This window comes from Cupressus sempervirens, chromosome 6 (assembly GCF_028749045.1).
Source record: "Cupressus sempervirens isolate cs-2001-9-10 chromosome 6, ASM2874904v1, whole genome shotgun sequence".
NCBI lineage: Eukaryota > Viridiplantae > Streptophyta > Pinopsida > Cupressales > Cupressaceae > Cupressus > Cupressus sempervirens.
In genome coordinates this window covers 346,797,912-347,086,269 of record NC_143123.1, presented here as the reverse complement: position 1 = coordinate 347,086,269, position 288,358 = coordinate 346,797,912, and the positions used below count along the sequence as shown (strand labels likewise).

The following is a 288,358-nucleotide window of genomic DNA, read 5'->3' as shown; positions in this document are numbered from 1 at the left end:
ATAGAAGAATGCCTTTCAGACTAATTAATGCAAGAGTTGCATTTCAACTAGCCATTGACAAATATTTTAAGGGATTGATAAATAAGTGTATAGTCATCTACATCGATGATTTAATTGTCTTCTCAAAGGATCAAAGCACCTACATTGCTAATCTAAGAAAGGTATTCAATAAATGTCACAAGTACAACATATCACTCAATCCCAAGAAATGTTCGTTTGGGGTTACTAAAGGGAAGCTCCTAGAACATATCATCTCTGAAGCCGGAATCTCCATTGATCCTAATAGAGTTGAAGCCATTTATTAGTTATAGCCTCCCCACAGTAGAAAAGAATTGAACTCTTTCTTTGGGAAGATAAATTTTGTGCAAAAATTCATAAGCAGATTTGTAGAGATAGTTCATTCCCTTAATGATTTACTCAAAAAGGGAGCTAAAACAAAATGGGTTCTAGAGGTCAAGAAATCATTTGAGGATATCAAAGTAGCCATTTCCATGGCCCTAGTACTAGTGAGTCCAGACTATGGACAAACCTTCAAAATATACTCTTTTGCTTCAGAATATTCATGTGCTGGGACTCTCATGCAGAAGAAGGAAAAAGAAGATGAAAGACCAATTGCCTTTATGAGTTGCCCTCTAAAAAATGTTGAGTTAAATTATTCAAACCTTGACAAATAGATTTTTGCTTTAATCAAAGTAGTAAAGGAGTTTCACCATTATATATTGAGGAGCAAGGTGTATGCGATTGTGCCTGATCCAGTGGTTAAGACATTGTTGACGCAAAATTAACTTGGTGAAAGACGAGGGAAATGGATGGAAATCCTTCAAGAATCTTATTTAGAGATCTAACCTATGAAGTTAGTTAGAGGCCAAGGATTGTCAAAAATGATAGCAGATAACCAAATAGAAGATGAAAAGAAATTCTAGTTTGAGGCTGAAATAGATATGGATGATCAGAAGAAGATGGTAGTATCTCAATTTGATATTGATTAGGGTGTAGTAACAGATGTCTGGTACTAGGATATTGTTTACTATCTATTAGAAAATCAGTATCCTAGCTGGATGAATAGTTCATAGTGTAGGGGACTCAAAATGAAGTGTGAATCCTCATGTTGCATGATAGAAAATTATACAAAAGGAACTATGAAGGGATTTACCATAAATGCTTAGGACAGGAGGAAGTAAAGGAATTTTTGGAATAATTTCATGATAAGTATGGTATGAGGCATGGTTCAGTAGAAGTGACTACTCATATGATATTAAGATCAAGTTATTTCTAGCCCACGATATTCGAAGATACTTTTGAGCACATGTGTACTTGTCATATTTGTTAGACTAGTGCTAACAAAGAAAGACATCTTGCAATGCCATTACAACTAGTGTTCATGATACACCCCTTTGCAAAGTGGGGGATAGATTTTATTGGTTCAGTGAACCCATCATCATTAACTGAGCACACTTTTATTCTCACAACTACTGATTATTGTACACACTAGACAGAAGCAAAGATGTTTAGGAATTGCACGGCTAAGATGGTTATAAACTTCTTAGAGGAACACATTGTTACTAGATTCAAGATGTCGTTCTCCCTAGTGTGTGATAATGGATCAGCTTTTGCATTTGTATTCTTAACTCAATGGGCACTAGAAAATCAAGTTATTATCAATTCTCTTCAAATTGTTATCCACAAGGAAATGGTGTAGCTGAATCTATGAATAAGAACCTGATCACAGTAATAAGACATTTGGTGAAGGAGAATCCTAAACAACTCAAATATGCATTATGGATAGACCGAGTCAAGGTTAAGAATGCTTTGGGGACATCTCCATATCTACTTCTCCACAGACAAGAGCCGATATTTCCACTTAACCTTAGGATTCCTATTTTGAAGTTCATGAGTGGATATGCTGAAGATGTTGACAAAGTACAAATCAGATTAATGAATCTTTTAGAGATGGATGGAAAATGGATAGCTACTTTAGAACATATGGAAAAATATTAAGCAGTCATGAAGAGATGGTTCAACAAGAGGGCCACGATAAAGTCTTTCAAGATATTCGAAGTTGTTCTACTCTAGGACAAGGTGAAAGAAAACTTGGGCAGCCACACAAAGTTTCAATGCTTGTGGATTGGTCCTTATCAGATTGCGGAAATTCTAGGACAAAAAACTTTTAGGCTAAGTTCCTTACAGGGAAAATTGGTTCCATTACCAGTCAATGGGAAATTTGTAAAACATTACTTTGAAGCCTAAAAGATAAAAGTCAAAAAAAATAACAAAATCTACAAGTGTGTTTATTTATGCAAGTGTTTTCTTTTTAGTTGTGTGTTTTCTTTCAGTCATGTGTTTGTTTTCAAAGTTGCATTAGTTTAGGGGGTAGGTGCACTCAAGATTTAATCTTAACATATCTCACTAACCATCTTTTGGTTCTGATTTTTGGGAAGAGGTATTTCTTTGTCAGAACATTTCTATGATTTTGTTTCTTATACTAACTGAGGAATGGATGTTACTTGCAATAATAGGGGAATTTCAGTCTTGAATTCAGAATTCTAGATCAACAAGTTCTTAACACTTTGCAAATTTAAAGATCTATTATGTTAGTTATTTTCAAACCAACATTGAAGGCAACAAGGGATAGTCCAAATTCCACTAGTTCAAATAGAAGGGTCTTCTCAAAGTAATTGTTAAGATTGTTGTTTGGCATGAGAGTTTCTAAAAGGTTCTTAAAAGAGGAATGCAAGGGATGTCCACAAAAGATCAAATCTGAGAAATGAAACCAATGTCTTGGCCACACAGTCTAAGCATGATTAGGATACAAAAAAGAAAATAAAGGGAAAAAAAGAAAAGTGCTAAGAATGAAGGATTCTAAAAAGTCTAATAAAGGTAATCTAATTAAAGGGATTTACACTCTAAATAAGTTATCCTGTATCAAAACCATTGCTTCATCAAAGAATCAAATGGTGACATTATGAGCTACGCGAAGTAAGTATTCAAAAAGATAACTGAGGACTTCAAATGAAAAGTAACAACCCACCAAGAGCCCTCAGAACTGATGCTCTCATCTAGTTAGACAAAGGATTGATCAATAACTTTCATGAAGATTCTCGATGAATGGATTGAATGGCGTGGAAGATTGTTTCCATTTTGTCAAATACTTTTGGTAGATTGCACTCTAAGATGTCAAAGGAAATGAATGCACTGAACACGCACTGAACTTGGAGGTTCGAGCTTCTAAGGTTTTGACTATAAAAGTGATTTGAAATATGCTTGTAATGTTTAGGATTTAGTTGGTGTTTAATACATATCAGAGGAATGTTTGCTGATGAAGAAATGCCTTTGTCATTTCTTCCTTTTTCGGGGCTATTATTGTGGTTTCACAATGCACACTTCATTTTGACTTGAAATGGGGACCCCCTACTCTATTTTTTTGCTTCCTGGAACCCTAGTCTAGGGTCTAAGTCTTGTTCAGGGTTTCATTTAGTATTTCTAGTCAAATTTGGGTCCTAGTTTAAAAACCAAGAGTCAGAATTTCATTGTCAGAGGGAAAAGGTCATTGTTGCAAGGAAAAAAGGTGCACTAGTGCACCTCCCTAGGTGCACTCGTGCTCCAAAGAACTGAGAAAAAAGCATCACCCTTGGTGATGCACAGCAGCATAGCTCAATTCTAAATTTAGAGCTTTCCATGCATCACAAATGCATTTTAATAGTAGTTTAACTCCTACAGATGCCAAGTGAAGAAGGAGCTCCTATTTTTGGCAATTTTAGACACTTCTACATCAATTGAAGGCTTTCTCTTTCATATTTTCTCATGCTTTCTTTGATTTATGACATGTAAAGGCTCATGCATTTAATTAATGATATAAATACGGATGGAGTCCTACTAAGCACCAGTTAGAGAGTTAGTTTGTACATAATTAGATTTGTTTTATTAGTTTAGAAGCATATGATTGCATAAAGATATCTCTCACTCTCAACACAAATTGAGGAGAAGATTTCTTATAAATTTAGGAATGCAATATGTATTCTAGGTCATCATTATTTTGATACAATGATATATGCTATTGGTGCTCACATTTGGAGCATAGTGATTCTTGCCTAAGTGTGTTATATTTTGTGAATGTATGTTCATGGAATGTAATTGAGCCAATAGTTTAATTGCATTATTTTTGTTGTGTGATCTTTTAATTCTAGCGTTTGCTACAGGTCTACAAATTCTACTGACATACTTAGTTCAAGAAGAGATCACCCTTTTGTTCTTGCATAGCTTTTCATCTCACATGAGCGCACTTTTTGTGGCTTTGTGATCTGATGAAAAGTGAAACATCTTATGGTTACTGAATTCCCATTGACGATTGCATTGATGGAATTAAGGAAGTGCTGCTCTTATGTTCATTGGTTACCCACCTATCTTTTCGAAGGCTTAACTCACAAACATGTTGTTTCCATGTCTTATGTCCGTTAGGATTTTACTTTCCATATTATTTGCTTAAATTTCTTGTCAACTTACCTTTTTTATTTGCTTTACTAACCCCTTGGTTAAATTAGGAATTCATACAGTTGCATTGTTAGATTGCACTCATCTTAAAAAATAGAAAATACAAAAAATACATTCCTTTTTGTGTGGTTATTCTTTTGAGACAGCAAGCGGATTCAAATCTTATTCAAATTATTTAGAACTAGCAAAGGCCTCCTCGTGAACATTCACATTTATCTTCAATTAAATGGATTCCAGTAGGTCACAAGATCACCCAGAACCTTGGAGTTGATCCTCAAATTAGCTTTTGAAGAGAGCATTTCGAAAGGATTCATGTCGTTAAGAATCGTGCAAAATGATAGCTCAATAAGATCATTGGTAGATAAACCAACTGTAGAATGCAATTGTTCAGATTAAAAGTTCACCAAAATTGAACTTGGTAAACAATCATGGTTGAGTTTTGTATATGATGCTAAAGATACACTTTCCAATGTGTCAAAAATTAATCATGAGTTATGGGAGAAGAAAAATCAACTTACGCAAGAAGTAGCTCATCTTAACGAGGTCATTCATCAGCAATCTTAACAACATGAGGTCACTACATCTCAAGTACCTCAAGAAAAATGAATAATTAAAGAAAAAAAGACTTGGTTTGGAGAGGTTTTCCTTGAAGGATTTTAGGCCATCAAGGATGCAGACAAAGTTATTGAACATATTCAAGGCATTGAAGAGATGTTACAATATTTGATTGCTTCTTTGAATCAGGAAGCTAGTACCTTGAAATAAATCCTAGGTGATTGGAATTAGATGGCTAATGTTGATTTGGGTGGTCTTATTGCATGTGAATTTGTTCCACCTTCAGATATTTTTTGTTGGAAATCTAATTGAAAAGCTCATTGTTGTTGAAGATCAAAAAGGGAGATTGTTGTAAAAGAATGTTTTCAATCATTGTTTTTTCATTGATGTCAAACCTGCTATTTGTAGGGATGATATTTGTTTATAAGATCCAAGTACTATCGCTTAGTTGATTGATAAAGAGGATTTGATCAACAAGATGTAACAAGAGCACCTAAGGGAAAGGTTGAGTTATGATGTTGTAATGAAGTGCAAGGATCAGTTAAGACAATGGTTAAGTAATGTATTGATGACATACTCAAAGATACAGAGGTTGGTCACTCTTAGAATTATTGGAGGAAGAAGTTGTAACAAGGTTGACTGCAAAGCTTAAACTAAGATCATAAGTGGGCGTTGAGCAAGTTAGTTGAAGCCAAGCAAATTTTCAGTAGAAGTTGAGTAACAGACAATTCTAGTGTGTGTCGAGTGATCTTCATGTGCCGAGTGAAGATCAGGTGTCGAGCATCAGAAAATTTTTAGTTGGTGCTGAGTAATCTTTAGGTGCTGAACATCAGGAAAAACACAGTTGATGCCAAGTAACACAGTATGTGTCGAGCAACAAAATTTCAATAGTGTTGAGCTACTGCATTATTTCAAAAGATGAAGATTCGGCAAATCTAAGCTGACATAGTGGTTACATTGAATTTTGTGAACAAGTTGGAAGATAAGGATGATGAGTTGGTGGCATAGAATCCTACGTAAGCCATTTTTGGGAAAATTCTAAAGGATTATTCAAGAAGTTTCAAGAGGAAACATAATATGGGTTAGATGCAATGAATCCTACCTAATTCATGCAAATTGAAACTAAAGAATTGAAGAATCAAGCAGGAAAAGGTACTCCAAGACTTATATTTAAGAAGTCATAGGCCAAGAAGCAAAGAGCTATTGATACTATTGCTACTGAAGAGCTAAATCTACAAAGTAGTTAAAAGGGTGTCAAGGAGGAGACATCTAGGAGAAGGAAGAGCATAGAGGCTCTGCTTCTACCAGAGGTCATGAAGAGATAATTGCACTGGTACATTGAGCATGGAGACTCAAGAGGACTAAGCTTGAAAGGAGGACAAGTTGTCAAGAGTTGCAGAGATTGAAGGCAGGCAAGGGTATGAGCTGAAAAGTGATCTGAGATCTGCAAGATAAGTTGTATGTTGTGGTCAAGTCAAGATTTTCTAATACTCTCTAGCAATTGTATTAGATCTAAAAATCCTATGGACTTAGGTTGGCCTAACAGCCATTTGTAAATCCTTTAATAGGGTGGCATTCCAAGTGAATGTTCTAAAGTCCTCTAACCAGGCCCACTTCTCACATTTAGCAGTGTGTTGTAAGCCTTTAACAAGGTAGGCCTTTAACAAGGCATCACTTCAAAAGAGTGAGAATTGAGTAGCATGTTACTGGTGGTTTTTCTCAAATTGGGTTTCCACGTAAATCACTATGTCATGTGTTGATTTCTTATGTGTTATGCTTGCATGTTGATTTACAGTAACTTGTTGATTAGATAAGTTAAAGCCTGGATAAATGAATGGTTGAATGGGTTCACTACACTTAGTTAAAAGTTTGAATAGGACATTTGGACCTTAAATAATAGATGTACCCCCTCCCCCCCCCCCCCCCCCCCCTTCTCAATTATTCTAAAGAAATTCTAACAATTGGTATCAGAGCCATCTGTTGATTTAGTTTCAAGGTACTAGAAGTAGAAAGATCAAAATTTCCAAGAGAGAAGTTCCCAAGCTCAACAAGGACAACTTTGTTGCATGGAAGAGTCTAATGAAACTGCATCTTGAATCAATAGGTGACTATGCACAAATCTCAATTGGAATAGAACGTGTAACTCCAACAGGACCTCTTACTGCAGATGATTTGAATAAAAAGGAGCATAACCAAGCAATGTTGGAGATTGCATCTGCACTCAGCTATGCAGAATATGATGACATCAAAGACTATGATGCTGCATTCAAGATGTGGAAAACCTTATCAGAAATCTATGGAGGAGATTAGAATGTCCAGAGAGCAAAGAGAGAAAGTCTAAGAGGAAAGTTTGATGACATGAAGATGGAGGAAGGTGAAAATGTTGCTCAATACGTTACAAGAATGAAAGAAGTGGTGAGTGCAATAAGAAGTCTAGCTGGACAATTGGAAGAAGAAACAGCCATCAACAAATACTTAAGAACTCTGCTTCCTATCTATGCTTTTAGAGGTTCAGCCATCCAAGAGCTTGTTGGCACTAAAAATTGCATGGTCAATTTTGAGCACTATTGAAAAAATCAAGCCCTTAAACGCTTTTAAAATGCATATGTACCTAGTTGTCAGTCTGAGGCCTAAGAGGTGTTTAATGCTTCTAGCACCTATCATTCAACGTGTCTAAGTGTTCTATGATGATAATTTGTCGTTCTGAGCCATTTCGAGAAGTCCCATCTTGAGTAATTGTCAAATCTACATTTTACCCCAAGTATCAAACAACGACAGGAGGTTGTGTTTTCCATTGAATATCTCACACCCAGAAAGGTTTTGTGAATTTCTAGTTTTAGAGTGTTTAGTGTCCATACCTGAGAACCTATGTTTCAGATTTCAAGTCTTTTCGAGTCTATTTAACTAGGTTTCGAATCCCTCAAAGTTGGCAGTTTAATATTTTCATGTTGATGCACTTTGCACACATTTCTAGGAAGCCCTGTTTGATGTGCTATAATTTTGATCCAATTGACCAAATTGCTAAAATTCCTTTTGCATTGCATTTTAAACGTTAGAGACTTCCTATGTTTCAATTTTTAAGTCTCGACAAATCTGTTTGATATGTTTTCGAACGCGATTCCAAATGCAACTTGTATCTTTTGAATGGTGTCAGCATTTGCAGATTGTTTGGTGCCCCTGTTCGTGGCATTATAACTCCTAATCCGTGATTGGTGAGATCAAATGGATTATACCATTGTGTTGTCCTCTGAAAATACTCTAGGTGTGTCAGTTTGCAAGTCATGACGAATCCATTTGCACACTTTTCCAAGTCCTTTCCATTCGCAAAAAATGTTTTCTGTCAGTGTTCCTAGTTGCAAAATTCTAAGTAGCCCACTTTGACTGATCGTCATTCATGTCTCATGATTCATCATAAGCCCAAATCCCAGATCCATAATGTCCTCATGACAGAGAATCACTACCCCAATTTTTGTCTTCCCAAGTATCCGTCTATCCAGTTTCCAAGGCCAATTCCGAGCCTAGTTTGTTGCTTTCTGACATGTTTTCTGCAGATGTTTTTAAGTGGTCAACTTTGTCAGCGAATATCTTTTGACCCTGAATTTGTCATGAGACGAGATTCGACAAGGTGATAGTATGCAGAACAAAGAGCTAATGTGCAAGACTTCATGGCCTAAAGCATTGTGAAAGGATACGATTATCATGAAAACAAACAGGGCCCTAGCATGAAGAACAACATCAACACATATAGTCTTGACCTATGGAAACAATAGATCAGCTGCGGTACAAAACCCATGACTACACTAGCAAGGGTCCATAACTTTATCAACATTAAGTGATTTGGCATGATTGCCATGAGCATCAATATGAAGAATTTTAAACTTGCAAACACATTGGATCAACGCCATTGAATAACTGGTAAATGCCAATGATGACCAGGCTAGCATTAATTGAAGGAAATTCATGCCATAGCAAAGCCATGCCATCACTAAAGGCAGAAGCATCATTAAAGGGGGCATGAAAACATATGAAGAAATCGTCCCTTGGCATGGAAGCCAGTCTAAAGCCAATAGAAGCAACGGAGGCATAGCTAATGATCAGTATCACAAATACCCAAAAGATATCAAGGTAATGGCATCATTTGGGCTAAATACTCATAGATTCTCCATATCCTAGTCTCAAAATCAACCAGGCTGGTGTTGAGTATTATGATGATTTTATCAATGCCCTCTTCCTTAATGGGATTCAACTATTTGTTACACTATTCCATTTCGACCTTCCAAAAGCACTTCAAGATTTCTACGGTGGACTAATCGGTCAAGAGATGGTAATAGGTTAACTTGGCATATGCACAATTGATGGTGAAAGGAAAAATCTAGTTAGGGTGAGGATCAATGACATCCAAACCAGAATCAAGGTGTGTAGAGACAAGTGTAAGATGTCCAGTTGTAGCGGATTCTTTCGGCAAAATCAAGAGTCTGAGAAACTTTTGGTAGGCCAGACACACTTGCACTGTGCCCATCATGCTAAGCTCTGAATAAATGGGATCGAACTACACATTGTCACGTAGTCATGCCACTTAACATTGACATAATGCAACATATGATGGAAGACTACATTGGTTACATTTACAACTCAAAGAGTAGTCTGAACCATGTCAAATTTGTTGCAGCAAAAAAAATTGTCGTGGTGCAAGAAGTTTGTGGACATGGTGATGGGATTTCCGACTGCTAGCCCTATCATTGGACATTTTAAAAAGAGGCCACCCAAGTTGTTAGAGGAAGACTCCACGCCTTGTTGGAGGATGCCCATGCATGAGGAACAAAGGAAGCTCCAGTAGAAGATAAAGACGCCTTGCAGGAGCCTCACTCAAGGAACAGAGGAGGCGGTTCATGTAAGTTGGAAGGTGGAACAGAGCACGTTGAAGAAGCAGAGCTCCACCCTCTCTTATAGAGTGTGATATAGATGCACCCTGTGGAAAGGACTTGCTCCACCTTCTGAAGAACCCGCAGCATGAAGAGAGAGCAATGAAGCCGATTAAATCAAAAGCAGGTTCAAACTTGAAGATGTTGCCCACGCTGGCTCAAAGCAACAGCAAATCACAAACCCATGTCGATTACAGAGAAATACACCACACTCAACCTAATATAAGAGAGCTCTCCTTGTAGATTAATAAGAAGGATACCCTTGCCAACCAAGAAGCTTCTCATCCATAAGCAAAGACTCTGCGCAATACAGAGGAAAGCGCAAGAGAAGTGCTCCAGTAGTATATCCCACATTGTATATGTGGTGATTTTCTTTAATTTTTAAATGCAATTCTTCACACAATGTGAAACGTCTGCGAAGACAAGGGCTTTGGAACCGCAGGCTTGCCAGGTGGGACCCGACCTTGATGATGCCAGCCATGGGGAGGTGTTGACATAATTTTAAATGAAAAATCTTATGCGATGACATGGCGCTAGAAAACAAGAATCGCCCAGATGCTGATACGTGGACAATCCTGTGGCTGTCGCTATGTCGCCGAGGGAAGTTGCTCGCTTGATAACCATGGTGAAATGGCGAGGATCAATGCAGTGATGACACGTGGCAGTGGGTCCAAGAGATGTGATGGTCAGAGCAAGTTTCTGAGATGTGCTAGATCGCGCCATGTGGCGCATCTAGTGGTCCTCGCTTACTCGCCAAGCGGAAGATGCACGACAATTAACATAGAGAGTTAGCGAGAAGATGACACATGGCGGATGGTGCAAATCAGGCAGACCAATCGGCAAGTGACATGTGGCATCGGTCAAACCAAGGTTGACCACGGATTCAAAGGGTCAGGAAAATTTTTAGAGTTAAAAATAATAATAGTTTATTATTATTTTTTGTTAAAAATGCCCACATCAAGTTTTAAAATCAAATGGGACATTTTCTAAAGTTTATACTTTAGAATTTTTCAAATTTTATAAAAAATCAAATGGCAGACATAACTTTCAGTCAGAGGAGTCATTTTCAAAATGATTTTTTTGGGGGTTTCCTGGAGGCAAAATAGGCGATGTTATATATCGCCGGAATCGGGAGAAGACGAACTTTCTGTTTCTGGAGTCGGCTTTTGCACAGGTATCAGTCAGTTTGAGCTACACGAGGTTTTCTATCAGGTACCTAAAGTGCAACCATATTCATACCAGGAAGTTCAGATTTGTTTTTTGTCAAGATAATGACCTGGATATCAGTAGAAGGCAATGGAAATGCAGTTAGGGTCGAATTTGTTCTGATTTACTCAATAAAAACTCATTTTTACTGGCTTTTTCATGGGGCAATCAGATATTTTGGCAAGTAAAGGGTTTTCATCATTAGGCAAGGATATTTTGCAAGTTTGTTACAGATTAATGATGAAACAAAATCAGATCAGAAGGGATGAAAGAAGAAAGAGGTTTTCAATTGCACAAGATGGGATTCCAAGTGGACACTTGTCGTCTTCAGTTTTAATCTGGGAATTCATCTCTAGGCTATATCTTGCTTTCTTTCTGTCATTGTAAGGGTTCTAGTTTTTGCACTAAGAAACCATTCTTCAGCATTTCTTCTTGTATTGAAGAGCATTTTAAGTTTTATGCAGATAGTTCTTTTTTGTTAGGTGATCTATGAGTTATTTTCTGTACACTTCATGTATTTGATTTCAAGGAAAACAAATAAAGTGCAGCAAAAGTTTGAAGTTCAGTTTGAATCTTGTCTCCTGATTATGGCTCTGTTATTTCTTCTAATTTGTGATCAAAGAGCATGAATTAGGTTGCATTACATTTTGAAATGTATGTGGTTAAAATGTCTTGCTTATGGAACAAAGAACCATGTAATTGCTTGATATTTGTCACAGGGTTTGCAGATTTCATGATAGGATTTTCTGAGTATGAGATTCATTCTATAGCAGATGTCTATTCACAAGGTGAAAGATAGATCAGGGATCTTAATGTAGAGATACGTTTGAGGTTTCCAGGAGATGTATGGCTATGATTCATTTAATTGCCCAACAGATAAGGCACTGGTCAGAGATAGGATCATTAAGTTCTATTACTCATACTTGGGTCTTGTTGATATCAATCTATTAAATCATTTTCATTTTATTGTTGAAAGGTATTCAAAGTATAACCCGTACTTAGCTTTCCAGTTTTATGAGTCATGTCCTTAGCTATTTCATGCGTGTGATCTCCTGGTTAAGCATAGAAGGATTAGGGGTTTCATCTTCTTTTATAGATCCTGAATATGGTTATTGCACTGGTCACATAGTCAGATCTAAAGAGGTTCACCCGCCTAGGTTTTGCAGAGCCTGAAGTGCAGAAGGAGTACGGCCTTATAGTTGGCCTGGTGTCTAAATGGATGTGTTGATAATGGGAGTTAGCTGCCCCTAGATGCATCTTGTTCTCATTAGGGTAATTGGAAATGGGTAACGTTTTCAAACACCAACAGAGCTAAGGTGTGTACAAGAGAACACACTAACCTTTGAAGAATAGTTGGAAGACTTTCTACATTTGAGTTATCCAATTTTGACAACTACAGACCTGAGAACCTTGAATCTACTTTAAAGGCCAAGATGACAATAAAATATACTGAGGAGGACGCATCAAGCAAGAAAAGAAGAAAAGGAAAACATGCATCCAGTGATAGCAGCATAGATGAGGAAGATGTGGAACAATTAGAAGCACTACTAGCTAGGAGATTCCATAGAGGTAAAGGAAAATTCAAGGGTAAGCTCCCTATCATATGTTTCAATTGCAATGAAGTAGGTCATATAGTTGCAAGATGTCCATAGAAGAAGAACTACAAAGAAGGAAACAAGTACAGGAACAAAAGAGAAGATGACAGCAAAGAGAAAAGCAAGAGATGCTACATTGTTGAAGAAGACTATGATGATAATGATGATGAAGTAGTCTATGTAGCCATGAAGGATGAATCAAACAAAGATGAAGATGAAGCAACAACATTGGTTACCTAAGTGAACAAGAATTACAAGTGGATCATAGACAATGGATGCCCAAATCACATGACAGGAGATAAAAGTAAGTTCATTACCTTTGCTCAATATGATGGGAATAGTGTTAGATTTGGTAATGATGCCCCATGTCAAATCAAAGGAAAAGGCTCTATAAAACTTACAGAGAAAGTTTCATGTGATAATGCATACTATGTTGAAGGATTGAACTACAACTTGTTGAGTGTATCATAGTTAGGCAATGTAGGTTGCAAAGTTGAATTTGGAAACAAAACTACCAAGATCTATGACACTAATGGAAAGCTGATAGGAAAAGGTGAACAAACTAGGAGTAATTTGTTTTACCTAGATATGGAAGATGCAACATGTCTTGTTGTTAGACTTGATGATGTTTGGTTGTGGCATAAAAGGTTGTGTCATGTTAACTTTGATAATCTGATTAGTATCAACAAGAAAAAGGTGGTCAGAGGGTTGCCCAAGTTGAAGAAACTTGAAAACACAATGTGTAAACAATGTCAACTGGGGAAGATGACTAAGTCTAGTTTCAAAAGCAAAACATACACTTCCAATGAAATACTAGAGTTAGTCCATATAGACTTATGTGGCCCAATAGAAGTGCAAAGCTACCTAGGAGACAAATACATAATGCTATTTGTAGATGACTACTCCAAGATGATGACTGATATGTTCTTAAAGCAAAAATCTAATGCATTTCAAATGTTCAAGTGGTATTTGGCTAGAGTTGAGAAGGAAACAAGAAAGAACCTGAAATACCTAAGGTCAGATAGAGGAGGTGAGTTCACATCAAGAGAGTTTGAAACATTCTGCAATGACAAAGGTATCAAAAGGCAAATATCAACACCAAGTACTCCACCACATAATGGTATTGCTGAAAAGAGGAATAGGTCAATGATTAACTGTCCTAGAACAATGATGATGGAGAAAAATGTTGCACAAGTACTAGAGAGAAGCTGTAAGTACTGCAGCCTACACACTAAATAGAGTTCAAGTCAAGAAAGGTACAAATGCAACACCTTTTGAATTATGGTATGATCATTCACCTAATGTTAAACATTTCAAAGTATTTAGTTGTAAATGCTATATTCTAAAAGATACTAGAAATGGCAAGTTTGATGCAAAAAGTGATGAAGACATATTTCTTGGATACTCCACTAGAATTAAGGAATATAAGTGTTTGAATGTTAACACTAACAAAGTTGTGGAGAGTGCAAATGTAAATTTTGATGAGCATGCAGAAGTTCAGGTTGATGAGTCAAAACAAACAGAGGATTATAGATCCTTTGTATACTTCTATGAAGTAATGATAGTTGAAGATAATGTTGCAAATCAAGTTGGGAATCAACAACAAACTTCAGTATCTGTCGAGTCTCAGCCTATGAATGTCAAGTTGCATTCATAAACTAAGCTGCAGAATGCAAAAAATGCACATTTTGATTCTGAAAATAGTATGCAAGAAAGGAATGATGAAATGCCAGATAAAGAAGAATGAAATGACTCTAAAGCTGAAGGATCAAACATGGAAAGAATGATTGAACCCAGATTAGCCAAGTATGTGAGAAAACATCACCCTGCAAATCAAATCATTGGTGACAAGGATGCCAGACTAATGACAAGGAATAGACTCAGAAGTGAATCATGTCTGTTGAGTAAGGTTGAACCCAAAACAATGAAAGATGCACTATAAGATAATGATTGGTATAAAGCCATGGAAGAAGAGATAGATCAGATTGAGAAAAACAAAACATGGTCTCTAGTTCCTAGACCAACTGATAAGAATGTGATTAGTACAAAATGGTTGTTTAGAAACAAACTTGATGAGAATGTTGAGATAACAAAAAACAAAGCCAGACTAGTTTGCAAAGGTTATGCACAAGAAGAAGGACTGGATTATGGAGAGACATTTTCCGTTGTTGCAAAAATGGAAGGAGTAATAACATTACTTGCATATGCTACATATAAAGGTTTCAAAGTCTACCAAATGGATGTGAAGTCTACCTTTCTAAATGGTATACTAGAAGAGGAAGTTTACATAGAACAACTAGAGGGATTTGTTGATAAGAAGAACAAGGACATGGTCTGCAAGCTACACAAAGCACTTTATAGATTGAAGTAAACACCTAGAGCATGGTATGAGAGATTGCACAGATATCTTGTGAAGATAGAATTTGAAAGAACAAATGACAATAGCAAATTGTACATCAAAGTTGAGGAAGGTAAAGACATTTTGATATTAGAAATCTTTGTTGATGATATAATATTTGGAGGAAAAGATGTTTTATGCAAAGATTTTGCTAATCGAATGAAGAATGAATTTGAGATGTCAATATTTGGAGAAATCAAATTCTTTGTTGGATTACAAGTACATGAGTTGAAGCATGGCATATTTGTGACCCAATCCAAATACATCAAGGAAATACTCAAAACATTTGGGCTAGACGACTCAAAACTAGTTAGCACACCAATGGAAATAGGCCATAAACTATCCAAGAATGATGAGTTTGCTGAAGTAAATCAGACATTGTATAGGTCAATGATTGGAAAGCTACAATATGTTGTACATAGTAGACTAGACATTACATTAGATTTTGGAATAGTAGCAAGAGTTTTTGTAAACCCAAGAGAAAATCGCTTGATGGCAGTGAAGAGAATATTGAGATACCTAAAAGGAACTAATGACTTTGGTTTATACTACAAGAGGAATGTGAAGTTTTAACTGAAAGCCTACACTGATGTAAATTGGGGAGTTAATATTGATGATAGAAAAAGCACCAGTGGAGGAGCACTTTTCTTAGGAAAAAAGTTGATTACTTGGATCAGCAAAAAGCAAAGCTACACCTCACAGTCCACTGTTGAAGTTGAATATGTGGCAACTGCTATAAACTACACAATTCTTGTATGGATGAAACATTTGTTGCAAGGTATGAAGGAAGAAGTAAATGAGCCTATAACACTTTATTGTGATAATATAAGTACCATTAATATATCAAAGAATCTAGTACTGCATGCTAAAACTAAGTATATTGCAATCAAGTATCACCATGTAAGAGAGCTGGTGGAAGACAAACAAGTGAAGATGGAATATGTTAGCTCAAAGGAATAGATTTTTGATATATTTACAAAAGCACTACCTAAAGATGCTTTTGAGTATCTTAGAGGTAAGTTAAGGGTGATACCCCTAGCTAAGGCTACTTGAACCAAAAAGCAAGAATGCCCTGCATCAAATAAGCTAAATGTTGAAGATTTTATACATTGATGTTTACTTTGGGATCCATGCCTAAAGTAATAGAAGTGCTGAAATTTCAAATAAGTCACAAGCAAGGTCATAGAGGGAGACATTGAATAAACCTGTAAAAGCTACACTTGCATATTAAAGATGCTAATATGTCTTTGGCATTGTTGTCAAAGAGGGAGAAGTAGACAACTGATCAACAACTGTTGAAGATAAAGAATCAAAAAAGAGGGAGAAGATGTTTAAAAATAATCAAAGAAGATAGAGGGAGAAGTTGTAAGATGTTGATCAGAACAACAGAAGTTGAGCAATACTGAGGGAGAAAGACAAAGAACAAGGATACAACAGCAAAGAGAGAGAAGCTGAAATGAAGCAATCAAAATAGTAGAAGGAGATGTGATGTTACAATTTACTTTTTGGCATTTGACTCACTGTTCTAACCTAGCTAGCATTTGGTTGAATAGTTTAGTCTAATGGTTGATCAGTTTGGTTTGCCATCAATGTGAAAGAGGGAGATTGTTGGAAATATGATTGAAAAGCTCATTGTTGTTGAAGATCAAAAAGGGAGATTGTTGTAAAAGAATGTTTTAAATCATTATTTTGTCATTGATGTCAAACCTGCTATTTGTAGGGATGATATTTGCTTATAAGATCCAAGTATTATCACTTAGTTGATTGATGAAGAGGATTTGATTAACAAGATGTAACAAGAGCACCTAAGGGAAAGGTTGAGTTATGGTGTTGTAATGAAGTGCAAGGATCAATTAAGACAATGGTTAAGTAATGTATTGATGACATACTCAAAGATACAGAGGTTGGTCACACTTAGAATTATTAGAGGAAGAAGTTGTAACAAGGTTGACTGCAAAGCTTAAACTAAGAACATAAATGGGTGTCGAGCAAGTTAGTTGAAGCCGAGCAAATTTTTAGTAGAAGCCGAGTAACAGACAATTCTAGTGTGTGCTGAGTGAAGATCAGGTGTCGAGCATCATAAAAATTTTAGTTGGTGCCGAGTGATCTTCAAGTGTCGAACATCAAGAAAAACACAGTTGATGCCGATTAACATAGTATGTGTCGAGCACCAGTATTTCAATAGTGTCGAGCTGCTGCACTATTTCAAAAGATGAAGATTCAAAAAATCTAAACTGACATAGTGGTTACATTGAATTTTTTGACCAAGTTGGAAGATAAGGATGATGAGTTGGTGGCACAGAATCCTGTGCAAGCCATTTTTAGGTGAATTCTAAAGGATTATTCAATAAGTTTCTAGAGGAAGTAGAATATGGGTTAGAGGCAATGAATCCTACCTAATCCATGCAAATTGAAACTAAAAAATTGAATAATCGAGTGGGAAAAGGTACTCCAAGACTTATATTTAAGAATTCATAGACCAAGAAGCAAAGAGTTGTTGATACTGTTGTTGCTGAAGAGCCAAATCTACGAAGTAGTTAAAAGGGTGTCAAGGAGGAGACATCTAGGAGAAGGAAGAGCATAGAGGCTTTGCTTCTACGAGTGGTCATGAAGAGATGATTGGACTGGTACATTGAGGATGGAGACTGAAGAAGACTAAGCTTGAAAGGAGGACAAGCTATCAAGAGTTGCAGAGATTGAAAGCCAGGCAAGGGTATGAGTTGAAAAGTGATATGAGATCTGCAAGATAAGTTGTATGTTGTAGTTAGTTTAAGATTTTCTAATACTCTCTAGCAATTGTATTAGATCTAAAAATCCTATGGACTTAGGTTGACCTAACAGCCTTTTGTAAATCCTTTAATAGACTGGCATTCTAAGTGAATGTTCTAAAGTCCTCTAACCAGGCCCACTTCTAACAAGATGGTTAAATCCTCTAACAAGGTCACATTTAACAATGTGTTGTAAGCCTTTAACAGGGCAGGCCTTTCATATAGTATCACTTTAGAAGAGTGAGAATTGAGTAGCATCTTACTGGTGGTTTTTCTCAAATTGGATTTCCACATAAATCACTATGTCATGTGTTGATTTCTTATGTGTTATGCTTGCATGTTGATTTACAGTAACTTGTTGATTAGATAAGTTAAAGCTTAGATGAATGAATGGTTGAATGGGTTCACTACACTTAGTGAAAAGTTTAAATAGGACATTTAGACCTTGAATAACTAATTCAACCCCCCCCCCCAGTTATTCTAAAGCAATTCTAACATTTTCTACAAATATCAAGGGCTCATGAGTCACAAAGAAGAGACATTGGGAAGACTTCTGATAAAGTTGCAAGCAGCCTTAGAAGATTTTGAATCAATTATAAAAAAGATAGTGTATAATTTGGAGCAACTGGGATGTAATATTCTTAATGAACATGATAACATAGTCATACAGGAGGAGATGACTTCAGATTATACAATCAGAGTAACTGTTGATTTTAGTTCTGAAGAATTTGGGTTGTACACGATGAATAGGTTTGTTACATAAAAATTGGTAAAAAAATACCTATGGGATTCTCTTTCACCAAATTACAAGGTTGTGAAATCAACCTATGTTAATATAGTCAAAATTGAAGCCATATTAAAGACAATAGAAATCTCAGATCTTCCTACAGTACATGATTGTATCACCAAGTACAAGGTTCTTCAAAACAATCCCTAAGATTATTTCAATCATCTTCCATCTTCTTTCTTTCTTTAGTTTTCATATTTTTAGATTGGAGAGAATTTATTGCATGAAATTGTATAATAACATGTAATTCTATTTCATATTCTTATGACATGTAATCCAATCATTTTTCTTGCCTAGTCAGATCGAGTCAAAGTTGGTTGAGTTGCTCCCATTTTTTCCTCCACTTTTCTCTCAACTCCTTTCCCTGTATAAAGGATTGTTCTCTCATTATAAACATCATATTTTATTGTATACAAGAAAGTTCTGACAAAATTTTGCAAGCATAACTTTGATTGTATAGTACTATTTTGGATGAAAAGTGAATACAAAGATATAATTGGAGCTGAACTTTGATTGAGTGCAATTGTGATTAGTGCAAATTGGAAGCTTTGACTAAGATTTGTGTTTGTCTTCTTTGATTCATGCTATTTTTGTTTTATCTAAATAATTGAGCATAAAAGAGTTAAGAAACAATTTGATTTGAAGCTTTGATTGGAAGCGACTGTGGTAATACATAGACTAGGAGCTTTGATTATAGCTTGTATTACCTTCTTAATTCACAAAAGTAGTTGGAATTATTTACTTTTTGATGTCTTTGAGCCCTAATAAAAAAGGTTATTCTTATAGAATAGATTAAGACAAAACTTAGAGACAAATCGTTACGCCTTCAACTAACCTTTGAGTTAGTGTTGGTTTATTGGTATCACTATTTCCAGCTTTAGATAGAAGTGTAGTCAGAAATTTTATCTTGTCCATTACCCACTCTACAAGTAAGTGGTTTCTTTCCTAAAAGTTAAGAGGAAGAAATATTGATAATAGTCCTTTTAGGATCTCTTAACTTCTATCTTACCTTTAGTTGATCCAAGGAATAGTGAGAAGGGGGAGCCTTCCCTCTAAGGTAAGAGAGACTTTGTCTCATATGTTGTGGTTGGTCATCCTATTTTGCAACTGAAATTTCACAAAATTGTCGATTCTAAAATATCCACCCAAAAGATATTAACGCTTGTCTTCTTCATTTCCTTAAGTACATCATGAATCATGAAAACCCTAAACTTAGATCCAATGATCACAATTTCTTTCATCCTTTCATCTAGAAACTTCTTGAACAATCTTCTTATTTTAACCTAATGTTGACTTTGACTTTCCCTTTACTTTGAAAGATATTCACTATTCTGATAATTCCTTAAGTCTCTGATAGTTTGATAGGAAATATCATCACTAATGTTTCTTCCCATTGTTTATTCTAACTATTATCCAAGAAATCTCCTCTTACTATTCTTATTCTATGCCCTTATCATAATCTTACTTTTATAGTATACTTTCTAAAGATATGGTAACAAGTTAAAATAATATGTCAAATATTTTTAAATCAATGAAAAATAGTATAACTGATGAACATGCAATCCATAAGTTCCTTTCTTCATCAACAACTTGTAGATTAGTTGTGTCAACACTTTCCACCTCAAGGGTTTCGGGAGATTCTTCATCTTGGTTTCATGGGACATGCTTCTCAATTAGGTTTTTTCCACAACCTTACTTCTGCATTTGTCCCCTATGCACCTTCTCCTTGAAAGGTATTTCCTCCAGCCATGGAATAAAATAATATAGTAGAGACTATTGCTAATATATCAGTTATGTGAAGAGGGCAGATCATGAAGATTCGGTTATGATAGCTATACTTAGAAAAATGTCTAAGTATCATACAATTTATCTGGAAGAATAGATAGAGTTTTGGTGAGCACGGTGTGATGAGGTATATTGGACATGTATGGAGTTAAGTATGGCTACCTGACATCATAGTTATGATGTATGCAAGTCCATTGGTCAGTATGGATAGTACAAAACAAGATACGAGTAAATTACCAGTCACAACAGAAAATAGGCATAATAGAGAAATGGGTATTTGGGATTAAGGAATTATTTTGTTTACAAATTAATTGTTTAATTAATTAGGGATGATATCCTAGATGTTAACCCCAAGTAAGCAAGTTATAATAATATAATTTGTAAATCTTCAAGGTCGACTAGACAATATTTTGTAATTTATAAAGGTATTAAAGAAAATATGAAATGTGAGGTTAAGTGTGCTTCTAAGGAAGACTATGTGGAATATATGTGATGAAAATTATGATGTATTATCACAAGAATGTGAATATTGTGATGAACAACAAAAGAGATATCATATATTGAAGATATCAGTAGCAAGCAAGAGGTTTTTGTATCTATCCTTTTGTATCAAGGAACTAAATTATATAGTGCATGTTTGGGAAGTGGGATCTTCTTGCATACATTTTGTATTTGTATATAAAAACTCTTAACAAGGTTGAGGCTTTTAACAAGTCCTAAGTCTTCTAATGAGGACTGAGACACCATACGGATGTGATAAACTCCTAATAGGGTCAATATCTTTAACCAGGTACTTTTGAATAGTGGATCATTTTGTGGGTACCATCCCCACCGGGGTTTTCCCATGGCCAAGGTTTCCCTAGTTAACAAAATATGATGTTATGAGTTCTCTTATTGCATAGTTATGTTTACTTTTCAGAAAAATTAGTTTAATTTCATATGCAAGTTATGAGGTAATTAATAATATCTAGTTTTGGGCTAAAGTTTGTAGAGTATTGATTCCCCCTACCCCCCCCCCCCCCTAGTGTTCCCTATTTCTAACAATTGGTATCAAAGCTTAGTTACTTAGAAGAGGCTTAAAAACTTAAGTACGATCCCTATGGATGTGGAAAAGTTATAGATGAACGTAGAAGAAGCTCTTGAGCAGATTGACACTCTTACTAAAGAAAGAGATAACCTGAAAGAAAGATATGAAGATGCAAAAGACTACATTGGAAAGATGAAAGACAAGATTGATCATCTCAAATCCAAAAGAGAGCCTAAAGATTATATTAAGGATAGTGATGAAGTTTCAAGATTGAAGAAAGAAAATGAGATCTTGAAACATGAATTGAAGGTCATTGAACTAAAATTGAGCTTAAAGAAAGACGATGGCAAAATTGAGTTAGATCTAAAATTTGAGAATGCAAATCTAATATCTCATCGTACAATAGTTACATCTAAACTTGAATCCACCAAGTTAGAATATGCATAACTTGAGAAGTACAACACTATTGTGAAAAGAGTGATAACCTAGACTAAACAACAATTAGAAAAGTTATATTCCAATAGTGAGAAAATTCATAAGCAAATATATTTTCAAAGACCTTCTTATGATAAGACTAGTCTTGGATTTTTATTGGATAAAAATCAGCCAAGAAATCTGAAACTAGAAAGGAATCTAATCCTGAAACCCATCATCCTATATAAGAGAAAGAAGAACTAAACAAGGATGAGCCAAATCAATTCGATAATGCACCCAAGGATATTGAACAAGTTGATCAACCTAAGCAATCTAAGAAAACTAGGTCATCCAAGGAAGTAAGGTATGAATTCAAAGGTAGATGATTTTCATGTAATGAAATTGGTCATATGAAAAGGGAATGCATAGGTAAGCCATTTAAATATGTTACTTTTTTTTATCATTATAATTATCATGGTTTTGGTCATTGAGCAGTAAATTGTAAGACACCTAAATTTGATAATAAAGTAGCAATAGTAGAATGTTTAGAGGTACTAACCTTGCAAGAGAAAGAAGTATATTTTAAAAAGGAATTGATGGATCAAGGAACAACATTGTGTATTACAAATGTAACAATCTTGGACACATAGCCACAAATTGCAGAGCACCTGTAAACCAGCCTAGGCCCAGATTTGGAAATAATGCACCAATATATCAGTTATGCAATAAATTTGGTCATATAGCAAGATTTTGTAGAATAGATATGAGGAATGTCAACAAGACTCTAAATTTCAAAAATAATACAAACAGAAATGTCAGAAGGAATGATAACAACAATGACAGTTAGAAAGAAAGCCCAAAGGAACATGTAGAAGAATTCAAAGATGTATTTGTCAAAGCCAAAGATCCATCCAATTCAAATGCAATATTAGAAGAACAACCATTTGATGCACTTGAAGGAAGATTGAAGTCAACAATTGTATTTGATTCATCCTATATGAACTAAGTACTTTTCTATTAGAGATAGAGTATCAGAAAGATGTATGTTATGATAGAAAGTGAGTTAAGGGTAGCAAAGTTAGAATAAGATATGTTGAAGCCATGGTTAAGTACGATGATGGTTTGGAGATCACATGAGGTTATATGAATCAAAACAAGTTATTGGTAAAGAATAAATAGTTTTTTGCAAATTGCACACTTGTGCAATTAATGAAGTTGGTGAATGAAAAGGATTAAAGGGATAGAATCAAGATTTTGACTATCATTCAAATGTGTGACAAGTTAAGGAGCAACTGAGTACAAATCCAAGGCAAGTTTAAGCAACATTGAAGCAAATTCATCCAAAAACCCTACATTTTGTGTAATTAAGGTATTTGTCAAATCTCATAAGTTTATCTATGAAATTGAATTTTTTTTTTTTTTTTTAAATGATAAACATGAATAGAATTTTGATTCATAATGTTGAGGATGACTCAAAATCGAAAAAATAAGATAAACCCCATTCCACCTTTGGAAGAAAACCCTATGACAACTTTTTTTGCTATTCCAAACATAGCCCTATATTTAGAAGAAATTGGAAGTTATCTTAAGAGAAAGTTTGAAATAGTAGGAGAAGCAAGAATAAAAAATGAGTTTGGACATATCAACAATCAAGACATGATCTTTAAGATTGGTTATGAATGCCTAGAACATAATGGAATGAATTAGTTTCTATTTTCACATGAATTTAAGAATGAAGATAGAGTAAAGATAGTATTGAGTCAAGTTCATGATGGGAAATTCTGGTTAGTAGACAATGTAGCAAATATATAAACTAACCTAATTCATGAGGTAACATGACTATGCAATGAAGGATCTATCCCAATTAATGATAAGAACATAAAGAAAATTGTGTTGGAAAATACCAAGTCTGAGTACAATGGAAGAGGCACTGTGATAAGAAAGATAACACAACATGATGTGAGATTGATAAGTAGAATCATGGCATCCAAGATTTATGCCAGCTCTAGAGAAGATGATACAATAGAAATTTTTATCCATGCAACCTATATGATGTGTGTAGAGAGAGAAAAGGTAAACACATGTGAAATCTTAAGGGTATGGTAGACAAAGAACTTGGAGAAGATCAAGAAAGTGAAAAATAGTCAATTCAAATTCAAATCATTGATTGTTTTCATGTTTTTCCATTTGATTAAGAGATTTCCATTCCTATCAATTATTGATTTACTTAACAATGAGAAATGAACTATTGCAAATATAACTAATTTGTATACCATCCAATTGATAAGATTGATAACAATGCAGATCTTATTGTAAAATCCTTCCAAGAAGAGATTAAACAAAGGTATAGAATCCTACCCTCTATTGTGGAGAAATTCAAAGATGGTATATGTTTTGGTTGGTACATATTTTACATACATAGAACCAATTGAACCAAAGATGATTTATGTTCAACCACTTGGTTATGAGATCACTAAAGAACAAGTTGAGGGTTATGTAGAAGTAATTTTGAAGTCAGCTAGAGATGAAGAATTCAATAGGTTTGGAACCTTTGAAGAGATATGGAAGTAACCTCTCAAGCTCATCTTGAAAAGTCTACAAAGAAGAAGGTAGAAGCCACAATGAAGAAGATCATGGAGGAAGTGAAGATGACTCCTAAAAAAATTGTAGTAGTTATAAAGACTGTCACTGGAATGAAGTAGAGTAAATGACAAGGAATTATGTATGTGTAACCACTTGTAATAGTAGGACCATCAGAGGATATAATTGTTGCAGAACCTTAGGTAATAACATCAACTATTTCATATGCAACAGTATCACAAGAAGAACCACTGAGTACACCCATTATTCAATCAATGGAATCTAGTGAAGAAGAAGAAGTAAAGATTATGGAGACAAAGAAAAAATCAGCTAGATTAGCTAAAGTTAAACAAAAGCAAGCAGAAGGATTGAAACATAAGAGAGTAAAACAGATGGCAAGAAGACCATGAAAAAGGAAGAAGGTCTTAATGGCCTATGAAGGGATAAAGATGCAAGGACAAGTAGAATCACCAGAAAAAGGAAAAAGACATAGAACCGGCCAAGAAAACAAAATTAGAGTTAGTGGGAAAAGATAGGCAACCATGGAAGCCTAAGATTGAGAAATTGAACAACATAATCGCCAATGAAGGAAACTTTGGTTAGTTAAACAAGTTTTATGATTTATACAACAACATGGATTACAGTTAGAGAATGTTACAATAAGGTACTTGATTTTTAATAGGAAGAAATTCAAGGAAATTAAGGAACAAATTCCTAATGGTTTGTATGAGAGGCTAATAAATAGAAAGAGAAGAGTATAAGAGGAGGACAAGTAGATTAGAGAAAACATTATCAGAAAGTTGTGTGTAGTAGAGAGTGAAGATCACTTGAAGAATTTGTTATAGAGTCTTGAACCTTTTCTAAGGAACGAGACTAGAATTATGGGTAGAAACTATGAGGAGATAAGAGAAGAAATTCAAGAAGAAATTGTACATATGATGAAGAACATTACAACTTCCAACCACTAGACTACAATAGCTACAACAGAAACTCCACAAGTAAAAATAGGTATATATACTATGCAAATTGATAACACTAATATTATTGTTGTTACAAATAAAGATCCTTTTAAGGATTTTGGTGCAAGTGTTGACAATTTGGTCAGCTATGTGAGCTCTAAAGAATAGAAAAAGAAAAAGGAAGAAAAAGATAAGAAGAAGGAAGTAGAAGATAAGAAGAGGAAGAAAGACAAAGATAGATGAAGAAGAGAGAAAATTGAAAGAAGAGAAGAAAAAGGTAGAAGAAAACAAGAGGAAATAAGAAGAAGAAAAGAAAAGATACAAAGAAGTAGAGAGAAGAAAAGGAGAAGAAGATAAAAAGGAGGAAGAAGAGAAAAGAAAAGAAGAGGAGAAAAGAAGAAGAAGAAGAAGAAGAAGAAGAAAAGAAGAAAGAGGAAGAAGAAAAGAATAGGAAAGAGAAAGAAGAGAAGGAAGAGAAAGGATAAGAAAAAGGAACATAAATTCCATAAAATGATGATGATGATAAAAAAGGACTCATGTCATCATTAAGTAAGTTACAAGAAAGTGCAGAAGTACTTGAAAAGATGCAGAGCACAATCATAGTCAAGATGATAGAAAAAGATCTGCAAATAAGAGCTAAGGAATTAGTGAAATCCTTTGATACAAAGTTCATTGAACTATTCAACATAAAATATGTACAAGCCCTAACACAACATGATGCACATATGTTTGACATTATTTGTCAGAATATCAAAAATGAATTGGGAGCTCTTGATACTTGCATAAAAGAAAAAAGAAAATGTGAACATGAAGGGAATGCATTATATGCAAAATGTACACTATCATTAAAGTTCACCAAAGACATTGATGAGGAGTTGAGGAAGAAGCATGAAGAACTCTAGGATCTAGTAAATCAGCTTCAAAAGCCACCTAAAAAGGTAAAAGATATAAAGGCAAATATTTTAAAGACTTATGATGACATAAGTCTAATTGAGAGGATTAAAGAAAGAATTGCAAAATGGTTCTCACTTCTGAGAGAACGCCTATCACTGAAGATCAACACCCTCGAACAAAAAGTGGAAGAATGTATATAGGTAAAGACATCTTTTTTAAATTTTGTTTATTCAGACTTGAATGTGGTAGAGTTAACATCTCACTCTTCTTAGTATATCAAAGAGAATCAAAGATTCATGGAACAAGAACTTCAAGAGTCTGAAGACAAGTTTTGATGATTGCATTACACACCTATCAACCTGATTCAGAGGTAAAGGACCACATTTTTAATTATACGTAAATTGTGACACCTTTGTCATTAATGTCAAAGGGGGAGTAATACAAGAAAATTGTATAGAAGCTATATAGATGTATGTATATAAATGAGAGAGAAAGTTAGGGGAGTAATGTATCAGCTAGAACTATAGTCAAAGGGGGAATTATGAAATTTAATTAGGAGATATAAGGAAAGATGGTTAAAATGAAATGATCCACAAGTTTTGAATTTTTAAATTTTTGATACGGCTAGTTTTTGTAAAGTTTTTTAAGTTGCAAGTTTTTGGGACTTAGCCAATTTTCCCACATGTTGCCATCAATGCCAAAGGGGGAGATTGTTTAAAATTTGGATAAGGTATATATTTTATGTTGTCATTTATGGAAACATATCAGTTATGTGAAGAGGGCATATCATGAGGATTTTGTTATGATAGCTATAGTTAGAAAATTGTCTAAGTATCATACAATTTATCTAGAAGAACAGATAGAGCTTTGGTTAGTGTAGTGTGTTGAGGTACATTGGACATGTATGGAGTTAGGTATGACTACCTAACATCATAGTTATGACATATGAAAGTCCCCAAGTCAATATGGACAATATAGAACAAGCAATGGGTAAATTACCAATCACAGCAGAAAATAGGCAGAACAAAGCATAACAAAGAAATGGGTATTTGGGATTAAGGAATTATTTTGTTTATGAAATAATAACTTGATTAATTGGGGGCAACATCCTAGATGTTAACCCTAAGTCAAAGATTTAAAATAATATATTTTGTAAATCTTGAAGATCGACTGGATAATATTTTATAATTTATAAAGGTATTAAAGAAAATATGAAATGTGAGGTTAAGTGTGCTTCTAAGGAAGACTATTTGAACTATATGTAATTTGAATTATGATGTATGATAAGAGGAATGTAAATATTGTGATGAGAAGAAAAGAAGATATCAGATATTGAAGATATCAATGGCAAGCAAAAGGTTTTTGTTTCTATCATTTTGTATCAAGAAACTACATTGTATATTGCATGTTTGGGTAGTGGGTTCTTCTTGCATACATTTTGTATTTGTATATAAAAAATCCTAATAGGGTTGAGGCTTCTAACAAGACCTAACTCCTCTAACAATGACCGAGACACAATACTGATGTAATAGACTCCTAATAGGGTCAATATCTTTAACCAAATACTTTTGATCAGTGGACCATTTTGTGGGTACCATCCCCAAGGTTTTCCCTTCGCTAAGGTTTCCCTAGTTAAAATAATATGGTGTTTTGATTTCTCTTATTGAATGGTTATGTTTACCATTCAACATAATTAGTTTACTTTCATATGCAAGTTATAAGGTAATTAATAATATCCAATTTTGGGCTAAGTTTGTAGAATATTGATTCACCCCACCCCCCTTTCAGTATTCCCTATTTCTAACAGATTTTGTATTCAAAGGCTCTTTTCTTGAGGATGACTCTGAAGACATGCCTATGGAAGAATAAGACAATTAATGTGCTACTATTTTTGAGTATCATGGCGAGCTCTTTCTTTGGTTTGCAGGTTTTTTTATCTAGCCTACTCACTTGCATTGCATAAGAGATTACACATCAGGTCAAACTTTTTCTCTATCCTTTGGAATATTTGCATATTGCCATGGTGTCTTTGTAGTTGGTAAATGCTACTCTTATTACCTATGTGTGTTCATAGAGAGTTGACTATGGGGGTGACTAGTTGAATTTTTTTTCACATTTGAACAATTAAGGTCAAAGTTTTCTTCCAATCTTATTATAGTTGGTGCTACCTAACTACTCATGTGGATTTTTGGTGATGAATGCTCATGGTTCATAGTCACCAACTAGGAATTCATGTCATCCATTTTGTTATGGATGTACTATTATTTTGTAACTTGGGTAATGCATTGAATTCAAAATGCATGGATCAATTCAAAATATGGCTATGTAATGTCATTTTGTATTATGACATGTGCTTGCATTATAGTAGTGAGTTGGTTGATTATGCACTCCTCTTTTATATGCTTACTTTTCTGGGGCATTATGTGTTGTTAGTTAATAATTCTAAATAACTATTTTATACTAGGTATGTTGTTGGAATATTTCTTCTCATGATATGTTTGAGAAATATATTATGATTTTACCCATTATTATAAGTGTTATTCTTGTGCTCATATGTTATGCTTCTTTATTTCTCCTTTGTAAATGATAATGATTAGAAGTTTTCTTCTTGGTTCTTTCCTTTATGAGCCTGTGAACCAATGTTATTTTATATCTATTAATATTTGATATGTGGCTTGCTACTTTTGCCAAAACAAATAAAAAATAATAATGCATGCTCTTTCCAAGTTTAGGAAATATTTGGTTAGGAGTAAGCTAAGGGTAGAACTAATCACAATAGTCTCAAGTATATTCTAAACCAACAAGACTTAAGTGAGAGACAACAAAAGTGGGTGAGTAAACTGCAAGCATATTATTTTGACATTGTTTATATAAAGGTAAAAGGAAATGTTATGGTCTGTGCCTTGTTAAGAAGACATCATTTATGTTCTTTAGTGAAGATAATATTGTATTAGGGGAAGGATATTATAGATGCATATGTTAAAGATACTTGGGCTTCAAACCTACTTGAAGGTAAAATTCATGATGAAAGGTATAAGGTGAAAAATGAGTTGATATTTTATAGGGATAGGATTTTCTTATTACCAAATTCCAAGTTCAAATTCAAGATTTTAAAGGAGTTCATAATGTTCCTATGGTTGGTCATCCTAGTTTCTTTAAAATATGCAAGAAAAATAGAGAAAGATTTAGTTGGAAAGGTCGAAAGCTTGAGGTTCAAAAGTTTTTATAAGAATTCCCAACAAGGCAACAAGACAAACATGAAACTAGATATCCAACTAGTTTTATATAGCCCTTTCCCATCCCAAATTAAAAATGGGAAATTATTTCTATGGATTTCATAACAGACCTACAAACTGCTCAAGGACAATATTGCATCTATGTTGTGGTTGATAGATTGTTAAATGTGCATATTTCTTTGTCATATTAGCTACGTATACAATAGTTCAAGTAGCAGATCTTTTTTAAAGGAAATTTTCAAACTCCATGGGCTTCCCCAGAACATAGTAGGTGATAGAGATATTAATTTATGAGTTTGTTTTGGTAATAACTATTTAGGTTGTGTTGAACTAGGCTCGCTCCCAATACTAGTTATCATCCACAAATTGATGGTCAAACTGAAATTATTAACAAATGGGTGGAAGATTAATTAAGGAATTTTGTTTCAAGATAGCTGAAAATATGAGTGAAGTGGTTGCACATGAGAGTGTATTGCTACAATTCTACCTATCATATGTCCATTAAGGTTACTTGAGAGATACACATACAAGCAGAGTCTCATCTATCTATCATTGCTATGTACGTAACAAGAATCTTGATTTTGTATGTGTTGATGCATGAGGGAAAAGGTTGACTGCTAAACTAACCTCCAAATTTTACATCAATCAACATTTTGGTTTCTTACGTATCTGAATTAAACAAGAATCAAACTGCATATTTATTGTTGGTATATGATTTTCTTGAACTCTTACATTTGTGATTTCCTATCTAAGAAAAATAGTCTATGTATACATTCATCTTGGAAACAAACATAATACTGTTATGAATTTGTACCATGGAAATATAATGGATTTTTTTTTTTTTTGTGGTGAAAAAACTAGTTGACAGATAGGGGAGGGTTGTTATATAATGGGAACTAAAAGGATTCAAACTCGTTTGAGGAACTAGCTGAATCCATGATCCAAGATGATGAAGATAATGGTAAAGATTATCAAATGAAAGATACAAAGACAAATGATTCAAACTATGCTTAAGATGATATGCAACAATATATTAAAACTAATGTACTAATATCTCTATGCAAAAAAATTGAAATAAAACTAACATGATATTGCTAAAATTATCTAAAATGCTAAAAATAAAACTAATATTATGATTTTACAAATGAAACATGGATGAAAATGCATAGGAAGAAGCTCCTTATTATATATTCTTGGGAGAGAAAGAGGGACTGGATGAGGTGAAATCTATGTGGCATCCACATTAGAGCCACATACAATAAATGTGGGCAAAAGGACAAGCCATGAAAAAGTGAACTTGGGCTTTTTAATTTTTGAGAGGCTCAAGGTTTATTACACATGTGAGAAACATTAGATAAATGAATGGGGGGAAATGTGTAAGAGATTTTGAGGAAGTTATTTTGATTTTTTGGGAAGATTTTCTCACACGTGTGAGAAAACAATTAGTAACTAATAGGATTGGAATCACCCTTTTAGGGGCCTAATCATGGATTAGTACAAAAGGGTAGGCTTAGTGGCTAAGGTGATAGGTATAGACTAGGTTTTAGGTAGGGGTTTATATTTAGATTAATATTAAATTAATTAAACCAAGTTAAGAAGAAAGTGGGATAAATGGAGGGAATAAGTAAGTTAGGAATTAATGTAGAAAGGGGATTATGGGGAAATGTATTAAATAAAATTCAATGCATAAGAAATGGGGTGTATTAAATAATTTTAAATACTTTAGGAGATGAACATATTTAATTAAAATAGTAGATGACTATAGCATATATAACTAATTTATTAAAATTAATTATAATGTTAAGAAAAATATTAATTAAATTAAATTTAACTAACAAGTGTGTCATGTGACATTTTTAGATGTCTACACAAGTTTTGAGTCTAAAGGGTTTAGCATTTAATTCATTTCCCTTTGAAATTTGTATTTCAAACTCTTTCTTTGGACAAAACCTGCTAAAGGATATTAAATTCAATGTTTTGATTTGTAAAGTTTGAGGTAATATTCCAATATCAAGGGTTTGCATCAACCTGTGTTCCCAGACTTACATTAAATCTCATTTTCCATCTGTGTCACAAGTTTAGTGCCAAAGATAGGTGTTTGGATTAATTTAAGGCATGGAAAATTTAAATAAAGCCCTATTAGGTTACACATTTCGTAAATTTGGGCCTTGTAAATCCCTCAAGGCTATACACTAACCTTTGTGCCATTTTTTTATTAAGTTTTGTGTCAATATATTGACTAAAATTGCATTAAATCAATCACACATTTGGTTTATAGAACAAGGCCCAATTTGAAATTTAAACATATTTTGATGCTCCCAACCCACACATTTTATTTAGGATAGGGTGTAAATTATTTAACACTCAAATATGATCATAATTTTGACCTATATGAGGCAACATGTCTTAAATACGAGCCTTACTTTAAAGTCTCAAAGTCATACACCTCAAATGGGGCCAAGTTCTAATTTATTCCAAGTCCAATCCAACTACCTTAAAGTTTGTTCCACCTCAAAATTAGGCCCATATTTGGCATAAATTTGATAGTTTGGGCTTAGAGTATGGCCTTAAATCCCCCCATGCTTCATATAGGGCCACTCTTCACATAATGGGGACTTTTTTGGGGTGGCGAGACATGAAGTCTTTATTTCCTCCAGCTATTATGAGCTCACTTTCTTTCTCCTTATCCTCAAGATGGTCACCCCATAGAATTTTAGGCACCCCTAGGCAACCCTCATCCAAAAGATGTTAGAAGGGTGAGGAAGCAAAATAAAGCAGTTAGGTCCAACTGGCCATTGACTAGATTCTATTTTTAGATCATCCATCCATCCATTTTTAAAAACAAGTGTTATCAAATTTAGGTTTGGTCCTCTACACTAAATAGTTGATATGAGTTGTAATTAAGCTCATATTACAAAGTTTAAGACCATTTGGAGCTTATCAAACTCAGATCTAGACTCAGTTAGATTCTTAAGATCCCCATATTTCCTCACCAGGACTCAATTTTATAAGATCTAGGCCTTCTCAATCCCATATGCCAACCATAGACCCCAATTTTAAGTCAAATCAATATGAATTATGGCTAGGTCTTATTAGAATAAGCCCATACATTTTACCCATGAGATTGTCTATATGCATTTAGTGTTTCCATGAACCTAAAGTTACATTCTCAATAGCAGGGCCTTATTAGATAGAGTTTTGAGCCATGTAGAACTGAATTATGGGCGTATCTCACTGGGATCAAATCCATGTCTCGTCCTCTTTTTCTAGGAATAAAGAGGAGTCTCGTATACATTTGTTGGGAGTGAAGATAAGTCTCATCTTCACTTGTTGGGAATGAAGAGGAGTATCATCTCTAGTTCATGGGAACGAATAGGAGTTTCATCTCCATTTTAGGGACTAAAGAGGAGTCTCATATTCATTTGTTAGGAATGAAGATAAGTCTCATCTTCACTTGTTGGGAATGAAGAGGAATATCATCTCTATTTCATGGGAATGAATAGGAGTTTCATCTCCATTTCAGGGACTAAAGAGGAGTCTCATCTCCATTTCATGGGAATGAGGAGGGTTCTCATCTCTATGTCAAGGGAATGAAGAGGAGTCTCATCAAGAAGAGCTGATATATTTCCACAATCCATATAATTTGTCAATACATACTTTCTAGATTTGATTGTGTAAGTTTTTTTTGCATCGTTTCCTACTTAGGATAATTCTACCTTTTCTTATCCTAATTTCTCTCTTTATTTCCCACTTTTAGTCTTAGCCAAATTCTAGAAATTTTTAAAGTTTGCCCCCAAAAAAAACCCAACATCCTAGATTGCTTCTGAATTTACCCCACTACCTCATCCCATTAGCAAAATATGGGGGGCCCATTTGCAATGGGGTGGGGTTGTGAAAACCTCACAACAATAAGTTCAACCCAATAGTTGTTTGCTCCTCCAAAATAGAATAGTTAATTAGAGATTCACATTTCATTGGTTGTATGTTTTTGGTCCTACAACTTTGGAATAAGATTATGCATTGTGTGCATTGTGTGATTTGCAATTGACAACAACTTTTTTTAAATCTTGCCCAATCTATGTAAGTGAAAAATAGGGAATACTTTTTGGTGGAAGTGTGTAAAGTATTTTTGGAAGCTAAATATTACCTAAAGTGTGTTTGGATGACTTGAAGTGTGATTGGATAGATATATGTATATTATGTGTATGTGTACATATAGATCTCTCTCTCTCTCTCTCTCTCTCTCTCTCTCTCTCTCTATATATATATATATATATATATATATATATATATATATATATAAGATGCAATATAACAAATGGATATGAAATGATATGTGATCAAACTAGATGTAAATTATAATTAAGGTAATGAACTGTGTGAAATTTTTCTTATGAGCCTCAAAGGAACTGAATTCATGCATATGTCAGATGGAATTGTAATAATCCATTTTTGTCTACTTATTCTTTTTCTAAAAGGGAACCTTGTAGTGAGCAATTTTGTAATATATTATAACTAGTTATATTATATTGAGGGTTATCCCTCTTCATGTTTTTCTCTTAATAGGGGTTCCACTATTAAAATATAGTGTTCTCTTGTGTATGTAAATGATGTCCCTAGTCTATATTAGAAAAAAAAATTGTTAAATGTATATTAAGGTAAATTTGCAAAGCATTAAGTGAATTAATGTTGAATACTTAAGGGAATATTGATTCACCCCTTCTCCTAGAAGTTTGGTTATTTAAACTCTCTCTCTCTCTCTCTCTCTCTCTCTCTCTCTCTCTCTCTCTCTCTCTCTCTCTCTCTCTCTCTCTCTCTCTCATATACATATAGACTCCTTATTTCTCCCTCCTTGTCTCTATATCTCTACCTTTCTCCCACTGATACAGGAGTATCCTAGGTGTAAGGGAAATCTTGCATCACCCAAAAATATTTTTGTTTTGCCTTTTCAACAAGGGTTATTTTAGTGCAAAGTCTCTATTTCTAGAAGCTTTTTTTATAGTAAGTTGGTCATTCTAACTCATAATTTTTTGATTTCATCCATGAAGGTTCATTTTAGATATATCAGCCTACTAGTAAAATTCCATTGCAACACCAAGTGTGTTTGTGATGTTATTAAATACATTTGGTACAAAAACTTTGAACTTAATTCTCAAGGTCATAGAAGCTTTGAAAGGGGGTCAAAATCCAACTGACTGGAGCTTGTACAAGTTACGTTTTGTATATTTGATGGTATCATTTCTAAAAAGGGGTGATCATAGTCAATCAAAGCAAACATTGATGAGTTATGGTCTCTTGAAATTGTGCTACCTGAAATTATGGAAAGTTAAATTAATTGCAAAATAATAATTTAGGGTTGGTTAACCTTAGTGTCTAGGGCTAAAATTCTATAACCTTCTTGGGCAATGAAAAATTTCGTATATAAAGAAAGTCTACATGGATGTCTAGGATAGTTCTAGGTTCTTTGTGGGGCTCTATCTTACATAATATTGTAAGGAAAATAACTATGTGGCTTTGCTTGTATTTCTAAAATTTGTAATTCTATACTTTTGGATATAATAAGAAGTTAACTATATGCTCTCATGACTTGTTGTTATTTCTCTATTTTTGTTATGTGTTTATGTTGTTAAGGGGAGTACCCCTTTATCAAGTGGTATCAGAGAAGGAGTTCCTAAGTGTATAGAAAGATCACCAATTGTGAGATAATTTGTACTAGGATCATGGTTGTTGGTTTGAAAGATAAATGCAAAAATGACTCTATGAAGGGACTGCGGTGAAAGAGTTGGAGGTGTGATAGATGAGGGTTTTAGAGCCCTCTAGAGATAAGTGCAATCATTGCAAGAGGAGATTTGTAGAGGAATGAATATTATTGTAAGAGATAAAAGTGAGGATGAATTTGAAGAAGAAGGGAATGTTGAACAAGGAGAGAAAGTAGATAGGGATCTTGAGGAGGATAGATTTTTCAGAGCCATTTCCAAGATTGGATAAAGACCCAAGATTGAAGTCACCACATTTCTAGAAAATCTTAACCTAAAGAAGTTGATCAATTAGATCAATGATCTGGAAGAATATTTTTAGTATGAAGAAATTGAAGATCCCGAGAGGATCAAGTTTGCGAAGTCCAAATTGAAAGCGCATGGGAAAATTTGATGGTAGGAGATTCAATCAAAGTGAAATTAAGGAGGAAAGGGGAAAATCACAAAATGGGGTCAGATGGTGGAGAAATTAAAGAGTGAATTCATTTATGTTGATTATGAGCTTGATCTACTAAAGACAATGTAGGGGTTAAAACAAGTGGAAAGATATATTAAAGAGTATACAAAAGAATTCTATTGACTAGTCCTCATCAAAACAAGCCATGTATAAGATGACAAAGAGAAAGATACCCACTACCTTAATCAGTTGAGGCCAAGTATTTAGGAGTATTCCAGTCTAGTTAGAATGATCAATATTGAAGAGGCATGCCAATTTGTCTTTAGGGTGGAAGAAAAACTAAGCAAGAATTTTGAAAGTAGGAAAGGTGGAAGAGGTCATGGTGGAAGGTCTTACTAATGGTCTTATGCAGGCTGAAATGAAGATTATAAAAATAATAATAAGGCAAGTAGTAGTCAAAGTCATAGGGGAAATAATTTTAATCATTTTTTTGATCAAAATAATAGGGACAATAGAGGAAGACGAAGAGGAAGAGGGAAAGGACCTGCAATAAGAGATTTTTGTGGAACTTATTTTCATTATGGTGAAGAAGGTCATAGAGCATATGAATCTCCTCAATGCCAAAAAATGATAAAGAGGAGAGATGAAGGCCAAGAAAGAGTTGCATATGTAGATGAAGCTACCAACTCGTCACATTCTAAAGATGCTAAAAGATGAGAAGTCCTAGTTAATAAAAGAGTTTTGCTGAGTGATGAGAATGAACCTAAACAAAAGAGGAGCTTGTTTTGTACTAGGTACAAGTGTGAGGATAAGTGTTGGCATGTGATTATCAATAGTCAAAGAACTGAAAATTTTGTGTCATAGAAGATGGCCACAAAGTTAAAGTTCAAGAGAGAGAGAGAGACACTTACATCCATACTAGATTGTCTGGGCATAGGATGAACACAAGGTCCTGGTCAATGAACAATGTCCAATAAAGTTCAAGATTAGGAGCTACCATGTTGAGGTACTATGTGACATCATTGCCATGGATGCATGTCATATGTTATTGGGAAGGCCATGACAGTTTGATAGGCGTGTTGTACATGATGTTTGTACAAATATCTACTCTCTAACAAAGGATGGAGTAAGATACACACTAAATCCATTGAAGAACATAGAATAAAAGGTATGTAATAATTCTAAAATATGTTTAGTTGATGAAAGGAGTTCCTAGAAGGTATAAGGAATGAGCATATGTGTTTTTCTTTAATTCCACAAGATGGTAAATAAGAAGTAGAAGATGTCACTATGGAAGCTACATATTTTTTGGGTGAGTTTTAGGATATTGTATATGATATGTACCCGATGGATTGCCACTATTAAGAAGGAACAATCATTGGTGGAACTAATTTCAGGACCTAGTTTTCCACATAAGGTAGCATGCAACAAAAAGTGAAGAGTTGAATAGGTGAGTACAAGAGTTATTACAAAAGGGATTGATTCAAGGAAGTTAGAGCTCATGTGCTATATGAACAGTACTAGCACCAAAGAAGAATAGAGAATAGAGGACATGTACAAATTCTCAAGCCATCAGCAAAATTACTATCAAGTATAGATTTCCCTTGCCAATGATGGATGATATTATGGTATTTTTTATTGGATATACGTATTTTACAAAGTTAGATATGAAGAGTGGATATTGCCAAATCTGAATTAGAGAAGAAGATGAATGCAAGATTGCCTTTAAGATGAAGGAGGATTTGTATGAGTGGTTAGTCATGCCTTTTGAGCTAACCAATGTATCAAACACATTCATGCAACTCATGAATGAGGTATTAAAAGAACTTTTGGGTAAGTTTATCATTGTTTACCTAGATGATATTTTGATCTTTAGTAAGACATTGGAAGAGCATGTAATGCATACTTGTAGGGTGTTTGAGAAGTTAAGGGAAGATAAATTATTGATTAATCTAAAAAAGTGCAACTTTGTGAAGAAGAAGAAGTTAGTGTATCTGAGATGTGAAGTTTCAACAAAAGATCTAAAAATGGACCCAAAGAATCTGAAATATATCCTCAAATGGCTAACTCCAAGAAGTGTGATTGAGGTAAGATCTTTTCATGGTTTGGCTAGCTTAATTTACAGTAATTTTATCATGATTTTTAGCAATTTCTATGGACCCCTGACTAAAAAAATAAGAGGGGATGGGAAAAAATTTAAGTGGACTACAAGAGAAAACAAGAGTTTTGAGTTATTGAAACAAAAAGTTATAAAATAACCTATTTTTGTGCTTCCATATTTTAATAAGGTGTTTCAAGTAGATTGCGATGCTAGTGGTAATGCGATGGGAGCTATTTTGAGTCAAGAAGGTACACATGTTTTAGATTAAGGTAAAAATAGGTTTTGAAAGGGACCTGAAACCCTTAACAGAAAAGAAAAAGAAAATCCATGAAGAAGGTACACATGTTACTTACTTTATTGAGAAGTTAAATGGTGCTGAGAAAGAGTGTTCTATTTATGCTAAGGAGTTTTATGTTATAGTTCACATAATGAAGAAGTGGAGACATTGCCTTCTACCTGAGGAGTTTTTTATATACTCATCATCAAACTTTGTAATATTTGAATAACCAAGAAAAGTTGTGTCAGAGGCATTTAAAATGGTTGAATTTATACAAAGTTACACATTTATTTTGAAATATGGGAGTGAGAAGTATACCAAGGTTGCATATACTCTTAGCAAAAGATAAATTTTGATGACAAAGATGTAGATTGAGGTTGTTGGGTTAAAGGAACTCAAGAGTTTGTACATAAAGGATCTTGGTTTTGGTAAAGCTTGGAAAGCTTGTACAAAACTTGTTACTCTTGATAGAACCAAGTGGTTGGACTTCATCATACAGGATGGTATGTTATTCCAAGGAAGTCAATTATGCATTCTAAGGAGTTCAATGAGGGAGAATCTCATAAAGGAGAAGCATAGTAGAGGGTTGGTTGGACATTTTGGTCTAAATAAAACCATTGTTCTAGTAAGTGAGAATTATTACTAGCCATAGTTGTAGCAAAATCTCAAAAAATTTGTATAGACTTGTTCAGTATGTTTCATGGAAAAAGGAGAAAAGAAGAATACAAGGTTATATCAACCATAACCTATACTAGAGAAGACATGGACGAATATCCGTATGAGCTTTGTTCTTGGTTTTGCTAGTATGAATGTTGATGGTATTCCTTTGGGGGACTATCCTAAGCACTGGAGAGCATTGAAATGTTGCATTCATGACTGTGTTGTCATTGATGTCAACATAGCAGTAATTCTATGAAGACTGGCAGAATAGTAGACAAAGATCATACTTGTATGAATAGAGTTTTGATGTACAAGTGAAGCGTGGTTAAGGACATGTTGTACCCTATGTCTTGATGATGAGGTCAAATGCGTAGAGTCTAAGTCAAAGATATACAAGATCTATAAGTGATTTATAGAGAGCAATGCAGAGATAGAGAGCGTGGAAAGTAGTTTCTGATGATCCTATTATATCTTCTAGTAGAGATATAATCTAGTGATGTGCAGTCAGCCAGTGATAGATGACAATCTGATGGTGACATCAACAAGTGTGCAAGCCCTAGTATCACACATGTAAGGTTTTGTATAGATTATGAGCTGACACTACTATTCTAATTACAAATTAATTAATTATCTTGTTATAATTAATTGGGAAAGCCTCAAGGTCAATTCAAGGAATTATTTTGAAGATAACGTATAAAGGAAAGATGTTTTCCTTGTTTGTAAGTGTGTGTATCAAGTATTGATTTCAAAGGGCAAAAAGAAGCAGAGTGTTTGGTAAATCCAAGTAAACAATCCAAGGGATTATTGGACGCAAAGTTTGTGATCTAGTAACAAGATTAGAAGAAGTAGAGGTTTAGTTGATAAGACAGAGAAAGAGAAAGGAATTACAATTCATTTCTATTATTTTGCAAGGAATAATACAAAGATTATTTGGACAGTGTGTTCATTAGTCTTGCTCGTGAAGCTATTTGGATAGTGGGTCCATCTGCGTTCTACAACTCCTAATAGGGTTGGAATCTCCTAACAGGGATTCAAAGTCTCCTAACAAGGACTAATATATATTGAATGTTGTTATAGACTCCTAACAAGGTCCATCCTCTAATAAGGAATATTTATATTAGTACATCATCTTTTGGGTACCATCCCCACTAGGGTTTTCCGTTTGATCAAGGGTTTCCCTAGTTAACATATCTGGTGTTATTTTGCACAAGTATCTTGTTGTGGTTTATGATTATATTGTTCACATGTTTAAGTTTTATTAAGGTTGATAATTGTGATAATAAATGGATAACTAATTCACACCCCCCCCCCCCCCCCCACCCCCGCCCTCCTCTCTTAGTTATATTGGTGGACTATATATTCTAACAATTGGTATCAGAGCATCAGGTCCTTGAAGAAAAAGCTTAACAACTTTGGGAGATTAATAGCGAATCTTTTTAGAAAGGATAGTCCTAAATTTGATGGGGTCAACTTGACAATTGGAAGGATAAGATGAAGAATCATTTTTTGTGAATGGGTCCAGGTTATTGGCTTTTGACAAAATGCAAGAAGGAAATTGTAAAAGAAGAAAAGCTTGAAGAATGCAATGAAGCAGAAAGAGATTTGTTTATGTGTAATATGCGAGCCAAAGAAGCCTTACTATCAAATCTTCCAAAGGATGAATAAAGTCAGGTAAAGTCTCTATTAACATCTTATGAGATTTGGAAAACATTAGAATCCACTTTTGAAGGTGATAAGCATATGAAGAGAATAAGATTACAGAATTGGATATGTGCATTTCAAGATGCTAAAATGATGGAAGATGAATATGTAAGAAATTATGTTAGTAGAATATTTGAGATTGTTGTAGGAATCATGGTGGATCCAAGGAAGAAGATGTGGTTGTGTGGAAGATCTTGAAAATTTTGACACCACCATTCAAGCAAGCAACCTAGATGATTGCACTACTAATACCATGTACTGAGAATTTTACCATAGAAACCTTGCTTGGAAGATTAGAATTAAAAAAAGTAGTTTTGAGACAGTCTTGAGAATTTACTAGAGTTGAAATAGCTTTCAATGCCTTAAGTGTTCGGCCTAATTTGACTAGAAGTGTGAGAACACATGGAGATTTTGCTAGCAACACTAAAACCAGATCAGATGAAGATAAGAAGATTAAAGAAGGTACAACCCTTCTTGTAAGAAGAGATCTGAATGGTAAGAATATTTTTAAATGCTAGACTTATAATGAATTTGGTCATTATGCATCTAAATCTCCGAAAAGAGAGAAAAGGTATAAGGGAACATTTAAGCCTATAAGACCTAGAAATTATTTTTTATGCAAATGAAGATGAGGAATTTGATGAAAAGTTTAGAGTGAAAGTGATGAGAAGCTAGGATTCATAGCAATTAAAGAAGATGATCTTAACATATAAATTAGAGAGGAAAAAACTCCAGTTTCCCAAGTTGAAAAGAAATCTAATTAAATAATAGATAGTGGATGTTCACATCACATGACTGGTGATATGAATAAGTTTGTTAAATTCAGGAATCATGATCGAGGTATTGTTAGAGTTGGTAGCAATGCAGCCTGTCACATCAAAGGGATAGGATTTATTACTCTTGATAAAAAGACTAACACCGATGATGTTTACTTTGTTGATGGAGTAAAGGATAACTTTTTGAGTGTTGGATAGTTGCTAGATAAAGGTTATCTATTGCAATTCATAGAAAATATTTGCATTATCAAAGACAAAGATGGTAAGGTGATTGGAATAGGAACAAGGTCCAAAGGTAATGTATCTCAATTGAGTCCTACTGAAATAACATGTTTGGTTGCAAAAGTGGATAACACTTGGCTATGGCATATGAGGTTTTGTCATATAAATTTTGATAACATTGTGAATGTTATTAGCACATTTGTAGTTAGAGATCTTCCTAAGATAATAAAACCTACTAAATTGTTTGCAAAGAATGTATCTTGGCTAAGCAGAAGAAGGTATCTTTTCCTAACAAGAAGTTCACCACTACAAAGAAGTTGGAGATTGTTCACATAGATTTGAGTGGTCCCTCAAGAACAAGAGGATTCTATGGAGAAAGGTACTTCATGATTTTTGTTGATGATTTCACTAGAATGGTGTGGATAGCATTCCTTAAAGAAAAGTATGAAGCATTTGATAAGTTTAAGATATTTAAGAATAGAGTTGAGAATGAATCTGGTGCTAAGATAAAATGTTTGAGATCAGATAGAGGAGGAGAGTGTACCTCTGGAGAGTTTAACATGTTTTATGAAGAGAATGGAATTAAAAGGCATATGTCTTCACCCAAGATCCCTAACCAAAATGGGACTATTGAAAGAAGAAACATATCAGTAGCAGAGGAAACAAAAGAAATGATGTTTGAAAATGATGTATCCAAGACATTTTGGAGAGAAGCAATCAATACAACAATGTACATTGTGAACAAAGTATAGATCAGAAAAGGTATGAATAAGACTCCTAATGAATTATGGTTTGGTCATTCATCCTTAGTAAAGTATTTTAGAATCTTTGGAAGCAAATTTTATATAAAGAGAGATGATGATATTGGTAAGCTTGATCAAAGAAGTGACGAAGGTATGTTTCTTGGTTATTCATTGAAAAGTAAAGCAAAGTATGTGGCATCAACAAACAATTGTAATCAAGTGATGTGGATAAAGTAGATGCTGAAAGATATTAGGATAGAATTTTCAGAATTTGTTATCATATACTGTGATAACACAAGTACAATAAGTATGTCTAAGAATCCTATATTGCATTCTAAGACTAGGCATATATCTATTAAGTATCATGTTTTGAGAGAGAAGGTAGCAAAAAAGGAGATTAGATTGGAGTATGTGAATACTAAAGATTAGATTGCAAATATCTTTATGAAGCCCTTACCTAAAAATACATTTGAGTACTTGAGAGGTATGCTTGGGGTTATGCCCCTACCTACTTCAAAGTAGATGATGTAGAGATTGCATCAGTCTAGTGGTACAAAGCACTATTGTTTGACTGGACTGAATGTTGAAGCTTCCTATATGGGGGAGTATTTGTAACGAGTAGAGTCATTAAGGACTCTTAGTACTTGGTATTAAATAGTGTCTCTGGACACTTGAGCTAGTTGTAAACTTGGAGCAGACAATTGACATAATGAGGCCTTTGTCATTGATGTTAATGGGGGAGAAGAGTGCATGAAAAAAATCCTCTAGTTGAATGGGGGAGAGACAGTTGCATTCTCTATTAGGGAGATTTAGAAAGATTCACGAGTATCTCTATGGGGGAGATATACAACATAAAGATACAAAACAGAGCAGTGTTCTAGAGGATTTTATATTTCATTGATGAAGAGGATTTGAAAAGCCGAGAACAACAACAACAACAACAACAATAGAGTACTCTTTGGTATTCTTGGAACTTAGATGTTTTTCTCTATGTTGCCATCAATGTCAAAGGGGGAGATCATTAGCATGAATGTTGATGGTATTCCTTTGGGGGAGTATCCTAAGCATTGGAGGGCATTGACATGTTGCATTCATGATTGTGGTTGTCATTGATGTCAACATAGTAGTAATTCTATGAAGACTAGCAGGATATAAGACATAGATCATATTTGTACGAACAAAGTTTTGATGTACAAGTGAAATGTAGTTAAGGACGCGTTGTATCCTATGTCCTAATGATGAGGTTAAATGCACAGAGTTTAAGTCAAAGATGTACAAAATCTATAAGTGATTTACAAAGAGTAGTGTAGAGACAAAGTGTATGGAAAGCAGTTTCTAATGATCCTATTATATCTTCTAGTAGAGATATAATCGAGTAATGTGCAGTCATCCAATGGTAGATGACATCTGATGGTGACATCAGCAAGTGTGCAAGCCCTAGTATTGCACGTGTAAAGTTTTGTACAGATTGTGAGCCGACAATGCTATTGTAATTACAACTTAATTAATTATCTTATTATAATTAATTGGGAAAGCCTCAAGGGCAACTCGAGGAATTATTTTGAAGATACTGTATAAAGGAAAGATGTTTTTCTTGTTTGTAAGTGTGTATCAAGTATTGAATGTGAAGTGCGAAAAGGAGAAGAGTGTTTGGTAAATGTGAGTAAGTGATCCAAAAGATTATTGGATGCAAAGTTTGTGATCTGGTAACGAGATTAGAAGAAGCAGAGATCCGGTTGACAAGACAGAGAAAGAGAAAAGGAAGTACAATTCATTTCTATTATTCTGCAAGGAATAATACATAGATCATTTGGACAATGGGTTCATTGGTCTTTCCCCTAAAGCTGTTTGGATAGTGGGTCCATCTACCTTCTACAACTCCTAACAGGTTTGGAATCTCCTTACAGGGATTCAAAGTCTCCTACAGGGACTGGTATGTACTGAATATTGTTATAGGCTCCTAATAGGGTCCACCCTCATATTAGTAGATCATCTTGTGGGTACCATCCCCACCTAGGTTTTCCCTCTAATCAAGGGTTTCCCTAGTTAACATATCTGGTGTTACTTTGCATGAGTATCTTGTTGTGGTTTCTGATTATATTGTTCACATGGTTAAGTTTTATTAAGGTTGATAATTGTGATAATAGTTGGATAATTGGCTAAGTTTTATTTCAAGATTCTGCCACTTCTTAGTGTTGATTCCCTATAATTTCGAATCTTGTCCCCTTTTTAAACTCAATATTATTTCCTACTTGCCACAAGAATATATGTTCTTCCAACTTACTCATTCAATATTTTCCAACGTAATTAATGGCGTTGTTTTCAAGCATGCTATGCGTTCTATTCTATTCAATCATATTTATATGGTGTTGCTAACATGGACGCGATTGATATAGAGTCGCTTGATATTTGATTTGATTTAATATTGAATGGTTGTTTTAAGTGATTAGTTTATAAATATTATTCACTTATCGATTAAATTATTTGATTGATGTATAATAAATATTCATTTGTTTATATTGATTTAAAAGTATAATTTATCTTGAATATATATATATAATTAATATATTTATTTAGCTATTATATATATATATATATATATATATATATATATATATATATATATATTATGATTTAATATTAGATTCTATCATTTGAAGGGATATTACAAAAAAGGAGGCATAAGGAATTTCAGGTTTGAGATAAAGTCATGATTCATTTGAGAAAGGGGAAATTTCTAGTAGGAACATATAATAAGTTGAAGATGAAGAAGTTTGGACCATGCAAAATACTAAAGAAGCATGATTCAGGAAATGCTTATGAAGTAGAATTGCCAAGTGAATTGAATAGTTTACCAATATTTAACATTCTAGATCAAACAAAGTATCAAGAAGTGTTGAAGATGACATCACAAAAGCACAATGGAGCATTCCAACATCTACTTCAATTATAAAGAAGATTGGAGATATACTAGACAATCGTGTTAGCAAAAGCACAAGAAATATGACATGTGAAAAGTATATAGTCAAATATAAATGACAACCTATTGAAGATTCATCATGGCTAACAAAAGTGAAGGTTAACCGTCCTAATTTTCCTGTGAACACTTGAGACATGAAATGATCAGTTCTCTAATTACTTTGGGTGTCTAATGCAGGAGCATCCTTGGTATAAGGGGAATCTTGCATCACCTTTTTTTGTCTTTTCAATAAGGGCTATTTCAATGCAGAGTTGCTATTTCTAAAAGCTTAATAGTTTTAGTAAGTTGGTTATTCGAGTTTAGAATGTTTTGATTTTATCCATGAAGGTTCATTTTAGATATACTAGTCTACCAGCAAATTTTTATTGCAATACCAAGTGTATTTGTGAAGTTATTGAGAATTTTCAGTACTAAAACTTTGGACTTAGTTTTGAAGGCCCTAGAGGCTCTGAAAAGGGGTCAAACTCAGGTTAGCTAGATTTTGTACTAGTTAAGTGTTGTAGATCAAGTGGTGTCATTTCCAAAAAGGGGTAATCATAGTCAATTAGAGCAACAATAGATGAGTTATGGTCTCCATAAGTTGTGTTACCTAAAATTATATAAAATGACATTATTTGTATTGACCTTAATGTAATAAAACATAAAAAATAATAATTTAGGGTTGGCCAGTCTTATTTTAGGGCTTAAATTCTAGAACCTTCTTAGGTGGTGGAAATTTGCCTATATAGAGAAGACCTCTAAGGATGTCTAGGACAATTTAGGATTGTTGTTGGGGTTCTAGCTTACAAAATATTGTAAGGAAAATGCCCATGTGGCTTTGCATGTTGTATTTCTAAAATTTGTAATTGCATACTTTTGGAGATAATAAGAAACCAACTTTTTGTTCTCATGACTTGCTATTATTTCTTTATTTGTAATGTTTTATGTTGTTAAGGGGAGTACCCCTTCTTCGCCCCCTCTTTCTTAACATTTCTCTCTATTACTTATCTTTGTCACCTTCTCTCTCTTACTCTCTCACACCCCCACACACACCCACACACCCACACCACTCTATACCTCCCCCCTCTCAAGACCTACATAATGTGTCACCACCTTATTCCCCCTCTCTCGACCTCTATATCTATATCTCTTTTTCTTTCTTTTGCACCCTGACTCACTTCCTTTCCCCCTTGCTATCCCTATCTCCACCTCTCTTCTTTTTACCTTATTGCAAACATGACTCTTCTCCTCACTCTCCCTCCCTCTTGCTATCACTATATTTACATCTCTCCCTCTTACACACATGATATGAACTTAGTGATAATGAAATTTAAAAGTTTTATTTCGATTATAATTGAATCCTTATAAATAGATGCATAATTAATTTGAAGTGATCTCTTCTTTATTAAGATGTTTGATGCAAAGCAACATCATGTTTTAATTCCCCTCCCAATTAATCTCATGCACTACAAAATTTATACCAAAAATAGACCAAAATTTTCCTTTCTACCCCTCTTATTAGTGCTTGCACAACAATGTACGATTCTTCAATTGACCCATACCCAATGCAATCTTAAGGTGTAATTGCTGAAATGTTTAGTTTTTTTTAAAACTCCACTTCCGAAAACAGTTAATCCGAAACACCAGAAAATATCTCACATTCCAATCTCCGTAATCTATCTGTTTGGTAGTAGCTTTCCCCAGGAATTCGTCTCCCGGCATGTAAAACATCTTCGAAGCTTTTGGTACATTTTTCGCGTCATGCCTGAAAACTAATTTTAATTGGCAAACAATATTTTGGTATTAAGATCTGCGAAAATCTTGTCCCGACCTCAAGAATCTACTAGCTCTAGAACCTTCATAATTTTAGATCTACTTTTCGCTCACTGCAAATGGTTTGAAGGAGCAGCTGTAGAGAGCGTGGTCCTGGTTCATCTCATTTAAACAAAAAAAAACTGCTTTGGTTGAGTTTCAGAATAATTTTCCTGCAAACTTTTCCCATTTTGTCTCATTGGCAGCACAACACAATTGCGCAAATTTTGAGGTAAGTCACTTGCCATGGTTTCAGTGATTTTGCTTTGGATGATCTATAATCGGCAACATCGTTTTTATCGTGTTTTATTTCACGGAAAGGAATACAGAGTTAGGCGCTCATCGAAAAGTTCTGCATCGAAAAGTCCTGCATCCCTCCCACGAATTTTTACTGTGAAGTCGGGCATCATTGTAGAGAAAATAATAGTCAAGAACCCTTAAAAATGGTATTTCGAACCTCTGAAAAATGTTTTAATTTTCTTCAAAGCTTGTCCTCATTTCCGTACAAACATTAGTCGAATTTGAACGAATTTAATGGAAATGTTTGATGTTTGTCCAAATTCGAATTTCATTCATGAAATTCAGCGAACTCTGTGACATAGTCCAGATTTATCATATATTCATAACCTGCAGATCACTATATTGAGATCAAAACTTACTTTCATTTCTGTGTCTTTACTGTACTCGTTAATTGCAAAATCTCATGTGCCTTATATCTGTTATTTGCATGCAAATGCAATGTACATGCTAAGAAAAACAAACAGCAAAGGTGCAAACCCGTAAACTGAAATTTACCATGCAGCGGTATACAATCTAATATAAACAGTGATATTGGAGTAAAACTTAAGGCCAAAGTGGAAGTGATCTTTGTTCTGCTAGCTTGCAAACTCTTAGACAAAATTACTCTTATTGAGAAAGTGCAACAATTTTGGGCAAGAAAACCATTGGGGATCTTACATTGATCAAATAAATTTTGGATTTTACTCACTATGTCCAAACAAGAATCTTTAACAAGGACAATATTTGTGAGGCATTTGTACTAAAAAGTAGTCAACATTCACTATCTCCAAGTATTATAATTTTTGTGAGAGAATCTTGGCAACCTTTTAACGTGATGTTGGTTAATAAGGCTATTTATAATGTTCTTCCCTCGCCAACCTGCAATTTTTGAAATAAGTGAAAAAATGCCTCCCTGCTGCAACTCTGATAGCAGAATGATTCTCAAATTATAAATAATCGGTCAGCAGTCTGTAGAAAATTTCTAGGAAAAAATAGCAAAGAAAACAACCCACTTGATTTTAGAATCATGTGCCATAGGTTGCAAACCTAAATTGCAATTTTTCTTACCTCCGCGACTCATTCAACATTGGTGTTGTGTGCTCTAGTCAATGTGACTTGTGAATCTGTGCTTCTAAAAGTATGAATCTGGTCCATATTTCTCTTAATTTTTTTTGACTTTTGGCCCTAAAAACTTCCAAACTTTTTCAAAAAACCTTGCTATGATTTACCGAAGAAATCAGCATGCAATTTGACAAAGAACAATCTGTGATTCTGAGAAAAACATTTCCACAAGGTTTTGCAAAAAAAAAAAATTGATTAAAAAAAGCCACAGAAAAAAATGTCACAGTTTTGTACAGAAAAATGACATGGCTTCCATAGAAAAATGATGTGATTTTCCTGCACTTGATTTTCTACTGATTTGACATACTCCTGGTTCTTGATTCCTCAATCCATCTTTGCCTACTGATAGCCCATATTTTCACTGTGCCAAAATTCTGAAAATATTTTGTGAAATTGCCTTGAAGAATATTGTGCAGTTAGGGTTTCTCATATATTGTTGTCAAGTTTCCTATAAAAGCCCTAACCTAGCAGGTTTATGCCCTAGTCCATTTCAAAATTTCGCCCTAACCTAGGATCATGCACATGTTCTAAGAATTGCATCCTTACCTTATCATTAAAGTTTTCTTATTCTATGATCAGGTTGGTCTTTACCCTAAGTTTTTGTGTGTAGCAGGAGATTTCATTCGATTTTCAAGTCTTCTATGTCTCTTCACGATCTTACGATCAAAGTCTTTGGCGTGGAGTCGTAGGTCTAAGGTTTTCAAGCTCCCGATGTTACGATATCCAATGCAAGCGTAAAGGCATAGAAATGTTAAATATGGGTTCCGCTCTTACGCTCAGGATGGCAACATATCATCGTAAGTGTTCTTGTGATGGCTAGTAGGTGTTAAAATCTTATGATAGGAGGAGCAGTGTAGAAGCATAAAAGCTTTTGAATGGACCCTCGACCATACGAAAAGTACGAGAAGCAGGAGATCATAAGATATAAAGTTCTAAGGTTATATACTGTTACGATCTTACGATTTGGGGCCTAGCGCATAAGCGTAGCAGAATTCAACACATGTCAATAAAGTTCCTTGATGATACAAAGATAGAAGATCGATCGTAAGATCGTTAAAGCAGGATACAAAGACTTTTGCAACTATGAGACAAGGCAAAGTGTAAGATTGGAGGATGAAATAAGAAGGGTCTCGATGCTATGTTGAAGAGTTAAGCATATGGTTGTAAAGACTAAAGCAAAGCATATGTTAGAATCTCCGCAGCTACAGTAAACAAAGATAACAGTTGGCGTATGGTTGAAAGGTTAAGACAATAGTTAGTAGAAAACTCTTGGTGTTACGATGGAAGTTTAGGTAGCTGTTAGCGTGAGACCGTAAAGAAGTAGGAAAGAAGCCACGATGCTAGTGAAGTGTAAGATTGTAAAGGTTCAGATATACATATTTGATGCTATGAAGATGTTTGTAGACTGCCAGGCGCTAAGTTCACGGTCTGAAGGTAACATTGCAGAGAATGCTACCGATCTTACAATAAACTGATAGGCGTAAGGCCTTAAGAAGTATAAAAGTGCTTTCCACAACTATGATAAGGGATTGAGTGTAAGATTGTAAAGGTCATAGTTCTTGTCTACGGGGTTATGAAGGGTTTAAATTTCAAACTGAAAACGTAAAATCACAAGCCCTAAATATAACACAAAAAAGTGTTTTTTGTTTTCTCTAAGCTGGAAAACGATAGAAAGATTTCGACTAATGAGATTAGAGAAGGTACAATAAAGTGCTAAGTTGGAAAATCAAGTCGACGCTTCATGAGGTGACAAAAAAATTGAGAATTAAAGCTCGTGCATTCAGGAAATCAATGCAACAAAAGAGTTGATGAAGTATGCAGGACGTAAAAGGCATTCACCAGGCTGATACAAAATACCGTCTGTAGAGCACGAAGGATTTGAGAAGTTGTAGAGTTTTCAGTGTGAAGATTTCAGAGTTTCCAGTTGCTAGTCGCAGAGCTGCCAGATTTAGTTTGCAGTCAAGATGTCAGAGAAAGAAGTAGAGGAGATTCAAGCTAAAGATATGGAGGTTGCAAAAACATCGACCTCTAAAGGAGGAAAGACTCGGCAGAGAAAGCCAAACAAATATGCAGACCAATGGATGAAGATATTCCCAGACTCATCAAATGCCATCTCTGCAAATGATCATGATTTCAGAGATCTATACTTGTTCTGTAGGGATGCTATTTGCCCTGGTGTCAACGAATATGAGTTGTTCAGATACTTCTACAATAATAGGTTTGAGAAGATCCCTATCTGCAACCCATGGAGGAAGAATTTGGCAAAGCTACTGTTCTTAGAAGTGTATGTAGATGTTAATTTGGTAAAAGCCTTAATCAAGTCTTACAATCCAACAACCAAATCATTCCACAGGCATGACAAGAGTATTTTGTGTACATTGGATCGTGCTTCATTCATTGAAGCTTTTGGATTGGAGGGTCAAATGAGCGTCCCACTGGATATAGATGAACTTCAAGGGAAGTTTGAGAGGAATACAAATGCCTACATTGGGAAGGCTATGCCCTATGGACCTCAAGAAGGTGGGGGATTATCCTAAGAAAGTGGATAAAATGATGCCTGTGGGCAAATTCAAAAATTGCTTTTAGAAGACTGTATATGGTGTGCACAAAGTAGTGGGAAGTGATGGTTCAGATATGATGTATGGGTCAATATACATCATAGCCCGGGATGTACAAGATGCCTACCATAGTGGGGAAAATGACTATGTGGCTTATATCCTTGAGAAGATGCAAGGACACATTGAATCAGCACAAAGATGGGAATTGGGGAATTTCAAATTCCACCATTATTCATTGCTAATGCATCTTATCCTGTACAAGAATGTGGGATACATCAGTCCAGATTTCATATCTGATGAAAATGGGGAGTTGCCAATGCAACTATGGACACGGGTATGGGATAGATTTGACCATTACTCTGATTCTATTTCCTTTTTCAATAATTTCAGTTCAGTGATAATGAGAATGTTAGACCCTAGCTTCTTTAGAGCCCCTGAAATTTTGAAAAGTTTATTGAGAACAACCCTCCTGCCTAAACAGAAGAGATTACATCACAATTGGGGTGATATCGTCTTGTCTCGAATCTTTTCTCTTATGAGAGTTTTTGCATGTCCCCAGCCACCCCATATACTGCCAAATATATCCCTCCTAGACTTGCCATCATTGAATTCATGTGGCAGTTAATCATGGTTGATAGGGAATATTTAGGGCCGAAATTGCATAAGGGCACCTTTTTGTGTAGATGTTTCAAGATGGGGGACTTTTCAATTGGAAAAGAATCCCTGGACCAAATCGATGCTTTCCTTAGGCATTACAACCTATCCACTGACCCTTATAGAATGTATGATCCAAAGAACTTCGTGAGAAATACTTTGACGGAGATCAGGGGTTATGTGTTACCTATTACCAAGGAGTCCCCCCTTGAAGATCTAATCACAAACATTGTAGCTGAAGGGGAAGCTACAAAAAAGCGAAGAAAATTTGATGATATCATGAGGGTAGAGAAGGAGTTGAAGAGGACAAACCCAAATTTTAAGGGTTTTTCCTTAGATGTCCCATATCCATACGGGCTGAGGAAAATGGTAGACAATTATAGTGACATCATGACACAAATGCTTGAAGAACCAGAAGGTGAAGAAGCAAGGGTAAACCCTGAATCCCATGAGCCTGATGTGGTCCTAGAAATTGAAGAGGATGAGCCAGCAGAAGTGTCATGGGTTGCCAAGGGCAACAAAAGGCAAAAAGTGATCCAAATACTTGATAAGGTAAAGCAAAGGACATTGCAATTGATGCTTGGAAAGAATCAATATTTTGCTGATTTAAGACAAAACTATTTACAGGATAGAGTGATAGCAGCAGAGAATTCTTTGCCTGATTTGCAGCTGGCAGTAGCTAGACTGGATGATAGGATCATCCAAGCACAACAAGTCATGGAAGATGATGACTTCCTAAAATCTGTAGAGTTTAAAAACTTTTTGTATAAAGTAAAGTAGAGTGAATTGGTTTTGAAACTCAAACCAGGAGAATCAGAGGAGAAAATCCAAGAGTTGGTAGATAAATTACATGCATATGATCCAAAAAGTGAGAAGATGACTCCTGCAGAGGCAAGGGACCTTGTTCAAAGAAATGGAATGCTTCTAGTGCTTGGATGGGATCTTGAGCAAGCTTTCATGCTTGATCAGATCAGGAGACAAGAAAATTCAATTTCATATGAGGCATTTGGTGCTGATGGTTTTCAAATGGGATCAGGCTTCAATATAGATTCAAAATCCTTAACAATATGGAGCATGGCACCTGAGACAAAAAAGCCAAAACTGATGGCTGTTTAGAATACTGCTCAAGGCAACATGATAGTATGGACCATGCGAAGTACTTCTGGTTTAGAGATTTCAAAGGCCATAAAACACTTCTCGTTCATGAATGAGGCCAAGGTTGAAGAGATAGAAACTAAACTGGCCAGGACCTTCCATGACTATATTGATATCAGGAAGTTATATGAGGAAGAGCTTAGGAAAAGCTATGTTTATAGCCAGAGAATAAATGAGTCAGAATCAAAAGGCAAAGAGATAGAGGCCGAGGTTGCATCCTTAAAGGAACAACTCAATGCGGCAGAACTGAGCAGAGCAGAGTCTAGGAGTGAGTAGCCACCAAAGGTCACTCAAGAGATGTCAACTCAGACGATAGAGCATGTGCAGAATGATGCTAAGCCACAAAGAATGAGCATAGATGTTGAAGCTCCACATCAAGGTGGTGAAATAAAGACTAGTGTCCTAAAAGGTATGATAGGTCACAGAGTAGATACACTGAAGATCTCGCAACAGGCACATAGCCTTTTCATTTCTCTATAGAGTGCTGAGCATGTATGCAATGCAACACTACTATGGCTGTCACCTATTTTTAAGCAATGGGGGCTATATATTCAGTTTTTGGGAAGATTAATTTTGTTGATGGCAAAGAAGCTAGATTTACCTGACAAAATCTTCATAGTGAAGGAAGGCCTGGAAACAATAAGAGAACTAATTGGCTTTTTTATTGGTAAGTTACAAATTATACAAAATAAAATGAAGGTCTTGTCAGGAGGAATAGATTCATATATCCCACCAATTTTGGATGCAAATATTAAGTTAAAAGACCGGCAGGAATTGTCAAATTGTTTTGACTCAATACTAGCTCAAGGAGGAGTAGCAACTATTTTTGATGATGAAAGTAATGTTGCTTTCAATGATTTAATTGATTCTCTTTTTAAGGTAGAAATTGATATAAACCGGTTTGTAACCGAATCGATAGCCATAACAAATGCCAAATGGAATAAGGCAGTTAGTGACTTGGATGAGGTTAGAGGCACTGAATGGCCTACAAAGAGAGAAATATATGTGTGGGAAGCGGTTGGAGAGATTAAAGCTTTGCCCACAGGAAGTAGTTAGGAATCACAGCTGGATGGCAGAAGGGACAAAATAGAGAATAGACATTGACAGTGACAGTTTGTTAAAGTGCACACATGCTCATCCTGGAGACACTTAAAGAAAAGTCGCCACCTGCCAATTTTGAAACTGCTTCCCCACTTTTGTCCAAGTACAATGAATGTTTGTAAAAGGAAAATATCTAAAATGTCTTTGTATTTGTTTTTTGAATCAAATTCTGACAAGTGTCCTCCCATTTGACGCTTATTGCAATCCTTGTCTATAAAAGGATTTCCAAGATGTGGAGTGATGATCCGAGTTCTGTTTTACTTTAGTGTTTATGCTATTTACAGTCGGTCTAGTTCTTGTGTCAATTATGTGTTGCATCAATTTTTGTACTTTGAGAATATAGTCGATATTGAATGACAAATTTGTCAAATTTTGAGTTTTGTATCAGATATGTATTGTTCTCAAGAAGATGAATACAAAAGGAAGTTTTGAATATCCGTGTCTTTGAATTCTGTCTCCATTTTCATATGTTTGTCACTTCGAGATTGAGTGAGCAAAGTTTATTTCAATTTAATGCAGCGGCGATAGGTTGTATGTCAATTTATGGTTGCTTTTAATTCAAGCAATTAAGTAAATGCTTCCATGAATTGATAGGGTTTCTAAATATATGGGAGGGATATTATAAGAATGGGATTTAGGGTTGACAATTGATAAATTTAATTGCAAGTCAATTAAATAGATCAAGATTTACTGGTATGACTCTATGTAACGTTGGATAAGGCACTGATCACCAATTGAGATGCAAATTGAAGCAGTCATTTAGTTGCATGATTCACACTTAAATCAAAATCAATTTTCTAAAATTTGTAACAGAGAATTATATGTTGGTCACTCACTTGTAATAGCTTTCTTTGAGTTTATGGTTGGCTGCTGTAAATCAAAAGTTGATTACAATTTCAAGAAGATATTAGACCATTTTCTGTTATAAGGGATAAATATTGGATAAGGAAGGTCAATAAATAAGTGATAAAATCCCTAGGTGTACCCACCTTGGCCTTGCAGAGCCTAAAGTGTAGAAAGCCTTTGTGCTTTGTTAAGTTGGTCCAGATCTGAATAGGTTCTTGCTGAACATGGGAAATAGCTGACCCCTAGGCATCTACTTTTATTCTGCATCTTGGTGCTTTTCTAGACCTGTGGTTTTAAAACAGCAACACCTACAACAGTATTCAGATCTTCACGCTTTCACAGGTTCTATTGCTCTTGCAAAGCTTTCTTACTATTTTATAGAAATTGAGCACATAAAGATAACCAAGACATTCATTAATTAAATGAGAGGCAATTAAAAAAATAAAAAAGGATTACAATGAAGTATGAAAAACCACATTATGAATGTGGGTTAAGTTAAAAAAAATACTAAAAGGAAATAAGACATTAAGTAACTTCAGTGAAACCTATAATTAATAACTACTTGGATGGAGTCATCCAAAACTATCCAAATAGCCCCTTCCTTGAAAACAACGATTGGGCCATTACTAAATAATAATTACTTTAACATAGACAAACAAATATAATAAAAATCCAAAAATATGTTTTTATTTCAAAAATTTGCTTTTCTTTGGAGTGAAATATGCATATTTATTGAAATGTATGTCTATAATGTTTGGATCTAAAAGATGACAACACCAAAATCTGAAAAAGACTTAATAAATTATACCATATCTCAACTAATGTTTCAGATTGCAAACTAGTTAAAGATGAAGATAAATTTTATTAATGTCCAATAGGTGACCACAAACGGGTCAAAGGGACTAAAGAGACAAACATGAAAACAACCAATGTTAGGAGCACGAAACGGTGACCAAAAACCATAAAGCAAAGAACAACCAACAAAAAGAAGGAAGAGAGACCAAGTTCCCGATAAACACATGGATTGTGGGAAGGGGCAAGAAGGCAACCCCAGGTCACCAAAGAAAACTAGGAACATAACGTGGCAGAGCATAACCCCAAAATTGAAGGATAATCTGCATAGGAGAGAGGGGGCAGTGCCGATGCCAATGATGTTGCCTTTAGAGGTGACCCACCCTACTGGTAGGATTTGATCTCTGCAAGTAGGATTATGGGGTCTCATAGATCTCATAGACCTGGACTGAGAGGGCGAGGCCAAGTGCTCTCGGGTGTCATGCACCATCCCTTGATAAAAGGAGGTAATGAGCTGATCAGACAGAGGGCTTGAGGGGCGCAAACTGGTGGCCTCCTGCATATAAATAGAAACACATCTTTGATCCGTGTACCTGAAGGAGGAGAGAGACCAAGCCTCTCTGAAAAGACAAAGAACTTTCCTCTAGTCTCATAGTAGATAGGACAATGGAAGACAAAGTGCTCCTCAGAATCCACCTCACTGAGAGTACAAAGCTGACAAACCCTACCCTGTCACATCTGTCCAACAAATGGTTGGTCTCAATGCAGAGACGGTGGGAACTGACTTATAATGACCCAGCAGAATCTGGGGTGTGTGCTGCTAATGGGGAAAAGTGTATGAAGGGCGGACAATGACCTTGTCTTGAATCCCAAGAAAGTGCTCAACATTGAAAGCCATCTTCTGTTGGAGCCTCTTGTGGGGGTTAACCCATGTGGTATGAACGTACTGCCTGTAAATTTCATCTCTAATGCACCGGTTTAGCTTCTATTGGGAGCGTAGGAGGTGGGGAGGGGCATCCAAAGAATACTGGAATGGGGGAAGTGGTCAATGTCAATTCCAATAGAACTCAAAAGTGCTGCAGCCCCAGCGAACAAAGTAATAGAAAATTCCTTGAGAAGATTTGGATGCCAATTCAGGCTCAATGAAGTAACATGTCTGTTGCACTTGTCTACAAACAGATCTTCACAGATCTTCAAGCTATCATTCGATTGTTTTCATCCCAAAAGACTTTCAGTTGAGAATTTAAAAAACCTTGTCATAAACCCTCCAGGCACACAGGCTTCACTATAACCTATTTCGAATTCATTTAATGAAATCTAGTGTTAATTTATGTTAACATTCATTTTTGTTAATGGTCAGTGCATAACTGACAAGAAAGTACAGTATAATATATTTCAAATTCATTTTTTGAAATCTAGGGTTAATTTATGTTCACATCGATTTTTGTTAATGGTGACTGCATAACTGACAAGAAAGTACAGTAATGACAAATGGCTGCAGAATTCATGATTGAGTCCAGATATACTGGCATATTGTTTCATAACTGCCTTTGTCCGAATGACATATTCATTCCTGCATGGCTATATGAAAAATACTGATGATTAATACAAGAATTTCTATTGCAGGCATTGTGACAACCACCTTTCACCCCAAATCCCATGCCAAACAAAATAACATACATATGAATTTGGAGCTACGAAAATTCAACAGAAGATAAGTTAGGTGCAACTACTTACTTGTTCATACATTCTGATATGACATCTTCATATATTGCAGAGTTTTATATCATGTCGGCCACATACTTTACCAAGACATGTGAAACCAGTTGTTTGCTGCTCTGAAATTGATTATATTGTGTTAGATTAAGCAGATTACTGAGATATATTTGTGATTTGGAAGAGGTTGTACAGACATGCTTTGTAATATGCTAAAAGATAATGTATAGTTTGTTGCTATTTTAGTAGGAGCAGAGGCGTTTAATGAAATTTGTTGCTAACAAAATGGCATTGGGTTTAGTGCCTCTGTATTTTCAGATTATTTAATTTTGCTAGCATTGAAAAATGATAAAATGTGAAAAATTATTTAATTTATAGAGAGACTATTATTCTTTTTGCAGTTAACGTTATGGTTATGTTTTAGAAATTGTGGTACTATTGTGGTTTTAATTAAGTCTGCCATGGAAGTAATCATTTGAGAAGCTTGTCAATCTTTTTTGTTTTTATTGCACACCTTTTATTGGTCAATAGTTTGAATGCTAGTTTTTATATGCTTTTCTTATTTTTGCTTTAGTGATGATTATGAATTGGCTGCTGTGAACACACCAAGTTAAGCAATTTGTGTGAGAAAGGAGGACAGAGATTATAGAAGATGAACTTAATTTTTAAAGAATAAGCATGTTACTCTTCTATTCCACACCTCTCATGTTGAATAATATACTACAATTATGAAAGATGAGTTAACTCCTACAACTCCTCCACTTCTCACACTAAATCTGGGTGGTTGTTTAACTACCATTTTTCTCTTCTTCTTATTTTCACTTTTAAATCTCTAAGTGAGTTGTGCTAACGACTTATAGACAATCAGTTTCAGAATAATATTAAGTTGTTTCTCAACAAATTAATATTTATTCCACATTAATAATACTAATTTAAACACCCACGTGAACACTAATTCTGAACACCTATAATAATCATGTGAGTTGTTACTAAAACTCACTTTACCTCACACATTATTATTATAACACATGTGAGTACTAAAATTAATTTGTGACACTTCCTTAGTGCGAACATGAAAACTACATCATATGAATTGAAAACAGAGTCTTATTCCTATGTGTACTTTTAGGTCCTCCAAGTGCTATTTAAATATTGCTGCACATGATCACCTACATATGGAAACTTATCTCGCTTTCACTCGCAGTAAACTCATCACCGACCTACCATACTACCAAGAAATCTAGTAGTGGATCTCTATAGCCAGTTGCTTTATATACAACTGCTTGCAACATAAACAATACCTACCTTTGTCTCTTTTCAAACTTTGTTGGAGAATGCTTACGATGTTTTACCAGCATGCAACAATGAAATGGAAACTAACATACAAAAGGTGATCTCATTATTAGTGGCTGACACAAGGCACTATTTAGCCTCATTCTTCCAATTTGATCTTTTTCCCCCCTTAACTCTAATCATTAAATTTTGTATGTAAATCTCTCAGAGCCTGGAAAATTTTGCCAAACACAACACATATGGCCCCAAAAATACAAGCAATATGCGGTATATGTTTGGCCATGATTAAAAGTAAAATTTTGGGTGTCAAATTCAACTCATAATGCACCCTTACACAAACAAAATTAATCAAATGTGTTTTAGAATTTAGAGTAATGATAAACTTGAGAAAATTTGGTGGAAACAACTTGTTGCCTTGTTAATTGAATGGGGTGATCTGAGTATTCTATTCCAAGATTAATTTTTGGAATGGGTATGGAAGACTGAAACTCTAACAAAAAAATTGATCTGTCACAATCATATTCTGGTGTGCATGGAATGTCACCACATATCCAATTTTAACTGACAAATCTACATCTTATCAGCAACCATTATTTTAAAGTTGCACATAATACAGCCTGAAGTAATATGCTGCCATATCTTTTACTTGAGGGTGGAATCGCCGGTAGTTTAAAAAAACAACATAATGCAGCAGAAGGAAAACTGTATATCACACCATCATTTTTCTGCTATTTCTTGTATGGAAAATCGCTTGCTAAATACTAATACTATTATCAAAGCATTTCTGGGTTTTATTCTTCTATTTATCATTTGACTAGGAAATTTTTATTTTGTTATGCAAAAAGAAAGAATTCTGTTTTCAATCTTCCAACATGAATTTGAACCCCAATAGAAGATTTTAAATGTTATGAGTGAATCAAAACTCCCAATGATGTTTTGAATGCCTCAACATCCATTTGGAATGCTGAGACATGGATTTTAGCAGCTAAATGATGATTTACATTCCTTATAATAGATTTAAATACTCAACACAGATACTATGCATGCCTATAGCATCATTACAACAATTAAAATATTCATAGGCACATGGATGGTATTTGCTCTGATACTATGTGAGAAAAATGGGCAGAGATTATAGAAGCTCAACTAAAAATTTTAAACAACACATATATTATGCTTCAGTTCCATACCTCTCATGTTGCATAAGATATTGCAAATATGAAAGATGAGTAATATAACTCCTATAACAGCTCCTCCAACTTCTCACTCTGAATCTAGGTTGTTCAACCACCTTTATTGTTGCCCTCTGATTTTCACTCCTAAATGTATACATGGGTTGTTTTAAGAACTTCTTCACAATAATAAACTCACAATAATATTAAGTCGTTTGTCAACAAGTTAATATGTATTACACATACTAATAATGGTAGTTTAAACAGCCATATGAACACTAATTCCTAATGCCTATAATAATTAGGTGAGTTGTTACTACAACTCATTTTACCTCATACATAATTTAATACACGTGAGGACTAACATTAATTTCTAACATTTTGAATCTTGAGATTGCAATATTTCTCTGCACAAAGAGGTAATATCTTGTGACTATTTTCTTAGTAAAATATTGTATATTTTCACTTACAATTATAATTATTGAATTTCTTTTAGTTGAGGACAATATTTCTTAAAACCAGCACATTATTTTGTGAGAATCTATTTCTCTATGGCACTGTGATTCAGGATCTTTCAAGTGTTGCTAATGAGTATTTATTGCTTTGATTACTGTAGACATAGGAAATAGTCACAACCTTGAAGATATTACATCAATTGAGCAATACGCCTGTTGCACAAAATGGTACGCCATTATAGTACTTCCTAACTTTTCATTTCTATTTAGAAAATAATCCTATATTTAAGACTTATTCTATGTGATATTATGTTTTGTAAACATGTCAATCTATGCAGTCTACAAGTGCATTAAAAAACACTGAATTCCTGATTCAATTGAGTGAACTTTAACATAAGCTGAAGACAGTGTGATTGAAATGATAGCAGTTACAAACATCCTTTATGCAGAATATAATGCATGAATGCCTTCATACACCTCCTACATGCCCATATGTCTGCCTGTTAAACCATTTCTTTAAGTACACCTTGTGAAAATGTTGTTCTATTATTTCTTTATAAGGAGTTTATTTTGTTTGATTTACAATTACTATAATCATATGAAAACAGGGTATTCAAATGTACAGTCATAATTTAACTCTCATTACAGAGCTTTATGACAGAGAAATCCATTTGAGGAACAAGCAAAGAATGTGTTTGCCCTTTAATTATTTTGTTGATTCCTATGGTCAGAATGCAAGTTACAGAGGTTTTTGTTTTTGTTATTAAAACGAGGAGTTTGACACTGCTTAGTAATATTTGGGATATAAAACAGATCCTCAGTGCATCCCTATTAGTAAGCTCTGGGATGGAGTTAGGGGGACACATTGGAGATGTCCCTGAGTCAGCTCCTACGGGATATCTTGTTTCATCTCCTAGGAGAATGGAGATACAATTGTCCAGGAATAAGCAATATCTAAATTTACTTGGAAGACTTACAATGTAGTGTCAACCTTGTTACCTTCATGGATTTAAGTCAACTTTATTTTATTTTAACACTATTTGTTAGCATTTAATTTTTCAGCTTCCTGATACCTTAATATCGAACAGCATGTGAGGTAAATCCATGTTGAAATTGGAAGGGAAGCTCCTGTATAACATTACGCTAATACTATATCTAGACTATTAACAAAATTTACAAGTACTCACATGATGCAAACAAATGTCTAGGATTTATTGTAAAGTGAAGTTAAGCAAATTGAACTTGCCCTATCATTTTGGCCTCCCGCATTAGCAGAATATTGAGATCAGTTTTGGTCTCATAGACTAGACTTTATAATTTAAGCCTAAGGTTATTAGCTGAATGAGTCAGCAGTTGATCTAAACACAAATATTACTTGTCCTATTAGCTAAAATACAACAACGAACAAGTAGATGTATATGAAATCTTAAGAAATAAGTTATTTCAACACATAGATGTATATGGAATATTAAGAAATAAGTTACTCCAACACATATATTACACAAGATTTCATAAACTGAATGGTTAGAGCTGCATGCAAAGCTACAACATAGATGAAAAATAATGGAAACAAAAGTCTAACAATATTCTTTACTTTCATTTCAATCAAGAAAATCTAAATCATAGAAGTAGAAAGTGGGTATTGCCAGGTTTTGCAATTCCCCCCCAACCCCACCCACACAAAAAAATCACGATTTAACCATTGTCAACATTCTTTCTGAAATTTTCCCACATAATCTTGATTCTTGATAATAATGCCAAAATTGCTTGTAATTGTGGGTTCTAACGATTTTTGACTTTTTTTCCCTCAATTTTTGTCTGGCTAGGGCGTTACACTGATTTCATAGGGCATGGGTTAGGCATTCCTAGTGACTCTCATTTGTTTCATGTTTGTGCCATCTGATTTTCTATCATGTTTGTGCATTGATTTGCTTCTATTGGGATTGCTGCAATCAAACACCAAATCAATCACCCTAATAAAAAACTCACTGATTTCGTTTGAAAACTTTCAGTCAAATGCAGATGCATTTTAAATATTGGTAGAGGAACAATGGCACAGGAGTACTCCAAGGAAATCAAAATGAAACATGAAGGCTCATGAAATGCCATGAGTAATATAATGTAAATGTATGTCCTTAGAGGTCATAAGGTCTCAAAGACCAAGTAGATTGAATTGGCAATGTAACAAGACCTAAACTGTAAACCTTTGACATTTTGGGCATGTATAAGCCCAAACGGTCAACCTTGGTCAGCATGTCATGGAGGTCTAGGAATTATGTTTTGTGTTCAAACTGTCATTGCTATTATTCTGATTAAAAGTTTAACATGATATCAATCTGGGTTTGAGGATCGTAATCAGATTTACATAGCAAAAGAGTAGTCTTTTCTCCCCCATATTCAAAGAACTACATCAAATCTTCAAAAAAGTGAATGATCGTAAAGTAGAAGACATTCTTGAAGGAGCCTAAAACTTTTACTAAAGGAAAGTGAGAGTCCTCCTTACCCTTGAGCAAAACGATCTACTCCAATTTGTGGAGGAAAATCCATCTAAACCTGATGATCAGCAGAGAAATTAATATTCAAGAACAGTGCTCTCAAGGCAAAGAAGCTTTTGATGGACTATGTGAAAGACCATCTAGTACCTAACATTTATAAATTGTCTATTGCAAGAGATATGTTTAAATCATCAGAAAGCCTATATGAAATCAACAATACAAGTAGGGTTTTTTTATTAAGACAACAATTACACCAAGTAAAAATGACTAAAGGAGAATCTGTCACGTCCTTTATGAAGATTTCAGATTTAAGAGATCAACTTAGTGCTACGGGAGATCATGTTATAAACAAAGACCCTATATTGCTAGCTTTAAATGGCCTTCCTCAATCTTGGAAGCCATTTATCCAAGATATTAGTGCACTACCTAAGTTCGATCTCCTTAGAACCTATTGCATTCAAGAAGAATCCAGGTTGATTGCAGGAGGATTAATTAGGAACACACAAATGAAGACACTGAAGAGCACACAATTATACTGAGAGTGGGGGGGGGGGGGGGTTGGGGGGGTGGAATCAGTATAATAATAACTTTGCAAATTTAAAACTTTTATCCAAACAATAACTTCAAATACCCAAATAAACAATTATGCACATGAACACAATAACACAATGTTTACATGAAAACCCAATATGGGAGAGAACTGCAGCAAATAAATGCTTTTTATATAAACTTGTTCTTCTACAATGTGTTAGCCTACACATGGACCCCTATTTCAAAATTGGTAGTTTGTTTCACTAGTATTCTACATTTTGGCAAACCTTTTCTCTCTGAATCTGCATTTTGGTAAGTGGAAACGTAAATCATGAACTCCATCGAACTAGCTTATTCTAGTTCAAACCGGTTCAAGATGGTTAGTGATGGTTCAAGTGTTCATCAATTCAGAAATGTGACTGAGTTTAGAGGAACAGGTTTAGTGGCCCTGGTTCATCAATTTGAGGTTCAAAATTCAAGGTTCAGTGCAAAGACATGGTTATTAGTGCAGCTCCATGGTTCAAGTTGCTGATCTGCAGATTCAAGGGTTCGAAACAAATGTCAAAGATCTGGTTGAGCCATAATCATTGGAATGGTATAGACATGAACAAGATACACGACATTCTGGCACAAACATTTGAGTAAAAGTCTCATTGGTCAGAGGTTCCATATACATAGATAGCCTATCAACCTATCTTTATTTATAAAATCCGCATATACAAAGGGGCTCCGAAGCCCTTTATGTCCTATGAACCCAATATTATGGATCAACTTGCTTCAACAAAAGAATTTTGAACCCAATTAAGTAAATATATGATAATTGCAGGTGTGGTTCATAGGTTATGACACGAATTGAAAATCATGAAACCTTCGAGATAGAAAAGTGTCGAAAGTTGTTGACTATTTAATGACACATACGAGCAAGAACATATGAAAAAGTGTAATCTGTTGCCAAAAAATTGCAAAATGGTTCGGATCACAAGTTTGAGCCTCGAAAGTTCACATGCAAAATACTATAGCTCATGGAGGCATACATTGATGACATGATGATATGACAGCGCACATGGTCATGCATCCTAGTTTGAATCACATCCGAATGTATCAATGGACATTTGGAACATCATTGAAGGGATTCTAAGTGTTGAGAGTTTAAAAGATGTGAACATCCCTTGCCGTCAAATGTTAATAAAGAAGATGAACAAGTGTTTGATGGAGTGCCTCGGCATGTAATGCTACCAAAACCAAATGTCAGAGCAATCTTTTGGTTTTCATCAAAGCATCATAGGTGAACAGTCAAATTCTTACTCACCAAGCATAGAGCCCATAAGATAGCCATGAATAGATAGCAAAGTCGCCAGGAAGATGAATTCAGATTGAGACTTCCCTTTTTGTGGCCCCTAATTCCCAATACAGGCTTGATATCAATATCATGATGTTTGTAGACATATCCAAGACCAGCAATGTATGAATGCTCCCAAATCATTTTGTGCCACAAAAATTTACATTTCCATTTTCGAGTGCCACCACTTGTAAGCCTTGGGGGTGAAACTTTCATTGCAAATTGTTTAGACGAGATTTTGGTTCATAAGGATCCCTAGGCAAAGGGTGCCAAAATTTGAGAGGGGCAATCAATAGAAGGTATTCCAAGTGCAACATAAGTAGATTGGGTTTTTGAATCAGCCCCAGGGTCTTTTTCCTCATGCTTAGGCTCATACTCAAATAAATTTGTACCTTCAGAAAGAAATTCCATTTCTCTTTCTGACATTCCAGATGTGTTAGATCCCACACCAGCTATTTACACTAGCGACACTCCTCTACAAGTGGCCAGAGACAGAGCAGGGCCTCTACACATCGGCAAGCATATCATTCAGTGACTGATTTCTTTTCGCCTAGAAAGGACTCCTAGTCTCTCTCTTGGCCTTCTCTCTGTCTCTTTGTTTGTTTTTTCTGGTTGTTTGTATTTATTTTTGGACACCTTTGTGTATTCCTGCTGTTGTTAGTTTCATTGTTGTAATCTTCCAATCCCATAGACCTTTTTTTGGTCTTTTGTTGGACATTAATATCATTATCTTATCTTATCTTATCTCCATTGCGAGTAGAGGTTATTTAGACATTGCATTTCACAAAAGGATAAATTTCGGCCTAATTAGGATTTTTTAAAAACAAAAGTAAATTGTTAAATTACAACATTCAACTTGGTTTAGAAATTGAAATACGTTTCAGCCAAACTTAATAACAAAAAAATTAAAATAACAATACATTCAAAATTTCGAAGTTCAAACATTGAGATAAAAAAAAAACTATAAAAAAAACACAATGCATTCAAAGAATCAAACTTCAAGCAAGTTATAAAAATAAAACTACTTTCAATAATAATCTGAATCTCAAACGTTGCATTCAAAATTTAGTAGGAAAAAAAAATAAAATCTGAAAATAAAGCAAAGAAAATTGTAAAAACCCCACCTTGTGCTTGATAAATCTCGATCATCTTGCTCCTATTAATCTTGAAATCACTTGCAAAATCACTCACCAATCACTCTTTCAAACTCTTTTTCTCTCCCTCTCATCTATTGCAAAAAAATGAATGCCAAATGAAGTATATGGGCCTTATGAAGGCTTAGAGGGCCCCATATGGGACCCACATCATTTTAGGGTTCCTTAGGAATTAATTAGCAAAAATAAAAATACAATTTAAACTCAAAAAAATCATTGTATCTCGCTTGTGGCTAGCTGCATCTCATCATGTCTTGGGTGTGGTCGAGGGACTTAAGGAAGTCCCCAAGTACCATCCTGTCGCCCTTGAGTTTCAGAGCACCCACGTGGTTTGGGAATGGATGAGGCCGCGGTATGACGAAGCTCAAGCAGTGGTGGGGATATGCGGAGCACCCGTCCCAAGGACATCCTAACACCCAATACTCTAGGGTTTTGGGCCGCGTGTGCGACCCCAAGTTTCATTGGGTATAACCCATTGCTTTTGAAGTTTGATCTCAATCTGTTTTTTTTCAGAGAGAAAACTATGATTTGGGATTGAATTTTGCATGGGTTGTTTCAATTTTGAGAACTCAAAATTTGTGGACAACAAAGTTGAGTGTTGGATTTTTGGGTATGCATTTCTTATTAGGTGGTGTCGCAAAGAGTACACACAGAAGCAATCACATATCTACCAGTAAAGAACAGATATTGATTGATTAAACAACTCTCATGATAAAATATACATGCCAGGCTATAAGGCCTTCCTGGTTGTGGCCGGTTCAAAGAATTACAACATCAGAGCTCTAAGCTAGCCATCTTGATACTTTCTTCTACTATCAGATTTCTAGACTACAAAACTTACTTTCCTAAAGCTAATTCTGATGCAAGGTAGGTAGGAGAAAGGAACCAATTCCTATCCCCACACCTCGTCAAGAGTACACACGGAAGCAATAATAGATCTAGCAACAAATTAATAACTTTATTTTAGAATAGATACTGATTGATTAGATAACTCTCATGATAAAATGTACATGCCAGGCTGTAAGACCTTCCTGGTTGCGGCCAGTACAAAGAATTACAACATCAAAGCTCTAAGCTCGTCATCTTGATACTTTCTTCTACTATCAAACTTCTAGACTACAAAACTTACTTTCTCGACTCAAAAATGATATTTTTTGCTTTTTTAGTCTAAACCCTATAAAGGGCCTTTATAAGGCCATTCAACCTAAAAGGCATATCATTTTGTTTGTTCTTTTGCTCTAAACTCATTTTGTCTCCATTTTGGCATTTCAAAGGGCAGGTTTTTTTTTTTCCAAGGGGGCTCATGGAATGCCAAATAGCTGCCACAAAGGATATTGAAATGTCAAATGTAAGCATTTAACCCTATTCCTTAGTCTTTTAATTGTTTTCCTATAGATTTTGATCAATTTTATCAATTTGTGATGAATTTTTATCAAGATTTTGTATAATTTGTCTATTTAGAAATAAAAGAAACGAGTTCAATTCTTTATCATATTTTTTTGAATCTTCATTTTGCACTTGTGCACTTGTTTTAGTTACTTTTTTGTAATTTAAAATTGTGTAATTTTTTATAATAGAAAAAAATTAGATTACAAGAATGGTGAGTAGTCAAAGTTGTTCGGGTGTGAAAGAAACCAAAGATTCAAAATTGATTTAGGATCTCCTTTACAAAGACATACCACAAGGATTGAACAACTTTTAGGAGGTGGGGGATGTTTTTAGAAGTGTAATTTGTGTAATAATCAATTTAATATCTCATATTATTGAGTGAAACTTCACTTTATGGGCCCTTTCGAGAAAGAGATTGCAATGTGTGAAGGTCTAACTAGGAATGGTTTGTCTACCATAAAAATAACAACATTCATAAGAGAACAAGATGTTGAGATAATGGTTGTTGCACACACTGCATAATATTTTTATATTGTATTATTTTATTTTATTATGTAATGTTGCACCTAGGAGCATCTAGATGGATGTGCAACATGTAAAGATTCCCATGAGATATATTTGATGAGTTGTATTGTAACATTGTGATAATATTAGATGTAATTATTTAATATTGAGGAAAATAATTAAATGTCCAATATTAAATGTGGGGTCAATGGGTTAGGTAGCACATGGTTTATGTAATACCACTTGGTGGTTTTGTGAGACTTGCTACTATATAAGTAGCTACAAAGGTAGTTGTAGATATAAGACAAAAAAACGAAAATACAAGAGTTGAGAAAGATGAGGCTTGACAGGTTAGCCAAGGGAGCATTTGTGAAGGTTGGAAGTATGACATGTGATGTGTGGATTCATACTTGTTCACATGGATTGCTTAGTGGTGGCTATGGCTTTGAAGGGTTCTATGGTTGTACTGCAATAGTGTTTTTCTGAATAATAGATGGTGATGGATGCTTTTGGAGGTTGAGTTTTTTTCCCTCAATGAGGATTTCCTAAGGTATATATCGTGTCACATTTTTGTGGGTATGTTGTCTATTATCTTGTATGTGGATTTCAATTACATATTTATTTCATATCTGTTATGGGCTATGTGGAAATGGTTACATTTTTTGTTGCAAGTTTCCTTACATGTGGTATCAGAGCTATGGTTGTGTTATTGTAACCTTAGATTGAATCCATGAGAATGCATGCGAGGATAAAAGAGAGGGCAAGATATATGATTTTTGTAGGTCTTTTATTGCAGATCTGAGAGTTTTGAATTTGCTATTATGATGGGATATTGGTAGATTTTGGGCATGTGAAATTGTTAGTCAAAAGAGATTTTTTTGATGTTTCATTTAAATGAGAGTTTAATAGGGGAGTTTGCAGAAATGACCTCTTGGACAAAAACAAACCTCACCATTGGATCCAGGTTGATTTTTTCATAAATTTTCATAAATAATATGCCTTAGTTTTGCCACGTTGATAGAAAATGCATAAGGATTTTAGTTTCAGCCTGTGAAGGCCGTCAAATTTAATCTTGTCATAATTTTCGTCAGAAAAATAAAATAAAAATCGCAGTGAAAATGGTAAAAAGGCTGTGTTAGTAAAAGGGCGATAACTTAATCTCAAGATATCAGATCTTGGACTTCTTATAGTCGTTGGAAAGCTAATTCAGAGCACTACAACTTGGTATAGGTTTGATTATGTGAATTTGATATTTTGTCAGGTTTTAAGAGCCCAAAAGTCGGATGTTGTTTATCTTGAGCACAAATTAAGGCATAACTTGGGCATACAAAGTCAGATTTTGGACTTAGAGTAGTCAACGAAAAACTATTGGAGAGCTCTACACATTGACTCAAATTTGGTGCAGGTTTGGCATGATTTATTTGGTGATATATTAATTTGAACAATTTATGATATATATTGATTATGGTAACATTGTAGGTTTATGACATTGCATGTTTTGGAGATTTGGGATTTGATGTCATTATATACTCAATTCATATTTCAGATTGGTCTCATGATGATATGATTATCAGTGTTTGGTTTGGATATGTATGATGACTTGTTGGGTCTACAAGTTATGCAATGTTGTAAACGGTCTATACTTATAGGTTGCATTTATGGTTTGGATATGGGTTGTCTTTGCCCATTGATCTTTCATTATTAATTCATATTCAGATTGGTGGCTTGGATTTGGGTTGTTTATGCTTTAAGTCACATGATTTGCTGATTTTTCTTTAGGTAGAAGGGATGAGATGTTGTTATCAGGTATAGTTACGTTGGAGGATTGCGGTAGACGATTTTATGCTAATAGGTTGGACACATTGATAGTTAGTTGCTCGGTTCATGGATGTGATCATGGTGTCATGGATTTTGGTATGACATGATTGGATATACAAGTATATCCTTGATGTTCATTGGTTTGGATTCGTAACTTGGTTATGGTGGTATATCTTTTTGGTTGAGGATTATGGTTATTTGGTTTCTTTTGAGGAGCTCATGATGTGTACTTTGAGTTCTTTGATGGTTTGATGCCTTGGTTGATTCTTAAGGTTAGAGGATGGTTTTTCATCACGATGTCATGGATAACTTGGATGCACAGTTTAGTGGGAGGTTGTGACAGTGATGAGGTTACAGTATAGGATTAGTTCCTAGTTTGATTTGTATCTTCTTGGTTTGGAGATCTTGGTTTCACTTGGTACTGACACTTTGGTTGTTTGTGTGTAGACCTAGAGGATCTTCATGTCAGAGATGGATTTTATGATGCCCTGGGTGACTCAGTACCATAGTTGAGTGGGAGTTTTTGGCATTGATATATTTATTGAGAGTCTGTAGATGTTGGAGGTTTGTCTTAGATTCTGTTGGTGTAGAAGCGTCTTTGACATTTGCATGGTGCACGTGTTATCTTCATGGTGTGTGAAGAAGGTTGGATCTTGAGGACTCATGGGGTTCTTGGTTATCTTCATGGTGTGGATGGATCTTCATGCTATGTGGAGATGGTTTTCTTCATGGTGTGTGGAGATGGTTGCATTTTGAGGACTCATAGGGTTCTTGGTAAAGATGTGGTTTATTCTTTCATTTGACATGTTATCCTTGGTGTGAGGATGGTTTCATTATTATGTCATTGTATACTCTTGACATGCATTTAGAGTTTTGACATGTTTTGGTATGTTCATATGGAACATGTTCTCTTTGGTTGAGATGGTTTAGATCATGTTGTCATGCTTATGTTCCTGAGGCCATGGTTGGAATTTTGACATTAATCTTGGTTTAGTTTCTTGGTATTGAGTATATTGATCATTTGTTGGATACTTCATGATATTGTTATGTTGCATTTGGAGTTGGCATGGATTGATTGGTTACGAACTGTGTTCCATGGGGACGCGTCCCCTAAGCTTTTAGGCTCATACTTGTCCCGGGGATGAAACAAGGACGTGGGGATGAATTTTTGCCGTCCCCAAAGCTCTCCCCTTTTTTCCAAATTCGAAAACGTCTCCGAAACGACAAAAAAAATTGGGCAGGAAAATTGGGGACAACCAGTAGTACTAGGGATGGCCCGAAACTTCTAGCCGCCCCCTTTTTTTCCAGCTAGTCAAGTAAAGGCAAAATAGTAATTTTTTTTTTTGGGCAGGTCTTTAGTTGTCTTAAAGTCATAATAAATATATGCAAACCATATTTGTCCATTAAAACACTAAAACACTAACTTTTCTACTCATTTTAAGATATGATGTACCTGCTAAAAGGGAAAAACAACATAGAGTAACAACGGTAGCAGCTGTGAGGAAAGATTACATTTAGTATTTCTATTTACTACTTACTATTTTAGTTGCACTTCTCTTTATTCCATTTTGATTTCATGCATAATACTTGGAGACTTTAGGCATTTTGATTTTACTATGTATGTATGTGATATGTTATAATGGAGGTACTTAGTATTTGTCATTTGATAATTTTCCATGTATTGATCTTCTAAAATGTTTATGGTGAATGGTTTATCAATGTTATGATATGCATACTTGAATTTTGTCTCTCTATATAAAATAATCCCCTATGTTTTAATCACTATCCCCCAAGGTTTCGTCCCCTAAATTTTGGCTTTGACCCATCCTCGTACTGGAAACATGTCCCCGTCCCAGAAACTCCGTGGAGCATAGGTTACAAGTGCTCAGGTTACTTAGAGATGGTGGTGATGCTGATTTCTCTTAGATTAGAGAAGTATTTGTTGGGACAATTGATAGTTTTAGCAGGTTATCCGAGGGGCATTCACCTGATATGGACTTGAGAGGAGATTGTTCTTAGATGGTTCTTGGTTGGAGACTTGGATATCTTAATGAGCATTCTCATTCCGCACTCTTGGTCTACTCGTCAGTTGACTCCTTGAGAGGTATAGCCCATTGTTTCTCTTAGGCACATTATGTTTATGCTTATCTTTCATGGATATGGATCTTGAGCTATTGTACTTTATTTAGTTCTTGAGGTTTCATTGGAGAGATAGTTTAGCATTGGTTATCTCCATGTGCATATGTTGTTGTTATGTTGGTTGAGTTTGGGAGGTGGTTTTATATTGGGCATATTTTTTGGATTAGAAATGGTTATTTCTTGGTTTAGGAATGGTTTATGAGTTTGATCTTCTTGTGAGAGGCTTACATCCATGATTAGTTATATGATATGATTTGGGTGTTGTTGTAGCTTTTTGGTTGGGGTTTTATGGAGGAGATCTTACTTGGCACAATTTACATTTAGAGGTGTGTGTAGAAGGACATGATACAGGTTATTATTTGCATGGTTTCTTTGTGGTCTTGGTTATCTTTCTGGATGTTCGGTATCACTTACGTTGGATTTGAGATTGGTTGGATATTGTGATCATTAGTTCGTGTTCATGTATGCCATGTGAGAAATGACATGGTTATTTCTTTATCTCTTTCCATTGTTGGTTGAGAACTGGAGAGAGCATTGAAGATTTGTTATGAGAGTTGTTCTTGCAAGTTATTGGTTTATATGTTGTGAATGTCCTTGATACTATATGAATTCACTTTTTTGAGACGCTGTGATTGGATTGGTTATGAATTTGACATTATCTTTTATAGTGGGAGCTTCTTGGTATATATTTGTTAGGTATTGCTCTTAAAGCTTGTGATTGCAGATTACAGATTGGATATGTTGATGATGTGAGATTCACTTGGTATACCTTTAGATGTATGGATAGTTGGATGGGTTGGCACTTGCTGTGGGTGCTATTTTAGCTATGGATATTTTACAACTATAGATATATGTGATTACCTTTGGATCAGGTGTTTGCGCTTGTCATTACACTTGGTACAAGATTTTATGATCTTCTTGAATGACAGGTTGGGTGGCTTTCTCTTTGGATGACTTCTATGTATGTCCGGTGGCAGTGGCATAATAGGAGGTGGGATCATTCATGTTTGAAAAGTTGGATACTTTGATTTTGTTGCGGGAACTAGGATGGAGCACATGGTGTACATTGATCCATGATGGTGGATGTGCTAGGAGGGGTTTTTTCTTTGTTCATTTATTTGGCCATGGAGTGACCCTGTGCAATGTATACAAGTGAGAGATTGTTGAGATAATGGGTGTTGCACACATTGCATAATATTGTTATATTGTATTATTTTATTCTATTATGTAATGTTGCACCTAGGAGCACCTAGATGGATATGCAACATGTAAAGATTCCCATGGGATATATTTGATGAGTTGTATTGTAATATTGTGATAATATTTGATGTAATTATTTAATATTGGAAAAAATAATTAAATGTCCAATATTAAACTTGGGGTTAATGGGTTAGGTAGCACATTGTTTTAGCACATGGTTTATGTAATACCCCTTGGAGGTTTTGTGAGACTTGTTACTATATAAGCAACTGCAAGGGTAATTCTAGATACAAGACGAAAAGGCGAAAAGACAAGGGTTGAGCAAGACAAGACTTGACAGGTTAGCCAAGGGAGCATTTGTGAAGGTTGGAAGCATGGCATGGGATGTGTGGATTCATGCTTTTTCACATGGATTGCTTGTATATGACTATGACTTTGAAGGCTTCTATGGTTGTATTGCAATGATGTTTTTGCTGAATAATACATGGTGAAGGATGCTTTTGGAGGCTGAGTTTTTTCCCTCAATGAGAGTTTCCTAGGGTATATCTTGTATCACATTTTTGTGGGTATGTGTGGATTTCAGTTACATATTTATTTCAGATCTATTATGGGTTATGTGGAAATGGTTACATTCGTTGTTGCAAGTTTCTTTACACAAAAAGATGTTGATTAAATACTTGCAAGAGGAAAACAAAGAGCTCATTCTTCCGCAAAGAAAAAACAATGAATTTACCCATTGACATAGTGGTGCACTCCCACATCCCTTGTTGAATATACCCTCAATAGAAGTTGAAGATGAAGTATAAATTTCACCCACAAAAAAATTCCTTTGGAGAAGGCATTTAAAATGGGATCAAGAGATATAGCTGAACAAAAAATTGCACATTGTATCTATGCCAATGGTCTTTTTGACAACTTTGTGGTCTTTTTGACAACTTTGTGAGATCACCATATTAATGGGTAATGGTGTGGGCAATCAATAGTGCACCTCCTGGTTTCACAAGTCGTGGTCATAAAAAAGTGTGTACTACCTTATTGCAAAGAGAGAAGAATTCTATAGAGACCTTACTTAAACCAATTAGAGATTCTTGGATTGAATTAGGAGCTTCTATTGTTATCAATTGATGGAGAGATTGCAAAAATCACCCATTGATAAATGTTTTTGCGGTGCCTCCCAAAGGGTAATGCTTTCGAGGGTGGTTAATTTTGAGGCGCAAGTCAAAGATGTGAAGTTCATTTCTAGAATCCTCATTGAGTCCATAGAGATGTTGGGTCATGAGAATGTGGTCCAAGTCATAACATAAAATAGAAAAAATTATAGGGTTGCAGGTTCTTTGGATGAGGCAAGATATGCACACATTTTATGGACAACATACACCGTGCACACCCTCAACTTGGCAATACAAGCAATTGACACTCAAATAGAGTGGGTGAAAGAAATATACCAAGAGGGTGAGAAGATCTTGAGGTTTGTGACAAACCACCAAATGTCACAAGTGGTGTTTACAACTTTCTTGAGATTGGAATTGTTGAAGGTAATTTAATTTATGTCATGTTCAATATGTATATAAATTTATAATATTATGTTGATATGTTATATTCATAGTTTGTGTCATTAACTTATTGACGTGATCCTAGGTTGCTGAGACCTAATTTGCATCTCATACAATTTTATGTGACAAATTTTGAAGATGTGAGAGGCATTGGTTCAAATGGTTATCACCAACCAATGAGATGTATGGAAGTAGTCAAATTTAGAAAGGGCCCAAGAGGTCAAGTCATTAATCTTGGGTGACAATTGGTGGACTTGTGTAGAATCATCGAGCCTATCACGACTACAATCATGTTTGGTGACATAAATTTACCATGTTTGGAGGATGTCTATGATGGCATGGACATCATGATAGAGAAAATAAAAGTGGTAATACACAAAAAAGAGAATGACCTCAAAGAAACGTTTTGAAAAGGGCAGAATCAATCATTCTTCATTGTTGGAACAAGATGACCATGTCATTGCACCTCCTTGCATATCCACTATCTCTAAGGTGCTATATGAATGATGTACTTTCTATAGGGAGATTACCACTATATAGAGATTCTAAAGTTGCAACTAGGTGCAATCTGGCATTTAGTAGACTCGTCCAAGATTTGGAAGTGGAGCAAAATGTTAGGAGAGAATTTGACTTGATTGTCTCAAGTAGAAGTCATATTCCTTGAGCTGTTAATGACCAATCGACAATGGATGCTACTACACGGCGGTACTTCAATAGTCAAGACTATATACATCTTCAACCTCTTGCAATTAAGATCCTTTCACAAGTAAGTTTTTTTGTTCTTTTTTATCATTTGTATTCTAGAATTTTAGTTCTTCGCTTTTTAATTTATTTTGCATTTTTTATTTTTAATTTTGTTGGTTTTCTCTTTAATTTCAATAGGTCTCAAGCTCTTTTGCTGCTGAATGGAATTGGATTACATACTCCTTTACCCACTCAGTGAAGCATAACTAATTGGCTGCTAAAATAGTAGAGCATTTTGTTTATATTTGTTCCAATTTGTGTCTTCTATCACATAAAGATCGCAACACAAGGGCAGGCAATGAAGCTTTGAGATGTAGCTGTTGAGAGTGGATGCAACCATTGAAAATCCCACTAGAGTCATTATTGGTTAAGATGATGACATACCTACACATGGTGCAGTGTGAGTGGCATTTCTTTGGGTTTAAATGACCTTGAACTTGCAGCATCTGAAAATGCAATAGATGATTTTTTTTTTGATAATCCTTTTGATGATTGATGAACTACATTGAAGATAGAAGACGATTACTATTTTTGATTGTCAATTTATAATGGTAATTATTTTCATTTGAACCATGAACCTAGATATATTGATATATATATATATATATATATATATATATATGATATATTGATATTTTGAACTATCAATTGGCATTTAATATATATCTTTGGCATTTGGCATTGATCAATGATGAAGTATCATGCTATTAAATGATTTAGTTTTACATTTCTGTATATTTATTTAAATATTTTGTATACACACACACACATACCTGAACCCCATTTTTTGTGGCTCGTATCCATGTACAGGGTTCTCATACCCTTACCTGAACCATCAACTTAGGATTTATTTGAATTTTTTGTGAAAAACTGCGAATAGTTTCTAGCAAATATCACTGCAAGTTATAAAAAGCATCATTGACAAGGTTTTAGGTAGGTAACTCTGCATGGCTTTTGGCTCTCAATTACTTGTGAGTTTTGCAAGTACTCAGCATGCCATTGATTACATTCCAACTTACAATTGGAGTCACATATTTCTTGTTTGTATTGTTGTGCCATGTAATATCATTGTATTTCATTTATCATTTGTACTTGGTACTGTAATTGAGAGCATAATAATTACATCAACTCATCTATTACTAATTTTATACAAGTTTGTATATTTTTACATTTGTTCCATTCTGCCTTCGAGTAAGTAATGGCACCACTGTCACCAAAAGTCATATTTTACAACAGATTTGATGCGTTCAACTCAGTAACTTTTATCAATTTAATCTATCTCCTAGTATTTAATGATCTTAGTTACATGTATTATATAGTTTACTGATTGCTTATCCTTTTTTGATGATGGACAGAATGTGTTATCACTGGAAACAATAGATATACAAAAGGAAGCAATAAATTTGAATGTCTCTCCTGGAGACCTCACTTTTGGGGACAATGTTGACTGGTAATCACGTTCTTATATAATTATTCCATTTCTTTTAAGTATGGTTCTTCACCACAAACCATACTTTTAACATTGCTGGAAAAGTTTGATGTTATTATATTTTTAGTTACTTGTCATGACGGCCGTGAAATTTTAATTGATAAATCTAATATTTAAATGACCATCTAACTGAACATGTGAACACAAGATTGCTACTTTATCCATGGATATTTGTATCTTCATCAAAACAAAACAACAAAGTAAATATTGGAAATGTTCTGAATGTTTGATTGGATTACTGAATTTCCTTGGGTGAACTGTTTGCCCTTCTCAAATTCTTATCAGTTCATGAGTGGAGTAAGGATTGACGTCAGTTGAGGAATGAGACATTTTGTTAGTACAAAGTTAGTTCCTGGTTTAGCTATAATATGACATAGAGTTTGAACATGAAATTAGTTATATAATTTATTTTATTTATACACATTTATTTTTATTATGCTGGGCGATAGTGTGTCAGATGTTGGAAGGTTGTTGTCAAACAGCATACCTGACATTTGTTCATCTTCCGAAATCTATCTAGGGGGATCTCATATTTTTTCCTATCATATTGCTTATTTATTTGAGGAAAATTGTAAATCTTGCTAGAAGATATTGAGGTGATGCCCTTGTCTGTGTGTTTTGTATTACTTTATCCTGTTAATGGGGTTCATAATTGTTGTGTTAAGTAAATACCATATAATTGTGTTACTGTATTGCTTAGAATTGTTCTTGTTGATTCTGCTTTACTGCTCTCCACAATGAACCTACCTTAATAAAACCTGTCTGGTCAAGTCTCACAATCCTAGTAGCTAACAGATTGATTCCGTTGCCAAGAACTTTAGCTCGAATTTTGTAGTACACACCATGACGAATAAATTTAACTTGCATTTTCTCAATTGCTTGCAATTCTTTCTTTTTGTTTTGTCTTATCTGTTAAGTTCTCGAGGATCTGCTGCAAAATCTATTAACACTGCCATTGTATTTGGCATGTGTTTTCCAAATAGCACTGTCCTTGTATTTATATAAGAAATAAACCAAGAGAATAGACATGTTCCTTCGGGACATGTCTATTCAACAATATGGTAAATATAATGACATTAATTAATAGTTATATATATTAATCAATGTGATTATATTAATTTCTTTTGACCTCACAAGTTTATCTTACCAAAGCTATCAAAACATCAACACTTCCTCTTAGCTAGGGAGGATAAACACAGGATATGTATTACTCCATTGGTAATATTAGGTATGGCAAAAAAATATCATTGATCAGATGATATCCATCATTTTGATATCATAGTTGATATTATGAGTATTGGCCTCCTAGAATATCAACGATATTCACCAAGTACTCAAAAGATTTTGATATCACATTTAATATCAAGAGTGTTGGCCTCCAAGAATATTGACACCCGATATTCACCAAGTACTCAAATAAGGTGTCATATCACATTTGACATCATGAGTATTGTTCTCCCAGAATATCATATGATATTCACCAATTACTCAAAATAAGGTTTGATATCACATATGATATCAAGAGTATTGGCCTCCTAGAATATCAATGATATTCACCAAATACTCTAAGTAATGGTCTCCCAGAATGTTGAGATGCAAGACATTCACCATTTACTCAATTTGTTTGATCTCATAATACAAGTTATTGTAAGATCGTCACCTTACAGTAACTTCTCCAAATACAAGTGACATCATTTGGAAGTCGTCATTTCCTCACTCAAAATATTTAATATTCAACATATATTCCATATTCAACATATTGAAACGAGATCATAAGGACTTTTAAACATAATATTATATAATATCATGAAAGTACTTTAAGTGGTACACACTTACCACTAAGAGTGTCAGTACTTGACAATGTGTGCAGGTAGTTTTTTGGCCTGTCACGCTCACATCCACATAATTCCCTTAATCTTTGTTTGATGGGTTATCCCTCGAAGAATGGTAATGTTACATTTAGCTACATGGCGGTTTATTGACTTTGGTGTAGTGAAGTCAACCAGGACAAATGTGAGATGAAGGGATAATTATAATTGTGTCACCTTACGTTACGTGATTATCTTCAATCTTGTCCCCATACTCGAATAACACCCTGTCCTATCTGACATGGTGGGGCCCTGATGATAATCTGATACAGGTAAATTTCCTGTTTTATTGTTCTTTCTTCAACATATATCGTTTGACTTCGGGTTGATGCAGAATGGTTGTGTATTATCTTATTTCCTGTGACTATATATGTTTGTCCGTGGTTATAATAATTATCCCCGTGTCTTCCTTACATGTGACTCATGACACCTAGCTTCCTTGGAGTTCAATGCTATAACTGCGGATGCTTTCCTTTTCTAATTTCAAAGCATTCAGACTGCCATCGTTTTCATATTCACTTGGCTTTGATCATCATAGTGTATTATATTTCATGGCATTCACTGTTTCCATAGTTTCTATAATTCTCGATTTACATATGATGCCAATAGCCTCTTTGAACAATATGAAGCCTTCCCTTTTGATGGCAGACAATTGGAAATCTGAACTTGGGAATGATATGCTCTCAGGTATCAAATGTACAGAGGCACGATTTATAATATGAAACATTTATATGCAGTGATTAAGGGTGGAAGAATTCGAAAATGAAAAGTGCCACCGTGAGGAGGGAATATTGTATGCCAACAACTTTTGTGATATACAGTCAAAAGAGCCACTTAATGTTTGCCACACACTGGTTCAGTCACAGATCCAAGCCTTTGACATCATGTCTGGGCATGTGCTCACCTCAAATCGACCACTTACGATGATTGGTCGCTGCGATATTCTTTGAGCCCAAGATCTGGGGTACAAGTATTGATCTGCAGTTGAAGACATTGTGCATTTCAAGAGCCACCCTTCTTATCATCTAACTAGACTCACCTTGCAGAAATAAGCTTAAGTGTATGAACTTGCATTGGCAGCCCTTGCTCTGATACCATGTTAAGTTCCCGAGGATCTGCTGCAAAATCTATTAACACCGCCATTGTATTTGGTATGTGTTTTCCAAATAGCAGTGTCCTTGTATTTGTATAAGAAATAAACCAAGAGAATAGACATGTCCGTCAACAATATGGTAAATATAATGACATTAATTAATAGTTATATATATATATATATATATTAATCATTGTGATTACATTAATTACTTTTGACCTCACAAGTTTATCCTACCAAAGCTATCAAAACATCAACATTATCTGCTGTTATCTTTCATTTTTTATGCTCACAATGAAGTCTCTGACATAATATCAGCTGCTCAAATGTTTTCATGGCCTTGAATTTCATAAGATTATCATCTGCTGTCCTTTTGCATCCCCCACCTTTTTCTGTACTATTTCATAAAATTTTCAAATAAAAAATCTCATTTCCTGAACTTGTTAAAAAATAATAAGGATAGGTGTAGTTCAAACTTTTTATTCTTAAGTGCAGCAAATCCGGCCACAGTGATTGCAACTTATCCCTATCTGCTGCCTGATAGTGGTAAATACTAATTGGTCCAGCACCTTTGGAACTGCAATACAGGATAAAACTCTAATTCAATGTTGCCCATCTCGTATTGCCTATGGAATGATATTACATTGGCACTTCTGAACTACCATCAGATGCACCAATTGATTCAACAGAGTCGTTACAATCTCGCCTATACAAATGAAAATTTCTATAATGACATGTCCATGGAAGACTGTTAACAATGTGGACTTTATATCACCAAGTTTCAGTGATCTGGATGTTGCAATAACAAATCTTATCTGAAGTGAGTCCTCAAAGGGCAGAATATTGTAGCCTTTATGATAGCAAATCTTATTTATGTTCTGCTCCCAATTTCTGGACAAAAAGTATTGAATTAATTTTGTGATAGGCAATCTATAGGAGAAACCATTCTGCCTTTGTATTGAAAATGCATATAGATTCATGGTTTGATTTAAATTATGAGTTTCCCCATGGGTTTGAGTTTGTGCTACTATCCTTATACTAAGTTCATATTTTTCTTCCATTAATGTGAATAAAATGTTATTTATATCACCTGTTGCACTAAAACTTGTGAGCCAATGTATTTATATATTTTAGTGGCAAAATTTTTGCTTCTTAAAGTCTATTATAATAAAAATGTGTGTTATGGAACACATGTTTTGTTTCCTTGCTTGAGCTAGAATAGTTGCTTTCAAAATAGTGCTTTAGTTTACACCCAATTGCTTGAAAGTTTATTTTGTTACTTGCAGCGAGGAAATATCATTGGAGGGTCTGCAACAAGAATTAGAAGAATGCAGGAGTGATGAGGTACTTATAGATTTGTTAGTCACTTCTTACAGATGATTTTATTGTATACGTTTCTGCTGTAAGAAATTTAAATCATCATTTGACCCTCGAGAGGTTGGTAATCATAATATTGAGTAGGTGCTACTTAAGTCTTGTACAAAACCTTTTTTTCTCGGAGAGCTGATTCTCATTGTAGTAAACAACACACCACTGATAATTAATTTAAGGTAGCTGCAGCTAATTAGTACACATTTATACTCAAAACTGTCAAATAATTAGTATTACCAAATGCAGGGATTCTTTTTCTGACAGTATCGACAATTTTAATTTCTAGGTAAGCTGTAAAGCATTTTTGGATGGGAAAAAGAAATGATGTAGACAGCTCTGGTTTCTCATTTGATAGGGCATTGAGATTCTAGGCACATTTCTCTTACAACTTACAAGCTAATAAAAAAAGAGAGCCTAGGATTTATAAATATGTAGACACATTAGAGACACAAGTGGAAATCTTTTGGATGGTGAGTGTAGGATTCATAAATATGTAGACACATTAGAGACAAGTGGAAATCTTTTGGATGGTGAGTGTAGGATTCATAAATATGTAGACACATTAGAGACACAATTGGAAATCTTTTGGATGGTGAGTGATGTTATCATGAATATTCCTTGTTTACTTTATTTTTTTGACATTCAAAGAGTCACTAGACAGTTTGATTGCAACTGCTCTTGATTAATAATTGTTGAACTATTTCTTTTTAGCATAATTAGAAAACCATCGCATTTTAAAATTATGGGTAAAAATTACTAATGAACATGGATAGCTTAAACATCACACGCTGAGATTTGATTCCTAGGCTAAAGTGTTAAATTGTCAAAGTTGACTTAGTTTTCCAAGCTTAAATTTTCCATTAGTGTGTGATGTTTAGGGGTGGCTTAGTGAACAATCATCACCAATATTTTCAATCTACAAAATTCAGACTCCTGTTTGCCTATTGTCTTTGGAATTCTCATGGGGTGTTGCAATGGAACCAAGCTTTAGTTTGAACCCGCCATTATCTTGAGGTTGCAATTCTTTTTCCATTTACCGTCATTTTAAAATAATACTTTTTTCTTCTTTCAGTTTAAGATAAAATATATTTTGTCCTCCTTTCTAGATTTTGATGCAAATGGATACTCCTCTGTAATCTCCCCATTTTTGTGAGCATCAGTGTTTGAGGGATTAACCTATTAATTGACCCTCGTAGGCTAGTATGCTAGACTAGAGGGTCCAACTTAGGAGTCTTGGAGCTCTTTAGGTGGTTGTTGTAAGGATTTATTGTTGGCATATGATGTAAGATGATTTATGTATAGATCATAGAGTTGTGTTATTGTGTTGTCATTGCTGGAAACAAGTTTATTTTCAAGCTTTAGATCAGTTATACCGACGTAGTTAAACGGTCAAATTGGAAAATTGTCTAAGTGTCCAGGCAATCGGTGAATAGCCAGTCTTCCAATTCAACGAGTTGAATCTGACTATGGAGATTGAGTTAAGGTTCACGGTCATGGAGTTATCATCTACATAGGCATATCTATGCGTCTATGACCGCATAGGTTAAGGTAAAGATTTTAAGGAGTTATCCAAGATTCAAGAGATGGTGCTAGGAAGAACAAGAGACAGGATGAATAGTTTGGTTTGATCGGACACTCGATCAGTTTTATGGCCGACATTGTTTTGATTTTTGACTGTTGTGTTTAGAGTTGACCTTATAGATTTCAATTTTGGTTTTTGGACTGATTGGTGCAAATATTTGATAGGTAGGTCGACCTGATTTAAGGCAGTGGAAAAATATGTTACCATAACTAATGAAGTTATAAATTAAGGATGAAATTGAGTTTTTGTGTGGTTGATGAAGTCTTGATTGCTAAGGAAGTTTCTTTGATGCATAAATTGAAGAGTGATTAGTATTGAAACGGATCTGTAAGACATGAAGTGTCATAATCAGATCATTTCATCTTGGGTCCATCTCAAGGCAAGCCCTAATAGGTCTGCAAGTTAAATCCTCTAATGAGGGCACTCTTAACAAGGTGAGAAGGATCTCTAATAGGATCTGAAGACTAAATCCTCTAATCAGGTATCTTGTTGAAGAAGTTTGAAATCTCTTAACAGGGTGCTCTTAATAGAACTTTGATACTAGCTTTTAGCTGATGCTTTAAAAGTTGTTTGTAACTGCACCTAACACAATAGATTTCATCAGTGCACTAGTGGAACTTTGTGGGCATCATTCCCCAATGTGGTTTCACCCTCTAACTAGGGTTTTCACGAGAGAAATCATGTGTTAAGTGTTCTATGTGTATGAATGCTTCACATGATCAATTTCTATGTGATATTTCCTTTGCATGTCTGTATTGGTAAATTGATTGTAAAGAGATTAAATTTTTTGGCTGCACTGATTCACCCTCCTTCCTTAATGCCTTTGAGGCCTAACAATTGGTATTAGAATCAAGTACCCTTGAAGAAGCCTAACGGCTTGGGTGAGAGCCTTAAGGAAGGCGTGAAGAGTTATAAGTACAAAAGGCAGCTTGCAGAAGTAGAAAGGGTAATCAATGAACTCAAAGATCAACTGAAGACTTCTACTGCTAAGAGGCAACTGAATGAAATCCAAGACTACATTATACACCTATCAAAACATGGATATGAAGAATCTTAGTAAGCTATTACAAATCTGATGAAGGAAAATGAGAAGTTGGATAAAGACAAAGAAAACCTAAGGAGAGAGATGGAAAGTCAAGCAATGAAGATATGTGAAGAGATGGAAGCAAGAAGAGCTACAGGAGATGCAATAAATGAATGAAGGTATTTTAGTGACGTCCATGAGACCAGCCAGCCTATGGGACCCTTTTCATGTTATTTTCAATGTCAGCCCGCCTGTTATGAATTTGCTTTAAGAAGCTCTCTGTTTTATGTAGTCTTGTTTCCTCAAAATTATGGTGTAATTGGCCCTCCTTCAAATTGTCCTCAAACTGCTCCCAGATATCTTATTATACCACACTCTCAAAGATGAAGTGCCATTCTGTTTCAACACATCCTTTACTGCATTAGATGCATTTTCTTTCTTCCCAGTCCTCTTTGGGCACTGTCCACCTCCTCGTCTCACACTGTAAATGATGGGATCCCATTCGTAATTGTGCCACTAACAACCTATTTTTATTTTTCATATCTACACGAAGGTAATCTTTAATCTAATGGCACCACATAGGGTTGAACTCTTTCACATAGTGGCCCTTTTTCTTCCCTATTGGTTTTGTCCACATGACCGCTTAAAAAATTTACAGCACAAACCTTTTTATCTCTTCATTGGTGTTGGGGTGTTCCAGTATGTTAATGTCTCACTTAATGCTGCAGAAAAAGCCAAGACAAATGTAGAAGAAGCCAAGAAAGTTGTTGAGGATGCCCTAAAGGCAAAGGAGGAAGAGTTCTTTAGGATTGAACAAGGAAGTGCCATAATTCTTGAAAGGCTTCATGATACAAGTGAAGAAAACCAACATATTCTAAGGGAAAATGAAAGACTAAGGGAATAGAATGAGACGTTGAAGAATGAAGCGAAAGTTGAAAAAGAAGACAGTGAGAAACTAAAGAAGTACAATGAGAATTCAGAAAAGCTTGATGAACAATTGAGAAATCAGAGGAGAAGCAAGGAGACTATAGGACTTTAATATACCAGTTAAAGCACCTTTGAAGTCGGTGAATCATCTGAACCAAAGAAGTCCTATCAAAATCCAAAGGTGAATTGAAGTAAATCTGGGAAGAAACCCTACAAAGTTGTTTGTCACAACTGTGGTAAGGTTGGTCATATAACAAATGTATCAAGAAGTTATCCTTTCTAGGTATTGCACTTTTGATGGGTATTGCTATAGCTGTCACCAATATGGTCATACTGTAATTGAGTGTAGATATAGGCCGAGTGATAGATCTAATAATAATAGCTTTGATGGATATTGCTATGCATGCAACAAATATGGCCATAAAGCCAATAAATGTAGGTCTAGAGTAAATATTCCAAGGCCACCAGTGAACCGGGAAAAATAATTCAATGTCACATGCTCGGTGTGTGGTATTCATGGTTACTTGTTTGTTAACAACAAAATAAGGTCAACAAGAGGAAATGGAGGACTATGGAAGTCAATTGCAATGGCATGCTACTATTGTCATTGGATTGGTCATCTTGCCAGAAATTGTCGGTTGACGAACCTATGAGCTAACCGGTCAAAGAATCAAAAGGGAAAGCAACCAATTGGTACTAAGGAGGTTGGAAATCAGATGAAGAAGACATGGAGGAAGAAAGAGGACAATATTGAAGCAAGGTATCTGATAGAACCACATCATCATTGGCTATGGAGACTTCATCATCAAACTAAGCTATCCATTAGCTTAGGGGGAGCAAGTAGTGTTGAATCCATTTCGAACCACCTTCAGATGCACGGTCACATCTAATGACATTTATAGATGCAATGAGATAATAATGTATATTTGGTAAAGTTTGTGATGAGTTTCACAAAGCTTTGAGTAGTTTCGGAGTTAGTTGATGAAAAGGTAAGTTCTATAGGTGAATGCATTAAATGCATGTGTGAGTGACTAAAAGCTCATTTTATCACTTCATTTCTTACCTTGCATATTTTGGGAATTGTTTGAGCGAAAATAGAAGTGCTTAAGTGGATTCTAGTAGAAGGAAGATTGTTTGAAGTGATTTGGAAGAAGAAATTAATCTATATCGCTATGTTATTGTGAAGAACCCTAGTTTGTGGCATTTGAGGTATTTTAATTGGTTATTTTCTTTTTTGTTTGAAATTATAAGATGGATACACTTGTCCTAGTTGATATTACTTAGAGTCCTCGCCCTGAGTTCAAAAGACATCTATATAAGTCAATGGAAAATGATCATGTCGGTGCCCTAATGAGTGTTCTGTATGGTGTTTTACACATAGAAGATGTGAGATCTTATATTTACTGTAAGTTGGGAAGTTTAGGAACTAGAGCAACCCGTATATAGTACAAGAGGTATTGTGGCGATAATTTAAAGCTAAGGATGATTGCAAACACATTTTTGATATAGGGTTACAGTATGTGGTTTATCATCCTGACAATTTCGAGGAAGAGTAGGTTAGGTATGTGTTGAGTAGAATCTACGATCAATTTATTTGGTTGGCCAAACCGTATTAAATTACTAAGGAGGCTATACATCTAGTAATTGGTCTTTGTGCAACCGGTAATGTGCCTATTCCATGCACAACCCCTAAAGAGGAAGTCATCAGATTGACCCAATCCAAATGGAATAGACGTGGGATGAAAATAAACGATAAAGAGGATGAAGAGGTAAAGTTTGCTTCTATGGCAATTGGCTACAAGATCTATCATTCCACTCAGTTGAATAGTGTTCGAGGAGGTGCAATTCATACTTCCTATCCGATGGTGAAATAAAATGAAGATTTGGTCTTGCGGAAGCTATGAGAGAACAATTAATGTTGAACAGAAGAGTAGGAAGGACAAAAGAAAAACGTCCAAATTCAATGAGTTAATCACGTGTCTATTCTGTTATTTTTAGAACATGTTTCCCGATATAGATAATTTTCAATAGTCAGTAGGTACCCCGGTCTATATTCAAATCAAGAACTATATCAGAATTCTAGGAAATCATTTCACTAGTATAGTTTGAGGTTATATCAAGGATTTCTAGAAGAGGATGCATGAGAGGGAGAGTATATCTTCTGAGATAGTGAACGAATATGCTGATAGTATATGTTTCATGGATGATGCTAACACATGTTAGATGGAAGCAGTAGAGCCTAGAACATCATGGATGATGCCAATGGATTATGGAGGGGAGGGAGATGTTCTTACATTATATGATAAGAAGTTGCTAAGTGAATGGGTAGATCGCAACACTCCAAGGTTTGGGACTTATGCAAAAAAAACCTAAGAGTACATGATGAGTGGATGAAACTGGTAGTAGTTAGAAAGGTAAGCAAGGAGGTAGATAAGTTCATGTCTAAAAAATATTTCACTAAGGAAGAAATAGATAAAACTAGGGCCAAACATGCTGCTGAACAAGCAAGTGCATTAGGTATAACCCATGATGACGATGTTGAAGTGGTTGGTGCAACTGGAGTGCCCCTACTAGCCAACAAACAAGGAACAACACACATGTTAAGAAGTTGAAACCCTCTCCACCTATGAAGACTCAAGTCAAGCAACCAACAAAAGGTGTCAAGCTTAAAACTTCACCAATAAAGAAGGCACCAAGTACAGAAAAGGTTACCTTTGGTAAGAGGAAGAAAGAGAAAGCAAAGGAGAAAGTGATTGCTGACGATGAGAGTGAAGAAATTGAATCGAAGGAAGAGGTGGAAGAACTAAAGTAAAAAGGTAAGAAGAAATAAGTGGCAAGTTCTCTCACAACCAAGTTTGTAGAGAGTAAATGTAAAAAGTAGTGATTGTGAATACACTCATTCAAAGATAAGGAAGATCAAGCAAAGATTGAGGATGTTGTAATTGCTAGAATGCATAAGTTGAGTCAAGTTCTAGTGCAGTTACAAGGACAAATACGATGCTAGATGAAAGGCAACATTGACACAAGACAAATAGATAATCAAGTTCATGTTACTAAGTTTAATGCCAAACGCATGTGTTGAAGAGGTTGAGGACATGATGGAAAATGTAAAACATCTGTTCAAGACCAAATCTAGAGTTACAATATTATTGGTTGGTGAATCTAAGTCAGTGGAAGAAGATACAAAAAAATAATATTGAGAGAATATATGAATTTTCTCAAGAATAAAGATGAAGAAGTTCATATGAATGACCTAGTGAAAGAGAAGGAGAGTGACCTTGTGGTTGTACAACTAATGAAGGTTATATAGTTGATGGTGTGAATGTCACATTTGAAGTTGATCAAGGTATGATGGATAATACTAGCAACATACTTGAGGTAGAGGTACAAGAGGAACCCTTAGATGCTCAAGATCAATCAGAAACATTGTGTTGTCGTTCATTTTATCATTACAAAATGGAGGCAACACTACACAAATTTTCCACCAATATACATTCAATGAACCTCCATATGGATGCACTATGGTTGAAAAATAATTTCCCACATCCTTGTTGGATAAAATAGCATGACTTACACCTATTAAATCATGCTATGCTTCCATTTCACTATACTTTACTCCTCAATTGCACATTATAAAGCTCTCTGTTCGCATTTGTAATGCACCCAGAAAAAACCTTTTTGGCTTTTCTTAGTGTAACACGGGGTCACACACCTCCTCCCAAACCTCGAAGTACCAGTCCCCGAGATGTCCCCGCACCGGGTACTTGCATACCCAGGTACCCCCACCTCCGTCATTCCGCAACCTTGCCACCACTGGAATGGGTACTTGGATTTCTATTTGATTTTTGAATGTTACTATTGGGTTGTAATATGTTACTATGTTGAATGATCAATGGTTTTAGTTCACGTTGCAAGTTTGATATGTTCAAGTATTTTAATTTGGTGTGTTCTACGGAAACATCATTTTATAACAAGCATTTCAAGTTCTATATGTATACTATACACCGTCCCTCCCTGTCCCATCCTCCCCTCAATGTCGTCCCCTCACTGTCCCGAAAATGAGGTCCATTTTCCCTCCATCCCGGAAACTTGTCCCGGCATCGCCCTGTCCCGACGTACCCCATACTGGTGTTACATAGGCTTTTCTAGTCATATTTGAGCCATTGTAAGCTTGACCCATTCGTTCATTCACTGTTAGCAACGATTCCATCCATTCTCCTTATCCGTACCTTACCCAAAACCCGGTTTTGGCCTTTCTACTCATATTTGAGCCATTGTAAGCTTGACCTATTCGTTCATTCGTTGTCCGCAATGATTCCATCCATTCTCCTTATCCATACCTTGCCCAAAATTTGTGTTCATATGGACCCCTCATATGAAGATGTTCTTACATAATGAGATTTTCATGCAATAGTTACACAAGCACAACATACTGAGATGTCAAAGGAGATTGCACCAGAAAAAAGAAAAGACAAAAAGAAGATGAAGTACCAGTACGACCAGTACCACAACTCCATCCCGCCATCTCAAGTGACTTCTTACACTGAAGAAGTTCGTGATACTGATATATCACATATGAACATTGAAGATTTCCTCCCAAGGGTGAATGCTAAAGTCATCGAGAATATGACTTGGTTGAAGAGAAGTCATATACACTTGTTATCTACTTTTCCCTTTGCAGCTCGTGAACCCGAGTTCATTCTTGCATGTGCCAGAGACTTTCATGTAGCTTCCAGAACTATCAGAGATCAAGATGGTAATACGATCATTAGTTGTGAACCAAAGACTATTAATAACATTTTTCATGTTCTTCACACTCTAGTAGTAATCAACATTACCAAACAAAAAGAATTGGAAAGATCAAACAGTGACATGGTTGAATGCTACATGTATGTTAGTGTCAATTGGTTGATTACTAAGAGGCCAAATCATGTTAGATGGCCAAAGGGTGTGCACCGTTGTGATTTCAAGGAGGAGATTAATGATCTTATCATGTTGCTTAGCCGCTTAGTTGGACTCAAATACTCAAATGTTTTTGAACCATGAATGTGGTACATTCACTCACCATAAGGGCAAAAAAGAATGTATTCTGGGCAGAATTGATAAGTGATTCAATATGCTAACAATTGGTGAGTGTGAAGGACACCGGAGTATTCAATATGAATTCTTACATGGTGTATATTGTTGCTGCCATGGATTTTTTTTCAGGTCTATCAACCAAAGTTGATAGATCATTGGTGCACGTTTGGGAGTATTATGATTAATTGCCTCTCAAGAAAAGCTTGATACATTATCGCAAAGTACAAGATGCCTTCTTTGGGCATTACATGTGTTTGTTTGACAAAGAATTCCCAAACAAGCACATTTCTGATGAGGAATATAAGAAAGTCAATAAGTATGGTTGCATGTTCCTGTTGTTTCCTAATTTCACATATCTACGAGTTGGGTGTTTCAAAGGAGAGCCTTAAACTCTACCTAGATACCCTACAAACAAGATTATACTCATGGACCTAGCCAGACATCTCATAGAGGTACAAGTCTATCAGTCTAAGTTGCACAGGCTAGGAGTTGGAATTTCTTCAAGAAATCCTCTGAAGATTGGTGGATATTCTATAGACACTGTACCAAAAGCCAAGAACATGGAGTTTGAACTTTAAAGAATCACTCTAAAGAAGTTCATGACAAGAAGCTGTTTTGATTGGAGAGGACTGAATGATAAGACGAGGAAGTAGTTTATACATGTATACTGCCTTAACGATTTCTGGATCGATGTGCGTATTGAGGTGGACATTCGACGCTTGGATTATAGTCAATTGACATTGAAGCAAATAGTAGACTTCAACCTCGTATCAATCCCTGACGGGGTTGAAGATGATGATCATATTCTAGATCCTGACTATATTCAACATCAGATAGACATGTTGCCTATCCTTCCTCCTACATGGTCAAGTAAGGAGAACACCTCTATTTGGGATTGTTTTCAGCCAATCCTTGCTAATACCAATATTTGGTTGAAGAAGAGAAGTCTCAAGTGCGTCAAAATCAAACCAGGAAGAGATTTTGATTCTGTTGGCCAGTTGGTATGATGATAGAGATAAGGATTAAAGGAAAGGTTGGAGCTTCATCTTCAACAGTTGAGCCTCCTGCTAAGTGTTTACCAAAGCTCGCTATCAAAGGAGGAAAGACCACTGGTAGGACACTTGAGGTAAAAGAAATTGAATCTCGAGCAATCTAGGTTGATTCTAGTGATGATGATATAGTTCGAGAAAAGGAACTCACAGTCTCAGTTCCACTTTCCACAGAGGTTCACACAGCTACAACTCTTCCATGAAGAGCAGACAATTATACTAAGAGGGGAGGTGATTCAGTATAATAATAAATTTGCCAATTTAAAACTTTTATCCAAACGATTGACTTCAAATGTTGAAATGAACAATTATGCACATGAACACAATAACATAAGATTTATGTGGAAACCCAATGTGGGAGAAAATCACGATAATAAATGATTTTTATATAAAATGTTCTTTTACAATGTTTTGTAGGCTCTAACCTACTAGAGCCTATGACCTGCTCTAACCTACTAGAAACTATGACCCCTATGTTTATGAGCACCGGCTCACTGGAAGCTCCAACTCCCACACTTCGTAGGCATCGACCTACTGGAAGCACCAACCCCCATTGTTGTCTTTGTGAGCACCAACTCACCGCGCACAAACTTCTTTTCCACCTTAACACTGTTGCTCTCACAACTGATGATGGATACTTTATGCTTCTTTTATTTTGCTACATTATTTTCTCGAACACTTTACCCTCTTCTTTTATACTTTCCATTTTAATATACATGTATATAAAGGACAAGTCTATAAATATATATTTTATTTCATTCCTTTCTCAAATTACTTTACTCACAGTTAAATATATGTCTGAATAATATATATATATATATATATATATATATATATTCATTTAGGCCTTCTATGTATTTTCACCTTTATATAAATATTGTTTTTTACTTTCAGTCACCTCTTATATATGTATTTTAATTCTCCCATTTCTATCTCACAGCTGCTTCTTCTCATATTACAATTTTTACATTCTATTCCATCTGCTCTTACTCCTCTTTTATCTTTCCCATTTATCCTTTTTATTTTTTCTTCTTAGCACGTCTCTCTATTATTCTGTATTTTCGATACACATATTTTTGCAAATGATATGTTTTACTTATATATCTTGTATAAGTAAAAGATATGACTTTTAATTCTTGATGAGTCACAAGTTTTGATCATAGTTGCTTTCATTTACTGATTTTATTGCTTAACCGATTATTATCAAAATAAGATTATCACCATATCCTTTGCTGTCAATAATATAGAATGTTATTTTCATATCGTTTAGTTCCTTTGATCAACCTTTGGTGTTTGTAATAAATGTTCTTGAATACTGATGGCTTCTCTCATTCACGCGGTTGGGGAATAGAATGCTGACTGGGTGCATTACTCTTCTAGCTGCTCCCGATTTAATATTGGTGATTCAATATCAATGGACCCCTGTGTATGTGCATTGATTTAATGCCTTCACAACTAATAATTTGAATACCATATTTATTTCAGTAGAAGCTTTTGACAACAATTCTCTTTATCCATTTTATCGGGTTTTCAAAATTATTACCGCTGCATCAGTGATACATGGTATTGTATTATCCATACTGACGTATTTTATTACTCCATATCATGCTTCGTTCCCAGCCATTGATGGTTATATTCCTCATGTGAGTATTGACAAATATGACTGTGTACACACTTGCGTTTGATATTTGCAATCACTGTTTATAGTCATTGTGTTTTCAAGTTGTTTTGTATACTCAATTGCCGACTCTGCATACTGGGATCATCGTTCTTGGTATCATTCTTTATATCATATACCTATTTTTCTTTTTATATTCCTTGCTATCGATATGTAGCATAGTCATCATACTTTTATCGAACATCAAATTTTCGTGCCATCATTGCTACATTTCTTTACCACATTATATGGCTCATTTCTTTACGCATTTGACTTTATCGGGCTTCTTCTATATTTGCTTATTGTCACACTTCATACTTCCATCCACCGCATTTGATTCCTTAATGACATTGTGAACCATAAGATGCTAAATAATTGAACACCTCAACTCTATGTAGGTGACTCCTCCAGGTTTAATTGCTGATGGCTGTAAGTACTTCTAGGTTTGACATCTTTCAGGATTCACCTAGATCCAATGAGTGCTAAGTGTTCCATTTATTCTCATGAGAGATGGATTCATGTTGAATCACTACTCATGAAACATGGGTCAATGAGTTTGACTCAAAATCACACGGTTAAATCCTGATAGCAATATCACAATCTTTCAGGATGTTCAAACTGCATATTCTTTTCCATCGCTAATATTTAAATCACTGCTTTAATATTCATGTCACTGACATTTGCAAGGGCTTTCAAAAATTATTGTTGTTGCTTACTTTACTTGTATCAAACATGCTGCCATCTTCTATGTTGTTGATCAGCAAGACTTCCATTACAACCACTGAATATATATCATTTGTTCATTCTAATTTGATTCGCTGCATTAACTGACAGGGAATCTACGTTGACTGAATAAATGATTCATATCATCTTCTACTGTTAAGGGTGTCCTTGTTGCTGCTTGCTGGCTTTAGTCTTTTCTAATTATTGTGCTTAATAATGACTTGGTGATGTGATGTTCCTTTATTCAGATTGTAGTTTCAATTCTGTAGCATCCATGTGCCTGGTGTAAACATGTATTTTTGTTTCTGTTGTAAGTCTGCTCTTATTTGGCTAACTTTCTTGAAGTCTTGGTTGTTTCTACTGATCATTGCCTATGTCTTTTATCCAGATGCACTCTCTTTCTTCAATCTGCATATGGCCTCTTTCTACTCTGCATATTCTCCTCTTTCAGATCCATATATATCATAGTCATATACTTGATATTAATGATAACTTCTTCAAGCCTATTGACATCAATGACAGTTTCTAACAACATCATTCTGAAGACCTTTGACATCAATGGCAATATTTCCATCATTCTGGACTCTGCACCTGCATCAGATGAATTCCCTGATTCACCCTTGAGCATGGCAGTGGATGCATTCTCCACCAAACATCCACCTCTTGAAGGCAATGGTATGGTGACTCCAACACAACCCATGTCTTCGGCAGCAGCTGCACTGGAAACAAAAGGTGATCAATATAACGATGAGAATGTGGTTGATGCATATTCTATGTCAATCCCCTCTGTTTCAACTCAGTCCATGACATTGATCGATGTAACCTCAGTTCAGTTTGAGCAATTCATGACAGAGGTTACACATAGTAGTCCTGCACCTATGGCCATTCAAACTGAGACTCTTGCCATAGCCACTACTGTTATGGAAGATAATCCAGTACGGACCATGGTGACTACTACTGCAGCTGGCATATCTTTAAGCTTAACCCCATGACTAAGCACTATCACACGAAAGAGGAAGAAATCCCACCACGAGTTTGACAGGCAAGCTGTCACACCAAAGGCTTCAAAGAACAAGAAAGCTAAAACAATTTCTCGAGTTGTAGTTGATGACAACAACATTAAGTATGCAGAAGTTGCTGAACCTCTTGTTCAAAAACCAGCAGAAGAAATGCAGGCTGCTGATTACAAGTTCTTCAGAATCGAGCTTGGAAAGAAAACTCGTTTGAGTTGTCGACAAGATGCTCAAGATGGTCTTGAATTTTTAGCCCAGAAAAATGACAAGTTATGGGAAAAGAAAAATAGACTAAGAGAGAGAGTGCACATCTTTTGGAAACAATTGAAAAGATAAATAAATATTCTACAAGTGTTGAACCTATTTCTGCCGAGTGCATAGAGAGAATAAAGAAAAAGGCGCAGACTGTAGATGAATGGGCCATTAGTATTTAATCACAAGGTGTCTAGTTCATTCGAGGTCTTTACAGGATGGTGAGAAAAGGAAAGGAAACTGTTGCTAGATTAAGTGATATTCAAGAATCCCTTAAACATCAATTAGAGTTGCTGGATGGAGACATCGGTGCCTAGAACAACATGACGGAGATTGATTTAGATGTCTTGTGCGAGTATGAAGTCATCCAATTTGTTGAGATGTATCATGATTACATGCACCTGATGACTAACAAAGAACAATTCTTGCAACAACTCGTAAAAGATGCAAAGGCAGCAATGATCAAGATAAATAATTAAGAAGACATGATCAACGAATGTTACAAAAAACTGTCATGTGGAGTTATCTCTAAAAATAATGAACTTGAGAGAGAAGAAGATATCCTTACAGAGTTAATTGAAGCAGTTCGTTTACAGTTTGAAGCAGACGATTCAATATCAGTGTGATGAATACATTTGCTAGCTGGAAGTGTTCACTAGATGATCCATGGAGCAAAAATGAAGTTTCTAGCAAAGAAATTTCAGAAGCAGCAAGTACATACCGAAAGATCATCATGGTTGCAGAATAGACTGGTGAACCAAATGCTGAAGTTACTACGATAATAGATAAGCTTCTATTATTAGTTAATGATTATTTGTTTGTAATCTATTGTAAATATTAGAATATTTCTAATATTTAGTTAGTTGTAGTTATCTGTTAGCTTTCTTTAGCTTTTTTTTAGCTAGAATGGAATATTTCTATTCGTTACGATTGTTTCCTAAGGAAACATCGCTTTATTTTTTTGTATATATAGACCTCTCGGTCTCTGTTAATAACAAGCAAGTATTTTACCAATTACTTCCTAACATGGTATCAGAGACACTTCTTTAATTTTTTTCGAAAATCATACATGAAATTATTAGACCCTATTTTCAAAATTATTTTTCTAAAATATTTGCTTTGAACTAGGGTTTCTCTGAGAATATTGACGATTAATATTCACCTTTTTTTCCTAGCCGTTTTTGAAAGAACGTGACTGTATTTTGGGCATTTTTGTCCATTTTTTCTGCACATCTAGGATTGTGAGTGACGCCAAGGGTTTCTTAAAACCCTTAGTAATAGATTTGCACCCAGAAACTGTGTTTTTTGCTGTAGATTCGCCATTGATTTCAAGCTTTTTTCAGCCTAGGACTTTTTTGTTCAAAACCTTATTTGTTGGGCTCAATTTTTTTCTTCTTCTGATTACAGATTCTTGGTGGGTTTTTCGAGAGTTCAACTAGGTTGTCATTCTATTTTATTGGGTGCCTCAATTTTTGTGCATCTATTTTCAAGCTAGCAGATCAAGAAATTGACAACATATTCTTTCTGGGTTTTTTGAACTCTCTTTTGGGGCACCTTACAAATTTTTTGGGTCTTCCATTTTTTTTTGCCTCAAAGAACATGCCTTCACAAATTTTTACGCTTTTTCATCAAAAAATGTGCTATGGTATCATTGACTAATATTCTGCTCAAGAGCAATTCAAAATTCAATTGTCGGAATTATGGCACTCGGAAGCCGCGGATAATAGCAATTTTTGAATATTGGAATATTGATCATATTGTTCTGGGTGTTACATAGCGTCTGACTGCCCTTGGTGTTGATCAGATACATGGGATTTGAATAATCGAGAGGTGATGATACTTCTCAAATTATCCATAGCTGATAATCAGCTCTCTCAGATTCCATTTGGCAAGAAAGTTGCCAAGATATGGGCATATCTCAAAAGTCTTCATGAGACTTTTGACAAAAGCAAAGCTTTCTTCTTGAAGAACACTCTGTTTTCTATTATCATGGATGAGCCAACTTAGCTTCGGGCTCACCTAAATAGGATTTAGGAAATCCGTGATCAATTGCTTGCCGTTGGTCGCAAGATGGAGGAAGAGGACATTGTGGTTTTCACTCTCCGGAGTTTATCGAAGTCCTATGAACATTTTATCGAGATTCTCAACATCATGCCTTCTAGTGTTGATGTAAAGTTCATGGATCTCTGCACACTTCTGCATCAACAAGATCAGTGGAAACAACAGTTTGGTACTAGTTCCTGCTCTACCTCCACAGAGCAAGCCTTTGTTGCTAATTCCTTTCAGAAGGATAAAGGCAAGTCTTAGTAGTCTTCTTAGCAAAAGTCCTCTGCTCCAACTTCAGAAGGCTCTCGAAAGAAGAACATTCAATTCAACTACTATCACAAGTTTGGTCACATGAAGGTTGAATGTCGGAAGTGCTTAGTTGCCCAATTTAAGAAATCAGGTTTGTAGCCCAAATCGAATAGTGTGGAGCACACTGAGTAGACATAATATGCCTCTTACGCCTTTATGGCTAAAAGACTTGCAGATCATGTGAAGTCATTTGGCTGGTATATTGATTTAGGTGCTCTTCTCATTTTACCCACCGCAGAATCTGGTTCACTAACTACCACCAGCCTTACTCAGATTCTGTTATTTTTGGTGGTGGAGAAGAGTACACCGTTGTCGGTAAAGCAACATTCAGATTCAATTTGTTGGGAGGAATCTCATTTTCCTTGATGTGTACTACGTTCCAGGGATGGAACTAAATCTACTCTTAGTCAGTCAGTTACTCCGACATTCTCCACACTTGGATGTCACTTTCAATTCTCATTAGTGTACCATCACTAATAGGGCTACTCAGTCAATTGTTGCAGTGGATCTTGAGGATCATGGTCTTTTCTGCCTTATCGATTTTGGTGATTCTTGGGACATAGCTGTGGCTGTTCGGCGGTATTCTGTTAGAACACTTTGGCATCAACGTTATGGGCACTTAAATGTGCATTATCTCTCTCAGCTTGCTTGGGAAGAGCTTGTCCTCAATTTGCCAGAGAGTCAGACTCAGTAGCTTGGAGTTTGTGATGCATGTCAAGTTGGGAAGCAACATCACACACCTTTCACCAGTGGCGATTCATGGCGAGCTTCTTAGCTACTTTAGCTTGTTCAGCTGATATCTGTGGCCATATGACCACTCCTTTTGTTCTTGGGTTCAAGTATTTTTTGTTGTTTGTTGATGATTTTAGTAGAAAAATGTGGGTTTATTTTCTTAAAAAGAAATTAGATGCATTTCCTGTATTTCAGAAGTTTAAACCTTTAGTTGAAAAAGAGTCTGGAAAATCTATTATTACTCTTATATTAGACAATGGGGGAGAATTTTGTTCTAATGAATTCTCTAGCTTCTTGGATAGTCATGGCATTAAATACCAGTTAACCACACTCCACACACCACAACAAAACAATGTGGTTGAACATCATAACAGAACAATCACTGAGATGGTTGATCCATGATCGAACATAGACATGTTCCAAAGAAGTTTTGGGCAGAAGCAGTTAACACTGCAGTTTACATTTTGAACCCGTCCCTCACCATGGCGGTCAAAGGTAAGACTCCGAAAGAGGCCTGGTCAGGTCGTAAGCCTAGAATCAGTCACCTGAAGGTTTTTGGCTCCCTTGCTTTTGTTAGGATCCCTGATGTGTCATGCACCAAGTTGGATGCCAAGAGTCAGAAACTTATGCTTGCTGGATACAATAGTCTTCACAAAGCCTACCGCTTGATTGACACTGAAACATCTCGTCTCTTGTATAGTCGTGATGTAGTCTTTGCTGAGCAACGAGGACCATTCATGCCTATTTCTCCTATTCTTGATCTAGCAAACCAGCCCATGAATGCTCATGATTTGGGAGTTAGAGTTCCATTAGGTCCACCTGATGGGAGGGCTCCAATAGCACCAGTTATACTAGTGATCCATGTACAGACACCTCCAGCTTCTCCTGCAGGATCACCCAGATTTGTAGATGCTTTACTTGAGTTTGATCCAAATTCTTCTGATGAGGAACCTGATCACCAAGCATCTCTTGATACCAATGTTGGTCGTTCTCCTCTCCGGCCGTTCTCCTCTCCAGCCTAAGTGGTAGGCTAAGACACTTGTTGATCTTCATGATGATGAGCTCATTGATGGGAGAATTGCTCGGAAAAAGAGCAAACCTACAGAGTTTGTTAACTTTGCTCTCATGGCCAACATTCACAATGTATTTGAACCTCAAACATGTTTTGAGGCTAAAGGAATTCTAGAGTGGGAATAAGCCATGAGGTCTGAACACCTGAGCCTGTTGAAGAATAACACTTCGGTCCTTTATGATCGTTCACCAGGGAAGAAACCTATTGGCTGCAAATGGGTTTTCAAAATCAAATACAAATCTAATGGTACTTTGGATAAGTACAAAGCTCATTTAGTTGCAAAGGGCTTTTTTATGCGTCAAGGCATTGATTATGAGGAGACCTTTACTCCTACTGCAAAGAGGAGCACAATCAAATTAGTCCTAGCCATGGTAGCATAGTTTGGTTGGAAGGTCCATGAGATGGACATCAAGAGTGCTTTCCTTAACGGTGATCTGCACGAGGAGGTCTACATGATGTAGCCTCCTGGTTTCAAGGTTGCGGGTAAAGGCCATTAGGTTCTCAGATTGGTGAAAGCTCTCTATGGCTTGAAGTAGGCCCCTAGGGCATGGTAAATAAAAGTTGATAAGTACCTCGGTGATCGAAGCTTCCAAAAAGGTTCTTCAAACTCAACTTTGTACATCAAGACTACTGACAGTGACATCATCCTTCTGGTTATTTATGTGTCGATTTGATCCTCATTGATTGCTTGACATCTTTGATTCAGGGAATCAAACATAATTTATGCTAGTCTTTTGAAATGATTGACCTTGGGCTCATGCACTATTGCCTAGGTGTTGAAGTTTGGCAACAGTCTTCTGGTATATTCATCTCCCAATCCAAATATGCCAGGGTTTTGTTAGACAAATTCCATATGAAGGATTGCATGCCTGCATCTACACCCATGGTGAAAGGTCTTAAGTTATCAACAAAGTCTGATTCTCCCCCCGTTGATGGTACTACATACAGGCAATTAGTAAGCAACCTCATCTACTTCTCTGCTGCTAGGCTTGATATCAACTTCGTAGTCAGCAACATATCACGCTTTATGACAACTCCCAAGGCTGATCATTGGATGACAGCAAAGCATTTGCTTCGTTATGTGAAGGGCACTTCAGATTATGGACTTCTTTACTCTCAAAGTTCTAATCCTAGAATCAGTGGGTTCATAGATTTAGATTAAGTAGGCTCTATTGACGATAAAAAGTCAACTTCTTGATGTGTTTAGTTTGGGATCAAGTGCCGTCACATGGCCCAATAAGAAGCAACAGGCAATTTCTCTCTCGTCTATAGAGGCCGAATACAAAAGGACAGTCAAGGTAGGTTGTGAAGCTGTTTGGCTTTGTCGGATGCTTGGTGATATGTAGATGTCAATAGTAGGACCGACCACTTTGTTTGTTAATAACGAAGGCGTTATCAAGTTAGCTTGAAACCCAATCTTTTATGAATGAACCAAGCATGTGTATGTTCACGGTCACTACATACGATAGCTGGTTGAAGATGGGACAATAGACTTGCAGTATGTTCCTACCATAGATTAGACTGCAAACATTCTCATGAAGCCTCTTAGTCTTGATAAGTTTGATAAATTCAGAGGACAACTTGGTGTTGTGGATAGATTAACCATTAAGGGAGGGTATTACGATAATAGATAAGCTTCCTTTTATTAGTTAATGGTTATTTGTTTGTAATCTATTGTAAATATTAGAATCTTTCTAGTGTTTAGTTAGCTGTAGTTATCTGTTAGCTTTCTTTAGCTTTCTTTTAGCTAGAATAGAGTATTTCTATTCTTTACGATCATTTCCTAGGAAACGTTGCTTTATTCTTTTGTATATATAGACCTCTTTGTCTCTGTTATTAACAAGCAAGTATTTTAACAATTACTTCATAATAGAAGTTGTGTGTGATTCACTGCAAAAGTTTGAGAAACTAGTTGAGACTCTGTGAACATTTCAAAATTTTATATGCTTTAAAGTAGAATGACAAAGATTACATGTAAAGAGCGATTACATTGTAAGTATAGGATAACATGTCCCTATACAATCAACTCATGTAGTCAAGTTGCAATAGCATTAGGCATGCAACTTTGAATAAGTCAAAACTAGTTAGTTAGGAGTTTGTTAGAGAATAAGTCAAGGTGGTTGAGGATTTCCTCTTTTTGACGTAGGCAAAGAATGAATAACTAGGGCCAAAGGCTCACCCAGCTATCCAAATCACCCCGCAAGAGTTAACACAATGGAAGCAAACACGAGGAACAACAACCAAAGGAGGAAGAGGAATTAAATACTTTTATTGATTCTTCAAATATTCAACATACATGCCCAGCTGTAAGGCCTTCTGGGTTACGACCAATTACAAATACATTCACATTCAAAGATCCAAGTGCAAATTCGCACTTTCAGTTCTGCTCTGCAATCTTCTTCTTAAAACTTTCCTAACTCTAAGCCTAAACACTATATATACTTGCCAAAATGGCTTACAGATTATTCTAGAACATTACATAAGAGGAAGGCCAACCCAACAACGGTCTGGACACATCCCAAGAAAAGATCTTAACATAAATGTTGCAATCGAAATAAATCCCGCAAGTCAGCTCGCAGAAATCACGTCCAAATACTGACACTCGGCATACATTGGGTAACTCGGCACATGAAGAAACACTCGGCATACACTGGGTAACTTGGCACATGAAGAGTTACTCGGCATACACTGGGTAATTCGGCACATGAAGGAATTGCTATAGTAATTCGGCATATGAAGGACTCCTAGGCACATGAAGGAACTGCTAGGTACATGAAGGAACTGCTAGGCACATGAAGGAACTAGATTGCTAGGCAGATGAAGGAACTGGACTGCTAGGCACATGAAGGACTACTAGGCACATGAAGGAATTGCAGAATGAACAAAAATGAGGAGGATAACAAGGCAACCCAGGATGCTGCTGCATCACTTTTCCCTCCACCTTTCTCTCTCACCTATTTTCATATATAAAGGAGAGAGCTCATTGTAAATAATCATCTTTTTCTTAATCAAGAAGGCTAGGCTTGTAACTTGAAAACTTTGTGTTTCTTGATTTTTATTCAAATTTCAGAATTGAATAACGAAGCAAGTGTTTCCAAACTTCGCTTTGTGAGGCTTGAAGTTGATCATTGTTTTCTTATGTGGCATTGATCATTTTATTTTTATTCTGTTTCATAATCATCTTTGTAAAGCATTTGTATATTTAGTTTTGTTCTTGTAGACTTTGAGCTTTTGGAAACAAGACTGCTTTAGTTTAGTAGTGGCTGCAAATACTAGAAGTTAAAGACTTTGTGTTTTAATTCTTAGTATATCATTTCAATTGGATAGTTGATAAGAGACTTTGTGCCTTATTAGCTATTTACCTTTATATTTAAAGAGGATTGATTGTAAGAGATTGTGGATTCTTATTCTCAATTGCACAAGTTAAGTTGTAAACTGGTGTCTTAAAGTTGTTCTTACGTAAACTTCTAAGCCACTGGTATTATTATAGCAGTAGATACTTTTTGTTAATTCACAAATAGTTGTTATTAGAGTAAAATCATTCCTGAAAAAAGAAAAATTGATTCAGAGAACCTCCATTTGTAAATTCTAGTTAGGTTTCTGTTGTAGCTACCTACGGTAAGAAGGGAGTCTCTCGTATTGTTGAGAGTAGAGATTTATCTCAGTACACCGTTGCCTAAAGTTCCCATTTTGTAAGTTGGAGTTTTAGTGACTTACACAATTTTTAGCCAATAGTATGTGATTTGTTTTAGTTGCATAGTTTTAGTGCACAAAGATTGGGCAGATAGCTTCTTGTTCATTTCTATGTAGTTGTGTTTCAGTGTGGGACGTGTCTAAGTCATTCTTTGGATTTATAGTTCAGTGGAGTTTCTTCGCAATCCTAATTGCTCGACGACAACTAGGGTGGGTGGACAATAATGTCCTCATTTTTGTGAGCATCAGCATTTGAAGGATTAGCCTATCAATCAACCCTCGTAGGCCAGTATGGTGGATTAGAGTGTCTAGTTTGGTAGTTTTGAAGCTCATTAGGTGACTGTTGTAAGGGTTTATCTCACTAGATCCTTCATTTGAGGCATTTCCATTTAGAGGTTTCTGATTTTGTTTTGAGGGACTTACAATTATATAGTAATTATGTGGATTTTATAGCGGGATCCTTACTATTTTTAGTTAGACAAATGGGTGCGTATTGGATGCAGTGGTTGACACCTTGGTTTAGACAATTCATCAAAATAATGAGTATTTAATGTTTTGATGGCCTTAATAATGTTTGATTATTTAAGTTATAAATTGAATTTATAATAAAGTGGAGGCTATGCTTAAGGTAATGAGGAATTAATACTCATTGATTAAAATATACAGTTTAGTAATGATATATTATAAGTCAACAAGTGCAAACGTTTCATTCATTAAAGAGCCTTGCTAGTGAAGATTCATGGTAAAATTTTATTAAAAAGCCTTCGAGAGAAAGCAAACTCATTCTGAATGCATTGGGTTTTTTCATTGTCTTTAGAGAAGGAAATTGGAGACAAGGGTTTCCATATTGGAACTTGAAGAATTGATACTTCTTCCAAGTTTTACCAGCACTTTGAGTTGGTTGAATCTCCAATGAATTGTGCTATTGGAATGGCATCAACTAGGATTCATCATTGAGCTTTGTTGGATGAAATAGGTGTTGAACTACTTCAGATTTGTGTTGTTTATCAGCAACAGTAGGTTCGAGCTTCTTAAGGCAAGGATTAATCATTCCTAGCGGTTGCCGATTCACGGTATTAGCAGCCGGAACAGATATATATCAGTCACGTGAGATATGAAGGGTTTGTGAGTATTTTTAGAGGACATATTTTGGCTGTGGGAGTCTTCTCGTACAAATCTGAAAGTGAATATCCTTAGAATTACAGATTAAATTTCTCCAAGAAGTGGTAAATATCTCTACTTCTCGCTAGAACTTTTGCAAAACAAGAAAAATTAAGGTTTTCTTGTGAGAAATTCAAGCCAAGAAGACCTTAAATTCTCGCCAATAAGTTAGCCACTTCCTTGTGATAATTCTCAAACTTCTCACGATAACTTAACTACTTCTCATGGGCGGCACTAGTAAAATTGGACACCCAATGACTTGCCCAATCATTGCTAATTCCACATTATTTAGTGTTTTGGAGGAGAGAAGGGTTTTGGTGGAGAGAAATAGTCTTTGACAGCCTTGTAGATTGATTGCAAGTAGATTTGAAGTGGGTTCGAAGAGATTTTTCAAGCAAATATGGATTCACAAGTAAGTTTTCTAAATCATTTTTCTTTTTTAGCGGAAAAAGGAAGAGGATGAGGAAAATTAGTTTTCTTTTGTACTCACATTTGTATTTGCTTATCTTTCTACAAAGACAATTTTCTATTTTTAGTTTGCTTCAGAGTTAAAAGTCTCTAAATATGGCTGCCAGCCATCGGCATTCCACATGAGGATGCAAATTTGTTAAATATATAGATCAGCTTGTTTGGTTTGTTTACTCATTAGATGAATCTCCTGTTTGAATTTTGCAAAAAATGAATTTCTAATTAAGTTTAAGTCATTTTAAAAATTCTTGATATTTTTCTGAGAAGTTGCCGATTTATCTCTGAAATTTGTTGAGAACTTTTTTTCTTACCTCGCTGATAAGTGACAGAGAACGTGATTTTGAACTATGCTTAGACTAATAGAAGGGGGTTTGAAGTGCTTATTACTGAAGCTTGCTTAGCGTGAGCTTCTTGAAGGTTTATCGACTGAAGTTGCTGCTATTTCAATCTTTGATATATTGTGGATTAGTATATCTATCAACATATGATGCTGCAGTAGATGCATATTTTATATTGGATCTTTGTAATGGCATTTGGATTGTGAGGGTGTTCTTCCAAGTTTTACCAGCACTGTGAGTTGTTTAAATCTCCAATACATTGTGCTATTAGAATGCCGTCAACTAGGATTCATCATTGAGCTTTCTTGGATGAAATTGGTGCGGAATTACTTCATATTTCTGTTGTTTATCAGCAACAGAAGGTTCAAGCTTCTTAAGGCAAGGATTAATCTTTCCTAGTGGTTGCTGATTAATGGTATTAGCAGCCGGAGCAGATATATATCAGCCATGTGAGGTATGTAGGGTTTGTGAGTAAAGGACATATTTTTGCTGTGGGAGATTTCTTGTGCAAAATTGAAATTAAATATCCTTGGAATAATAGAAGGGGGTTTGAAGTGCTTATTACTGAAGCTAGCTTGGTGTGAGCTTCTTGAAGGTTTATCGACTGAAGTTGCTGCTATTTCAATGTTTGAAACTTTGATATATTTGGATTAGTATATCTACCGACATATGATGCCGCTGTAGATGCACATTTTATATCAGATTTTTGTAATGGCATTTGGATTGTGAGGCATAACAACTTATACTTGGTTTAGCATATAAATGAAGGCAATATAGGATTGCATGCCATTTGTTTGTCAAAATGCTTAATTGCTGTAAGTAACTAACTTGCATAAAGATTTGCATTTGAGAATTGAAAGGATGCATGCTGAGTGTTTGTGAAAATGTCCATTGGCTGTAGGTGCACACTTTATATGTAGAATCATATGTACGCATTCAAAAAGATAAAAGGGATGCATGCCAAGTGCTCGTGAAAATGTCCATTGGCTGTAGGCACACATTTTTCATGAATAAATTATATGTATGCATTTTAGTTCTTTGCCTGGATATCTTTGTAATCATTTGCAAGCATTTAATCTTTATTTGAAACCATTGCAAGCAAACAAAAACAATCTGAAAATTCAAAATAAAAGACAACAAGACAGAGGTTTCATGACAAGTGTTTGACAAAAATTCCTGGAAATACAATTTTGTGCCAAGAATAGCAAGGGATACTGTAGAGATGAAATTAGAACCTTTTTGGGTTCTTACATCCTCCACAACTGCAAATGCAAAACTCAGACACAAACAATGACAAAGACTCTCTGCATTCAACTACTATATATATTGCATCAAGAACATTCTTTTGGAAATCTGGAGCCGAAAAATCCACACATTGTCCTTCTGTCTCTCTTTCTCACTCACTTTCAATTGCTCCCTCTATCCTTAATGGCTCTTCAAACTTTTGTGTCTTCCAGAGTGGAGACCTAATTTGCCTCTGCACTCTAGACAACTATTCTTAGCTGATTTCCTCCAGTCCTCTTTTCTTAGCACCCATCATCCCGTGTTCAACAGTGATTCTTGCTTTCTTTCTCATTGCATATGCATTTGCTAGTTTAATATTTGATTTCCCCACACTACCAACTACAGATGTATTCTTTTATTCCTATTAAGTCCTTTCTATGTTCCCCGTTAAACTTACTCAACATGGATGTCTATTCAAGTCCTCTCTGCTTCTTTTCAGCTCACTATCATATAGTTAAAGAAAACATTAAAAAAGACACATTTTAATTCCAATGGAAGTCAAACAGTTCTTCCTTCGATGAGGAAAAGATTTGCATTCTTTAATCCTCCAATCTTTCCCCTTTCATCATTTGCTTGTACACTCATTTGGGACCCTGTTACATGGCATATGAAGGTATAATAGTGCCTCCTTTTCGCCTGATGATACCAAATCTTAAACATGATATTTGTTCTTTGCATGCGATGTCTGAAACTGCTTGGAGTGGTATAGATTTTCTTTTGCTCCAATCAATGGTGGCTTTGGCTTCAATCCAAGTTAATTCCCATTTTATAGTTCAAGATCATTGGCTCTGATACCAATCGATGCAAAGAGATACTCCTCTTTGACTGCAAACACAAAACTGAGACACAAAGAATCATAGAGACTTAATGCATTTTAACTACCACTTAGATCGCAACAAGAACTCAAATCACATTCTTTTGAAAATTTCCAGAGAAAAATGAAGACATTGGCCTTCTCTCTCTCTTGTGCATCTGCTTCTATCATCAATGGCTCTTCAAACTTTTGTGTCTTCCAGGCTGAAGAACCAACTTCCCTCTACATTCTACGAAACCACGCTTAACTGATTTCCACCAATACTCTTTTCTTGGCACACATCATCCCTCATTACATATTAGTTTTTGCTTTCTTTCTCATTGCATATGCATTCACTTGTTTAACATTATCACATAGGAAGACTTGTCGCCTTGCTGCATACTCATTCTTTTCTCTCCACACACCCGCTCCTCTGGGCAGTTACCTTCCCCTATGCAGACCACACTTCTCTATCTTTGCATAACCGAACAGATCTTCCATCGACGGGCAAAAGATTTGCATTTGTTTCTACTCCAATCTTTCTCCTGTCACCATTTTCTTGCACACTTGTTTGAGCCACTTTTACACGTCATATGAAGGTATAATACTGTGTCCTTTTTCGCCTCAGGGCATCAAATTTTAAACATATATATTTGTTCTCTGCATGTGACATCTGAAACTGGTTGGAGTGATTACATTGTTCTTCGCTTCCTTTACTGGTGGCTTTGGCTTCAATCCAAATTAACCACTCTCCTTGAGCACATATGGCTATGTCATTCTTGGCATTATTATGCTACTTCACATTTTACAGTTCAAAGGAAGAACCACTGCAAACAACACCTATCCAAGGTAGTTCTGTGTATCTGTTTTGTGCATATCTTGCAATCATTGTGATCCATGAGACAGTACTATTCCTATGCTTCTATATTTTTCTTTACGTCTTCCAGGGTGGTTGTATTACAAATCTGACAGAAAAAATGATGGATCTCTATGCCCATTTCTGAAGCTTTCTGTTCACAGGTTGATCATCAGTGAGTAGAAGCAAGATTTAACTTATTTATTACAGCTGAATCACAGTGGTCAACATGAAGAGGTGCCAAACAGAACTTAAAAAAATCAAAATTGAAATCAACAAACAAAAACTATTTTTGTGGTTGATGCCAATTGCAGATTCCCCCAGGATTCTCCTGCATCAGATTTGGAAGATTTTTGAATAATTTTCCTCAATGTGTACTTGAATTCAATATGTTGATTTTTTTCCAAGTCTTGAATCTCGGTCCAATTTTAGGGCTGCCAAGCTATAAAACTACGGATAATACTATGACTTTTGATCCAGACAGACAACTCTCTTGGCAACTTCTGAAATTTATACTGTTGTACCTGAATTTTATACTGTTATACAACTGATATTTTCTATAATGAGACTCAATTATCAGTATCAATGTCTATTTTTTGTCCGGTAACAAACATGTTAAGAGCATTTGCGTTTACTTAAAGAAATGCATTCTTAATGTTTCTTTGTAAAAATACATTGCATTACACATATAAGGGGACTAACAAACGGAAACAAAAAAAATCTGAATCATCAGTCCTCACAAATTCAAATATGCAAATAATCCTGTCTAATCAAGGTCTGATATGTTGCATCTATTTATTTGTACCTGTTCCTATTAGTATTGCACATTAGTTTGCATTTAAATTTAAATTGCTTTGTTTCTTGTTATTTGAAGTTCTTAAATATTCCATTAAAAAACACTTCTAGGTGGTTGCAAATATACTGGCCAAGGGCACTGAATTACGTGAGCATACAAAGGGTGTGGAGGAGAATTTACGTCAAGTAGAGTTGGAATCTATTCAGGTATGTTTTATTTTCTTGATTTTATCTGTCAACATTGCTACTTGTTTATTGTGGATCTTAAATACCCAAACAATTATAGAAGCAGTGGAGATAGAAACTACTCTACCAAATAGACAATGTAGATAGAAGAAGATACATGCATTATACAAGCGTAACTTCCCCAACTAATTTGTATTGAATTTTTACAAATGTTTGACAAAACGCATAAACCCTTCACACTTTTTGGTCACCTATATTCCAATGTGGCAAAGTGGGAGCGTACAGTGGTTGGGAGTCTGGGACAGTATCTAATTTTATGGACTAATTGAAAATGAAATGCACAAATTATGTCTCAGTGTCATTGCCATCCAGACTTAAATTATTTACGTCTAGTTATACAATGTAAACCATAGGTACAAATCTACTTTTTTCAGACTTTGACAACTACAAACTCCTCTGAGATGATTTATGTTAACTAATAAACAAGTGCAATCAGCCACTAAAAGATGAACATTCAACACTTCAATGATTTGATCAAACAGAAGTAACTTTAGTATATATAGGAGACTTAGATTGATAGAAAAACAGAATAATACAATCACTTATGGGTACATCTGAATATTGCAGCTATATGGTTGTTCATGATAAAATGCCAGCTCACATAATATCTCTGTGTTCTGATATATAACAGTTGATGTTCAACTAAGGAACCTTCCCTGAATATGCACGGCTGTAAGGAACATTTTAAAATCTACACAGAATTCTTATTCCACTGGAATAACTGATGAACTCTAATTTATCCAATATTATTATAGCCAAAATCTATAAGCTCATTAATACAGAAAATCCCTTGTTGTATATAAAAATCAATAGTAATACCCATTATTTCTTAATAACAGGTGATAAGTTGCAGCTGTCTGAAAGGTATTATATTCCAACAGATAACTTCAAAGCTTATAATCAGAGAAATTGTTTTTCAATGCAACTGCTATCAAATGAGAAGACCCATTTAATGACATGCTGCAGCTGGAAACAGTGGCTGGACCTACAAGACACGTCCTTTTTTGCTTTTGTATTTTTAGGCTATTTTTGAACTGATTCCTTTTTATCAGCACCTATACAAAAAAAGCAGAAAAATATTGTCACTAGTGGCTAGGGGACAGAACAAAAAATGGTGTCAGATTTTGTTTCCATAGAGTTGTGCTTTTTTCACAATATTAAACACTAAAAGTGCTGCAATCTCCTTACTCTTTGTGGGCTGCAACTGTTGGGACCCACAAACAATCTTTACCATTATTTATTTCAAAAAAATACTGCAGTTTTAAGTCCTTTCAAAAACTGACGAATACAGTAACTAAGGAAATAATATCTTAAAAAAATGTTGCAATCAGAAGAAATAAGATTAATATGGTATCTCTATACGGCTTCATATTGAAAAATTATCAGCTCATCGTAACAGCCAGGCACAGTAATAATGTAGAATAACATAATATGTATCACCACTAATCTAGAAATTACCCAAACTGATAATAAACATAACTGTGAATATCAAATTGGACTATATTTTGAAAAATCCCTAAAAACCAAAATAACTGAAATTGGAAAACCCCAACCAATTGCGATCTGCTTTGATCTTTAGCATGAGTACTGAAATATTCAATATGCTTCTGAATTAAACTCTGTGCTTAGATGCAATCCTTGGACACGATCACTTCTATTGATATGATGGCTTGCATCCCCAAACCCCAATTCTTGAAACAAGAGAAATTTCACTCTCTAGTTTCTATACCAAGAGGCTTTTCAGTTTTTTGCCAAAGATGAGCACTAGGTGCTCATTCTTCAAGAAAGGAGATTTTTCTCAAAACAATGGATGATTTTCTTCAAGCTCAGCTCCTATCATTGGGGCGTTTATCCACCCAACTATGGATCACTTCTGATCCTCCCTTGCACACTTCCTTCTGAAGGGCAAGGGATAAGGTTTATTTAGTACCAGTCTTCTAGGAGCTGGTGTAAGAATCCTACAACTTAGTTGGTCATACCCTCAGTGTAAATGTTCACAAGATCTCTGATAGAGTAGTTTCACTATTTCTGATAACAATATATATTTGATAGATTCAATGTAGAACAATACCGAAATGATGAATATATATATTTGAAACAATAAACAATTTATTCAATATTGATATAAGTGTCTGATCTGATTTTGACTTGACAGACCAAAGTAAATAGTAAGTACTTCAACCTTCCTTATCACTGTTAGAACAGAGAATTAATACAGCTGCTGATGTACTTCAGATTGCCGTTGTGACTGATCTGATTTCAATCGGCAGCAGCAATATATATATCTGTGGTGAGAGCCTATGTCACGTAGAGACATGATTTTACATGGCTATTGCCACATGGGGTCATGTCCCTATGTGACATGGTCATTGATCTTAACTTCAATATAAGCCCGATAGTTAACATACCATTCAGCTCAAACAAAACTTGTTCATTCAAGATATTTCGTATTAACAAGGAAGCCTGATCAATATATTTTATTTAATATGTAAGGTGCATATACAAAAAAGATCTAAGGGTGATCTAATTCGACTGAAGCTACATTCTTTCAACACTCCCTGTTAGCGAGTGAGGAGATTAACCCAAACTTTCTCATATTGGACAACAATTTAAAGTAGTCTGTCAGATAACAAAAATCACAATGTCATGAACTCTATCATGACAAGTATTATGATCTCCAGCACTCCGGGACAACAACTTAATGAAGTATGATCATAATACGTTTGTTATCATGACTTCCGGTTCTCCGGATCAACAATTCAAGTCTGTCACGATAACAGGTCTACCATTTATAAGATCGTCACCTTACAATGGTTACCTTCTATTTATATATGTCAATGGAAGATTGTCACCCTTCATTACATATCACATGCAACTATAAGATAGTAACATTTTTCATCAAGAATATGAACATACATATGTATTACAAAAACTGAGATTTGATTTCAGTAGTTACAATCATAGTTGAACCATCTCAAGTTTACCTTTGAAATACTCCAATTTAGGTTTCGATAGAGGTTTAGTGAGTATATCAGCTGTCTGTTCATTTGTGCTTATGTATTCTAGCTTCAGTACATCTTGATCTATCATATCTCTAACATAATGGTAAGGGATTTCAATATGCTTTGATTGATTGTGGAAAATTGGATTCACAGACAACTTGATGCAGCTTTGATTGTCACAATGTATAACCATTGGCTTCAAGGGTTTCCTGAACAATCCAACTAGAAACTTTTTTAGCCATACTACTTCTCTGGCTCCCGTGGAAGAAGCTATGTATTCTGCCTTAGTGGAACTTAAGGCGATTGATGATTGTTTTCTGTTGAACCAAGATATCATTGCTGAACCAAGATTGAAACAATATCCTGTAGTGCTTTTACGATTTGTAGAGCTCCCGACCCAATCAAAATTAGAATATCCATGAAGGTTAATCTCAACTTGATCATACTTGAGACTTAGTCCAATTGTACCACGCAAGTATCGTAAGATGTGCTTGGCTGCCATGAGATGGATCTTCTTTGGTCCACACATGAATTGACTTAAGACATTGGTTGTAATAGGTATTAGGAGAAGTGTTCACCAAGTACATCAATGATCTGATAATTCGCTTGTAGTAAGTGGGATCAATGGGTTCTGATTGAAATTCGTCGTTCTTTAGTTTGTGTAGATTTACTTCCATAGGGGTAGTTATAGGTTTGTAGTCCATCATCCCAAACTTCGTCTGAATGTCAATAGTGTATTTTCCTTGATTTAGAATGATGTAGTTCTTCTTTTGCCATACTTCTAGGCCTAGAAAGTAGTGAAGAAGTCCTAGATCTTTCATGTCAAATTTAGCTACCAAATCCTGTTTGCATTTTGCTATAAGATGTTCTTGAACCTATTAGTATTAAGTCATCAACATTTAGTACAAGAATAATCATGTCACCATCAAGTATTTTGAAATATATATTAGGATCAACTTCATTTTTGGAGTATCCTAATTTTGAAAGGTAACTGTCTATTCTATCGTACCATGCCCTGGGGGCTTGTTTAAGACCATATAGTGCTTTCTTAAATTTACATACAAAGGAATTTTTGTCTTGGGTGACAAACCTTTCTGGTTGTTCGATGTATACTTCTTCTTCAATTACATCGTTCATAAATACAGTTTTAATATGCATTTGGTGTATCTTCCACCCTTTGGATGCTGTAATGGCTATGATGGTTATGATAGAAGTGTAATGAACAACTAGAGCAAATGTTTCTTCATAATCTATTCCTTCCTTTTGTGAAAATCCGTGAGCTACAAATTTGGCCTTTTATTTTTCAATACTACCATTTGGTGCATGCTTGATTTTGAATAACCATTTGGAGGAGACAATTGATTTATCTTTAGGTTTGGATACAATATCCCATACATCATTTTTTAGTATGGATTGATATTCTTCAATCATCACATCTTTCCAAGGTTGACATGATAATGCTTCTTCAACACTTGAAGGGTCTGTTTTGATGAGTTCGGATATTTGTTAACATGAATGGCTCCTTGTTCTCTTGTTTTCTTTGAATACTTCATAAGGTTCTACTTGATTTTCTTCTATCATTTTTCTTGCCCAAAGTGGTCTCTTTTTATTGCTAAGGTTTTCAATATTTTTTGTATTTGAACTTGGAGGTGCAAGACTTCCAGAATCACTCTCCCTTTGATTCTCCACTGTGGAATTCTCATCTAATTCCGTAGTTGGTTCAGTGTATGATTCATCAATGTTCTTTGAGAGATTAAAAGCAATATCTTCTTCAAGTTTTACATCTTTGCTGATTTCAATAGTTCTTTGTCCAGGTACCTAAATCTTGTAGCCTTTTGATGGTTCACTTTATCCTATAACTATGCCTTTCTTTCTTGATGGTTCTAGTTTAGTTCTCTTTTCCTTGGGAATATGAATGTATACAAGACATCCAAAGATTCTTAGATGACTTAAGTTTGGCTTGTTTCTTGTGAATACTTCTTCAGGGGTTATGTTTTCTAATATTGAATGAGGGCATCTATTTTGGATGTAAATTGCGCTGTCAGAAGCTTCAAACCAGAATGAGATGTCTAGATTTTGATCATGCATCATGACTTTGATAGATTTTATAATAGATCCGTGTTTCCTTTTTGCAACTCCATTTTGTTGAGGATTATATGGTACAAAAAACTTCCTCTTAATGCTAATAGAGATGCAAAATTCTTTAAAGTTTTCCAAAATGTATTCACCCCCATTGTCGGATCTTAGAGTTTTGATTTTCTTCCCAGTTTGATTTTCAACTAGAGCTTTAAACTCTTTGAATTTGGATAACACTTCATTTGATTATTTAAGTTTAAGGAAGTATATCCAAGTTTTTCTAGAGAAGTCATCTATAAAATTTATATAGTACAGACACCCATTTAGAGAAGGTACTGACATTGGACCACACAGGTCAGTGTGAATGAGTTCAAGTACAACTTTGGATTTATGTTCACTTTTGGGGAAGGACCCTTTTGCATTTTTACGTAAGGCACATCCTTTCCAAGTTCTAGAATGATTAGGTTTTAAACTAGGTAATCTGGTTGCTATTTTTTGTATAGATGGTAAGGCATGAAAATGAAGATGTCCAAGTCTTCTATGCCAGATTTCATTAGATTGTGAGATTTCATGACTTAGGGCTAGATTTTAAAGATTACAGAGTTTGTACAAACTTCCGTCTTTGAAACTGATGCTTATTGTGTTCTTAATGTTGGAGTTCTTGGGCTAGGGTAGTACTTTATCCTCTTGGAATGTGATTTGATACCCTTGATTTGCAAGGCTACAGATTGAGACCAAGTTTTTTTTTATGCCGGGTACAAACATTACATTCTTTAGTTGAAGAGTGATTCTTGTTCTTTGTTGTATTGAACATGATCCAATCCCTTTTACCGGATATGTAGAATTATCCCCAATAGTTGCTTCTTCAGAGGAGTATCTATCAAAAGTTTCGAATTTGTCTTTAAAACTAGTTATATGGCAAGATGCTCCACTCTCTATTATCCATGTTTTTTTGTTGGTGTTGAGTTCACTTGAGACTCGATAGGGCTAAATAAAATGCAAAATTTTCATCCTTAACTTCTGCTAGGGCTGCTTGAATTTTCTTTTGTTTCGGATAAACTTTATGAGTGTGACTGAATTTATCACATTTGAAGCATTTTACTTTGGACCAATCTCTTTTCTTGTATGTTTTTTTGAATTCCTTGTTTTGTTGAATTCTCTTTCCTCTTTTTCGTTTGAATTGACCCTTCTTTCCTTTGTTGTTTGCATTAGTTTGTAGAGCTTGAATTTCTTCCTCTTGATGTGGACTGATTCCTCTTGAGATTAGTCTCAACTCCTCTTGAGTGCATTCATTTTTGAGTTGCTCAAAATTTGGTAGCTTAGGTCAAGAGCTTAATCCACGGGTAAAGGTTTCTCGAGATAAAGGTAAACCTTTTAGAGCAGTTAAACATAGCTCTTTATTATCTACTCAATTTCTGATGATAGCAAGTTGATCTTTTAATTCTGCAATTCTAAAAAAATATGATGTAATAGACTCTCCATTGTTCATTTTGACATATAGTTGTTGTTGTTTCAATGTTAGCAGTCTGCTGGTATTATTAATTTCGAATGTATTTTTAATAGTGGTGAACATCTCATATGCTGTTTTGAGGCTTGATATTGATGAGAGTATATGATCTTTGACAGAGTCTATGATGATTTTCATGGCTTTATTATTTTGTCTTTTCCATGTTGTTTTGACTGGATTGTTTTCAGGTATAGACTTATTTTCCTCTATGTATCCTTCTAATTCCATTTCTCGAAGAATGATCATTACTCATATTTTCCATGATGCAAAGTTGGAGACCCCTTCAAGTCTGTCTTCTACTCTTACATGATTCACCATATTGAGGATAATTTAATAGATTTAATCTAAATGAAATTGACTGTAATGCTCTATCAATTAGGCTCTGATACCATGTAAATGTTCACAAGATCTCTGATAGAGCAGTTTCACTATTTCTGATAACAATATATATTTGATAGATTCAATGTAGAACAATATTGAAATGATGAATATATATATTTGAAACAATAAACCATTTATTCAACATTGATACAAGTGTCTGATCTGATTTTGAATTGACAGACCAAAGTAAATAGTAAGTACTTCAACCTTCCTTATCGCTGTGAGAACAGAGAACTTATACTGCTGCTGATGTACTTCAGATTGCCATTGTGATTGATCTGATTTCCATTGGCAGCAGCAATATATGTGTGTGTGTGTGTGTGTGGTGAGAGCCTATGTCACTTAGAGACATGACTCTACATGGCTATTGCCACGTAAGGTCATGTCCCTATGTGACATGGTCACTAATCTTAACTACAATATAAGCCCTATAATTAACATACCATTCAGCTTTAATGAAACTTGTTCATTCAAGGTATTTCGTATTAACAAGGAAGCCCGATCAACATATTTAATTTAATTTGTGCATGATATATATATATGGCACTATAAAGTAATGTTGTATATGTGAGTATATATATAAAAATATCTATATATGTATATGTGTGTGTATATATATATATATCTTCATCTATGTAAGGTGTATATACTATATACAGAAAAGATCAGGGTGATCTAATTTGACTGAAGCTACAATCTTTCAACATCAGCTCATGTTGCTTTGGTATGATACCTGATTATGGGTGTATCTGGAATTCTTAGGGCTGACCGGCATTGGATTATTATTTCAGCTCGGTGAAGTCAGCCTCCCACCTTATCCCACTTGCACCTAGTTTTGTAATTAGTCTCTTGTTTGTTTGTGGTTATCATCGTGTAGGATTCCCTCCTGTGATTACCAACTCTTAAGGGGTATAGTCCCACATTTGAGTTTTACTGTTGAAACTCCTGGTTTACTAGTATGTTATATGTCCATGTTAACATTATAATTGTTATTTCAAGTTGAACTCTTAACTTCAGCATGGATGAGATTGACTTAAACTGATTCATAACTATTATGATTGAGGTCAACCTGATCTCAACAGATAAAAGCTTTGTAGAAGAGCAAGACAGATTGTGAATGACAGATGAAGTTATTACTTGCCATCCTTTGGATTAGGACCTGTTTTACTACAGTTGAAAGGGCATAGAAATCTATTCTGAGTGATGATATTGAGCAGTTTTCTAAAAACCTTGCGAATCATACTTTTAAATGATTTTAAATAGCTAAGGTGACAGGATGAATAACATTAATAGAAGGATCAACTTTTATAATCCATGGTTGAAATTCTGTTCCGAGTTAACATTATCATACAGTTATCCTCAAAAGGGTATAGCTGATTCCCACCAGTATAACCACAGTAGCATACCCTGCTGTACTGACTCTCAAACTGGAGGATATGTAGACAATGCTCCATCTGCCCTCGCCTTTACCATTGCTTTAGGTGCCTACGGTGTATATATATATATATATACTGTGCTGTACTGACTCTCAAACTGGAGGATATGTAGACACTGCTTCATTTGGCCTCGCCTTTACCATTGCTTTAGGTGCCTACAGTATATATATATATGGGTCTTTGACTTTGTTTAAGGTTCCCGGTCAACAGGTTTCAGTTATTCTGCTGATGGTTGGACTCAATCAACTCGATCTGCTGCAGATGATGGGTATTGATCTCAATCTTAAACCAGTTTCAACGGTTCTCCTGTAGGTCCTTTCCCCCTTCAACTCTATTCTGGAGAACTACAAATAGCTGAAGGCAATACTCCTGTCCGGGCCCCTTAAAATAGTAGGGCACTTGCTTATGGCACTGGGTCTTGATCTGCCTTTACTCTAACTAATTAGGGTTTTGACTCTAGCTATAGTTGGCTCTGCTTGATGGTGTTACCTTTGTGATATTACAACTGTATGACACAGAGAGTATAATGTTTCTATATTGCACATGAGCTTTCTACCTTTTGTTCAATAATGTTAATGTACCCAGGTGCGCAAGCCATTTAAACAGCTCAAGCTGTACACAACAAGAGGCTTTACCACTAAATATGTTCTAACAATCAACCAAGAAGGGAACTGGTAATATAACTATGATAGCTACAACTATATACTTGCAAAACAAAAGTTTTTAGTGAGCTTTGCAACACATGAACATTTGCTACGTTCTGCAGCCTTAAAGAATACACAACCACCTTAAGAATGAAACGATAGCTAACAACTCAATAAGAAGAAAGAACGTGCTTGAGCTCCAAGTATTATGACAATGAAATATTGGAATTTGAAGTTGAGACATCTGTGGTAAAAGAGACTCTCTGCTACCTGCTCAATATGTTTAGCTCAGATTCCCCAAACTTGCTGTGAGTCAGGCAAGTTTGGCGAGTTGGGTCAACCCAGCTGAGTTATGTCAACTCGTCAACCCAGCTTTCCTAGTTTTGGGTTTTGACTTGCCTAGCTCGGCAAGCAGACATAACTCGCCAAACTCATTGGGTCCAAGCATGCATAACTTGGCCAGTGGCAGTGCCAAATTTGGCACTTCAAAAAGAAAAAAAAGTAATTTTATTTTTTTTAGTTTGTTTTTAACATTCCTTTTGTTTTAACCCGAAAAGGTCTTCTAATTGCTTGGTATGGGAAGAAGAGAGGAAAAGTGTGAGAGAGGAAGATAAAAAAAAAGCCATGGGTTTGCAACCAATAGGGAAGAAGATCATCAAGGAGACCACAAATCGCTTTGGGGAGGACATAGGCTTGCATTGGGAGCATTAAGGATCACTAGCTCTTCACATACTCTAGCTCTTCACATCCTGATGATGGATTATTGAGTGTGATCTGAAACGTTGATGCAAAAATATGGCACACAATCGAATCCAGAATATGCATCTCTCTACTATGAATGATTGTGGAATTTTGTTCATATTAAGCATTAAGGAGCTAAGTTGCCGGTTCGGGTTTGGTTCCAAATTCAAAGTTCGAGAACCGGTTCGCTGGTTCGACAAAATTTTGGAAAGGGGTTTGGGTTCGTTTGGGTTTGTTAGTACAAAATCATGTAAAATTATATATATATCTTTATGAAGCATGAGGTAAAATTAGAATGTAGCATAGTAGCGTAAACACATTTAGACAACAAAAACTTTAAAACAGCATAAACAATAACATATCATGGTGATCATACCATCATATAGTAACATAGTTCAATCAACTTCAACATCAAAGGTGAAAGATTCAAAACATTTAAAATATCAAGTTCAAATATCATTGTTTCATGTTTAGGGTTTAACAGTAACTAATGGAATGAAAATCTATTAAAATTCTGAATTTTTAGTTCTAAGTTCTTCAATCTTCATCTTCTTCATATTCATCTTCTTCTTCATCTCCTCCTTCTCCACCTCCGCTATTACTCGCACCAAGGCCAATGGGGTGAGCAGCAGAATCAACAATGGTATTGGCATCAAAGTCATTAAAATCATCAATTGTAAGCCCAGCAGTGGAAGCATCCAAGTCTGCAATCTTTGCATCTACATCTCACTTCTTTGTCTCCCCTTCTTTGTATTCTTGACTCTTGTGCGAAAGAAGGCGCAAGTTGTTATGCAGAAATATCAGGTTCTTTGCTTTTTTTGATTGCAACCTATTGCGCTTCACCGAGTGGATGAAAGAATAGGTGCTCCAATTTCTTTCTGATGTAGAAGAACTAGCAACCTATAAAGACAACATAGGGTAAGCAATTAAAAAAGAATTAATTCAATCTTATTAAAAAATTCTTTTGAAGATAAAATGAGCTAATTTTTAAAAAATAAAACAAACTTGTGATATAACTTTGATTGCAAGAGGCTGCAATGTTTGGAATTTTTGGCCATGGAGGTACCACCAAGCATGAGCATCCTTCTTGAACCGATGATGAAGAGCATCATTACTTAGACCTCTAGCATTGACAAACTCTATGAACTCATCCATGATTACATCTCTTATATCATCATCTAAAAAATATTCTTCTAAATGCTGCCTGCTACCTGTCAGACACTTCCATATCTCTATATGGTGGCAACCTTCTTGGTAGATCACAATATTGTGAGCTATAGTATTTGGGGGTCAAGGCAAGCAAGCAAATGTAATGGAGTGGTCATTTTGTTCCATCTTTCATCAATAATTTTTTGCACTTGTTTGAAAAAGGTCTCTTGCGGATCTTGCTCCTCCTCATTTATAACTTGCTTGATCTTCTCAATCATTGAGTCTATGCCATCATAGATCTCTCCAAGGCAAGGCCTATCCATGTCAGTGTACCTAAGCATGCTCATAATGAGCTCAGTGATCTTAAGGAGATATTCCACACATTCCCACCATGACTCAGCCAATAGCCTATCCTTTATTTTGTTTTCCCTTTCAGTGTTCTTTTGCTCCCATACACCCCAATTGTTGCTGATTACCATACCTTGAAGTGCATCTTTCACTTGCACAAGTCGTCTTAAGACGATTATATGTGATGCAAAATGAGTCTCAACAACCTGTGACATAAATTAGAGCAAAAAACAACTATTAGATACATATTTTAGAAAACTAAGAAAAGTATACACATTGGCAATTGCACAAGTAAAATATGAAAAATCAGAAATTGTCAAATATTAAAAATTAAATTACTAACTTGAGTTCAAGTTCATTTACCTTCAACAGCTCCAATTTTGAGTGGTTCCTGAAAAGAGATTGAGTCATGTGGTGGTTTGTGACAAACATTTGTATGTCCTCAGCCTCTTCATACACTGTTTTGATCCACTCAATTTGGTTCCCAATCTTTTGTAGCATAAGATTGAGTGAATGGACTGCACAAGGTGTCCAGAAGATATGTTGATATCGTGATTCAACCAACAAACCTGCGGCTCTACAATTCTTTGCGTTGTCCGTTATGACTTGGACAACGTTTCTTGCACCCACTTGTTCAATGGCCTCAATTAGGATATCAACAATAAATGGCCCATCTTTTACTTTTCCCTCACAATCCACCACTTTCAGAAACATTTCCCTTTTAGGGGACACTGCAAGGACATTGATCAAGGGATGGTTCCTAAAATCCTTCTAGCCATCTGAAACAATTGTCACCCCTGTCTCAACCCATGAGTTCCTTATGGGCTTCAATTGATTTTTAACCCGTTGGACCTCATCATCCAACAAGGTGGTGCGCACTTTCTCATACCCAGGGCCACAATACCCTTTTGGAGCTTCATTGGCACCCCTCAACATGTCCTTCCAAAATGGAGAGTGGACAACATTAAAAAACAACCAATTTGCATACAGGCATCTTCCCACCTTAATGTCAACAATTTCCTGGGCCTTATTTTGAAAAGAAGTTTCTAATGGCCCCTTTCTTTTGTGTACAACGGGGACAGATTCAGTGTCAGTGTCCATTGCAGTACTGAAGAAGGGGTGGTCTTGTACTATAACATCTGAGGGGGGCTGCATTCCCTTTGCTCTTTTATTTTTATTGCTACTGAGTTCTATTGCCTTGCGTCCTCTCTCTTTTGCTGCCTCATGCTCTTCAATATATTTTAATACAGTTTGATTTGGTATAGGGACAGCATTTTTGCCAAGGCATTTCTTGACTCCTCTTCCAGTATAACCACATAAATGATCTACCACACGATAATAAGAACTATTTCTTTCTACACCACATCCTTGACATCTCCAACGGAATGCACCACCTTCTGGAATGGGTTTTATAATGTCTACATACTTCCATAGAGGAGAATCATAGTTGGGTTCCATTCTTTGTTCAGTGTTGCCTATTGATGAAGAGGTAGATGACATTCCTTTCCCTATGGCAAGAAATTAGATACATGTTCATAATCTATATGCAAGAAAATGACAAATTTTGGAATAATGGAAAAGATTCAAGAACATATGAAGATTGAAAGACAAATGAAAAAATGGAAAAACTAGAACAAAAACAATAGCAAATGGAATAAGATCTTACCTTTTGGTCCTTTTCCAAACATTGCAAGTTTCGAAATGTGTATGAATGATGCACAAACACTTGAAGAACACCAACAAATCAATCTTCAAACTCCTCTTACAACCGGATGCTTGCTCAAAAACTTATGTGCTCTCCTTTAAGAAAACATAACCTATTTAGAAACATCAAATGAAAATGAGAGGGCACAAAACCAATTAATAACACCTTTTTAGGTTACATGGACGCCAAAAAATTATGCAAAATTGCAAATAAAACAGTCAAAATCACGTCCATAGCCACGGGTTCAACCTTGGTTCGAATTTTTGGATGTGGTTTGCCTGGGTTCGAACCAGATTGAACCAGGCTTGCAAAAAAGGACCCTGGTTGAACCAAGTTCAAACCGGACCCGAACTTGGAACCGGTTCGAACCAGATCGTGGTCCAGAGGGTTGGGGAGGTACCCGTGCAACCTAGTTAAGGAGTCAATAGAAACACTTCTCAGCTCATTTGCAAGAGGTAGATGTTAAACTTTGTAGATTTTTTTTGTATGTTAATGTATTTTTCATTGTTAGTTAAATTTTTCTAGTTTAAATTTTCAAATCTTGAATGCTTTTTATTAAATTGCATAAGAGAAGTAGAATAATAGCAAAGTGCAAAGTGTAAACCTTACAATCTTTTAAGATCAAATTTGTAAACATGTATTTACACTTTTTTCTCAAAAAAAATGTTGGGTTTGCTGATATTTTTTTAACTTTGTAAAATTTTGAACTTTTTTATTGCAGCAATCTTAACATTCATTTCTCTCAATGCTTCCAAAGGATCTGGCTTGGAAACATACTGAGGATTTGGAAAAAAAAAAAAAAAAAATGTTTTCTTTGTAAAGAAATCAATTTTGCTGGCATCAATAGATTCAAACACAGTTGACATAATCGTAGAATAATTTGCGATTAGTCAAAAATTGCCGAGTATTTTTGCGAGATGGGTTTTTCTGCAAAAAAATCACTGTTTCAATGACTGGGCAATTTGAAAAAACTCGCTGACTAATGGTAGAGTTTTTGGCGAGTTTTCAACAAAACTCACGAGTTTTAGGAAACGACTTCCCTGCACACACATGCCAGGGATACAAGCTAGAATATTACATTTTTTTTCACTAGTTTTCATTTGTGCATTTTAATTAAATTTTTGGTAGTTTTTAGGTTCTTGAGTTTTTTTTTTTGAAAAATTGGCCAATTTTTTCCCAAATAAACCTTTTGGGGCTTGGCGAGTTGCCGAGTGAGAGTTTTCCAACTTTGGATTCAAATACCATGATGTAGGCATATTTGGGCATATGATATTATTGTGTGTGATAAACAAATTGACGAGGGAAAATACTTTTGTTATGCCCTCTTAGAAACACATGAACAAGAAAAGTTAACTAAGAAGAGGCAATTGGAAAAGTTGAGTGTTATTAATTCTCATGCTCTCACATTCGAATCCGCATCCGCATCTGCAAGTTGTGTTGGAAAGGGTTCTGCTAGGTCTCCTTTTCATCCTAGTGCTAGGGCTAGTGCTTTTGCTATCTATAGTGGCACTATTACATCTCGTCCTAGAGTGTGGAAGTCGAGATTGGATAGTTATTTTGTGCCGTGCACTACTCCTGGTGCACAGCCCTTGCATGGGTTGGAACGAGGAGATTCATGATGCTGCCAAAAAATAAATTTGCAAATTTTGGGACTTTTGCAACATTGCATTTATTGGAGCTAGGTAATTATGTTTTATTTGTTTGGTTTAAGTTTAAAATTCAATTTTTATATTTATAGTTTGAATTTAAGACTTTGTAGTCGGAGTCTACTTTGTCTAATCATAATGATTTATCATCTAATCATAATCTATTTGTGACAGGTCTTCTTATTGGCAAAGCATGATAGATGTTGTAACTATGTGTTGTGGGGTTTAAAGCCTCTACTGATGTTGAGTTGAGTGGCCCCCTTTTATTAGAAATGGTTGAGGATATGAAACTTGAGCTAGAGGACTACTGACAGTTGTGGACCCAAAAGGTTGCACCATCATGACAGATAGGAGGAATATAAAACTCCTCATTTATTTGTTTCCTGTGGAGGTGATTGATCATTCCACTTCCCTACATGCATTGAATAATTTAAATATTGATTTGTTGATTGATCCGTGATAATTACTTATTTTGCTCTTTATAAATTTTGTAGGATCCACTATGCTCTTAAAATCAATTGATGCTTCTTTGTATGTAAAAAATGCCACATACTTATGTGAGGCTATTGAGGAAGTGATACAAGAGGTGGGGGAAGAAAATGTGGTGCAAGCGGTGACAGATAATGCAACAAGTTATGTTGCTGCATGTAATCTTTTAACTTTTCGAGTTTTGAAAATTTGATGGAGAGACATCTATAAATTTATTTAAATTTTTCTTAAGATATCTAAATTTCTAATTAATTTAGAATTGTTGGAGGTAAACTTTTGATGGACAGTCCCCAAAATTTTTGGTCTCAATGTGCGGCCCATTTCCTTGACCTCATGTTGGAGGATATTGGTAAGTTTGAATGGGTCAAATCATGTGTTGAAAGGGCCAACAATATCTGCAAGTTTATCTACAATCATGCATTGGTCCTTAGCATAATTAGGCAATACATGAGGCAAAAAGAGTTGGCTTGTCTTGGTATCACGAGGTTTACTTCAAATTTTATCACAGTGAAATTATTGTTGACATCAAAGGGAGCTTTGAGGTGCATGATTGTTGGAGAAGAGTGGACTTCCTCATCCTATGCTACGACCACTACATGGATAGATGTGGCAAGTTGAATTTTTGATGAGGTAGGTTTTTGGACCCATTCTGAAGATATTTTGGAGGTGCATTTTTTAATTTGGTTTCAACTTTTCAATTTTGCTTATTTTTAATTTATTTTTTGACTTCTTTGATTTTTTTACATTATACATATTGGGTGGATATTTTGCAACCGACAGTTTTTGGTAAAAATCCAGTGGCAAAATAGGATGACCAACCACAACGTGTGAGACGAAGTCTCTCCTACCTTAAAGGGAAGGCTCCCCCTTCTCACCGTTCCTTAGATCAACTAAAGATAAGAAAGAAGTCGAGAGATTTTATAAAATGGGTATTACTAATGTCCTTTTTTCTTACCTTTCAAGAAAGAATCCACTTACTCGTGGAGCGAGTAATGGGCACGATGAATGTCTAACTACACTTCTATCAAGAGTTGGAAACAATGATACTAATAAACCTTCACTAACTCAAAGGCTAGCTGAAAATGTACTTGTTTGGCTCTAAGTCCGGTTGTACTTATATATGGAAAAGCTTTACAATTAGGGCACAAAGACTCCTAAAAGTAAGAATAACTTAACTATTTTGCGAATTAAGAAGAAAATATAAGCTATAGACAAAGCTTCTAGCTATACACTTCCACAATTTCTCCTGGTCAAAGCTTTGGCTCCAATTGCTTCTTAACTCTTTTCGATTCAATTCATGAGATACAATTCCCAATAACACAAGATAGCATGAATCAAAGATAACTTGGATGAGTTATAGACAAAGCTTACAACTCACACAAATAACAATCTCACTTAATCAAAGTTAAGTCTCAAATGCTCTTTTGTATTCACTTTCTCTCAAGATAGTGCTTACACAAACAAAGTTCTGTTGGCATAATTTCTCCAGAGCTCTTTTGATAAAGATAATGATGATTTTACAATGAGGGGCACTCCTTTATATAGGCATAGGAGTTGAGAAAAAGATGGAGGAAAAAGTGGGAGCAATTCAACCAACTTTGACCTAGTTTAACTACTGGAGAAAATAAAGAGTTACATGCAACTGTACATGCAACTTGCATTACATCCTTTTACATACATTTAACTCGCATTACATGTAATTACACTTTTTCATGTAATGCATCCTTTACAACTAATAACATGAAATACAAACAAAAACAATAATCTTAAAGATTGTTTTTCAGTGCCTTGAATTTGACAATGATGTCACACACTATGGGAAGATCAACAATTGCCATGGTCTTCAATATGTCTTCTACCCTCACTGCATTTGCATACGTCGATTGTACAACTTTGGAATTTGCTTCCATAGTATCAAGCAAGTGTTTCGTCGAGGATTTATACAAGACAAACTTGTTCATTGTGTGTGAACCAAAGTCTTCAGAATCTACATCAGCATTAATCCTGATTATATATTTTGAGTTTACTCTTTCTACTACAATGAGATTGCTAGACTCATCAATAACATGGCACCCCATTTGATCCAAATCACAAATAACACTTGCTTCAAATGCCTGACAATCTCCAAAGGCCGCTTACAACTTTATGATCAACTTCCTCAACGTTTCCTCTTTGTAACCAATGAGACCTTGATATCTAAAGAACATTTCACATGATGGGAGAACGTCACATGAGACCAAGGCATCTAGATCAAATCTTACCATTTCATCCCAATCATCGAGGATTTCGTTCAAGTTATCTACTTCTTGAGTCAAAGAAGAAATTAAGTTTTGCTCCATTTCTTTCATCTCTTTGACGCGCCCAAGGACTACAAATGTCTGTGATGGCTCAAACTCTTTCAGAAATGATTTCCTGTATCCAAGACTTGGCGGCTTCAATCAACTTTCTCTCCTTAGGTGTTTTAGACATAACAACAACACTCTGAGAAGATTGTTTTTGAATGACCTCGTTCAGACGAGAGACCTCCTGTTTTAGTTGATTTTTCTTTTCCCATTGCTCATGATTGCTCTTTGATACATTAGCCAATGCATCTTGAGCATCTTGCAAACAACTCAAACGTGATTGCTTTCCGATTTCAACCTTAGTAAACTTGTAATCATAACGAGTAAGTTCCTCAATAGGTTTGTCAACCAGGGGCTCAGTAACATGAACAAATTTGGCTTTATCTGAATCAACCAAATTTCTACAAACAACCTTATCTTTCAAAGATTTGGATTTGGTCTTCTTAACAGGGAGATTGTCTGGAGAAACAATCACTTTTCTCCTCTTTGTTGTTATTTTGCTCAACCATGTAGGCAAGTTGAAACCTTCATTCGAAGAAGTAGATACATTGGAGACCATTGGCATTGATCCTGATTGTATCTCTGTTGTAATAGAACAAGATTCAGTCTGCATAGCTGAAGGCATAGGAACATGTTGAGAAGACTCCGTCATGAAAAGCTCAAACCCTATCAAAGATGTATGAAGTTGGGAAACTTGACCATTGGTAAGAGTTGGAAAATCCTTAAACACATTTGCTAAATGTTCATATTGTTCATTTGCAAGGATGTGAGGACCAGTAGAGGAAATAGGAAGAGCCATCGTATTAACTTCCAAGACTGGAATGGAAGGAGTAAAAATAGTGGAGAATGAATCCACATCGTCATCCACTTCATGCAGAAAAGACTCTTCATGTATAGAAGATGTACAAGCTTGTGTAGTCTTTGGAGGAGATATGATCATGATTTCTCCTTCATCTGAACCTTCTTTATTAGATTCTGTTTCCAATTCTTCTTCTGATTCTTCCACTGATTCTTGAATTGGTTCAGAGTTTTGAGATGATTTAGCTCATTTTCCGCCCTTCAATTTGAATTTGAGGGAACCCTTAGCATCAGAAGATGAGGCACCATCTTTCCCTATGATTTCCAATTGTAACTTCCTGCCAGGAGGACCAAAACTTCCACAATCCATGCCCATCTTAGGATTTACTCTTTTAAGGCCTCTACTTTTCAACCATTTGTTGGTGTTTACCAAGATAGATTGAAATCTGTCCATGATAGACATCCCTTCTTTTTGTTGCAACTGGATAGTAAAAGGGCACCTCTTACCAAAACTGGCTTGATGGAACTCCGGATCAAGGATGTTGCCATCATCTTCAACTTGGAAATCTGAAGGGATCTCCAACATGTTAAGACCAATTATCTGTTGCAGGGTTAATCTGCAGTAGTTCATCTTCATGATGTCAAGCTCTGTCCTCATATCAATCTAGATGTCCTCGATGCGCTAAACATGAGTGTAAGCTCTTTTCATCTTAGAATTCATTTCTCGATAGTCAAAGTCCAATCTGGCCTTGAACTTTTTCAAAGTGATCAACTGCAAGTCTGCTTTCATGTTCTTTGCTTTAGGCATAGAAATGATCGAATAGTTGCCAATAGCCAAAGGTTTAGCTGAGGTAATGCCGAAACCAGGCCTATGCATAGCATGCTGATCACTTAGCATGTCTATGAGCTGTCTAGCTAGCTCCATCAAGATGATTCGATCTGTAGCATATGTAGGTAAGGTATACGGCTCGCCTTTGAAATATCCAACTCTCAAGTATGTGAAAGTGAGAAACTGAATAAAAATACAGCCATATTGGTTCACCTTCTCCCATGCTACGTCAAATGCTCTTTTGACAGATAACTGCTTATTGAACAAGCATCGGAAATGCCCAAAGAAAGTATCTTGGATTCTTCTACAATGAAATTTACTATTTGCCAAAGTGATTTGGTCATAGTAATCCCAAATAGGAACTTGAAGACGATCTCCCTTGGTAGAGAGATCAGAGAAAGATCCCATGGCAGTAGCAATGTAAACAAGATAAGAATTCATGTAGAAGGGCGTTGATGTTCCCACGTTACCTATTTGCTAGCAAAGTGCAGTGCTGATAAGCTCTCCACAAAAGATGTGCTCTTTATTCTCCATGATTTGAAACATGAACTTATACATCCATGGCTCAAAATCAGAAGAATCTTTAAGGCCACAAATTCTTCGGAGAAGGATGATGAGATCCTTTTTATTCTTGTTTAAAGTTAGATCGATGAACAGTCTTTGGCCATCTAGAGAAGTTGTTTCTTTTATTGTCTAACCAATATAGGTTGACATACTTCTGATAATCACCCTTTTGCCCATTCTAGCATGTGCCAAAGATGATTCTTTGGTCAAATCTGCACATTCTGCTTTATGTGGAACCTTGAAGATTTGTTCAATGACCTTAGGATCAAGGCTAATGGTAACCTTGTCGTCAACGTCTTTGATAGTCTTTGTCTTTGGAGTAAAACGTCATGCACATCCGAGAATGAAATCAGGTTCGATAGCTGCCATAGGAAATGTAGACACCAGGTGAATGTTGCTTCTCTTGGTACGGTTCATTTCATGACCAATTGGAGTGTCAACTCTCTATAGAAAATCAATCACGTCCACATGACCAATCTTTATGTCCATCACGTTATCCAGAATAGATATGACTGATGAAAGAGCTGCATGAGCCAATTCTTTATCATATTGATATTTCATTTTGCCTCTGGTTTTGTATGGTGAGGACATTTCTTGTGCTTGTACTTGAAATACAAAAATCCCAAAACATAAATACATCATCAGATGGAATCACCATACAAGTTGATTTGTGATCAAAAAAGATTCGGAAACAAATTAGAGAGTTGGTAGATCCAACGAAATGATCTCAAAGAAATCATATGCATATGCAATGGATGAAAATGAAATGAATGGAATAAGGAATGAAGTGTTATGGAAGTGAAAATATGGAAGATGGAATGAAACAAAATGAAATGAGAATGTGTGAAGGTGGAACGCATGGAAATGTGTGCAAATGAAGATTGCTGATTTCAAAAGTGACTTAGTGTTTTCAAGGCATTATTGCATGAAAAATGTGTACATGTAAGTGCAACATGTAACAAGAGATGAGATGTGAATGCGGATAGAGAGGATGCACTTCACATGTAAGTGCGAATGAAGGATGAGATGGAAAGCATGGAAAGAAGCGAAAATATGTTTGCTCATGGAGGCACAAATGCATATGGAGAGATGAAAATAGAAAATGAAAGAGGGATAATGAGTTTCATAGTCACTTTTGGTGAAAAGGGGAAGTCAAAGTACATGGGAGATGCAAATGACATATTTTTGACTTTTCAAAAAGTGACTTTTAATCAAAATCAGACCTTTTAGATGCAATTACATGTAAGACATTTCGTGTAATTGTGTTGTGCAAATGAAAGCGAAAAGTGAGGAGTGAAAATGGAAACGAAAAATGAGATTACGTGCATGTGCGGATGGTGAATGAGATGGAAAACATGTAATCGCATTCGTCGAATGAGAGGTGAGGTGTCGTGACACGGAAACGAAATTTGGAACGTGATGATGCTTTTGCATGAAGTGAAGCAACAACAAATTCTTGATAAAGAACTTGTGACTTCTCCAAAGTGGAGAAAACCGGCAAGCAAACACAAAACACAAAAACAAAAAGAAAACCGTCCCTTTGGAAAGTGACTCAAACATGTCAAGATGCATAACACTTCAATACTCAAATTCGAAATTGGGACTTGGGAAAGAACCAAAAACATGAAAATGAACAATTCCTTCATTTTTAAGGGAAAAATGCACTTTCCATGGTAAAGATTTCAACAAGTGGCAATCATCAAGCAATTGCATGCATAAAATCAGCAAGATAAACACGGATTAAATAGCAAGAAAGGAAGAGTCCACTTACATGAAGATTAAGTGCCAAAAATGAAGGAGAAAGATGCTCCAATGTTGAAAAATTCTCCAAAAACGTTTGAAGCTTTCCACTTTTTACAAATTCGAATGGGAGAGGGCAGCAAACAAGGAAAAGTTGTTGAAAGATGCCAAAACGTGCCCTAAGATTGCTTCAAAATCCAATGTTTTCAAAATGCATATGCTTGGGACGTTTTTAGCAAAAAAACGTTTTTCACCATGGTGCATGAACAAATCAATTTGGTGTTTAAACCTCAAATCATGCACCAACACGTCATGCAAACACCAAATAATGCCAAATCGATTTGAAATGGAGCAAAAACATGGACCAAAAATGGAGTTATTTGCTGATTTCTTCAAAAACGCACCCTAGTTTGGAGTTCCCAAAAACATTATTTAGCTTGTTGAATCCATTTTGAATGCAAGAAGACTCATTGCCCACCAAAAACGCCTCAAATGAAAAAGATTTCATGTAAATCCATTAAGAAAATCTCCACTTATGATCAAAATCAGGGTCTTGGAGGGTAAAAGCGTGTAGTTCTTCAAAATAAGACTTTTTGGAGGCCAAGACACATATTAAAACATGCTTTAGTATTAAATAGGACCTTTTGGAGTCGAGCATGTTTTAAAATGTGCATACAAGCAAAATCTCACTTTTTGGAGGAGGATGCATGTTTTAAGTTACATCTCACATTTTGGATGTAGAGACATGAAAACTTAAGTTTTGATGCAGTGGCATCAAAAAGGTCCACTTATGATAGCCTTTTGATGCAATGACATAAAAATGGTCCACCAAATTAACTTTACATGCACTGACATGTAAAATGTCCACTTTTGATGGATTTTATATGTAATTGCATATAAAATGTCCACTTTTGATGACTTTAAGTCATTTAATTCACTTAAAACTATAAAAATGTTACTAAATGGGTTATAAACAATATTTCTTTATCATATTTAAAAATATAACATATAAACATCATTTAAAAAGTAACATTTAAATGAGCATTTCATTTAAAAATAAAAAATCAAACTAGAGCTATATAGTTATATAGTTACTTTAAGTGAAAAATTAAAAAGTAATTCAGTTTAAAATTGTAACATAAAGTGCAGTATAGTCACTTTAAATTAAAAATTTAAAGTGAAAGTAACATAAAAACATAACAAAAAGTGAATATAAGTTATATTTATCAAAAAGTGAAACTGAAATTTAAAATATAACATCATATTTTTAATTCGTGTTATTGCACCAAAAAGGTCCACTTTTGAAGCACTAAAACAGGGATATCTCTTGACTGACAACTCCGATTGAGCTCTAGGTTAGACCGAATTGAAGGGAAAAGCGAAAGGTATGACATGAGCAAAACCAAAGGACAAAAAACCAACAAACGCAAACTCAAAAGAAAAGAAAGGATGATGAAGGCTTCAAAAATCAAGCAAAGCCTCGACAGAAAGCAAAACAAAAAAGGCTTGACGAAGGCCTTCAGTAAAATGATTTGATATACGCATTGAAATGGATGGATCGATCAACATTAAGCAATTGAATATCAAATTCAAACTTAGAGAAATGCGAAACTAGCTTGAAAAAGTTTCATGCTGTTACTAACATTTTGTGGTGACAAAATGCAAGACGACAATACACAGATCACTGAGCCCCTTCTAGTTCTCCTATGAGTTGTTGATGGCGAGAAGCCCTCAATGGGCTATATATACGAGGGTATGGATAGGGTTAAGTAGGCCATTAAATCTAGACATGCAGAAGTGGAGGATAAGTATAGCTTTATTTGGGAGATCATTGATAGGAGATGGCTAAACCAGCTTCAGAGGCCTATCCATGCAACAATTTATTACATCAATCTAACATTTTATTTTTGTCTTGACTTCAAGGCAAATGAGGAGGTTCTTACTGGCCTGTATACAATGGTGTAGAAGATGTGTAGTGATGGGAACCATTAAGTTGGATCAATATAATAATGAAGAAGGGATGATATTCTCAAGTAAGATATGCACAAATGCTTAGACAGAAATAAAGCCAAGTATAAATATATTCTTAAGCTTATGGCTTATAAGTTATGTATTTTTATTTTTTATTTTATAATTTAGCCTTAAAGTAGTACTTGTAAATGAGACATTTTTTTTCTTTTCCTTATTTTAGATAGATGGTGGCAAATGTTTGGGCCCTCAACCCCAAATCTTCAAAAAATTGCCATCTATATTTTGAGCTAGCCGAGCAACGCTTTTGGATGTGAGTGCAATTGGTCCATTTTCGAGCACATCCACTTGAAGAGGCATAATAGGTTGTCTCTGGAAAGGTTGAATGATCTTGTCTTTGTTTGTTACAACCTCCATCTAGGACCAGGTAGATTTTGGACGTTGACTCGTCTTCCATCACTCTAGAGGAGATCGATCTAGAGTCTGAGTAGCTCACTGAGGCTATTGATCCAGTCTTCCTTGAGGATGACCATGATTGGTTTGACTAGAGGCTGAGGTTGTGGTTATGGTAGAGGTAGAGGATAGAGCATGTTCTGAGACATGCACACGCACTGTTGATGTTGATAATGACACCTCAAAGGTGGGGACTATGGCTTCTTTGTCCTCCAGGACCTACCTTAGACGCCTTTGTAGAAGGCAAATAGCTACTCTGAGGTTGAGGTCGAGGATGAGGATGAGGCTTGAGCTAGAGCCTAAGCGAATATACTTTTTTTTTTTTTTTACAATGTTTACACTTTATAGTTACACATACATGTTTCATGGAACGTTTGATGTCATGGGTTTCATGGATTTTACATGCATTTGATAACATTTCTTTATATCTATGCCATACTTTTATATGTTTTATATTTCATTCAGCTACAATTTACATTTTATATATGTGATGGATTTATCATTTATGTTTCTTGTTTATGTGTTTAATAACAAATTAGCTTCTATTTGATGATGATATAGTGTCTTTATGTTTTGTTCAGTAAAGGGTGCTTTTAAAGCTTTAAAAATCTTTAAATTTCAAGTAATTTTTCATTTTGCTGAGTTTTAGCCGAGTCGGCCTTGTTGAGTCCGAGCCAAGCCTGAGTTTGGGAACTATAGTTTAGCTACATGAAGACCCCATTGCATACTGCTTACTCAAGATGATTGATATTTATGGTAGTTGAGAGAAATTAAGAGAAGGTACTACACAGGGATTAAGAAGATAATATTCAAGTAAATCACACTGTAAAAGTAGGAGTATACAGAGATTTACAACGGCATAAACCACCAACAATTTTTTTCTCAACACCGTGAATGTGCTTCTTTCTCAAAAAGAACAAAGAACTTCTGCCTTTTGACCATTCCATAATACTCTTTTTCACCATATAGCATCGTTTCAACCATCCTCTTTTCCCCATGATGCCACCCTAGAAATGATGGCATTGTAGTCGTCGATGCACATAACTAGGCACGATATTTAGCTATCACTAGATCGTGCTCAATCATAGAGGTTTATCTAACCACTCTCAAGATCTTGGGAAAGTCATCTTATTTGTATTACGGCTTCCTTGCCAATTGGGCGGTATAATATATAATTACCATGCTCCACGGAGTTTCCAAGACGGGGACTTTTATGGTACGAGGATGTGTTTATGGTACAAGGACGGGTCTAAGCCAAAATTTAGGGGATAGGACCTCAGGGGACGGGTGATTAAAAACATAGGGGATTTTTTATATATAAAGAGACAAAATTCAAATATGCATATCATAATATTGATAGACCATTCACCATAGATGTTTTAGAAGATCAATACATGGAAAATTGCCAAATTATAAATACTAAGTACTTCCATTATAACATCACATACATATATAGCAAAAATCAAAATGCCTAATTGCTTCAAGTATTACGCATGAAATCAGAATGAAATAAAGAGAAGTCCACCTAAAATAATAAGTAGTAAATACTAAATGTAATTTTTCCTCACTGGTGCTGTTGCTGCTCTATGTTTTTTTCTTCGTCTTAGCATGTATGTCAAATCTAAAAATGAGTAGAAGAGTTAGTCGTAGTGTTTTAGAGGACCAAATATGGTTTGCATATTTTTATTATGTCTTTAAGATCGGGGACCAGTCCAAACAACAAAAATAAAAATAAAAAACGAATTTTTGGGGGTGTTTTCATTTTGCCTTTACCTGTGGCTGACTAAAAAAAAAGGGGACGACCAACAATTTCGTGGACAAAAAGAAGTTTTGGGGACGACAAAGTCGTCCCTGGTACAACTGGCTGTCCCCAAGATTCCTGCAAAAAAAATTCCCATTTCAGGGACATTTTTGAATTTGGCAAAAAAGGGACGGCTCTGGGGACAACAAAAATCCGTCTTTGAGTCCCTAGGACAAGTACGACCCCAAAATCATAGGGGACACATCCCCGTGGAACACTGTTTAATTATCCTAAAGTTGGGATCCAAGGTGACCACACGAAGTTTAGGAGCCATGATTTAGGGGAAGTGTCGATTGAAACAAATTAACATTTGATTAGAAAGAAAAACATAGTTATCATAAGAGTGGGTGTGATGAAAAGAGATAGTATTATTGATAATCCATTGAATTCTTCAAGATATAAAGGTTGGTTTGATAATCTATGTAAAGATTTATATACATCCATAATATTTTAATTCATGTTACATGCTTATGTACATGTGATTGATCATGGACAAACATCTTGCCCATAATTAATCACTTGCATATTAATGTGCATTAATCTAGGTAAATAGTATTATGAATGTATATAATTGCTTACTAATATTAATAGATGCATATAAACTCAAACTTTGAAGTGAGCTAGAATTGAGGATATCAAAGAGTTACAATTTAGAGTGTTCCAAGCAAGATATCTAACTAGGTGCAAGTCGGTATTATACTAAGCTTACGATTGAGAAACATTGGGCAACACTACCTTAAGTCCCCTAGCCTACTAGGTTGCTTTATTCCTAGGCTACTCAACCTTACTAGTTTCCCAATGTCCTGAAGACCTTTCCCTCATTGTTCATACCTCGTCCCTCTTTCCCGATGATACCTTCCCCCCTTGCTCCAGGAACTTGCGTGGATCTTGCAACCACTAGTCAAACAACAGTAGTCAGTCTGTTATCGCATTATGGTAAATTTATAAAGATACATAATGCAGTTTAATAACTAAATCTACCAGACTTGATTAACTATAAACGACATCTTAACATCAAATGAAATTCATTATCAAACATCATTAGCAAATAAGAATATTTCAAAATAAAAAATTAATTAATGCAAAACTCATCTAGGGCATGATTGATAAAACCATTATTAACTAAAAATAAAACTAGAAACCACTTAGGATGCAACCTACAAAACCACTATTTTGTCTCAATAAAACCATTTAGGGCACAATTTACAAAACCACTACTTAATGCAAATCCAAAACATTTAGGGCACAATTTACAAAATCATTGTTTAATCTAAACCCTTAAACCATTTAGGGCACAATGTTTAAAACCACTCTTTTTAATGTAGAGCATCCTAGAGGGGTGTGTCAAATTTATTAGCCTTTTTCCCTAAGTTGCAAATTCAAGAACAAGTATGGATATGGGTTTGAGAACCCCGTATGTGGGTATATGCAAACTGTTTTTGGAGGTTTGGGTATGCTCAAGTACGTGCGCGCATGTGTGTGTATATACATTATATACAAAACAATTAGAGAAATTTATAGAATTGTAAAAGTAAATCATTTAATATTATGATACTTCATGATTGATCAATTACCAATGCCAAAGATAAATGCCAATTGAATAAACCATGAAAGACACAATAAAGTTATCAAATACACATTTTGTGCAAACTCAAAGTTGTAATAGGGGTTTGGGGATTGTGTTACCAATAGGGTTGAGTGGGTGGAGCCCATGTTGCCAAGACCAAATTAAGACCTTCAAAATCACACAAAACTCCATAATGCACCTTATTTTAGGGCCTAATAAAGGGTTGTGTCAGAGTCTAAGCAAAAAAACCCTCTTGTTAATGAGTTTTTAAAGTCACAAAAAGCATCTAGCTTATGGTAAATTTATAAACATACATAATGCAATACAATAACTAAATCTACCAGACTTGATTAACCATAAACGACATCTTAACATCAAAAGAAATTCATTATCACACATCATTACAAATAAGAATATTTCAAAATCATGAATTAATTAATGCAAAACTCATCTAGGGCATGATTGATAAAACCATTATTAACTTAAAATAAAACTAGAAACCATGTAGGACACAACCTACAAAACCACTATTTTGTTTAAATAAAACCATTTAGGGCACAATTTACAAAACCACTATTTAATGTAAAGCCAAAACCATTTAGGGCACAATTTACAAAATCATTGTTTAATCTAAACCCTTAAATCATTTAGGGCACAATGTTTAAAACCACTGTTTAATGTAGAGCATCCTAGAAGGGTGTCTCAAATTTATTATGCCTTTTTCCCTAAGTTGCAAGTTCGGGAACTTGTATGGATACGGGTTTGAGAACCCTGTATGTGGGTATGTGCAAACTGTTTTTGGAGGTTTGGGTATGCTCAAGTATGTGTGTGCATATATATACATTATATACAAAACAATTAGAGAAATTTATAGAATTGTAAAACTAAATCATTTAATATTATGATACTTCATGATTGATCAATGGCCAGTGCCAAAGATAAATGCCAATTGAATAAACCTTAAAGACACAATAACATTATCAAATACACATTTTGTGCAAACTCAAAGTTGTAATGGGGGTTTGGGGATTGTGTTACCAACAGGGTTGAGTGGGCAGAGCCTCTGTTGCCAAGACCTAATTAAGACCTTCAAAATTACACAAAACTCCATAATGCACCTCATTTAAAGGGCCTCATAAAGGGCCGTGTCAGGGTTTGAGCAAAAAACCCTCTTTTTAATGAGTTTTTAAAGTCACAAAAAGTGCCTAGCTTGTCGATGTGTTGGGGCATGTGTTGGATGTGGCCTTGTTGAGCAAATGGTGTGCATCATGAGTTGCGGATTCTCTTGGATGCATAGGTTGCACATCTAGTGTGCATCTATAGTCTGGGTTGTGCATTCGAACTGCATCTGAAGCACACATCCAGATTTGATGCGCACTAGTAGGGTGTGCATTTGGTAACTTAGTATATTAAATTCATAATATTGGATCAAGGGAGGGATGGTAAACTTGGTCACACAAAGTGATTTTGTAGAAAGAGGTTGGGTAATCAACAATCCAATTAGGGAGGGTCTCTACCAATGGCTTGTTTCATATAGCATTTTGAGAAGAGCCTTCTATGTTTTTTGACCAGCAGATCATTTGAAGTCCTTTTGATAAGCTATTCAACGTTAAGGGAGAGTATTAAAATATATCGTAAAGTTTAGTTATAATTGTCAACTAAGTTATAAGGATGGACTTGAGGGATGTTTTTTATTCTTTTAGTTGTCATACACTTTTCTTAGTCGTTGATCTCATTGTTATCAAATAGATCTTTTATAATTTTTATTTAAGAATACTTTTCCTCCTTTGTTTATTTCAAATGTTGAATATCTTGATAGTCATTCGCTGTCATTCTTTTGGAAACTGCTCTTAGCCCTTAAAAAAATTCCAATTATAGAACATAAATGTGCTTTCACTTGCCTATACGAGCTTTGGTATTGGACCTTGCATTGATTACAATTTTAAATAAAAACCCCACCTCCTTGAAGTTGTTTGCTTGATCATATTTAAATCATTTATGTGTTACGAGGCCCACTTAACTTGAACTAGTAGCCAATATGAAATTATAGGATTTAAAATTTAAAGCAAAACTACAATCTGTATAAACTTTGAAAGCAATAAATGTTCAAATCAAACACCAGAAAACATTTTGAAAAATATTGAAACTTGTTTCTTGGCAATAGAAATTTTCTTGAGAAAGAAAAAATGCATTAGAAATTGGAAAGTTTATGTTAAAAATAAAAAAATAAATCATAACACCACATACCTTAGGTTGATAGGTGTCCTTTTTACAAGTTGATATGGGAATCGCTTAATGTATTCACAATGGAGATGAAAGCTCCATTTAAAGAAATTACAGGAATGATATTTCTAAAGTAAACAATCATGAATTGAAGCTAGACATAGATACTATCGAATCTAACTAAAATAAATTAGTTGATCATTATATAAGAGTAATGCTAATAGTTCTTTGATACCCTCCTTAATGGTCGTATTATTCGATTAAGTTGCCCTGTGGATTTTACAAACTTGCTCGAGCTCAGAGACTTGGTGAGGATATCTACTGTTTGGTGCTCAGTTGGAATGTATTGCAACATCATAGTTCCGACTAAAACAAGTGTTCTAATGAAATGACAATGAAGCTCTACCCATTTGGTTTGCTTGTGGAAGATTGGATTCTTGACAAGTTTTAGCACCACTTGATTTTCACAGAACAAGGATGAAGGACTTGCTTGAGACATTTACATGTTAGAAAGCATCCTCTGTAACCATATTGCCTCATATGTTGCTTAACAGTTCCCTGATATTCTTCTTTGGTTGAGGAAAGAGCTAGCACGTGTCAGTCCTTATTGGTTCATAAAACATACCGAGAAGTAGAATTCCTATCATCAATTGAACCTGCCCAATTTGAGCCTGTAAAACCAGTTAGCTGAGGATCTTTGTTCAGTTGTACAAAATGCCAAAGTTGAGTGTCCTTTTGACATATTATAATGCAGGCTTTGTTGCAACCTTAGGGGCTGTTATGAAACAAGATATGTAGCTCACAACATGACTTAGATCAGGTGTAGTGGCTGTAAGATAGATAAGGCTGCTCAGTAGTTTCTTGAAAGTCAACTCATTCACCATAGGTGAATCTGATTTGGATGATGGTTTCAACCCTTTATCTGTAGGCGTAGATGAAGGCTTGCAATCAACCGTCATGAACTTATCTAGCAAACTCCTAGCATACTTCGATTGAGAAATGAAACTAGTCACTTGTTTGCCAAACCTCTACACTGAGACAATAATGTAGAAGTCCTGAATCAGTGTTATCAAATTCCCAATACAAGTTCAATTGATCTGCTTAACCAACTGTGCCCCGTTGCCAGTAATGATGATATCATCGACATAGAAGACAAGAAAAATGATGTCATTACCAATGCTTTTGACACAAAAGTTTGAATTTGACATACTCTTGTGAAAACTCTGTGCAACCAAATGGGTTTCAATTTTGATGTACTATTCCCCGAGGGCTTGCCTGAGGACATAAAGAGCCTTGACCAGTCTTCATACTTTGTACTTTTTGCCTTCAACTTTGATACCAAGAGGCTGTGACATATAGACTTCTTCTCCCAAAACGTCATTGAGGAAGACATTTTGACGTCCATTTAATGCATTGTCCAACCACATTGTGCTACAATGGCTTGTAACAACTGGATTTCATAGAATACAGTTTTATCTTCAACTTCATAAGAAGGCAGTTACATCATTCATGTTCATGTGAAGAAGATTACCGTTAAAGTCAGCTAAACAAAATTTCTTAACTAAATACTTGAAATACTTTTTAATGAAATTAATTCAGAAATTGAAATCACATACCTCGGAAAAACTGAGACTGAAATTCATCTAAGTATGCTTCTGCAACCACCCGGGTTAGTCCACAAATATACTATAACAATTTCTCAAATCGACTGCTATCTCAAAAATCATTTGATGAATACCACTAAATACCATTATAACTATTAGGGCTTCACATATCATCTTACCAATTAGGGCATCACATATCATCTTACCAATCAGGGCATCAATTACCATCGGTTTATTTAGGGCTTTTGGTACTGCTTTACCACTTAGGGCTTCCGTGACGACGGATTCAATTTAGGGCTTCCGCGACAACGGATTTATCTAGGGTTTCCGCGACGACGGATTCAATTTAGGGCTTCCGCAACCATGGATTCAACTAGGGTTTCCGATACCACGGATTTAGTTAGGGCTTCCAATACCACCATTTCAATTAAGGTTCCAGCTGTCACACAATCAATTAGGGCTTCGGATTTCTTTTCCTTCTGATTGCTTATCTGTGACAATTTCTCAAAATTAGATAATTACTTATATTCAATATTCAGTAAAATGATGATAATAATGAAATACCTCAATTTAATCTTACTTTCTCATAAACAAAAAATGATTTTACCTGTTTCCGATAGACAATTGATTTCATGGCTTATCTCTATTTGACGCATATCTGATATCTTGAGAGAGGTGAAACATTGCCAGGGGCTTTACCACCCAACCTTGGACCACAATATATATCCCCACACGATCTCTTAACGAGAAAGGCCCTCCCTACCCGGAATTGACAGGGAACATCTTACCATTCACTAGGCATCATGATATATAACACGCCATACGACTTGGCAGCAGGAGATCATCATAATAGGAATATGCATGAGCTATTATTAATGATATGTACTAAAATGTCATAACTGATATTACTGATTCTTATTGTTGATGAATCCTTCCTCACACCCCCTCAATCTCATCAAGCCTCCAAGCCCGTGATTTCCATGTGCTTGTTTAATATCAATAATTTCACTCTTGCAGGGTATGAATGTTTGTGATACATTCTAAACTGAATATCCATATCTTTTATACATGTTTAATACTCTCTTATGAATAAAGAAACATTTATGGTTTGAGACAGTTTTTCCAAGAACAAGAATTCTTTTACTAACCATCTCAATTCAGTCTACAATTGTATTAATGAAAAAGAGACACATTGAACATTCTTGATTCAACAGTTGCATTAGAAAGAAAAACACGATTGGCCATTCTAAATTTGGCAACATTCTTACTGGTCTCCTACGCTTATATCTTTAACCAATTTTCAATATCTATATCCTTGATAAACAAATTCTCAATACACACAGATACAGCGGATGAACTCATATTATATCCAACTTACAACTAGAAAAGAACAACTCATTGCACTCACTAACCATCAACAAATCTTTAGTTCGGTGTCTCCTCGGTGCCTGAACCGTTACATCTTACACTTATTCATATGAATGAGACTCTACATCCTCAGAATTTCCTTGGTATTCAGAGTTGATCATTATTACTGTTTGTTTATTTGAGAACAGAACATTTCTTGACAAAATCTACAAATTTTAGACATTCATGGTTTGACAAAGGTTTAATCTATATTCAAAATATTTTTGAATTAAATAAAGGCAAACAGTAATATCAGACAATGATTAAGATGAGATCATAAAGTTTTATTTCATCCATAGTTGGCATAACATCAACTACTTCATTAGCAACAAACTAAACAAGTTCTGTTGGCATTCTTAAATAACCTGGACATATGGTAACAACAAGACTCAATACTATGCATGCATCTCTTATATTTGAATTGACCCGACTCAGAAAAGGCAAAACGCAAGTAAAAATTGGAAGATAAAAACAATTTGTCACATCCTTACTTGGCTTGACTATGCACACGGGTTATTGGATCTTGCTGAGCGCCCTCTTTTGTTATCCACTGGAACCAAAGATTAGAACATGCGAAAATGATCTCGTGGAAGCTTAGAGAGTATAATATCGCGGCAAGACAGGATGTTATTTCAGGTGATAATGGTAATTGCAGGTTGATCGATGGATTTTACAGAGTGATAAACGTGAGTGCAGAAGGAGTTTGAGACGGATATCTCAAGATACAAGGCGAATAGTCTTTCTCTGATAAGCAAACTCGGTTTACAGAATAGTAAAGTGCTAAGACTACGGCGGAACCATGAATAGACGAATATTTTGTTGGTGATCTTTGAAAACGACAAGGCAAGCATATAAAAAGATAATGAATGGCTCTTTGGCTTTTGCCGTTACAAGACTCAAATGCGCTTTGAATTCCATCAAATGGAAAAATGAATCATTGGAACAAAGGTGAAATAGTTTTATTAATATTATAATAATTCGAAATTTTTTTAAAATCTTATAAGTACTTTTTAAAACATCATTCTATTAATTTATTAACATATAAAGATGCCAAAATATTTTTATATTCAAATGCACATTTATAAACTATTATTAAAAATAATACAACGAAAGATAATTTAAAATCTTTTTAAGAATACGTTTATATTTAAACTAAATTAATTAAATTTAATTAATTATTAACAACTCATGCAGTTCCAGGGATGAGTCCTGTTACAAATCGCTTGGTCCTCTACCTGTCTCTCCAATGATGGTGATGCCTTGCCTAATTCTTCTCTGACAATGCTTCCACCCCTTCAACAAGCTCCCTGCAAGGAATTTCTCTAATTAAATTATAAATTATAAATAATCATATTAGTTAACCTTTTGTCTTAATTCCATGAATTCGCGATTAACAAATAACTAGCATGTCATCTTCACTTGAAATCATAACGACTAACTATCTTACCATTTCGCCAGATCATATCAAATTAAACTGCCAACTGACTTCATGTGAACCTCAACGTCTATATTTCAAGCTAGGTCAAAAATTGGGATGTAACATGGCTAGAGCCAACTAGATGGCGCTTATCTTTCTTGTAGGAGGAAAGGTTTCCTCATAATTAGTTCCTTACTTTTGTGAGAACCCCTCAGCTATTAACCAAGTTTTGTACTTATCTAAAGTTTCATCAGCTCTGTACTTCACTTTATGGACCCATCTGCAGCCAAGAGGTTTCTTCCTTTAGTGGAAGATCTTATAGAACCCAATTGTTTTCTGAAGACTGATACTCAACTTCCTTAGCCTTTTCCCATTGAGATATCCCTTTTGCTTCTGAATAAGTCTAGGGCTCATTAATACTCTGAATGTTGGCCATACGAGCAAAATTAACTATGCTGTTCTTGCTCTTGCCTCTGGATGGTCTACCCTCAACAAGATCATTATCAGGAATGTCGCCAATAAGCTTTCTGCACCACTTAGGCTAGAGAGTAGAACCATTTACAAAATCAGGATAACCACCATGATTAGGGCTGCCTGGAATGAATTCATCTAGATGCTGATCTAGGTTATCCAGAGGGACATCTGGTGGTACAGTATCATGCCTCAGATTCCACGAGGAATCCACAATTTTTATAAAAACTTCATTAATGAGAAATGTGCACAATTTTGTTTTTTGAATTTTTGTTTGTAAAAATCATTGAAGCCCAAGCTGCTGGAAAGAGACTAGAGACAATTTTGGCAGAACTTGTGCAACAAAACCCAAAACCCCAAGTTGCATAGGTATCCTGAAAAAAAACGCAGGTAAGTGGACAACGGTCATGCGGAAGAACCCTTTTGAAACTTAGTGTAAACCCATGGAAGACAAGATGTGTGGAAGATAGAACATGTGGTAGATGCAAGTCAGGTGAAAAATACACTCATGCCCAGGTACAATGCACAAGAATGTTCCAAAAAAATTGACCAAAAACATGCAGGTTGCAAGAAAACTATCTCTGGAATGGATGTTAATAGCCATACGAGCTCTCTTAACACAAGCACATGGACAAATCTGTGGGTGTAATCAAACAGACATAGGCTTGAGAAAACCTTTTGCAGCCACCGAGAAAAATGTGATTGCTTACTCCAGAAACCTATGACCTTCCCAATTGGCTTGATATTATCGTTAGGTCTGTAAAAATCCCTGAAACTTGATGCAACAAACCTGCGATTCTTCAAAAAGATGCATGCAAAATCTTCAAAATGAAACCCAATCCTTTGATGCAGAAAACACCAAATACTCTGATGGGAAAAACAAAACCTTGATTGTGCTGTTGGTCTTTCCACGATTTGCAAAGTTGCTGTTTTGTTTGAAAAAAAAATCAAATAGAAAACATTCAAATGCACTTGCTTAGGATAGCCACAAATAATTTTTTAAAAGAACACCAAAAAAAACCAAAAATACTTTAATCCATTTAAAGAAATTACAGGAATCCAAAGCTAGAAATAGAAGCCATCTTAATCTAACTAAAATACATTAAGTGACGATTAACTCAAAAAATATGCTTCCTTCCCTTGGCACCTTGCAATTGTTCTGCTATGGAAAATGCCAATAATCTCGCAAAAGGCAATAATGGGAAATGTAATAATGAGTTTTTGTGAAATAAGTATAATTTTGATAATATTGCAAACAAAAGAAACTATTGTGATGTGAATATCAGGATTTAACTGTGTGATTTTGAGTCAAACTCGATGACCCATGTTTCATGAGTAGTGATTCAACATGAATCCATCTCTCATGAGAATAAATGGAACACTTAGCACTCATTGGATCTAGGTGATGCTCACAGGGGTGAAGCACTGGGACTTCCCGGGAGGTCACCCATCCCAGTACTACTCCAGCCTGAGCGCGCTTAACTACGGAGTTTCCTCCACAGTTAAACCCAAAGCTTGCAACCCCATTTGCAAAACCTTCACCAAGTGTTCCATTTATTCTCATGAGAGATGGATTCATGTTGAATCACTACTCATGAAACATGGGTCATCGAGTTTGACTCAAAATCACACAGTTAAATCCTGATATTCATATCACAATTTGACTAGCTGTGGAAATCATCTCCTACTTATCAATTGATGAGCTTAAGGGGCTTTCTAATGAATGGTTCATAAGGCACAACACTTGGTGAAGGTTTTGCAAATGGGGTTGCAAGCTTTGGTTTTAACTGTGGAGGAAACTCCGTAGTTAAGCGTGCTCAGGCTGGAGTAGTACTGGGATGGGTGACCTCCCGGGAAGTCCCGGTGCTTCACCCCTGTGAGCATCACCTAGATCCAATGAGTGCTAAGTGTTCCATTTATTCTCATGAGAGATGGATTCATGTTGAATCACTACTCATGAAACATGGGTCATCGAGTTTGACTCAAAATCACACAGTTAAATCCTGATATTCACATCACAATTTGACTAGCTGTGGAAATCATCTCCTACTTATCAAAAGAAACTATTGCACCACTTTAACAAACTCAGGAATGAACAATACTCAGAAATAATAGTACTGACAATTCCAGAATTAATTTTTGATCCGAGTTTACAAAATTTATCAAATGGAAGAGCAATCCGGATTATAAAATGTTGTTACATATCTAAATCCAATTTTCACATTTTCTGATTTTCTGAAATAAAGGTCTGCTACAGCCTACAGCAATGACAATCAAATACAATGTCTAGAAGTAGAAACCTTAGGTATCTGAAATGACCAAAATGGTGTGGCTGAGTGTTGAACTGATTTGCAGCAAGTAGTAAACACCAAGAATGCAGACAAAGACCAATCTTCTTCCATAATACCCTCACACCCAAGCTCTTGAAATGGTGAAGCTGGCATGAAGTAGGACGACCAGCATTAAGGAGGTGTAACCAGCAATAAACAATAGCAAAAACCTACAAATCACCTACTGAGTTGACCTCTACTCATTATATATTCAATAAACTCTGCAAAATTGAAATGTAGACCTTCTCCAATGAGCACAACTGCAATCTCTAAATGAAATCACCAAGAAATTCTCCAGATTGTTTTTCAACTACATAGAGAATGTTGCTTGTGAGGGTTTCCATCCTCACAAACTAGTAAGAAGAAGCAATCTCCATCAAGAATAGAAGCATCAACAATATCAAGATGAGAGCCCTGATCATCCTTTTATAGCTTTATGGTTGTTTTTTGAAATAACACCCTTTTTGCTTTTCTGCTAGTTTTTAAGGAATGTTTTTTGCTATTTTTTTAGGAATGCATTTTGGCTATTTTTTCAGGAATGCGTTTAAACTTTAATGTACAGCACAATCTCAAGTGATAGTAAGTTTTTCTTTACGATTACTATGATATAATTTGTTCAATTGAAAAAAAATTAAAGAAGAAAATTGGACGTGTAAAACATTCAGGATCAAGACAGAAAAGGGTTCTTAATGGGTTGAGCAATACATTCTCTTTGTCATTTCAGTTTTTTGAAATAATGTTGAAGTTGTAAAGTGGTACAAACACGGCAATTTATGAGTCTTGGTTTCCTTATTAAAGTTTCAGCTAGCCACTTATATGGCTGCATCTATATGAGCTATACATGTAGGGGACTTTAAATTTTACAATTTTTGCTTTTTTTTTTTTCCTCAACTAGTAGGTGCTGATGCTTGCAACTAGACTTTTTGCATATTCTATTTATTGCCATTTATTGTGCAAAGTTAGATGTAAATGTTCATATTAAAGATTCATTACTTCCATCAAGCAAGACAAATGGCACTCTTTTTCAGGCAAGCCAACTGAGTTGCAAATGACATAAGTCCCATGAAGATACTAATATTCTGTTGTACAGGATTACATAAATGAGAGTGACAACCTGGTTTCGCTTCAGGCTGAGATCCGTGAATGTGATGCAATCCTATCGCAAATGGAATCCCTTCTTGGGGGATTTCAGGTAATACACTTATTATTTTCAACTGTTCATTTAAAACTTGTGTTCTTATTAGTAAAGGAAGAAGAGTTGATGTAAATCCATTATCAGATAATGTCCTAGCCTCGATGGAGATAGTGCCCATTGTCACAGTTCATTTAATGTAGGTTTCTCGATCTCTTTTTTATGCAACTTTTTGCTCCTGATGCGCAGGCAAACCTTTTATTAGCACACAGTCTAATACCATATAAAAGGTCTAACCCCTTATGATGACCTGTCTCTGAAGTAAACTAACAGAATACTGTTGCATTATTGAAAACCTTTCAGGAAAGGGAGGAGCTGATTGTCATTTGCTATTCTTATTGAAGGGTAGGTTCAATAATTAAGAAGCGCTTGTTAAAAATAGGGAATATTCAGAGGGGCGTGAGGGGCGGTGGGTGAATCAATATTCAACAGTTTTACCACTTTTAATCCAGTTAGACGTTTTGTCACTTAGCCATATACATGCATAAGTAAATAAACTGAAACGTAAAGTAGACAACACCATGAAACTCGTAACACTGTAATTGTTAACTTGGGAAACCCTGGCCAAGGGAAAACCCCAGTGGGGATGGTACCCACAAGAAACGCACCAATCCAAAATAATCTGTTAGGAGTGTTGACCCTCTTAGGATTCTATTACATACATTTAGTACAGGAGTCCTTGTTAGAGGTCTCAATCCTGTTAGGAGTTGTATTACAATGCAGCTCACTGCTCATACAATGTTATACAATCTATACAAGAGTTATAGATATTGTACCAAAGTTGACTGTACTAATATCTTCAATATCTGATTAGTTCTTTGTGTATCTCACATCTATTGATGCCCATGAAACAACTGATCACATTTGACCATCAAAATACCAATATACTATCATACATAAAACTCATATCATAACCATAGAATGACATACTTCGCTTGACCAAAATGCCTTTCATATATGCCCTTGTAATTATCCTGTATAGTCGGCCTTGTAGATAAAATGTGTAACAACTATACAAAACATATTATCAAAACATGCTAACTGAGGGTTAACATCTAGGATGTCGCCCCTACATTGCCAAGTAATTGAATTGATTGGACAATTCTATTCAATTCCTTAGCCAAAATACCCGATCTCTGCCTAATTCTCTATATGAAAGAACCAAAAATTGGAATCGACAAGGCCTAATCAAATCGTGAATCGCCTATGAATCACCTGTGAATCAGCAAGGTAAAAAAAGCCTTGAAATGCAAAGATTTTAAAATTGGTGATTTTTAGTGATTTTTTACCAACTTGCCGATTTTGCCTTTTTTTGGCTAATCAATGGCATAAGAAACAAAGATAATTATCTTAATCCCAACTTGCTGATTAAGAAACAAAGGTATACTTATGTCAATGAGCTTCATTGGATTAATATAAATGGCCACAAGTTTGGATATTGGTAATATGAAGTCTGTGGATGATATAATTGTGTTCGTTGGTATTAAGATAACAATTATAGACCTGCCATTGATTGGTATTAAGATAACCCTCTTTGTTTCTTATGCTATCTCATCATATAGACCTGCCATTATCTTAACCAATCTCATCTTGGTCCTCATCTTTGGTCCTGGCTTTTTCTAATACTTTCTTCATATCATCAAAAGTAATTAATGTGTAGAGCTCACACGACTTATCTTCTCTAATCTTCTAGTCTTCCTCTAAGGTTTGTTGCCTTCTCATATCTAATTTATCAAATATGGCATCTGGAATGCTACCTTTAATCTCTACAAGATTCCTATTGAGTTTTATTAAGTACTTAATGGTAGAGTTTTCCTTGATAATCCTCATCATACCTTATGTAGTATATTTTGACTTGATCTAGTTTTCCTTCATTTTCAGCTCTTGCATTGACCTTTATGTCTGGCTTCCATTTCTTTATCTCCTTTTCAATATCAACCTCTGCAACCTCTGAAGTGACTATCGTCTCAGGTTCATCCATAGATTTATTTGATTTGCCTTCATTGGTCTTTTTCTTCTATACGACTTTGGATTTCTTAGGGCTTGGGCCTTTGCCTTCTGATGTAGGTCTAGTAGGTTGTGTAACTGGCTTTTTTGCCTTTGCTGGAGGAGTCCTTGTAAATCTCCTAGCAGCCTGGTGAGGTTGAGGTGTAATCTCAACTTTTGTTATCTGAATATTAGGTGTATCTAAGCACCTCCACTGTCTCTGTAGTAATGCTTTTTGTAGGCTTTGTGTTCATGCTCTCCAACTTAGCCCTTGAGGGAACTTCGCTTCCCTTCTTTATCTATGCTCATTCTACTTTACTAATACCTCTTTTTCTGCTATCTTATCAATTATCTTTTCCACTTCCCTTTTTCTTGTTCCTGTATACAATTCCTCTCTAACTTTACTGAACTTTTCTTTGTTAGTTCCCCATCTCTTTGCTTCCTTGTAAAAGAAGCCTTATCGAAATAATTCAATAATCTCTTTATTGATCATAAATGACAAATCAACATTCTAATTGTAATTTCTTTGCCTCAAGTAAAAATAAACAAAAGGACATTTTACTTACTGTTGAACATATAATATTTGACTCTATATTGCAAAATCATGCCTTATGATTCATTTTCCTACATACAAAACTGAGTATCTCTCAAGCTGCCTTGTCCAATATCTGTCTTGTTTTTTCTTATCGAAGATGTGTTTCGCAAATAATGAATTCTCAATTTATGTATATTCTTTTCAATTAAAAAGTTGCGTCTCTTGTTTGAAGAGATGTCTCTATGTTTCACACCCCTTTTTTAATTAATACACCTTTTGCATAATAAACCACAAATGTAACGGGCTTCTTTTATCGCCAAGTTATGATTAGCGGATACTATAGTCAATGTAATCAGTCATGGCTTTTATTTTCAAATATGATATCCTTCAATAAACCTGAAATATGTGAATTCTCGACTATGTTGCCTGTGTTATTCTTTTCAAATAACAAATGTGATCATGGATACCTCGTAGTACATCTTTGGCACTATAGTCATGTTTTTACGTTGTCTTTGTATGCACAATGGCTTTTGAATCAACTCTCGAGGGCATGTGGTTTCTTCATAATTGACTATTTGAATACTGGTCTTTCCCTTGTTTGACATCGTGGTTATAGGTGCTGATGTCTTTGTTTGCTCTTTTCTTTGTGCGCTTCTATGAGTTATCCTCTTCTATTTGTTTTTCCTTATGCATTTTTCCTTACCCTATGTGTTGAGTGGATATTTTGTAACTGACAACTTTGTTAAAATCCAGTCGCAAAATAAGTAGACCAGCCATAGCGTATGAGACAAAGTCTCTCCTACCTTAAAGGGAAGGCTCCCCCTTCTCACCATTCCTTGGATCAATTCAAGGTAAGCAAGAAGTTGAGAGATTTGTGAGGGTTGTTACCAATATTCTTTCCTCTTAGTTTTCAGGAAAGAATCCACTTACCCGTGGAGCGAGTAATGGGTAAGATGAAATCTCTAACTATACTTCTATCTAATAGTTGGAAATGATGATACTGATAAACCAACACCAACTCAAAGGCTGATTGAACGTGTACCGGTTTGGCTCTAGGTCCTATTTTAATCTATTCTATAAGAATAACCTCTACCATTGGGGCACAAAGACTTCCAGATGTAGAGAATTCGAACTATTTTTGTGGATTGATAAGGCAATAAAAGCTACAGTCAAAGCTTCTAGTCTATATATTACCGCAGTGGCTCCCAGTCAAAACTTCGGCTCCGATTGTTTCTTAACTCACTATGATCTATGATTAAACACACCATAATAACATGAATCAAAGACAATAGGCACAAATTACAGTCAAAGCTTCTAATTTGCACTATCACAATTGCTTCGAGTCAAAGCTTCGAATCCAATTGCTTTCTTTATTCACTTTTTTCCCAAATTGGTACTACACAATCAATGTTATACTTGCACAAGTTTGGCATAACTCTATTGCATACAACAAAAGATGTTTTTTACAATTGGGGGGCACTTCTTCTTTAGGAAAAAAAGTTCGAAAAAGTGGGAGCAACTCAACCAATTTTGACCCAGTAAAATTAGCTGAGAACAATTATTGGATTACATGTCATGAGGACATGTAATTGGATTACATGCATTTGAGTTGCATGTGATTGGATTACATGCAATCCATCTCTTGCATCTACGAAGCTCGAAAACACGTGAAGCAAATGTTGAAACTGTTGTCTCTGAATGAATCAATCTTGTAGATTATCATGAAAAGCCTTGTACTCTGTGATGATCGCAGGATCGGGGATTCCTGTATTCTGCACCATTGCATTCTCTTTGATGAGTTTCTAGTCGTCATTAGAAAACTTGATGTGAACAAGATTTTTCTCATTTGAGTTATCGTGCATTCTCCTTTGTAGATTGGCACATTCTAGAGTCTCTGACACTTTCAAAACCTTCTTGATGGTGTCCGGATGTAAATTCGAAATAACTTTCCCTCAGCACCTTTAACTCGTTTTTTTTTTTTTGAAGCAAAGTGCTTGGCACATTCCTACATGAACTCAGGTTCTCGAACAACCACTGGGAAAGTGGTGACCAAATGAATTACTGCTTCTTTTGATTTGCAGCACACCTTTGTTGGATGTCTTCATTCTTTGTCGAAATTCTGGCATATCTTGACTTCCTGCAACATGAAAGCTTCAATGGCATTGAATCCATGAAAGCTTTGAGATTTTCAAGTGTGGATGATGGGTCTATGAAGGATGAGTGTTCGAAGTATGGATTAGATACTTACGAAACACATCTGATGGCTGGAAATGAACCAAAAAGCATATATATTTGGGCGAAAAGGGCCAAAATCAGACTCTCAAGGGTGCATTGCATATGGGCAATGGAGGGTTTTTATTTGTATGGCCAAAAATGCAAGCTAGGTGCATATGGATGTGTGTAAATGACAAATGATGACTTTGGTATTTAAAGAGTGACCTTTTACCAAAATCGGGTTCTCTAGATGTAATTACATGTAAAGTGATATACATGTAATTATAACTTGATGTAAACATGTAATTATGTTCGAAGGATGTAATTACATGTAAATGCAGATGGAGGATGAAATGTAATTGTATATATTGGGAAATGGACGTAATATGCCTTGACATGTAATAGTGAAATATGGAAAGATGTGATGCATTTGCATGGAAAGGTGGAAAGTGGTCTTGCATTCTTCGGAAAGAATCCTTAACCTTTTTGAAAAAGGGAAATCAAAACATACTTTGAACAACATGCACAAAGCAAAAAAAAAAAAAAAAAAACCTTTAGTTGTTGATTCAAACATAACAACTATTAAGTTGTTCTCCTATATGCAATTTTGAATTTGGAGTTTGGGGAAATTCCAAGCATTTTAAAATAGAAGTTTTCATCTTATTGAAAGGAAATTTGCAAAATACATGGCATGTCTTTGAACATGTGTAGAATGTTAAGCCAAAATATGCAATAAATTAAGAAAGTAAGCAAGAATAAACAAGCAAAGTTGAAAATGTCTACTTGTAGATCAAAGAGCCACATGTGGAAGAAAAAGAAGTTGAAATGAAAGACTTTTCTTCAATTTTGAATTTTCCAAACAACTCTTTGACTATTTCAATGCTTGCAAATGTGATCTTCCTTCATCAATGAATGAGGTGTTTTTGTATGCAAATGCCAAAAACGTAATCTTCAAACCCCAAAATGCAAAATGTTTTTGATGAAATGCATCTGTTGGGATGGTTTTGGGCAAAAATGTGCCCTCCAAATGCATGTAAATGAGTCGTTTTTGGAGAAATAGAGCAAAAACGTGGACTTGGGATGACAAATCATGCATTCAAAACCCAAAATGCCTCTTCCAAATGCATATACATGGGCTGGAAACGTTAATTTCTGGGGTTTTTTAACAAAAACGTGCCTTTTTCAAGCAAAAATCTAGGTTGTTTTTGGCTTGGATATGCAAAATCATGAGCCCCATATGCATGTGTATGCATTAAAACTCGAGAATGCCCCCCCTTTTGATGGATTTCATAGCTTGAAATGGAGAAATCTGTGAGTTTTTCTTCAAAAACGTGTCCTTTCCTTGCATGAGCATGGGCATTTTTGGCCTTGGGAGGAAAAAAGGTAGTCTCCAATAGCAAATGCATGTGTTGAAATGCCAAATTGCACTCTCTTGGAGCCTTTACATATTTTAAAAAATATGCAGTTGGAGGTTGAGAAGGCAAATCACATTCTCCATGCCCAAACACATGTATTAAATTGCATGTATTTGGCCAATAATGCAAATTGCACTCTCCATGTGCTATTGCATATTTTAAAAACTTGTAATATGATAAAGAATGCAAATTGCACTCTCCATCCTCTATTACATATTTTAAAAATATGTATCATGTAATATGCATTGGGCAATTTTGACCTTGGAAGGCAAAAACATGGACTTAGGATGCAATTACATGTTTTAAAATCCCAAATTGCGCTCTCTGGAGGCAATTACACATAAGGTGATTTACATGTAAAGAAGATTTTCCATGCAAAGTGGACTCTAGGAAGTCCATTACATGCATTTCTAGTGCAAATCACACTCTAGGAATGCATTTGTATAAAAACATGTAAGTTTAATTTGTATAACTTAAAAGATCAATTAAGCACATGTTTAATTGATTTTTCAGTCAATATTACTTAATTGGGTCAAAAATAATATTCACACTAAATAGTTTATATATCATGTGCAAATATTATTCAAAAAGTAATATTTACTTAGATGTTTTAAAATAAAACATAAAGTAACTCTCAAAAATAAATTAAACTATATAGTTAATAAAGTCACTCAAGTGAAAAATTTAAAAGCAACTCAACATGAAAATAGAATATAAAGTGTTCTATAGTCACTTAAGTGATAAAGTAACTTAAAAACATAACATAAAGTCAATTTATGTTATATTGTTCAAAAAGTGAATGTCAACTTTAAAATATAACATAATATTTTAAATATGCAATTGCATCTGGAAAGCCCACCTTTTGGGCACTTAAATGATAATATCTTTTGACTGGCAAGTCTGATTAAGCCCTAAGATATACTGAATTGAAGGAAAAGACAAAAGCAAGGGATTGAACAAAACCAAAAGACCAAATGCAAACAAACATGTTAAAAAACGTGAAAGAGGATGTTGAAGGATTTAAAAATCAAGCAAAAGTTTAATAAAATGAAAAATGAAAAGGACCTGGCGAAAGCCTTTAGTAAAAGGATTCACTATGCAAATTGGGGTCGATTGATTGATCAATGTTGGCCAATTAAATAATGAACTATCTCATAGAAATGCGAAACTAAGTTGAAAAAGTTTCGTATGGTTACCTACAGTTGTGGTGACAAAATGCAAGACAGCACTATGCTCGTCCATGCTGGCTTCACTTTCTTTTTTCGTTGTTATGTTCTGAACACTATGTAGCACCACCACTGGCTCGTTATCATGTCTTATCTGCTCTGTTCGACATTATGGAAGATTGCAGTTTTTAATGAATGTTTAATATTGATATATTTGTTTGTTTCCTCCATTCACTATTGCTCGACTGGGTGCATATGAGCAGCTCCCGACCCTTTGCACATATCAAGATATATATATTTTTTATTCAAGTTTGTAATTAAAATATGCATTGATAATTTCCCTTCTTGTGTTTCTGTAACTGCCGTTGACCATGCTATGTTGATGATACTATTCAGTTTATCTTTTAGTTTATCATTTCCTGTACAATTGTATATGCTTCACAATGTCTTCATACGTTTATGTACATAATGATCAATCGTCATCTATATCATACTTGTTCTCTCTATATCATCATGTAGCCTTCCACTAATAACAGTATTTATATTTACCATTGCTAATATAATTATGTGACTGTCGTTTCCATAAGTTTTTGTAATTGGAGAACAACGAGTGATTTTCTTCAAACATATCTTCTTCCAAGGTGGATGGTTACTAGATGTGTGTAGCGAAATTCTGAGTTGACAACTTTTGAATTGTGCACTTGGTGTGAACTTGTGTAATTGTGTGCTTGCCTACAATGTCAAGAGCATGCAGATTCTTTGGCTATCATCCAATATCCTTTCACACTCTTTGAAGAGTATTATTGCACAATTTCTCTGTAGTAGGAGAGCAATCTTAGTTTGTTCAGATTTGTGCATCATTTATGTTTGACTCAATTTTAAAGGAACGATTTATGTATATACTTCTATTCTCTATCTACTCATGGTAGCTTTAATTTGTTTGACAAATGACATTCCCCATTTTGATGTTGTCTGCATGGCCCGTTAATAATAATTCTTGTCTTGCTTGGTAATTCTGTGCTCATTTTCTTTGACCAACTGTTATAATCCATGTTTGTGAATTAATAGGATATGCATTCATTGTTTATTCATCATCTTCCCTAAATTTCTGTTTATTTAAGTTTGTATATATCTTGATTGTAACTGATCCATCGTATATATCATCGTCTTCAAATGTTCCCTTAATTGACTTTGTGACTTTTTCATTGATGAATACTTGTAGTTTTATTCATACTTGTGAAAACCTTTTGACATCAATGACAATACTTCCTTAAGTTTCCAACATTATTGCTTAAATGGAGGCTCCAAATTTTAGAAAAGCTTAAGGCTCCATCACCTTCACCCTTTTGCTATCATATATTGAGACTGGCAGGGTTGACCCAACTCGCTGTACCGGACCTGACAGGGATTACCCGACTCACCGAGGATACTTGCCCAACTCGCCAAGAGTCTCGGAACAATGGTCGCAACCCTGTTAGGAGTTGTATTGCAATAGAGTCCACTGCTCATACAAGTATACACAATCTATACAAGAGTTATAGATAATATACCAAAACTGATTGTACTGATATCTTCAATATCTGATTAGTCCTTTGTGTATCTCGCATCTGTTCATGCCCATGCAGCAACTGATCGCATCTGACCATCAAAATACCAGTATACTTTCATACATATTGCATATCATAACCATAGAATGACATACATCGCTTGACCAAAATGCCTTTCATATACACCCTTGTAATTATCTTGTCCAGTCGGCCTTGTAGATAAAAGTTCTATAACTCATGCAAAATATATTATCAAAACATGCTGATTGAGGGTTAACATCTATTATCTTGTCCCTACATTGCCAAGTAATTGAATTGATAGGACAATTCAATTCAATTGCTTAGCCTAAATACCCAATCTCTGCCTTATACAGTGTACTTTGTGGTGTTGACCTGTCTTCATGTTTTCCATCCAAAACATATGCCAACTGATATCTTAATACCAGAAAACATAATTATATCATCTACAAACTTCATATTACCAATATCCAAAATTGTGGCCATTTATATTAATCCAGTGAAGCTTGCTGACTGAAACTGTACCTCTGCTGACAGTATTCCTATGTTACACAATTATCTCATTAACCAAAACCAAAACTGTACTTTACTTCATGCGACCATACCTTCATGTAGTGTTGCCATAAATGATGACATCCATTCATTCATACTTGACAACACCCCAACACTGCTCAACTATTGTCTTCAGAAAAATAATTTTGGACTGCTTGTAAGCTAGACCTGAAATTCTGTCCTATTGCTATATCTATTTCTTTGTCTAGCTTCCCTCATTTAAAAAACCCTTGTTTTAAGTTGTGGAAGTTTTCTTGAAAGTTTGTAAGCTTGCTGTGCATTTCAGAATATTTGCTAATAGTTTGTCAACAATTTGTAGCAGATAAATTTTGCTATTTATAACAGATTATGACAGTTATATTTCATAATACCTCAGCCCCATGTAAGCTGGTTACAATTCTGGGGTTTTTCACTGTCCATTGCTAGAATGTAGTTTGCTTTGCTTCTATTGATTTGCAAAGTCTTAATTAAATTTTTTTAAAGAAGTTTCAGATCTTAGACTTTCTTTGCCAAGGGATATTACAAAAAGTGTCTTGTGATATAACAAGAGTTATCAATGTTGGAGGAGGGATCAACCATGACGATAAAATTTTCAACGTAAACAGAAGAATGGTTGAAAAGGCTCAGTATGATGATTCTAGTACATGCATTTATCCTTTTTCTTTAGCTTCTTCCTCAGTGTACTATTTACTTTCATAAAAAAGATTTGCAAAAGTGAGTATATTTGATATACCCTTTGACTGTGTCCAGTGCTGCAGCACCATTCACAGTTGCATCTCTATCTACTAGCAGGGAAAGTTCCCTTAGAATGGTAGGGCCTGGGTGAGAGGGAATTATAGTCAGGTGGGGGTTTATAATACATTATGACTCTCCGTTTCTCAAATTAGTAATCTTTTATCTACTGGAAATTTATATCTTTTCTCTATCATTTATGTTTTTGTGTGGCAGGGGTCTACAATGATGCATCCTGGGAATATTGGGGCAGAGATGAAATGTGTCCTTGCTGTTCCTGGAGCCCCAGCCCCTACTGGAGATGTTGCAGAATGCCTTGGCAGAGGGGGGATGCCTCTAGGATGTTCAGGGATGCTATACCATCCACAAAATGGCCTGGTGAATGTCTAGGCCTCCCTCACTTGTCCGTGGAATGCCAAGGCATTTGTTTGTCTCCAGTGGACCCCAAGAAAAGATAAATTAAAGAAAACAATTCAGACACAGAATTATAAACGTAAACTCTTTGGCATCTATTTTTCTATACTAAAGCAAGAATGTGGCAGAAGCTAAGAATACATTATAAAACACAGCAATTCATGAAATTGGAGGATTATTTGAGCCAGAAGCAAGCTTGGGATCTTATCATATTGCTTGTCAAAGGTTAATTTAAGTGCCAGCTAAGAGCCTTGTTGTAGATGGTGGCTAAGTCAACAGTAAACTGCAAAAGTCCAGGAGGCTGTCCATAAGTATCAATAAGAGACCCTTATCATTTTCTTTTTCTAAATGAAATATGTTGAATCATGGTTTTAAAACTTGCCGAGAGATATTTAGTCAACCAAGTAATAGCCCACTAACTTGCTGAGCCATGTTTTGCAAAGTTACCAAGTCTGTCTCAGTATTGGCTCAGCCAAGTGGTGAGGTATATATTTTATATATTATATTAATTCTTTCCCTCCACTATCTCCAAAATATAGGAAAAAATTGCCCTTTCAAAAATCGGAGAAACACAGTAATAAATGTGGGGGGTCAATAGGGTCATGTCATTTTTTAATTTTGCAGGGTTACCCCTTTCTCATCCCACAGTTGGCCTAATGTATAGATAATTCTTTCTTTGTTCTTGTCTTTCAGCCTTGGAACATGACTTGGCCTTCTAATGAGCTAATCACAGGGAAGCATAAATGAATTGTAATAAACATAATGTCTGCAGTTGGATGTTAGCCCATCTGTGGGTCCATTTCCCATACTCTGTAAGATGATGTTTGTCATATTTTGATCTTCTTGAAGTGGATGGTTGTTTAAAGTTGAATACTTTGTTCCATGATCTATTACCATGATTAAAGTGTTTATTTGGATATTTCTATACCATTGTTATCATCTGTTATTTATCAATTACGACCTTTAGATTTGGTCTTTGTGGGCTGTGAATTGTAGTGTTATCGATTGTTAGTGATTTTGAAAATTGTATGGCAATCCTTAGAAATGATATGGGATATTCTTATTATGACTTCTGTGTTGGCCCTTGAAGCTGTGTACCTACTCACTTCTTTCTCTTTGATTAAGCACTCCGACTATTGAGCCGTGATAATTAGTCTCATAGAACGATTTATTGTTCAGCACACTCCACCCTTGTTTGAATACCATATCTGCAGTTTCAATGCTCAGCGTTGAGTTATGTGCTTTAGTTTATGAACAAGACAGTACATCAGAATATCTGGTTTAGTAAGTATTTTAAGCACTTTGTCAGCATTGCAATTTGAAAGTTAGCTCTTTTGTTGCCTTCCTCTTATATTCTCCAGTTTTATAGATGAGCCGTTTAAGTTTATCTTGTTGCACTACGAGAAAATGGAAAGTCTATCATATTAGGTACTCTATGCTGGAATACCATTATATTACAAAGTAAGAGAGATTCAGAGTTCGCTCTTTCATTGTTCCGAGTTTTGGACATTTAGTATCACATTTTATATTGTCACTTGTTTGTAATTGGTTAGTTTTCATAGTACTGTGGGGCGCTTATGTATCCTGCAGTTCCAGACTTTCTGATAATGGTTTTCATATTTTGTTACCTTATATTTGAAAGTGTATTTGCTTTTGCAGGTAGAAATAGGATCAATCAGCTCAGAAATCAAGACGCTTCAGGAGAAATCAATGGGCAAGGGTTTGAGGCTAAGGAATAGGAAGGTGGGCAAACTTATTTGACTTCAATGTGCTCTTATATCCACAATGCTTATTTTATCTCTAATTTGATGCTTTCTTATCACGGCAGTAGATATTATTTTATTAATACTTTTGGATTTCCAGTGGAGTAAGTTTTTTACAGTGTAACCTTTGGTTGTTCTCTGGTATTACATCTTCTTATAGTCCACTGCACGGTCAGTACCACAATTTATCTCTGATATATTTGAGCATATCAAATGAAATTGATGTAGGAGCATTGTGGGGTTCGAGCAATTTGGATCATCAAAAATAAAGTAAAACTCGTGTTTGATTTTGGTTTGTGTTTTGGCATCAACTTTTGTGCTCCTTAGTAATTGTTGCATTTCAACTACAAATTAGTTTTTCCTCTAATTTGGGTGTCCCACTTGGATAGGGATATGTGGAGAGTTTTCTTGACACTTTTCAGTCTGTTTATGACCTTGTTGATGTCAGTTTTGTACCACTACATAACATATAGCAATTGAACACTTGATATAGAATATCAAATCCTCAATTCCTCTTTTGAAGAGTTAATACTCATGAAGACATGAGAATAACTCCAATGTTCCTTACACCTGTGGATACTAACTCAGTCTTCGATGTGATTTGGTGATAGTCACGTAGGCGGGCTTACGTTATTCATTCGAAGATAACTTGGTGGTACTTTGCTTGCTTGACTTGTTCTTTTCTCCTTGATTACTTTCACTTTCAACTACTACCACCAAATGCTTATTGCTCTACTACTACTCCTATGGATGGAGAAATTAGGAAATGGACGGGGATCTAACCAAATGAAAGCTTGCTAGCGGCACTACCTCCATTGGTGCGATGATTCTAAGGGATACTCTTAGGATTTTCAGATTGACACCTATCTTCCAACCCAACTTGAAGTACAAGTGGAAAGATCATATGCAAGTAGAACTTAGGAGTGATTGGACTATTACCACACAAGGCTTCCTAACAAGCTGCTAGGATGCTAGTGGCCTAGTAAATAGGTCCCTATCAAACATTCACTAACATCACCATACAATTAGCCATCTACTTCTACTCTAACAACATGAAATGAAATCCTACTTTAATTTGAGAGATGAGAAGAACCATGCAATACACCAAAATGATCATGTATATCCACCATGCACGCCACAACAATAAATAGAGAACAATTTTGATAGTATTTTGGCAACAATTCTCCAACATAACTCTCTCACAAATTAGAGCAAAATGGCCTTATATAGAGGCTCCAAATTACAATGAATGGTCGAGATTAAGAGGCAAAATCAAGGGCCAAGATTATATCTTACAAACCCTAATTAGGGTTACCATTATTCAACCAATTACATGAGGGCACCAACTTTGTGGGCCAATGAGAAAATTACAATAATTTGTCAACCAATGAGAATATAGGACACTTGGCATGATTTGATTGTATGCACATGAAAGTGACACCTCATCAACCTTATCTTATAAATTTATTCAATCCTTGAGATAAGGTGAAGCCTTGGATGATTGAGATTGTCCTTAGAAACTTTCTCATCACCACTTGAACTTGCTTGTACTTGATGTCTTGACCCCTGAAAGAATGAGGTCTTCATGCACTTGTGGTAATCTTGCCTCGGCCTCAATGGCCTCATTGGATGTGAACTTCTTTGCAACTTGACAGCCTTGCTCTTGGCCACTACCTTGAAATCGAACTTAACCTCCCCCATTATCCTTGCCTTACTTATACTTCCTGGTCTTCCAACCTTCCCATTTGAATCCAACCAAGCTAGCTTGCACGAATAGCCAAGCCTTGCCTAGCCTCAAATATTTTCAAATCTCTTCTACTAATTCACTCTTTCTTGAAATTGCAGGGCTTCTTGAATCTCAATCTTCAATCAAATTCACCCTTCACCCGATTTCATTCTTCACTAAAGCTCACACTTCAACCTTTGCCATCTTGCAATCAATTAGAAGGGCTAGGACCCCATGTGGAATTGTTTCAAGTTTTGCACTGCCCTAAGTTGCAATTCTAGATTTTTACTTATAATTCTAGCCCAATCAAATTCGCCCTTTCCATTTACAATTTCATCAATAAAGTAGTACATCCAATTCTCGAAATGCATACCTTGTGAGACGCCCATGACTTGACTGAGAAGCACAATGAGATCTCCATATTCTGATTCGAAGTCTGCCACAGTGAGCCTCAATGATCTGGTGAATCCTTTCTTTTGTGTAGCCAATCCTATTTTAGATGCATGAAATAAGCCTCCTGGTTATCTTGAAATGACTTGGCCGTGTGGTCCATCATTACTACTGTCGTACTTTTGCACCGAGGGATGCTAAATGCTTCTTCGATCACTTGTCTACCGATGTTGGCCAACACTCTCTTCCCATCGTCAAAAATGATGGATTTAGTAACCAAATCGAACCTAGATGCACATTCCATAACCAATTCTGGGCAAGGCAAGGTAAGAAGGAAGGCCGTTGCATGTACAATTCCACTTTTGTAAATCTTCTTTGCCATGGGGGATTGTCCTTCCTTTAGTCTGTCCTTTACCTGTATCATGTTCATTGTACCGATATTGGTATCGGTAATTGACCTAATTTTTGAGAAGGTGGTTTTGAGCATCATATCCTCTTTGTCTTTCTTAGTATTTGTTCCCTTAGGGTTCTTGCGTGCACTAACATCTATCATCCTAAACACTTATTTCTGCCCCTTCGTTCTAAGTGATATGGAATACCCTTATCGATCTCCAACCTTCTTTCTATCGATGGATTCGAACTTATATCTATCTCGCCAAGTCCTATCACTACACTAATCAATCTCTAATCTTCAACCTAGGGGTGGGACTACCACTTATTTTTGCCTCTTCGTTGCCTTAGGATGGACTACACTTATATCTCCCAACTTCATTCCTAGGGAGTTCTAGCTTATTTTTGCCTCGCTAAATGTTCTATCATGGATTCTATGCTTATTTCTCCAATCTTCGACCTATAGATGGGATGATGAAGTGGTGGATGATGAATGCAAGAAGAACCAAGAGAAACAAAACTAGACAAGAACAAGGAGCAAAATCCGTTTAAGGACCACCTTTTAGCTCTAGAATGAATTGAATTCACCTTTACCAATAGTCGGGTCTTTTTTGAAGTTTGGATCAGACCTAAGAATTTCAAGCCCTTTGCAAATAATGATGCCTTAGCTGGAAAAATCAGAATTCTGTCCTCTTGAGATTGCCCATGCACGTGCCAAAAAATCAGATTTCAATCACATATTTCCTTTATCAAATAATACTGTCCAGATTTGATGCAAAATTGCAGCTCCTCAAGAAAATCAGACCTCCACTAATTTTGGCTAGGGCAAAAATCGCAGCTCTCTATGGAAGAAAAAAAAACCCGACCTCAAACATGAAAATCTGCTCCAAAATCACCAAGTAGAAGAGACTTGCTTGTGGATTGAGAAATGAAGGAGGAAGCATTCCTATACAAAGTTCACACACTTGCACCTAGGAGAGAAAACAATTTATTAGTGCACAATTCTGGCTCAGATTAAATGCCAAGCAAAAAATTAATTTTGCCATAATGAATTTTGCATTTTTAATTGTTGGTTAAGACTAAAATTGCAAAATAAAATTAATAAAGCCTTGGAGATGCTAAACATTTTCATTTAATGAGGTTTTGGTAATTAAAATATCATTTAAAATCGGATTTGGCCAGCGAAAATCGATTTTTCAATTTTAATTTACCAATTTCTTAAAAGATTTTAAAATCTTCAAGGCGAATTTAACCTTTTAATGCCAATTTTTGCAATTTAATCCAAAATCGATTTTCCCAATTCAATTTCACCATTACAAAATCAAAATTTTCACCAAAAATAAAAATTTCCGAAACAATTAAATCTAAAAAAATTATTTTTGAAAATGCTAAAAATTATATAATTTCAACCCAGTTTTCAAAATAAAACCGTCTAAGTCCAAAATTTTGTATATTTATCTTGCCAAGTATAGTCCAAATTATCGAGAAAATGTTGTCTTTAAAATTTGTTCGGCGAAAGGATAAAATTGCTAGTTCCGGAAAATCAAATTAAAACTGGGTGAAAAAACAAATCTAACCTCCTCCCCCTTGGCCCGAAGGCGTCTAAGGCGAATTTTTTTCTAAAATCGAAATTTTTGGACATCTTCAAAAAAAAAATTGTCAAGGCGATCAAGAAAAAGGGGGTTCCCAAAATTTGGGGCAATGATGTGAAAACCTCACAACATCTAGCATCAACCCAAAGCAATGTTCTTGAACATTTCAAGAAATAAGTAACTTAGAAGAAAGAATCCTAGGACGACCTATCCAAAAATCTACTTAAGGACAAGCACTCAACAAGGGAAAGAACTCTCAAGTTGATCCTAAGCATCCTGACCATAAGTTACGTGTGTGCAAATGATTTATTCCCCGCTCGACAACAACTTGATTATCTCTTAGATCCATTAAACTTAGCTATTATAATATCCTTACTTCAATAGTAACCTGGATAGAGCCCCACTGCCAGTCAGGCGTCTATATCCCCGACAGAGTTATCGTTGTGGCACCACAATCACTGTTCTGCCTTTAGTGATTATTTTTATAGCACTGGTAGAGATGATTGCACACCCTTGAACCAAATTTCATCTTTATTTTTGCTTTGATACTGCCTTCTCTCTTTTCTCATGATATTTCTCTCTTTTTTTTTCAATCTTTTTGTTTGGCTTGCAGGCATTGAAGCTTGTGAAGGGTTTGGAAGACCATACTGGCATTGAAGCAGGTGTATGATTTTACTAAGTCCAACTTCTCTTCAAAACATCAAGAACTCAGAGCAATTAAGTGTGAGTAGAATGTTGTAACCATGTCAATGATAACTTAAGAACCACTATCGAGTTCGACCCAAATGTAGTACAAGTCCTACCATAGACCAATGATTAAGCACATCCTTAAATCTCTGAACCTTGTCAAATATATTCAAGAAATGAACAAGATGGAGGCTTGCTTCGCCACCAAAAATGTAAAATCTACATACCTCGCCCATGAGTGATAACCTGGACCCCCTTTGCACTTGTAAAGCCCAAAACCAAAACTGCTTCAACTGAGGGAAGCTAAAAGGTCTCAAGTCAAATGACTTGATGCAAACTAAAGTAGGGCTCCTCAAACACCTAAACTAACCAACTAAAAAGAAACTACTCCACCCCTTGGGCCAAATGGTCCAAGACACATTCTACTCTAAGGAACAGAAAGGAAACCTAATCTAAGTCAACACGAAAACAAACTAAACTACTCTCCTGAACCAAATAGTCCAAGACAAATCTACCCTAACTATGTACAAGACTCTAAATGGACAACACTAATTGATCTGATACATACAGTGGATCTAACATGGTTTCTCAAGATGTTCAAAACTAACAAGGTTTGGGTGATAGTTCTCAATCTCGCAAACTCATCCTTATACTCTGAAAAAAATTTGGTCACCTCAAACTCAACCTCAAGAAAATTATCATGCAAGATCAACAATTGAGGCAACTCATAGGGTCCATGATTAATCCAAATACAAGTTGTTTCTCCAGAATTTCCATAATCAAAATAAAAACTTTCAAACCTTTCATCTTTAAGAGTAGGGAAAGAAACAACTTGGTGTGCTTCAGGTGTTAACTCTTGTTTGAACCTCAATTGATCATCCATAGCTTCAGGAGGTCGCAGTTGGTGATGAATCTTCCCTCTAACACCTACATCGAACTCATTGATAGTCCAGGCAGGATCAATCTTGGAATCAATCTCATGAAATATTGTCTTTGGGGGCTTGTCCCTGTGAACAGTGAACCATGAATCCTTGTGAATCTCCTCAAGTGTATCCTCAAAAATCAAGGATTTTTTGATATTCTCCCCATCAAACACCTCTCCAAATTGCTCGAACACAATATCCAGCTGTAGCATCAACCCAAATTGTTCTTTGTTTTCCCTTTCTGTGGGAGCAACTTGATCACCACTTAACAATCCTTGCATATCCTCATCAATAGGAGCTTCATCATCTAGCATGTAATTCCCATTTGAATTCTCTTTAAAAACATCTTACAATTATCTATATAGACTCTCACCAAACATAATACCTTCAAGACTGATAGGAGAACCATCATACATCTTTGTGAGTGGCCCCATCAACTTCCATTTCAAGTGGCAAAATTTTTGGAGGTCGAAGTTGGTGGTGAATCATGCCACTTGCAACAACTTGATCACCTTGAAATGCTTTGGGCAATGACTCCATTTGTATTTCTTCTATAGGATCTTCAAGCATCCCCTCATAGAATGTGGTGGAGATAGCATCTTGTATTGGTTTATCAAATTTTTCCTCATATCTTGATTCTCTTGTGATATCTTGTAATTCCTTGTTCAACTCACCCACTTGATTATCTTCCGCTTTAAGGATATTTGAAACTTCTTGCAACCCATCCTCAAGAGTCAACCCTTGAATTATGCATGAAGGATCATGTAATGTTATGTTCCAAGTACTTTCAGTTCAGAAACTAGAAGGACGAGTTGATTGTACCGTGATGACTATGGCCAATAGGAAGGGCCGTACGACTGTATGGTGGTGCAGGTGACAAGGGGTATGATGGTATGAGATAGCATACGGATGAAGGCTGTATGGTCTATACTGATGGCCATACGAAGGAGTAAAATTGGCCGTACAGTGTATTTATGATGGCCGTACGGGGTATGAAGGTGAGTCCGTACAAATTATTTGCTGACTGTATAGAGTGGGGTTGTACGGTGGTAGAACATAGAGCTGTACCATGAATTTTGCTGAGTGGTATGGAGGGGTGGGAGGATGGAGGCCGTACGGATAATGAGGACCGTACGGAAATGCCTGGATTCCACACACTTAGGTGTTGGGACCACCACAAAGATTGCTAACTCGTTCGTAAACACAAGTAAATTAGACACAATAATGGAAACTTGAATACAAACAATTCATTCAAGAAATATTTATGCCAAAAAATGATGCCTCGATTTGCCAGATCCAAGCGAAGTAATCCAGGCAACGGAATAAGGTGAGGGTTGAATCCCACCGAAACTAGAAGAGCCAAATAGGGAAGATCTTTCACTTCCGAAATGGCGAAAAACAGAGAATCCCAACGGGAATATGCAGTACAAAGAAATAATCCAAAATTGCATGCCTAAAGACAACCTACATGCTGTGCTTAAATACCTGTTGGGAACAACTTTTCGAGGGTGTACAAAGATAGTCGACGGTGACACAAATGATGGAAACAAAAATAGAAATGGGTCACAGATACATAAAATTAATCAGCTAGTTGCAACATTTTGATAAACAATTTATTTTATAACGGGAACATTACAATCCTCCCATCCCAAATTTCGCTTGTCCTCAAGCAAATGCAATGCCGGGTGCTAGAGAATGTGCTTGCCCTCTCACATCATGTCTTCCAACGGTAGTTGTCGCTAGTGTACCAAATATTTCTTCACAGTGCAGTTTTGTAGGATCTTTTCATGTATTTTGAGGATTTCGGCTAGTTCCAAAATAAGCTTTCCTTCTTCATTGAGTGGCGGAAGGTCGGTAGCAACTGTGATGTTCTACCCTACGACTTTCTTTAGACAAGAAACATGGAAGACATTATTAATACGACTACCCTCTGGATGTTCCAGCTCGTAGGCAACTTCACCAATGTGGCGAGTTACACGATAGGGGCCATATAATTGAGGTTTCAGTTTTTCTTTTGCCTTTTCCTTAAATGAGGATTGTCGATACGGTTGGAGCCTGAGATAAACCAAGTCCCCTACTTCGAAACTCCTCTCCAGCCTATGTCTGTCGGCATACATCTTTTGTTGATTTTGTGCTTGCTGTAAGTTTTCCTTCAAGCATCTCAGTATGTCTTGTCCCTCTTGAAGCTAGTCCCTCGCCCTTGGTGCGTGACTGTCTCCAAGAACCGTGTCGATGAAGGAAGGGGGTTCATACGTGTACAGAGCTTTGAAGGGTGCCATTCCAATGGACTTGTGGTACGTGGTATTGTAGCAATATTCCCCTAGATGTATCCATTGGACCCATGCCTCCTGTTGTGCTGAAATGTAGTTCCGAAGGTAACCTTCGAGCCATTTGTTCACAATCTCTGTTTGTTCGTCAGTCTGCGGGTGGTAACTAGTACTTGGTGGCAATTCTGTTTCTGCCATCTGAAATAGTTCTATCCAAAAGATACTGATGAATCGCCTATCTTGATCATTGACAATGTTTTGGGGTAACACGTGCAGACAAAAGACTTCTCTAAAAAACAGCTCGGCAACTTGTGCGGCCTAAAATTTTGAGTGGATGGTGAAGAAATGTGCGTACTTTGTCAACCTATCGACCACTACGAAAATACAATCCTTTCCGTTCACCTTGGGAAGCCCCATTATGAAATCCATCGAGATACTTTTCCACTTATGTTCTGGAATTGGCAGCGGCTGCAGTAACCCAACAAGTAGGGTATGTTCGGATTTGTTTTCCTGGCAGTGGCAGATCGCACACTCTCTTACATACTGCAACACGTCCCCTTTTAATCCTTTCCATGAATCCCTCTCCCATAGACTTCTGTATGTTTTGAGGAAGCCTGAATGTCCTGGCAAGGGTGAGTCATGTACTTCCTTCAGGATTTTTTATCTTCAATTTAGATTCAGGCACTAGGAATATCCGACTCTTATAGTAAATGATGTCATCTACTACTCTGTACCTATCATCCTTGGTGATGCCATCCATTAGCTCACAAGTAAATGTGTTTTTGGAATATTCTACCAACAACTGTGCTTTCCAATCGGCTGAAATCTGGGTTAGTAAGCAGACGGTGGGCTTTCTAGACAAAGCATCTGTAACCACATTGTTTCTTCCTTTTACATATTTAATATCAAAATTGAAGGCCTGAACCTTGCTTACCCATTTTTGCTGTCTCTCGTTCAAATCCTGTTGCTCCAAAAAGTATCTCAAGCTGTTGTGATCCTTGCAGACAACAAACTTGGCACCTTCCAGATACTGCCAGAACTTGGTTAGCGCATGTGCAATAGCCAACATCTCCTTGTCATAGATAGAATAGAGGCGTTCTGGTTGCGTAAGCTTCTTGCTCTCATAAGCAATGGGGAGTATCCTGCATTAGTACTGCGCCAATGCCTTCTCCGGACATGTCGCACTCCAAAATGAATGGTCGAGTGAAGTCAGGTAATGCCAGTACGGGACAAGTGCTCATTGCCTCTTCAAGTTTATTGAAAGTGAGTTGTGCCTTTTTGTTCCATTGGAAAGACCCCTTCTTTGTCAGATCCGTCAAAGGTGCGTTGAGCTGAGAGAATCCTTTGACGAACCTCCAGTAATAACTGTATAGTCCGAAAAATCCTTGCAAATCCGTGAGTGATTTTGGGGGAGGCCAATCAAGGATAGCTTGAATCTTCGCTTGATGCACTTGAACTCCATATTTACTAACAACATGCCCTAGGTACAATATTTCTATCATACCGAATTCACACTTGAACTGCTTGGCGAACAAAGACTGTTCCTCCATGATACTTAGGACTTCATTCAGATGCTTTAGGTGCTCCTCCCATGTCCTGCTATAAATAAAAAGATCATCAAAAAATACCAATAAGTACTTACGCAGTTGTTTGTTGAAAATGCGATTTATGCACGATTGGAATGTAACAGGTGTGTTTGTCAATCTAAATGGCATGACCAAAAACTCGTAATGTCCGCAGTGGCAATGAAAGGCCGTCTTTTCTATGTCTTCCTCCCTCATGCAGATCTAATGGTATCCAAAACGAAGATCTATTTTTAAAAAATAGACCGTGCCATGCAACTCATCCAACAACTCGTCTATCCTTGGAATAGGATATCTATTCTTTATTTTTTTTCGTTCAACGCATGGTAGTCCACACATGTGCGCATTGTCCCATCCTTCTTTTTGACCAAAACCACAGATGACACGAAAGGGCTGGAACTGGGTTGGATCCATCCTTTCTCTAGCAGTTCTTGAATTATTTTTTTGATCTCATCTTTGAATTTCTTCGGATGGTGGTATAGTGTGGTTATGATCGGCTTGGCTCCTGCTTCCAACTCGATAGTATGCTCAAACCCTCTATGAGGTGGCATGCCAGGAGGAATGTCAATGAAAACTTTATCATGTTTACTCAAAATATTCTGGAGCTCATCATTTTGTGGAGGTGTCCAATGCCTTTTTATAGGTTCTGTCGAGATAAAACAATGCGCAACCTACACAACGTCATCATGCCGAAAAATTGCCTCCGTTTGATGCATAGAAACTTCCTTCGGTCCTTCATTTGCCATTCCACGGAGGACAACCTTCTTTCCATCGACAACAAAAGTGAAGTCCATCCGTTTGAAACTCGGAGTGTATTCATCAAGTGTCTCCATCCACTGTATGCCTAGAATAACTTCCATAGTCATCCAGGTCTACTATGAATAAATCCTCGGTCACCGTGTGATTCGCCATTGTGATACTTAGCTAAGGAACAAGGTGTGTGGAGGCCAGAAGAGTCCCTCTGGCAACCTTGACCTGAAAGCCTGCGTGTGTCTCTGTAGGTAGATTTCTTTGCTTCACTAAGGATGAGTTTCTGAAATTTAGAGTAGCTCCGCTATCCAACATCATTGTAACTTGTCCTTGGAGGGTTCCCCATACACAAAAAACTGTGCACCTCGGGCTACAGGCTAGGGTAATGGTTCCTCTGCGCCGTACCAAAGCTGCAATTCTTTCCATACGGTTTAAGCTAATCATGCTGGTGTCGTTGTGAGGTTGGTTGTCTTCGATAGACATTTCTTCCTGTTTGTCCTCATCATTGGATACAACCTCAATGTAATGGATCTTCCCTTTTCCTAGGCATCTGAGGCTAGGCTCCCAAGGCCCCTTGCAATTGAAACACAGTTTCTTCCTTCGGAGTTCCTCTTTGGTAGCTTTGTCCAATGACGGCTTCCTAGGCGGAGGTTTATTTTCCCTCGGAAATGCTAACGGTTTGGCATGTGAGTAACTTCAAGAGGATGACGTGGATGATGATGCCATACTCCGTGCCTTAATGATAGCCTCCGACAGGGTGGCAGGGTTGAACCCCTTTACCCAACCTTTCAGAGATTCTGTCAGTCCATCCATGAAGAGTACTACCCATCTTCTTTCAGAAATGTCTGTGACCAAAACAAAGAGTTTCTGAAATTTCGCAATGTACTAATCGACCTATCTATTTTGTCTCAACTGTGCCAAATCTTTGAAATTGAGTTCCGGATCTTTACCATCGAACCACTCTATCAATCTCTAAGTGAATTTCGCATAAGTATTTATTTGTGTTAGTGTAGTTTTTTATTTTTCCTATTTTGCTAGGTTTTTCGTACACTTTTAATAATCTCGCTTAGGTTAATAAAGCATGTCTTATTAGGTGAATGGTTGTGAGGTGTCACCTTCCTACATGTGAGGATCCATTAGCTATCTTAGGAAGATACTTTTCTATCTTTAGTCCAATAGATGGTTACTCCTCATTGGTTGGTATTGCCACCTCCTCCCTCTTCCTAGCCTATATAAGCATGCTACCTGGCTTGTATTTGCATCTCTTGTTTTTGCATCCTCGTAATGCTATTTTGCTTCTAGCATTTGCATTACTCTCTTGGAGACTAACTCTGTGTTACTATTTTGATTTTGTATCATTTGCATTCATAGTTTAGATATTTACTCTTTGTACTAGTTTTCTGGGTTGTTAATCTTTTCAGATTCTAACAATTTGATCATGTCCTAATGTGATGGTGCCATGATGCCACCACTCATGTGCAACTCCCTCTAAGTGCAGTGCTGCAAATTTGATTGCTTCTTCTTTTGGCATAGGATTCAGCTGGAAGTAAGTATCGACCTTCATTACCAAAGTTTACACAGATATGGAACCAGATCCATCAAGTGGAGACAAATTTACTTTACTCAACTTTCTTCTAAGATCATCGTTAAAATATCCTCTGTTATCGCCTCCCGAATATCTCATTCTCAGATTCGCGTAATCTTTGTAGGATATATCTTCTTCAAAATTTGCATCCTTCTAGTCTTCTCTTAGTTGTTCTTGCATTGGTTGTTTCCCTCCGTGTTGTGAAGGAAAAGTCGGCATGGAAGGTCGAGAGCGTGCTGGATGAGGGTTTGATTTACCCGACACTAAGTCCTCATTGTGACCATTTTGTTTGCTGGATATTTTATTGCCCGCCAACTTCTTGAGAGTCTCTTCCATGAGTTGCTGCGTATCAGTGATCTGTGCCTGGTTCCTGCAAGTTCCCTTAGTAGTGCCACGAGTTTGGCAGTTGTCGGTTCCGGTTCGGCAGCTATTCGATCAACAGAATGTGTCCTCTTCCAGCTATAAACTCTCATTCACTATCCACAGGCTGGCAGGATCGAAGAGCTCTGATACCACTGCAATGTTCTGTTTCAAGTACTTTTAGTTTAGAAACCAAAAGGATGAGTTGATTGTATCGTGATGACTATGGCCAATAGGAAGGGCCATAAGGCGGTATGGTGGTGCAAGTGACAAGGGGTACGGTGGTATGAGATAGTGTACGGATGAAGGCCGTACGGTCTATACTGATGGCCGTACGGAGGAGTAAAACTGGCCATACGGTATATTTATGATGGTTGTACGGGGTATGAAGGTGAGTCCATATGAATTATTTGTTGGCCGTATAGAGTGGGGTTGTACGATGGTAGAACACAGAGCCGTACAATGAATTTTGCTGGGTGGTATGGAGGGGTGGGAGGATGGAGGCCGTATGGATAATGAGGGTCGTACGGAAATATGCCTGGATTCCACACGCTTAGGTGTTGGGACCACCACAAAGATTGCTAATTTGTTCGTAAACACAAGTAAATCAGACACAATAATGGAAACTTGAATACAGACAATTCATTCAAGAAATATTTATGCTGAAAGATGATGCTCCGATTTGCTAGATCCAAGCGAGGTAATGTAGGCAACGGAATAGGGTGAGGGTTGAATCCCACGAAAATCGGAAGAGCCAAATAGGGAAGATCTTTAACTTCCGAAATGGCGAACAACAGAGAATCCCAATAGGAATTCATTGCACAAAGAAATAATCCAAAATTGCATGCCTAAAGACAACCTACATGTTGTGCTTAAATACCCATCGAGAACAACTTTCCGAGTGTATACAAAGATAGCCAACGGTGACACAAATTACGGAAACAAAAATAAAAATGGGTTCGAGATACATTAAATCAATCGACCCGTTACAACATTTTGATAAACAACTTATTTTATAACGGGAACATTACAGATCACCAAAGTTTTCCTTTTTGTCCACCTTTTGTTGTTCCATTTGTAGTTCTTCGTGTGCCCTCATATGTTGGCCTTTGCCTACCATCCTTTCTCTCTCTTGGATAAATTCAATTGTTTCCTCGATTTTCTTGTCAACCTCTTGATGTTCAAGTATATGCTTTAGAGATTGCTATCGCATAGTTGAAAGATGTGTTGTCATTGATATCATCATATGTCTTTGTCAAGACAATATTGCAGAGATCTTCAGTGGAAAGATTGGATCGGTGAGACTACTAAATTGAAGATTAGATGTTGCGAAGGAACAAATGTGTTGAGGGATGTGTCTAGATGAGTTATGTCGATTATAGAGGTTCGTGGTAAGATTTAAGTGAGTTATGGGTGATTTATTTGAGATTGTTATTTTGATGCTCATGAAGTTTTTAGGAAGATACGAAGTGATAGTATTTGGATATGTGTCCATTAGTGTGACAACATTTTTGGATACAAAGGCTATGACATGTTTAGGACCTGGAATTGTGTCCTTGACATGATTAGTTCATTGTTTAGAGGATCACAAGCTATGTTGTAATGATCCCTTTCTAGAAACGTTCTAGCAATTAACTGTCATTGGGCCAAATTAAGAAAAATAATAATTTAAAAAAAAAATGTATGTTAAATGTATACTTATTAGTTGATCAAATACTTATACTCTATTATTATCATTGTTCAGTATGAAGAAACAAGGAACACATGTCGCACTATTACTTGGTTTATGATAAGGTCGTATTCCCAATCTTGACTAATACCCATGGTGGATGGTAGAATTACTGTACTCGGGTATGGAAACAGTCTACAAGAGTCTCCGTTATGGGTTTCATCCATTCTAGGAATCTCTACCTCAATGTGACAGGATTACACCTCTCCCTTCACAAACTCCCTACCCACTTAGTCGTATTAGCGAGGGATTTAAGGAATTAGCTTATATATTATGATCTTGTATATAATTATGAATATATAGATAAACATGTATAACATAATTGATATATAATTTGAACTTAATGCTTAATAACACATATATACATAAATAATATATTTTAAAATTTATTTATATATTGTATTCTTACATTCCAAATGTATAATATACACATCTATATAACTCTAATTATTATTGAATATATATATATATATATATATATATGTATATATGACCACCTATATAATGGCCACTTATTCCTAGTAGCATTTTGATATAATATTTTTGGAGGCCAGAGTTGATTCATATCTAAGTTTCAACATGCTTTGTTGTCACATGATGCTAACAACATTATAATGGATGCATAGATAATAAACGATAACTACCGTCCTCTAATGGGTACTTATTGGTATTAGTAATAATTTCTCATCTATTTTGTTCATCCCCAAATTCCTTCTATCTTATTCCTTGATCCCCTTACGAGTTCTTTGGAAACACTGGCCATTCATATCCACATTGTGTTTTCTTTCCATTCCTTTATGTTGACTCCTTTGTGTCCATCGTTGACTATATTCTACGTACATCGTGTTTTCTCTCCATTCCTTTATGTTGACTTCTTTATGTCCATCGCTGACTATATTTGTACTACATTGACTGTGTACTTTGTTTTTTTGACTCCCTTCTTCCAATCTAATTTGCTGTTGGATTTGTTAACCATTACTGACTATATCATTTTCATTAATTTTCACCTACTTTTTTTTTCTCCATGGGATTATCCTATCTATATCTTACCTACTTCTACGATCTTTTGTTATTGCATACATGACTCAAAGTCATCATGTGAACCAATAACACTAGGACATAAATCTATATCATTTCATTCCTCTGTAACACTTAAATCATGAGGGTCATCACTTGGTAGCTCCATGTTCTCATCCTTCCCACCTAAGAAGACTACTGTTTCCTATGCTGACTCAACACCATGACAACGGCCATAAAAATCACATATGTTAGTGCTCATATCCTCCTCGTAGTCTTCAAAAATAACACTCTCATCAAGAGAGTCTAAATTAATGGTGGTATCAAACGCCTCTTTCGCACTCGCCCTATTGGCAACACTATCAACATGATCAAATAAGAGAACTATCCTAAGAATTAGACCCCGTGTCATTGACATATTCATAACCACTAACTGGAGTGAGGTTGCCATCAATGGGAGTTAAACATGTCATCATTATTTTCCTGATCACTAACTTTGGCCTCATCAAGATGCTGAGATTCAGTGGGGCTGTACTGTCGCAAAATGATAATATCTATGTGTTGCTGCAAAGAGTCACTGACATCATGTACACATGATGGACTAGTGGCTGTCCCACTAAGCACGAGATCCACGTGTTGGGTGGATATTTTGCAATTGACAGTTTTGGGTAAAATCTAGTCGCAAAATAGGATGACCAGCCACAACATGTGAGATAAAGTCTCTCCTACATTAAAGGGAAGGCTCCCCCTTCTCACCGTTTCTTGGATCAACTCAAGGTAAGAAAGATGTTGAGAGATTTTGTAAGGAGTGTTACCAATATTCTTTCCTCCTAGCTTTTAGGAAAGAATCCACTTACCCGTGGAGTGAGTAATGGGCAAGATGAAATCTCTAACTACACTTCTATCTAATAGCTGGAAACAGTGATACCGATAAACCAACACTAACTCAAAGGCTAGGTAAAAGCAAATCATTTTGGCTCTAAGTCCTATTTTAACCAATTCTATAAGAATAAACTCTACCATTGAGGCACAAAGACTTCTAGAAGTAGGGAACTTTAACTATTTTTTGTGAATTTGAGATGGTAATACAAGCTATAGTCAAATCTCCTAGTCTATGTATTGCCACAACCGCTCCCAGTCAAAGCTTCAGCTCCGATTGCTTCTTAAATCACTAAGCTCTATTATTGAACACACAATAATAGCATGAATCAAAGACAATAGGCACAAATTATAGTCAAAGCTTCTAATTTGCTCTATCACAATTGCTTCTTGTTAAAGCTTCGAATCCAATTGCTTCTTTTATTCACTTTTCTCCCAAATTTGTAGTACACAATCAAAGTTATTTTTGCACAAATGTGGCAGAGCTTTCTTGCATACAACAAAAGATGATTTTTACAATGAGGGGGCACTTCTTTATATAGGAAAAGGAGTTGAGAAAAAGATGGAGGAAAAAGTGGGAGCAAATCAACCAACTTTGACCAGGTCTAATTAATGAGAGAAATTATTGGGTTACATGCAACTCGCATTACAGGTAATTACACATTTTCATGTAATACATCCTCTTCAATTACAAACATGAAATAAGAAGAGGAAGAAAGATGGAAAAGAATTGAAACAATCAATCCTAGGGATTGTTCCGAAGAGCCTTGTGCTTGGTGATGCATTCCTGGATAATAATAGGATCAAAAGTTCTTGTATTTTGTGCCACTACATTCACCTTGATAACCATGATGTTATGTCTTTTGATAGCCTTTGACTCTCTTTGATGAATTGTCCATTGTCATTTGAAAACTTGACGTGATCAAGTTTTTTCTCGTTTGGGTTGTCATGAATTCTCCTTTGTAGATTGGCACATTCTAGAATCTCTGACACTTTGAAAACCTTCTCGATGACATCCGAATGTAAACTTGGAATAACTTTCCATCAACACCTTTAACTTTTTTCTTTTTTTTTTGAAACAAAGTGCTTGGCGCATTCCATCACGAACTCAGATTCTTTGACAACCATTGGAAAAATGGAGACTAGAAGAATTCTCGTTTCGTTGATTTGAAACATGCCTTCTTTACTGGATGTCTTCATTCTTTATAGAAATTCGGGCATATCTTGACTTGCTGCAACATGAAAGTTTCCATTGGATTGAATTCATGAAAGCTTTGAGATTTGAGTTACAATGACGAATCCATGAGGAGTGGGTATTCACAATTTCACAGTATGGATTAGATACTTATGGAACACATATGATGGCTATAAATGAATCGGAAAGCATATGTATTTGGATGGAAAGGGCCAAAGTCAGACATGGAAGGATGGATATGCTTTGAAACATGAAAGTGGAACACACGGGAATGCGTGTGAATGAAGACTTGACTTTAAAAAGTGACTTGGGCTTTCAAGATGTCATTGCACAGAAAGTGGATTACATGTATATGCAACATGTAATGAAGAATGGAAAGTGAGATGACATGCAAATGCGGATGAAGAATGAGCTTACATGTAAATGTGTATGCAACGCGTTATGACAAGGGAAGTGGAATGATATGTATTTTGCTCATGAAGTGTAAGTGCATATGAAAGGAACGAATGCAGTGTGCCTTGAGGCGAAGTGAGCTTTTATGGACGTCTTTAGGAAAGGATAAGTCCAAGTACATGGGAATACATGCACATGACATTCTTTGACTTTTTAAAAAGTGTCTTTAAGTCAAAAATGGGTTTTAGAGATGCAATTACATGTAAAAAAGCTTTCATGTAATCATGACGTGCGATTGGATGCGGAAAGTGAGACAAGTGGAAATGGAAATGAAAAATGAGATTAAATGTACGTGCAGATAATGAATGGAAATACATATAAATGCATGTAAAGAATGAGATGTGAAGTGTTGTGACATGGAAAGATGGAAATGGAATGTGATGATGCTTTTGCATGAAATGGAAGATGGAGTGAAGTGAAACATGATCAAGTTCTTGGGAAAAAACTTGCAACTTCTTCAAAATGAAGAAAAACCGAAAAGCAAACAAGTAAAACTCAACCACAAAAGGGAGATGAACCTTTGGCAAAAGACTCAAACAAATCAACAAGCAAGTCACTTCAACATGCAATTTCGAATTTGGAGTTTGGTAGAAAACCAAAAACATGAAAATGAACCATTTCATCATTTTTAAAGGAAAAATACACTTCCTATGGCAACAAATCAACAACTGTAAAGCATCAAGTTAAAAAATGCACACAATCAGCAAGATAAGCATGAATTTAATTAGCAAGAAGGAAAATGTCCACTTGCTTGTGTGCCAAAATAGCAAGTTTTATGGACTTGAAGACCAATTCTCCCTCAAATCCAGATTTTCAAAAAACTTTTTGACTTCTTCCATACTTGCATGTAATGGACATTCAATGGTCAAATTTGACATGAAAATGCCAAAAGCGTAGTCTCCAAAGACAATAGCATGCATGAAAACTAAAAAACGACCCCTTGATCAAAGGTATGGGTTGGAAATGCCATTTTTTGAGTTTTTAATGCAAAAATCTGGGTCGTTTTTACAAAAATGTGGCCAAAAAATGCATGTTTTTGAGTCAGTTTTGACTTGTATATGCAAAAATGACTTTCTCAAATGCATATACAATGATCAAAACTCCAAAACAACCCCTTATTTGGCCAAAATGTGAATTTTGAAGGCCCAAATCTAGGGCTCCAAATGAGGCTGAAACAAAATGTTTTTAGCATGAATGAGGTTGCCAAATGCATGGGAATGCATGAGGATGCAAAAATGCCTCTTGAGAGAAAGATTTCAAGTCATGCCTTGGAGAAATCAGCAAAAAAACGTTCTTGGAGGCCAAATGCATGAAGTTATATGAAAAATGGACCTTTTAGAGGCCATTACATGTTTTAAATATGCAACATAGACCCAAACGCACCTTTTAGAGGCCATTACATGTTTTAAAAATATGTAATGGGCTCTCCCAAGGAAAAAAGGCACCTTTTTAGTGCATATGCATGTTTTAAAAACATGCTTTTTGCCCAAAAAATTAGAAGTGCATTTACATGTTTTTGGTGCAAAACGCACCTTTTTGGTGCAAAGACATGTTTAAGTTATATGCACATACAACTCAAGGCAAAAACTCACTTTTAGATGCATATGCATATAACATATGTAGCTCAACTTTTTGATGTCATTGCACATTTAAGCGAGTTTACATGCAATGGCATGAAAAGGGTCCACTTTTAAGTGATTTTACATGTAATGGCATGAAAAAGGTCCACTTTTAAGTGATTTGTAATATTCTGGTCCGGATATTTACTGGTTTCTCTTTGAACAATATAATTAGCAATAAAACTTGGCAAGTAGTTTCCAGCACAATCGTTAACCAGTAGAAATTGCAATAGAAATTTAATCAACTTATCTCAGATGCAACATTCAAAATTCGGATATAAGCAAAATGGAAGACAATGCTATAATAAGACCAAAAGATTTTTCCATATGAATAAAACCCGTTATTTCACAATAACATCCAATATGTTGAACATATAACTTGAATTACAAACCAAAAGGGTAAAACCAACAACTCTTAGACTCTCCCTAAATACGCTATTGCACTATACATCATCAATACAATAACCAACACTACGAAACCAATCCTAGATACAGATTAACAATCAGATTGGAGTACTCGAATAAGAACCTATAAGCATGAATGAAACACCTAAAATGATGTTTCCCTGGACAATGGGTTTGTGTCCACTGTCTGCTAGCACAAGGGTCTGCATCCTCCAACTAGCTGAAAGCTGAAGCTTTCTGAGACTCTCACAAGAGAGGAAACTTAACTGAATAATAAAATCAAGTATATCAACAATGAACCTCTTTCCCCTTTTAATATGCAAACCAAGACTCTTCGGCTCCTCTCTGGTTTTCGTCTTGTTCCTCCTTGCCCCTTTTGTCCTTTGTACAACATTAAATCAACCTTTTTAATATTTTGAGCCTATGTCTCAGAGTCCATTTAATATTGCATAAAATAAGACTTCAATATTTCTAATGTTCCAAAAGGCAACATTACGTGATTTTATATTTAATGACATGAAAAAGGTCCACTTTTAAGTGACTTTACATGTAATGGCATGAAAAAGGTCAACTTTTAAGTAATTTTTATAAGAACTTGTCAATTTAATTTTGATAAAATATTACTTAAGCAGGACATAAATTATATTTACATTATCATATTAACAATATAATGTGTAAATATAATTTAGTAAGTAATATTTACTAAAGCATTTGATTTAAATATCAAAAATTAAGTTGAACTATATAGTTAATATAGTCACTTAAGTGAAAAATCAAAAAGTAAACTCAACTTAAAAATATAACATAAAGTGCACTATAGTTACTTTAAGTGAAAATTTAAATGATAAAGTAACTTAAAAACATAATATAAAGTGAAATTTAAGTTATATTTTTCAAAAAGTGAATGTCAAATTAAAAATATAACATGATATTTTTAATTTGTGCTGTTGCATCAAAAAGGTCCACTTTTTGGGCACTAAATTGGTCATATCTTTTGATTGACAACTCTTATTAAGCCCCAAGTTAGATCAAATCGAAGGGAAAACTGAAAGCAATGACTTTAGCAAAACCAAACGACTAAAAACCAAAAAACACTAAAAAACGAAGAAAAGGACATTGAAGGCCTCAAAAATCAAGCACAGGCTCAACAAACAGAAAAAGGAAAAAGACTTGATGAAAGCCTTCTGTAAAAGGATTCATTATATCAATTGGAATCGATTGGTTCATCAATACTAACCAGTTAAAAAACAAATTAAACTCAGAGAAGTGCGAAACTAAGTAGAAAATGTTTCATACTGTTACCTACATTTTGTGGTGACAAAATGTAGGACAACACCATGATCACCAATTGCTGAAAACTCATGGTGAAGACTTTTGGGTGTCTCACCTATGAAAAACTCCAGTTGGATCCAAATTCAGGTCGACCACCATATTGATAGAGAGGACCGGGTATGCAGACTTTGTAACATAGTGGAGGCGGAAACTGAGACCCACTTCCTCTTCAAATGCCCCATATACAACGAGATTAGGGGGGGATTTTATTGTTTGTTTAGATAGTGCAGATCCCTTTCAAACTTCTTTAGACACACGGATCAATATTGCATTGCGCTCTATCTCTGCAAGTCTGTACAACTCCACGACCACACTTTACAGCTTTCATTCCCCTTAAGTAGGCCCTTGTACAGCTTATCATGAGCTTCTTCTTGCCCTTATCTCTGGCTTGGGGTGTGAATCGACCATGCAATACCCCTACTACTAGCCACTTTAGTTCCGTGAGACCCCACAACATGTCTCTTCGCCAGCGACAGTCGTCCCGCAACACTCAACAACAACACAAGGTTCTGGTCATCCCCATCTGTATTGTTTGATGTTGGACTTTTTTCTTTGAGGAAGGATCCCTAATCCTTGTTGGGGTGGTCATCTCTTCCTTGCCTTTTTCTTTTGTGTTCTTTTGCAGACACTATTTAGTGCTCCTATTGTAGGCTGTCTTGTCGGTTGTAAGCTTTTAGTCCCATAGACCCATGTTGTGGCCTTTGATTGGACATTATTAAAATTATCTTATCTTCCTGCATTCTTGGTGAGGGAGACTTTTTAAAAATGGAAACCATATACCTAGCTACTTCATCAATTATTGACTGATTTGAAAGTCTTGCATCTATTCTTTTTTGATTTTCTCTAAGCTTTTCCATACTTTCCATTAAAGCATTTGTTTGCTTCCTAAGATTACCCTTGCTATTCAACTGGTTTCCATATTTACTAGATTTCTTGTATTTGTCCATTATTGTAATAACTGTAAGAGTGATGGTCACTCAAATAACAACACGACCAAAATAATAATTTATTCCCTACCCCCACAGGATGGCAAGAAACTATTGTGATACCACTATAAAGAACCCAATCAGTTCTAACTTCAATTCTAGTGGTTTGACATTTTGTCAAACACTTATTATTCAAGCGCTGATACCACTATAGGGAAGCCTACTGATTCTAACAACATCAGGTTGTTTCACTTTTAGATGGTTGACATTTTGTCAAACACTTTGCATGAAACCTGTATCTCATCCTTTATTCTGAGATTGAATTGGCTTGCTTGAAATGGTTTTAAATTATGTTCAAATGCTTGAAAATTAACTCAACGATGACTAAGCAAAGAACAAGAGGCAATGACTACTACGCTTGACCATTTCAAATGCATATACTGGAATTTTTATATGTAAACCTATATCTACAACCAAGAAACATTTTAACAAACACTTGACATGAAATAACATTTAATTTGACTCTAAACATTTAATGAACTTGCGAAACTTGGATGATAAAGGAGATTCAACTCAAAGGTTGAAAGTGATTTGCAATAATTAATATAGTCTATAACTGTAAAGCTACTCCTAGATTAATTACCATAGCCTCAGAAAAGTACACATTCTCATTGTGTAGATTTTAGACCCTATGCAAGAAACCCGGCTGGAGCAGATGGATATATGCAGCCAATATATGGTAAACGCTGCCAGCAAACGAAATGCATCACATAGAATTGGAATGCAGGTCCTGTTAGAAATAGAGAATACTTGGGGGGGGGGGGGTTGAATCAGTATTCTACAAACTTTTGTTGCCAGTTGGATATTATTAATTACTTTGAACCATGCATAAGAAAGTAAACAATAATAATAACCATGCATAAAGAGAACTCATAACAGCATATTTTGCCAACTAGGGAAACCTTGGCCAAGGGAAAACCCCGGTGGGGATGATACCTACTAGATAATATACAGATATATATGTTCCTTGTTAGAGGATGGACCCTCTTAGGAGTCAATGAGCAAATTTAGTATAGCGAGTCACTGTTAGGAGACTTTGAATCTCTATTAGGAGATTCCAACCCTGTTAGGAGTTGTAGTACAGTGGATGCAAGAAGAGCTCACTACCCAAACATGCACTTCCAATTACAAGAAGAGCTCACTGCCCAAACAAGTAATTAATCCTCAAGTGTATAGATGTTGTACCTTCTTTCTTGGCTGATCTCTGACCTCAGCTCGATCTCAAATCATAAAATCAGGTTCCCAAAAACTTCGCATATATCGCTTCACAAAAAGTTCGCATATCACTTCTCATATTACAATTGCACATTACTTCACATCGCTAATGACTTTGCAAGATGTCTTTGCATAAATATCATGCCTTTTCACAAATTGTTGCTAGGTCGGCTAAGACCACAATATACTTTTCCAATGTAAACATCTAGGATGTTTGCCCTAATTGGTCAAGTAATAATTCCTTTCCCTTTAATTCCACTATTCTGTTTCACTGGTAAATCATAAATATCTCTTTTTTGTATTGCCTGTATTGATGTCCGAGGTTATGCTTATCATCATCATGTATACTATCTTCATCTATCTTCGCTAGTCATAATATGATGTCAGAAACATTTTACATGTAAAACAATGTACTACTGTAAACCAATTTCATACTTAGACAATTTTCTGAGTACCAAAAGCTAAGTATCTTTATTTTTGAGGTTTTCTACAATTAAGTACGTCATGTGTTGCCATTAATGACAACAATTACATCACTACATGAAGCCAATTGTCAACAGGTCCAAGGTATGGAATCACAACTATGAAATGCAGATCATTGTCACTGTAAAGCTGCTCAAATGGCACTAAACTCGTAGTATGTTTGCAGTGAAATACCCACTTTGAATTAAAACCCTTCTACCTCCAACGCAACAATAGATATGATTGAATGATATACGTCAACACTATTCAATTCTTAGAAAGAATGCAGATCAAATACTTCGTAGATAAAACACAATTCACCTAGTGTTTTATAGATTTAAAGTGCTGAAATGGTCAAGAATTCACAATTCTCCAACAATATTGAATCCCTTGTTTCAGTCTCTTCTCCAAACAAAGTTATCAAATAACATAAGAAATAGAATAAATTCCTTTCTCACAAAGCATTGCTTTAAGAATACATAAAGATGACTTCTTCAAGACACCAAAAGCCCTTTGCTTTATACCTAGGCACATATTTGAATAATACAATTTAGTAATTCCATTTGGCTCCAAAAATGAACTTTTCAACCATATTATGATATTCTAATACACAAGGTCATTGTTTCTTATGCCCAAGATTCAAAACTTTTCAACTCGGTTCCAACAAGTTATGACATTGGGGTGGCCAATATATAACACTAGGAAAAATAGGAACCTCAACAGCTTTAATTAAATAATAATCATAATTCACCCTTCTTGCGAAAATGACTGAAGAAGCATCAAAATTGAAATTTGACAACACATGAGTGATCTTGATGAAGAAAGACTATCAATGAACTTGACAGGGTGACTTACTATAAATAGACACTCCCTCCAATATTCTTGGAGCCAAAAATATAAACTTAGAGCATCATTAAACTGCTCTATCTCATCTTAAGCTCATTGAAACCATCCATTGACTTACTAGAAATAGTAAGTCCCCCCAAACGGAGCCAAAACCTTCAACTGGGTTCTCTAATTACTAGTATTAGCCTACAAGGACCTAGTAATAGGTTAAATCCATCTCATTACCATGGTTATGCTAAAAAGGGGACATTACATATGTCCCCAAAAAAATTGTGTGAAACTATGATTTTTGTAGAAAAAATCATCAGACCCTCATTGATTTTTTTTGGGGAGAATATTAAAAAAACCCTGAGACCAGCAATGCTTGTAATATTTTTTTGGAAAAAATCACAAAACCCAAACACACTTCTGAGGAGAAAACTCAAAATAACCCAAACCTAAATTTTAAGAGAAAAATTATTAAACCCATCAAGTTTTTTTAAGGAAAAAATTGTAAACCCCAACAATAAGTTTTTTAGGAAAAACTATAAAACCTATGACCACAATTTTGTTAAAAATTGTGCAAAACCTAGCTGAAATCTGAAGCCTTTGATTTTGTAGAAAATTCAAAAAACCTATGTTGATGTTTGTAGCTTCACTTGGATAAAATGATACAAAATTTGTTGAAAGCCACATATATATTTATACTTGGTATATATGAGACATACTATACATGCACAAACAAATATAATATATGTCCAAATTGTAAAGGAATTAATAGAATACATATATATAGTATGTATAGTATGTCTCATATATACCAAGTATAAATATATATGTGGCTTTCAACAAATTTTGTATCATTTTATCCAAGTGAAGCTACAAACATCAACATATATATATATATATATATATATATATATATATATATATTTATATTTATTTATTTATATGTATTCTATTAATTCCTTTACAATTTGGACATATATTATATTTATTTATGCATGTATATTATATCTCATATATACCAAGTATAAATATATATGTGGCTTTCAACAAATTTTGTATCATTTTATCCAAGTGAAGCTACAAACATCAACATAGGGTTTATATATATATATATATATATATATATATATTCTTTGATGTATTTATTAAAACTCATGTTAATCTTGATCGACCAGATTAAATAATCAAATATAACATTGACTGCTTGAATGATTGATGAAGTGAATATTTTATTGGTAAGGGTTATTAATAATAAGTTGTGAGGAGTCACAACCCACATTGGATTGCGATTCCTTCATAGGAGTCATGATCCACCATCGGTCGTAACCCAACGATGATATATATATATATATATATATATATAATGGTATCTATTGCAAACTAATGAACGACGAACACAGACATAAAATCAGTCTTCAAAGGAAATCGGTCTACGGTAGGTCCAATATAATATTAAAATCTTCACATGATATTTGGTCTGCAATGATATTGAATATAGTCTCCAGCATATCATAGTATGAAATGATTAGAATGATTATGTTAATGTTATAATTCTGTTGGATAAATTATATTATATATATGAGATATATAAATAATATATGACAAATATTATATATGGAATAATTAACTTATGTTAAGAGTATATATATATATCTTGTTAAATATAACCATTATAATATATTGAGGATATATACTTGTGTTATAACTATAACTAATGTAAGTTAATATGTTAAAGAGACATGTCTCTTCAAGAGACATGTCTCCTTATTTCACATATATATTCATTTGTATAATAACTTGAAAAACACATAAAATATCCACAAGTGCTATTACAAGTTACAGAATAGTTTAATTGATCCTATTTCACTAACATGGTATCAGAGCCAGGTTATTGGAGCAAAATCCTAAGAGGGAGATCTCAATAAACATGTTGAAGATTGAACAATCTTGATAAGTGTCTGTGTAATATATGAATAGTAGGAGAAGAGAAACCAATTCCATATTCACTGCAATTTAAAATACAAATCCTTTGGTCATCTCAGAGAGGCATAAATATTATTGGAATTGACTCATGATGTGGGAGACATGTAAGCATTGACTCGGCATCCAACACAAGTCTTTGTTATGCATATTAGTTATCAACAAAGAGATAATGTGCTGGGACACATACATCCAACATCAAATTACATGAACACATATATATGAAACAAATGTAGGATGCAAAGCGAATGAGGGAATGGTGCGGTAACAATATATATCACATTGACTGATGCCAATGATGAATGTCAATATCATAGGGAATACTTTCATTGGACTAAGTGTAATAATGAATGCCATTGTCATCATGAATGCTTAGTTTTAAAACATAGATTGCACTGGTGTGATTAGCAACAGGTTTGATATTCTATGACATTGCTCGATTTGGGATTACAGTTGACCTATGATGTCAAGTTTGCTAGCTTTCAATCTGAATTTTTATATTCATGTTTGCTGCCAGTTGAGTTGCTAAAATGGTTAAGGGAGGGAAGAGAAGAGGAGATCCACTTTTATTTGTATGGTTTGTCTGTGAAATTATCTTAGTGGTTGTGTCTACGCTGAGGTTCGGAAGCAGCATGAGAGAGATGGAGATGATGTGACAAAGTCTCCTATGATGATGGATAGGGAGTATGTTGTTTGTGGCAAATGCACTTCTTCCCACTTCTTGTTTGACAACTCACTTGATTTGGTAGTTCTTGGTGAACATGGAGCACTCGAGTTGTGGCACACTGTCGATACATGGAGCTCTCACTTTTACACATCAATTTCTCCATATTTATTACGTCCACCAACTTGCAAATTCCTCGCTTCTTCAATTGAATAATAACTTGCTAGGTAAAGATTGATATGAAATCATATACAATACTGTCGGGCTTATATAGAGGGGCATAAGTACTTCAAAACCTTTGCTGAATGAAGCATTCAAAGTCCTACGACGTAGAGCAGATGAAACGATTCACAAGCCACTCGATGTTCAAATCAGAAGCTTTGACCGAATTAACTTCAGAGGAAATTATTCTAATAATGGAGTATCGAAGAGTACAAATGTGAGATAATGTAAATGTTAAACAAAGATAATACTTGCGAGCTTTGGAGTGAGCAAGTACTTTGCCACTCACTTTGACCATGGGGAGGCAATCTTCTGGATGAATTTGTATGATGTATTGTCTGAGATTAATTTTTGGGAGAATCAATTGGGCTTTTTTTCCACTTACGGATATGAAGAACACAAGCATTTTTCATGAAGATGAGTGTGGTGGTTTTCAGATTTGGAACAAGGCAGGCAGTTGGGTTAATGTGAAATCCATCCCTAACCCCTTTTGTTGTCATGATGAGCAACTACTTTCAGGCTTGGCGTAATAGAACAATACATAATGTGATGCATTCTTGTTCAACCAAACAAGTGACTCCTAAATTTTGACGATTATTGATGCCTAATGAATAGAGACACATATTAGTAAGTATCCAAAGATAGATATATTGTCACATCAAAAGATTGTAACAATGATTCTTTGCAAGTACTGGTGTTGTTGGCTGGTTTGGAGATACAAAGTAGTGAATATATTTATCGACTACTCAGAGTTAGAGCACTGGGGTTTTCAGACATGCATCAATAAATGGTATCTTTATGATTTGAGATTTAACAAAGAATTCTTGGTTGTCTCTGGACTTATTGAGCTTATTCTAGATATTGTTGATAAAACTCTTATGAACCAGTGTCTACATCACTGACTTTAGTTCTTCCAGAAAATACTTGAAGTCCATCAGTAGATTCTAGAGATTGACTGTAAAACTCATGAAAAGCTTCTGGTTTTAGTAATAAAAGGAGGGAAGGCAATAGATTATCTAGTTTTGTTTTCAAATGGTTGACATCTTTCAATACTTGGACACTCAGAAACATGATCACTACTGAATGAATACATAGAAAATGGTGAATCGTGACCAAGTGAGAATTGCAGTAGGAGTTTGGCATAACACGGGTACCAATATTTTGACCTGGAGAGGAACTTGCCACATCATATCCTTACGTCTACAGGGGTTCATAAGGGATACATTAAGAATTTGATTATAATGGAAATAATTAGTATATAGGATACATTGTTCCAAATAAATGTCTAATTTGAGTAGTATGACTGCTAAAAGATTTAGTTGAAAGTACGATAAGTGGTGACTGCTACCATTGGAAAGACTTTGGAATGATTGGATTGAAGTCTTATGATGGTCAGTTAAGATATAGAGGTTTATGACTAACAGAGTTAGAAGTTAATATCATTCATGCATGACTGTTTCTCACTGGACTTCATAGTGACTGAAAATTCTATCAATGGAATAAATGAGAATTTTACATTGTGGGAAGGAATAATAACCAATGTTCAGTTACCATTATTTGGTGTCATTTGATTTGATGTTGATGTGTAGATTGTTACAAACGTAAATGGAAAAATACTTTACTTATTAATCAGAGATCAAATGATCTATATATACAAAGAGGAGAGTCAAATAGAATAGAAACATTCTATTCTAGACTACAGCTAAATATTAGAAACATTCTAATATTTACAGAGATACAATAAAATACAATAGTGAGCATTTAAAAGAAACATAAAGATTTTTCTAATATGTTACAAACGTAAATGGCAGAATACTTTACTTATTAATCATAGATCAAATGATCTATATATACAAAGAGGAGAGTCGAATAGAATAGAAACATTATATTCTAGACTACACCTAAATATTAGAAACATTCTAATATTTACAGAGATACAATAAGATACAATAGTGAGCATTAAAAAGAAACATAAAGATTAATTTAATACCCCCCTTAATGCTCAATCTATTTACTACACCAAATAGATCCCTTGAATTTAACAAACTTGTCAAGACCAAGGGTTTTTGTGAAAATATTTTCTGGTTGCTCTGAGGTAGGGACATAACGTAACTGAATAGATCCATCTTCTACTAACTGTCAGATGTAATGGCAATGAAGCTCTATGTGCTTGGTTTGGTTTGTTGATGAAACACTGGGTTCTTGGCAAATTTGAGTACTCTCTGATTGTTCGAAAACAAAGAAGTCGGACCTGCTTGAGGAATATGTATATCTGCAAGCATCTGACGGAGCCAAATTGCTTCACAAGCTGCCTTGACAGCTCCTCTATTTTTTTCTTCTACAGAGGAGAGTGCCCGTGCCTGTTGCTTCTTAGTGGTCCAGGTAACTGCTGCAGATTTGATACTGAACACATAGCCAGAAGTAGATTTCCTGCCATCAACTGAGCTGGCCCAATCGGAATCCATGAATCCACTGAGCTGAGGAGTAGTACTCCTTGTGTAAAGAAGACCATAATTTGAAGTACCATGTACATAGCGCAATACATGTTTTGTTGTAATCCAATGATCAGTCTTGGGGTTTGTCATGAACTGTGAGATACAGTTGACTGCAAAACTAAGATCAAGTCTAGTAGTAGTAAGGTAGATGAGACTACCTACTAGTTGCTTGAAGAGTGTTTCATCTACAAAGGAGAATCAGATTGTGCTGACAATTTGAGACCAGTCTCCATAGGAGTAGAGGCAGGTTTGCAATCCTGCATTTGAAACTTGTCAAGCAAATTTCTGGCATACTTGGACTGAGACAAAAAAATACTGTTGTCAGTCTGCCAAACCTCAATACCTAAACAATAATGAAGCAATCCAAGATCTATCATATCAAAAGTTCTACATAGATCTTGTTTGATTTTTGAAATCAAATGTTCTAAACTCCCAGTAATGATCAAATCATCCACATAGATAACAAGAAAAATAATATCATTACCATAGTGTTTAATATACAAATTACTGTCTGACGGGCTATGCTGAAATCCCTGAGCAACCAAGTACTGATCAATCTTTATGTACCAAGCCTGAGGGGCCTGTTTAAGACCATAGAGGGCCTTCTGGAGTCTACATACTTTTGGTTTTGAACCGACAACCTTGAAACCTGGAATTCACCATTGAGAAAAGCACTCTTCATATCCATTTGATGAACTTTCCAACCATACTAAGCTGCAATGGCAAGAAGAAGGTGAATAGTGCTCATCTTGGCTGTCGGGGCAAAGGTCTCCTCTTAGTCAATGCCTTTGCGCTGGGTGAATCCTCTAGCAACAAGTCTGGCTTTCTATTTGTCCAAGGTACCATCTGCATGGTACTTGACTTTATAGACCCATTTACAGCTAATGGGTTTCTTCCCAGGAGGGAGATCTGAAAGAACCCAGGTGTGATTCTTTTGAAGATTGTGAAGTTCAACATCCATTGCCTGTTCCCATTTTGGAATTCCTTTGGCCTTTGCATATGTCTGGGGCTCAGGAATACTATGGATGTTGGCCATAAGAGAAACATTAACTGTGTTGTGTTGAATGCTCTTATTTTTGGAGGTTCTACCCTCAGTGAGTTCATCAGGATGAAGATCACTAATTGTTTGAGCCCACCATTTTGGCTGAAGAGTAGAGGAGCCAATATCAGATGCTGTCAGAATAGCTGGATGAGGAGCAGGTATAGGAGCTATATTATGTAGAGGTGGCTGAGGTAGTGTATCAGTAGCATCAGATGACTCATATAAAATAGAAGGACCCAAGTCAGAGATTGTTGAAGACTGAATCTCGAAATGCGGTGGGGAGGCAGAGAGCTGAAATGGTCCGAGTTCCTCATCAAACACAACATCACGATTGAAGATTAAATAATCAGTGTTTACATTAATCAGTCTGTAGGCCTTATGTGTGTGACTGTATCTTGTAAACATGAGTTTCTGGCTTTTAGAATCCAACTTAGTGCATTTGGCATCAGGAATCCATACATATGCTAGAGAGCCGAAAACTTTCAAATGGTTGATCCTAGGTTTGCGACCAAACTAGGTTTCCTCGGGAGTCTTATGGTTAACTGCAAGGGTGGGTGACTGGTTAAGAAGGTAGACAGCTGTGGATACTGCTTCTGCCCAATATTTTTTGGGAACATTTCTATGTTCTAGCATAGCCCTAGCCATTTCTGTGATGGTACGGTTTCGATGCTCTACAACACCGTTTTGCTGAGGTGTGTGTGGTGTGGTGAACTGACGTCTAATGCCATGAGTAGTATAGAAGGCATTATCGGTCCTAAGAGTACGGATGGGGGAACCAAACTTTTTTTCTACTAGGGCTTTAAACTGCTGAAATATAGGAAAAGCATTTGATTTTTGCTTAAGAAAATATATCCACATTTTGCGACTGAAATCATCCACAAAGAGTAAGAAGTACCTGTTCCCAGTAACAAAAGGAGTACTCATAGGACCACATACATCAGCGTGGACTAGCTGGAGTACTTTAGATGCCTGCCATGATTCACCATCCTTAAATGGAAAATGTGATGGTTTTGGGTTTGGATATCAGGTAGGCCATGGACTAAATTATCTCGAGCAAGTTGTGCTAGATATTGAATGTTCAGGTGACCATATCGTTGATGCCAGAGGCTGCTGAGAGTGGATGATTTTGCAATAAAGGCACGCTCAAGGGAATTGCCTGAATCTACAAGCCTATAAATACGATGATCCTCAAGACCGACAACAAGTGTAGTGCGAGAAGCACGATCAATAATCGAACACTTATTTCCACTAAAAACGACATCCTATTGAGGGGAGTGCTTCATAATTTGACTAACAAACATAAGATTATGTTTCATGCCAGGAACATAACATACATTGAGGAACATGAGTGTTCTTCCTCCGGATTGAATCTAAACATTGCCCTTGCCAACAATATTGTATTCTTCGCCGCCTCCAAAGATTATTGAGTTAGAATAAAGAGTGAATTCAACAAACCAATCACGCCTGTGAGTGAAATGTCGGGAGGCACTAGAATCTATGTACCAGGCAAAAGATTTCACATGATCTGCAAGTATGTTGGCCATAAAGGCATGGTAGATAGATTCTTTCTGCTTTGAGTGTTGGGCAGCATTGGCTTGCTTTTTAAGTGAGTCTAACTTCTGATGCTCATAATATGTGAATATCTCAAATGGCTCAAACTTTGAGGTGAGAAAATGAAAGACCCAGAAAAATCAGAGAAGTACCCAGAAGAGAGCTTGGAAAATCCAGAAATAATATGCTGTCAAAATTCGGATAAGCTGGCTTGAAAATCATGGCACAAAAATCGAGGCACCTAGAAAAATTTGATGACAACCCATTTGAGATCTTGAAAAACCCACCAGGAATATGTATTCAAAATAGTTTTTCAACCCCAAGAATTAGGGTTTTGGGCAAAACTCTAGTCGGTGGCTTTGAAGATCGGATTTGCAGAAAGAAAGGTGGTTTTTACGGAAAGAAATGGCCGATCTGTTGCCCAGAGCATGACTATAGGCTGAGACGGTGCCAAAAGAACAAAGGTGACCTTCCAAACAGTGGCGGATGTTGGCAGACACGGGATTTTTGAAATCACAGAGCCGTCTATTTAAAAACCAGAGCCATGAGTTTGAGTTTGCAAAAAAACTCACGGATTGTAGAGGTAAATGTTACCCAGTCGCGAGTGCAGGCAGCAGATCTCCTTGATACAAAAAAGCCGCGATTTGTCGCAAAGGAAATCCGCAATTTCTTAAAAAAAATGGCCACGATTTTTTTCAGATGTTTGATAAACCGATTTTGGATAATAAACCCTTGTTCTAGATTTCTCAGGCAGAAAACCCTAGGAAGGTTTTAGAGAAAATCGATTGAATTTTTTTTGAAAAAATTTAAACAAATAATTTCATGAAGAAATTATAATTTTTTTTTCAAAAAAATTGAAGTATTAGCTCTGATACCATGTTACAAACGTAAATGGTAGAATACTTTACTTATTAATTAGAGATCAAATGATCTATATATACAAAGAGGAGAGTCGAATAGAATAGAAACATTCTATTCTAGACTACAGCTAAATATTAGAAACATTTTAATATTTACAGAGATACAATAAGATACAATTGTGAGCATTAAAAAGAAACATAAAGATTATTCTAATATGTTACAAACGTAAATGGCAGAATACTTTATTAATTAATTAGAGATCAAATGATCTATATATACAAAAAGGAGAGTCGAATAGAATAGAAACATTCTATTCTAGGCTACACCTAAATATTAGAAACATTCTAATATTTACAGAGATACAATAAGATACAATAGTGAGCACTAAAAAGAAACATAAAGATTATTCTAATATAGATAAGTATTTCTCATCTTTCAGTATTACACTTATCTACTCATTGAACTCTCTCTTATTTGTACTTCTATATGTGCTATAAAGAGTCATTTTCCTTAATCTTTTCCCTTGTCTTTGAGAATGTCCTTGTAAGAAAGAAGATCGGAATATTAGGCATACTACCAAATATTGTGCAGACTCAATCTTATGATAGTAGCTCCAAAGAAGCTGTGATTTAGGATTCATGTAAGAATCATCTGATGATTAGGTTGGATAATGTGAGTTTCTCGAAGCAAATATCCTTGATGATTGAGATTATGAGAGGGATTCTGACAGTTCATTAGAGGCAACCTTGGACAAAGAGAGGGAGCAGATAGAATATATGATTTAGTCAGAAGACCTCATGCTATTAGGATAACTCTTAAACTAGGGAAGCATGACATGACATGTTGCTAGGGGGTTAAAAGGCTGATCACATATTCAAAGGTATAAGTGCAATCCCTTGTAATACATTCTTATCTATGAGAGATAAGTTTAAGGTGAAAACCTTATTCTTTGATGTGTTTCATGGTGGATGTTATGACACCACCACATGACAGTATCCGTGGTGACTTAATGTGAACTTTCCTTGTAATGTGTGTATGGGCTTGCCCCCTGTGTACATCATGAGGAAGTGACGACTTTCAAATGATATCACTTGTATTTGGAGAAGTTATTGAAAGTTGATGACCTTATTGTAACTGGTATCATGATATACATCTTGTGTAAATACTGAAATAAATCATGAAAGGCTTTATCTTATAAATCAACAACTAGGCGTTAGATGTTATTAATTTAACTATCTACAAGTTGTTTGTATAGATATATTTTAGGTACTTGGTGAATATCTTGCCTTGATATTCTAAAAGGCCATTACCGCATTGAGTACTTGGTGAATATCATTTAGTTGATGTTCTGATAGGCCATTACTCATAGTACTTGGTGAATATCATTTGATTGATGTTTTGATAGGCCAATACTTACATGATATCATATACTGGAAATCTTCTGATCAAAGATTTCATATATGTATTATTCTTGAAATATTACCTATGTTGTAATATCTGTGTTTTATCCTTCATCATTAAGAGGGAGTGTTAATGTTATAATTCTATCGGAAAAATTATATTATATATATGAGATATATAAATAATATATGAAAAATATTATATATGGAATAATTAACTTATGTTAAGAGTATATATATATATATATCTTGTTAAATATAACCATTATAATATATTGAGGATATATACTTGTGTTATAACTATAACTAATATAAGTTAATATGTTAAAGAGACATGTCTCTTTATTTCACATATATATTCATTCCTATAATAACTTGAAAAACACATAAAATATCCACGAGTGCTATTACAAGTTACCTAATAGTTTAATCGATCCTATTTCACTAACAGATTAGCAAGGACTGAAATCAATCTTATTGAATATAGAATTTATTACTGTAGTTGCCAATTCGACTTATAATTAAGAGAGTTATTTCTAAGATTGACAAGAGTATTAAAGTATTATAGGAAATAATATATATATATATATATATATATATTAAATCTGATCCTAATTAATGTGGTACCAATGCGGGTTTGAGAGACAATCAAGATCAGATTTTAAATCTATATATTATTGTTGGAAATCTTGTACATACAAAATTGTGAATGGAATCAGACTTGAAGTTGCTTCAAATTTTGAAGCTTGGAACCTGTGAATGATGCTAATCCTAATAAAGTATGAGTTAAAAACAATCATAGAAAATCCTAAAACTAAATCTAATGAGAATGACGAAAAGAGTCAATGGGAAAAAACAACACTAGAGCAATGATATTATTAGTAGACGGAGTTAAAGATCATCTATTACCTATTATCACAAACTTGGACTCTGCATATGATATGTTCAAAGCTGTGGAAAACATGTTTGAATTCAACAACACTAGCATGATTCTTACACTTAAAAATCAACTTTGTAATCTTAAAAAATGAATACAGGAGAGACCATCACCTCATACTTTATGAGGATAACAGAATTAAGGAACCAACTCTCAACAATTGGTCACATCTATGATAGTAAAGAGTTAACTATGATAATTTTAAATGGACTCCCTATCTCATGGGAAAACTTTAAACAAGGAATTAGTGCTCCTTCTAAACTCCCCAAATTTTATTGACCAAAAGCATTCGAGAAGATTGTAATCTAATCTTTAGAGGAATCGTTGTGGAATCCACAAATGAAGACATTTAGATTCTCACCACAAATTTGAAAAGGAAAAAAGGGCAACAACTCAAATGGAAAACAACCGTTCAAGAAATAAAGAGACTACTTTACAATACAATGTTATAGATGCGACAACTATGGTCACACTGCTGCAAAATGTCCTGACAGACTCAAACATCAAGCTTCCTTTGTTGAAGTCAGTATTTCAAACTTGGATTGAAAGAAATTTGTATTCTAAAGAACTTCAAAATATCTTAATATTTGTGAAATATTAGATTGAGAGGGAGTTCACCGTTCTTTACCATCCTCACCAAACCTCTTGCGAAAACGAAAGTGCAACACTTAGTAGGTAAATTTGGTATGTTGTAATTGTTGGGAAGAGTCTCAGGATATCTTGCATGGTGGATTAATTTCTTCAAATAGACCATGAATATAATGTTCCTATGGTAAGTATTATTGAGGATACGTGTGCACATACCTTATGGACATTTTGAGTACTTGTTTAATATCATGTGACTTGATATTCAGGAGGCCATTACTCATGATATCATGAGATGATATCTAAATGGTGGATATTTTCTGATCAAAGATATCCTTAAAATTTGCCATGCCTTATATTGTATTGAGGCAATATCTAGTTCTATTATTATCCTCCCTAGCTAAGAGGGAGTGTTGATGTTTGTAGCTTCAGTTGGATAAAATGAGAGACTGTTCAAATGACTGACCAAGCGGCTTTGTTGTTGGTAAGGGTTATTAATAATAAGTAGTGAGGAGTCACTACCCATGTTGGATTGCGACTCCTTCATGGGAATTGTGAGTCACCATGGATCGTAACCCCACGGTCATATATATATTGGTATCCATTGCAAACTGATGAGCGATAGAAACAGACATAAAATCAGTCTTCAAAGGAAATCAGTTTGCTGCATGTCCAATATAATCTTAAAGTCTTTACATGATATTTGGTCTGCAGTGATATTGAATACAGTCTCCAACATATCACTGTGTGAAATGATTAGAATGATCAGCACAATCTGAAATCAATCTTATTGAATATAGAATTTATTACTGTAGTCTGCCATTCAGACTTATAATTAAGAGAATATTTAAGATCGACAAGACTATCAAAGTCATATAGGAAATAATTAATATCAAATCTGATCATAAAATTTAACACCCTAGCAAGCTGGAAAAGAGAAACTTAGATGATATTGGCTTAAAATGGAGACTACTTGTTTGGCCTGAAACCCTAGATGAATTTTGTTGAAAAATTGTAGAAAAAATCTCCCAAACATGCCTAAAACCCTAGATGATTTTTGTTGGAAAATTTGTTAAAAAAATCTCTCAAAGACACTTGAAACCCTATTTCACATGCCCAAAAATTCCCAAAAATCGCAAATTAAACCTTTCTCACAGAAGGAAAAGCATGATCTATTAATGTTTTAGGCAGAAAATATCTTAGAGATTGCACAGGCTTGTCACATGAACAGTGAGGCATGCGATAAAATGCAATAGAAAATGTGGGCAAAAAAAGGACTCCAAAAACCAACATGATTCAATGAAATGTGATGGTTGTTTTAATATTGCTGAATAGAAGAAACCATGTTGATGTGAGTTTTGTTCTACTACAACACACAAAATCAAATATTCAGTATTTCGATATGAAACACCAAATCTCCAACTCTCTCTTGAATAAGGATGTTCATATGTAAAATAATGTATACAAATTGTGTGACCAAATGGGACAACCTCAAGGTTCCTTCCTAATTGTGGACTTCCATTTAGTTATAATAATGTAATATGTTGGTTATCACAAAGGAACCTACGCTTTTCATTCAATGGATATCAACTCCTTCAACTTCTCCAAATCAAACAACTATAAACTGAATAAGTTGCAAAGGAAATAAAGGCTAACTAATTCTAGGAATGCAAGACAATGTTGGTGATGGGTTGAGCTTCTACTAATCCTTGCTACATTGTTTCAACTAGGCATACGAGTGGCTAGCTTCTACGAATGAGAAAATGATTTTCACATTGTCAATATTCATCCAATTACCCTATGAAGGTGCAATCCAAATGAACATTTGCAATAAAAGTTAAAAGACTTGCAATTTAGGCCTAGACTAATCTTACACCTCTACTTACAATCAGCAAGTAACAAAAAGCTATGGACACTAGCTTCACCATTGATCACCATTCACCAATATCTTCCATCTGATCTACTTCTACTTCTACTTCTACTTGAAATAAAATCCTAATATAAGTGAGAGATATAAGGAACCATGGAATACACCAAAATGATCATATATATCCACCATGAAGACCAACAATGAATAAAGAACAATTTTGGTAGTACTTTGGGAACAACTCTCCAGTATAACTCCTTGGAAATTATGTGAGGAAGGCCTTATATAGGGAGCTCAATCACAATGAATGTACAAGATTAATTTGAAATCAAGGGCCAAGATTAACCCACATATGCCTTAATTAGGGTTTCCATAACCACCTGCTACAAATATCAAATGCTCACCCAATTACAATTAACGTGGGCCAATGAAAAATTCAAATTCATAGCATTTAGAGAAATGCTAATGACAAGTAGACCAATGAGAAGAGAGCACTTGTAGAAGAAGCACCACGTAGAAGGCCAATGAGAAATTCAATTGCATCGAAGGGCCAATTGGAAAAAGGGCCATGTGGGTCTATGCCACTTGGCACCAAATGGGCCAACCAAAATAAGATATTTATTCATCAAACAATGAACAAATTTAGGACCATGTGGCCTATGCCACCTCATCATCTTGGGAATTGTGCTCCTCATACTCATCCTCATCCTCTTTTTCACATTTAGTGAACTTGGACACAATCTCATTAATAATTTCCTTGGGGACAATTGGCATATTCTAATTGTTTGAGCAAATGGATGCAACGTCAGTAAACTCATCTAGAAACTTTATATATGCCCACTTGTTGATGAGAAATCAATGCTAAGCCTTCAATTGTGATGGCTGATCTTCTCAAGTACTTCATCTTCTTGAAATTTCTTTGTCCTGTTCGCCCTAGAGTTTCTCTCAAGCTCTTTGAATGGTTCTTGTCTCGAATCTTGCCTTCTAGTAATAGTTGGGTTCTTCATCTTGATCTAGCATTTCCTCTTAGGTGGAGGCCATGTCTCCCATTGAAACTTTTTGTGCCTTTCATTCATGTCTTAATATCTCAAAGATTTTCTTTGTAGTGTTCTTTGATCATGAACCAGATCTCATCCTTAACTGTCTATCATCTTCTCTTTAACACTTTGGAACCATTTGTGATCTTGATCTTGATGTCCTTCGATCTCAATATTGCACCCATTGCTCGAATCCATCGTTGAAACATCTTGCTTGCACTCAAATCCTCCAGCTCTTGGCCACCTCTTGTCTTGGTTTGAAGCTTTGGCTTTGAAGTTCAGCTTCTTTCTCCATACCTGGAGCCTGCAATACCAACATCAAATCTCTGATATTATCATATGAAATCGGGACTAAAAATAAGGTATTCACTATTGTTGCATGAAATCATACTCCTGTGATTTATATCAGACCTAGAAATTAATCACTTTAAGCTATCGTATCCTATTAATGATTGTAGCTTCGATCGGATGATCCAATCGATGGAATCAAATGTTTGTATGGCCTATTGGCCTTAAACATTTGATGTCTATTCTTTACTATTATTATCATGGAGCATTAGTGTGTGTGTGTGTGTGTGTGTGTATAGATTCAATCTTATGACAGTAGGTCCAAAGAAGTTTTGATCTAGGATTCATTAGTCATCTGATGTTCATGCTAGATAAAGTGAGGATATTGGAGCAAGCTATCTTCTATGATCAGAATTATGAGTATCCTTCTATAACAAGAGGGAGTCTGGCACATCCATCAGATTTAAACTTGGAAGTCAAAGAGGTTGATGCATGAACTTGGAGCTTCAGAAGGGAGCCACATTAGCATGAATGTCTAATGTAACCGAACTTGGAGATAAACCCACATTTCAGTACTTTCACTCATATTAATATGAATCAAAGTATGCTTCTGTGACAAAGGGAGCAGATAGAGGATATGCTTCAGTTGATTTTGATTCAGATGGAATAGACCATGTCAAGATGGATTTTCTAGTGATCAGTAAACTGAAGCATTCAGAGGACTATGATTCATGCGATGAAGTTCCATGTATGTAAACAAGAATGCCTTTATGCAAATGACTAAACCCATACATTGCATGCCAAGGTTGTTTTTCTTAGAAATTTAGGCTCAATGGGCTTAATAAGACCACTCGTTTCTTCTTCAGCACCTGCACTTTGAGTTTAGAGCCCTTATTTTGAATTTCAGTGACAGATATTTCAGATTTAGGCCCTATCAATCCATTTTTGGCCCACACGTTATATTATACGGATCTGATTTAGCTAGCTGAAGCTACATGCTAGGCATGGGCATTTATTTCATTGATTTTTGTGCCCAAATCTGGGCTCAATTAGCCCTGAATTAACCATATGCTTGCATAGGGCAGGCCCCAAGTCAAACTATAAATTCATTTTAATGTTCTTAGCCCACACGCTACATTTAGAACAGGGTTTAGTTGGTTTAGTACTCATATCTGATTGGCTTTTGGGCCCAAAGAGAGCCACATGTTTTACCATATGTCCTAAGTTCAAACTCCAATGCAAGTCATCACCTAGATGATCAGTTTTGGGGTCTATTAAGGCCATTTATCCACACATTTCATCTGTTATACGGCCTGATTTAGTTTGTTGAGCCTGCAAATAGTATTTAAGGAACCTTTATCTCGAATTTGGAGCTCTAACCAATAAGTTTTTAAGGCCCCAAGCTGCAAGTATTATCACTGCCCCTTAAATCTGGGCTTCTTTAAGGTCTTGACATTGGTTTTGGAGGCCTAGTTAGGGTCTTATCCCATCTAATTAGACAAATCTCACAAAGAGCTTTATACATTGTCATTAAAACAGTTTTATGGGCCCAAGGCCTCTAACTTTGAACATTGAGGGCTTACCACTTAGCATCTTGGACCTTTGTTATGAGTTTTTATCTCTTTCTCCTAGGATCAGACTTTGATTCCATTTTTATTTTACCTAACATGAGAGGCAAGGGTGCTTCCTCTACCTTTAATGAGACAAAGAGGTGCTTCATCCAATCAAACTTGAGACTGGAAAATGCTTCCTCTGATTATAATATGAGACAAGGAGGTGCTTTGCTAACTAAACTAGAGACCAAAAGAGGCTTCCTATACCCCTATTTGAGTCACAAAGGGGTGTTTCCTCTCATTTGACATTTGAGATGCTGAGATGCTTCCTCTCCTTCCCTTGAAAAGAAGAAGTGCTTCCCCTCCTTCACTTAGAGTGAAGAGGTGCTTCATCTCATTCCACACTTGGTCAAAATTTACTCTCCCTTAGCTCAAATTTCTTTTTTATTTATGACTTCCAGACATAGCCAAATTTTGCAAATTTTTCAACCACTACGCAAATAATGCCTTTTAGATCCTAGATTGCTGCTAGACTCACTCTACTATCTAGACCTACTTAGCAAACAGAGGGGGTCCCAATTTGCAATGGGACAATGATGTGAAAACCTAACAACATCTAGCTCCCACCCAAAGAAATGCTCTTGAACATTTTAACAATAGAATTTACTTAGAATCAAGAACCCTCAATTAATCCCCTTTTCACCTATCCAATGACTAGGAATTGTACTCAAAATGAGAGGAACCACGAATTAAGCTAAGAACCTTAATCCCTAGTTACTTAGATATGTGCAAGTTATTTGTTCCTTGCTTGACAAGAACCTTGAAATCTTTTTAGTTTTATTGGACTTTTAATTTTAATATATCCTTACTCCAAAAGCATCTTGGATAGAACCAGATTGCCATCAAGTGTCCATAGCCTTGATGAGGTTATCATTGTGGTCAACCACGAACATTTCTCTACCTTTAGTGATTTTTATTGAGTAGCACTGGTAGAGATATTCACACATCCTAAGCGAAATTGCTTTACTTTTCTTTCCTTTTCATTTTCTTTTGTTCCTTTGGTTTCTTCTTTTCCTCTTGATATTGCTTTTCTTTTCTTTCCAATTTGCAATGGGACAATGATGTGAAAACCTAACAACATCTAGCACCCACCCAAAGAAATGCTCCCGAACATTTTAACAATAGAACTTACTTAGAATCAAGAACCCTCGATTAATCCCCTTTTCACCTATCCAATGACTAGGAATTGTACTCAAAATGAGAGGAACCACGAATTGAGCTAAGAACCTTAATCCCCAGTCACTTAGATATGTGCAAGTTATTTGTTCCTTGCTCAACAAGAACCTTGAAATCTTTTTAGTTTCATTGGACTTTTAATTTTAATATATCCTTACTCCAAAAGCATCTTGGATAGAACCACATTGCCATCAAGTGTCCATAGCCTTGATGAGGTTATTGTTGCGGTCAACCACGGACATTTCTCTACCTTTAGTGATTTTTATTGAGTAGCACTGGTAGAGATATTCACACATCCTAAGCGAAATTGCTTTACTTTTCTTTCCTTTTCATTTTCTTTTGTTCCTTTGGTTTCTTCTTTTCCTCTTGATATTGCTTTTCTTTTCTTTTCAATTTTTTTTGTCTTTGGCTTACAAGCATTTCATCTTGTAGAGGGTTTGGAAAATCACAGTGATGCTGAAGTAGGTGCCTGATTTTCACTAGTTCTGATCTCACTTCAAGAACTTCCAAAGACCTCAAAGCAATTAAATGTGAGTAAAATGTTGTAACTAAAAGACTTACACGTCCCAGGCAAAATGAATGAATTCACCCCAAATTTAGTACGGAACCTTTTCAAAGGGCTGGATATTAGGAACATATTGCATATACCTTTAATGGTCTGCCCCTGAGCCCCATATAACTGGACCTGACTTAAGGCTGGCATTTCAAAACTGACTTCATGTGATTGAGGTATAGTAACACATAAAAATTATGCCTCTTGAGTTCCATTAAGTATTTGGTATGCACATTCATTTCCTTAAAAACCTGTAGTACCATTAGAGTTTGGTTACTTCTACAAGCAGTTAATTTCTCTTATGTGTTTACTTATTTCTTTGTGAAACCCCAATTCTTAGGTACACAGGCTCAAACCTATCCCTCTATGATCATGCCCTTTCCACCTGCAAACCAGTCCCTGAATTCCGCCTCAACCAGCGGGTAAGCCCCTTCTTCAGCTTTCTCTATATGCTATTCCTCCTAGGAAGCGACTGACCAGTGTGAATTCATGGTATTCAGAAGAGCAATCTCACTAGCATCATACTAGATCTGCAGGGAGGTTTTGAAGCACTTTATTTAGTATGCAATGCCGCTTTTAATGAAATATCAAACGGCAGCATATATACGAATATTTATTGTTGAAATGGAAACCCTTTCAGTAACTCACACACAAATGCACCACTGGTCAAACTAGAAATAACATGTATCAGACTAAGCCTGCAAGGAGGATCTGAAGGACTTTGTTTAGTATTCAATGCCCCCTTTTATGAAATATTGAACAGCAGCATCTAGTACCAATATTTATTGTTGTAACCCTCACACAAAATGATGAACTCTTCATGGATAAATCTACTGCTAATTAAACTACAAATATGTGAATATAAATTGCTGTCAAATGGCAGCATCAAATATAGATGCAGGAAGATTCATATTGAAACCCTAATTGACACGTGAATACTAAAATCTCAATTAAATGGTTGTCATCATAAACTACAGAATAATCAATGCTACACATCAACAATCACATTTACATTTTGGAATAACATATTCACAAAAATATAGAAATATTTGAACAACACTTTCATAAGAATGCAAAAGCTCATATGCTGTTGTAAACTGTTATTATAAATACATAATGATATCATAATGACAGGGTACTATAGCAGTAGCTCTTAGCGGACTGAAATACGAAAAATAAACACAGTACACTGAAATGCAAATATAAGTAGTTTACAGTGAGTGGAAAATGGAAATACACTGCAATCTCGTCGGCTCAACTGTGATAACTGGATGAAACTGCCTCAGAGGAGTTGACAACAAGAGGCCTTTTGTCCACTGCTCTTGCTTATAAACTTGAGTTTTTTCATCTTCCAAGTCTCAGCATACGAAAGGTTTTTGTAAGGAGGAGAATTAGATGAACATAAGTGCACAAGCTATCAGAAAATCATAAAAGTGGGATTTATAAACAGTGAATAATTTTCTTTTAGTAATTTTCTTCTCTTCATAAGTTTCTTTTTGGTCCCTCTAATTTGAATTTTGTTTTCCCTCCAAACTTTCCTGAAATGTGCTTAGCAACCATTTTCAATAAAATATTAGATAAGGCCGTATAATGTCCCATTTATATTGCCACTTTATTGAAATAATAATATTAAAGTTTCTCTTACAATTTTTTGAAATACAATTATTGGAATGAACTTGAAATATAATTATAACTCATTTTTCTAACTTTATTGCATTAGCCCATATGAAATAAAGAAACAAAACCCCTATTAATGTAATTAGAAAAAGAGACGTGGCATAGAATTATGCCACGAAAATATTCAGTAGAACGCGTTTCATAGAAAAAGATATAGATTTCACGAGAACCTGATCACAAATTTGGAAGAAATATTTCAGAAGAGCATATTGCAAGAAAGGAAAAGTTGAATACTAACTCCACAATTCAGTTAGCCTTTAATACTCCTTAAATGACCAAAATAGTTTAGTGGGAATAAAATTGCAACCAACAGTGAGCTCTGACCTTGTCCTGTAGTATATTGGCAAAGATGACCACGAAGAAACTGCTTGGTTTAGGTACAATGTTAATGGAATCTTTCACCTTTCAATGTATAATAATCCATCATTTTTAAAGTGAGACTTGCGAGTATTGCTGAAAGCTGGACTCCAGTGGGGAGAGCAGATCAGGGTGGATGGAGGAGGATGAAATACTTCCCTGTTCCATCAATTTGATCTTTATGGCAGAAGTGGTATTGATGGGACAATACCCCCACAGTCGATAGAGTTGAATTGTACATAACTGTTAGCAAATACTTCAAAGCATAGGTTCTTTTGTTTCCTATTTCTGCCATGAATTCTCAACAATTCATTTTACAAAATGTCAGTTTTGCACAATAGAATTTTTTTCGACACATTTGTATTCTTCAGATGATTGGTCCAACAATATTAAGAATAAGCTATTTTCATATTTGCAGGTAGCTGAGCTGAACTTAGCAAAGTTTATTGAAGACATTGTTGTTCCGCCAAAGATGATTGACACTATTGTGGATGGAGAGGTAGTTCCTATTTAAATTGTGAAGAAATAATTTTTCTTTGAGGCCAATACTATAAATTTATTTATCTATAATTGGATAGAAGCATCAACTGTGGTACGATAACTTTAAATGGTTCAATGGCTTTCAGGCACAAGCAATCTGAGCTAGATTGTTTGTGCACCATCTACTGTAGGAACTTATCTGCTTGACATTAGTTCTGCATGCATCTTTTAAGTTGATGGCTGTGCAATGACTCTTGAGCAATCATATATGTGCCTGTGTTTGTTCATGTATTATGGACAAATTAAATATAAATCTTCCTGCAGGTATTTCTAATTTCTATTAAGCTTAATGACAATGTGAGAGTCACTGAATGATTGCATGTATGTCTAGGTAAATGAAGAATATGTGAAAACTTTACAAATCTTAAGTAAGAAGTTGAAATATGTTGAGGTGGATCCCATGGCAAAGACTTCTGCAGCTTTAAAGGATGTAGAACCAGAGCTAGAGAGGCTTCGTCAGAAAGCAGTTTCAAAGGTTTGTGGAAACTGCATGATGAATCAAATTCTGGTCTTATCCAAGCATAGTTATTGATTCATTTGCTTGATCAAAACCTTATTACAGTTTAATTGACAGGCCTGGAAATGCTAACCACTGTTACACTGCATTATTGTAGATTTTATCTAAAGCTAAATTCCATAAGGAGTGATAAATTTTTTTTATAACCTTCTTACGCTTCTGTTTGTAGGGTTTTGATTTTATTGTTCAGAAGCTTCAAGCTCTAAAGAAGCCTAAAACAAACATTCAGATCTTACAACAAAATGTTCTACTCAAGTACAAGTAAGTCACTTATGAGGATTTTCAGTTTTTGTTTAGAAGTTATAACCTTCTTGCTACTGACCTTTAGCCATGGCTTCTCATAACTGATGACTTAAACATTAAAGCTTTTCCTTTTGGTGATGTTACTCAATTGTGGGATTTTTTCGGGCTTTTCCGGGTACAAAATGTACCAGAATCTGATTCTGAAATGAATCTCCTGTGGCTACACTGTTAAAGATTTGTAGCTTCGGTCAGATAAGTCCAATCGATAAAATCAAATCATTATCTATTACACTTAACATTCAATGACTATCCCTCTACGATCATGCCATTTCCACCTGCAAACCAGTCCCTTTGTTTCGCCTCAACCAGTGGGCAAGCCCCTTCTTCAGCTTTCTATATATGCTGGTCCTCCTAGGAAGTGGCTGACCAGTGTCAATTCATGGTATTCAGAAGATCAATCTCACTACTATCATACTAGATCTGCAGTGAGGTTTTGAAGCACTTCATTTAGTATGCAATGCCGCTTTTAATGAAATATCAAATGGTAGCATATATACCAATATTTATTGTTGAAATGGAAACCCTTTCACAAAATGGTGAACCGTTCACACACAAATGCACCACTGGTCAAACTAGAAATAACATGTATCAGACTAAGTCTGCAAGGAGGATCTGAAGGACTTCATTTACTATTCAATTCCCCCTTTTATGAAATATTGAACGGCAGCATCTGGTGCCAATATTTGTTGTTGTAACCCTCACACAAAATGATGAACTCCTCACACATAAATGCACCGCTAATTAAACATCAAATAAGTGAATATAAATTGCTGTCAAATGGCAGCACCAAATAGAGATGCAAAAAGATTCAAATTGAAACCCTAATTGACACATTTATATACTAAAATCTCATTTAAATGATTGTCATCATAAACTAAACATCAACAATCACATTTACATTTTGGAATAACATATTCATAAAAATATAGAAATATTTGAACAACACTTTGATAAGAATGCAAGAGCTCATACGCTGTTGCAATCTGGTATTATAAATACATATCATAATGACAGGGTACTATAGCAGTAGCTCTTGGCAGAACGAAATACGAAAAATAAACACAATACACTGAAATGCAAATATAAGTAGTTTACACTGAGTGGAAAATGGAAATACACTACAATCTTGTCGGCTCAACTGTGATACCTGGATGAAACTGTCTCAAAGGAGTTGACAACAAGAGGCTTTTTGTCCACTGCTCTTGCTTAGAAACTAGAGTGTTTTCATCTTCCAAGTCTCAGCATACCAAAGGTTTTTGTAATGAGGAGAATTAGATGAACATAAGCCCAAAAGCTATTGGATAATTAAAAAAACTGGGATTCATAAACAGTGAATAATTTTCTTTTTGGTCCTTCTAATCTGAATTTTGTTTTCCCTCCAAATTTTCTTTAAATGTGCTTAACAACCATTTTTAATAAAATATTAGATAAGGCTGTACAATGTTCCATTTATATTGCCACGTTACTGAAATAATAATATTAAAGTTTTGTTTACAATTTTTTGAAATAAAAATATTGGAACCTACTTGAAATATTATTATTAAATCATTTTGCTAGCTTAATTACCTTAGCCCATATGAATTAAAGAAACAAGACCCCTATTAATTTAGTTAGAAAAAGAGATGTGACATAGAATTATGCCAAGAAAGCATTCAGTTGTAAACATTGTTATTGGACTGATATTACTACAGCAGTAAACATAGTGAAACAGCAGCTATGTGAGCATCACAGTAATGTGTGATGTATCACAGATATTAGTTATTATGAAACGTTACTCTAATCGGGTGAGACATGCCTCATAGAGAGGCATGTTCCTATGTGGACTATGTCCATGCAGGGACATGTCTCTGCATGAGACATGTCCAATAAGAGTGATATATATATATATATATATATATATATTTCCATCTTGGAAAATACAGATATACAAGTGTGTGAATACAAGATACAACAGCAGCAATACTTACTCAAGTCTGATTTGATCTTTCGTTCTAATTCTGCAAACACAATATTGGTGGCAATATTAGAGATATTATAATCAAGGAAATAACTTGAAATAAATTTAAAAATTCCTTCTATCTAAATCTGATATACATTTAAGAGTTCGATACAATACTCTTATGTTTATGAGAAGGGCAGATTTTATTCAGTAGGCCTGTGATTATACATGGTAATGTGTTTATTGAATGTTTGAAGACAGCAATAATTTTTGGTAGCGTGGTTATAAAGAGTTCTGGTTAGTAAAGTTAGTTTTCCAGCTGATTCTTTCCTCTGATTATTTAGCTGATGGAAGATACTTTTCAAAATCCACACCATCTGGTAGAAAGTTATATTTGTGTTAGGCCATCTCTCTCTCTCTCTCTCTCTCTCTCTCTCTCTATATATATATATATATATATATATATATTGATTCCTTTGTTTGGATTGTAATGAGGCTTTTGGAAAATCTCAAATTTGTGAAATACACGTCCTCCCATTTGAATCTGTTATTGTTTTGGTTGAATCCCGGACTTGCCTCTAACAATCAGTTAAAATAAGAGTGAAAACAGTTTGTAGTTGTATATGCTAATTTAGTGATGAACATTCAGCCACTCCATTATATAGCATATTTACCACTCACCTGGTTATTTGAAATTTCTTGACATTGAGGATTTCATGTACAATTAGTTTGTTGTAATGGGTCAAGAAAGATACATAAGCCATTGTCCTGCTATAATAAACAATAAACATCTTCATGAATTACACTTTAAAATTGGTACAGTTTGTGATGTATAGTTACCTTTAACTTTCCTGTCAATAGAAAAGTGTGTAATTACTTCAGGAAAGCCATTTCTTGTAATTAATATATGAGCCTTTTGGAAAATCTCAAACTTGTAAGATAAATCCCCTCCCATTTGAATCTGTTGTTGTTTACATGTTTGAATCCTGAACTTGCCTCTAACAGTCTGCTACAAAAAAATGGAAACAGATCGTAGATTTACATGCTAATTTACTGATGAATATTCAACTGCTCTATTATAGATTGTATCTGTCATGTGCCTGGTTATTTGAGATCTCTTTATATTGAGGATTTCATGTGCAATTTTGTTTGATTGTAATTGGTCAAGAATGATACATAGGCCATTGTCCTGCTATAAAAACAATAAACATATTCATGAATTACACTTCAAATTGGTATAATTCAGGAAGGCCATTTCCTGTATTATATATAAGCAGGATACAAAGTCAGTACCTATCATTCATATAAACAGATTTGTTGTTTTTTAATCTGATATCATATAGTTTTCATGAAATGCTAAGGGTTGGTATTTGAGGTCCAGGTATATTGCTGCATTTCTTAAGGAACATGGAAAAGAGGTCTACCATGATGTTCGCTTAGCATATATAGACACATTGAACAAGGTACGCAGTTCTGTTAATGCCCATTACATATTCAAATTTTTCCTTGCATTTATAAGAAGTCACAAGATTTGAAAATAATCAAGTTACAAATTTAATATTGAAAATATGGTTTGGGTTTATAGACATCATTTAAAATATCAATATGGGTTTCTTTGATGAGGCAATTATAAATATTCTCTAAATATATATGTTAGCATAATTTTATATGGATTCTCAGGGTACAGTTGTGTTTTAATCTCTAATTGAATTATGAAAATTGTCTTCTTGGGACATTCTCTCAGAACTTCTAAAATGTTATTAAAATTTAGTGACCACTGTGTAGGTACTCAGTGCTCATTTTCGTGCATACATACAAGCACTAGAGAAATTGCAGCTGGATATAGCATCTGCAAATGACTTGATTGGAATTGATACAAGGAATACAAGCTTATTTTCTAGAGCAAGGGAACCATTGAAGAACCGATCAGCTGTATTTGCATTGGGTGACCGATTCAATATTCTTAAGGTGCTTCTTACATTGAAATTCTTATTATTACAGTCTGTCACATTATAGTGCATTTTTTGTCTTCAGTTTCATCTTTAGTGGCTTTTGTTAGTCTTTGTTTGTTTCTTTCATCAGGATCTTATCTGCAATTATCTGTTTGGTTTTTTCTTTTGCCGAGTTTCTATTTTCCTTCTATTATTGGTCTCACAGCTCACCCATGCCTTTCCTCTTGTAAAAGTTATCCTGCTGCCATTCACTAGTGCAACGACCATGTGCCTTCATAGGAATTTTGTTTCGTATTTGTATTGTCACACTATTCTAGGCAAATTACATCAAGTTTAATGAAGAATATTTCTACAGGAAATTGATCAGCCTGCCTTGATCCCTCATATAGCTGAAGCAAGTGGTGCCAAATATCCATATGAAGTTCTCTTCCGAAGCCTGCACAAACTACTTATGGATACAGCTACTTCTGAGTATGAAAGTGCATTGGTTGAATTCTTTTTGTCTGGATCTTTTTTTTCCGAAGGATGATCTTTCATTTGTTATTTCCCATATTATGCTTATGTCTTTCCACAGGTATCTGTTCAGCCACAACTTCTTTGGAGAAGATGCAATTTTCTATGAAATATTTTCAGGTATAATTTGGAAGTCTCGTGACAGATCATTATGTGTGTATGAATAGAGGCATCTGCTGGTGTGTCTCTGGAGATTGGGATCATCATAATACTTCAGTGTGTGCTATTCAAGCTGTCACTCCCTTCTGTATAAGTGCAGCAGTGTTTTTATTCGTGCACTCAGTACTTTGTTCTTCTGTTGAAATCTGCAGGACCATTCGCAGTAATTGATGAGCATTTTAATGCTATTCTCCCCAATTTCTTTGATGCAATTGGACTTATGCTCATGATCCGTATAACACACCATCACCAGGTAATCATTTATAAGAGCAGGTCAATGTGATAGAAGTCATCACTATTTGATTTGGTTTTGTATGTCTACGCAGTCAAATGTTTTCACACTGTTTACTTGGAAATGCTTTTTTCTTCGATGAGAAGAAGGTTCTTTCTAGTTTTTTTTTGTTTGAAAGATTTAGACTAAAATCATTTCTTTTCTATACATCATTAAGATACATCACCATAGAAAGAATGAATGAAAGAAAGAAACAATATTAATGTTCACGGATGTCCATGTAATTGATAAAAGAGGCTAGAATTCACATCTGGTACATAAGCAAAGGGCAAGGGTACAAAAGGCCCTAGATGTAAAAAAACAAAAAAAGTGAGAAAACAGAGAAAATAAAGTATACATATTGGGTAAACCTAAATAAATGACCCCCAACTAGTACAGAACTTAGAAGAATTTAAATTGATTTGTTCTTTTATAGTAAAACTTAATTTGCCATTCTTATTCTTTGTCAGTTATATCTGAATCGTACTTTAAATGCTGTTTTGTTCTTGGGGAATGCAAGAATGAATTACTTGTTCAATGAAACAATAACTTTGAGGCTATGCTCCACGGGAACGTGTCCCTTGGGTTTTTTGACTCGCTCCCATCCCAGGGACAGTACAAGGATGCAGGGACATCAATTCCTCGCCCCCTCATGTACTCTTTTCTACAAAATTTAGAAACGGTATCAGAAATGACTCCTAATAGTGGTCGAGGATGTAGGGGACAGCGAAAAGTTCCCAGAATGGCTAGGGGATTCCTAGGATTCTACTAGCTGTGTCAGGGACTTCTGGCCGTACCCTATGGTTCAAGCCGTTTTTGGACAGCCAGATTGTAAAAAATAACACTATCATCTCTAATGTTTGACTTGTAAAAATTAGGGATAACCTACAAATTTCTTCGTGTTTTAAGGCTCTAAAACGTGTCTTTTGTTTTGATTTATCAGGATTGCTGCAAATGTATTAACATTGCCTCTTCGGTATATGTTTTCCAAGGGTAGCAATCTCTCTCTTATATTGTGGATAAGACATGGAGAGAAATGTCCCTTCATGGGACATGTCTATTAATTATTTTTTAATTATTATAACAATTGATTATTTAACTATATATATATATGTAGTTTGGTGTCATGGGTTTATTCAATTGAAGCTACCAAACAATAACATTCCCTCTTAGCTATGGAGGATAATCACAAGATAGATATTACACCATTGGTAATATTAGGAATGACAAATTTTAAGGATATCTCAGATTAGAAGATCTCCACCATTTTGATATCATGTTTGATATCATGAGTATTGACCTTTCAAAATATAAACACATGATATTTACCAAATACTTTTGAGTACTGGCCTTTCATGATATCAACATTGGATATTTACCAAGTACTCAAAATATATTATTTTCATGAGGAGAGGCAACGACTGAGGAGGCTTTGCAAGTGGGCATCTATCAAATCCTATGTGTACTTGCAGGGATTCGTGGTTCTTTATGTGTTACTTGTGTCTTTTTGTGTATTTTATAAGTTTTTTCCACGTGTTTTTTTGCCTTGTGTTTGGGGCATCATTGTTTGTGGTGGTTTTTTGTTTTCAGTTCCGTCTTTCTGGTCATGGTTTGGGGACCATTTAGGGTTGTGATTTCTTTCCCGTCCTATGTGCAATTCCATTATGACGGAGCTGAATGATCATGAGAACTCGAAGTAGAAGGAGGTTCCCCAATGATGGAGAATAGTGGAAACATGGCTGCTAGGCCTGGAATGAGTGATGTTGTGGAGAAATTGTCATATAAGGTGGTAGTTGTAGAGTCTTCTGTCACTATATGCCCTAACTCTGCTTGTTTCAAAAGCGAGTTTGTTAGAGCCCTTGCTCGGAGAATAGAGGATGGAGATTGTACCAGAACTGATGGAGATCGATTGGGAGGCAATGCCAGCTCAGAGAGTTTGAACTCAGGAGGAGAAAAAATGGATAAGCCCCCTCTTTCAAGATTGAAAACTCTCTTGCCCTCCTCGAACCAAGACATGGTAAGAGCTATCAAATTAGAGCAATCTCATCTAAAGAATGGTGCTATTTTCTTTAGTTGTATGGATAACAAGTTTTTTCTTGTGAGATTTATTTTTGGATGATTGGTTTAATAGCATTTGAGGAAAAAACTTGGTATTGTTATCAATTTTAGCCATATGATTCAAAAAGGGTTGTTTGTGGTTTTTCTTAAAAATAAGGTCATGTAGGAAAAAGTGTTGAAAAAACATATCGAAATGTAGGGAAAGCCTTGTTCAGAGCCATTTTGTGGTCGCCAAAAGGTAATTTTGATCAATTCCTAGCCAGATCATCTTCCCACTGGGTCGAGATTTACAATCTCCAACCTGAATTTTGGCCATTTCTTCCTCAAAATTTCAAATCTCTGGGGATGGTTCTGCAGGTCAAAGATTCTAAGATTACACTCTCTTTTCTCAATGTCCATATCCTTATTGCTCTTGACCTTGAAGTGGATTTCCTAGATTTGATTTCAATTGATGTGGAAGGTGAATTGTTTTCATGGAGAGTTTCTCTATCAGGAAACCTAGGGGCATGTTTGCATTGCAAATTCAAGGGACACACAAGAAAGGGTTGCCCTGCTTTGAAAAATATTTAGAGAACTTTTGATGTACTGAATGAAAATAAAGATGACAATACTAATGTTGCAGCCTCTAAACTGGTTTCAAGACCCTTAGTTAACACCAATTTTGATAAAATTGATTCTAGTAAAGGAAATAAGGTGTAGGAAAATGAAAATGAAGGTGATTCTAATAACAATGTTGTGGATAAAAACTTGAACAAAAGAAAAGATAGCTATCATGAAAATAATAAGGATGTTGATTCTGGAAAGAAATTTGCGTCTTTGTCGAATCCCTTATTTGAGGATGATTTTGAAGTTGTTCCTGCTGGTGGAGATATTTGTGTTGAAATCCTAGTTGGTTGTCAATCTGTAGGTCCTAATGACACACCTTGCCCTTGGAGTTTGGTAGTTGTTCCTTCTGTGGTTACCCTAAGTCTTTGGAGCATCTCTTTTTTGAATGTTGATTTTCTTGTGAAGTTTGGGCTATGGGTCTTGGCAAATTCCGTGTTTGGAATTGTAATTATGGTATTACTTGGCAAGAAATTCTTGTTGGCTATGTTGAAGCTTTTAGCTTGAGTTTGAACAGGTTTCAGTTTGTTCTTGCTGTGGAAACCCTGTGGTTTCTTTGGAAGAGGAGAAATGAAGAGATTTTCCAACCCAAAAAGAGGGTGCTTACTGGGTTAATCTTAAACTCACCCATTTCTATAACATGTCACAAGTCTCAGCAGTGTTGGAGGTCCCCAAAGACAGATTCATGACTTTGATCTGGGAGGGAGCTATGGTGTTGTTCAAGGAAGATTTACATTCAGTGCAATATCTTGAAACCCACTCTGATATGCTGAACAAAAAAGAAAAAGAAAGACTGGATATATTTTTGAAAGATAATAATCTTCATAGGAATGATGGATTGCAAAGGAATTATGTGATCTTTCCTCTAGTTGGACATGGGGAATAGGAACCGAGTGATACTCGTTGTATGGAGGATGCCACAATGAACAGGGTGGTGCATCAGTTGGCCGATATTAATCTCCAGTGATTCCTGAAATGTGTATTCAGTCTTACTGTAGATATGTTCCATTTTGATATTTACTCATTGTAGTAGATGGAAGATCCATATTTGTAATATTTAAACAGTCTGATAGAGAAATAGGTCGGTCTTTCAGGGGTTAAAACCCATCTTTGAGGTGCAGCTACCTCAATTTTTATAATGTACTTGCAGCTTTATAAGCTATTCTGATATATATAAAAAAGTACTCAAGATATATCTATACAAGCAACTCATATACCGTCAATTTAATGACCTAACACTTAGTTTTTGATTTACAAGATATAATCCATCATGATCTGTTGCAAGATTAGTTTTTGATTTACAAGATATAATCCATCATGATCTGTTGCAAGATTATAATTAATATATATCATGAATTTAAGTTATTGTAAGATTGCTAGCTTCCAATAACTTCTGCAATTACAAGTGATAATCATTTGAAAGTCGTCACTTTCTCATGATGTACATAGGGTGTGGCCCATCAAAATCATGAAGTCACACATGGATTTTCAGACTCGCTCTGAATATCAATCTTTTGAGCTCCTCATCTAATGATGCCTCTGATGGAGTGTTAGACTCCCTTTGAATCTGATATCAATCCTCCTTTTCTTGCAAGAACATCCTCTAAGAGAAGGAAAAGATCAAGGAAAATAGCTCTTAGTACGCATAGAAATACAAATAAGGGATTAACTACAAAAATAAAGGTAGTTAGCAAGATATAATAATCAGAAAATATTTATCTCTGGTAGTTAAAGGATGATGCCCGTTGATGAATCCCCTTAGGATTCGGGACTGATTCTAGTGTTAGAGAGTTCCTCCTCATCAAGGCTCTACTTCACATACTTCTATGTTTTGCTATCTTCACTCTTTGTTCTATCCTTAACAATATGAGAATAAATTCTGTTATCCATTATTAATAAATAATTTTCATAATAATGACGATGGTATATACATTCATAAATAATGTTGTTTCTATCTTTGAAATAACATTATTGTTTTATTTATGCAAACATATAATTAAGATATGAACATATATTTAATCGCCATCATTGATTAAATTTATTAGTTTAAATACCAAATTATTTATTATGTCAATTCCAATATATATATATATATATATATATAATGGTATAAAAAAGGCATTATAATACACTTGCACTGCTTTGGTAAGTGGGTCCCACCTGTACCTGTGGCATTTGTAGTCACTTACCTTTTCTATGTCATTGTACGCCACTGTGGTCACTTTCCTTAATACTGGTAGCTCCTCCACAATGTCCACGAGGATAGTGGTTACAGGGGGAGGAGATTATGATTTGAGCACTGCCTTATCCTTCGTGTTAACCATTTCACCTTTTATGTCTCCACTAAAAGAAAGTGGCTTAAGGAGTGTGTTTGATGTGGATGTCTCTGCCGTGTAGTGTATAGCTGGCCCGCCCATACTAGATACTATGCGCAAGACTCATAGAATGAATTGGTGTTTGATCCTTGTGAATATGTGTTAGCAGGTCCTTATTATTCCTCTCTGCCCATGCTTATTGGTCCCTTATCGGCCCCACTTGGAATGTTGACAATTCAAACGGTCCCACCTTTTTGTATCTTCCTATCATATCAGATCTTCCTTTCACACTTTGTTGTCTCTATAGTATAGAAAATTTAGTGTCAAAAATAACTTATATTGTGATATTGCTATCAGGATTTAACTATGGAAATTGTCTCCTACTTATCAACAACTTATATACATTAATGCCATCTCATATAAGCATTCAAACCTCGCTAATAGGTGGCATCGTGACTGAAAGCATGATGTCTCCTATTTCACAATGTTGACTTTCCATTCCCCAAAAACCACTATCGTCAATACAAACACTCACTGTCGTTGATAATAATATTGGCAGTTAGTAGTCTATCCATGCACTTCACCTAGTCCTTACTCTTCTTCATGATGGCTGTTTTAGCCTTTACTCACGCGGCATTGCATTTAATGCACCCTGCAATTTGATTCTATCTTTTCTATCCCTTATTGGTTGCTGCGTTCATTTTCATTGGTGAGTAAGACAATGTGATTCCCACCTATCTGTGATGTTTACCCATACTCAAATTTTTAAAGTGCACATTAGAAGCAGACACACAATAGTATCCTACTTTTCTAACTTATTGATATATCAGTCGACACTTTCAAACTCTTAGTTGCTGCTAAAGAAGAAGACGAAGAAGACGTCTGAATATTGGTATCTTTACACACAACTATAGTTTGTGGTTTCAACATATGACACTCAACTATGTGCAATCTTGTCATGTCCATAATTATTACACGTCCACATTTTCTGTTTTCTCTGTCATTTTTCATCTCCTTTAGTACATTTGCAGTTTGGCTTTGATACCATGTTGATTTATCAGGATTGCTGTAAATGTATTAACATTGCCTCTTCGGTATATGTTTTCCAGGGGCAGCATGGGACATGTCTATTATTATTATTTAACTAATATAATAATTGATTATTTAACTCTATATATATATATATATATATATATATATATATATATATTTCTTTTTGATCCCATCTCATAAGTCCCATAAGTCCCATCTCAATAAGGCACCGAAAGATAAGAGATGGGAACAGTTGTCTTCGGTATTGTCCTCAAATATTTGAATTGAATTAGGGAGATTTAAGTAACCAAATTAACATCACCTATTCTGGATCTGAAAATCGTTGATTCAATCTTTTTTGTTGATGGCTCATTGAATCGTATTCTCATTTCACTTGCAATTTCTGCATCTTATGCTTTGACTAAGATCCGTTATTAGTTTCCATAAAATAATATTATCGTTTTAAATTTTCATTGTTCTTCTGTTAACAAGAATATGTTAATTCATATATAGTTCATAATGAAATGTAATGTTTCTTAATTGAGTGAAGCCTTTATGTTAGAAGTAATAACTAAGACGAAAAAAACTTAGAGATAAAATCAGTGTAACCATAATTTAGAATTGCAAGATTAGAAAGGTCAATCAGAAATGAGTTAGATAGAGCTAAAATTTCCATACTCATAATCTGAAATTTGTGTATATGTATTAATTTAAGAATATTGCTGCAAAAATGACATCAAAAAATGTTAAAGACATGCAAGAAATGACAACCTTTTTTATTCTAGAAGCCAGAATGGGATTTATCCATCTTTACCATTATTATCCTAACTAGATTCCACTCAAAGCTTAGATAACACCTTAAGGAGAAGGAGTTACATCATAATCTGATAGCTCATCGCAAGGATCAATTGGTTTTATGAATTCAAGACTAATGTTGTCCATGTCTTCCCATATATCAACCTGGTCTTCATCCATAAAGCAGTCAATCCAGCCATAAGATGGCGGGAATCTTACATGAAGGAAGTCATAAGAAAATCCACATTTCTTCCAATAATAGGTTTTCATAATCTAAACCTCTTACGATCCATAGTGAAAACAATGGGTAACAAAGGCATGTTATTCCTGCCATTCAGATTTATGTCATAGTTACAAGGTCTAGGAATCATACACTCTTCATTAATATTTATCAAAACCTTCTCCACCTAGAGTAACCCTCTTGGAGGTTTATGTCCTAGGATGGCCTTCTATGTTGAGCACTTTCTGGAGATCTATGATGGGCTTATTGTTTGTCCTAGCTACCTATCTCGATGTTGGTGTCATGCCTTGCATATCTCTCTGGGGTCCTTCAAAGTTGGTTCTCACCGTCTTCGGGCTCAGACCGACCATCATATGGACAGCGAAGAATAGATCTGTTAGCTATGTAATTTAGTGAAGGTCTAGACAGAGACTCACTTTATTTTCTATTGCCCTATCTTTTATGGGATCAGAGGAAGATTTCATTGTTTGTTCCGGGACTGTATTTCTCTTTCAGCTTTCTTTAGTTTCATTGTCTTGCACTTCATCTTCAGGAGGCCACCCTGCTCCGCGATAGTACTTTACAGTCACTACTTTCTTACTGGCATACCTTTGATTAACTCATTGCTGTCTTTTTCTCACTCTTATCTCCGTCACATGGTGTGAAAAGCCTGTCCAATTCTAACGGTCATTCCAGGTTTGTCAGACCCCGCAACAATTTCGTCCGACAACAACACTCCTCCAGGAGCTCCATAGATAGATTAGGGCTCATGTCTGCCCGCAGTCTTATCCTTCTATGACTGATTTCTTTTTGCCAATGAAGGACTCCTAGTCTTTGCCTTGGCATTTCTCTGCACTTCTCATATCTTCTTCTTGTTTGCTTTTACGGACATCGTTTGGTGCTCCTACTTTTGTTAGTTGTCTTGTTGTAAACTCTTAGTCCCATAGACCTTTTGTGGTCTTTTGTTGGATATGAATATTATTATCTTATCTTATCTTATCTCCAAGTTTCCAATATACACTGTTGAATAACCTTCTACATAATAGCTTAGTGTCGTATTTTTCAAACTCAACTCTATGTACCATCACTACAAACATTGAGGTTATGTCTGAAGGAACTCGATATTGATCAATATTGAAAATGAATTATTTACCAAGAATTCTATAGACTGTTTTGATAACCAGAAAATATGAGGATAAAAGCATATCTTTGATTGTAAGACTAGTGATATGCCCTTGGAATGCAATTTGAGAATGAGGCCCATGTACTTTAATTATTGTTTCCATGTTCGGTCTTGAAAATAAATGATACCAATGCTTATCATAGTAATAGTAATGACTTACATAGTTAGAACAAACTAGCCTATATGTGGTAGATGAAATGTCAAGGTGACTGTTAGCTGACCATACGAGAATATGAATTGTTGCAAATATCCCAAAAGGGCTTTGTTTCCCAATCCATTATGAATTTAAAAGACTATTGGTTTACTTATATTAAACCTGCCGCTAGTTGCCATTTTATATACTATTCTAACTCTTTTATTCCAATGATTTTCTCCTATATTGAGCTATATACTACTTATATTATTTTACAGATTGTAGTAGAAAATACAACTAATGATGTAAGCTATAATCACCTTACTTTCTTGTTGAGGTACTAGATACAATGAATCAAAGGGGAGGAAAAAATCTTGATGCTAGATAGTTACCCTTACTGGTGTATCCTGAGAACTTTGTTCTCATGATACACCAACAAAAGGGGAAAGCATCCCACATTAAGAAAAAACTTACACTTCTGAATCTCACCTTAACGGATAGAGGGGACATTCAACAAAGTTTATCTAAGAGACCTGAAAATTGACGATTGTATTTCCATCAGGGATGTTGGCTGAGAAAAGAAACCCTGTCTATAGACTAAGATTGGCTTAAGCATAAATAGAAAATGTGAAGGGACCATCGAGAAGGAGAAATACGACAGATATAAGCTTAAGAAGAGGGGAACAAACAAAACCAAAAACAACGTAATCTAAATAAGCTTACGTAGAAAAAACATACGACAAGAGAACGAGGAAAAGCAATTACAAGGAATACGGTTCCAAACTAACTGATGGATCGGCTGCCTTAGTACATATTCACACTAGCAATGGACGACCATGAAAGGTAAATTCCAATCAAATAAGAAGCAAACAAAATGACAGAGGGTATCTGGTGATATTGTTATGTTTGGGAACGTCTACGGTTCTCAATCATACACCATCCATTGGATACCCTATCACTTGTAATGTCCCCTTTTTGAGACATTAGGAAATTTAAAGACATATTCATATAATATTAAATTTGACTATGAGAGCATGAATTAAAATTATAAAAGGTCAATTTAATATTATAAATTGGGGCAAAAGTGACAAGGAGGGATAAGACGAAAAGACAGGAAGGGAGTAGAAGAGTCACAACTTTGAGGATAAAAAGGAGAGAGACTCATTCATTCAGATTATGCTTGGTTTTATGATTCAGATTTCAATCTCGCTTAAGAGAGTTATTTGGAAAGCTTTAGCTTTCATCCATTGTGAGGACGTAACCCCTCGTGTTGGTAGACAGTGGACGCAAACTCATTGTCCGTAGAGATGTCACATTAGGTGTCTCGTGTGTGCTTACAGTTTCTTTTCTTAGTATTCCAATCTGGCTGTAAAATTGTGTTTAAGATTGGATTTTGAATACTAGGTATTGTATTGCTGAGGTATAATGCAATAACATATTTTAGGGTACTTTATGAGAATTTACTGGTTTATATTGTTGGTCTATAATGCATGTTCATATGTTTATGTTCTGAGAATTTACTGGTTTATATTGTTGGTCTATAATGCATGTTCATATGTTTATGTTCTGAGAATTAACTTGAGATAAAAATTGGGTCAATATCCATTTGGGATATTTCAATGGTATTAGAGCTAAAATCCTGCTATCTTGTGGATTTAAATAATTAAAAACAAATAAATTGAAGGGGAATATTGTGCTGACCAGTCTGTCGAAAACACTGTTCTTGAGAAACATTTGTGGGTATCTTGCATTTCCCTTGGCAGTTGTTTCAATGTTTTGAAATCGCGCCAGAAATGAAGAGCGTTCAGTTGAACAACCAACTTAGATACTTAAGATGGTAAATATCTATTTGTGAAAGAGGAATTCCTTGATATTTGTCATGCTATATATGCAGTTTACTTTGGCCATCAGGAGAATCAAGGCCAATCTTTTATATCAAAGCATTTCATTGTTGTTTATCCATTAAGAATAAGTAACAATCTTGGATGTAGTGTAAGCAAAAGGAATTTCTTCAAGATACACAATGCTTTCAGCTTTGGTGCTCGGAAGCTAGCACACATACTGGAATGCCCCAAAGAATATATTATTTCAGAACTTGGACAGTTCTTTCTAATACACGAGAGCGGCATGACAGTGGACATCGGCTTGATGCACCGAGTCTTGATGCGTTGAATCTTCTACTCTCTAGATTAGATTCAAATGATAGTGTTGATAACAACAGAAGCCGGGGTATCTTTAATAATGATGATGAAGAAAACACGAGTAATTTTTTTGGATAGTTTTAATATTTCCTATCGGTAATTGTCGAGAGATTGCAACATCTCAAGTTTTCGGCCTGTGAATGCTCACTTGAAAGACATTGAGTATAGAAGAAAATTAAGGGACGACTAAGTAATTGAGCAAAAGTCCTTGGAAATCGAGCTTGCTGGATGACGAACATGATGAAGACATTTTCAAATTCTACAAGCCTTGCTCACGTTTTAACCGCAAATTGGGAAGAAATATCGAGCCTAGTCTAATTGAGCCACCGGTGAAAGGATAGAGGGAATCCTATCGAGTTAAAGAGTTGTGACTATCGTGTAGAGGAAGCTTTAATGCATAAGAGACATCATATTCGGTACTTGACGACACATAATTTGGCTTATGAAATTTTGTAACAGCTAGTGATCATGGTGTATTGGTAACGAAACATTCTTTCTCCTGTTTAGTCAACAACACGAGAGTTACCAAATCACATGAAATAAAACCATTGGCTAGCCACATAAATTATAATGTCTACAGTTGCAATTATGAATAAGTAGAGGATTCATAGGAAAGCCGAATGGTCTCATGATTTCATTTTAACAGAAGAAGGGAGTCAGTGGGAATGGACAATATCTTGAATGAAAGAGCATATACCATCAATAAATGGCTATGAATTGATGTTGCAAGTGTTTATGAAGAGTGTATTAAGGGAATGAGATATTAGCAGCGTCTGTTCACACAGGACTTTATATCCATTAGCAGGTCTAGAGTATTCATCTAGGCATTTTTTGGAGCTAGGAGTATGGGGTTGAACATGCATTGTTGATACATTTGCACAGCTGTATTTAGCATCTGAAGTTTGTAGTGCATATTTGACTATGTATTTGTAATAGTTCTGAATGTCGTCGTGGCCTCCCTATTGTGTTGTATCCACCTTGCTTTCTTGAACCAAAGCTTGATAGTGTGATGTACGCACTGAAGAAGGATTAGTAGTAGTTTCTGATTAAAGGAAGTGAAGTTTGCATCGCTGTGGTTTCCATCCTATGTCGTTGTGGAAGAAACTAAGAAATATACAAGCTCATTTGAATGGTCTCTGCGGGATGAAGATGTAGCCCAACCTGTATGCAATTGGCAATGAAAAGCCAATATTATGGTTGTATAAGAACTGTTTCTAGTAGACGTTAATGGTTCCTGGATATTGTAAGACGAAATAGACTGAACATAATTGTTTGGGTAATCATTACAAATACACTGACAAATCGCATTGGCTAAATGTCTTGTTGTCCATCATAGAGATGTAAGAGGATTTTTTGGTGAAGATTTTGATTTGATATTAAATTCTCTATTCAAAATTCCTTTGTCGTTTTTCCATCAATAGTGAAGTTTCTCCACATGTCAATCACTTGAAGATATTATACGCTCACAGTGCTCATACCCAGAGACTTAACCTTATACAAAGGCTATGCACCAACGAACAATTATTTGAAGATTCAGTTTACTAAATGGGGCATGTTTGTGTGAAGGAAACTTGTGTGGGGTTCGTAGCCAATTGTCACAGGTGCTACTGAAGTTGGCAAGAAACAGACTCATTCTAACAAACTGTTATTGAATATTATCAATGAAGGAAGATTATTAATCACAAAATGCTTTCATTGGGAGATTGTTCGAACACGACATGCAGTTTTGAAGGAAGAGCTATGTGCAGATAGAATGAATTAAGTCGTGTAGCTACCAAGGAAGTAAGGCTATCCTTCTTGTGGTCTTCATCATCACTTCTTTACGCGATTGGTTCATTAGGGTGAAAACTACACAAGGAATCACTGATTGTAGGACTTCATAGTTGTGGTAGGAATTTGTGAAGGATTGATGTCCCCTTTTTGGGACATTGGAAACATTAAAGGCATATTATGTATAATATTAAAATTGACTTGGAGAGCGTGGACTCAAAATATAAAAGGTCAATTTAATATTATAAATGGGGCAAAAAGGACAAGGAGAGATAATACGAAAAGCTAGGAGGGAAGTTGAAGAGTCGCAACTGTGAGGATAAAAGGAGAAGAGACTCTGTCATTAGGGGATGCTTGATTTATGATTCAGTTTCAATTTTCTCTCTTGTGAGAGTTATTCAGAAAGCTTTAGCTTTTAGCTAGTATGAGGACGTAGCCCTTCGTGCTGATAGACAATGGACACAAACCCATTGTCCTTGGAGACGTCACATCAGGGGTCTTGCATGTGCTTACAGGTTCTCTTCTTAAGTTTTCCAATCTGACTATAAAGCTGTATTTAGGATTGGATTTTAATGCTTGTTATTGTATTGCTGTTGTATAATGCAATAACATATTTTAAGGAGTTATAAGAGTTTGTTGGTTTTCATATTACTATTTTGTAACACATGTTCATATGCTTGAATCCTAATTATAATTTTAGAAAGAATGGTTTAATATTTGTTGAAGTTCAATTGGTTTTTTATTGTATTTTGTCATACATCTGTATACGTTTAGTTCTAAATACATTTTAAAGGAAAAAATGAGTAATTATCCAGTTTGGGATATTTCAGTGGTATTAGAGCTAAATGACCTGCCATCCTATCGGGTATAGAGTTATCATCAAAAAAATTTGCTGAAAGGTTTTTGATAGATATTTCTATGAATTTGTCCATAACTAGCACACATATTTGAAAAGAAGTCGTTGTCAATGCTTTTTGAAGACAACTCTGGGGGTTGAACATTAATAATTTTATGAAGGCTCAATACAAAGAGAAGCTCTTCTAAGTTCTGTGAATGTTGGACACAGTATTGATGTTGGAGTATATAAAATCTCTCCGTGGAAGCTTTAAATTTTTTGGTGTTGTCAATGAAAACTATGGTTCTCGGCAAATAATGCATTGATTTGGTGGGTTATGACCATTGTTGCCGTCACTTTTAGTGAAGGTGTAGGAAATATTTTTATTCTGAAGTAAATGCTACGATTGATTTTATCGGGCTTCTATAGTTTTGTGTGGCATTGATATAAAAAGAATATTAATGAGTTGCATCTTAATATATGCTTCATTGGCTTATATTTTCTATCTTGTAAAAAGCATTCTTATAGGCCAATAGTGGGTTTCTAACGGAAGTTTTAAATATATTGTTGCTCGAGCCTACATCCAAAGTTGTTATAAATAGTTTGGGATTAAAATTATTTGAGAAAGGAAACTCAATACTTTATATAAATGTGTATCATCAGATTTGTGGGGCTCAACTTTAGTTGAGGAGACAAAATTGATTTAATTCCTCCATTCCATTGGCTAAAGCTTTGAGCAAGGAAAAATAAAAGCGATGGAGACTGGAATATTGGTTGTCCACTGGAGAGTTTCTTTTGCGAAGGCATTAGCCGTAATCTTTAGGAAATCCATTGGGTCAACGGAAGAGAATCACATAGGTTCGAGGAGGCAGCGTGAATCGCATATTCTTTAATTAAAGAGTGGATATTCTTTAAAGAACAGTCAACCACCATTGATTTGTAGCCTTCTCATGATTATGCAAAAGTTGTTACATAGGGTGCAAGTTTCGTTGTGGGTGAATTGGAGGTTAGCTTTGATAGGAAGATTGATGAGATAGGTTGCACATGAGATAATAACAAGTTGGGGTCCTTGTACGATGAGCCCTTATAGGCAAATGATAACATGACAACACTTTGGCCTTTGCATTCAAATCAAGAGAACAAGAGAAAGAATACCTATGATTTTGAGAGAGGTGATGAATCATATATTTCCGATATCCATGGCATGAAATTGGAAGAACAAACAGAGACGACACTACAAGATGATGAACCACGTCAACATGACAAAAATGAAATGCATACCTTAAAGAACTAGCTAAAGGTTAATGAAGATATGGTTGTGGCCTCATTGGTACATTATGACAACACTCACAAAAAGGTTGAAGATATCTACAAGGAGGCTCAAAAGGGAGTGGAAGGAGATTGGCTTGTTGCTGATTTATAGGTGATCAAAACAACTCTTGAAACTATGAAATCAGATTACTTATGTTTGCTTTCCGACAAGGATTATACTCTTAAGGTTGTTGGACCCTATATCAACCAATTGAATAAAGAAAGGAATGAGATTAAGGAGTTCAACAAGGAGCTTATGTATGTTCGTGAGGCATTGGTTGATACTTAGTCTTCCCTTCAGGAAGCAGAAAATCAGATTTGGAGCACAAACTATTTTAGAGAACATGAGGATACAGAGAGACAAGAATTTTTCTTAGAGGTAATTGATGAACTTGATAGCATTCAACAGACATATGATTTGGATAGTTTTCCCAAGTGACCAAGTTCCAAAAATTTAGATCACATTCAGCTTATAGACAACCCGTTGATTGAGGTTGATGCTATTTGGATTTCCGATAACCCACTTTTTGAGGTAGAGGAGAGAGTTCCTCTTGATTTTTAGGAAGAGGATGACCTTGACTTCAGAGATTCGGATCAAGCTACAGTTTTTAACAACGAACTTTGGTCATAGGATTGGTGTGGCGAAGTGACTATTGCTGCTCCTCTTTTGTACAACCTTTACATGGTTTTGAATTCTAACTTATATATAGGTTGGATGGATTTCTTATTTCAGTAGTTAAACAAGTCCTAGTGGAGGATTGAGGAGAGTTATGTGCTGATTGCAAGGAATGCTTTTTCAGCTTCATTCTTTGCCATGACCCCTATGTATTTAGGGACTCTTCAGAGTAATGATGGCGGTATTATCTTTTATGCGCCCTTGGTGTTGATTTTAGCTTTTGAGCAGCTCGTCTCCTACATCATCTATTTAGTACGGGTCGTCACTGCCTTTTGGGATATACATTACTTCTGGATACATTTTTATCTCGTCATATCAGCTGGTTATGCCATCAATGTTTGGGATCTAGGTGTTGGCCATATGTATTTATGGCTTGTTGAGAGTTTGGTCACAGTTCTACTTAGTTTGAGATTGGATATGATGACATTCAAAGTTTTACAGACCTCAGGTGCAGTGACATTAATTGGATTAACATGGGACCCAGGGATCTGGTTGATGAATGGATTGTAGTTCGACACCTCGCTTCACAGTATGGTCAGATTTGTTTTCAGATTTGGCTACAAGGCTACCTGCAGACTCGTATGAGATCTTGGTACTGATTGCTTGAGGACAAGCAATTTTAAGAAGGGGAGATTTGTAATGTCCTCTTTTTGGGACATTGGAAATATTAAAGGCATATTATGTATAATATTAAAATTGACTTGGAGAGTGTGGACTCGAAATATAAAAGGTCAATCTAATATTATAAACGGGGCAAAAAGGACAAGGAGAGATAAGACGAAAAGCTAGGAGGGAAGTCAAAGACTCACAACTGTGAGGATAAAAGGAGAAGAGATTCTTTAATTATGGGATGCTTGATTTATGATTCAGTTTCAGTTTTCTCTCTTGTGAGAGTTATTTAGAAAGTTTTAGCTTTCAGCTAGTATGAGGACGTAGCACCTCGTGCCAGCAGACAGGGGATGCAAACCCATTGTCTTTGGAGACATCACATCAGGTGTCTTGCATGTGCTTACATGTTCTCTTCTTAAGTTTTTCAATTTGACTGTAAAGTTGTATTTAGGATTGGATTTTAATCTTGGTTATTGTATTTCTGTTATATAATGCAATAACATATTTTAAGGAGTTATAAGGGTTTGCTGGTTTTCATATTACTGGTTCATAACACATGTTCATATGCTTGAATCTTGATTATAATTTGAGAAAGAATGGTTTAATATCTGTTGGAGTTCAACTGGTTTTTTATTGTATTTTGTAATACATTTGGATATGTTTAGTTCTGAATATATTTTAAAGGGAAAAACGAGTAAATATCCGGTTTGAGATATTTCACAGCTACGGGAACTCTCTATTGGCAATTAAGTATAATACAAGTTGGGCACTTGATCCAAGAAGAATCAATATATATTTATGTTTTACATCCCGACTACATTGTTTGATATAACTGCTCCAGCTATTTGTGAAAATTAATTCAAAATAGTTTGATTCAGATTTTTGCATTGATTAACATTATTAATAGTATTTCAAGGCAGCAAACAAGTTTATTTCAGACAGGTTATTACAGTAGTGGTCTAGAGAGGAAGTGTGTATTAGATTGGGGTAGTTTTTGGTCCTTTCAAAAGAGAACAATGGAAGATCTGAAAAACATCTTTTTATAGGAATTTAAAATGCATTCAATAGTCCTTAGCTAAGAGACTTGCAGAAAGAGAAAGATTTTGGTTGGTTGTACATGTTTGGGTCGCAATTAGAACACATGGAATCCTCAAATGATGTTCTCTCCAAATTGGAAGAGATAGAAATTTATTTGACCAGGATAGAGCCGATAGAGGGTAGGCTCTTAAACTGGGCTTTACAACCTTCAATGTTGACCTTGGTCCAGCCTAGGTTTATGGAGCATCCAGATAAATGGGTTAGCCTTGTGGTTGCTTCTTGTCTCAATGAGATTATGTGAATAACATCTCCTACAACAACCTACAATGTTGTGGTGTTGAAGAAAGTTTTGCAGCTGATAGTGAAGAACTTGAAGGGAAGTTAAAGGAATCCCTATCAGGCAGGAATAAATTTGCTTGACATGTGAGGACACTAGTACACTCGATCCTATTTGTGGGAATTGTAATAATGAAGAGGAGGCCGAAGAAATTCAGACGAGCGTGGGGAAAAATGTAGATAAGATGATTTCAGCTGTGGATAAGGAACATACAAGTTTCTACGTTGGTGATTTGGAGGTTAGCTTTGACAAACATATTGATGAGGCCGCTTGTACTCGAAGTAATAACATGTTGGAGTCTTTGTATGATGAGCCTTCTTTCTAGTCTTCCCACTTTTTGACTGATATAGTTTGTATCCCTACTCGTTTTCATTGCCTCGAGGGCGATGGTGAGCTCTTTTCTTACCACCTTAGGAGATTTTTGACACCAGCTAGTTTTAGTGAGTTGTATGCAACCTCTGATATGTTTGATTTACTTGCCTCCATCATCTGGATTCTGGATATCTGCTCTTCTTTCTATCCCCCACCGTTCCCCTCCCTCACTTAGAGCTAAGCATTGGAATACTTGTTTTATGAATAAATGGTTTGGTGTTGATTGTAAAGCTTTCCATTGCTCTGTTCCTACTACCTTTGAGATTCAGTCTCTTGCCTTCACCCACTTGTGCCTTTCTTACCTCCGTTTTCTTTGCCACAAGAAACATTCTTTTGTCTCTTCTCAGTACAGAACCCTTTGCTCCACGCTTATTTAGAATCCCCAGATCTTCTGGCATACCCTTTTCCCTTGATTTTCCCCATTGTCCTCCATCCTTGACTTCCACTCTTTGAGACCTCCCACGTCGTTATGCTTTATGACATTCTTGTGCAACCACCTCTTCATTCCACTCCACCTCCTTACTGCCATTTGTTCACCTACTCCAGTATTATTGAGGCTATTAGATCTATGAGATGCAGCATAGCAGTGAATGAGGATGGTTTCTAGGCAAAAATTTTCAAGCTTGGTGCTTCGGTTCCTGGATCTTACCTTCCTACACTCTTTATGTAAAAACCCCTGCTGGTTATGGCTTTAACAAACATCAACTTCCTTTGTAAACTTGAGATTTGTCATTTTATCAAACACTTGACAAGCAACATTAATTACTCTAAGTGTTAATTTCCGCAATTCCTAATTTCCACACTTAGATAATATCAAAAAGTTAGGCGATTTTTCTGAATAATTCTGATGACCAATTTGCAATTTAGGATTTGCAAACTATTTACTACACCACCCAGCAATGAGATATTGAATTTCTGATCACAAACAATCTCTAAATTTATTTGCAAATATTTAATAATGTCAGTTCTAATTCTCTGTCCAACACAGCTAATACTTTCAAATTAGATTGATTAATGTAAATTAGTGCCTGAAAGTAAATACAAACAAATTCAAATGGCATATGAGGAACCTGTTTCTTTGACTGAATTGTATTTTCAAATGGCTCAGCCACAATGCACAGCTTTAGAACATAGATTTTATGGCAATCCAGATTCAGAAATACTGCTGTTATAAAATGCAGTTTGAACAACCTGAATAGCAGAGGTAGACCCTATCAATTGGCAAATATAAATGGCACTCCAAATAGGGCCCAAGAACATGCACTTCTCCACATCAATTCACTCACCCAATCACAGAAAATATAGCAAGAATGATGCTCAATTTTCAGACTCCCAATACCAAATTCCTTAGCAACATTTTGCTTCTCAGCTACAGGAGATACAGTATGAGAAGCCACCATGAAAATCTCAGAATTCGCAAGAAACCAATCTCCACTATACTTCAGCAATGGAGAAAAACCTCATATCAATCACTAGACACAATAAGTACAGTAGAGAAAACACTTGCAATAATTTTCAGATATGCAACCCACAATACCACGGTTGTAGATTGCCAAACACTTCTTAGACAACCCTTTTACTTCAGCAAGGGCAACAATGTCAGAACCTCAGAAAAAACCACAAAGGCAATGAGAGCAAATAAATATCCAAGCATGCTTTTCTCAACAAATGGACTTGTATTTATAACCTTCATTTCCCTTTTGTTGCCAAAATGTAACTTCATTCAAGAAGCTTCACCACACAACATTAATTAGAAGCTTCCTCTAAATTCTCTCACTTGACTTGGCTTAATTAATTAATAAATGACACTTTTCAATGATAACTCAACTCCCAACTTAAGTGAAATTATAAAGTTAAATTATAACTTTATAATAAGCCGTTTAATAATTAATAATAATTTGGCCACTAAAAATATAATAACTCCCAAAATACTCATCATTTAAATATGTCGTCTGAAATAGGAGTCACATCGATTATTTCTCCATGTGACCAAATGCACTTTCACACCAACTTACCACAAATAGTAAGTACACAAAAATAAGCCCAAACGAAGTCTGCGTTGAGCCCAATGAAGGCCAACCTGTAGCTTACTGAAATGTGGAGAAGATAAGACCCTCCCAAGCCAAGCCTCTGCCACAGAAGACCCTCTATCTACAATAATTAGCCTACAAGGATCACAATAATAGGCGAATCCCTAAAACTCAGATGCCGGCAAAATTGGGGACATTACACTTTAATAGTGGTTTGTACTAGTTTTTCTAAGTCCTAGGCAAGATATGTGGTTTACCCTATTCATAAGTCTGGGCCTGCTTTTGACTCGGGTAATTACAGGACTATCATGATCCGGCATACTTTTGCCAAACTTTATGCTACTACTTTGAGCACCATGCTATCTAATGAACTTGACAGAAGAGGCTGTAGAGTTAAAGGGCAGGCTAGTTTTTGGGCAAACTATTAGACTATGGATCACATCTTCACGCTGCAGGCCATTATTGAGGAGGCTAGGCACTGCTCTCATAAGGTTTATTGCTGTTTTGTGTATTCCTTAAGGTTTTCAATTTTGTTCTTAGGTTGGCCTTATTTCAGAGACTTCGTGATATTGGGATCTCAGATATGTTGTAGATTGCTATTATGAGACTTTACGAGAAGGTGACTGGTAGGCTCAGGACTTCAGAGGGCTTTTCTGTTCCGATTCAGAGTACCATTGGAGTGAAGCAGGATTGCCCTCTTTTTCGTACACTGTTCGGTTTGTATATCGATGAGCTTGAGGATTTCCTTGTGAACTCCTCGCAACTAGGTGACGGTTGCTATTTACATTAGGTTTTGATCTCCATTCTCCTTTTCGCTGATGATGTGGTTCTCTTGGCCTCTTCTTTTGATAGTTTATAGAGACTCCTTAATGGTCTGTCTTCTTTTTGTGATCAGCGGTAGCTTGTTGTCAATTTGTCTAAGACTTGGGTTATGATCTTTAATTGTTTAAAGACCTCCCATCTTCATTTCTTCTTTCAGGGTCAAGAGGTTGAGATTACTTACTCTTACATGTATCTTGACGTGAAGTTTTCAGGGCCCCGCTTCAGCTTGAGACCAACTATTCAGTCCAGAGTTAGTAAGGGCATGGGTTCCATAGCCATGCTGGAAAGATAGTGCTTCAGGCATCACTTCCAGGATATTTCATCCAAGCTATGTCTTTTGGACTCCTTGGTTCGACTGACCGTTCTTTATGGCTTGGTTGTTTGGGGGCCTTCTCTTATTTCTTCTGATTGGGCCTCTATTGATCGTATTCATATGTTGTTGTTACAACATATCATTAGATGTCACAGATTCACAACATTGTCTTGGCTGAGTTTGGAGCTCATCCTTTCAAACTCGTAGCCATTTTTTTACTTAATTTGGTTTCTTCATCGGCTTTGTGGTTTAATGGAGTCAGGAGTCGACCGACACAGATACTCTCGTCTGGCATACTGTTCTTCTATTGAGATTATGAGATTCGACACTTGCACTAGGTCTCGTTGTTGGTACGCCTAGGCCACCTCCCTTTTGGTTCAATCGGGATTGAGATTGATCGTCATCCTCCTCACTAGTTTGCGCTAGGTGCTCCTGCTCCCCTCATGTCAGAAGCTGAATGAGAATGTCAGACAGGATATATATAGATAGTACATTACCCCTACCTGGAGTAATCCCCCCGGGGGTTTGCGCCCTAAGACGGCCTTCTATGCGGAGCATTTTCTTGAGATTCATAATGGTATTATGGTTTGCCTTGCTTATCTTTATTGATGCTGGAGTCATGCCATGTGATTCTCTTTAGGCTCTTTCAGAGTTGGCTCTCACCAGCTTCGGGTTCGGACCGATCACCATATGGATTAAGCTGATTGGATTTGTCGGTTGTGTACTTTGGCAGAGGTTGAGACTGGACCCACTCTATATTTTGATGTCCTATCTTCTATGAGATCAGAGGGAGATTTTACTGCCTATTCAGAGATTGTTTCTCTTTCAGCATTCTTCAACTATATTGACTAGCAATGTCTTGCACTTTATCTTCAAAAGGCCACCCAACTTCGGGAGAATACCTTGCAGTCATTGATACCTCAGGGCCATATATCAGACCAGCTCATCATTGCCTTTTTCTCTCCCTTGTCTCCTCCACGAGGTTTGAAAAGGCTATCCAGTACTTCTCATTTCAGATCGGTCAGACACTGCACTAGTCTTTCTAGGCAGCGACACTCTTACATCAGCTCTAGACAGCGTTTTAAGACTATGGATCGTTCACGGTTATATCCCTCTATTACTGATTTCTTTGTAACAAGGAAGGATCCTTAGTCCTTGTTTTTTCTCTGGTTTTGTGTTTCTCTGGTTTTGTGTTTCTTCTCAATCACCATTTGGTGCTCCTGTTTTGGCTGGCTTTTTTGTTTGTATGCTTAGTCCCATAAACCCTTGTGGTTTTTTGTTGGACATTAATGTTATTATCTTATCTTATCTTATGTACAAATGATAACATAGCAACACTTTTGTCTTTGCATGCAAATTAAAGGAACAAGGGAATGGAGGCCTATGATTTTGAGAGGTGTGATGAACCATATGTTTCTTATACACACGATATAAATTTAGAAGAACAATCCAAGATGACACTACAAGACGATCAACTGCAACTACTTCAATATGACAATAATGAAATGCATGCCTTATGAAGGTTACTGAAGACATGGTTGTGGCATCTTTGATATGTTATGACAACACTCACAGGATGGTTGAGGATCTCTATAGGAAGGCTCAAAAGGGAGTGAAAGGAGATTGGCTTGTTGCTGATTTGCAGGTAGTCAAAATAGCCCTTGAATCTTTGAAATCAGATTATTTATGTTTGCTTTCCGACAGGTATTATATTCTTAAGGTTGCTGGAATATATGTTGATCAATTGAGTAAAGGAAAGAATGAGATTATAGAGCTCAACAGGGAGCTTAAGTATGCTCGTAAGGCATTGAATGATACACAAATTGCTCTTCATGAAGTAGAAAATCACGTTAGGGTCACAAATCATACTAGGGAGCATGAGAGTAAAGAGAGGTAGAAGTTCTTCCAAGAAGTAATTGATGAACTTGATAGCATTCAACACACTTATGACTTGGATTGTCCCAAGAGATCAAGTGCCAAAACTTTAGATCACATTCAACTTGTAGACAACCCTTTTTTTGAAGTAGATGCTAATTGGATAATGGAGAACCCACTATCCAAGTCCAATGATGACACACATTGATTTTGGTCAAGAGTTCCGGATTGATAATTGTTGCAACCAAGAGGTTGCTGCCTTGATAGAGGGATATAATGCTGATTACAAATCAGCCTTGGATAGAGATGTGGCAAGTAGTATACCTGGAGTGCATATAGTGAGAGGGGCAATGTTGTGACAGTTGAGCACCTAGGGTACTCCACCCACTATGGTCACAAAGTAGCAAGATAGTACAGATAGTTGGGAAGGTGGATGGCCTTTTTGTTCATGGGATCCAGAAGGAAAATTCCCATATTTCGTAATGTTTCCAGGAGTTGGTTGGCACACAATTGAGTTCCCACAATTATTTGACCACAGTGGTGCTTGTGATCTCAATTGGAGTAAGATTCCCAATCGGATGGGGGATCTTCTTGTATATGATGGTAGCACACTTCAGGCTGTTTTGGTTGAACATGCACATGGGATGTTTTGGGATCCAGGTGTTGATCGTATGTATCTATGGGATTTTGAGGATTTTGTTATAGGTCTACACAGTTTGAGACTAGATGCTATGATGATCAGATTTGTACAACCTACAGATGCAACGATACTTCATAGATTAACATGGGATCTAGGGATCTGGTTGATGGAAGGGTTGCATTTTTAACACCTTGCTTCGTAGTGTGGCAGGATTTGTTTTCGGATTCGGCTACAGAGCTACTTGTAGATTCATATGGGATCTTGGTACTGATTGTTTGAGGACAAGCAATCTCAAGGAGGTAAGATTTGTAATTTCCCCTTTTTTGGACATTAGGAATTTTTTAGACATATTCATATAATATTAAAATTGACTATGAGAACGTGAAATAAAATTATATAAGATCAATTTAATATTATAAAGTGGGCAAAAAGTGACAAGGAGGGATAAGACGAAAAGACAAGGAGTTGAAGAGTCACAACTTTGAGGATTTAAAGGAGAGAGACTCATTCATTCGGATTATGCTTGGTTTTATGATTCAAATTTCAGTCTCTCTTAAGAGAGTTATTTGGAAAGCTTCAGTTTTCATCTAGCGTGAGGATGTAACCCCTCATGTTGGTAGACAGTGGACGCAAACCCATTGTCCGTGGAGACGTCACATTAGGTGTCTCGCATGTGCTTACAAGTTCTTTTCTTAGTATTCCAATCTGACTGTAAAACTTTGTTTAAGATTGGATTTTGAATGCTAGTTATTGTATTGCTAAGGTATAATGCAATAACATATTTTAAGGTACTTTATGAGAATTTACTAGTTTATATATTATTGTTCTATAATGCATCTTCATATGTTTATGTTCTGAGAATTAACTTGAGATAAGAATCGGGTCAATATCCATTTGGGATATTTCATCACCTTACAAGATGAATAAAGAAGATGAAACTCTGGTCTAAATACATAGGAGCGAGAAAGTCAGACAATTGTTTAAACAGTTCTACCTATATATATGTATATATCACACACACACACATATCTTCAGCTTGGTCTCATGGGTTTATCCAATTGAAGCTACCAAACATCAACATTTTGAGGTATTTCTCCATCTCCTAGGAATCCATTAACAAATCCAATCTTTCGTCTTCGTTTTTGTTGAGTCTCATTATAGTTTGCTTTTCTCTCAGTTTCGGGTTTCAGAGGTTGCATTGCAAGTCTGTCTTCCATGTCGAATCTCGGGATTGTAATTGTAAGTAATTGTCATTACAAGTAAAATACATGTCTTGCATACTTGTAAACAAAATCCAATTTTTGCTAGTGTTTTCGTCTTCTTTGGTTTGATTAATTTAGCCTTTTGAAATTTCGTGTTTTATAAATGATATTGTAAGTTTTGTAATTACAAGTAAAATATCATGTTATTGTAATGAAGCTACATGCTATTTAAAACTTGTAAGTTGCAATAGAAAACCTGATATTGAAGTTACATCCTACTTATACATGCTATTTAAAACTTGTAAGTTGCAATAGAAAACCCGACTCCCCTTTGTGTCTTTTTGTTAAGTCAATAACTTGCAAATCAGATTCTGAAACCAGAAATACAAGTATGCTAACCTATATTTTAGAACCGAAATGCCTTTTTAAGCTCATTTTCCTACGTTATGAAGTTATGAATTGACTTTTTAAAGCCTAAGACAAGTTTTGTTTTTATTTTGACTTTACAATGTATCTTGAAAACTGGAATGTTATTTTCATGTGTTTTTCTTTGTTTTTAAGCTTGCATCATGACAATTGAAGTCATGAGTAGAGATTGTATGCGTTTTGTTACCTTGAACTTCAATTTCTTTGCTACAAATTCACACTAAGATGGAGATTCCATTTATTGTTAAAGTGTTGGATGCAAATTGGGATTAAACTTCAAATGACTTTCAAAGTTGTGGTTTTCCCTTTTTGAGCTTGCTCTTAGTAGGTTGGAGGCATTTTCTTTTGTTCTTGGTGATTTTCTTCAAGTCTTTTGTTCACGCTTCAGATTTGCATCTATGTGTTTCATTCGCTTAGGGTTTTCTTTTATTTTTCTTGAGTTTAGCTTAAACCGTTGGCCTCTCTTCTTGATTTTAGTTGTTTCAAGGGTTCTGTTTTTGTTTGCATAAGTAAAATGCCTCTGTTTGTGCCATTTTTGTAGTCTTGATATTCCATTGTTTTCATTCTGGAAGTCTTGGGTGGTTTTAATGGGTTTGTGGAGCCATTTTTCAAGCTTCCTTGCAAGAGATTGTTTGTGCATTTGCAATCGGTGCACAAATTACGCTTTGTGCTTCACTATATTTAAACAAAAACTACTCATAGTAGTTTATTTCAAGTTCTTGGAGACTTCCAACAAATACCAAAAATTTACAAAATGCAAAGGGCCTATTTATAGACAGTATTTTCCGAACTCCCACATGTATTGAACTTGTTTTTCCCCTCAAAGTTGAAATCAGATGTAGCAACCCCTTTTTCCGGATCTTAGTTAACAACTAGCATAGCATCAAAATATAGATACTACTTCACATTCATGAGAAGGTAGTTATAACAATTATGTTCATCTGAAAGAGATTAATGGTTACAATCAGTTTAATTGAAATATCATAACTAACAATTGAAGGCATCATCAATAAATCTAACTAGAGGATTTAAGTTTTCCATACCGTTTGGTTGCTGGTATAGGAATTGAAAATTAGAATGGAAAATAAGAATGGGAATGGAAAATGACAATTCCAGTCTTATTTGGTTCACTTGTAATTCGATTAAAACTATGTCAATCCTTTGTTTGGTTGTACAAAACTGAAATTGAAATAAGGTTAAGAGTTTTTTAAAAAATTGAAACAATGTTGAGATGAACATTTAAAGCACCATGGATGGATTGAATTTTATACAGATCCCCTAAAGTCATGTGTAAAAAATGGAGATGTAATACTTTTGAAATTAGTGAGACATAATGGAGGCAGCGGCCTTGGACACACTAAATTACAACATGAACAGAACTAACATACAAATATCATTTATCTACAGATAATTTCAGAGTAGAATAAATAAGTCCTTCAATTTCCTTAAAGTGGTAAATAACTATAAATCTAGAACTTAAAAACTACTTATTCAGCAATTTACTCTTTGAATTTCACAAATCTGCAAGCAATCACAGAAGCAATAACGAAAACATTATAACAAATGCCTCTTTTCTTCAAAAACCTGAATTCCGCAAGGACACGACAAAGACAAGGAAAAAGCATGGATCTTCCAACATCTCAACTCAGTCTTCTATTTCCTACTGAACTACTCAAAATTATAACTGCAAAAGTATTTATCCGGCCGCATTGAAAAAAATACGACATTCAGCACCAAATTCATGAAATTTCCACATTAATATTTAGTCGCGGTATTATTTAACTCTTTTCTTCTATTTTCTACTCAGCAACTGAAAATTAAAAGCAACAGAACAATGAAAGTATTGACTCAAGAGAATGCCAATATGATTCAACCATAGCTTGCTTAACCACCACGGATCTGAAAAATCAGATTGGGAATAGGAATGGCCTATTCCAATAACAGATATTTTTTGGCATAGACATATGCTCATTTTAGGGGCAAAATGGGAATGTCTTCCTATTCTCAATTCCGATTTGGCGTACCAAACAGAGAATATAAAACATATTCTAATTTTCTCTTTCTATTCCCGTTGTATTCCAACAACCAAATGGGCCCTAAATTTCAAAACCAGAATCAGCCTAGGGCAGCATCTACAAAACCCAAGTTAGTCCACATATACCACTTAGGGCACAAGTAGTTATACCACTGTATCATAATGACCAATACCATTTAGGGCGTCAAATACCACTGTATCATAATGACAAGTACCATTTAGGATGTCAAATACCATTGTATCATCCCTTTTCTTTCTTATTGCTAACTATGGCAATAACTTATAGTTAAAAGATACATCATATTCATTACTCACATAAATGAAGGACAGTTATAACAACCTGATGGAACTCTAAAATTTTGGCAAATTAATTTTAGAGTTCCAAGCACCATGGAAAAGATAAAATCTTCAGATCTTATCCACTACTTATATTCAAACAATATGGTTTAAAACATAAAAGTCATGATGAAGAGAACTTGAGGGACAGGAAAAATGCTAAGAAATGTATTGTAGCAAAGCTTACTGACAACATATGAGGTGACAATAGTTCAAGAAGACGTAAATAAATGAATTTATATAATAGAGATGAAACTGAGTTCTATTCTGCTAGCATCAAGATAGGAATTTTAAAACTGAATGTGGGTATCATCTAAAGCAAAGTGAGGGGATTCGAAATCAAATCAGACAACAACAAGATCCCCTATATGTTTTTGAATTTTAGAAGAACGGATAGAACGAAGACTTTATAAGTACTATCAATAATTGCAGAACATTTATGTGTGAAATACATATAAACGGAAAAAGTGCACACAATTGGGAATAACGAGCACAAATTGGAACCGGTAAATATCGCGTGTTGTCAATTCTGGAGTTATTAGAGCAAACCACTATATGTCAATACCATCAAGTGTGCCCTGTTTCCAAAATTTAAACCACAACAATAAAATGGACAAATCATATGAAGCATAAGGCTCCTAGCTTGAAGGATGATGGCAAACTGTGTGTAGAGATGTGTAGAAGCCGCAAATTCAATGGATAGATAAGCGAATAGCTTCTGGAGTTGGATGTTGAAGTATTTGAATGGTAAACATATAATGCCCACTAAATGCAAGGTACAACGAATAGTATCATAGAAGGGATGAGTTAGCAGTCTGAAGGAGAAGACATTGAAATGGAGTGGCACTATGAAAGAAAGCACTTCACAGATTCTGTCAAGAATAAATCGATTCTCCCTACACGTCAATACAAGGGTGACGTCTGGAGCGATATTTGTGAGAATTATAGTGAAACAATTGAGATATCTAGTGAACTATAAATTTGGGTATCATTAAAAGTAAAACTTGGACTTTAATGGAATGGAGAACAATTGAGGATATGTTCGAATCACCATTTGGTGTGCCTGCGAAAATAATTTGAAGACAACGAACAACACTATATACCTTCACAGACACAATATACGTGCTGCTACATATGGAGTTGACTGTGTACGCTCACTCGAAGTGAAGTCAGAGACGATTTTGAAAGGCCATTCTGAAGGAAGAGATGATTTGCACGATGAATTCATGGTCTTATTTTCACATCATTCACAGACTATGTTGGAGTGCAAACATTCGAGATTTAGCTTCGGGAGGTAATTAATAACAAACCTCAAAGTCTCCCATTGCCATGTATCTTGCAAGAATAAAGTGGTGTTCGAACACTAACCAAGTCATTATGATAAATAATTAAACTTACCAAAAATGCAATTATTAGGGATAAAAATAAATATTAGATATGATATGTAAAGGAAGAGTCATATCCTTTCATAAACGAAAGGACACCTTGTTTCATGTTTCCAAGGTATAAAGATGTAAAACTGTCCATTGCAAATGAAAAGAGTAGAGATATTCAACATTTCACATATTCTCAACAAGAAGTATTTTGTATTACTTGTACGAAGGGATAAGGAGTTTAATATGACTTTGTAATATAAATTCAATTATTTTATTTTAATAATAAAATTAAAAGTCCTTTGTTTATTTTTAAATGGCATGGAGATTTAAACTGCAGATGAATTGTCTTTTGTAATTATTTTTTGAAATTTTGTATACAATTTAAATGTCAGATAAGTGAACATGGTCATTTAGCATTTTAAATTTGATCATCACAGATATTGTGAAATATCAAATTGTTTCCGTATCTGTGTCCAGTTTGTCTTCCTACTAAAAGAGTTAAAGCTTAACTTGGACTAATTTAAGATTGCGTAATATTTGGTCTGTCGCATCTTGATTATTTAGTTGTTGGCAGTATAAGTGCATAAGAATTTTATAAAGTTGTACGTAAAAATTTAGTGAAGTTGACTCTATTGCCTTGATGAGTAGAGGCATTGGTCTTTCTATTATTGAAGTCAGAAAATCTATATATTCCTTCTACAACCATCAGATCCATTATTAAAACCTTATACAAAACATTCAATTATTTCAAGTACTCAACATTCAATTTCAGTTTCATCGAGTTCAAGGACATTGCCAACTAGAGAACTTGAAAGCTTAAATTCTCTTTAGAAAAGCTCTGACCCAAGTGATCAGGTTCGAGAAGGTCTACCCACCTAGGTGTAGTGGAGCTTGAAGTGCAGGGGAATCGAAAAGTATTCCCGTTCGTTAGCCAAAACTAATTGTGGAATTCTATCGGAGAAGTGGTAGGCTCTTGGATTTCCAGTTTGCGGTTTTGGGAACCAACACAACCATCAAGTAAACCTATCTCTTGCATAAAGATACATTTCACATTCAACTGGAAAATTAATTGATTTAATTGTTTTGCGAATACATTAAAGAGGAACTGATTTCTAAGCATTGAAGGGAATAACTAATTAAACAATATTATTCAATTAATGTAATGTCCCCAATTTTGTTGGCATTAGAGTTTTAGAGATTTCCCTATTATTGTGATCCTCATAGGCTAATTATTGTGTATAGAGGGTCTTCGGTGGTAGAGGCTTGGCTTGGGAGGGTCTTAACTTCTCCACATTTCAGTAAGCTACAGGTTGGTCTTCGTTTGGCTCAAATCGAACTTCGTTTGGGCTTAGTTTTGTGTACTTACTATTTGTGGTAAGTTGGTGTGAAAGTGCATTTGGTCACATGGAGAAATAATAGGTGTTGACTCCTATTTCAGACGACATATTTAAATGATGAGTATTTTGGGAGTTATTATATTTTTAGTGGCCAAATTATTATTAATTATTAAATGACTTATTATAAAGTTGTAATTTAACTCTTAATTTCATTTAAATTGGGAGTTGAGTTGTCATTGGAAAGTGTCATTTATTAATTAGTTAAGTCAAGTGAGAGAATTTAAAAGAAACTTCTAATTAATGTTGTGTGGTGAAGCTTCTTGAGTGAAGTTACATTTTGGCAACAAAAAGGAATTTGGAGGTTATAAATACAGGCCCATTTGTTGAGAAAAACACTCTTGAATAATTTATTTGCTTTTGTTGCCTTTGTGGCTTTTTCTAAGGTTCTGAATTTTGTTGCCCTTGCTGAAGTATAAGGGAAGCTGAGAAGTATTTTCGAATCACTGCTGAGGTAAAGTGATTCCATTTAATCTCCTTTATTGTTATTGTCTGTGGCTGGGAGGATTATTATTGTGGAGTGATGCAGGAGCATCCAGAGGTATAAGGGCAATCCTGTGTCACCCAAAAAAATGTACTTAGACTTAGTTTTTATTTTATGTCTTTGCATTTTTGGATACCCATTTGGCTCAAATAAAGGTTCCAACTCTCATAGTTCAACTATCAGTGCATTTAAAAATCCCGAAAAAATAGGAGCATGCAATTTGACCATCATTTTGGTGACCTAGAAGGTGTGACTTGGCCAGATGAATGTAATCGAGATTTAGAGCATTTCAGAAAAAGAATCAGGTCAAAAGGCCCCACGGTTTGAAAGTTATTGCAGTTTTTCGGGTTTTGGAGACCCCCTAAGAATGCTTCAAAGTCAGGTTTGGGGCATTAAATGACCTCGAAAAGGGTTGAAAAATGGGGGACGAGCAAAGCTTGTCCATAGGGCTATAGAGCGCTTCGAGAGCTTTCCGAAAATGTAAACGGTTCGTCAATCGGAGTTACGGTTCAAAAGTTATGCCTCCCGGAAGTTCGGCTACCGTTTCTGGATTCTTCTAGAATTACACCGACTTCTAACGCAGCTTCCGGAACCTTCTATTTTGTCGGTGGATGCCTACTAGCACTTTCTAGAATTTACTCCTAGTCCTTAACCCTCCGGGGTCTATTTAAGGAGATTTCTGGCATTGTAAAAGGCAGTTCGGATTGGAGCTTGAGAGGAGGTGCTAAAAGGAGAAATATTCTCCAGATTTATGCTATTGTAAGCCCGCAGGGCATGTTTTGAGTTTATTTTCTCTGCACTGTTTGTACCAGCTTATTTTCTCAGTTAATATAATTTCCCCTTTCTATTGTGTCTATTCTGGTTGTTGGGTTGTGTCACCCATCATGGAGGAAATTACATTTCTGGGGTTTCAGAATTCTGAGATTTATTTCTGAGGACTGCATTTGCAATTGTGCTAAGGTATGTTGAAGTACAACATCAGTCGAAGTGATATACTCATTACATTGTGTATTTGTATTCATGATTGTTTTATGTCTTATATTATTGATAAGAATAATATATTTATAGTATATATTATATGTAATATTATATTTATTATACATTATATATTATTACATAATAATATAATAATATATTACATATATAGTTAATATATTGATATTACATATATGCTTAAAGGTAAGTTATATGTATGGTTAACTAAAGATGATTAACTATATATTTATATGAGATCCAAATTTGTATTTGGAAATCATCAATCACATTGGCAATGTTAGTACATTTCCAGAAAACGATCTTAGTTACTTAACATGGTATCAGAGCCAGGTTGCAAATGGAAAAAAACAAGAGATGCTGCAGAAATACATGTCTTAAGAATTGGTTCAAAACAAACATCCAAAGTGGAGGAAATTGATTATTAAAGCACTGATGGAAATAGAGGAAGTTTGAGCACCTCTAGGTTAAGTTAGAGAAAAGATCAGATCAAATGGAAGATGATGGAAGACCACATGACTGTTATAGAAGTAAATGAAATAGGAGAAAATCAGAACAGTGATGTGGAAATCATCTACGTCGAACTTCTACATTAGATCAGGTACCAAATGCAAGAAAACTGTGACAGGTATATGATAATATTCAACACCCAAAACTCAGTAAATATAATGGATAAAGGGACACTTGATAATATTTGAATGGATTGGAAGTCTTATTGACCATCGACCATGGGAAATAGACATGTGACGATGCTAGCAAACAGATTCACTGCCATCAGATAATACATAGGAGGGCAGGAGACGTAAGGAAGTACCTTGACATTTGCCAAGGTTTACTATGTTTAATTTCCACACAACAGGAATTATCTGGGCAGAAGACTTGAATGTAAAAATACTATATTCTTGGCATCAATTAGCAGTAGACGATGATGAGACAGCCTGTCCCTGCATATTCACTTTATTTTTTTCATAATAATAGAAAGGGTATCAACGGGAAATGATTGAACCAGTTCAGAATTCCAGATGAGAACCATAAGTACCAACTCCATCTGCAAACTCATACCGTCAAGAGCAAACAGTAGTATAGATAAAAGGAAGTAAGAAATAGCGAACCACTCAATACAAATGCGATGTGTTAGGATGGATGGAATTTCTGATCATGAAATGAATATTCATGGCTTTGAATGTGGTGTGAATATTGGATCAAGATGAGTAATTAGGAGATAATATTTTTTTCTATTGCTTGGCATATTTTTTGGATCAAGATAAGTAAATAGGAGACCATATGTTTTCTATCACTTGGCATATTTTTTGTGCCTGAATAATCTCAAATGGACTCTATGGAATGATCATGCGAGAAACATATATAAGGATTGAATTTGGAGCTGTTATAAAGAGAAGACATCACAGATTTATTTGTTTCTGAATGGAAGGTAACAAGAATAACAAAAAATATTACTTGGTTGTGGAGCTATTGAAGGAAGTCAGAGTTTGGTATTGATTTCAGAAGCCATCATATAAATTCATACATTTGTATCGGCTTCCTAAGAGGGTCTCTTTGGGCATCGACTTTATATTGGGAGTATTTGGATACATTACACAAGATGGTTGTTGGTATACAATTACATTTTTTTGGGGAGGTTATTGCTCAAGTGTTGTCATTGTCATTATCATTGTTGCAGAGGAGTCTTCAATAACAAGTCTAAGTGGAAAAGGATATATTAAAGATCCTTTCAATTAACCACACCTCCCTACAAATACGAAGGCAATAGCTTATGCAGGAGTGCCTCCTTGGATGCCCAGCATGGCATCGATTACTGATATACTTTCAGATAACCAGGAAATGATACCGTTGTCAATAAATGCATGTAAGGAATTAAACAAATCAATGGACCACTACACGTTCGCAATATATATGTATTGGTTTAGTGATGTCAACAAAGGTAAGAGAGGTACATACTTTCCTTATTCATTAAGTTTGATTAGTAAGGTATATTTTTAGAAATGAAAAAGTCATGTATAATATAGTTAAGTAAGAATTATATTAGTAATTTTGTAATAACTATATTATGGGATAATTAAATAAGGTGAAGTAAATATTTGATAGATTATTAAATTACATTTTAATCATCTTGAATACAAAGCATTCAAATATATGTTAATAAGTAAAGAGACTAGGTAGGTAAGAGGGTAGGGTTAATCCCTAAGGAAAGAAGGGTATGTTCTCCACTCTTGGGCTTAGGCTTATTCAGCCATGGAACCTCACCTCAGTGTCCAAGTACTTAAATGTTGTATAGCATCTAGACATGGCAAGGGATGGAAAGCACCCATTGGAAGTTAGGAGACAAGTTTTAAGAGCTAGGAACCCACTTCCGATCAAGTAAGTATAAAATATGATACTTGGTAGGGTTGTATTCTATTAAGTATATTCCATTTATATATTTCATATAAGTTTCATCATTCTCCTCTTATTTAGTATGGACATTATTTATATGAATATGAATTAGGATAAATATATGAAATAAAAAAATTCATTTCACATAGTATTAGGAGATAATGAAAAGTTATATGGAAAGTAATTAAATTTAAAAATGAAAATACAAATTATGAGATGAGTATTTTCATTATATCCTCAATATCACTTTTGTGGTCAACTTTTATATGGAATTCTATATATTCGAGCTATATACTCTGATATTTTACTTCAAGAATGTCCTTGCAGGAAAAGGATTAATATCAGATTAAGAGAGAGTCTAACACTTTGTTGAAGGGAAGTTTATTTTAGAAGCTTAGAAGATTTATGTTCAGAGGGCTGCTGACACATCTGTCAAAGTGAGCAGATAGAGGATATGGTTTTGTCAACCGTCTGTGATATTGATCATATTGATTCAGAGGGAGTAAACCAATGTTGTGATGGAATCTTCAGTGATTGATAAATTGTAATAGTCAAGAGGACTGTAATTCATGCAACTATGTGAATATCATAAGAAAGTTGTGACTTTAATTAAACTATCTACGAGTCTCTCTTTGATAAACGAAACTTGATGTATGAGTTGTAGAGTCATTCAAGTGGCACATACTCAATCAAGATATTGGCATATTGTGGACGAGTTTGTTTTAGCTTCTACTATTAAGCTTAATAAATGTTTGGAGCTTCAATGGATGAAAAGAGCAAGTTGGAACTTAGAAAGAAGTCGTCAAACTTGATGTGATGTAAAAGTGTTCAATGATATAAGAGTGAGAATTTTACATTGTGGGGGGAATAATTAGCAATGTTTCATTCCCAAGAGATACTCCATGACCCTAATGGGCAGATAAGTACTTGTATCTTTTACATTTATCTATTCATTTATTTGTAATTCTATACATACTATATATTAAGATAATATATAGGAAACAAAACTAGAGACAGGATAGGAAACAAAACTAGAGACAGGATAGGAAACATTCCTATCTGGACTGAAGAAAAAAGAATAGCACTCTTCTGGCAAAGCTTCTTGGTTTCAACATTCTGTAGATCGAGGGAGGGTCTCAATTATCCCAGAATGTTCCGGCATTCGTACATTGACCTTTAAGGGAGGGTATTAAGATAATATCTTATACTTTCTATAATAGTCAACTACTTGTCTGTAGTCCATCTTTCAGTCTAGATAGGAAACATTCCTATCTGGACTAAAGACAAAAGAGACGGGATGGGAAACATTCCTATCTAGACTGAAAGACGGACTACAGACAAGTAGTTGACTATTATAGAAAGTATAAGATATTATCTTAATACTATAAGGGTTATTTGCTTTGATCTTTTCCTTTATGTTTAAGGATATTCTTATAGGAAAAGAAGGTTGGTACTTTTAAATATTCTACCAAAAATTGTGCAGACTCAATCTAATGATAGTAGTTCCAAAGACAGAGTATGAAATTCTTCTACATTAGGAGGGAGTATGACACTTCTTCAAAGGCAATGCAAGAGCTTAGAAGATTGATACTCAGAGGGAGTCTAGAAATACATGTGGGTGACTGCATGATGTTGATGGGCCTACTCCTACGTATATCATGAGGGAGTGATTAGTTTGACAAGCATTCTTGGGTAAAGAGAGTTTCCGAGGAAGTAATTAGAGGACTAGATCTCCCAGGATCGATGTTCAGAGGGAGAAATTTTGAGATGCAATCCTTTGTGGAAGATATCTTCTCTGTGAGGAGAAGTTCTAAGAGAAATTCTTCATAATGCGCTTTCCTCTATGAGAGAGAAGCATGAGGTGAAAACTCTTTGTACCGCCCTCTGATTAGGTTCATGATGGTTAGCATTTTACATATGATATGTAATAAAAGGTGACGATCTTTTATTGACATATATAAATAGAAGGTAACCATTATAAGATGAGAATCTTATAAATGGTAGACCTGTTCTCATGGTTCTTTGGGCCGGATTTTGCCGGACACCATGATAACGAACAGACAGAAGGTAATCTTTGTAAGATGACGATCTTGCAAATGATAGGCCTATTATCATGAAAATTCTAGATATTGTTTCGAACAATTAGAGATCATTGACAACAAATGCATTATGATTACTCTAGATATTGTTTCAGAGAATTAGAGATCACAATATATGTTATGATAGTGTTCATAACATTGTGATTGTAATTATTTGACAAGTCACTATTTCAGAGTGTTAGAGTCAGAGAATATGTTGTGTATAGATATCCTTGATACTAATATCTCATAAAATATTTTTTTTGTCACTTCTCCCTTGCTAAGAGAGAGTGTTGAAGTATAGCATCGGTCGAAGTGATATACTCATTACATTGAGTATTTGTGTTTATGATTGTTTTATGTCTTATATTATTGATAAGAATAATATATATATATATATATATATATATATATATATATATATTATTGATATTATAAGTAATATTATATATATATTATACGTTATATATTATTATATAATAATATAATAATATATTACATATATAGTTTATATTAATGTTACATATATGCATAAAGGTGAGTTATATATATATAGATAACTAAAGATGATTAACTATAGGGACATGTCTCTTATATTTATATGAGATCCAAATCTACATTTGGAAATCATCAATCACATTGGCAATGTTAGTACATTTCCAGAAAACAATCTCAGTTACTTAACAAGGTATACAATTGCTCTCTTCTCCTACTGTTCTTTATTGTAGCTAGGGAGAAATTACTTTTGAATGAATCTGTGAAGGAAATGGAGGATTCTTTAATAGCTACAATTTACATTTGAGGTTCCACACGTGTTATTCAGAGGCAGCCGTTACTAGTATTTGCAGTGTTTGGTATTTTGGGGAAGTGCAGATTTCATTTCCAGGCACCACGTGGGAAATCTGAAGCAATTTTGCCATTTTCTCTCACCTGCGATTTCTCCAAGAGGCTGTCTTTTGCATATTTGCAAATACATATCATCATACAAGCTGCAATATTGTGTTTTGAGGATAGTTGTTCACACTTTGGCAGCAATTTGGCCATTGGGGTTAATAAATCTGCTCCTGCATACAAGTTCCAAAAGTTATTGTGCTTTTTCTTAATGCAATAGAACTTAATAATGGCATGATTATTATTTGGATTCGTTGTTCTAGATATTGCATTCTTCATTCAATATTAGTGGCCATAGAACATTTTCAGAATTATGTATGCAAACAAATAAGGAAGAAGTTGTAAATTAATTGTTTGGTATTCATTTATACAAGAGCCTTCAATGTTTGATTTATCTAGTAATTATGAGTAGCTCGTTATGTTTCCTATTATTTTGTACTAGAATGTTAAAAATCATATGCAAAGTGATAGCTGAATTGTTCGCCAAATGTTTGACGAAATGTCAAACCACTGATTAGTGCGGAAATTGATGATTGTTTGACACATACTCGATAGGGGTTATTACAATTTAACATATCTTCAACTTCTAATTTCAAATCCAAGAAAATAAAATACCTGTTACTAGCAGATTTTTGAATGCATATCTTATCTCTGTCTTCTCCATTTTTTGGCATTTGGTGGAGACAAGAAATAGTGCCAAGGTCTTAACCTCCCAACCGCGGACCCTTGAATATTCCCACACAATCTCAATCAAGAAAATCCCTCCCTACCTTGGAACTAGGCCTAGGACATGCTGACCAGTCACTGAGCAACCTGGTGCTAGAGTAACAAACCATCTCTCGACTTGACACCAAGATTCCTTACAAGGATCTCCATGAGCTATCTTTATAGTTGATTTAGATGTTAATACTGATTATATTCTTTCTTTCATTGCAGAATTTCTTCCCTTTCTTTCTTCCCCTTAGCTCAACCATAAAGGTCCTGATTACTAGGGAGGTTCATATTAAAATTTCTGGATTCATGCACACTTATTCCTTTACCATACTTCTTCTCGTTTTCGGCCTATGGCATCATAAGTAATTATGCTTTTCTTTCTATATTGATTTCATTCATAAACAGATCATTTCATCTCAAAGATTATTGTTTATATCTTTGTGTGGGATTCATTCAATTTGAACATATGCATATACAATTTTGTATTTGTTTCAGGTAGAGCCTATCGGAGAAATAATAAAAAATCTACTATGGGAAATGATCACATTCAAATATGAACTTCAACTAAAAGAAAAAACGAAGTTGATAAGAAAGAAAATATATGCAATGGTAAACACAAGGTGTTACCTGATCAATTGGTGTGGTCTGATGTAAATGAGTTTGAAGAAATGCCGACACTTGTGAATCCTAAGGGTGTCGGATGTATGCTTCAGTCTAAACCCACGAGCTTTGGCTAATTCAAATTAACACCACTGTCGAACACTTTTGTGTGGGTATGAGTAGAGAATATTGTGATGTGATACCCTAAGAAATCTAGAATGCTTAAGAATAAGCAACAAATGCGTATATGTGCCCCCCTCTCCCTTCCATGGCAAGAATAGAGATCATAAATAAGGAATACGTATTGGCTAAGATGAGCAATGGTCACCCTTGGTGGCTCGATGATACCAAGATTGAGGTGGCAAGAAATGTCGCAAGACTTTTAAATTCAAAATATCAAAAGAACTATGATAGCCAATGTCATACAAATTAGGTGGTCGCTCGAAGCAAAATATTTAAATGACCACAGTTCAAAGTCAAGAGAATATTTAAAAAAAAAAAAGTTGGCAACATAAGCCTACCCCATTCCTTAGTATATTAATGTCGTTCCTATATATTCATGCTTGCTTGAGTAATTATGATATGTAGGTATATATACACATACATATATATGTATACATTAATGATGAAATTCGCGTATATATATATATATATATACGTACATATTTCATACCCACCCAAGTATGAGTATAGATGTGATATTACTGTCCTGAGGAATGATAGCTTGGAAGGTACACGAAGATCATTACACAATGAAGGTAATATTTCTTACTTCAGTTCTTTTAAAGTGTTTTTAGCTTAACTAGATAGCTCATGGTAATCCTTTGTTCTTCTTGCTTGTCTAGCCATTTCATCCTTGGTCGTGGTGGTTTAGGACTCTTTCCTATTTGCTCAATGGTAGGTGGTGCCCCCCTTTTCCAACTCTTTTCTGGCAATGCTTCTCCCCTTCGATGTGCTCCTGTAGGGAAGAAATTCTTTATGATAAATATCATATTCCTTAATATAGCCATAATTACCATAACAATTATTATTTATAAACCTTCATAACGACTAACCACCATTTCACTTGACATGAGTTTATGATGAATAACCAACTTTCCAAGATAACATTAAAATATCATCATAATGGTTAACTAGCATGCCAACTTCGTATGAAACTATAATGATTAACCATCTTACCATTTCACAAAATCATAACTAATTTTACTTGCCTACTTACTTCACATGAAACCTCAACGGATATATGAACATTTTTAAATTGAGCCAAAAATTGGGATGTAACATACCCTCCCCCATGTGTTTCATCGTACTCGATGAACTTTGCAATTTTTAATCACTAAAAAAATTCCCAAATATATGATATACATATATAGCATCATGAAATCATGTCTTTTCAATTTTGAATCAAATTCTAAGCCATAATCAAAATCAAGGTCTATCATTCTCTTATCTCTACGCTTTCAGAAAAAAGCTTACATAAAATCATAAAATTGAAAGTGAAATACACACACCTGTTTTACTTTATTGTACCTGTGCCCACTTCAGCATCACTTTGAATTGATCATATTGATAGGATATTCTATTCCATTTTCTTGTCATACTCATGTGGACAATTACGATGTTTTTTCGTCATCTTCTTATACCAATAGCTTGTGTAAGAGAAATTTTCAATGTTCAGCATTCAAGAATAAGTTAATCATTCTAAATATTTGTAATTCCTTGACTATCATGCTTTAGATCGTAACTCAATCAAAAAAATTAAATCACTCTTACATGCCATCTGGTATATGGTACCTATTAAATGAGTAGATCATCCTTGTAGGCTCATAGATCACGTGAAATGGTTAGTATATCTATGTTTCCATGTATGTAACCTAGGCCTTCTTGCCCACCTTATAACGATAATAATTTGTTAGAATAATCGTTTCATGATAGGAATATATTTCATCTTTAACAAAATATAAATCAGTTCAATATGCCTTGATATTTCATTACCAATACAATATAAGCCTTACAAGTGATTAAACAACATAGTAGATCTTGATATTTCATTATCATATAAAATCAATTTCGCATGTGAATTATTCATGTATAACAATGTGTCAAAGGTAAAATGAGAGGTAACTTACATTTAGATAAGATCATAGAGGTTATGTTTAACATGGTATCACACTATTTGCATCCTAGTCTCCTAAGCCCTTGGACTACAGGCCCACACACAATTCCTAAGATGGGGTATGACCCAGATGCTTGTATGTTCTATTCATATCATTCCAATTGTGGCCCGGATCCAAAGTCCAATCTAACCATAAACTCTTACATTTCCATGGGACTCTACCTACATAAATCCCCTCACTTATCCATAATCAAGCTCATAATAATATGCTTCTCATAGCATCAACTCACTTCATAAATCTTGTTCAATATTGTTTGTTCTGTATAGGATATTTCAAATCTATGCATCTATGTGCACACTAATTTTGATTGAGACATAGTTCAAATATTCAGATGCAAATAAAATATTCTAAGTTCTTCATAATCTATTTAATCAAATTCATGCTGAAAATCATTACCTTTCTTAGCTCAACCCATCCTTGGGTCTTAAATTGATCATAAGTATTTGTTAAAAATCTAAATAGGGCTCTTGTCAGCTAGGTAGATCATCTAGGCATGCTTGTCAATCATTTGTAAAGATTTGGAGATTCACTTTTCTCATTCATGTGACTTAGGTTCTCATACCCATCTTGTCACCATAATGTTTCAAGGAAAAACTCAAGCCAAACAAAAGTTGCATCTATAAATAAGCATTGATAGTTCCAATTATGCAAGTGTGCTTACTCCATATTGGAGCACAAAATGTGATGTGTGGCACTCTTGTCATTTAATCATCATAAGAAATGATCATTACTTTCAAAATAGAAGAATTCTCAAAATCATGGTTAACATTTTTTCCAGTTCAAGTCCAAAAATGGATAACAAAATATTAACTCATTTCATATGAACATGAATGTAATTGCATAAAGTATAATGCCAAAAACATGCAACTGAAAGAAATAACTAGTTATGGTCAAGATTTAGACTAAGTCACAAAGTTCAAATTCAAGTTCGTCGATCATAAAATTCGGATGAAATTCAGCTAGGGTAAAAATTCGGAAATAAATCAACATTAAATTTGACTTATATAAATTTGTTTATTTTTAAATATAAGTAATATATCCACAAAATTGTCAAAATAGTTTGACATTGCTAAATATTTGAACTAAATAACTCAATATTATATCAAAATAAAATAATATTATTATTATTTTGAGCGGTAAAAGGCTGAAGCTTATGATTTATATACAAAATAAAATAATATTATTATAAATAATAGTATTATATTAAATATTATAAAATTTGTATGAAGTCCAAAAAGGGTAAAAATTCGCTGAAATTCGAACTTCATGGATGAAATTCGGCGAATCCTATGAGTTAAGATTTAGATCACATTGCATCAAGAGAAGTGGAAATTGGTATGCACTACGTAACTCTAGGCATCTTGACCTAGTGTAAGTGACCTAGTGTAAGTCTCACTGCCCTCTCTACCTCAGATAAGGCACGTGTACACCATTCTGGTCCTGCCATCTGAGCATCCTGGTGTTAGAGTGTCAACTAGTCAAATGTCAAGGTTGTGGGCACTTTCCAATCAACCTATCGTACAACTGCTAGCACTCTGACCTTTAGTGATCTCAGCGACAATCTTGCCACTAATCCTACCCTTGCTAGGGATTTCCAATTGACATTGTGTGCCCGATCACCCACTACTGGACTTGCCAATTATGATAATTTTCATAGTTTTGATTCATCTTTATGATTTGCAAATTGATCCATCTATTCAATTCATATGGACCACACCATCATCTCAGCCCTTCCTAGCTATTTTGGATGATCTTTGGTGTGATTTTTCAGCTTACATTGTAAAATATTCAATTATGCAAAATAAGTATTCATCCTGTCTCATTCAATATTATTATATTTTCAGCTTCCTTGAAACATCGTTGGGTCCAAGGTTCAGTGTCAAACTCAGAGGTCTGATACCACATGTAACAACCCCTTTTTCTAGGTCCTAGTTAACAACTAGCATATATCGAAATATAAATACTACTTCACATTTATGAGAAGGCAGTTATAACAGTTATGTTCATGCGAAAGAGATTAACGGTTGCAATCAGTTTAATTGAAATATCATAACTAACAATTGAAGGCATCATAAATAAATCTAACTAAAGGATTTATGTTTTCCATACCCTAAATTTCGAAACCGGAATCTGCCTAGGGCAACATCTGCAAAACCCAAGTTAGTCCACATATACCTCCTAGGGCGCAAATAGCTATACCATTGTATCGTAATGACCAATACCATTTAGGGCATCAAATACCACTATATCATAATGACGAATACCATTTAGGGCATCAAATACCACTATATCATGCCTTTTATTTCCTATTGATAACTATGGCAATAACATATAGTTAAAAAATACGTTCATATTCATTATTCACAATGAAGGACAGTTATAACAACCATCAACCCTATCTCTTGCATACAGATACATTTCATGTTTGTTGTCCTATATTTTGTCACCACAAAATGTTTGTAACAGCATGAAACTTTTTCAAGCTAGTTTCACATTTCTCTAAGCTTGAATTTGATATTCAATTGCTTAATGTTGATTGATCGATCCATTTCAATTCGTGTATCAAATCATTTTATTGAAAGCTTTCATCAAGTCTTTTTCATTTTGCTATTTCAAGCCTTTACTTGATTTTTGAAGCTTTTAGTGTACTTTCTTTGCTTTTGAGTTTGCATTTATTGGTTTTTAGTCCATTGTTTTTGCTCATGTCATGCCTTTCACTTTTCCCTTCGATTCGGTCTAACCTAGAGCTCAATCAGAGTTGTCAGTCAAGAAATATGCCCATTTTAGTGCCTCAAAAGTGGACCTTTTTGGTAAAACAACACGAATTAAAAATATAATGTTATATTTTTAATTTGACTTTCACTTTTTGATAAATTTAACTTAAATTCACTTTTTGTTATGTTTTTAAGTTACTTTAACAATTTAACTTTAAATGTTTAACTTAAAGTGACTATAGTGCACTTTATCTTATAATTTTAAGTTGAATTACTTTTTAGTTTTTCACTTGAAGTGACTATATAACTATATAGTTCCAGTTTAATTTTTGATTTTTAAATCAAATGCTCGTTTAAATGTTACTTTTTAAATGATATTTATATGTTATATTTTTAAATATGATATATAAATATTGTTTATGACCCATTTAGTAACATTTTCATAAATTTAAGTGGATTAAATGACTTTAAGTTATCAAAAGTGGACATTTTACATGTCACTGTATATAAAGTTCAATTTAGTGACCCTTTTTGATGTCATTGCATCAAAAGGTTATCAAAAGTGGACCTTTTTGATGTCATTACATCAAAAAGTTATCAAAAGTGGACCTTTTTGATGTCATTACATCAAAAGGTAAGTTTTTATGTCTTTGCATCCAAAATGTGAGATGTAACTTAAAATATGTTAGTCACCCCAAAAGGTGCGATTTTGATCACTTGCATATTTTAAAACATGCTATACACCCAAAAAGGTCCAATGTTAACTAAAATCATATTTTAAAATGTGTATTGCCCTCCAAAAGGTCCGATTTTGAAGGAAAGCATGCATTTGGCCTTCCAAGAATTCGATTTTGATCATTGTGAGAGATTTACTTGATAGTTTTGCATGAGATCGTCTCCAATAGGGTCGTTTTTGCTTAGCCATGGATTTTCCAACATTGAAAATGGATTTATCTTGCTAAAAAATAAATTTTCAAACTCCTTCTAAGGGCACGTTTTTGGAAAAATCTTCAAATAAATCCATTTTGAGTGATTTAAATCATGTTTTTGCAAGGAAAAGAGGAGTTTTGGCTTCTTCAATCATTTGCAATAGATCTTGGCTCATATTTTTGCACTTAGAAGCAAAAAATGAATTCATTTCATGCCTTTTACGAATTGCATTTTCGCTAAAAACGCCCAAAAAGATTGGGGTTCTTATCCACCTTTTTGCATTTTGGAGTCACGTTTTGCATTTGATCCATGTATATGCATTTGGGGAAGTTGTTTTTACATTCCCAAGTCAAAGATGACTCAAAAACATGCATTTTGTAGTCACGGTTTTGCAAAAATAGCCCAGATTTTTGCATTAAAAAGTCATGTTTTTGCTCAAAAAGCTCAAAAAAATGCATTTCCAGCCCATATCTTTGATCAAGAGGGATTGTTTTTGAGTTTGAAATGCATGATATTGTCTTTGGAGACCATGTATTTAACACTTCCATGTCAAATTCGACCCTTCATTGCTCATTAATTTTTGTTAAATGCAAGTACAGAAAAAGTCAAAAAGTTGTTTGAAAATCCAAATTTGAGGAAGAATTGTTCTTCAAGTCTATAAAACTCACTATTTTGGCTCTTTAACCTTCAACTAAGTGGACATTTTCAAACTTGTTTATCAATTCATGCTTATCTTGCTACTTTCATGCATATTATGGCTTGTTATTGCACATTTGTCCAAATATATGCCATGAATAGTGCATCTTTCTTTTAAAAATGAAGAAATGGTTCATTTTCATGTTTTTGGTTTTTCCCCAAACTCCAAATTTGAAATTGTATGTTGAGGTGCTTTGCATATTGACATGTTTGAGTCACTTTCCAAAGGTGCGTTTTTCTTTTGAGTTTTTGTGTTTTGTGCTTGCTTGCTGGCTTTCTCCACTTTGGAGAAGTTACAAGTTTTTTCCCAAGAACTTGTTGTTGCTTCACTTCATGCGAAAGCATCATCACGTTTCACTTCCATCTTCCATGTCACAACACTTCACATCTCATCTGACAAATGCGATTACATGTTTTCTATCTCATTCACCATCCACACATGCATGTAATCCCATTTTTCGCTTCCATTTTTGCTCATCTTACTTTCCATATCCATTCACATTACCCAATTATACGAAATGCCTTATGTGTAATTGCATCTTAAAGGTCTAATTTTGATTAAAAGTCACTTTTTGAAAAATAAAAAAGATGTCATTTTCATCTTCCATGTACTTTGACTTCACCTTTTCACTAAATATGACTATAAAGTTCATTATCCCTCTTCCATTTTCCATTTCCATCTCTCCATATGCATTCGCGCCTCTATGAGAAAATATATGTTTCTGCATTTTTCCATGGTTTGGACCTCATCTTTCATTCGCACTTACATGTGAAAGCTCATACACCATCTGCCTTCACATTCCATCTCATCTTTCTATTATTCATTACATGTTGCATTTACATGTAATCCATATTGTGCAATAACATCTTGAAAGCCCAAGTCACTTTTTAAAAGTCAAAAGTTCTCATTTGTATGCATTCCCATGCACCAAAAACTTAACTTTAAAAAAAATAAAAAAATAAAGAGAGTTAAAGGTGCTGATGAAAAGTTATTCCAAGTTTACATTCGGACATTGTCAAGAAGGTTTTCAAAAAGTTAGAGAATCCAAAATGTGCCAATCTACAAAGGAGAGTTCACAACAACTTGAACGAGAAAAAGTTTGATCACATCAAGATTTCAAATGACAATAGACAATTCGACAATTCATCAAAGAGAGTTGGAGGTTATCAAAAGACGCAACACCATGGTTATCAAGGTGAATGCAGCAGTACAAAGGACGAGAACTTCCGATCCTGTGATCATTCGAGATTGCATCAAGTACAAGGCCCTTTAGAACAATCCCTAGGATTGTTTCCTTATCTTCTATCTTCTTTCTTCTTGTTTCATAGTTGTAGTTGGAGAGGATGTATTACATGAAGATGTGTAATTACATGTAATACGAGTTATATGTGTATGTAAAAGATGTAATGCAAGTTACATGTGTAGTTGCATGTCACCCTATATTTTCTCTTATAGTTGGACTAGGTCAAAGTTTGTCGAGTTGCTTCCACTTTTTCCTCCACTTTTTTCTCAACTCCTATACCTATATAAAGGAGTGCCATCTCATTGTTAAAATCATCTTTTGTTGTATGCAAGAAAGCTCTGCCACATTTGTGCAAGCATAACTTTGATTGTGTGGTACAAATTTGGGAGAAAAGTGAATAAAAGAAGCAATTGAATTCGAAGCTTTGTCTAGAAGCAATTGTGATAGAGCATATTAGAAGCTTTGACTATAATGTGTGCCTATTTTCTTGATTTATGTTATTATTGTGTGTTCAATAAAAGAGCATAGTGATTTAAGAAGCAATCAAAGCTGAAGCTTTGACTGGGAGCAGTTGTGGAAGTGTATATCTAGAAGCTTTATTTGTAACTTATACTTCTTTCTTAATTCGCAAAATAGTTAAGTTATTCTTACTTTTAGGAGTCTTTGTGCCCTAATTGTAAAGTTTTTTTCATATAGAAGTGCGACTGGACTTAGAGCCAAACTGGTACATTTTCAGCTAGCCTTTGAGTTAGTGAAAGTTTATCGGTATCACTGTTTCCAACTCTTGATAGAAGTGTAGTTAGAGATTCACCCTGCCCATTACTCGCTCCACGAGTAAGTGGATTCTTTCTTGAAAGATAAGAAGAAAGGATATTGGTAACACCCATTTTACAAAATCTCTTGACTTCTTGCTTACCTTGAGTTGATCCAAAGAACGGTGAGAAGGGGGAGCCTTTCCTTTAAGGTAATAGAGACTCTGTCTCACACGCTATGGCTGGTCATCCTGTTTTGCGACTGGATTTTTACCCAAAACTGTTGGTTGCAAAATATCCACCCAACAATGTTCAATTGGAAAATCAACACATTTAACTATTTTCTGAATACATTAAAGAGGAACTGATTTGTTAGCATTGAAGGGAATAACTCATTAAACGATATTAATCAATTTAACATATCTTCAACTTGTAATTTCAAATTCAAGAAAATAAAATACCTATTACTAGCAGATTTTTGAATGCATATCTTATCTCTGTCTTGTGCATGTCTTGGCATTTGGCGGATAGGAGAAATATTGCCAAGGGGTTAACCTCCCAACCGCAGACCCTTGAATATTCCCACACAATCTCAATTGAGAAAGACCCTCCCTACCCTGGAACTAGGCCTAGGTCACCATTGACCAATCACTGAGCAACTTGGTGCCAAAGTAACAAACCATTGCTCAACTTGACAACATGATTCCTTACAAGGATCTCCATGAGCTATCATTATATTTGATTTAGATGTTAATACTGATTATATTCTTTCTTTCATTGCAAGATTTCTTCCCACTCTATCCTCCCCTTAGCTTGACCATAAAGGTCCTCATTACTCCAGAGTTTCATGTTAAAATTTCTGGATTCATGCACACTTATTCATTTGCCATGCTTCTTGCTGTTTTCGGCCTATGGCATCATAAGTAATTATGCTTTTCTTTCTATATTGGCTTCATTCATGAAGATATTAATCCATCTCAAAGATATATTGTTTATATCCTTGTATGGGTTTCATTCAATCTGAACATATGCATATGCAATGCTATATTTGTTTCAACCAGAGCCTATTAGAGAAATAATAAAAATCTACTGTGGGAAATTATTACATTCAAATCTGAACTACAACTAAAAGAAAAGTCGAAGCTAATAAGAAATTGACATATTTAGAAAGAAAAGATATGCAATGATAAACATAAGGCATGACCTGATCAATTGGTGTGGTCTAATGAAATGAGTTTGTAGAAATGCTAACACTCGTGAATCCTAAGGGTGTTCGATGTATGCCTTAGTCTAAACCCAAGAGCTTCAGTTCATTCAAATTACCACCATTGTCAAATACTTGTGTGTGAGTACGAGCAAAGAATACTGTAATGTGATAACCTAGGAAATCTAGAATGCATAGGAACGAAGAGAAAATGCTTGTATGTGCCCCTCTTGCGGTAAGAATAGAGATCTTAAATTAGGAATAAGTATTGGCCAAAATGAGCAATGGTCACCTGCGGTGGCTTGGTTATACCAAGATTGAATTGGCAAGAAACGTTGCAAGACTTTTAAATTCAAAATTTCAAAAGAAATATGGTAGCTGATGCCATACGAAACAAGTGGTCGCTCGAAGCAAAATATTTAAATGACCACAGTTCAAAGTCGAGACAATTAAAAAATAAAAATAAAGGTGGCAACGTAAGCTTACCCCATGCCTTAGTATATTAATGTCATTCCTATATATTCATGCTTGCCTGAGTAATTATGACATATATATATATGTATGTATGTAGACGTTAATGGTGAAATTCATTCCTATATATTCATGCTTGCCTGAGTAATTATGACATATATGTATGTATGTATGTATGTATGTATCTATGTAGACGTTAATAGTGAAATTCACATACATATACACACAATATATATACATATGTACATATTTCATACCCACCTAAGTATGAGCATAGAGGTGATATTACTATACCAAGGCATGATAGCTTGCAAGGTACATAGATCATTACACAATGAAGGTAATATGTCTTAAGTTCTTTTAAAGTGTTTTTAGATTAACTAGATAGCTCATGGTCATCCTTTGTTCTTCTTGCTTGTCTAGCCATTTCATCCTCGGTCGTGGTGGTTTAGGACTCTCGCCTATTTGCTCAATGATAGGTGTTGCCCCCCATGCCCAACTCCTTTCTAGCAATGCTTCCCCCCTTCGACGTGCTCTTGCGGGGAAAAAATTGTCCATGATAGTATTATATTCCTCAATATAACCATTATTACCATATCAATGATTATTCATATACCATCATAACAGCTAACTACCATTTCACTTGTCATGAATTCATGACGAATAACCAACTTTCTAGGATAATGTTAAAATATCATCATAAGAGTTAACTAGCATGCCAACTTCATATGAAATTATAATGATTAATTATCTTACCATTTCGCAAGATCATAACTAATTTTATGTCAACTAACTTTGCGTGAAACCTCAACTGCTATATGAACATTTTTAAATTGAGCCAAAAGTTGAGATTTAACATCAGGTCTTTTGGGCCATGTTCCAAGATCGTATTACAATTTGGGAATACAAATATTGCTTTTCCCGCATTTGTAATTTTTTCTCCGAAACACGGACTATATATTGCATATTGATTTCAGGTTTTGAGAGCCTCATTACAAGTTGTCATTACAACACAAATACAATGTTCCCAAACTTTTGTTATGCATTCCAAAACCAAATTTTCCCTTGTAAGGCGCGCATATTTTATACAGTAAAATATATGATTTTTCCCAAAAAATATAGTCAACCTTCGAAAACCTGAATGCAGTCCTAAATTCATTTGAAATCACTTGAAATTGGGCCTTTGAAATCCGATTACAAGTGCAATTTGACCCAATTCCCTTGTGTATGTAAAGTGTAACAATATCTTCACATTTGTAAATAAAATACCCTTGTTTTGCCCAACTTGCAATACACTTTCCAAGATCCACAATGTCATGTCCTTGTTCCTAGAATAGAATTAGAAAATTATATATATATATATATATATATATATATATATATATATATATATATATATATATATATATAATAAAAATATAAAATGCTAGAATATTATAATTATATTATAATATTATATATATTAATATACAATAAAATTACAAGATAAATAATATAGAATTAAGATGAATAAATATATAATAAATAAATAGCGAGTAACAAGCTATCATTAATCAACGAGAAGTATGCATCTATTCGAGGTCATAAACCATGGGACTAAAGACCACTATCGTTGGGCATAAGGAAAGATTCGAGGAAATTGCCATCAAATATAAATTGTCATAAGGAATCGAGAAAGCTAAGGAGAACTGCCTTAGGTCTGATTAAGAATAAGGAGGCGACATCCATAAAATTAGACTAATCAATGACTAGTATGGTCAATCATAATGATGAGGTGGCATCCATGGGTGCAATTATGTGGTGATTGGTTTTTGAAAGATAACGGATAAGGAAGTGGTTGCGATTATCTATCATACATAATTATTAAAAGATACTTAGATATTGAAAATACATGTAGACGACATGGCCATAGATGATTGAAGATCAATTGATCACTCTGCTGTCACCAGACTTCCATCACCAACAAATGTCAAAGTGTTCAAGCACAGTGTCACCAACATCAATTATATTAATTGGTAAGAAGGGAGTATATTAGTTAGTACCATGGATGGTGGTGATTTGATATTGAGAGGACCCATCTTATGTTATAATATATCAGTAACTTGTGGGTATGGAGTGTTTAATGTTAAATAATACAGTAGATAGTGTTAATAAAGAAAAGCGATTACTCCTAATAATGAAGTAGTGCGATCTCTTAAAGATACAGTTAGGGATAGACATGAGTCTCATCCTTTGGCATCATGTCTCATCACCCCATCAATAAGATATAAGAAAGCGTCGAATAACATTTCAGAGAAAAAAGAAGAATAGAGGAATGGAACTTACATCAAGTCTTGGATATAAGCATTCAACACAAAAGATATTTATGCAAAAATAAAAATAATTAATAAGAAGAACTAAAGAAGGAAAAGATAGATAAGATTGCCTTGCAGCTTTTTGGCTTAAAGCTTGCAGCATCATTACAAGAACAGAAATTTTTTGTCATAGACTCATCAAATAAATAGAACAGTCTCATAGTGGATATTTTCAGAACATATCAGTACACGTAACTGCAAGGAATGATCAAATAAGATAAAACACATTAAGCATACTCATAATAGTAGTATGATAAAAAAATTCTGACTACAAAGCCAAACTGATCATCCTTGGCAGTGGCATGGACATATTGAAGAGGACCGACATAGGCTACAATGTATACAACACAGTAGCCATATGTAGAAGCATGGTATCTTGACAGGAATAAAGAAATTATATTCTGCATACAAGTAGTGTATAGCTTGCAGACAACAATTAGTTTTTTATAGAGCATCACGGTATCAAAAGAAAATGATATTAATAATAGGAAAAGTATATAGTATATACTACTTAATATCATCACTATTTGATGGATTACAAGCACATCTGTTGTAAGCCTTTTATATTCCTATAAAGATATTAACCAATAGTGTTCAAGCTTTGAGGAGTGACGTGAATACATTCATTGTAAATTCAAGTACATCCATATATTCTGCAATATGTGTAAGCAATTAGGGAATCAATATAGAACTGATTTGGATTTGAAGAAGTATAGATTACAGTCACTGACCAACATAATACACACTTATATCGAAGGGGATAATATCAATAATAATTAAGGGATATTATATCACAAGGTCATGATTAGAATGTTGTTCAAATCAGATTAACAAGGCAAAGGAATAATAAATAAAGAATACTATTCAGAGGTAGAAGGATTTAAATCAATCAAGAAGATCGATTGAGGAGATTAATTGGATATGAGAAATCAAAATTCAGATATTCATACAACTCATCACAAATAAGAATTAGAACTCTTTTTTCTTTTTTTTTTCCTTCCGCTGCATCTGGATTTGTGACATATGTGCAAACTATATGGTGATCACAAGAAGGGACATTACACAAAATTCACTTGTGACCCCACTTTTGCATCTTTTTCAATCTGCTCTTGCTTGTCTTGTTTGCACACACTATGTACCAAATCAACAAATCAAGGCATGGGCCTTATTTTGCAAGCAGACTTTAAGATTGGTGAATGATACAAATCAAGCACAACAATATGACAGAGCCATACAAGGAGGTGGATACACAACATGAATGATTGAGAGCATAGAGTGCTTTCCCAATAAAAGCCATTGTGATGCAAAGTAATCAAGGATGGAAGATCCTGTTCTGGTTCAAGATGCTTCCACCAAACTTGAGTATTTCAATCATGGAGCATCTTATAGTAGCATAAATATCAGGTGAATTATGATGTAAATAGGCTTTTGTCTTCGGACACAGAATAATTTTCAATCACACACTAGTAATTTCTTGTTGAAAGTTTACATGTTGTTGTCCTTCATTTTGTTATCACAAAATGGATGCAACTCTATGAAACTTATCCAATTAAATTCGTATTTCTCTAAGGTAACTCACTATTTGATTTCAAAGATTTATCAATCAATCATTCCCAAATCACACACTAGTAATTTCTTGTTGAAAGTTTACATGTTGTTGTCCTTCATGTTGTTATCACAAAATGGATGCAACTCTATGAAACTTATCCAATTAAATTCGTATTTCTCTAAGGTAACTCACTATTTGATTGCAAAGATTTATCAATCAATCATTCCCAATTCATATAATGAGTCTTTTTATTGAAAGCTCTCATCAAGTCCTTTTTTCTTTTTTTAGTTTATTAGCCTATACTTGATTTTTGAGGCCTTCAAAGTTCTTTTTGCATTTTTGAGTGTTTGGATTTCCTTTATCTTTTTGTTACCTTCAAACTCTTGCTTTCAGTCACATCCTCGTTTTGAGGTTTAAGTGCATATGTAAGGGGAGTTTATAACCCCCACTGCAGATGTTAAACATTTTTAAAATTGGACCTTATAATTTGATGTTATGTTGCACTTTTAAAAATATATGACTTAAAATCACTGCATGTTATGTTTTAAAGTTATATAGTTGCACTTTTTGATATTCTAATTCATAACTTAAGTGATTTAAGTTATATAGTTCCCCTTTTTATCTAATTTAATGTTGAGTTTTACTTTAATGTTTTAATTTAAATTATTTAAGTGAAATTTCACTTTTTCAACCTATTTACACATAACATGTAAAAATATTAGTGCAAATATGTAGTAGACTCTTTAAAGTGAGATTCACTTAAGTGAATCAATTGAACATGTGCTAAATTAGAACTTTAAGCTATGCAAGTCTCATGCACATGCAATTGCACTTACGAACCCCCCTTTTTGCTTGTATTTTCTCACAAAAAGAAGCAAATCTTGGTTTAGTGGCCCAATTACATGTTGCATGTTACATGTTGAATATGCAATGTGTAAATGGTTTCTTAAACCACGTTTTGGCTTGTGAAACCACTTGTTTCTCATCAAAACAACTAGTTGGGCGGTTGCATTTCGTATTTTAAACATGGATTTCATTCTCTAGACAATGATTTTCCTTTGCTCTTGTTTTTCAAACATCTAAATGCATCTTCAAACCATGATTTGTGTTGGAGAGGTTATTTTCAATACGCAGGGAGTTTTCCGAAACCTGATTTCAATGGAAAGAGGTTATTTTAAATATGTAAATGGGTTGCTAAACCCCAATTTTCTTCACAAGTTTACATTTAATTATAATTTTTCCCCTCTATTTGGTTTTTCAATTTATAGGAGTGTATGTTCTTTGCAGATACATCATATTTCAAACATGTAATTGGCTATACAATCTCCAATTTTGTTTGGACGTTGGGATTTATGTAGTTGCATTGCATTTTTTAAACATGTATTCGCCTCTACAAACCCCGATTTGGGCATTTGAATTAAAACGTAGCATGTAAATGGCCTTCTAAAACACAATTTAAGGCAAAAAGTTTTGGTGTGAACATTTATATCATCCTTAACATATGCATTTATTCTTCTAAACCCCAAATTGGTTGTTTGATGCAAAAATGCTACATGCAAGAAGGCTAGGAAAGCACGTTTTGAATCAAGATTTCCATCGTGTATGTGCAAAGCACTTGTTAAACCCCAATTTTCTTAGATGTTGGGAAGGAGGAGGATTTGGTGTAAACATTTACATCATATATGCATATGTGTTTGCACCTCCAAATCCTGTTTTACTTTGAGAAGACATTTCAAAATGAGCAAAACATTTGGGGAAGTGCGGTCTGCATTTGAGAAGGCATTTGCAACATCATTTACGTCATTCAACACATGCATTTTCACTTGGAAACCACGATTTAGAGCTGGAGTTTGAATTTTTCAACGCATTTGATCTACACATGCAAACACATCTCTGAAACCTGATTTTGGAGAAGAGAGTTGCACTCCAATTTCTTCTTGCTCCAAGTTTTACTCTTTTCTCTCCAAGTAAGTGTAAGATTTCAGTTTTAATTGCATTTCTTGATCATGTTGCTTATTTGTTGCATTCTTTTTCTCTCTGTCTTCCATTTGTTTGGGTACAGCCCTGGATTTTTGTTCCATCTTATTTAATAAGTTTAAAACTCTCATTCCTTGCAAATGCAAAAGGTTCTTCAAATAAAAAATGAATTTGCATGCAAGATTGTAATGTTGAAACTTATCAAATCAAGTCAAGGCAAGAGGTATGTTCTTCATTTTCATTTTTGGTTTTTGTATGTACTTTGGTTGCTTGTTATTGTTTATCTTTAGTTTGTTTGAGAAGAAAAGTTGGAATTTTCACCGAAAGAATGCAAGTATCCTTCCTACTTTCATCTTCCATATTTAATCCATCACCAAAATTCATGCAAATTCCACATTCCCAAATATGTAATCAAACTTCTAAAACCTGATTGTATATTTATACAAGGTAAAAAATAATGAGCTTTTACGACATGTAAATGCATCTCTAAAACCTGATTTTGGGAGAAAAGCTCATGTGTATAACTCAAAACTCTCATCCATATTTCCCCAACATTCTTTCTGAGCCATTAATAAACAAAAGCCCTATTTTGCCTCCATGCAATCCACCTTGTGAAACCCAATTTTGGCCATTATTGCCCAAAATACAAGCTGTTTCAATCATTTCCAGCCTTCCAAAGTATTCAATAAGTATCTAAATCATACTTTGAACGCTCATCCTTCATAGATCCGTCATTTTGACTAAAATCCCAAAGCTTTCATGGATCCAATCCTATCAAATGATATTTTCACTCTTTGGAACTTTCATGTTGCAGCTCAAGATATGTCTGAGAAATCCACATCTTCAAAAGGCAAGGGAAAAATGAAATACCAATATGAAAAAGAACTAGCATATAGTTTTCCATCACAGGTTTCGTCTTCCTTTGATGAGATCATAGACACAAAGATTGGTCATGTTGATATGGAAAATTCCTTACAAAGGATTGAAACGTTTTCCCAACAAGACATGTTGCGGATCAAGAGAAGAAACATTCACTTGGTCTACCTTCCCTGTGCCAACTGAAGTTCGTATGGGAATGTGCAAACCATTTTGATGCCAAATCAGGAACGCTTAAAGATGCAGATGGGAAGGTTTTCAGATTGCATCTGGATGTGATTGAAAAGATCTTCAAGGTTCTTGAAAGTCTAGAGTGTATAGATCTGACTAAAGAAAAATCCTTGCAACTGTGGAATGAGAAAAAGAATAATTATCTCAGGTATGCTAACGACAAGTGGTTTATCAACAAGAGAAAATTTCTCTAGATGGCCTAAGTCAATACACAAATCTGATTTCTCCCAAGAAGTCAATGACTTAATCACTCTTCTGAGCAAAGTTTTTGGCCTAAAAGAATCCAATAACTATGAGCCATGGATGTATAAGTTTATATTTCATATTCTTGAAAGGAGAGAACCCATCTATTGGAGGGATATCATAAGTACAATGATATGTGAACATTTGGTTCATGTGAAGAGCTCTCTCTCATTCTACATGAATTCTTATTTGGTTTACATTGCTGCAACTATGGGGACATTTTTCAGGACTCTGCCAAGGGAGACAAAGCTCTAGTTCCTATCTGGAGTTATTATGAGCACCTCACTCTTACATAGATCAGGTACCATTATAGAAGGGTACGAGATGCATTCTATGGGCATTTCAAGTGTCGTATTGACAAGGAGTTGGCAACGAAGTGGGTGTCAGATGAAACATGGGAAAAGGCAAGTCATTATGGATGGTTGTTTCTACAATTTCCAACTTTCACCTACATTGGAGTTGGTTACTTTGAAGGAGAGTTGTAGACCTTACCGAGGTATCCCACTGATAAGATAATCCTCTTAGAATTGGCAAGACAACTCATGGCAGTGCAGACATACCAAATCAGTAAACACAAGCCAATGTTTGGGATTTTCTCCACTAATCCTCTTCAAATATGCAAGCATTCCTTAACTACGGTGTACAAAGCCAAGTCTATGGAATCCAAACTTAAGCTAATTACATTGAAGAAGTTCAAATCTAGGGCGGTCTTTGATTTCAGAGGCATGAATTCTAGGAGGAAGAGGGCATTCACCCATGTTCACTGCATGATGTCTGGATAGATCTTCAGAGTGAGGTAGATGTGGCAAAAATGGACTATTGCCAGCTCACTTTGCAGCACATCATCGATCTCAACTTAGTCCCTATTCCAGAAGGGGTTGAGGATGATGACATGATTGTAATTCACAATAGTCAAATTGAGAAGCTTCTTCCTATTCCTACTGTGTGGCAGCAAAAAGAATCAGCTTCTATTTTTGATAGATTTCAAGCCATCTTGATGAACACCAATTTGTGGTTGAAAGAAAGGAATCTAAAGAGAATCAAGTTGAAAGTCAGGGTAGATTGTAGTCATTTTGGACCAATACGTAGGATATCCCAGGTTGAGGGTAAGAAAAAAGATGGTTCATCCACTTCATCACTGGATAAGGGTTTCAAACTGAAATTCAAGGGAGAAAAGGTTGTCATTCTTAAATCACATTCTTCTCTAGCTCCTCTCAAAGCGCATAAATTAGAAGATGAAGAATTAGTGATCATTTCTCCCTCACATCGGCCAAAACACCAAGAACCATCCATCATAGATGAACCATTCTTGGCTGTAAAATATATTGATGTAGATTCTTTCTCTATAGTATTCACACCTACCTTTTTTATTTCCGAAGTGAATACTTCAACATTACCTATTTCTTCTGCGGCTCCTTATGTTCTCACAACGGAACAATGTGACAATTACGAGAAAGTTTTTGAAGCTTTCTCTTCTTTTTTGGCTCTACAAGGGGAACAAGTTTCCCAACTTGATACTTTGGCTACAGGATTCAAAGTGTTCATGTCATTGTCATCACATAGAACACCCATGGTTCTAGCCATACAAACAAAGGCATGCACTCTGATGACAAAGATACAATCAGGATCAATGGTTTGCTATAGACACCATCCCAGTCTCAACAAAAGAAGATTTCAGCTTGCGATCATGGTTGGGCAATATTACTGTGAAGATAAAGATCGAACTGCCTCCAAATGATCTTCCTTCAAAGAAGAACAAATCTAAACTCTCAATATGCTAGGTAAAAGTAGTCTCACAAATCCTTGTTGATTCTAAGACAACAAAATATGCTGAAATTGCAGAACCTTTAGTAGACATGTTGTTTGAAGAGCTTCATCTTTCTTTTTACAAAAATTGAACTTGGAAGGCAGTTATGGGTGGGATGCCAACAGGATGCATAAGATGTAGTTTCTACCTTGTCTAGAAGGAACGATGAACTTTGGGAGAAGAAAACCCAACTAAAGTTGGAGAATGCTTGCCTTCATGAGATTATTTGCCAACAAGCTTCACAATCCATTGTCGTCACATCACATTCATAATAGGCAAATCAGAGAGCAGAAGCGACAAAGGCTTGGTTTGAACAAATCATCACAAAGGGAGTTCAATCTATAAAGGATGTGCTCAAAGTTCTTGAACGTCTCAGGAGTATTGAAGAAAGGCTCAATGATATTCTTCTTCCTTCAATCAAGAACTAAAAGCCTTGAAGGAAGATTTGAGGACATGGGACAAAGTGCTGGAAACTGATTTGGATGTCTTGGTCATATATGACATCATTTCATCTACGAAAATGTTCTACGAATACCAAGGGCTCATGGGTCATAAGGTGCAAGCATTGGAAAAATTGGTGTTAGAGGTACAAGAAGCCCTTAAAAGCTGCAATACTATGGAAATCAAAGTCATGAATGTTCTAAAGAAAATGGGTTGTATGGTGCTCACTGAGGATGACAATTTGGTGACAAAGGAAGACATGACTTCAGAATTCACCAATAGGGCCAATGCCAAATTTGAAGTCAAATAATTTCAAAGTAGAAGTGATGAACAAGCTCTCAACTTAAGTTTTCAAAAAAACACCTATGGGAGTCCATTGTAGAAAACTACTATATTATCAAGAAGTGTCACACCACTATAGTCAAGGTTAATGCAAAATCACAGAAGATAGGAATCCCAGATCCTCCAATGCTTCGTGATTGCATCCCAAAATACAAGACTTTTGTTGACAATCTGTAAAGATTGATTCAACATTTTTCCAACTTTTTCTTCAAGCTTGTTTACATGTTTTTCAGCTTTGTAGTTTCATAAGATAGGTTGCATGTAATCTATGTGCATGTAACCCAATTACACGTACCTTCAGTCATGTAATTCAATAAATTTTCTCTCTTAGTTTGATTTAGTCAAGGTGGTTGATTTCCTCCCACCTTTTCTCCATTTTTCTCTAATTCCTTTGCCTATATAAGGGAGTGCCCTTCATTGTAAATAATCATCTTTTTTATATGCAAGAGAGCTCTACCAAATTTGTGCAAGCACAGTTAATTTTGTAGTAAAAATTTGAAACAAAACTGAATATAAAGAGCAATTTCTTTCAAAGCCGAGTCTCGAAGCAATTGTGGTGGATCAAATTGGAAGTTGTAACTGCAATGTGTTTACTATCTTTAATTCATGTTAATCTTGTATGTGTATTAGAGCAATAGTGAGTACGAGAAGCAATTGAATTCGAAGCCATGACTAGAAGTAATTGTTGTGATACAAACTAGAAGCTATGACTGTAGTTTGCATTGCTATCTTATATTCATGGAAGTTGTTACAATTAAGTTACTTTCATGTTAGTGAATTGAAATAACCTTTAGGATTATAGTTTAGAAATCATCTACTTCTAGAAGTCTGCACCCCAATAGTAGAGATTTACTTTTGAAGAATTGCATAGGAGTCTATGGGCTTCATTGTTGTTCTTATAGTATATTAAAATAGACATAGATCTAAGCCGGTACATTTTCAATCAGCCTGTGAGTTGGTGGGAGTTTATTGATATTGTAGTTAGGAGGTCAATATTGCCTAGTACCCCCTCTGCAAGTAAGTGGATTCTTTCCTAAAACAAGAGGCAATAATATTAGTATCCCTTTCAAAGAACCTCTAAACTTCTTGCTTACCTTGAGTTGAGCCAAGAAACAATGAGAAGTGGGAGCCTTCCCTTTAAGGTAGGAGAGACTTTGTCTCACACACTGTGGCTGGTAACCCTATTTTGCAAGGGAGCTCGTACAATTGTGATTTGCAAAATATCCACCCAACACATGTAAAATGAAAAGATGTAATTGCAGGTGGTTACAATCAAGGGTATTGTTGGTAATTCTTAATTCTATTTAATATCTTGCTCTTTAACTTTGTTATTATGATATGATATTTGATGAAATCGCCTAAGTATGCTAACCTATGACTCAAAGATATCAATTTTTTGGGAACATTGCTCTAATTTTGATCTTGTGGTCCAGAGTTCTGGTAGTTTAGTAGATTCTCATTTTGTTTAGAAGGTTTATTTCTAGCTCTTGTGTCGTCATATTGTAACCTCTTTATTTCATATAATTCCATATAGAAAGAATGTAAAAATAATAATACTACAAGATGCACTTTCTGTTGTCTTACAAATTTGTTCAAGAAAGTGTGTGGTTTGACATTAAACATTTGTACAGAAAAAAATAGCTAGAATGATTTATGGTTTTTTCCTGACGAATTCCCATATATATTAATATGACAGGCCAAAATTCAACAGGATAATTTGGATCTAATATATTTCTGTGATGAAATGTATTGGAAGCTGATGATTCTGCAATATAATAAATCACCGTTGGAAGCATCTTCCATCTTTCCACTCAATGGCTGAATATGTGTGTGTGGCGGGGGGTAGGGGGGTTGGTCTGTGTAAATATGTGTGTGGGCTTTAACTTGTTAGGCAATAGGTCCTCGTTAAAGGTCAAATACTTCTAAGCATTCACACTTTTAACAATTCTAGTCACTCATTGTGCATATATATATATATATATATAGAAGGCTTGTGATATGAATTTGATTCCGTTTTTGAGACATGTTTTTGTCTATCTACAGCATGCCTAGTCAGATATTCTGAGCAGAATGTTTTTCTTGTTACACTATTTATAATCACTGATATTAGACTCTTACAGATGTGTTTGTGCTGTTTTTTTTGTCAGCTAATAATGTCAAGGCGCCGAATTCCATGTTTGGATTCATTTCTGGACAAGGTTGTCACTGTTCTTATATTCAGAAAACATGCTCTAATGTTTTGCTAATCATATGCAATTGGTTTTAAGACAAATCATACACTTGGCTAGTAAATTTGAACCAAGGGACTAATAAACAATCTGCAAAAAGATTCTTGGATTCTATTAGGTCCATGTTTGTCAACTATCTGTAATTACTAATAAGCGAGCTGTGGTGCAGGTTAATATTTCTTTGTGGCCACGTTTCAAAATGGTTTTTGACATGCATCTAAGTAGTTTGCGTAATGCAAACGTGCGGACATTATGGGAAGATGATGTTCATCCCCACTATGTGATGCGACGTTATGCTGAATTTACTGCTTCACTTCTTCAGCTCAATGTTGATTATGGAGATGGCCAGGTTAGTGTGGTCATTACTTTATAAGGAAAGAATCTTTGTAGTCAGGAATATGTGACAATACTTACCATTGGTAACCACATCGATGAAACTTACAGATGGCTTTCAAGATTTATTGGAAGGTTCATGGTAATCCCCATGGAGGGATGATTACGATATTGAGAAGCTAGATATTTAATATCATGAAATCATCTGGAATTATAGTAACTTCTCCCTAAAGATCTGTTTGGGAAATGCATCTTCTGTGTCATCCCTCTGACATTTTTGGGGAGCCATCTCCAAAACACATCCCTCTCCCCAAAGGATGGAAACTTTGAGTTTTTCCTACGAGTACAGTTTTTTTGTCATTTAAAATGTCTGTATGATGAAAAACAATGCTAATATACCGAGGTTGTTAATCTCGTAGAACAATTTATTTATAATGTGAGGAATTTTTTTTTGAGTATACATGATTTAAATAGTATTTTCCATGTTTATATAATCAGTGCGAATGTATGAATCAGTTAATATAATTTTCTTAGCAACAGGATCTTTCGTCTGTTTTTTACTTCTTGCAATTTTTTTGTTTGTGTTTATCCATAATCATTTTCAAAGTTTTTCTATTTACTTTTGTCGAAATTGACATAATGATTTGAATATAGTGAATATGCTTCTGTTTAGAGGTATAGAAATAAACTAAATTTTGAATTCTTTGCTCGACTTCTTTAACTTGTAATTTTGGTATAATGTATAGCTTGAATTGAATTTGGATCGCCTACGTGTGGCTGTGGATGACCTTTTAGTAAAGCTTGCTCGCATGTTCGGCAAACCAAAGCAGCAAACAATATTTCTTATTAATAACTATGACATGGTTCTAGCTGTGTTAAAGGTATAGATTCTGTGTACTAGCTTATTTATTCATGAATAGTAGTGTTATGCATTCATATATTAAACTGTAACTAGATGTAACAATCAAATTTAGGCATTCTCAACCAAGACCATATGAACCTTCCATTTATGGTGTTAAATTGTTAATTAAAAGGATCAGACATATTATGTTTATTATGACATATTTATTAATGAAATGAAAATTGTCTTCTGTAGGAAGCTGGCACAGAAGGAGGAAAGACTCAGTTGCAGTTTGAAGAATTGCTCAGAAGCAACACAACAGTGTTTGTGGTGTGATGTCTTTCACTATATTGTAACTGCTTTCTTAAATGCTTTAACAAGAAACCACTCTGTTTGATAAAGTCTTATTTCAAACTTGTGCTTTGTATAAGAGCTATCTATTCTGGATTTCAAAAGAAATAGTACAAAACTAGATGGGCGATAGAGAGCAGAGAAACAAGCCCTGATGTTCAAAAGAGAGCACATGACAAACACTACTTAGAGTACCAGCATCCTTTGTTTCAGCCATTAGCATTAAAAGTTAGTACTTGGAGTTTCCAATCTTTGAATCCATTCCTGTTCCAAGATAAACTGTATGGAATGACCAACATCCAGTAATCCCAATGCTCTAACTAAAATCAAGAATACTGAAATATGGAATCTATTTTACAGAGAACTCTCTGCTAATTTCCTGAGTTTATGTTTCTATGTATGTCAAATACTACTGATGGCTGAAGTTTCCATCAACAAAAAAAAATTATTTGATATAATTGAAATCACGTGGACCTTGACATTTTGTCACTTAACCTCTATTCTATGCTAATGTTCATTTGATGAGATAGAGATCAAACCTAAATTTTTATTAGGGGATCATGTCATTATCGTATACCACTCATGCTCTTTGAACTTTATTAAAAATTCGCTAGTGATTCTTAAAGATTAGGATATCAAGTTTTGAGTAAGGTGTGTTTGTATGTCTGTCTATGTTTCATGGAGACTTGAAATGGTGGGTTGAAGGGATCGAAGGACATTTTTTCAATAATGGTGAATGGACTACAATTTGGGTATGGTGGGGGACGGTGGTTGATAGTACAAATCTAATATATAGAATCATTGATTTAGAACTTGCTGCGAGAACTCATTAGTATTTTTTCTGAATGTCTAACTCACATCTGAATTTGCAACTGAGCACAACTGAATTTTTGCACCCACGGTGCAAACTTTCTGCAAGTATTCAGTGAGTTCCTACATGGATCTGCCAGATGATAGTTTGATGGCGAATGGCAATTGGTTGTGCAAATATTATATATATAATCATGATTTTAAATTTGCAGAGTTCTTGCAGGACTTGTAAGTATTTTTACTGAATGTCTAACTCACATCTGAATTTTCCACTCAGCACAACTGAATTTCATATCCACAGAAAACTTGCTGCAAGTACTCAGTGAGTTCCTACATGGACCAACCAGATGATATTTTGATGGTGGTTGGCAGTGCAAATATATCATATTTAATCATGGTTTTAGAACTTGCTGAGTTCTTGTAGGACCCATTAAGTATTTTTGCTGAATGTCCAACTCACATATAAATTTGCCACTCAGCACAACCAAATATTCACATCCATGGTGTAGACTTGGTGTAAGTACTCACTGAGGTCCTAAATGGACCCACTAGATGATAGTCTAATAGTGGTTGGTAGTCAAATTTTATATATATAATTTGACTACCAACCACCATTAAACTATCATATATATGCAATTATGGATTTGGTTGAAGAAAAGAAGGTTTGGATAATAGAGGAGCTCATTATCAAGCTTTTTAGCAGTGTCAGCAAGTTAAACAGCTAGAATGGTAAGGTCTTCTATCCCAAATTTGGCCTTATGGATATTAAATCTCTTATTTATTCTCTTCATCTCCTTCTATTGTCATATATGGACCCAACACTACACCACATGACATTATTACAATCATTTCAGTTGTTAAGTACTCTTATGAAAAGCATCTGACACTGGGTATACCGACACATAAATTTTAGTCATGTTTAAAACACATTGAATTCTTCCTTGATCTCTCATAAACTAAATATTTAACTTGGCAATTATGGAATTCAATTCGTAAGATCTATAAGATCAATATTTCCCTCATATCCTGATATACCAAAAAAAATGACTTGCTAAATATTATTCATTGTGTAAAGGAGAATAATTAGGCTATGAAGTGTCTACCCCTTCCAACAAACATGTAATGCATCATGATGTCTCATACAAAGATACCCAAGCATTTTAAAAATTCATAAACTCAAAAATACTTTAAATAGCAGTCTATTTTTATATATTAAGAAGCAGCAAAAACTAGGGTGCTGTCCATGTTACAACCAGCCAAGAAGGCTAACAGTGAGAGAGAAACAGGAGCATGTTAATAGCGCATTAACAGCTCACTAGCAATATCAAAACCATTCAGACTATAGCAATCAGAACTAAACATATTATCCATACTAACAATCTTACTGTAATAACTAGTACAACTAAACTTAGTCCTACTATCCCAAACCAGGGCCAGCCCAACCAGTAGCATGGAGCTACCATCAGTCTTAAAGAGTAACATTAAAACATTTAAAACATAAGGCCACTTAGGCCAACAGCAGTATCGAGCCAAAAAACGTAGAGAACTCCAAAAACAACCAGATCACTTAATTTTGTGCGCAGCTTGGTGCAGCATAGTTCATGTTATTTACACTAAACAGGGGTTCAAATTTTAGAGGGAAGGATAACACTGACTCAATAAAAAAGGGAAAATTTCGAAGCAAATCTAGATTAATGAATAAAAAATGCAAAATGTCAACAATGCAGAGACGTGCCAACAGACCTATGATAGAATTCAATTTAATTACTTCAAATAGTTAATAGTTAAGGGAGACAGCTTCTGGGCAGTAGTTTTCACTACCTTTCAACCATCTACACATTATACGTTATTGTGAAGATGATTTTTTGCACGTCTATGTACACCATTCTAAACATGCTCCACTATGTACAACTTGTTCCAGAGGCACAAAGCATATTTGCATTGCAGTTTCTTTTTTATGTCTAAATTTTTTAGGTAATAGTATGTGTATTCATGTATTATGTATGATTTTCATCGTCATTTTTCATTATCTTCTATACTACACCAAAATTCAAGATAAGGAAGATCACATTCTTTCTGGAGATTGGGATCTTCCATATGGAACCGAGAGACAATTGATTTTCTCTCCTATGAAATGAGAGGGTTTGTGTTGAAGAGTAAATCAATGTAGAGGCTAATAAACTCAATGTAAATCATTTATGTTGTTAATGATGAAATGACCCATAAATCCATTAAAACTTAATAATTACTTTTTATCCATTAATAGGCAGTTATAAATGAGTTTGGTTTCACTTTGAATGCTTTCTCCTTGCAGGAAGAACTATTGCTGGAGCACTTCAAAGATTTGATTCGATTTGTAAAGACAAGAGCTGGTATGCATATTATGTATTTCTCAATAGTCTTGTTTCAAATAACAAAAGGAACAATCGATTAACAGGTGTTAGTGGCAGGCGAAGAAGCCAGTTCTACTTCTGAAAGGCCTGTGATAGTTGAGGAAGTAGAACCTCTTGTTAAAGACTTCGCTAGCCGCTGGAAAGGAACCATTGAACTTATGCATAGAGATGTAATCACATCTTTCAGTAATTTTCTTTGTGGTATGGAGATCTTGAAAGCTGCACTGACCCAGTTGTTACTATACTACACCAGACTTTCAGATTGCATAAAGCGAATAGGAGGGAGCTCAGCTCTGAACAAAGAACTTGTGTCAATCTCCTCCATTATGTATGAAATAAAGAAATACTCTAGAACATTTTGATCTGTTGAGCACCATTCCCTCGACTAAACAGATGTTTCCTTTGTACTAATTCATATCATTTGTTCTAACATTAATGTTGCTAGAGTTTAAAGCTCCATGGTTGAGTTTCCTTGATTATATGAAATCTCTTTTGATTAAGCTGATTGCATCGGATCAGCAATATGTTCTTGTTCCAGCATAACCATTTAAACAATGTTAAAATTATGTTCTTTGTGAAGTTCATTTTGTCAGAAATTACATATCATTCTTCTTTGATACTAGTGCTATACAGTTTCTCCACTGTCTAGTACTATTGTAATTGTTGGTTTTGTAAAATCACTGGAATAGAAATTTCACTTCCAATTCCGGAAGATGGAGGATTTGTTTTAAATTTTTTCCATAATGTTTTGTTATCATAATATACATCTCCGCATTGCCAAAAGCTCCTCAGCTTATATTGTTCTTGGATTTGAATTTCAACCAACTGCAGCCAGATCTACTGTCGATCATTTATAGGAGCAATTTGCCCCTGTATGGTATTTCTACCCTTTCATCAGTCTGTAAAGTCTATTTTTTTTCACTTATACAGTAATCAAGATAAACTTCAAGGTGCTTTTGTTTAATGGCTCATTAATTAAGATTCAATTATTTACAAATAACTTGGGAAAAAATTACTTCATTAAATTTTAACAATTGGGCTACACATGCTTGACTGAAGGCGAAGCTATCAAAATAGGTACAAACAAATTTCTAATGATAATTGAAGGATACATAAAAATCCATCATCGATCAAACACATTTATGCAATAGGACATGAATCCATCCACTCAACTAACTAATCAACAACTAACAATTAATTTTGAAAATTGTCTTCTAACATAAGCTGATTTATTAGCAACATTCAATATCTTCTATTCTCTCCAATAATCAACAATGTAAGAAAACAAGAAATTAAAAATATTCATTAGCTATATCACTTCTCCCTCATAAAATATTAAGGTAGAACACCAAGTAAACTTTGCAGTGTTTGAAAGCAATCAAAAGCAAGAGGTTATATGAAAATAATCTTTGTCATAGTAGAACAATTTACAAGTTCAACTAAGCCTCATAGAACGAACTCACAAATGTATACGTGTTGGATGTCAATTGCTTAGTCTTACCTGTTGACATGAATTTTGTGCCCATTGCAACATGTAGAATAAAGTACTAAGTATAATGTCCTCTATTGAACAAGGAAACTTTGTATGTTAAATAATATGTCCATTTTGTGATTAAATAAGGCATCCCCAAGGTTTGTACAATGAACTGACAACTTTTTATTGGATATAACTAGGTGAATGCGGTGTAATTTGTTGGTAACCACTCAGGGACTTGAACTATTTAGTCAATGTGATATCAACTTCCTAAATGTGAATGATCTGGTAAATTGAGCTCTTCAACTACTAATAAAACAAAGTATAAAAAGTATTGGGTTTGTGAGTCTAAGATACTCCTAATTCTACCAACACAAGAGACTATATATGATGTGGTGAAACTAAACCAATCTTTGCTTTACCAACTGAAACAACCACACAAGAGAAGATGTTATCTTCTAAGGCAATGTGGATGATTTTCAAATTGCTTGTACACATCAAAATGATAAAACATGTGAATCAATGAACATAAAGCAGTTGAGGTTAGGCGCTTTGTAATGAATTCAAACTAACATTGTGTTGTTAATTGCAATCAACAAGTACCAAAAGGTGCGAACATAAAGTTTCACCATGAATCGTCTTCTTTCATTCATCTACGTAAGATGAATAACTTAACTTTTCCACAACATTTATCTAATACCAAAAGCTGTGAACTTAAAGTTTCACCATGAATCGTCTTCTTACATTCATCTACTTAAGATGAATAACTTAACTTATTCTCAACATTTATCTAAGTGAGAAAAATATTGAAAACATGCAACACTTTGAAACAACACAAGTATTCACCAAGCTTTAAAGAATATGGAACTATTTTGGTAGTAATTTAGCAACAATTTTGCAAAGTCTCCCTTTACAAATTATTTGACCAAGCCTTATATAGAGGTCTCGTGTACAATGAATGGAAAAGATTGATTTAAGATCAACAATCTAGATAATTATAAGCAACTCTAATCAGGGTTTTCCTTAATTGTACTACCTACAAACATTAAATATTGGTGTGGCCTAATAGATTAATATTTTCAAAGATTTTATCAAATTCATACTATATCACCCTAAAAAAGACCAATGCCATTAATCAACAATTGAGAAAACAAATAAATAGCTCCTCTTTAAAATTTGTTACAAAGGTACAACTCCCTCCATTAGATTTTTTTTTTGAATTTATATTATATATTTTAAGGAAGCAAATTTTTAACTACAAAGCAGTAAAGGAACTAACCATTTCTCATCACTATGAAATAATTACACAGAGAAAACATAATTCATACACCAAATTTAAAGATCGATGTCCAACACAATGAAATATTTCCAAACAATAGCTTCTACTCAAAAATAAAATACTAATGTCAAACACAATCAAAATGATAATTATAAAATTCCAATCTTAAAGAACAATACATACCCATATGAACCCTCGTACCATAAAGAATGCTAAGTTCAATGCTTGAAATCAAAGTCCCAAAATAACTACATGTATAAATTGGATACACAGATATCTTTAGAACTTTGTAAAGGACATTTTTTTCATTTAATTCAAAATTACACCTGCAATATCAAAATCAAGTCTCTCATCTATCAAAGCATAATGGTATTTTGAAATTGTCGATCTTGTGTTATGTTTCTTTAACCCACAGTGAAAGCCTTTCCATAATAATTGTCCCTTCAATTACATAAATATTGAGTCTTTTCAAAGAATCAATATAGAAAATAAAAAGTATTTTTTAGCCAACTTAAATAACAAGTGTCAAATAAGTGAAGACAAAAACAAAAAAGAGAATTTTATGAAGTCTTTCCGACTTTTTCTATAAATGTTGGATGTTGTTGAGTGGCATGTTGTTGCTTGTATACCTATAGAGTTGTGGTGATGGCTATCATGTTATCATAATCTAAGGCATTCACATTATTGTGTCACAAACACTAGAATTTTTTTTGCACTTTGATCTCTTGAATTTTGGCAAGGAAGGTATGGTCATAGTTGACACACCCCATCATAATTGTTGAAATGTGAGCTAATTCCTAATATTTTTCCTTGCAAAAAAGTGAGTGGGCTATAACATCAATATTAGTTTGGTTTTTGTCTTTAACTCAAATTGTCCTTTCTTTTTAACCCAGATTTTCCTTTCTTTTTAACTCACAATTTATATCTTTGAAACTTGCATCACTTGAGTGATCATCTTGTTTTCCTCTTCAACACTCTTCTATATCCATTCACATTTTCACCCAAGACTATACACCCATGTCCTGAAAAGGGGTTTCTTGTGATGATAGTATACCTTTTGTCACTGCAACATTGAACCCCATGTTAACAGCCTTCTATAGTAATCTCATGGTTTCTTGTGTTCCACACCCTCCTTTTCTACAACCCTAACTTTAGATGTTTCAATATTTCTTGTGTTAGAAAATAAAGTAAATCCATTACAACTGAGAGGGGGGGTGAATCAGTTGTATGTTTAATCCAACTTAAACTCAATCTATCAAATCCAACTCCAATAACCAATAAAGTGAAAAGTGCCAAGAGATAGAACATGAAAATGGGAAAATGATTTGTCAACTAGGGAAACCCTTGATTAGAGGGAAAACCCCAGTGGGGATGGTACCCACAAAATGATGTACTAATATAAATGGTTTCTTGTAAGAGGATATGACCCGGTTAGGAGCCAATTACATACAATCAATACATATGAGTCAATGTTATGAGACTTTGAATACCCGTTAGAAGATTCTAGCCCTAATAGGAGCAATAAGGAAGATAATTGAACTCATTGTCCAAATTGCTTCAAAACTGTTACACAAAACATATCTCTAGGCTAACATATCCCAAGTAGTGAATTGACAAATGCAATAACTTCTTTGCCAATACAATTCCTTTGAGGTTCTCAATCCAATCTCAACATCATTTGATGCTTATCTCTAATCAAACTCACATCCTTAGCATCAATATAATACCATACACACAAAAGTCACACTTACAACCAAGGAAACAACATTTCCTTTATACCTTGTCTAATAACTAATTGAGTCATCCTTGAGGTCTTTCCCAATATATAATGAGTAATATATGACGTCAACATGATTTTACAATTAAGTTCCACACGCTACAATACATTTTACAACTTCCAAAATAAATTTCATTACGAGAGTCGGTTGCCACTGAACATTTCACATGTTACACGTTAGCGACCTCCACTGAGTGATCTCTAGCATCTTCTACCATAGACATAGCATTATGAACATGTCTTCAACCATGATCTAAGCTCTCTTAACTTCATTCCATCTCACTTAACAGATGCAACTAAATTACCAGTAAATTGTTTCTTGCACACTGGCATGCAACCAATCTTCACTAAATCAACTGTAACTCATCCAAATTTTCATACTAATTTGAGTGAACATAGATGTAGCATCTAAACACATCTAAGAACAAAAATCTAAACATGCATAGATTAACTCGTTGTATCCAAACCTTGCAGATCAAAATTGCCTCTATGATGTACTAAAACTATGCCTACCACATACCAAAGTACATATATGTTGACATTAATGACAAACAAAGTCATGAATGCAACACACAAGCAATCAATCTAAATGCAAACCACTCAACCATCTCCCAACATACTAACAATCTCCCCCTTTGATATATAGAGTATGATTTGATTACAACTATTTGTTGGTGCTACATATTCTACTTTTGCTATAGATTGTGAAATAAAATCCTATTTCTTGCTTAGCCATGAAACTAATATTTCCCTAGGAAGAATGCGCTACCAATAGTACTCATCCTATCATCCACATTACCTACCCAATCTGCATCTATATATACACATAAAGTGAAATCATTTGATTAGTCATATTGTAATCCATAATTTGATGTATGCTTCAAATATCTCAATATTCTATTTACTATTGCTAAGTGATTTTCTTCAAGGTGTGCTTGAAATCTTACAACAATTCCAACTACATTTGTTATATTTGGTCTTTCATAAGTTATATATTTTAACCCTCCTGTCATTGATTTGTATCTTGTTTGCATTGCACTAGGATATTGATCCTAACTTGACAATTTGCAACCTATAACCATGGGTGTACCAAGTGGCTTACAGTTTTCCAATCCAAATCTTCTCAATAAATCCTTTAGATTGGTCTTTGATATGAAAAATTTATCCTTACTCCAATTATTTGCAATCCCAAGAAATATTTCATTTCACCAATCATACTCATCTCAAATTCATTCTTCATCTCCTTCGAAAAATTTCACTAGCCTCATCATTACCTATAAATATAATATAATCTACAAATACTGCAATGATTAGCATACTATATGAATTCTTTATTAAGTACATGTTACTATATGGATTACCTTTCTTGAATCTCAAGCTTATAAGGTGCTTGTCCAATTCTGCACACCATACTCTAGGAGCCTATTGTAGTCCATATAATACCTTCTTTAATCTATAAACCATGTCTTTCTCTCTAGTAATGGGAAAACCACTAGGTTGTTCAATGTGGACCTCTTCCTCAAGTTCTCCATTTAAAAATGTTGACTTAGCATCCATTTGATATACCTTGAAGCTTTTGTTAGATGCATAAGCCAAAAATATTCTTACTGCTTCAAGTCTTGCAATGGGTACAAAAGTTTCTTCAAAATCAATTCATTCCTATTATGAATAACCTTTATGTACCAACCTTTCTTTGATGCTTACCACTTCACCTTGTTCATTCATCTTGTTCCTAAATACCCATTTAGTGCCAATAACATTTTTATCTTTAGGTATAGGGACCAGTTCCCAAGTCTTATTTGTTTTAATATGATCAAGTTCTTCTCTTATAGCCTTCATCCAATATTCATCTTTGCATGCCTCATCTATTGTCTTGGGTTCAACTTGTGAAATCAAACATAAATCTTCATTTACCATTTTCCTTGTCATTACTCCTTTGTTTGTGCTTCCAATGATCTTATCCATAGGATGATTTCTTGCAACATATTTAGGTGTCCTCTATTCTAGTTTCCTTTACTCTTATCTAGCCTCTTCTTTAGGTTCATCACTAGGTTCTTCAATATGTACATGCAAATAATTATCTATCTTAAAGAGTAATTTTCTTCTATATTATGATTTTTAGGTCATTGACTTGTGCTTCCTTCATTATTGAAATCTAATTAAGTATTCTCTCTTGTATTTTGAACTTCTCATCAACTCTTACATTTGCACTCTCAACAATTGTTCTTAATCTCTAATTATAACATCTATATGTCTTTCTTTTCAATGAATAACTATGGAATATACCTTCGTCACCTTTAGGATTAGACTTTCCTATGTCATCCTCTCTTGTGATGTAACATATTCTTCCAAAGATTCTATAATATTTCACATTAGGTGTATGTCCAAACCAAAGTTCATAAGGTGTCTTAATAGTTCATTTTATGATATAAACTATGTTCATGTTGTATATTGTTGTAGTAATTGCTTCTCTCCAATAGATGTGTCGTAGTTCCTTTAAGCATCATTGCTCTAGTTGCTTCACTTACTAACCTTTAGCCTTGAAAATCTTAAAATTCTCAAATGCTTCAAATTTCTCTTTAAGAAATGCTACCCACATCAGTCTTGTATAGTCCTCAATAAAAAGAATGAAATATCTTTCACTGTAGGATGCTTTAGTTCTTGTAGGATTGCACAAATTTGTATGAACAATCTCCAATTTCTCTAATGTAGTGAATAACTTGTTTGGAAATGAAATATTCTTTTTCTTAGCCATCACACATTCTTTGAAAATCGTGTTAGATGGTTTTATAATCTTTGGAGAGTCTCTTATTGAATTACTATTATAGATCTTCACAAAGTTATCAAGGTTTTTATGACAAAATCTCCTGTGCCATAACTAGTTGTCATCAATCTTAGAAACTAGACATGCCATTTGTGTAGTATTCAATTGAAATACATCTGCTCTAGTTCTTATACTTGTTCCAATCAGTTTTCTATCTTTTACTTTGATAATACATGTCTTCTCATTGAATTACAAAAGACATCCCTTGTCTACAAGTTGTCCAACACTCAAAAAGTTGTGTCAATCCATCAACAAAAATAGGCATCCTCGATATTAGTTTCACAATCAAGTGCAATAGATCATTATCCCTTAATAGGAAATGGAGCAATGCTTCCAACTCTAACTACTCCACGATCATAGCTTTTGAAGTCAAAAAACTTCTCTCTATGACCTGGCATGTGATGTGAGCATCCACTATCTATTATCCAATCAGACTTTTTCTTTTCTACATATAATACAAGTGTGTTATCCTCTTTTACATGAATTTATTCCTTTATGAAATGAATCTTATTTAATCTTAATCATCACTTATTATAAATTTTATCTCTTTGAAATCAAATTCATTCATCATCTTCATCAACAAAGAAGCAATCTCTTGTAATCTTTGATTTTTAGGTTTTACCTTCCTTTCTCTTTTAGGATATTGATATGAAAAGTGACCAGATCCTTTACAATTCCAACAAGAAAAATATTTCTTACCTCTTGGTTCCCTCTTTGAAATCAATGAAAGAACTCCATCAATCTTCTTATCTTTTGCATCTATGTCTGACAGTGTTCTTGCAAAATCACCACTAGTGCTTGCACTTTTGGTTAGTACTTTCATTATCCTTTTTGTAGACTAGCTCTAAAAACACTTTCAAATCTAGGTAGGTTTTTTTTCAATCTCAATTTATATGCTTGCAATTTCACAAGCAATATTTGTCCATTAAAATTTGCATCGCTGGTATAATATCTTCAATAACTAATATTTAATTTTCATAAGCATGAGTCAAAGATCTCAAAATTTTGTGACATACCTCAATTTTAGTTATAGATACTCCACAACCTTTAATATCCACAATATTTTAGAGACTCCTTTTGTAAATTCTCCAATTGATTCTTGTTCCTTTATTATTATATTCTCAAGCATAGCTTTCCAATTCTATAATCTCGAATTATTTTCATGTCCATCCCCTTCACATAGTGCTTCTAACCTTGTCCAAATTTCATGAGAAATATCTAGACCTTTTACCTCAACAAATTTTGATTATAGAACTGCAGAGATTAATGCTTCTCTAGCATACATGTTGTAGTACATTGGTGTGAGTGTTCCAAGGGGTGCTTGCATTGCTCCTCAAGAGACTTAGTTTGTCTCTTCTAGGCACCTAGTCCACACAAGTCCTTGATTGGCTTAGGTGATTATCTAACACCAATCCAAACTCTCCTCCAAGAGTTTGATCCTTTGTGCTTACCCTTTTAAGACTGACACACTAGTTTAGTACTCTTCTCCACACACACTTAGATAGCTCTAAGTGCTACTTGCTCACAAACTTCATCCTTCGTTGCAGGGTCATCCATAGACATGAGATCACTCTATTTTCTTGCATTTGAGTCCATTTAGAAAGATCTTTAGGCTTCTTCCTTATTGATTTCAAGGTTTCGTCTTTAGGATGCCTAATTAGGCCTAATACCAATTAGCCCTTAGAAATGACTATTTCTTCTTTCTTGCAAAAACTCTCCAAACAACCTAGTAAAAAAAATCTAGTTTTGAACACCCTTTTGGATTTCCCAAAGGATTCTCTAGGTCTTAGACTCCTAAGTTGTCTGTATAGGTGATTTCTATTATCTAGGTCTAATAGGACTAAAAGCTTATTTCCTAGGACTAGACTAAAAACTTGTTTGGAAACCCACTCAAAAGGATTGGTATGACCTCAATGATCAAGAAATATCAAGATATGGCTATTCCATTCTTGGAACTATACTTGTTCCATACAACTCTTCTCTTCCCTGCACTTAACCATTGGATTCAACACTGTCAAACCTCTTAGTGGGTCTTCCTAGCTCTCTTAGGGCTTGAGTTTTAAAATAGTAGCATGACTTCCATGGACTCCTACCTTTCTATACAACATGTACAATGGCTCCACTCTAATATTCATACACATTTTCAAAGTTTCCAGGGTTGAATCATAAGTGGGAGCTGTAGACACCTAAATTTGATTACACTGCTTTGGTAATCTAATTTAGCCATCTCTAAAGGCATCATTAATTAAATTCTTATTTAATTAATCCTTTTCCATCCCTAGTTGATTAATTTAATTAATCATCTATAGTCCTAATTGATAAATCAAATAATCTATTATTTATCAATTAAATCCTATTCTTCTATCTAATTCCAAAAATCCCCATTTATTAAATAAATCTATTTGATAAATGAAATCCTCAAATTCAAAAACCCCTAACCTATCTCTAAACCTCCATTTAGCCTAATCCACCCCATCCACCCATACTAACCAAGCTTAGCCACTAACTCACCCACCCTCATTAATGCCATCCACTTGCACATCTCTAACATCCCTAATCTAATCCTAAACCCAAGCCTAATCCACCCCCTAATGTTGTCACATTCCTTAAACAAGTTTAAGACTTTCCTAATCCAAACCAAAGTCTCCCCTCAAAAAACCCAACCACTAAGTCATGAGTGCTCTTACAAAACATAAAGACTCTTACAAGCCCACTCATGACTCTTACACCCATCTTCCACACTCTTCCCTCTTCCACACTCATTCCTCTTACATCCCTCTTACATACTCAACCCCACTCATCATGCCTTTAACCAACCCTTTACCCTACCCTCTCACACTCATCCTCCTTGTGACAAGTGTCACCTTCCCATTGGTGCTAAACAAGCACAATCCATGTGCTCTCCTTTGAGTACATCCTAGCCCTCCTTAAGCCTTCATCCATCCTTGCATCTAAGCCCTCCATCCCTCTACCCCTTAGCCTATAAATTGAATCCCATCCCAAGCCATTTCATCAACAATCTTTGAGCTAAAGTTACTATGCTATTTTGAGAACCAAAGCCATCAATATTACCCTTATAATGCCAAATTGAGAGCTCACAAAGCTACCAATTTGCCATTACCCATCTCCCTTGAAGTAGCTTTTGAGCATCTTGAGCATACATTCACAGCAAAAGGACACATCTATAGAATCAAGAAAGCATGGAGTGTTTTCTCTTGTGAGGTTTGAACTTCTTGTTTGTTTTCTTTGTCTAAGCATATATGTGAATTTAATTTTTGGTTTGTGAATGTTTACTTTATTTGTTAATGTTCTTTGCATACTAATTCTTGTTCTACAGGAGCTATGAAAGAAAAAACTGCATTCTAATGACCAACACACTATCAAAACTAAATTGATTTTTCCATAGCTACAAGATTAACTCAAATCAACTTTCTTACTAAATAAAAAAGTCTCTACAATACCCTAGAAACAATATAAAATTATCAGATCGATTCTTTCAATCCATATTACACCACACAAGATAAAAATGCTCAGTCTACACACTAATCATAGTCACAATCACTATTGTATTCACAAAAACTTCTTACAATCCTCCTCTCAAACTCAAATTTGAGCCTTCAATAAGTAGTAGATTCCTTTTCCCTATATTTTAAGCCAAATTGCAAATGTTGTCATGACAACTTTTTGACAACATTTGGCATCTTTGCACTTATGCCATGATCCTTTTTCATAGGACATCTAACCCCTCTAGGTTGATGAATAAGAAGCATAAATCACCTTAAAGCATCTTTTCCACCTATTCTATGTGTTAGGACACATTTAAAGACTCCAAATCACTATTTCCTCTACACACTAAGTAATTGAAATAATAACTAATAATGACTATTTGTCTGACCTTAGTCATAATGACTAACTCACCTAGCCAACAATGCAAATGACCTTCTAAGCTCTAAAAGAAACCTAAACTATGCTCTTGACTTGGCTAGAGTCAAGTACAAAAATCAATCAAACGCTGGAGGTAGCCTAGGTGTTCTCCTGCACCATACATGAATAGTTCCTTTGATTTTGTAGTATAAGAGTCTAAATATTTTTCTTCCACCATAGTCTTCTTATCTATTGCTATCATCCAATAGTTGATTCCCATGCATAGAAAGTGAGTCTTCATTTTGTCCTTTCAATTGTCATAGTTTTCTCCATCAAACTTGGGACTTTCCTTCTTGAAGACCATGGATCTCCATGTGCTATTAAACTTCATGATCAAGGATCTGATGCTCTACTACCAATTGTTAGAAAGTAATGTCCACCAATACAACTGAGGGGAGGGGAGTGATTTAGTTGTATGCTTAGTTTGACTTAAGCTTAACTTATCATATCCAACTTTAATAACTAACAAAATGAAAAATTCCAAGAGATACAACATACACAATGACTTGTTAACCAGGGAAACCCATGATCGGAGGGAAAAAATTGATGGGGATGGTACCCACAAAATGGTGTAATAATATAAAAGTTCCTTATAAGAGGATATGATCTTATTAGGATCCAGTTACATACAATTAGTACAAATGAGTTCCTGACATGAGACTTTGAATCCCTATTAGAAGATTCTAGCCCTATTAGGAGCAATAAGGAAGACAACTAAACCCATTGTCCAAATTACTTCACAATTGTTACATAAAAAATATCTCTAGGATAACATATCCCAAGTAGTGAACTGACCAATATAAAAACTTCTTTGCCAATACAGTTCCTTTGAGGTTCTCAATCCAATCTCAACACTATCCATTTCTTATCTTTGATCAAGCTCACATCCTCGGCATCACTATAACACCATACACAAAAAAATCAAACTTACAACCAAGGAAACAATATTTTCTTTATACCTTGTCCTAATAACTAGTTGAGTCACCCTTGAGGGATTTCCCAATATACAATGAGTAATATAGGACCTCAATATGATATTGGAGTTAAGTTCTACACTCTACAATACACTTTACAACTTCCAAAATAAATTCCATTGCAAGAGTCGACTGTTAGTGAACATGTCACATGTTACACTTCAACGACCTTGACTGAGTGATCTCCATCATTTGCTACCACAAACATAGAATTATGAACATGTCTTCAACCATGATCTAAGGTCGCTTAACTTCATTTCATCTTGCTTAACAGATACAACTAAATTAATAGTAAACTATTTCGTGCACACTGGCATGCAACCAATCTTCACTAAATTAGTTGTAAATCATCCAAATGTTCATACCAACTTGAGAGAACATATATGTAGCATCTGAACACATCCAAGAACATGAATCTAAGACCGCATAGCTCAACTCTCTATACCCAGACCTTTCTGATCAAAACTGTCTTTGTGATGTACTGAAACTTTGTCTACCACACACCAAAATACATAAATGGTGACATCAATGACAAACCAAGTCATGCATGCAACACACAAGAAATCAATCCAAGTGTGAACCACTCAATAATCTCCCCAAGATTCTAAAAATCTCCTCATTTGGTATATACTCAATAATATGCTAATGCCTTGCTGCTACTAATTCATCATAAGATCCACTCAGGTTATCAATGAATGGTAAACTTCTAGCTTTAAGATCTTGAATCCATTCCAAGATAGTTTTATCAAATTGGTTATCCACTTTCAAATTGAAATTAATTAACTATTCTAATAAAACATAATATCAAGGATTGTTTAAGATAAATAGAAGCAAAAGTTGATAGATGGCTAATAAAATATTTTAAATATTCTAATAATACTTTAACCATACCTTTTAAAATACCCTTATCAAGCGTACACTTCTCTACTCTTTCCATAACCCTATTGGTTGAAACTTGCCAATTTTGTAAGGTTGCATTCAAACTAGGGGATCCCATGTTAGTTCGAGTGATTGAAATATGTTGGGGTGGCTTGGCTAGGATATGTCTAAGTATTTGAATAAGAAAGTGAAAGGAAATGATTATCAAATTCTTTATTCTCAACCATGTGGGAAGTATTTTTGAGCTTCTTTTTCTTGGACATAAATGAAGATTGGAAATTCCAAGCAACAAAATCTTTAGGTGGTTGGTAATAATCTCCCCTCTATTTGAGCCATTCCTTTTCCTTTATCATAACTTTTTTATTTTTGTTTTGTTTTATGAACTCCTTATTGGCACCATCTTGGTCCTCTTTATTTTTTGTTTTAGCTCCATTGTTAAGCAATGAGAAACCTCCATAGGTAGGATTGAGTTTAGTGTTCTTCTCGGGGAGTTGTCCATCCCTAACTCCAATGGGATTGATTGAAGAAGAAACTCGTATAATAGTAATACTGAGAGATTGGTTAAAAGTGGTTGAACTATCATATTTTGGAGTTCATTTATCCCTTGCAACTAAATATTTCTTGTATTTTCTTTTCTTCTCAGTAACCCACATTTTGTTCCTCTTGATTACTACAAGTTTTCTTATGTCCAAAAAATCTTCCTTGTAAATCCTCCAATCAATAGAATCTAAGGAATGATCTTGCAAATATGAAATGTATCAGGGATCCACAACATTGGACTCATCATCCGAGATACCACTGATATCCAATAGAGGAGATAGTATTTTATCTTCTTTAATATTAGCCTCGACCAATCCATCTTCCTTATTTTCAATTCATTAATGTGATTTTCCCAAAACTCCTCTAAATGAAATATGATGATATGAGGACCCTAGGAATAGAGTATTCTTAAACAATCTCTAAAATCAAATTGTCCTCACAAAACATCATGTGCCCATTTTATACTTTGATGATTCCTTTATAATGTTAAGGACATTAGATGATGATTGATAGTTGTTTATTCGTCATTCCTTAACTAGCAGGAAAGTGGATGGATTCTTTGTGTCTTTCACTACATCTCTTTTTTACCTCACATATTTACTTGCAGAGTTCAATCATTATAATTGTGTGATCTA

At 35.2% G+C, this 288,358-nt stretch overlaps 1 protein-coding gene and 1 long non-coding RNA gene across 15 annotated transcripts; both read left to right on the top strand.

The window, feature by feature from the left end:
- Positions 1-46,844: 46,844 nt before the first annotated feature.
- Positions 46,845-274,784, top strand: POK (Vps52 / Sac2 family). Of its 14 annotated transcripts, none has more exons than XM_089788124.1 (23): positions 46,845-47,250; positions 47,348-47,464; positions 57,152-57,248; positions 60,323-60,389; positions 76,383-76,477; positions 80,764-80,821; positions 107,813-107,908; positions 145,676-145,777; positions 158,016-158,099; positions 203,222-203,302; positions 203,675-203,818; positions 204,030-204,121; positions 207,484-207,565; positions 207,888-208,070; positions 208,410-208,525; positions 208,629-208,687; positions 208,879-208,979; positions 269,244-269,294; positions 269,494-269,673; positions 270,404-270,538; positions 270,754-270,828; positions 273,974-274,031; positions 274,110-274,784. In XM_089788124.1, exons 4-23 carry the CDS (start codon positions 60,387-60,389, stop codon positions 274,412-274,414), a joined length of 2,100 nt encoding a protein of 699 aa, XP_089644250.1. In that variant the 5' UTR covers positions 46,845-47,250; positions 47,348-47,464; positions 57,152-57,248; positions 60,323-60,386; the 3' UTR covers positions 274,415-274,784. The 14 variants fall into 14 exon arrangements, with proteins under 14 accessions (XP_089644250.1, XP_089644251.1, XP_089644258.1 ...); XM_089788125.1 differs by having other exon boundaries at positions 47,340-47,464; XM_089788132.1 differs by lacking the exon at positions 47,348-47,464 and having other exon boundaries at positions 46,845-46,951; positions 57,152-57,243.
- LOC149552549 (uncharacterized) lies at positions 155,736-156,320 on the top strand. The gene is made up of 3 exons (XR_016352949.1): positions 155,736-155,850; positions 155,961-156,053; positions 156,159-156,320. It is a non-coding gene; the product is annotated as an uncharacterized LOC149552549 (long non-coding RNA).
- Positions 274,785-288,358: the final 13,574 nt, after the last annotated feature.

Coding starts and splice junctions, on each gene's coding strand:
- POK (XM_089788133.1), top strand. Junction 208,526..208,628: donor ATGGATACAGCTACTTCTGA/GTATGAAAGTGC, acceptor GTCTTTCCACAG/GTATCTGTTCAGCCACAACT. Junction 269,674..270,403: donor TTGATTATGGAGATGGCCAG/GTTAGTGTGGTC, acceptor TATAATGTATAG/CTTGAATTGAATTTGGATCG.